General features: G+C 37.3%; 12 protein-coding genes across 16 annotated transcripts; 5 read left to right on the top strand and 7 right to left on the bottom strand.

Moving 5' to 3' along the window:
* The first annotated feature begins 49,531 nt into the window (after window positions 1-49,531).
* Window positions 49,532-53,978, top strand: LOC124640881. The gene is made up of 4 exons (XM_047178836.1): window positions 49,532-49,618; window positions 49,689-49,761; window positions 52,194-52,364; window positions 52,718-53,978. Exons 2-4 carry the CDS (start codon window positions 49,689-49,691, stop codon window positions 53,764-53,766), a joined length of 1,293 nt encoding a protein of 430 aa, XP_047034792.1. The 5' UTR covers window positions 49,532-49,618; the 3' UTR covers window positions 53,767-53,978.
* On the bottom strand, window positions 53,978-64,805 carry LOC124640880 (coiled-coil domain-containing protein 174). Its single transcript, XM_047178835.1, has 7 exons — window positions 64,603-64,805; window positions 64,263-64,477; window positions 56,507-56,686; window positions 55,699-55,843; window positions 55,468-55,615; window positions 54,944-55,165; window positions 53,978-54,764 (listed from the first exon to the last, which is right to left on the bottom strand). The coding sequence occupies exons 1-7, from the start codon at window positions 64,645-64,647 to the stop codon at window positions 54,010-54,012; spliced, it is 1,710 nt and encodes a 569-aa protein (XP_047034791.1). The 5' UTR covers window positions 64,648-64,805; the 3' UTR covers window positions 53,978-54,009.
* A 1,755-nt stretch (window positions 64,806-66,560) lies between these two features.
* Window positions 66,561-69,352, top strand: LOC124640675 (ubiquitin-conjugating enzyme E2-17 kDa). Its single transcript, XM_047178556.1, has 3 exons — window positions 66,561-66,821; window positions 67,532-67,817; window positions 68,147-69,352. The coding sequence occupies exons 1-3, from the start codon at window positions 66,778-66,780 to the stop codon at window positions 68,270-68,272; spliced, it is 456 nt and encodes a 151-aa protein (XP_047034512.1). The 5' UTR covers window positions 66,561-66,777; the 3' UTR covers window positions 68,273-69,352.
* Window positions 69,353-69,908: 556 nt separating this feature from the next.
* LOC124640674 (RNA exonuclease 1 homolog) lies at window positions 69,909-73,497 on the bottom strand. The gene has a single exon (XM_047178555.1). It carries the CDS (start codon window positions 73,399-73,401, stop codon window positions 70,189-70,191), a length of 3,213 nt encoding a protein of 1,070 aa, XP_047034511.1. The 5' UTR covers window positions 73,402-73,497; the 3' UTR covers window positions 69,909-70,188.
* Window positions 73,498-75,256: 1,759 nt separating this feature from the next.
* LOC124640846 (deoxyuridine 5'-triphosphate nucleotidohydrolase) lies at window positions 75,257-77,164 on the bottom strand. Its single transcript, XM_047178782.1, has 3 exons — window positions 76,892-77,164; window positions 76,678-76,814; window positions 75,257-75,791 (listed from the first exon to the last, which is right to left on the bottom strand). Exons 1-3 carry the CDS (start codon window positions 76,993-76,995, stop codon window positions 75,592-75,594), a joined length of 441 nt encoding a protein of 146 aa, XP_047034738.1. The 5' UTR covers window positions 76,996-77,164; the 3' UTR covers window positions 75,257-75,591.
* A 4,915-nt stretch (window positions 77,165-82,079) lies between these two features.
* On the top strand, window positions 82,080-103,818 carry LOC124641004 (histone-lysine N-methyltransferase trithorax). The gene is made up of 14 exons (XM_047179010.1): window positions 82,080-82,803; window positions 83,663-84,905; window positions 84,986-85,177; window positions 85,264-85,595; window positions 85,680-86,228; window positions 86,315-86,488; window positions 87,489-87,698; window positions 88,195-88,356; window positions 88,437-97,973; window positions 98,050-98,273; window positions 98,434-98,561; window positions 98,906-99,096; window positions 99,357-99,804; window positions 100,630-103,818. The coding sequence occupies exons 1-13, from the start codon at window positions 82,651-82,653 to the stop codon at window positions 99,528-99,530; spliced, it is 13,269 nt and encodes a 4,422-aa protein (XP_047034966.1). The 5' UTR covers window positions 82,080-82,650; the 3' UTR covers window positions 99,531-99,804; window positions 100,630-103,818.
* Window positions 103,819-104,601: 783 nt separating this feature from the next.
* On the bottom strand, window positions 104,602-118,091 carry LOC124640821 (dynein light chain Tctex-type 1-like). Its single transcript, XM_047178755.1, has 3 exons — window positions 117,809-118,091; window positions 105,427-105,595; window positions 104,602-105,072 (listed from the first exon to the last, which is right to left on the bottom strand). The coding sequence occupies exons 1-3, from the start codon at window positions 117,833-117,835 to the stop codon at window positions 104,918-104,920; spliced, it is 351 nt and encodes a 116-aa protein (XP_047034711.1). The 5' UTR covers window positions 117,836-118,091; the 3' UTR covers window positions 104,602-104,917.
* On the bottom strand, window positions 113,501-115,739 carry LOC124640820. Its single transcript, XM_047178753.1, has one exon. The coding sequence runs from the start codon at window positions 115,628-115,630 to the stop codon at window positions 114,803-114,805; it is 828 nt and encodes a 275-aa protein (XP_047034709.1). The 5' UTR covers window positions 115,631-115,739; the 3' UTR covers window positions 113,501-114,802.
* Window positions 118,092-118,887: 796 nt separating the features above from the next.
* LOC124640771 (ras association domain-containing protein 8) lies at window positions 118,888-126,221 on the top strand. 2 transcript variants are annotated; one of them, XM_047178695.1, is made up of 10 exons: window positions 118,888-119,172; window positions 119,297-119,407; window positions 119,681-119,799; window positions 119,920-120,114; window positions 120,938-121,172; window positions 121,645-121,761; window positions 122,111-122,313; window positions 123,497-123,611; window positions 124,103-124,229; window positions 124,832-126,221. In XM_047178695.1, the coding sequence occupies exons 1-10, from the start codon at window positions 119,101-119,103 to the stop codon at window positions 124,930-124,932; spliced, it is 1,395 nt and encodes a 464-aa protein (XP_047034651.1). In that variant the 5' UTR covers window positions 118,888-119,100; the 3' UTR covers window positions 124,933-126,221. The 2 variants fall into 2 exon arrangements, with proteins under 2 accessions (XP_047034651.1, XP_047034652.1); XM_047178696.1 differs by having other exon boundaries at window positions 124,103-124,233.
* A 337-nt stretch (window positions 126,222-126,558) lies between these two features.
* On the bottom strand, window positions 126,559-129,547 carry LOC124640772 (inhibitor of growth protein 2). Its single transcript, XM_047178697.1, has 5 exons — window positions 129,293-129,547; window positions 128,726-128,932; window positions 128,104-128,292; window positions 127,643-127,762; window positions 126,559-127,515 (listed from the first exon to the last, which is right to left on the bottom strand). The coding sequence occupies exons 1-5, from the start codon at window positions 129,426-129,428 to the stop codon at window positions 127,193-127,195; spliced, it is 975 nt and encodes a 324-aa protein (XP_047034653.1). The 5' UTR covers window positions 129,429-129,547; the 3' UTR covers window positions 126,559-127,192.
* A 2,198-nt stretch (window positions 129,548-131,745) lies between these two features.
* Window positions 131,746-253,575, top strand: LOC124640863 (microtubule-associated protein Jupiter). Of its 2 annotated transcripts, none has more exons than XM_047178801.1 (4): window positions 131,746-131,987; window positions 248,487-248,652; window positions 249,504-249,651; window positions 252,123-253,575. In XM_047178801.1, exons 1-4 carry the CDS (start codon window positions 131,929-131,931, stop codon window positions 252,257-252,259), a joined length of 510 nt encoding a protein of 169 aa, XP_047034757.1. In that variant the 5' UTR covers window positions 131,746-131,928; the 3' UTR covers window positions 252,260-253,575. The 2 variants fall into 2 exon arrangements, with proteins under 2 accessions (XP_047034757.1, XP_047034756.1); XM_047178800.1 differs by lacking the exon at window positions 131,746-131,987 and adding an exon at window positions 189,793-189,960.
* Window positions 253,576-253,778: 203 nt separating this feature from the next.
* Window positions 253,779-258,920, bottom strand: LOC124640862 (D-aminoacyl-tRNA deacylase). Of its 3 annotated transcripts, none has more exons than XM_047178797.1 (5): window positions 258,754-258,913; window positions 258,412-258,502; window positions 257,140-257,266; window positions 254,251-254,359; window positions 253,779-253,998 (listed from the first exon to the last, which is right to left on the bottom strand). In XM_047178797.1, the coding sequence occupies exons 1-5, from the start codon at window positions 258,794-258,796 to the stop codon at window positions 253,829-253,831; spliced, it is 540 nt and encodes a 179-aa protein (XP_047034753.1). In that variant the 5' UTR covers window positions 258,797-258,913; the 3' UTR covers window positions 253,779-253,828. The 3 variants fall into 3 exon arrangements, with proteins under 3 accessions (XP_047034753.1, XP_047034754.1, XP_047034755.1); XM_047178798.1 differs by having other exon boundaries at window positions 258,408-258,502; window positions 258,754-258,912; XM_047178799.1 differs by lacking the exons at window positions 253,779-253,998; window positions 254,251-254,359 and having other exon boundaries at window positions 257,136-257,266; window positions 258,408-258,502; window positions 258,754-258,920.
* Between the last annotated feature and the right edge of the window lie 26,728 nt (window positions 258,921-285,648).

The following is a 285,648-nucleotide window of genomic DNA, read 5'->3' as shown; positions in this document are numbered from 1 at the left end:
GGGAATTTAATAAATAGATGCGTGAACGAAACGTCATCTCGTTACATCCGTCAGCGGAGTGGAGACCGCGAGAGTGAGAACCCAGTATGGGCCGCGTTTCCATTGTGCCTCGATTCTAAAAGAAGTTAATTCTACTAGCTGTTCTTTGTGGTTTCACCCGTGTCTCGAGGAAACTTATTCCCGCACTGAAATAAAAGTAAAGCAGCATGGGCGTAGCCAGCTTTGGGCTCAGGGTGGGGCAGCAGTCAACCTATCCCCGGGGGAGGGCGGGAGCTCTCCGATTTTTTGTACCTTGAGCCGTTAATCTCTTAATTTGAGAAGTTTATATTTTCAAGTACATAAAATAAACAATCACATACAGGACAAAAGCCAAAAGTAAGGACATATAGTTTCTGAATACGCGAGCGAAGCGAGCGCGAAATTTTTATCGGACCTTAACCAAATATTACGTAAAATTTAGCCCAAACGTACTTACCTTTTTGTTTGTTGACAAATGCAAAAATAAGGGCAGATAGTTTCTTAATACGCGAGCGAAGCGTGCGTGAAATTTTTATCGGACTTGAACCAAATATTACATAAAATTTAACCCAAACGTACTTAACTTTTTATTTGTTGACAAATACAAAAACAATATAGTTTCTGAATACGCGAGCGAAGCGAGCGCGAAATTTTAATAATTTTTTAATTTCAAAACCAAAAACTACGTAAAATGTCGCCCAAATATAGGTACATTTTCATGAATGAGGGGACTAGGTACGACACACCCGATTTACGTCCATACGAAAACGTCGCTCGCATAGATAAGTCGATAAAAACAAAGTTAGATAACGTATAGCTTCGTCGCGCAGCTAAGCTTCGCGGACCACTTGAAATGGCTCCAGGGACCACCAGTGGTCCGGTTAAGAACCACTGTGCTAAACGATCGTTCTATTGTACAGGTCGTACATGGCTGGGCAAGCAAAATAGCGAGCGCGGTTGCATTTCCGAAATTTTGATCACATCTACCAGTTCTTCATAGCATTATTTTTTGGATTAGATGGACGGCTCGGCTCGCCACGCCACATAGTACCTATTCTTTTTAACCGAATTCCCAAAAAGGAGGAGGACCAGAGAAGTTCGAGGGAACTCGACAACTGAATGTGTAAACTACCTCGTGTTTGGGCTTATATTATTCGTATTGATGATAACCTTCCACTTATGCAGATAGTGACAACTATTATGCTTGTCACTGAAAAGGTTAAAATAAAAAACTTTTTACAAAAAAAATAAAACCGACTCCCAAAACCACTGAAAATTTTATTTTTATTTTTTTAGGGAATACGGCTCGCTTTCAAATGTCGCGCGCACCGCGCACGTTCGGGAACTTGAGCGTGCATTTTGTTTTGATCGCGCTCTTTTCAAAGTCGACAATTTTTTTGTGCAATAACTTACGGATAGTACATATGATTGTTGATGTTATTAGTTAGAGTTAGTAAAAAAAACATTGTTTAATCAAACATCTTATAGGTCAGAGCCAGGGCCCAGGGCGGGGCAAGTGCCCCAGCTTGCCCCAGTGTGGCTACGCCCATGTAAAGCAGTAAGTAGCCTTATATTTAATGTTTATGTATAAGCTTTGCTTGTTGCCGCCATGTTTAATCAAACGACATTATGTGGCTTTCACGTGAAAAAGTAAGAAACATCACACATCCTACTTTCAAGTTTATGCGATTTTTAAAAAATTAATGAGCATCAAACTATCCCGCAGACAAAAATGGGAACAGCTGGTACGACGATTGATTTTTCGCCGATGTACTTGAAAGTGCCATTGTTTATACGGTTTTTTCTCCCTCAAACTTTCAAATGGCACAATATTCGTGCAATGACACACCAATGACGTCACAACCCAGCAGAAACAGCTTACACGTGTCATGGAAACGCGCTCCAACTCCACATATAAATTAAATTCAAGCACTCGTGTCGTACACCCTGTGACTGACACACGGCTTCTGTATACACTCATGTCGACATTCACACATTAATACAAGGAATTTGTTAATACTATACTGTAATAAACAATGTTTTATCGGAAAACTATCATTTTCGTCAGGTTACAAAGGGACAATGGGCAACACGACTAATTGGTAAGTAGGTAACTATGTATCATAATTGCCACTACATGCTGTGTATTTGCATCCTCAGAAGAGTCTGAAATATTGTATGTTTCAATCTATCTCTTCATGAGGCCACAAAACGTGCAAACAACAAAATTCCCACCCAAAAACAACCTATTTAAACAAACCATTAATGCAAGGAAATAAATCCCCATTATAATTACACGGGCGGCAGTTTTCCCACTATAAAGCAAAAACATACAATGAAATTAACCAGCCCATCCACACAGTTAATAAATAATAAAGCCATCAATTATTCACAAGATGGATGTGTAAATAAATCGCGACGTTTTCCCTACTGCAGTTAATTATGTGTGCAACCAATATGGACTGTTTCGAAGCACTTTGGTAACATTTACTTTGTTTCCTATTTAAATGCTGATGGAAATGTAAACAGCTTGAATTTTTAATTAGCGTATTTTCAAGCTGCGAGCTACAGGTTTGAGCGTGTGATGTTTCAGTGGAACCGTTACAGAGAGTTTAGTAAGTAGCTAATTAATGGAACTTTATTGCATACTCTGGGTTCTTATCATTATGAATTGTGAGCAGGTAGGCGATAGCATATTAAATTTTCCTCATTGTAACTTACCCAGACTTCCATTACATTTCTAGTATATTTTAGATCCTTCGTTATCATTTCACCAGTAACCTGAAAATCAAAAGCACAACAATAATTTTCCAATTCTCACCACTTACTGAAATAAAATCTGTGCGTTTTTCCTGGGAACATTCCAAGATTTAATTTAATAAGTAGATATCCACTCTAAGGAATTCAACGAATTATTTCCGTAATTATAAAGCTAACGTAGCATTAATTAATAAATTAAGGCATTCTTCGCATTACTTTCGACATTTTGTTCGAGTAAATAAATATCTAAAGAGATTATAAAAATGGTTCTTATCCCGCGATACTTCGGTAAACTAACTTTTCTAATATTCTCACTAAATATAGAGCGATAGTTTTCCTGTCTATGCGTATGTATGTAATAATAAACTCAAACCGAATATGATACAGTAAGTACTTCAGACGTCTACTTCAATATACTGTCACGTGTGATCCTCATGACCTTTCCAAGTGGCCTTTCACTCGTAACTTTCGACATTAACATGCCAAATATTTCGGATTCTACTCGCAAAGTGATTGTCACTTCTCTCAGATATATTGTGAACATTTCGGAAGAGGTTATCCCTTTTTTGTGAGGGAGCTCCCTCGTCAGGCGTGACAGGGAGGGATTCGAAACAATTCGCTCATTACGATCGACAGTGATAACGTACTGTCCCGGTGTTCGATTTATTGTACTTTAAGAGATGAGCACGAACCTGGTATATGAAGTTATTGATATGTGGGACCTATCAAATTGGATCTATTACATCAATCCTTGTACTTTCATGTTCTTTACAAGTTTTTGGGTGCAATGAATTTGGCTCAGTGAGAATCGAAAAGTAAGTATGTCATTTAGGTCTTAGAAATGCTAAATTTATATGTTTATTATGTTACTTAATACCTAAATGGTTTTCAGTCTCATTTAAAAATCTACTTGTATTTTTTGTGACATATAATTATTTATGACTAACTCATTAATTCCCGAGTGTATGTAAAAGATACATGTAACGATGTTATATTTATCCAAACGACAGTACATAAACGGTCGGAATGTTGATAATACTCGTAAAAACATAATGTTGTTAATGTTGTGTAGACATTAATATTGTTATGCCTCTTAGCCGACTCGAGGCTTTCAAGAACATATTATTCTCTGGATATTTTTATAAATTAATGTTACGACATGTTTGTACTTAATTGACGAGTGCCTATTTTCGTAAAGGTCATGGTTTGAGTCACATTATATCGAAGGAACTGATGCAGAATGATAACGAAAACATGGTAAAATTTTCGTCAATTCAATATAGCTTGAGCCTCAAATTAGTAATTTCATTGGTTAACTTTTCATTGTAAAACGAATAATTTTAAAATGAAAACTAATAGTTTTCAAATGAAAAGTTGACCAATTGTAGTTAGTTACCTTATTTGTGTCTCGGCCATTCCTGCTATGTATCCCACATGGTGTTGAGGTCAGCTGTCTTGATTTTTCTTCTCCACTTTGCTCCATGTTCGACCAGAGCCACCTGAAATTAAAACAAATCCCATAACAGTTTAAATCCAAAAAGAATCTTTAGATGAAATTATACAAAACATTCCATTTAACATCTTCTTGAGCCCAAAGAAAAATACTGAGCGTCCAGGAAGTTATCACGGTACAAAGTTGCGCAAGTTAAATGAGGGATAAGAGTTTTCACGGCGCTTGTACCCGATGCGATAACAACTGTCAGCTGTCACTATGCGGGAACGACGACGTGCCTACTCTAAGGGTTTATGGGAACAAAAGTGTTTTTTTTTTGTTAAATAAAGTAAGCTTTAAAGGGTGATAATGTTTCTGTTTTCTTGATTGTAAGTACCTTTTTTTAAGCTGCTGATAATAAGCAGTCACTGACTTATTTAGAACTCAATTAAATATCGAATGTAACATTCAAGTATTAATTTTATTTCGATGTTTCTAGTTGTATTCTTATTTTATATAGCGAAAGGTACCTTATAAAATTTTTAGAAAATGGTGCTCTGCCATGCAAGAACAGATTTCAGTCAAAACCGATGTATCCTTTCTATTTCTGTCCAGCAAATTGTGACCGAGCGGGACTTAAAGTACACCGCAAAATATGTTTTACGAACAAATCTAAATATATAAAGTCCTAACAATTTATTCACCTAAACAATCATAAATGTAGGGACAGTCAGTACAACGGTTAACACGCCATAATATATGGAATATATTTGCAAAGCATTCACGGATAATAAACAAAGGCAGGAGATTCATTAATCCGGCGACGGCCACGCTGTAGTCTACTACATTATATTAATAGACCGTCTATTGTGCTATAATATTATTAAGGAAATTCCGTTTGAAGCCTTCGACTCACTTACACCATTACGCGCTACCTTTGAGTATAGTTATAGTTTGCAGATTCGCTAATACGTTTACTATGTACTTACCTACTTATATGGAATCTCGTTAATAATTAAACAACATCTTAAAGGCTCAGTTCAGTAAATGTGTTACTCTGTTTTAACTGTATGTCGACTAAATATAGCCTTTGTTTGTTTGAGTATGTTTCTGCTGTTGGCATTGAAGCTCTCAAAAGGATGTAGGTATGAAGTAACTACTAGCTTCGGCCCAAGGCGTTAAATGCACATAAAACAAGCCTTTAGTGGTCTAAGATAAAGAAACTAACATTATTAATCCACCATAATAAGTAGACTTTAATTAAAGTCCTAAACCATTGTTACATCTCATTCAAAACATTACCTTACTGAAAATCAAAGCACCAAGCTTTGATTTCACTCGCTTATTCGGAACTTTAAAAAAAGTGCTCTAAAATAGAAGGGGTAATTATAATTTCATTTTAGCCAACCACCCTTAATAGAAGATCAACGCCACAATTGTTCAGCACGTTAAAAAGTTAACCGCAGAAAAACATTTTAATATGCCACCGAACATCTAAGCAAAAAAATCTTTTAATATTTTTTGTTTCGCCGCCAAGGGCCGACAAACTTCCCGACATGACCCTCCGAATTTGAAGTCATCGCTATTCGGCACCAACGCAATTTGCTTCGAAAAATAATCATTTTAAAAACTTTCCTTTATTTAGATAACCTCGGTAATATTAACACAAAGTAGGCTTATGAAATTACTGAAAATTGTTTTGGCATCCTTTATTACGAAATTGTTTCGGCGTGAGAAATAATAACCCGGGAGGGTGGTATTGTTTCCTTGTCGTCTTGTCGTGCCTGTTCATTTTTGAAGAAACCGCCACAAATTAAAGCCAAATTCAATTTTAAAACGTTTCTAAAATTATTTTAATTATAGCTAAAAAGGTCTTGTTTGTGTCCAGAGACTGACGGTTAAACCGCTTAAACCGTTATTTAATTTTCACGTTAGCTTTACATAAGTTATGCTTGTTTGCACTATCTAAACATTTCAGACATGTGCCGGATTATCTTAGTTAGGGATTAAGTTCTGCAAAAACTACAATGAAATATCTGTGCATCGTTAAACGCTGAGGATAAAATGCTCTTATCTCTGAACTTTAAATAAAAATAGATAGCACTTTTAATCTGTTGTACAAAAGTGGGTCACAATCGTGTGATCGTGTAAACAAAGAGAGTTGTGTCATAACTGACCATCGCTACCATGGCTCGTATTGTGGACAAACAAGCAGTGTTGTGCGCCAGTAATCCACCGGCAGGCTGTTGATTGCCGAGTAAGTCATGCGCGCGGTGCGAGCGCACGATCGCAAACACAAAGCTGCTCTCGTTTATGTATTCCTGATAAAACTAGCTGCGTTGCACCGCCCGTCCACCTATATTTATTACACCCATATTCATTTATCAGCCGCCATTTTGTTCAGTTAGACTTTGTAAAACCTGTAACCAAAACCACACAATAAATCAACTCAGCATCATACATCAAACATCAGTATCAGTTCGCAAAAATCGAGGAGCAAATGAAACGAATGAGCACGTAGATTGTATCCGCATGAATATTAACTGCCTGGTCATACAATTTGTGTGCCGCATTCATTTCATTTAGAACGAACACTGTTTATACGTACTCACATAAATGTACACGAGCTGAATGAATACAATCTGTTTCTAGGAATTCATTAATATTAATCTTTTTTGATATTATTACTTGGACTTGTGAGAGTAGGAAAATATAAGGAGTATTCCGTGCGGAGTTATGGCGGAGCAATTCCGCAAAAAGCCCGACTGAATAAGTGAAGGCGGGAGTTGGGTGCAGTCGGTGGCTCGTGAAATATAGCTCTGCATTCTACGAGGTGGGCTGTGGGCTGCAGCCCAGGTGTCCCGCACAGATTAATCTGTCGACAAACAATAACCGCGGATAACGGTCACAACCTTCATCGCCGCAGCCGCAGCTATTCATTCGAAGATAATCGCATTTTCAATTGGAAATCTCTTTGAGGGATGTTACAGTTCATTTAAAGGATTTGTGGTTAGTGCACTAGAAGCTGATGGGAATTCGCTATTAGTTCGCCTCTCTACTTTTCGATTATTGGTGGGTATTTTGTTTCTATGTATGGTTATTTAAAATGTTCAAGTTAAGAAAAAACCTAATTCTTCAAGTCCGTGTCCTATATTTCAGTTAAATTGCACATTAATATTTCTATTTTACAAGGGAAAAAATACTTGTATGAATTTCAAAGATAGTTTCTCAGGTCTGTTAAAGTTCTTATTAAATACCTTGGAAGCCTTTGTGCATAGTTTATTAAGATGCAGCTGCTAATTGATGTAAAAGAGAAAGAATGGAAAACATTTTGACGTCACAAGACTACAGGAGTTCCTTTATATTTCCTTTTATATTAATAATCGCTGCGGTTCCGGCTTGCAGGTGAAGCTTTCAGAAAATGCACCTTGTAATTAAGGATCTCATCAAACATTTTGAATATACGAATTCTGGAACAAGATTTATCAGCGGTGCAGACCCGAGCTCATAACAAATAGTTTTAATTAAAGTGTTCACAAAAATATAAAGCTGCTTGGAACAATGGAGTGCACGTGTCTCCGGCCGCAACGAGCAGCTATATTGCTATTAGACATTAGCTGAAGATGTCGACGAGAATTATGGGTCAATTGGAGCAGCGCAGCGCTTGGCAGCTGTTTGCGGCACCGTGTCTCGCTCTTATTAAGTTTGACCCGTGTAATACATAAACCACAGCGACGAAGCCGCGCAAACACCCTTAATTTAAAGGCTCGAGCGCCGCCCGAGGTGCCACACTAATCCTGCATAACATAGTAGCTAAAACATTTGCCAGATTTATTAAGCAGCCTCTCATGTCGAGATAATGAATGAGTAGCCGCCCGCGAAACGGCTAAACACGACACGACGTGTGTTGTGTTGCGGTGCATTAGCGAGCTGCCTCGCCAGTACCGGCGTGCGCTGTCGCACTCCGCCAGGCTGCGGTTCCAATACGCCGGCACCGACTTGAATAATTTCGAATCTGATAAATGTTCAGAAATTCCGTTCGGATAGCAATCGATACGAGCGCATCGGAACGCGTGTGACGAGCGGAACACAGGCTCGTTTATTTATGCTTCTCTTCAGCTACATTTATTTTACTCGGTCTTCTCAATTTATTTTGTTGCCAAGAGACCTTTTTGAATAGGCAATGTGGCGTATAAATTTCTCTCGCCACTCGAGGATCGTAGGCTCCGGTGACTCTCCGTTAAAAGGTGCTACGAATTAATTTTACCTGACATCAAGGACGCGACGACGGAATACGTTAGCTCATAATGAGATAGCTCAGTAAACATGTTCTGCCCGGAACAAAGTAAGTGCCTGTTTAAATATGCATATTGTATGTTGTCTATCAGCATACGTATGGTACATAAAAAATCTTGGAGTCGCTGTGGAAAAAATCTACATTTTTCGAATATCCTTTTAGGGGATTGAATTAGCCTCGGGAAATGAGTTGAAATATTCTTTGGGAATGAGTACCCTTATGAGGGTTGGAGATGAAATAGCGTGAGGGTTATGATTTCTACAGCTTTATCTGTGAACTGCAAGAAGACACAGATACACACAAACACACCTGTGTGCCCACTTTATATAGGAAAAGCAAAAGCCGAGATCTTGTAATATGTAGATAGGGGATCGGGTAGTCTGAGCGCGTCTGTATCTGGCTTCGTTGAACCAACGTTCGGAAATAGCCGGCGCCAGTTCACCAGTTTCTTGCATACGTTTACACGCAACAAAACTAACTTTACTCATTAAAACTGATACATACAGTTGCATCAAAGCTTTGTAACTAAGAATAAACTGTGAAGGTTCAGTGCGGGTTTACTTGGATCTATAAGTTTATGCTTGAATTTGAAATGGAGTGGAAATGCAAGCGAAGCCAGTCCTCGTCGATTTCAGTCAATGTCCGGTTTCGAGGTTGTTGGAATAAAGTGATATTCCCGCTCTACCGAAGTAACTGAGCTAGTCGCCAGTTATTTGCGTAGATGTTGTAATGTCATCGTAAATGGTCGGCTTTAGTTAATTTATGGAATACAAACCTATTTTGGCTAAATGAGAGATTACAAATAACTTTAACACTATCCCTGATTTGGGTTAGTTAAATCTGGGTATAGGCTTCGTGACCTAAACACCCTTTACTTGATGTAAGAAATCAAGATTTTGCGGTTTAACAGACCTATGGAGATAAAACCATACTCTATAAAAGCTAATACAAAACATTTTCCTAATTTAAGTGACCTTCAGAAAAGTGAAGACTGACCTTCTGAATGTCAATTAAAGGTAAAAGTTGCCTTAAAAGCGACGCCATCTGGTTCTTAATAATTGATTTAATCTGAAACAATTTCACAATAAGAACTTTTTGCTAAACTTCTGTAATTGTATCATAATATAAAATCGTTTGTTAATGATCGACTTTATGAGACGTAATTTCTCAAAGTAATGTCTAGTGAGATGGAAACTCAAATTAAACTTAAAAGAGAAAAGTTTTATTTGGCTTTCAGAGGGATTGAATGTGACTAATAATCGATATTACTTTTCTAATAAGTTGAGAAATATGAGGCTAGTTCTAGACAAGAACTTTAGACAGCATAAAACCTAACTGAGAAGCACATTTGAATTCTGGTTTAAGATTATTAAGAGTATTACCATTGCTTCACCAAAAATAGGCCATAGTTTTTTTTCCTTAAAGCTATAATAAATTTTATTAAAAGGGTACCAAGGTTAAAATACTCATTAAAGAAACACTTACTTATCCTAAATTCATAAGAATTCTAAATCTAAATTGTAAGAAAGTTTCCTTAAATCTTTTCCTAAAGGCAGAGGGTAAGTGCTAATCTGTTCGATCACTAATTTACTGACTTCTAGTCTCTCGAGGTTCTAACGTCTTTGATTAATTGAATTAAATCACAGACAGCTTTTCTTTTACGGATTAAAACGTTAATTAGTGAAAAAAAGTCTTTCTATTTTCAAATGAAAGAAAGTAGGCTAATTGAAAGCTAAACTACATACAAAACTAGTTCACAGTGATGATCCGAACGTCTATTAAAATATAACACAACATTATTGGTCATCATTGGTAGCAACAATAGAGGTAAACAAAACACACATACATACTTATACATCGCTCGCACGAGTAGACAACGAACGGATACAAGTTATTAATTAACAAACTATAGCCTATTACTAACGACGCGTTATATTTTAATAGATGCGGCCTCCAGCCCTCTGGGCCGTAACCGCAATAAGTTGACGTAAGCACAGGCTGTATTTCAATCAAACTAGTCGAAACTTCCGTCTGCATTAGGTTCAAGTTTAAACTGTGTTATGAACCAATGTTCCGGAAAGGGTTCCTACGCCGCAGCCATGATATGGCACCTAATCAATTTATAAAGATTTTTTTAATCTAACGTGTTACGTTTAATTTTACCTACAGAGCCTAAAAGGCACCGCTTTCTGCCAGCGAATTTCCTGCTCGATTTATTTACGCACGACAAAAAATCTGTTGCAAACCGCACGTGTCATCGTTTGAACCGGCAGTTGTCAATTGTTTGTTGGATAGTTTTGTGTATATGCTCGGAAAACCGAGCGGCAAATCCGCTAGTGTGGCTGCGCTATAACAAGGTCGAAAAAAGTGTTTCGCCAATTTTTAGTGCATTTATTTATCTTACAACATATTTTTATATTTTTAAATATTAGATTATAAAAATAAAAAAACATTCGCCAATTTATTATTATTTCTGCTCCACGCCTATCTCTTGAATATTGATGACTATTTTAGGGCCTTAACAGTCGCAGTAATCAACACAAACAAATTATTACTTTAAATGTCATACATTATCAAAAACTTTTTCACAAACGAGCACTCGAAACTGCAAATGTAAAAAGTTTAATCAAACGCAAAATATTTCGCGAACATTTTTTTAATTTTTTAACGAACGCGAATGCTCCGCTTTTATTTTAAAAGTGATTTCGTTCAACATCGATTCTTGATTATAAAGACATGAGTTTTAAAATTTTATGCTTTTCATTGCGCATAATCATCACAGCTTTTTGTATGCCAACTTTTATTTTTTCAGGAAACAACATTCTTGCTCGTTATGAATACGAGTTTTAATGTTTTATTATGTTTCTGAACTACTAAGAATAGTAATAACAATTGCAAATTAAACATTCTTCTTATTTCCGTTATAGAAAAGCTCGCGCTACGTTATGAAAGATATTAATTCTAGGAGCTGTCATTTTAGATTTTTTTATCCTATTTTTATGAATTGTAGCAAGTACCTATAACACTGGTCAACAATTTTTTTTTTTTTTTTTGGTGCAAAGGTGAAATATACAATTTCTTGTAGAATATTTGATACGTAATCGAAGTCCAGAACATAAAATTGCACTAGCACATAGGGATTTAGAGATATACCCCTCCTAAAGTACCAAAAACGCGTTTTTTTATGAAATTTGATGTAATTTTTTGGGGACAGCAGAATTTTCTAGTAATTTCTAACTAAAGCATTATGTAGTACTACTTTCCCTGCATTAACCCTATTTTAATTTATATTTTTGCAAGTTTTCTTTCTCAATATATACCATTTTATATCTAAAGTGGAGTTTTTTCATACTAACAGGCCAAATAAAATATAGGGAAGATCGAACTATCGCAGCTGTATACATATTTCATGAAAATTTAAACTCTTAGCGTTCGAAACAAAAATGAATTTCAATCGGGAAGAGTAGTACTATATAATGCTATAGATAGAAACTAAAAAACAATTTTGCTGTCCTTCAAAAAAATCGTCAAATATCGTTAAAAAACGCGTTTTTGGTACTTTAGGATATATATCTCTAAATCCCTACGTGCTAGTGCAACTTTATGTTCTGGACTTCGATTACGTATCAAATAATCTATAAGAAATGATATATTTCACCCTTGCACCAAAAATGCTGTTGACTAGTGTAATGAGTCTCTCAATGAGGGTACATAATGATTAAAGTAAACAAATGACAAAACAGTTAAATTATGATCTCAATCAAAACTGGATCAAAAATATTAAAAAGATTGATGCCCACACTAATCAAGAGGCGTGGGTATACATACTCTCCTGAACTAAAACACAGTCTTGTTAACGAACTTTCAATAACAACAACCGCGATTAAAATATTCATACTACACCAAGCCACGTATAAACAAACAATGTAATTTACGAACAAGAAACTAATACCTAGACTTGCCACTTTGCTAGTGCATAACCTGGCACGGTAAAGCCATTCCCCTAAGTTGTAACAACTTCCCTGATTACTGTAGGTATGTAGAGGAAGCTTCATAAATATCTTAGCATTCATCATCCTCACTTTAACTCAGTTTAAACTTAGCGTAACAATTTTAAATTGCGCGCGAACCCACACCTACTACCCCTGAATAATTCAATGAGCGCTATCTGTAAACAAATCTAATCAGAACTCCTATCAAAATCACTTTATATGTATTCGCTGGCGATAAAGTTATTCACCAAGTTCCTGTTCACAACGTAACAATGTTTTCCCGCCGTATTAAGGTGGAGAACCGCCAATATACAAACGTTTAGTTGTGCAAATTGACTTGATGATGAAATTGGGAAATGAAGGGAAATTTATTATGCGGTAGGCTCTTGAATAGCAAGTCTATAACTTATTCTATAAGCCTTAAGCTCATCAATAATCTGGGAAAGTACATTAGTGTATAGAAAGAAGTGCATTTTATTATTAATATATTCTTTTGTGTCAATTATTTATTGCATAGTCATATAAAAGCTCGTTTATAATATAATTACCATTATCCTCGAATATTCAACAACACATCAGCTTTTAATCAGCTAAAATGACGAGCAAAGAGATAAAATTGAAAACACTCAAACGAGAAGTGTTCAAAATGGGAGTCATGTGTATCAAATTAATAAAACGCCCACTTTGAATAAGTGCTCGGATGCCTACCAACAATTTAGCAAAAATTCATTTAACTACGGAGTTTAATTCGAGTGAGAGTCGACTGGATCTCGAAACATAAGACGACTAAATATTTATAGCGTATATTTATAGCGTCGCATAGACATTGGATTATATCTGTACGTTTGAAGCCATGGTTTGGGGTGTTTCCCGGAACATATGTTATAGGAAAATTTATTAATTTCGTGTATTAAGTAAGGATATTTAAAAGAATTAATAAAATTAACTAAAGTAATTTGAAAAGAAATTGATTAATAGGTTACCTATTATCATCCGCCTTTTTTCTGTCTCACTGCAGGGCAATAGTCTGCTCATATAAAGAGAAGGAACATGTTTCGAGAATCAGCGATTTCTGGAGTTTTCATTTAAATAAGTAGGTAATCCACGAATAAAAAGTATCTCGTGTTACAAAACATTTTGTGTAAAAAAGTTATCTTTACTCTGGTTCGTCGTTTACATAAAGTTGTGTGACATTATCATGTTTTGAATGTAAGTTAATTTGAGCGGCGGCTGTATCTAGGGCAGATGAGCGGCACAGCCAGGCCAAGTAATCAGCGACATTGATTTGATGCGGCAGACCCGCCTGAGCCGAGAACCCGCTCCACTAATCCACTTAACTAGCTTTTACACTGTAAATATTATTATAAATACTACACTTTATTCACCAAGGGAATATTAAAATTTCCTTTCCATTCTGGATCGCTGGCTGAATTATTCTAACGTAAGTAATCCGATCGATGGGGTAAAGTGCACCCTTGCATGCCCTTGTTGAGGCGACCACCCTTAGAACAAGTCATTCTCAGTTTAAAGATAGAACTCCTACAGACTTGGTTACGTGATCCAGTAATTAAGAGATAATTTACCGAAGTTTATTTTTAGGATAACGAGACGGCGATATTATTAGATAAATCTGTAATCAAAGAGAGGAAAAGAATCGTTTTTATCTCACCTTTAGTCTTGAAGCTATTAATCTCTGCCTGTTTGAAGCAGCCCAAACTTATCGGGAGGGTTCGCCAACATTTATCAGCGGAGACACTTGATTACACTAAATTTTTAAGTGATCCCAACGGATTTAATTTTGCGTTTATATATTTTAAAAGCTTTTTGAAACTATGGCTCGGAAAATAAGTACTTTTAATATTACTTTTGTAAAACTTTTGGTGGTTACTATTTTATACACTGTAGGTTAGTAAAGGAAAAGTATTATTTTCCAAAGAGAATCTGAATTAGATAACTTATAAATAACTTGCCGAATGAGAAACCGAAGCCTTGATTAGACTTCAGACTGAAATATCATTACCGCGGTCCCAAATGATTACGGTCACGACGGCTATTTCTGTCTTTCTAGTTCCATTAGATGAGCTCCCGATAGGATGAAAATATTACACCTCGTACAACGTCTGCAGCCCTGGTAGCTGACGGATCATAATCCTTCTATTTAGACGCGTAAACTTAGTTTAAGTGCCCTTTGTTTTGGTGAAAACTTCCACTAACTGTTACATTGCAGCTTAGTTTTGGTGCCAACATAAACTTCGCTATAAACCAACGATTCAGTTACAACAAAGCCAAACCCTGCTTCCTGCAGCTATTAACTTGCTGGCTAAAATATTGGAATTTACCTACTTATGAAAATGAGAGTACTTCCTGCTCTCTCAAATATCAGTAGTACCTAAGTAGGATTAATGAGCATCTCATAATGCTCTCGTTAGGACGCTGTGAAAAGGACCTAAAAATAGTACGGAAATAGTTTCCACGACAAGCCTTTGTGAAAATATTTCCATTGGTACCTCTTCTATAGATAGATAAAATCTCCACCATCTTTAATATTTAATAATACGAATGAATTGGGAATATTGGTAGCTATTCGCGGACATAAAAGGCTGTTATGTCCACTCCTAACGTTAGTCCTTGAGTTTCCTACACAACAACACCTACACTTCCATGTTTTCGAACATAAGAGGTCCATTGAAGGAGTAATCCATCAAACGAGGTGAAGTTAATCCAACAGTGGCTGTTGTGTGCTCGCTTTAGTGATGCTCTAACAAAGGGGGCTACCCATGGATAACAAAATGACTAGAGGAGATGCCATTACGCAATCTCCTAAGAAAGTAGCCCGCTAAGATGCGGGTGTTCGGGGGAAGAGGAACGTTACTAAATCCGCCCTTATGCGCCTTCCTTGGAAGACGTCCATGGATATTTCATGGATATTTTTAAACACCAAATCACCAATCAATCACTACTTATCTTTGACAGATATCTCAATTAACCCGTACGCCTCGTTACTCGACCTACAAGAAGGCGTCTGAACGACTCTTATGGCTTCTCCAGTCATCTTTCTTTCATCCGTGGGGGTGCCTCTATATCACATTTGGTACATAACATCGCTGGACGGTACACGATATTCAGGTGGAACGCTCAGTCACGCTTGCTTGTCTTAGAGGAAATCTTGTACAAACAAAACCTTGTAGAGAACTCAATTGATGCTTTGGTATAAGTACTGCTGAAATTGGGTGGGTTTTTATGACAAGATCCGTGAAACCACCCTTGACTGATTATTCTAGTAAATAATTGATTATCTAATAAATAAATTAATTGGCTTGGGCTCCATAAAACTTAGATGTTTACATTGGACTTCACAACAAAAAATAGGTCGTAGTTTTTTGTAATATCTCACTAGATACTAGATAATATTTGTCTCCCACTAAGAAATACTGCTGTTAACATAATGAAGTGCGATTTTAGAATAACTTTATTCATGTTAAGCAAAATGAGTAAAGCCCCTACGGATTGCTCATTAGTAAGCATTAACCTACCTTTTTCTAGATACCGTTATCACTGATTAAAAACTCACCGAACGACTGGGTCCCAGTGGAAAATAAAGAGCTTAGCCAGCTAATCAGGTTACCTACACGGTATTTGTTTGTAAAAGAGTATTAAGATAAATCTTCTAACGATCTTTATGTATTGACAATCTTTAAATGCTGTGTGCATCATAAATAGCTTCGATTTCTGAAAGGTTCATTAAATATTTTTATTATGTACTGGTGTTAAATACCCAATGTCAATGTGCCCCAACAGGGTCCACAATTGTCGTTAGCTATAAGCCTACTGTAACACTTAGTCAAAAAACTTGTCGAACGCAAATAAGTGATATGAATAATATTATACCCTTAAATTGACTACATTTTCATGGCTATTCTATAGTAAAAAAAATATTATAAGGCTTATTACATTACATAAAAAAGATAGTGTCGATGTAGGTCATAATTTGATTTATTTCCAGCACTTTATATTTGCGTCAGTAGTTCCCGCGACGCGGCACAGATGTCGCTCTATCGCCGTTTCAGGCCATTGCACATTTTAGAATTTATTATGAGCGATTCTATTTCAGGCGAAGAAGAAAAATATCTAAGAATCGATGAGTGATATTCAGGTAAAGTTAGGTACGTAGTTATGACAGGTTGAGATTCTAAAAAAAAGATTTGTTTACCTACCATTATTACTATTAAAGGCAATAAGATTTCCATATTACCTACAGTTTTGGTCACTTAATAAACCGAAATAATAAAATAATAACCGAAATAAACAACGAATTCATAACCGAAATTATAACAAAATTTAAAAAAATTAATATAAAATAAGTAAACCGAAATAAAATTAATCCGAATTGTTTCTGCAATGATGGACATATGTTTCTCTTATTATTAAAATAAACCGGTCAAGTGCGAGTCGGACTCGCGCACCGAGGGTTCCGTACAAATTTTATAATATAACTAAAATAGTAGGCCAGTACCTTGTAAAAGTTATTTTATTGAAGTTATTTATATACAACATTTTATAGCCATCATTCAGAAATCTGATTGAAAATAACTAATTATGTTTTAAAGGTCATGGGGCATATCTGACCCGCTTTGTAAAAAGTGGCGGACATGAATCAAAGTAGTTTTAAATCGAGGAGAATGGTATGACGTTTCTTTGAATATAAATATTTTATTAAAATTCCATGGAGACGAATGTCCAGGATCGTTTGAAAAATATAAAAGACAAGCAGTTTCAGAGGATTGTACAGGTTGCAATGCTAGTTTTTATTGTTAAAGACATTTCATAAAGAAGGAAGGTGCCAATCCGGATGACCAGGATCTGATGAGGATCTGGAAACCCTGAGAAATCGAGGGCAACTCTTGAATATTGTAGGCACGCATCGAGTCATAACCAGACATGTGAGTGTATTTTTGAGGGTACTGGTAAACAGTGAAGGTTTGGAGCTGATTTGATTATGGAGACTACAGAGAGTCAAGGGAACTCCCGAACGGTATGTTGCAACTACCACGTGTTTGGGCTTATTTTATTCGTATTGGCGAAGACTTTCCACAAAGATAGGTTTGACTGCCATTGTGGGATCGACAGCTAAGATCAGATATAGTTATGGGAACTCATTTACAATTTATAACGTAACCTTGTGTTGGAGCTTATTTTATTTTAGGTGATGAGAATTCACTACTAACTTGGGTTAAAGCAGCCATTGCAGGAATGGGATCTTTTATTTTTGAGGGATTAATCACCTAAAGAGCCCCAGTTTCAGGTTTTTTTTCGAAACCGCCTGACGACTTGTAGCTGTCGAATTGTAACAACGACTTCTAGAGAGTAGGATTCGGGGCTGCTGGCTTTACGTTTCTAGAGCCTTGACAAAAGTGTAATTCTGTTCCTTTCTTTGTTTTATAAAGTCGGCATTATTTTATTTTGTAGCATTTTACAAACAAATCCAACTTCAAACATATAAAAAAGCAACAAGAAAACAAAAGCAAGAAAGAAATTAAAGAGATGTTAGGTGCATCGGTCTAGAAGTCGGTGTCTAGAGGATGCATCTATATTTATTTAACCACCGAGATCTAGACCGATGCATATAAACAGTTTTCTTGTTGTTTTAGAAGTTGTTTTTTTTTTTAAGTTTTTATTTTTAACTTTTGTGAAAAGTTCTCGTCAATACGAATAATATAAGCCCAAACACGACGCAACTGAATTATACCGAGTTCTCTCGACTTTCTCACGTCTCCATCATCAGATAAGCTCTAAACCTTCACTGTTTGATAGTATCACCAGACATACATCTGAGAATCAAGTTTTAATCCTATGCATGCCTACAATTTCTGATAGTTGCCCTCGATTTCTCAGGATTTCCATCATCAGATCCTGACCTGATGACAATGGAAATAAACGGCGAGTATACTCTTTCACTATAAAGAAATGATTTCTCAAATCCGTCAAACTTGGTCGTTTAAATTCCCCATTGAAATGAGGAAAATATTTGATGTTTACACCTGATTTTCTCTAGATTCCCATGGTTCACATTGATGCGACTAATGCCATAGTAAATCAGAGCCTTTATCATTATACTGTGCTATATTTCGTTCGTATCCGCCGTGGGTATGGTTTTCATACTAAGGTGCCCAATGACCTTTGAATGATTTAAAATTTTTCACAGTTTAGAGGCCATTATATTTAAGAAGTGTTTGATATGAATTTCACTTTTTATTCAAAACTTTAATATCTCTACGCGTTCATGTGAAAAAGGGTAGGTAGTAAGTTTATAATTATTAAAAAAATATTTTATGTCATGTAAGCAAAAATAATATTTTAATATTTTATGTAACTTCAAATTTATCATTTTCGCAATTTTTCCTTTATCTGTACTATATAACGTTGCTTCGTGCCGAATTTTAAGATTCTGAGTTCACGGGAAGTACCTTGTTGGTTTTGATTCCCTAGCGTGTGACGGAAATTCGTCTAAGGTGTCGGTAAAACTGCTGTATCTTTTGATCGCGTTAACTTAGAAGTTTGATTTTTTCATTGCTTAAAGGGACAATAGACTTAGGTATTTGGTATAAATTTCAATTTGGTACCTTTATTCGTTCGTGAGAAATAAGGTAGTAAGTTTTATTTTATTAAAATATTTTTATTATATTATATAACAAAAAAAATGAGATTTTCGCAATTTTTCCTATATTTGCATTATATAGCAATGCTTCATGCCAAATTTCAAGATTCTGAGTTTACGGGAAGTACCCTGTAGGTTTTGATTCTTTTGCGAGTTTCGAGAATTTGTTGAAAATATCGACATAATCGGTTGTATCTTTTGATTGGCTTGGCTTAGAAGCTTGATATTTTCACAGCCTAAAGGGACAATAGACCCGAGTATTTCATGTGAATTTCAGCTTGATACGTCCACGCGTTCTTAAGATAAAGGGTCTTGACAGACAGACAGACAGACGGACAACAAAGTGATCCTATAAGGGTTCCGTTTTTTCCTTTCGAGGTACGGAACCCTAAAAATGAAAATGAATTGTAGATTACCTGACAATTGGGTCACAGTAGAAATGAAGCAACCTTGCTTGCTTCTCAAGAATGATAAACAACACAATGGCCGTACGCCAAACGACATAAAACCTACAACAATCATCTCAAGGATTTATTTTTTTCTAATTCCAAATTTGAAATGTAAAAGCTGACCTCTATTGTTTGGTCGGGGCCTCGGCGTCAGGTTTCTTGGCTGGAAGCCAGCACCCGATCCGTAATGTTAACGACACCAAACTCCTACTAATTGCAGAGGTGCCGAGTGCCCCGCAATATGTTACGAGCCAATTCTTTCATATTAATTGTGCAAAATAATATTTTGTTTCAATTTTGTACCTACATTGTGGGTACAATGCACGTCCTAAGCTGCAAGATTGTTTAAAAAAATCACCGTGGCCGTGATTACATAGAGCGGAAAGGTAGATTTAAGTCACACTCTCTCCCACTGTACCCACAGCGGGAGGATCATTTGATGGTTTCTCACAAAAAAAGTGATACTATGATAAAATCAATTCAGACTAAAATAACAATCCGCCTTTAACCGCAGCTACAAATCAATGGATTGTGCAACCTCTGTTAGAAGAAATAGGTTCTCTTATACAAAGTTGTGCAATAGTTAAGTCAATAATCGACAATTAGTCAATAATCGAATAATTATTAGATTAGTTCTATCAATTATGTAAAAACATTGACAATAATATTCTGCCCCACTGCAAAATAATAAACCGAACGGTGTTACTAGAAAAAACTTCAAACTTATAACACGAGTTACACATAAATTCACATACATACTTTTCATTATACGTGTCAAACGTCTATTCAACTTTTTACAGAGGAAACATAAACCTCTATTCAGATTCTTAAAATCTATTTCTCCTAAGAAAACGTCGTCCTATATTTCGCGTTATACATGGGATCGCCAAGAAATATTGTAATGGTACCCGGAACTCGCAAACAGACAGACTCGCAGGTCAATGGGCGGACATCCTGGAGTGACGGCCGCAGATTGGATGCGGAAGAAAGCAGGCTCTCCAGCGAGATAATGTCTGCTACAGATGCTCATTGAAACTCTTATCTGCGCTAATGAAAGATGCTGTTATTGTTTGGTGTTGATTGGTTTTATTTAATTGTTATGATAGAATGGTATCGCATTTGGTTTTGATTACGGGTATATATAGGTACCTTAAATAAAGTTTGACATTACATGAACTTATTAGCTCTTAAGAACCAATCACACATCTCATAAGCATGATGTCAAGTTTACCATAGGGTAAGCTATTTTTTTAGTGCTTCTTTATTCTTTCCATTGATATTATATCTACGTTGTCCCATAAATTATACAGACTAAACTAAGTATTACCTAAAGTAAACAGGTATGCGTTAACAAAAACAGATCTAAAAACGTATTAGTTTTGCAGGATTGCATAACAAAACTTGGTCAGAAAGCAATCTAGAACAAAATAGATTTAGAACCTTATAGTTGGACGGAGCTAATTTAAGATTTACTCAAGTCTTTTATCTAGTTATACAGGTAACACGGCTTTGAAATTCGGTCTAGTTCTACTAGCATTTATATCCAAAATTCTGAGGTCATAGGTCTCATACATAAGTCTAGAGATAGATGCTACCGCAGAGGAGATTGACCTGTAATCCAATTTCAACATCACTGCATCCAAGTTATTTCGAACCTAAATTTTTCAGCTACTACAAAATTTTTGATAGATTGAAGACTTACTGTTTGGTCCGGACTTCTTTAGTGGAAAATGGAATTACTTATAAAAGAAGCTATAATATATATCTACATACAGACATATTGATATATCTTCACCAATAAGTATTATAAAGCAAAAGATTTTTTCTTGCTTAAATGCTGTGTTCTTAAGAATTTCGTAGTCGAACGATTGTAAGTGCTACGTAACAATCGTAGTTACAGTGGAAGAGCGTGCTACGCCGTAGTACATTATGCGTAGCGTAACGAAGCTCGTATTTCAGATAATTTAATAAATAATACAATTTTAATCATAATACCAGCGCATCCCCCAGGAAAACAGACAAGTAGGTACCTGAAGTAATAAACATGCAAAATACAATTACCAATGCATTTGGGATTAAAGCAATCAAGGTTGCCGTCGAATGCACACAAGCCAATTAATTATCTAGGTGGTGGCGTGACAACGGGATAACAAATGACTGTCGCTCATACACTTACTTATGTTTGTTGCTTAACTGCCTTTTCACACTGGAGGATTTGCCGCTCGGTTTTTCCTCGTATACGAACGACATTAAAATTGACAATTTATCATCTTAATCAGCCTTTTTTCTCGTCCCACTGCTGGGCAAAGGTCTCCTCTCACATAGAGAAGGATGGAACGTTAATACCACGCTTGATAAATGCGGGTTGGAGTTTTTAAACATTAGTCCAGGTCTTCTTTAACCTGTCCCTTTAATCCTTTAATCTGTCATGGGTATCTAATATATTATTAAAAAATACAACTACCTGAGGCACTAATTATACAATTGACGATTAAAAAATGCTTATCGCGTGTATAAGCTTCGTTTCGTCGCGCGACAAAAATTCGCTAGTGTGAAAGGCACTGTTATATCACTGGACAGTCTAGTGCACTATGACGTATGTTGGTGACGCATCATTGCTTACGTCATCCTTCATTTGTCACATTAGCTTTACTGACCCACTGAAAATTAAGGTCTGTTTGCGAAATAACAATGAGAGTTTCAGAGTTGTGTTTGAACAACTATTCTGAACAATGGACTATTTGCATATCTGCTCAAAGGACATAAAGATATAGAACTAACTTAGGTGCGAATATAAAAACAAAATATAGCATTTTAAGCAATACAGATTTGTTTATTTGAAGCCATCATCCACCATCTCAGCCATAGGACGTCCACTGCTGAACATAGGCCTCCCCCTTTGATCTCCACAGATACCTGTTGGAAGCGACCTGCATCCAGCGTCTTCCGGCGACCTTTATAAGGTCGTCTGTCCACCTCGTTGGTGGACGTCCTACGCTGCGCTTGCTAGTCCGTGGTCTCCACTCCAGCACTTTTCGGCCCCATCTGCCATCTGCTCTGCGAGCAATATGGCCTGCCCATTGCCACTTCAACTTGCTAATCCGGTGGGCTATATCGGTGACTTTGGTTCGTCTACGGATCTCCTCGTTTCGGATTCGATCACGTAGAGAAACTCCGAGCATAGCCCTCTCCATAGCTCGTTGAGCGACTTTGAGCTTTGAGATGAGGCCGATAGTGAGAGACCACGTTTCGGTGCCGTAAGTCATCACTGGTAACACACATTGGTTGAAGACTTTCGTCTTGAGGCACTGAGGTATGTCGGACGAAAAGACATTGCGTAGTTTCCCGAACGCTGCCCAGCCGAGTTGGATTCGGCGGTTGACCTCTTTCTCGAAGTTGGACCTACCTAGTTGGACTACTTGTCCTAGGTAGATATATGAGTCAACAACTTCGAGTACCGAGCTTCCAACAGAGACTGGGGTGGGCTGAACATGGACATTTGACATAATTTTCGTCTTGTCCATGTTCATTTTCAGGTTTATTTGAAGCATTGTTGTTAACTAACAAAGACTTTATAAATGTTACAACTACTAAACAACACTGCTTCAACAAACAACACTTTGAATATTTTATTTAAAAAGTGAAGCCAACGAGTGGAAAAATTGATCGTTCTAAATATTTCATATGCCGCATCAGAATATAGTACAAACTACAAAGTATCTGCATCTGCAAATCCTGAGTTCTAACTAAATAGGTTTTATTTCATATAACATTTTCGGTGACTATTGCATAATACTATTGAACAACGTATAAAGTAGTTAGTTTCTCTTAAATTACAAAGAAGCTTGCATAAGATTTTAGCAGTTAGGTATCTGTTTATTTGATAGTCGCTAAAGAACAATGTCAGGTTTCGGCCCACCCAATCAACTTTTAAAACTGAATTCTCACGGACACAAAGTTCTTTACTACAACAATTTACATATAAAATACTAACTTCTTATAAAATATTTATTGTTATCTAGAACTTTTCCAAAAAAAAATATCATGTTAATAAGTAATTATTTTGTTTATCGAGTTCAGGTTTTTCGTTTGAATAATTTGGAATAATTTGGTTTTGAGAAGTTCAATGCAAAAGTGGAAAACATAGAAAAGCTTCTGACATTAAACTACACAAAAAACTGTAAGAATTTTCACTGTACATGAAATATTTTTATTGAGCCTAAGTTACTATGGACGTCTGACATTGTTCTTTAGTTTGGGATACGGAAAGAGTTATGAATTTTCTGTACAAAAATCTTCTAAGTTTCCAAAATACGTACTTTGATTCAATTTATAAATGGACTGCCTTGAGGGATTACAAAAAGCTGAACATATGTATGTGGGTGTGCTTTATACAATATCCCTAAAAATGTTTGATTGACCCTGCCCCGAAACACATGTAATTTTGAAGAAATTCTATTATTAGACGATTTCATCAATAAGAGCAATAGTATAGCTAGTTACATAATACCAAATAATCAAATAAGATCTAAGTTGACCAACAACATAAACAACAGTTTTGTTTACTATGAATTTTCACATACAATTTTCAAACTAAGTATTTGTTTTAAGAAAACGGACGTTTATTTACAGGGAAAAATTACTTAATGATGTCCTGGAGGACCTACGATCTTAGGCTAATGTATGTGTCTACTGATAATACTTGTGTTATAATATGTATGTCCGTATGTCGATGCTTAACCGACGCGTCTTATATGCATAAACACATAACCAGGACTATCTGCAGAACCTATAAATATTTTGAGTAAAGCCCCGACAGACGCTCGCTCGGTTGCCGTGCCAACCATTGTTGTTGGAACATTCATTACAACCTCATTTGGCTCGATACATACTGTGCACATAGTACACATGTGTGTATTTGTGTGTGTATGGTTGTGCATGTGTGAGTGTCGTTCCTAATCTAAGCCATGTAGATATTGACATTCTGCTAATCTTGTGTGCTTTGTATTGTATTGTGGTAGTGTTACACTAATACACTATACTAATTTAATAAAGAGAAAATATGTTTATGTTTGTTTACCCTAAAGGCTTTGAAACTGCTAAACCGATTTAAATAATTCTTCACTGTTTTGGGAAGTTAGACTGTCTCCGAGTAACATAGGCTATATTTGGTCCGAGTAAGATCAAAATTACCGCGGACCGCGAGAAACAGTTAGTGTGTGACAATATGATTTCTGTTCTAGTAATCCTGCTTAGATGTTCTAATATGTAAGTAGTTCTAGGTACCAAAATAACCGACCTCCACGTACAACTGACAGTCATAAACATATTCCTACGATAAGGCCTTCGATACCCACTAGGGATGGAACTCTAATTTGTTAATTACTAATCTGAGTGTCGCACTGCCGTTACGCATCCCAAATTACAGAAATGCTTAGTCATCTCGTTAATTAATCAACATCTTCCAAGTTCAGATTCATGTCTTAATTAGTGCGAAGTGTTTGTAACTGTGTTCGCTAATTTATTTTGGATTTATTGTTAGACTTTCATGTCTGCTGTATTGTTTTGTTTTTATTCTATTTTATGGCTTAGAGATGACAGGACTATTAAGGAAGAATATTGAGGCTTGGAATGTCCCTATGTGAGTAGAAAAAAGTGTTTACTATTGGAAAGATATTTTACATTGTGTTAACACCGTAGAGCCACAACCTAATGATAGCTTGTGACTCTGAAATCTAGAACGTTGTATTAAAAACTAAAATAGCAAAAACAAAATATACGAACATGGTGTATTGACCCCCTTTTGGCAATAAAGTTACATGAGGCATACATCTGGACTTCAGAGTTTTGCCGCTACATATCTTTTGGAGGGAACAGATTAATGTCAAATTGCATAATATTACAATCCAACACGAACTTCAACTCCCGATACTGTTGCCGATGTTTATAGACATATCACACGTCAGATACACCACAGTAATGTTATGTATCTGTTAAACAAAGCTTTGCATTTGCCTATCGCCATCACCCACGTTACTAACCGATACAAAACGGTCCTATGTGTCCCCAATAGGTGGTACAATATCCCTGAAATAACTATTTCACAATGAAAACACCTATTGCATCATAGGCGTGCAATATTATAATATTAGATATACTTGACACAAATAAATAAATACATTAAAAAGTATCTGTTTTCCGTGGTTTCACCCGCGTCCCGGGGGAACCACTACAGAACCCATATAAAATATACTTAGCCTTTGTTACTCGGGGATAGTCTAGCTACCCAAAAGTAAAATAATGATGCAAATCAGTCCAGTAGTTTCAGAGCCTATAGGGTGCAAACAAACCAAAATAATATTTTCTCTTTATATTTGTATAGAAGAATAGATAGATTAGTTACTAACCTATTCACATTATTTATTTGCATTCCACAATATATAAAACAGGTGTTACTAAATGGCTTAGAGTTAAGTACATTTGGACCCTGTAAGGCACTAATAGTTGATATTAGAACTCAAGGGAGAATACAAAGGTTGTTTTGTGTCCGCTTCAAATAAATGGTCTCAGTATACAATAGCGTTTTGTTGGAATACGATTAATTGATTCTTTTCTATGAAGTTTATTGGAACACCTCATGACTTGATACGAAGATTAGTCAACAAGGTTATTGCCACGGTTACTTTCATGGGTAAATCTGAGTCATTCGTTGACAGATAGTACTTATTTCTAGTAAAAATCCATAATATTTTAGAATAAAAAAAAAATATTTTTTGCTATTTCTCAGATTTCTTTACGAAGCATAGATGGATAGATATACCTACGTGCTTTATTAGGTACACCAATTATTACAGTTTTGATCTCAAAAACCAATTAAAGTAGGTGACACAAAGGCTAGTCTTATCGCTAAGAGCGATCTCCTCCAGACAGCCTACAGTCTACAGTTGTCATCAAACATCATAAGACATCACATGTTTACCATAATTACATTATTTATAAGTGCACCATTTGGCTCTGGCTGCACTCAACCGGCCACAGCATCTTGTGCCAAAGGATTTGGGTTAGAATAATGTATAAGTCATAGATATTATCTTCACATTTCTCATCGGGAGTCTTTCTGCACAGCGAGATTGTGGCTCCAACGTTTATGTGCAATATTTTATATGCGTTTGGCACATATTACTGCAATGTCTTAACCTAAAAACCCAATAACTTCACGTTATTTGGTCGGGAGATACTCTCCGTATGTTTTATTGGATTCAGATATATTGAAAAATTAAAATTTTATCTGTATCATCTTTTTCATTTGAAATATAATACAATAGCGTATATATAGTACATATTTTTTTTAAATACGTTGTGACGTACTTGCTTCTAATCCTTAGGCCCCTAATAAACTAAACTGCTTAATAAAATTGGAGTACAGACTGAGGTAAGCTGATTTTCTTAAGACATAGCCGTAAATCAAGATTATAATTTACAAATCCTTACCTATCTAAATTCACTTCTAACAAGAAACACATATGTTCCATTAACAATATATTCCCTAACATTAAATGAATAGGCTCTTCAAACAGAGGAATGAGCTCAGCAAAACCAATTAGTTTCACAAAAGCTCGTGACATGGCCGTACAATTACACCTCATTTCAGCTCTCTATCAACACTGTAATTTGTTAGTTATGTTCTATGTAATTAACATATTCGCTAAATTACTACCGTAATTAACATTATGGTCGTTAAATGTGTAACGGTTCAAAGTAGTGTATAAAGTTCATTTTCAATTTGTATTTCTTCTTCCTGAACAGTATTCCTGAAAATGTGGAAACTAAATAATTACATACCTACCCTTATTAACACATGTACATTACTTAATCTTGCCTCGAAAAACTCCAGTAATTTAATTTAATTTACTTACTCGACCAAAGCATGTACCTAAGTACTTACATATGCTACAACGTTACTTATAAGTTAGACCACAATTTTAAAGACCTATTTATCAATGTTCAATAATTTAAAGGTCGGTTTCCAAACTAATCAGATTGAGCTGAATGTTAATATTTAAATACGACTCAAACCTGACCACTGTCTGACTGCCAAAACACGATTACTGTGAGGAATGCCAATATTGTAGGTCAGACTTGTCAGACTTCTCAACTATTAAACAACAGTGACTATCTAGGGAGAGCTTCTTGTGTCCAGATTTATTTCATTTGCTGAAGATCGATAAAGTAGCGAAGGGAAATGGAACTGAATCAAAAAATACTTTTTACACACCATACAAATGCAATATTTTTCATAAAAAGGAATGATCATTACAAACATAAATATGAAAAATCCTTACTTTATATTCACAAACAACAGACTACAGAGAGAGACATGTCGACGCAACTGAATCAAAAGCATTCCCATTTCATATTATCAGACAAATCAAAATAAAGTTGAATCCCAAGATAAATAAGTAGCGAGAGCGCCGAGTAACGAGCCGACAACAGGAGCGGAACGAGTTCACCCAACGAATGATAGCTCAAGTTTTAACTGAACTTCACCTCAGATTATACGGTTAATTTGATCGCACGTTTAACCCCCCTCGTAATAAGTTTAGATACCCTTCCGACGCAAGGAATAATTTTCATTTATAGGTTTAATTACCATACGGGTAAATTGTAACTTTATGCGGTCCGGTACTTCCGTATGGATGGAAGCTCCCGAGGGTATCATAATCTCTTATGATATTTGCTGACTAAGGGATAACGGGGGAAGGGCATCGCATCAATAATAACAGAATTAAATCATTCAGCTATTCTCTGTGTAAGAACTGAAAGGGGTCCTAATTTATTAGTAAAGAGATACTTTATGGATCGTTTTGAATACGGCAGCAGAATAAATTAGTAGAGACTAATACTTTGCGAGGAGGGCAGACCGGAGCCTGAAATTAGTAAGTATCTAATTGATGTAACTTTGGAGTACTTAAATGTGACTAAAGTTTGTTAGCAGTCTAGTCCATTGTTATAGCATCTCTTAGAATATAAACAGAGGAGTTGAAGACAAATTAAACAAGTTTCTGTTAACGGTGAATATGTGACGACGTGCTGTAGGATCTTTAGAGTTAATACGCGAAACGTGACGTACGTGGCGACGACGATACGCCACGAACATGTTACTGCGAATAAAACGCCGACGATACGCGATAGTAAAACCTATTTCCACACGTAAGTAATACAGTTTTCGTACTGTAAGTTAACGATGCACATATTGTATGGCGAATAAAACTGAATTTTAAGTACATCTGTCGAGACATTCATTGTGAATATTAAAATTATAGCTGATGAGACATTGTGTGGTGCTGTAGATGTTTGTAACGAACCAGCTGAACCGCAGGAAAACCACAGTTTTGCATGCGATTTTGTATGAACTACTTCGTGCACCCGAATAATGTAGGTATAGTTAATAAAATTACCAACAAATATCTTATGTAAAATTAAGTACTCAGTGTCTCCGAGAGAGTGTAATACCTAACAATAGGTAATTTCAGAAATCCGCACATAAATATAACCTACATACAGAATGAAAAGTGAACTTTTCATATTTGCAATGTCCGGGAACATATCAAAGCGGGTTCAGTTGGTTTAAAAATAAAATAAAGTGAGTACTCGAGCACAGAGTAAACACGAATACAGAATAAATATTTTTAAATGAGAACTGTCAAAGGACATGACGTTGACGTTTGATGTTTCCTTGATTCCCGCCAATTCATATTTCCACGTGTCATTTCCAAATCCTTGGATTTCAGAGTATATAGCTTGAAATAATCTATACGATATACGTAAAATTTAATAAAAATACATACATACACATTTAATAAATTCAGGTACCGGAGGTAATTCATATGGATAGCGTATAGGAAGGAGTACCTTCATAAAACAATGCAAATAGTAGAGTAGTAGGTATACGTAAGGGAGTATATGTAAACACGTGCAATAATATGTACTTGGCTAAAAATACCATATAAGTATATAGAGGTGGTATTGAAGGGAATACATAAGGAACTATGACAGGGAGTACTAAAGGAGAGTGGATAAGGAAAGTGCACATATCGGGTGTGTCGTTCACTATCACATTAAATGAAATGCGTTAATATACTAGTTAATATATCTCGATTAATACAAACAAAAAAGAAAAATACTTAAAAATTAATAAAAATGATTTTTTCAAACAAAGTAAATAGAATAAAAATGTGTGAAAATTAGAACACCATATTCAGTCATTACAAACAACTGAAATTCTCCCTTGAAAACTGACAGCTGTCAACTGGTCAAAACATTCGATACTCCTAACTTTATCTCTGCTTTTACACATGATGTTGTAAATTATAAAAACGAAAAATGACTCCTGTGGTTAAACCACTGAATGGATTAGGTTATTTTTTTTACAATTCGTCATAGAATATCATAAAGAATATGCGATAGGATTTAATGTAATTGTGAACGACACACCCGATATATCTATAGTTCAACACTAATATTCTTTGTTTGTACAATGAAAGTTCCGAAACTACTAACTATGATGGGCTATATTCAACCGACTTCAAAAAAGGAGGAGGTTCTCAATTCGGCTGTTTTTTTTTTATGTTTGTTACTCGATTTCTCAAAGACGCCTGGACTGATTTCAAAAATTCTTTTTTTATTTGAAAAGTATGCTTGTCATTTGGTCCCATCGTCATCAGATCAGGATCTGATGGTGGAAACCCTGAGAAATCAAGGGCATCTCTTGAAAATTGTAAGCGAGCATGTGGTAAAAACTTTATATTTATGTGTATATCTGATGAGACTACAATACTATGGAGGTTTAGGGCAGATCTGATGATGGAGACGACAGAGGATCGAAGGAACTCCTAAACGGCACATTTTAACTACCTCGTGTTTGGGCTTATATTCTTTGTATTGACGATGCCTTTGTAAAAGTGAAGGTTTGGAACTGACCTGATGATGGAGACCAGAGAAGGTCGAGGGAACTCGTCAACTAAATATGTAAACTATCTTGTGTTTGGACTTATATTATTCGTATTGATAAGAACTTTTCACTAATGCGGATAGTGACAACTATACTTGTCACTGAAAAGCCAAAAATAAAAAACTTTTTACAAAAAAATAAAACCGAATTCTAGGCCGATGCACCTAAGAATAGTTTTTTTTGCTTTTCAGTGTTTTTGGGAGTCGGTTTTATTTTTTTGTAAAAAGTTTTTTTTATTCAACTAAATAAGTATGTAAAAGTATTTAAATAAGTTAGTAAAATTTTCCAATAAAGGAAGTTTATCGCTCACTTAAGCTTACACAACTGCAAGCCACCTCAGAAATAACAAACAAAAATACCTATTTATGTACACATTCCTTAATATAATTTAAATTAAATGAGTAATCAGAACATTCCTTTACCTACGTACTTACCTACGAAAATATCAAATGGTGTCCGTTTATGCTAGGTAAATTGCAGTGGAGTCCTGTGGTTTAATTTCGTGCACGCCCGGGGCTATAGACGGCAGACAGATGCGCATATTTGTTCCCGATGCCGGAATTATAATAGAAATGTCGCACGTACCTACCTTAACTACTAGGTAACGTAGAATTTGCACACCGAAATATCATTTTGTGGTATAATAGCTTGTTTTAAAATGTTAGACATGTCTTTATAATGGCAACACAAGTTTTGTACGTAACGAGCTCATTTTGGCTGGATGTTTCATGTAGTTACATTATCTTTTTTCTTTTGTTTTTAAATTAACACACACAAAAAAAAACGAAAAAGAGTTTACATGTTTAAATGAGTATTGTGTACCAACACTGAATAGATAAGAGGAGATAATGTATACATATACATATGTATGGCCCGTAAACAAACGTTAGTACAACAAAGAACAAATATATTTCGTTTTCCTTGTTTTCCCAGGGGAATACTTTCACAATAGCCACCGTGACAGGTGTCAGTCGGAACGCAATGATCAGACATTGCGTTATCACGATTCATATTTTATTTACTAACACTTTTTTTGTTAGAAATATAATAAAGTATGAGAAATAAAGAGCATCAATTAGATTATAACACGTTATTTGTTTTGTGAATAGTTTTTGGTTGTTGTAGACTTTATGGCAGCTCCAGATAAAAAGGTGACCGGCTAGACGCTTATGATATTTCGAATATTGATCTCATGAAATGATATTTTTTGGGCTGATAATCATTATATAATCGTAATTAAAGCAGGGTTTGAATTGCGTAGTCGGATAAAAAAGAGGTGTTTCTCACACAGGCGCTTTGGGTATTTGGTATCGGCTCGGCCCTGACCACAGTTCAAACAAAATACCAATGTTTTATTCATAAAGCTTTTACCGAATACGTATTAATATTTTAATATTCAAAACTAAATGTTTGCACTTTATAAGATAAACTAGTTTGAAATTCATGACGACTGAAAGGTTACTAAATCGAAAAGGACGTTGCATTTTCCTTGGAACTGTTTGTGAAAGCATTCTCATTATTCATTTAGTTTCTGTTCCTTTTAAAATCATTGGAGCGTCGTCTTATTCTGACGTGAAAGAGAATAACATTTTTACATTTTAAATGTGTTTTTTAAATTGAAAATAATGCAGATTTAAAATATTTGGGCACGTTACTTTATTGACTTTGATTTTACAGATTGGTGACGGAAGACCATATTCTAGAAATAAGAAGCTTATTTCTTGTAAATTCTCTGCCCCTAAAAGGGACGTCAAAAGCATTTCAATCGCCTAAAAATATTATCTGTGATGAATATTTCGTTAATTATAGTGCCAAAGTGATATCGATAACGCCAAAAAGTCAATTAACTAAGCGTCTAAAATCAAAACCTTCCTCATTTTCGTTAAAGAAACAAATGGACAATATAATTAGGTATATTTGACTTAATTTGTTTTTGGTCCCACAGCATTTAATTTGTTTAATTTTAAATTACTTCTGACACTTATTTGGGCACGAGGGATTGATCTTTGGGCGGCTTTCCCGCGATAGATAGATAAGCGTTCAATGAGGTCGAGTATTAACAAACATTTACATACTGTAGGACGTCCTGTTGTACGATGAAGATACATTTGAAGAAGGTAGGAAGGTGGATGGATGCGGATTGCCTATGACCGGGATGGTTGACGGTTCTTGGGGGCTCTTGCCAACGTTCAGCAGTGAACGGCAATTGGTTGTGTGATGATGATGAACAACGCACTAACGTAGATTTGAGCAATTTAGCTGGCCAAAAGTCTTTTTTTTTTTAATAAAGGTTATCATCAAATTGTGGGTAAAATGGAAAGAGGAATACCCCAGCAATAAGAATTTACCACATCTACCTACCAAACATGCGATATGCGCTTGCACCAGGAGTTGGAACTTGACCTTAGTGCAAATTTTACGTTATACGTTTTTAGAGATCTCGGTAGACGGTATTAAAGAAAAATTATTTTTGTGCTATCTAATTGATATTAAGCAACTTTTATGATGGATTCGAGTTGTGTAGGTAACAGTTATTATATTTTAATATATTTTAAGTGTGATCACTTAATTTTTTATAGTATTATTTCAATTTTAAAAGAGGGTGTGTAAGCAAAATATTTTTTTAGTAATTTTCTTGTTTAAACACAATTTTGTTATATTATCGCGTTCGACCGCGTAACATTTTTTTTAGTTTTAGATATTTGACATATTAAACTAGCTTACGACATATTTTTTGGCTGCGGATAGCTGCGGATGTCCGACTTACAGGCTTTTTAAGATTTGAAGCTCATACAAAAATAAAATACTTTTTTCTTTAAAATGTCACAAAGTGCATTTTTTTTTGTTTTGAGTACCTCTGGCGTAAAAATAGTGACCCAACGTTATATTTACAATAAAATACAATAGCAAGATCTGACTAATTTGGAAGAAAAACTAAATTACCTAGGAAACTAACTTTTGACCTATTAAGGTGACACACCTGATAATATAAGCAGTTTTAAACAAAGATTTGCATATTTTAAAATAGCTACGAAAGTAAGAAACTGAAACTGTAAAAAAAATCCTTAAAACTAATGAGAATTGGTTAAGCAGAACATTTGAACGCCCGACAAGTGTTGGAAATCGACCGGGGCGGCCATCTAAATCACTTAAAGATTGTAGTGAGAGGACTAAACGAAGGAAAACTAAAGAAATACGAAACTGAAGAAATGTGACCAACAAAAAAAAAACATCAAAACAAGATTATTTTGCCCTGAAACAATAAAATATGCTACTACCAGCTGAATCAAACACAGAGTCTGATATATCAGAGGCAGAAAGTGAGGAATAAAAAAATATTATTTTTTTTTTTACTACATTACATATTATTTTGAAATAGATATAATAAAAAATATCATAACTACTTTTAAAATGAAAATATATATTACTCTACATTAAAAAAAAAAATATTTACGGTTTTTTTTCAATAAAACATGCTTATTATCAAAATACAATGCTTAAATAAAATAAATAATAAAATAATGATAAAATAAAGATAGAAAAAACGAAATACATTGTAAAATATTTTTGGCCGCCTAAATTGGTCAAATCTACGTATGTGCAACGACTACAAATATGGTTGATATCATTGGCTATAATGTACCTAATGTATGGTACGACAAAGACAAATTACACCAATATCGAAAACGTAATTATTTACCGAGTAAACAACATGTGGTATCAATTTCAACTCACAAGCGTGATAACCGTATTAACCGATACAATTTGTGTTTTGCTCTCAATTCAACACGGATTAAATTGATAATTACAAATCTCCAACGAAATTAAATACATTTGTTAATTTTTCCTCGTAAAATAATACTACGTGGGCCTATAATGGTATTCATAAATGAAGCAATTTATATCGGCCTTAATGATTTTGCGCTTCGATGCCCATTAAACTGATTGAAAATAAATACCCGCGATATGAGAGGGATACGGAAAATTTACAAATCCTCCCTACGTATGCGTAATGAATGTCGTATTGGGGATAAATACTATTTCACTCCGAACACACGAAATATGGCTCTAATGTGAGCAACGCTTGCTGACAATACTATAAAGTTTGTTATTACGCAAAGTTTTAATTAATTCTGACATTAGGGTCCCACTATACTTAGCATATGAACCTACGTATGTACCATGTACATGATAAGAACCAAACGCAGTGCATAAGGTCTTTAAGATTACTAAGGCTAACTTCACAATAGAAGAATAACCTTTTCTTTACCCGTGAAGCATTTTTGACGTCCTATATAATTTACGTAGCTAGATATTATATAAGATATTATAGATACGACTGGGTCTAATTAATTAAACACTCGTAAAATAAAATCAAATAGAAATAGGGCAGGAGGAAGAAGAAAATAAAATCAAATAGGTGGCGCAACACTCGTATAATTTGTAAACATCGAGTGAATGCGAATAGCTAAACCATATTTACTGACATACAAACAGACATACAGAGTATAATAGTTACAGTTTGACGTATGGGCTAGATATAGGTACGTACTACGTTATTGATATACGTAGGTACGTATAGAATACTGAAAACGGGGCCGTGACCAATATCGGCCAATTTATCCGCTCTTCCGTGAACAGAGTTTTTTACCGTTTTCTCTCGAACTATCGGGATCCTAGTTTTCAGTACATCTGTTATTCTAACTTGCCTGTATCTCTTTTCCCGTTTTTTGAAGTTGAGGTGTGAAAATACCACTGTAACTTTTTGGATACAACGGTTAAATTTTCGTAAACGCGAAAATGAATTCGTTTGTTTGTTGGGCTTTTACTGTAACCGATTTTTAGTTAGGAAGTTATATTTCTTTCAATTTCTGTTTGGATGTGTCAATTCTCTTAAAATAATTGTAAAAAGTTTTCCTTAAAATTAAAGTGATGAAAATAATTCAGTGTACATACAGCTAGTATCATAATTGTTTACTTGGGGATAATTACCTACATTAAATAGTTTGCGCTATCGTCGTTAGTTTCATATTACACTAGAACCTTTTTATTCACGAATTTTAGACTTTCTGATTACGGACACGAGCATATCACATAGTTATAATTTAGAAATATTATTAAATCCTCCAAAATATGCTTACATATTTCCAATTATTTCTAAGTTACTAAAATAATTAATTTAATTAACGTCAAAATTCCTTACCCAGCGAACAAAAATAACAATTATCAAGAAAATGTGAACGAATAAATTATAATTTAGCTAGAATGTTAAAATAATTAAGTAGTCAACACGCCACGCTTGCTAAATAGGTGTTACTAATTATAGCCTGAGGCCAGTTATCAAGCTACCTCTAAATTTTCTTCGAGGAAATAATATATTGGTCTCTATCTACAAGTATACAATATTTTCCAGCCCTGAGCTGTATGGGTCAAGGCAGCAAAAATATTTTTGTGTTTTTAACACTAGTTAACCTTAAAACTAACCTTACACTGCTTTCACAACAAGCTTTCAAAGTTAATTGTTCAGTACATTTAGACTAAACTTCTTGCAGACAAAGAAAATCTAAAAATACACCTTTTAGCACGCTAGATACCTTGACGACAAAGCTTGTCAATGTAAAACTTTGTCCTTAGGCTTTCATGGCTAAAATAGTGGACCTACACAGATATGTGACATACATAATTTAAATCCTGAAAAAATAGAAGAATAGTTGTGCAAACACTAAAGTAATCCACATCATCATCATCCTCCTGAGTCTCCTGACCCTATTCCTATAGATATTATTTGGGGTCGCTGCAGCACATTTTATCCTGCCATGCTCTTCCACATGCCGTCATCTTACAAGTAACATTCATTCTAATCATATCGACATTCACACAATCCATCCATCGTTTCTTTGAACGCTAATACAAGCCCTACCCATGGAGTTTCTTGTCGGTGCTTCTCCATGAGACCAACTCTTTGGAACCGTGCAACTGGTTTGACGTTTCGAAAGAGCTTTTACAGCCTATGTGAAATTAAAAAAAAAATTGACTGAGTATAAAATTCTTGTCTTCTTATATCTAAATTCTGAAGTCGGAATCTGTGTAAAATTAGTTAATCTTGCCTACAGTATGACTGCAAGCTTACCGCATGCATCCTCTGCACGCCGCAAGGTCGCCGGACGCCGCCGGCTGCCGGCTGCACGCGTCCTGCACTTACGGCTTCCGAGCCGGATGCGCTCCTTTGTCAGATCATGGACTGCACTTGTTTGTCGTCTGTGTGTAGTATACGGAACTGATTGTCTATATGTAGAATGGTGTTCGCGTGATGTTGATTGTAAATTATTATGACTATTGTGTGCCTTGTTGAAATGGGTGATTTCTTAAAAGAATCATGTTTATTCAATAGATGTTATTGTTTATGTTATGTTATTTATTGAAATAATTTACGTTATGTGGCGATGAGAATATACTCTAGTATTCGTAGATGTACCTATGTGGATTGGGATCCGAACAATTTTCCCTTGAAATTAAGGTCGATTTTCAGAAGCGGAGGCAGCTGAATATGGATATTTTACACGAAGCAACTGTCTATCTGACCTCCACTACCCGTAATAACGGTTTAACTCAATACCATTTTGGCGAAACTGGGTGTCAGATTTCCGACCTTTAACCACGGGACCCTTCATAAATAATACAACAATATAGGCAAAATATTACTACCAGCAAATCTCTGGCATTATACAAAGAACACATACCCACTTAATCTTTTAGAAATTGTTTTTTTTTTTCTTAGCCAACCTTCCCGTCGCAAATGCAAAATAAATATTTTGTTAAAACAAAGTAGGCACAGATTTCTATTCGATGATATAATGTTTTATTATTTCTCGTTTAAAAAGGAATGACTTTGGGTTGGGATAAATAAACTGGGAAAATCCACTCCCGAAGTTATATATTCTGTAATGTTTCAAGCGATTATTCATATAACCCACCATCAAGCCACATAATATGTTATAAGAGTTAGAAGCCGGGACTGACAGCTTAACATTCGTGATTTATTCGTCCATGGGAACTCGAAAAAAGTACCACAATACACAAATCAGTTGGACAGTCCAGTGGTGACCACGCAATGCGGTTGACACTGGGACGGATATGGGCCGTTTTTATCCGCAAAATATCCCTCTATGATTTGACATCGTAGACTACGTAGTTAGTATGGTTAGTTACAAATTAAAGGATAGTAGTCCGTACATTATTCACTGCTCTAGGCAGCACTCTCTAATTTTGTTTCCTTGGGCTTCAAATGGCTGTGGTGAATAATAAATGCAGAGTTCGCAAATAACACGAGTACTGTTCGGATATTAATAGTTCTTTTGGCTTTTAGCGAAACAACTACAGACTGCATAGTTTAGAGTACATATCGTCTGCAGTTTCGAACCACGTATACAAAAGTTGTGAAAGTGTGGAGATTCGCAAGTTGGGGTTAACTTTCGTTCGCCACAAAGGTGTCGTAAAACTTCCAAAAAAGGTGACAGAATAAATTGAATTTATGAAACTCCTAACTCTTTCAAGTCACCTGAAATATGGTTTTGCTTGAAAAGGTGGTTTCAAGGAGACGTTTTTGCTCTCTATCTATAGGTCCTTGCTTTTTAGGGTTTATGTACATACTTAGACAAGGGTCAGTACAAGTTTGGGCATAGATAACGTCCCTATAGTTATAAAAGATTTGCTTCGACCTGAAAGCAAAACGAATTCAACACAGATCTTACCGTCTAGCACAAAAACCTCCGAACCTTATAAAGATTGAAAAAAAAAAATCACAAATCAATAACCAGCCCTCCTACCCGAAGGTACAATTGGAGCGGAATGCATTACGGATGCATCCATGCAAACAGCAATTAGTTCTTGTTCATTTCATTTGAACTGCGTATTGCAGTGACATGAAAATAATATATTTTCGCATCTCACAAAGGAACGTGAATGCATGGATCTGGTTGTAGTGTTCGCCCTACCTGTGTCTCTGTAATTACCATCCGATAATTAGGATATCGGCTCGCTTGCCCACATAACGTCTTACTCCCGTGCCACACACTCTCCCGGTTTCCCGCCAACTGGCCATAGAGTATAGTGTGCACTCTCCGCGTCTATGCGACAACGAGACGACAGATATCGGTGATAATACAGTACACTACATCCCTTCCTTTGTTTAGTAAAAGCAAATTAAACTCCGTCACTTTGCCGACATCAATAACCAGTCTGGTGATCAGTCGATGGACACCGATATCCCGCCTGTTAGTCCATGTGGAATCAAACAGTCTCAAATATTGCTGCACGTTCAGCCAACGAGCACTCATCTTGCTTGGTCCGATTCAAACAGTTTATTATCGAAATCATCTACTTATATATCTAGGCAATGACATATTCAGGTAGGTATCTCATGCTCGAAACAATTACGAACACTTGAGATCCACTAGCGGCAAAATCAAAATGAATATAAAAATAGATAAAACCAAACTGTACCTGCCTATTAATGGAATATAATAAATCTTCATACTCCCAGTGGTTTCCTCACATTTTACTCTAGCTACCTACTCCTTTCCCTTTCCCTTCAAATGACCAAGTATTGCCTTTGTCCTTGTCGGGCTTTGACTGAATAATTTTACTTCACTTACTTGAAAAACAGTTTCAGAATGCATTGTCCCAATGTAAGAATTTTATTTCTAGCTTCAGAGTTGAAACAATAATGATGAAATGAAGTTTTTCCTGACGCTTCGTACTTGCGATTAAAGCCCCGTAATGACTTTTACGTGCATTTTACTAGCGTAGCGTACGTTTGCTAGTGTTTTATAAACAACCGGACAACTTTGAAATGTCACTACAGTCGAATCGTTTTACACTGACGATTTATGGAAATTATTACCTTTACCTTTTACTCACACATTACCTTACCATTACCACTTTCAATAACCTTACCAACAAGTTACCGCCGCGCCGTTTAAAGCAAACCTTTGAGTGTTACTCAAGGACTCCACGACAGTGGAACGTGACTTTCAAGTCCATGCCAGGCCCTGCCATTTTATACTTGCACACAACATATACGAATCCTCGCGAACCTTGCTGTTCGCACCTCGTAAAGCTGTACAAGACTTGCACACAACATATACGAATCCTCGCGAACCTTGCTGTTCACACCTCGTAAAGCTGTACAAGACTTGCACACAACATATACGAATCCTCGCGAACCTTGCAGGTCGCACCTCGTAAAGCTGTACAAGACTTGCACACAACATATACGAATCCTCGCGAACCTTGCAGGTCGCACCTCGTAAAGCTGTACAAGACTTGCACACAACATATACGAATCCTCGCGAACCTTGCAGGTCGCACCTCGTAAAGCTGTACAAGACTTGCACACAACATATACGAATCCTCGCGAACCTTGCAGGTCGCACCTCGTAAAGCTGTACAAGTTCTCGCCTCTCAGGCATATAGGTCTATAGGTACATATGATAGTTCTACTATCTAATACTTTCGCGCAACCTTACGATTTCTCACGGACCTTACTGTTAGCAACAGTGGAACGTGCCTCGCAAAGCTTTACGAATATAAATATAATAGTTCTACTATTTAATACTTTCGCGCAACTTTACGATTTCTCACGGACCTTACTGTTAGCAACAGTGGAACGTGCCTCGCAAAGCTTTACGAATATAAATATAATAGTTCTACTATTTAATACTTTCGCGCAACTTTACGATTTCTCACGGACCTTACTGTTAGCAACAGTGGAACGTGCCTCGCAAAGCTTTACGAATACAAATATAATAGTTCTACTATTTAGTACTGCCGTACGATCTCTAGTTTTTCAAACATGTAGGTACATAAATACATAGTAATTATGATCACACAAACGTACGTACCCGGTTGACTTCCGCAGTGGGCTCGTGAACTAGCAGATTTCTGCCAGTACTTACACATACATAATGACTAAAAGTAGAATTTAATTTAATATTTCAGAAGTTTTTTTTTTATTGATAACAACATAACACAATAATTTATACGGTTGTACCTAAGTGGTAAATTGTGTCTACAAATGAAATACCTTTGTATTTCCAATCTGCTTTTCAACGTGTCTAAGTGCCAGTATACCTATTATACAATGTTTAAAACTTAAACGGTCGAAACGCAGCTCTCCTGACGGAAAAGATATCTCGTTTACTCATGTTGTATCGTTAACTATTCTAAAAATTGTACTACTAGGGGAATTACATTTAATCTCGATGACAACAGAGCACTAACAGTTTAGTGCACTACTAATGTGTTAAGTAAAGGTAGGTATTCCTATTAGACTCGGAACCAACCTACCTAGCAATCATGTTTACATAGTTACAGATCGCTTGGACCAGCCACCGTTCACATTTAATTTGACACCCCATTGCAAAATTATTTAAATTATTACAAATGAAATTAATAGCAAATGCTTAAAGCATAATATGAATCAAACTCAACTAATTTTGGTAACAGTTTCCTTTTATTAATTGAGAGTGGAATATTTCAAAGCTTAATTCCTTATCTCAGCATTGCAACAAGTAATCCGGTTTTCAACCGTATGGATCAGCACTGGCACTTGCATGCTTCTGCAGATACACTCTCTAAAAGAATTCTGATATACCTAAGCTTCGAGCGTTCTACATCAATGAGTGTCCAGGGGCGCAATTCTACAAATTTAACTTTAGTGCTATGTGTACGTTACGATTACAACGTAGGCACCTATAAAGCCGTTGCTTTATAGTTACGTTTAACTTATCAGCTTTTTAGGATTTTAGTTAACAACTACGTCGTGCAACGAAACGCGCTTTGACAGATGTCATCAGCTTTGTAATCTGTAGCTGTGACATTCAGTGAAACTACAAAACACAAACAAACACCTTAACATAGAATAGAATCCATCAATAGAGACTCTCAACTACCGTTCCTCCTCCTTTCATCAAAGTGAACAGCAACTCACAAACAGCGCTCCCGTCGATGCACAATTCCCCCTGTAGAAACGATCGCCGACCCCTCTACAACGTCCGTCCACCTATAGATTGGCCGCAGGATTCCCAATTCATGCGCCCAGCAACGCCGAATAGAAACCTAGAACCTATGAAGTAGGTACCTACTTAGTGAACAACCAAGCGCCGCAGATAAAATGCAGGTGCCACAGGACCCAGGCAGCTCGGTGCCGCTGCTTTGAAAATTTCAAAAAACTGTTCGGTCAGCAGGCATCTCCAGGTTTCACAAGTGGGTGGCAAAGCAACAACAACAATCAGTATGCCAAGAACATTTGTATCCAACAACTGAGAAGGCTACACATTGTACCTACTTCAAAAGATAGATGTATTAATCTCAAATCAATAAATGGATTCTATTTCATGTCTTGGTTATGTTATTCTCCCAACAACTTTCTATGTAAGTTTATTTAGTTTACACTTATAATTCTTGTTGGGCACTGCAATACTGTAAAGTATAATTTACAAATAAATAGCAATATTACAATGAGGGCTACTCTGTTAAACTGCACCAATGTCAGTCAATTGTGATACCAATTAAAATCCACTCAAGCCTGAATCTTGAAGGTTATATTTTAGAAGCACAAGCAATCACCAAATTATGAAATCTAAATCATTAGACAGTACCCAGAGTAAGTATCTATATTGAAACTCCTTCCATGTTTCATTCTTTTAAGATTTTGTCACAGATGTGAAACCCCAGTTAGGTAAATAAAGCAGCATTGTCCCAACAAATCTTAATGGGAATTAATTAAAGTACAAAAATGCTCCATTGCTTAGTTCCTTAAACTTTTGGTCTAAGAGTTTCATATTCACCTAAAATACTCAAATTAGGATTATGAGTTAGGATGTTTACCAAAGATTCTATCTATTGAATACCAAAAGTTTTGATCCACATTTTCCATCTAATATTGCTGTTTGGTACTGTTTTCCTGTTCTGCATCTTCTGAGATATCTCTGTTGTAACATAACAACCTCTTTAATACTGCAAAACAAACTAAATTAAAAGGATTAGAATTATATTCAGGGTGACTGAGCAACCGTTATAATTAACATTAACTAGATAGGCAACCCACTGGAAGCGTTGACGGGTTGGAATGTTGTACATATGTGCATACATACCAGTATAGCTGGGTAAGTACTTCAACATACATAGTCCAACTTACAATGGTCCTTCAATGTGCTATTTGTTTAACTAAATACCTAGCACATGTTTGTCATTTATAGAACAGTTGACTAAAGGTACAAAACCACCAGTTTGTTCTTGTAATATCCACTATATTGTAAGCAAGTCTCTTGAAGTAAGTTGGTACCAGAACAATGTAGCAAGTAAGTAGTTAACTAGACTCTGGGAGGGAAGCTAGGTTTGGAAGCTTATATTATCCAAACCACCAGCACAGAAAATCTGAAATTAATCAAGATTTAAAGAAGGTACTCGTCCAGATTAACTTTCAAATACTTAAAATTACTCAATTCAAAACAGATTATTTAGTAGAAATAACTACTTAATTATTGTAGTAGGGAGTCGCTTACAAACTCAAGGTACTTATAATATTATGCACTCAGTTCACCAAATATTTCACTATATTACAAGTTACAAATTAATTTGAAACTTTCAGTCATAATTGCATTCCCAGTTATTATTTCTTTTGCTTTATATGACTTGGTTTGTTTAATTTATTAACTTCTTAAAATAGTTTGTGTAATAATTTTCTCTTATAACTTCCTAGTTCAACTTGCATTGTATAACTTTCTCAAAGTCAACCCAAAAAATATTGTAAACATTTCTTTTTCATGTTATTATCGTATGTATCAATACATACAAATTGTAACACCTATTATGTTTTTAAAAAGAGTAACCATGGAGTTTCTTGCCCGTTCTTCTCCATAGGAAGCTACTTTTGGAATGGGCAACTAGAAGCAAACTTATTTATAATTTTGACGTTCATAAGTGCTTGTAAAGGCCTACATGAAATAAATGATTTGATTTGATTTGATTACTTTTCACACTTTTATAGTCAATGGGAACCAAAGATTATTTACTTTATGATAGGAACTAGGAACACAATGTAATTTATCTTTCATAAAGGAAATTACTCCCACGACAGGTGTTTGGCTGTATGCTGTAATCATAGCCATCATGTAGCATCACAGCATTAAAACGATTTACTGATTCGCACCAATCTTAAAACAAATGAATGTTCTATGTTCAATTGGTGAAAAATGAATTTCATACGCAATGTGATATTATGATACAGGCTTTCTGGAAAACCCTTATGTGATGAATATACAGTACAATTACTAACGTACAACTTACTTATATGCTTCAAAGAACACACAATTAAACTTTCCAAGTAAAACCTAGACATGAGCACTGGTGTGAGATTCTTTAGTCTCATACAATAATTTATAGTCGAGTCGGTGACTGGATACCATACTAGCATCCTTACTAGAAACTTTAACTTGCACGTTCTTTGGACAGACGGCCAATTTGTTCAGATTTCGGCTGTTTAGGGGGACTTCTAATCCGCAAACTGAACTTACCATACCTGCCCCTTCCTTTCTTTTCAATTCAAAAGAAATAATGTTCGCTACTTACAGACACGCCGCCAATATCATATTTTCACTCGTCGCCAAATGTAGTGTTCGCCCTACCTGTGTCTCTGTAATTACCATCCGATAATTAGGATATCGGCTCGCTTGCCCACATAACGTCTTACTCCCGTGCCACACACTCTCCCGGTTTCCCGCCAACTGGCCATAGAGTATAGTGTGCACTCTCCGCGTCTATGCGACAACGAGACGACAGATATCGGTGATAATACAGTACACTACACTGGTAATGTGTGTTTTGTGCCAAAACCATAGCGTTTGTTGTAATTAATATGTTCGAGGTATGCAGGCCATATTGAGCACACTTTATGTAATTAACGAACAATTGATTGTTAATAGTATTTATTGAATATTGCGTTGTATATGTGTTACAGACTTACAGCTCTTAATATCTGAAGTGCGGTTACACCTAGTATTCTAAAACTAGTTTCAGCCGGCCGCATGCGGTTAGACTTAGATGTATCCTCTTATCTTAGACCTTTTTTAGCCTTCAAAATAGTGGCTGGAATTAGGTGCAGCCGCAGACCGGTAGAAAAACCAGGTGCATCCTATTTATCACCGGATAGAAATATGTTTCAGTTCAGTTAAGCATTTTCTTTTCTTTTTCGGTTATTTTCTTGCGTTTCCCAATTGTTTACATTAAATTAGAATACTTTCGAGTAGTAGGAGTAACCTAAGAAGGTAAGCATAAATCAATCCATCAAAGTGCTATAAAATATGATATCTAAAAATACCGGGCATCAAATTCAGTAGTTCTAAATATTACTCCCTTCCCTTCATACATAAAAACTAGATCCAGAGATATCCATAACGTCACAAACTTTACTTCTTTTATTTAGATAAATGGTCACATCCACAACACAACCTTGATCAATGAATCTATGCGACTGCTAAGTGCTAATCCTAATTATACTGTCACGTGAAAGAATGCACCTACGGGATAATAGTATTTTGACGATTCTATATTGCCCACGCAGACGAAGTTGCGGGCAACAGCTAGTCATACATAAAAATGTAACTATGTACACGTTTTTATTACGTCAAATAGTGTTTTCCCAAGACTAAACCGTTACTATTCTTGAAGTAGCGCCGAGTACGTTACCCTACTGCCATAAACAATACAGAGTTCCGACTATTCATTGTTAGAACAATTGAGCCTGTTGCCACACAAACACCGCTAAAGTGAAACATTTAAGATGTCGTAAATCTCTCTATAAAGTTGTTATTAAATTGAGTATATCCTTATTACCCGGCGAGGTGTCTGCCTGTCAACAGTGCCCACTACTTGTGAGAATTAACTTAGGTACACTTAATCCTGGGTTTACGCCTCGAATTATTTGCAAAGCCAAAAGGTACAAGTTATGGGACAAGAGGTCCTGTTTGAGGTGTCAGTATGTACGTCATTTGGACCCTTTTGATGTAATTCGTGTGTGTCTTCATTGTTTCGTGTTATAAGTGTATTGTTTTACATGAAATTGCTGACGTAATTTTGGTTAACGTTTGGATAGAAACATTTGTGATGTTTATTCATGTCAAGTATATATTATAAGTACCTACATCATTATATCCAGATATTTAATTTAATTAAAGAAGCAATAATTTTCCTAAATAATTTATCCTACTTCAAATATTTGGCTACACTATTTAGTCAGTTAAATATTTCAGCAGCAATTACATTAATCTATTCATCATAATTAATTACAACATCCATTTATAATTCCGTTATAGTTCCTTGTAGGCTAGTTCGTGACTTATACATAAGCCAAGATATTGTAACACGTAGGCCACTATATCACGCAGAATGTACACATTAGATAACGGAGGATCTGTTCTATCGCGCCATTGAATTGATTTAATATGCACCCTTTGAGTCCGAGGGTCGGCAACTTCCGAACAACACTACCACTAACGCGACATATATCACACAACAGATACGTGTACAATGAACACATATTTCAAAACGTGATGCAGTATATTTATCTCAAGATTTACTGACCCCAAATGCTATAAATTTAAACGATAAACCTTAAAGTAGTTCGCACAAAAAATAGACAGAACATATTAACATAGCCACCTCGGGTATGTAAATGGCGGCACAGCGAGCCAGACATTCGCATGCAATACACGATTTACATAGATAGGTACAATTATAAGGACGTCGCGAGGGTCACTTATATTTACATGAGCTTAACAGGGTCAGGAGGGGAGTAAGTGGGCCACTGCAGTTATGGGCCACGGCGACCGCCTGGAAGTTCACGGCCGGTATAATGTACTCCGTCTCGTGCACTCACGGATCGGAAATCTCGCTACACTTCGCTTGACACCCCACCGCTATAAAATTCACACCATTAACGATGAAAGGGGCGAACTAAGCCTCCCTAAAAGGTATCGAGAGTTAGCCTTCAAAATTTGATGAATGCTTTACTATATTCTGTTGAGCTGTACACAATTATGATTTCATGTTCGTTTAATAACATTATTGTGTTTCAAGAAGCCAACTATATTTCCTTCGATATCGTCCCCTAAAACAAATTCCAACAAGTTCGTCTGATTAGGTAATGCGGCAAATTGATCAGTCACAAAACTCGACAAACTGAAATGAAATTTGCAAGTTCACATACAAAAAATCTTCCGCGGAGTTAACTGGGTAAAGTTTTCAAGCTAAAATAACGTGTAACGTGAGGAATTTTACAAAGTTTTCTCGTGAATTTTTTCAGATGAAATCCGGCGAGTGAAACTTTTACAGAAAGATTTATTTCAAGGGTCGCCAAGTGGGCGTTCTATCTTCATTTGACGGCGACGACGCGTCACCGGTGCCTGGCGGGTTACGACGCGCGATAAATGACACTATTTGTACAGATTTGCGTCCAAGCTCACCACTGACAAAATGAGCGAGACCATTCGGCCATTGCAAAATAACATAAATCAGCCCGAACCTTAATTAAAAGTTTAAATTGAGGTACCTACACCTAATTTATATAGCCACTACAATGATTTAGTAACATCGTTATCCGTAGCCGCGTGACTACAATCTAAATAATTCGCGATGGAGAACAAACAGTACATAGAAACGTGTACAGAGGCGGAGCACATATTTTATTCAGCAATATTTAGAGAAGAGAATACCCGTCGCGATGACTCTTGAATGTCCCTTGGAGCGGACCGAACGTGTCGTGGGTGTAAAAAATTCAGGGGAATGTTCGTTATGATGAGCGTAGCCGGCGTCGCATTGCAGGCTGCACCGATGACCTACATCCGCACAAAGCCGACCGAACGCTCTTAAGATTAACTTACACAATACATGAATGTTTAACACCTCAGCCGCAGGTAATGCATCGCCGGCGCCACTTCCACCTACTTCGCATGTACATTTTATATGCGAAACCAGATATACATATAATTTATCTTTCACCTTCCTAAATAAATATACATATAACATCATAATGCGCCATTTAAAACTCAAAAACACAGCTAAAAGTCGTAAAAATCAAGCAATCTCAACTTGACATTTCGAGGGTCATTCACGAAAAACCGTTTTGCATTTTTCAGTAAAACGAAATGCAACAATGGTCTACGGTTTACACACTTTTAGTCTTTCAATGGATTCTGGAACTAGTGCTTTTATTTCTGTGTTCAGTGAAGCAAATTGAGAATCGCCTCTCTATAACTAGGGTCTGGCAAAGGGGTATTGAGAAACGACATCGGGATAGGCAGACATTTGGACAGATAGCGGTTGCACTGATAAGCCCACACTTTCCATATTCAAAAAAACCTTCAGATACGGTAGATGTATGAAAAAACTTCTCTCATACACGAAGTGTTGGTAAAAATCTATACGTAGATAGTATATTACTATCAAAAAGCGACTGAATAAAAGCAAGATAAGGCTGCAGCTTCCGAAGCACTCGCTCCCACCCTTCTTACCACAGATAATATTTTACAAGGGATATAAAGGAGCAAAGCCTATTCAGCTCTCGTTGAAATCTATAGAACTTGAAAAATGGCTTTTAATAACGTTAAAATTCGGATGCATTTTGAAATGATTAATTTTAGTAAGTGACCAATGAGTATACCAGTGTCGTTATACCACGAAAATAGGAAAACCTTGGACAGGTAAGGTAACCACATGAAATGTAAAAATAAGTAAAGAATATCAATGAAACATAATTTAGATTTTTTTATATATTTCAATTTATTTTTTTAAGATTTCAATATTTGGTAGATAAACGATAAGTTAACTATGCATAATGTTGTGTATTCGTGTAAAACTAACGTTATTGTAAAAACCACTCAACCGCTAGGTAAGTAATCTATTTTCCAAAGTGTTTATTCATGCCTCAATTTATTGTCCCCGCTCGATCGTATTTTCTAAAGAGCGACCTTATTTTCTAAGAAGCTACTTTATGTCGGGGAAAACAACCGAGAAAATGGCTATGTCTTACAATAATATACGGGCTTCGCACACTTCGATAAAATATAGGTTTTGTTGCTACAACGCCGGCCAATCATAATCGCTGAAATAGTGAAGTTTGTCCGACAAATAGTGCTAATGTCCGAAAGTTTCTAGACCAGAGCGGAACGGTTCCTCAATATTTTTGTGTTTCGAACAAGTTAGTAATACTGCTGAATCCCTCTTTATTGTACTAAGGGCTGATTTTTCAATCGCCAGATAGCTGTTATCTGAGGAATTTGTTTGACGTTTTGACAGCTTTTGTATGGAAAATATGTCAAACCGCCATATTTATTCCTCAGATAGAAGTTAACTGATGATTGAAAAATCAGCCATAAGTGTAGTTTAACATCAAACAAATTAAAATGTCTGCTGTTCAAATGAAATATTTTCGTTTCAGTACAAGCAGGTAGGGAAATAGATCGGTACCGAGCGTTGGACGGACTACTAGCACAGGTAACCTAATTATTTCATAAAAGCAATGTTATTTTATTTCCTTCCGTAGTAAAAGACACTTTGCACATACAATATTAATAGAAGATATTTAGATAACAGAAACGCAAATGAAATTAAGTTCAATAAAGTCCGTATTTAGGAGGAATAAAGTCCATAACAAAGCACGTATAACAGTTTAATTTAATAGACCACCGCATCAAAAGGACATTAAGCTTCACATAAACCGGACACGTCACGTAAACACAAAATATTATCATTTATATTGAATGGCGGTGCCATGTTTGATTGCCCTTATTACTTGTGACGTGTGAGCGGGCCCTTACGTAGCCGCGTAGGCCTACGAGCGGCGCGCTACGAAACTTTGAATAGTCGGCGCGTAGACGTTGCACTAACACACGACTTCACTCTTTCCGTGGCAGTGGCACTCATTTTAACACTCATTTGATACCAAGGTACATTTTATGTTCATTTAATAAATGTTACGAAAAGAAATGTAATAAAACAAAAGAGTTTTAAATTCAGATGGCGCCAACCGAAACAAAGTTGGTTCTCTCAAGGATTGTCGTGAGTGCGGCGGTTTTCTTCTCGCTATGTGGTGAGTACTCACAGAGATTATTTCGCCAACTTTCGCATTTCTAATAAAGTGAAAACTTTTGCAATAAATGTTGAGTGTTGTTGTTCTAGATCGAGCTATTTCGTTTGTATTTGTCGGTAACGTGATGTGCTTGTGTTGAGCGCTTTACTGGTATTTTTCGGTGAAAAAATTTACCGAACTTTTTGGGGCTGTAGCGTATTTTTCCGAGCTTTCATACCGATATTCGGATATTCTCCAAACCAGACATAACTTGAACATTTCAAAAATCTAAATTTCGCTTACATACATAACATTTTCATACAGTAGGCGACATATTTCTGCAAAACGAAGACCAAATATTGGAATAAAACTGACATTGGCAATAGCATGTTCTGAATAATAGAAGAGGGTGATTAAAACTTGTATCGCGCCATATTGACGTTGATCATAAGATATTCAGCGACCGCCGCGACCTTCCTCACATATGATGGTTCTCAAGCTCATTTACGTACTGACATGTATGTATTTAACGACAATGCAGTTTCTTATTAGGTATAAGTTGAATATTATGACAAACGTAGGATTGATATATTAATGATTGATATATTAATGATTGTATAATGTGATGGGAGGTAATGTGCTTACTAATATTATAATTGCGGAAGAAACTCAGTATGTCTGTCTGTCGCGCTTACACGACAAAACTTCTGAACTGATTTAAGTAAATGAAATTTGGTATACAGCTAGTCTTGCTTGAGAAATGACATACTTAGGCTACTTTTTATCCCGCTCGATGTAGTAATAATTTGAAAAATAGGTTGGTATGCTATGGTGTCATGCTAAAATGGATGTTTCAACGTGTTTTTCATTCTAAAATAAAATCAAAACCAGCGCATAGGTTCGACACATCTGCACCAGACATCATGTCTTAATTAATTTGTTTTTCAACTCGATAACTATCAATTTTTATGTCCCCTACAGTTCAATTTGTTGCCCTTCAATTCCTGTCTGTCAACTAAATTAAATTGTGTACAACATTCATCGCCCTAAAATACTTAGTTCACAAACATAGCTATATGTATGACATTTCCACATAGTAGATAGGTACTTACACGATTGCTCACATTTAAAAATAACGTTCACCAATATCAGAAATTAATGGAATATGGTGAATAACGTGACCTTATCAAATATACATATTTACACGGTAAGAAATTGAAAGTAAACACACATTATAAATAATTTATATGTACCTAAGAGTATTTTTATACTTCAAAAGGAAACTTTGCATACGGTGAGATTACGACGGCCGTCTATCAAATATTCTTTGAACAGGCATTGACGTTCATTGCAAACATTTTCTCACAGAATACAGACTCAATCCCAAAGTTAGCTGACCTACTTCGGTACATTTTTAGAGCTACAGTAACCGATTACAGTAGCATTGACAACTTTCTTTACAACCTTTACTACGGAAGTAAGTATATAAGTAAAGCCCTCTTTGCAACGCCTGAAAAACCTGTTTTATCTTAACGAGCAAATAAAGATTTTGAGTTTGAGTAGGTAAATAGCCATATTACCCACAATTCTGGTAGGTATGTGACTTATCTAACATTTGCTATCTCTTTCTATGCCCACAATAAAGATACTTTGACTATGACTTTGACTAACACCCCCCAATTCAACATCATTTATAGTCGTCACTGGCACACCAACAATACACATTCACGTTGGCACACGAAGAGTAATCAAACGCAGAAGCCAGCTGCATCGTGTGAATTAATGATTATGTGCTGTTCGGTCATTGCCGATAGAATTACTAACGATAGCAGAGGCCGAACCACGTGTACGGTGGACAGTATACACTGCGGTAACCTAATTTTCAAGTATTGATGTCCTAGTTCCATGTAACAGTCCCGTCAATCAATTTTACTCTGAGCTTTGTAATGAATAATTTGAGTAGTTGTAGTTTGGACGATTAGTTTCGTTGTAATAGTTACAAATTGTGGGCCATTTAAGGGTTACACAGAATTGGTAATCTTGTAGACAGTAATTACAAGTTTATTTTAAGGAGTTTTGAATTTAAGTTCTGCATGAGAAACAACAGCTGTATAATTAAACACCAAGTCCTTCAGAGAACCTTTATCTCATGCACTGTAGAAAAATATTGTAGAAATTCCCACAGGAAAATTGCTTCAACAGTTTTGTAATGAAAATGCAACATGCACATTTATCTACGTATAGATACCCAAACACGACTTACTTTTAGATTCACAATGGGGACTTACTATCATTTACCAACTGCAGATTTCAATAACCCATGGTTTTGCGATTAAAGATTGTTGACACAATTTATATGTGCGAATGTCAAAATTGAATCCCCTACTCCCAAGTCAGCGGACGTGTCGGTTATAGAAATTAACCGTAAAATATTCAAACTTGCTATCTTCTAGTGGAGCTACCATCAGTGAGGGCAGCGGAGGTCCGTCGCTGCTACTGGTGCGGGCCGCTAGCGGAGCAGGTGCACCGCAGCACGCGCGCGCTACCGTGTAGCGGGCCCCACACGCAGGTCACTGTGTGCGACCCTGGCTTCCCGTATTGTGCGGTTGTGGCTACGTCCCCGCGTAAGTATGGGTTCTGGCTTCTAAAAGAGTATTGGGTAGTGTCTACTTCTAATCTTAAAGATTTGTTAGGGAACTAATAAGATAGGTAGAAAAAACAGAATGGATGATGAGAAATAAATAATAACTGATTGATTGATTGCGTGTTCTAGATGAAATGACCGCCTTCTAATAAACCGGTATTATGGGGTATGTGTCGGTGTACCTATAGCAGACTAGGTCTCCTTAAATCATTTTTGATACAAGTACAACCACTTGGCTCTACTAAGTCTACCTATACAAACTTACCAACGAACAGGCTTATCAATCCTCAAACCTAATCATCTACTTAATGTGTTTTTTTTAATATTCCACAGCTTACATAGAATCGAGATACTGCGTAAAATTATACCAAGATGAATGTTATTCCCTGTACTGCAACTCGACTAGAACCTGGCGTATGACCTGCCCCTGCCGAGGAGACCTCTGCAATGGACCCAACACCGACCGCGAAGAAGATGCCTTTGCAGGACTCGCCAAGCTAGTCGCTAGGACTCATAACACAAGAGTCAGAAGGGCACTCATTACCACAGCTGGCTTCATCAACATGAACACTAAGACCAATCGAATAGACAACACTACTGTTGAAGATAATAAAATTATACCATCTAATACGTCAGACAATGTTGTTGATGCTGATTTAAACAATGAGAATCAAATTAATGAGACTAATACTGATGTAGAAGGTGGAAATAAAGAAGAAGAATCTCCCGCTGATGATACTGCTACTGTAGTGCCAGATGTCAAAAATGATGAAAATGAAATGCCGGAAACTGCAACCATTGCAACTGCTGAACTTAACAATGAAGCTCCCACAAGCAGTCCCAATAACAATGCAGATGAAGTAATAAAAACCACTGACCCTCAAATGAATGAAACCAGCATACAAATTGACATTCCAACAGTTGAAATTGAAAGCAGCGATCTTAAAACAGAAATCATACTAATGAGTAGTGAAACGACTAAAGTTGTAAAAGATATGGAACCAAGTGATGTTACAAATGCCAATGAAAATATTCCCGATATTCATACTGTTCCAGAATTTACTACCCAAGCGACTGTTGAGATGAAAGACACGGCTGGAATGACTACTCAAGCTACAATTACTTCTCCGACTGAAGAAAAAGTAACCATAAGTAAAGTCAAGCCGAGTGAACAGCTACCTACAGCCGAAGCTCTTCAACATAATGATACACCGTCAACAAAACCTACTGAACAAGTCACAATGAGTACAGCTACTACAAGTATGCAACCCATGCAAGTATTAACTACAGAAGCTACCAAACCAAGGAATAACACCGCTGTAAGAATGGAAACTCATATTCTCACACTAGCCGTCGGCGTCATCTTACATTTTAAAATCTAATTTAAATATTTAAGGCATTTCTTTTCGAATTTCACTGTCAAAAGTTGATCTCTGTAAGTGGAGCTTTAATTGTTATAGAAATTAAATGTAGATTATTTGTAGCGCTCATTCCATGTGATATTAGCATAGACAAATTGTAAATATTTTCAGCAATATTTTTAGACATTATGTAGATGTGATTGGCATTGGCACGAGAAATAAATATGCACAGTAACTTTGTATTGTTTTATTTACTGTCTCAAATTAATCAAAGGTAAAGTCGTAATGTTTTGGCAACTGTCTACCACTCGACTTGGTTTCCAAACTCTTTGCTCCTTGGCTGTATGCTTCCCTTATATCTGATTCAAAAGGTTTATCGAACTTCGTTTGCTTTATGGTTGGTCCATAATATTCAAATGTTGGAGGAGGCGGAACTTCTACACCAACGGAATCATGTTTCCTCTTTTCTGTACTAGTTTCTTCAGGAGCAGGATTTGCATCTTCTAATTCATCTATAATAGGCGTAGGTTCTTGGGCTCTGACAAAGTTCCTATATTTAACTGGTCTTTCCTCCTTATTGGAGGCAGATGAGAAATACAGCCCTTTTGTTATTTCACTTACGTCTCCAATTTCTGGCGGTGGTGGCGTCTTAACTCGAGGTCTAACATCTGCCCAAGTTTTTGTAGCAGGTGGGTCTTTATTACCAACCATATTTCCTTTGTCGTCAAATACAGCAATACCAGATGTGGAAGCTTGTGTTGGCGCAAATTCATTAATCCTCTTATCTCTTTGTTGTTCGACATACTCTTCTTGCGTCATCTCCCTGAATTTCTTAACCTTGCCATCAACACCATCTTTCCCTATATCCCATTCACGAACATACGCTTCTCGTAATTTCTGCCTCTCTTTTTCTTGTTCCATTTTCAGTTTATTCTCTTTTTCTTTCGCTTTAGCGTCTGCTTCGTTCTTCTGCTGTGTTAAGAACTCTAGTAAGCAGGTAGTGAAGTCTTTTTGATTATCTGAAATGGAAGAAATACTCATGAGATAATATATTAGTTTTACCTCGAAAAGAATATTCAGTATTAAGGCCAAGGTTATTTATGTCTTGCTGATCATATTTACATTATCTATTGGAACCCTTCTGACTAATCTCTGTCTTTTTTTCATCTATATTTTTGCTATTCTCTAAGGAACTTACCTTTAGGCTCCTCCGGTGGTAGTCCAGCCCTGGCCCTCTGCCGGGCCCTCGCAGCAGCTACCCTCGCAGCAATCAACTCGTCCCTCTTCTTGCGAACTTGTTCAGCCTCTTGTTGTGCCTTCAGGGTTTCCTCGCGACGCTTGATCAGCTCTTCCATCTGTTTCCGACGCTCAGTCTCATCGGTACTGAATGAATAGTATCCAACACCGTGGATACGCGCCTCTGTGAACATTTTTTGAAAATGAGTGAATTAATATACCAGGATAATGATAGAACATACCAGGATAGAATATAGCCTATGTTAATATATATTGTAATAATGTAGCTTCCCAATAGTAAAAGAATTTTTCAGATCAGTTCAGCAGTTAAACAAACAACAAATATTTCCTCTTTATTATTATCATAGATAGCATGAATGAATGTTAAAGTTATTGAATTAATGGATGATCAATTGAATAAGGTAATTAATGAATTAAAAATATAAATAGAATATTACAGGTATTTACAGTATTGTAGGTACAAACCATCAAACAACAAGTCTTGATAGTGAATATCCTTGTCTTTAGCCAGCAATTCCCTTTCTTTCTCCTCCCATTTCTCACGTAATGATTGCAAATACTCATTCGTAGTTTGAACCAACAATGGCTTTTCTTTCTCTGGTACACTCGGCTCCTATAAATTGTAATAAATAATTATGTACTCTAAATCTGCTACAAAAGGGTTTATTTTTTAATAGATTTTTTTCTCAAATTTACCTCTGGTTTGCTGACTTCCTCCTGACTAGATGTAGGTTTATCTTTGTTTATTGCTCTCATAAGTTCAGCGTCTCTCTTCAAAAACAAACTAATGTCAGATTTGTGACATTTTCGTGTTCGGCCAAGACAGTCTGTGAATTCAGTCCTGAAACATGCCATTGTTTTATGAGACAATTTGTACTATGTAATGGAGAACTATTGTAATAATATTATGTAATGAGGATGTATTGAAGCTCTACTTTTACTTTAAAAGCATTTCAGTATTAAAGGGATATTTATATAATACCAAAAGTCAAATATAATATAATAAGAAAAGATAATAAGAAAAGATATATATATAATAAGATATTATAAGAAAAGTCAAAAAAAGTAAAGGATATTTATATAATAAGAAAAGTCGTGGTGGCCTAGTGGGTAAAGAACCAACCTCTCGAGTATGAAGGCGTGGGTTCGATTCCAGGTCAGGCAAGTACCAATGCAACTTTTCTAAGTTTGTATGCACTTTCTAAGTATATCTTAGACACCAATGGCTGATATAAAGGTGAAGGAAAACATCTTGAGGAAACCTGGACTATAAAGTCTGTAATCACCAACCCGCATTGAGCAAGCGTGGTGATTAATGCTCAATCCTTCTCCGTGTGAGAGGAGGCCTGTGCCCAGCAGTGGGACGATAAAAAGGCTGTAACAGTTATATAATACCAGTGCAGTTGGGTTGTTAGAAACCTAGGCTATATTTGATTGCTAGGATGAATTTGATGAATAAGACATGTATAGGCAGAAAATACTATATGTATAGAAAATAAATTACCATTCATCATCATCATTAGCACTATTTTGAGTAGGTTGCTCAGGGGGAACTTCCACTGGCTTCTCAGGCTCCTGTTGTTTCTTAGTATTGAAGTCCACAAGAAACCGGCTGGCCAGCTGTGAGTTCCCAGCTCCATCGGACAAATGCTCGTACAACTCCGCTTTCTTCTCTAAAGCTAACCTGCAAAGTTAATAGCAATTACTGATATTAAGAAAATCATGAAACCTGGCAATATTTTCTTCTAAATGATAAATACATTACAATAATCAGCATTTAAAACGTGTTGTGGTACTCAAATTAGTTAATAGAAAACCCATTTATTGCCCATTTCCATTTTTTTTTAAGTTATGATCCTCCACTTCATATGTGCCATAGAAGGCATAACATGCAGCATGATCTTATTTAACTAATATTCTCAAGTGTATGACATATTGAAGACATGCCACTGCCAGCAGTTTCACCCGCATCCTGTGGGGACTACTGTTGAACCTAGATAAAAAGTAGCCTTTCTCAATGAATAATTGTTTTTTAATAAGTTCTAGTTGTTATATAATATAACATTCCTTCCTATGTGCTTATTTACCTTTTCTTCTCATATACCTACTTGTACTTTATTTTTACATTGTCAATATTGTTTCCTTCATTTCTCTTTCAATCTTTGAACTCTATTTCACTAACGATTTGTATAATGTGTTATTAATATCTAATGTACCTCATTTAGGTTACAACTATTTACTGTTCTCAAAGGATGTTATTAAGTAATTAGCCAATAGTGATTATTTAAGTTGTTATTTACTTTTCCATTCATTTCTTCATATAAATACGTGCCCTTAAGTTAAAGTAAGTTAGTTCTATTCCTACATTCTATTGTTAAACTTGTAATCAAATCTTAAATAAAATAATATTTTATTTTTAAAGTCGTTTTTGCCACTATCACATAACAAATTTGGCGCAGTCGGTAGGATCGCGTGTACATAAAGACGAAGTTAAACGTGTAGACTCCAAACGGTCAAAATCGCCTAGGGACGAAGCACGGTAGCAAGGCTTTTAAACAACTTCGCCGGACCTTCGAGTAATGAAGCTCAGCATCGCGACCAGTATTTCACTGTTATGGTAAGTGGCCTAAAACGCATATTGCTCTGCTACCTCTCTATTTCCCATTAATCATTCAAACCTAATTCCTTAAATCTTATATTTCCTCCCCGCCTAGAATAAAGATTGGGTGTTAGCGCCGAATGTTTTTGGAGTGGAGGAATTGTCGTCGCTGTCATCTTCGGAGATACATGACGTTGTGGTTTGGTTCAACGTGGTCATCGGGATGTTCTGAATGTGACGTGTTGATCGATGTCGTCGTGATGTTCTTCCGGAGCAGTTGTTGAAGATCTGGATGCAGTGGTTGTCATCGTTATTGCGATCAAAGTTATTTGCAACTCTTAGACATCTTCTGAATAATTTATACATCAAAAATGATAGCATGACGGTTCCTGTTGTGAAGTAGAACCAAGAAAATCTATTCTGGTGTCGTTGGATGAAGGGTTTCTGTTTTATCTGCTGGATTTCCTCGTTATGTTTATCTAGTTGATGTTTGAGGTTGTTGAGTGAGTCTAGTGGAGTTTCGTTGATTGAGATAGGTCGAAGCAATCTTCAGTTCTGATGTCGGGAACTATAATCGGGAATGTGATGTTGTCTTCCTTGCTTTGGTGTGCTGACAGCATACTGTATCCCGTGTGAAGTTTACAGTTTTTTTCAAGGGTCCGTAGATTTTGTGATGCGAGACTTGATTGTTGCATTGAAGGATGCACTGTGTTGCGTTACTGAGGATGTAGAGCCATCTGTTGTTTTCCAAGCGTTGGAATGTGTTGATTTGTGCAGCGAAGGTTGTAGTTGTACAGATGGTGGGGATGTCGTTCGAGACACTGAGTAGGATTTGTAGCTCACAAACAGGGCGTGTATCAGAGTTGTAGACGATGATATCTCGGCACACGCTTCTTCTTTCAGCGTATGTCTTGCAGTTGTCCAATGAGCTCGTGGATACGTAGTGTTCACCACTAGGGTTTGTGGCCAAATACTTATGCTCTGGTAGGATGGTGGTATAGAGAGAGGAATTGGGATGTTGGATAGGGATTGAATAGATATGGTAGAGTTTAAAAGATTCAGGTTTAATGAGTGGGAAATCTAATATATAAAGTAATCTATTTGAGTACACGTAAGCAGAGAGTTGAGTCGAATCTAGGATTTTATTGATATTGTCGATGGTAACAGGACTAACTAATTGTTTATTAGATCTAGCGTGGTTGGATAAGAGAAGATTTTTATATAGTTTATTAAGAGAAATGATTGAATGATGAATTATGTTTGATTTTGCAAATAAAATACTCGAGAGGCAATCGTCAATCTCGTTTTGGAGATTGGTGACCGATTCTAGTATTAAAATTGAGATTGATGAGATATCTTCCGTAATTTTTAAATCGAAAATAGTTTTAGAGGTGCTGTTAAGATATTGATTTAAACGATCAATGTTTTTATTTATGACCTGTTCATCATAAGAGATTTTAAATATCGTTTCGTTGAAATTCCTAATAGTACTAGAAGTTATTTGGATTTGTTTCTGCATTAAAGAGGTGCGAAGGCGGAAGCTAGACGTTTTAAGGATTCATGAGCAATAAATAGTGGTTTAAGATCACGGTAAACGATGAGTTTCCATGAGTCATCAGATATGGTGATAGAGCCTTCTTCTTTATAAAATAATCGCCGGATTATTTTATAAATCTTCCTGATCGGAATGAAATCTTTTAGGAACACCGTAATGTTGACAAAAATAAAGTAATTCTTTAGCCACAGTTACGGCTTCTTTATCGGGAATAGGATAGGCTTGTACGAATCGAGTTAGGTCATCTTGAAGAGTTAAAACATATTTATTATTGTTGTAGCTAATGTCTGAATAAGAGACAAGGTCCATAGATACTCGTTCGAATGGTTCAGTTGATTGTGATGTAATTATCATAGGAGCTTGAAAGTTTTTTCGTTGTACTTTATTACGCTGGCAAGTAACACATGAATCGATGTAAGTTTTGATATCGTTTGTCATGCCTTTCCAAAAGAAGTTGTCACGTATTTTTCTGTTAGTTTCTAAGATACCGCGATGTCCTGAGAGAGGTTCATCATGGTAGGTCTTCAGTATTTGAGGAATTTCCTCAGGTTTTGGATATTTTATATTGTTTTTACAGATTGTAATATCACAATTATATATTTCGGCTAAATATGATGTAATGCGTAATTGTTCGTTACCTTTCATTTTACAGGTGAGATCGTTTTGTAGATCAGGTACAAAAAGAGATTCTATTTTGTTCTGTTGTAGACATGGTAATAGTGATTTGAAATAACTTTCGGAATCCCAAGGATCAAAATGTGTAGGTCTTGTAGGACAGAAGTATAAGTTTTGATTTTTATCTGAAATAAGGAGATCGACATCGCATAGAGATTTAGGTTTTTCTAAATAAGGTTTTGTCTGAGAGCAAGATTCAATTGCTTCATTAAAATATTGTGTGTTATGTCCCAAATAAGCTACTTCTTTCCGCATAAATTCGCATTTATCAGGTTGGACTTTCAGACCGTTTTTCCTGAGTCGGTTGAAGACTTCAGTAAGCTTCTGTTCGTGTTCCTGGAGGCTGGATGCGAATATCACTATGTCATCTAGGTAGACAAAACAACGTTCACCTTATAAACCTTGGAGGACACTATCCATAGCACATTGAAATGGTAGCAGGGCATTTTTAAGACCGAATGGCATTCTAAGGAACTCGTAATGTCCATATGGTGTGTAAAAGGCTCTTTTCGGGATGTCTTTAGGGTCAAGTTCAATTTGGTGGAATCCCGAGGCAAGATCTAAGTTAGTGAAGTAAATTGAATGGCCCAGCTTGTCTAGAATGTCAGTTATGTTGGGCAAAGGATAACTGTCCCCTATATTGATATCGTTAAGTTTGCGATAGTCGATGACTATACGCCATTTCTAGTTTCTTGGGGACTACCCAGATTGGGCTACTCCAAGGAGATGAACTTGGTTGAATAATATTATGATCTAGCATCTTTTGGACTTGTGATTTTACTTCTTGTTGATGCACATACGGAAATCGATAAGTCTTTGTATTAATTGGCGTGTCTGATGTAGTGGGGATTGTGTGTTTGGTGTGGTTTGTGAATGTCAAAGGTTCGTTTTCTGTGATAAAGATGTCTGAAAAATCCATGACAATTTTATTTAGAGATTGATTTTCTTCTTCATTGGGGTGATCTCTGCGAATGAGTTTGTCTACTTTGTTTCGTTTGTCGTTAAACGTATGTGTATTCGTTGAATTTATTGGAATATTATTTGAAGATTCTATTGCGACTAGTTCTGATGCATGAACTCTAGGTATTAACACAAGTTTATCATTGTTACCGGAATTAGGAATTTGTTATCTTTTACTGTGACTAAGGCGTTAGGAATAGTGACATCGTCGCAAATGGTTTGTTTTTCGATTAAGGCTGGTCCGTTTTGAATATCATTAGTACAAAATGTGATAACAGTTTCAGATCGTCGGCCTATGAACTGTTTGTTATCTACGGGTTCGGTTGGTTTTTCTTCAATATGAAATAATTTGTAAGTACGATCTCGTATACGCATGGTTTTTGATTGTACGTAGATATTGGCATTGAACTTGCTCATGAAGTCATTGCCCAGGATACCATCTGCTTTAATGTTGAGGTTTGCTATGTGAAAATTGAATTTCGGGAAATGATCTAGGGAGATTTGAGCTTTACCGAAGCTTTGAATAGAAGATTGGTTACCAGATATACCTACAATCGATACGACGCACGGTTGGTCTAGAGGGGCACTACCAATATGTTCCTTATTAAGGACGGATATAGCGGCTCCTGTATCGATAAGTAATGTTACCGGTTTACCTTCAACGTGGAATTGGCAAATGTAGAAGATTTTCTGGAGGTACGTTTAGCGTAGAGATAGTAATGGGTTCAGTATACATAGCTTTAGAATCTGATTTTGACATAGAATTAGGATTTGAGTTTGGCATAGATTTAGATTTGGATTTAGACATAGAATTAGAATTTGAGTTTGAAATAGATTTGGGATGTAATTGTGTTTGAATCGATACATCTTTCGTGGTTGTAGTTTGAGTGCTAGCGTCACGAAATTGTCCCCGATGGACTGGATAAGAGGAAGTATGTTTTTCGGAGTTGGTAATTACTGAATTTGTAGTGTTTCGAGACTCGGTATTGTTGTCTGGACATTGTAAGAGTGGGCTGAAGCGGTTCCCGATGGCATGCCCAACACCTCGGCCGCTTCTGAGTTTAAATTATTAATTTTCGCGGATGGAACTGCTGCGCGTTGATTTTGTGGTATTTGATTTCTGATACTATTGTTGTATTCTCTTTTTCGGCATTCCGAAATCAGATGACCCATTTTTTTGCAATAATTACATTGCTTAGGTGGGTTTCTAAATTGTGGAATGGCTTTTGGTTGTACCGATTGGTTTTTAATCTGACTACTAGGGATATTATATAAAACTTGTCTGGCTTTGTTCATGTTTCTTATTTTTTCTTCTTGAGTTGCGAAATTTCCCGCATCCAATAGGCTTGCAAAAGAACGAACGCGAAGCATCATCCCTATGTCCGAACTTAGACCGTTTACGAATACATTGAGAGCCATCTCTTCGGTAGTAGCTTTGCGACCCTCTAACGCAGCGGTTCCCGAATTCTTTTGGCTTCGGAACCCTTTTCGTTTCACCATTTTTCGGCGGAACCCTATCTTAAGTAAGAAGTAAAGTAAAGACGTAAATACACTTAGGTACGGCACTTGGCGTGTGGTAGCGCACCAAATGGTTATATGGTTAGAGACATATTCATTATACTCCGGCGTAGCATGGCTATCTGTCACACGTGCCAGAAAACAATTTAGCCGCCCTTGACTTTGTGTATTATGTGAATAGTTTTCAATAGTTTTCAGTTTGAAGACTGACAAAGTAAACGCAAAAAGAAATAGATTGGGTTTGTACAGGTGCGAGGCGAGCGAGCGCGATTTTTTTTAACTAAAAGAAGAAGTTCCAAGCACCCGCTAGCATTGAAAGACATTCAGTGGCAGCCGGTATCGCGAGCGAAGCGAGCGCGAATTTTTTTTAGTTTAAGTACCTGCACAAAATAAACAAAACCACTGTAAATTAATAAGGTCCCAAAAAGTACAATATCCACACAAAAAGCAAATGCAAATGAATAAGCAGCTAGCGAAGAAAGCGCTATTGCTTTTTCTGAACTGTCAAATGTTTGAAAACGTATAATCCTGGCGATGAAATAAGCCCAAAAAATGCGGTGATTTTTGGCGGACTCGCTACCTACTTTTTCCGATTGCCGAAGACCTGGAGATATTAAGTTAATCTACAATTTGTAAAAAACGGAATAAAATTATCTGCTGCCGTGGCCTTCCCCCGCCACTTGTCGCGAAAGTACGAGACTTACACTCCCGAGTGGTACCCACCTACATGGTGCCTAAATGGAATTTTGGAATGCAATATTTAAAACCATTTTAATTGAAAATGAATAATAATTAAATTTTGTCAAAAGTGAAACGATTTACCATATTATGGAAATTTTGAATTTTCCACGGAACCCCTGAGGGCCTGTCACGGAACCTCATGGTTCCGCGGAACCCCATTTGGGAACCGCTGCTCTAACGTACAATCTGTGATTTCGGCCATTAGTTTTTCTATAATTTTGCTTCTACATAAATCAACACGAAGGAAGAATTCTGTGATGCTTTCTTGAGGCTTTTGGAAGTAGGATTGTAGTTCTAGATTTAAGTGAGCTAGCGTTTTTGTTTGGGAGAATATCTGGATAAGAAACTGTTTGAGGTCGCACCATTTAAAAAAATGTTTAGAATGGACGTCTGATGAACCTGGTCCAGTGAGCTTATTTAACGCGTACATTAAGAGAACTGTCTGTTGATGTACTGAAGCAAGCTTAAACGCGGAGTCACATATACTTGAGAATTTTGCGAGGTGTCTAAGTCAGGAATTAGTTTTAAGAGAGTCCCTAGGTCCATTCTGAGTTGGGGGAGACTTTAGTGTCTGGCATCGTGATATGAGGTTTTGAGTGTAAAATATAAGATTTAAGGAATTAGGATTGAATGATCAATGGGAAATGGAGAGGTAGCAGAGCAATATGCCACTTACCATAACAGTGAAATACTGGTCGCGATGCTGAGCTTCATTACTCGAAGGTCGGGCGAAGTTGTTTAAAAGCCTTCAGCTACCGTGCTTTGTCACTAGGCGATTTTTACCGTTTGGAGTCTACACGTTTAACTTCGTCTTTATGCACACGCGATCCTACCGACTGCGCCAAATTTGTTATGTGATAGTGGCAAAAACGACTTTAAAAATAAAATATTATTTTATTTAAGATTTGATTATAATATTAACAATAGAATGTAGGAATAGAACTAACTTACTTAACTTAAGGGCACGTATTTATATGAAGAAATGAATGGAAAAGTAAGTTAGTTCTATTGCTACATTCTATTGTTAAACTTGTAATCAAATCTTAAATAAAATAATATTTTTTTTTTAAAGTTGTTTTTGCCACTATCACATAACATAGTTTTCAATAAGTTGAGTGGTTCCTGAGATTATCATTCATCATCATCATCACAACAAACAAACTCTTCAGCTATATAATATTAGTAGGTAAGGGTTTGCCAAACACAACTCACTTTGCCTTCCGACAAGCTTCAAGTTCCTCAGTATCAACTGCTTGTAAACTATCTTTGAAAGTTTTCTTATATGCTGTTTTTGTATCTTTGTCCTGATCTTTCTCTTTCTCTCGAGCAGGCGGCGGTTTGAAGTTTTCTATCTTGTGCTGTGGCAGCCGCCTTTTCTCATTAACTTCCTCTTGCTTTCTCAGTAGCTCAGCTTTTAAACTAAACAGCTGGAAAAAACAATTTGTACATCAATATCTCATACATAATTCATGTTTTACCAACGATACTTGACGTAGCCTAGACTTTTAAGGCATTGCAGACTATTGCATAAGTTATAGAAATAATAACTTACTGTAGATTTGTTAAATAGAATCTTTTTGGAACTCCCATCATTCATTTTGCAATTGTGAAAAATATCTTGAGCAAATACAGGATATTAATTCGAAATGATGATTATATTCACATGTATAAACAGTTATGATCAATTCTGATTTTTAAATAATAAATTAAAATATTTATCACAGGAAAATAAACAAGGGCAAATATTTTATCAACGAAAACTAGAGATGGGTAACTCAGGAGTGATAGATAAAAAAGATATGTATCTTTCCGTTCTTATCACTCACTCTTTGTATCAGTTCAAGTCCGAATGTATCAGTGTATCTTTAACAACTCATTCAATCCGTCGTCCGTTTGTATCTGTGTTGCACTCGCACACACAGCGTTGAGCGGTTGGCGTCACGGTTTCTCATCGGAAAGTCCAGACATCTCTTTCGCACTTCCCTACTTAGAATGTTCTGTCTCACTTTCTCGATACCGAAAATAAGTGTTTGACCACTATTTTTATGTATTTATTCGATTTACACGGCTTTAACAGCCAATTACATAAATCGTAAACTTAAATTTGAAATGAAAAATAGAAACTTAAAAAAAAAAATAAGCCTAAAAATATTATAAACTGATATACGAATCTATCTATCATAAACGAATCTATCACTCTTAGTTCGTACTGATTTAGTGATACATTGGATTGAATTGAACGAAGCGAGTCACTCTGAGCAACAGTACAATGTCACTCACGGATTCGAAAGGATATAGAGATACAAAAGAGTGATACATATCCCAGTGATCAAAAGATACATATCAATCTTTTCTTTTCAATGATACGTTTTTCCCATGTCTAACGAAAACTGTCAATCAGGGGGAGGACACTCCGTACATTTTGACAGCTAAGTAAACGAAGAGTCGCCACCTTTTATTTGGCCCGGAAACTATTTACTATCTAAAAGATACCTTAAATTACCAACAGATGGCACTACACTATAATCGATTTTGTTTGTTAATATAAAATTATTTATGCAATATTAATTAGAGAAAAGTATGAGGAAAATATTAGACACTTTAAAAAAAGATATAATAGGCGAATAAATTAAATACGGTTTAAAAAAGCACAAATATCAAATTTCATCTAAAAAGACCTGGTGTCAGTATTCCAAGTAACTTAACAAAACCGATCATAATAATATCAATATGGCGGTTTTTTGCATTCCGCATACACGCGTAAATAAAAAGTAATATATAATAATTATTTGTTTTCCTTCGACCTTTTACTATATTAACGATGACATTTTCTATTAGGGTAAGTAGCACCATGTAACTATAACGATAACCAATATTATAGTTATATGGTGCTACTTACCCTAATAGAAAATGTTATGAATATGATGCATAATTATAATATTTTTATAGCTATAGCTATGTAGGTAGTTCGGGGCCAATTTAGAGAAAGATGGCGCATTGTCAAATTGGGTTGCAAGAATAACACGTGAGTGGGCTCTCTTTTCCCTATATATTACTTTACTCTTTGCTGTCAATGTAATCAAACGTCAAATGACGCTAGAGTTGCGACCAGCTTTTATTAAGAATAGGACAAATATTGAGTCTCACTAATCATTTCCGCCTATTAATAAGTCAGCACTATTGCGGCTGCGTTCGTTTGATTGAACTGGCTGTTGATATAAAAATATTTTATTTATTTATCACATCAGACTTTTTATTTATTTATTCACAGAGTTACTTTGCCCTTTCAAATAACTTAATCTAATTCGACTTAGATTAATATTGGAGATTGCGCAATGATTTTAAAACTAACAAATTAATTACACAATATTTTTACGGTAATACTGCATAGTTTTATTGAACGTCTACCAACCCCCTAATTTACTAGTATATCGAGAATATCAACCGGTGTGAAGTTATACACAATTCAGAAATAAATATTTGACATCTGTGTATTGACCACTTGCAGGGTTTCTAATTGCTATATTCATGGTCATCTGACAACCATCTCGCTGGCCGTGACGACAGAAATTTCTACACAACGACAAAAACGGAATCTTTTGTGTACAAGCGAAACCTACATAAATAGTTTACGAATTTTTGTCATATGAAAGTTTCATAAAAAAAAGACATCTGACTAAACCGGAACTTTAACAAATTAGTGGCTTAACTAGTGCTTGATACCAAAATGTCAACTCCAGCTAGAAGACGCCTGATGAGAGATTTCAAACGGTTGGTATCTGAGTATTTTCAGCGATTTCCATAGCATTTGTTATTAACAATTGATTTTATGTATCCTTGTTACTGTTTACAATAGAATTTTCTTTGTGCGAAAGTGTAGTGCTGATTCATCAAATTACATCATAGTCATTCTAATTGATTTCTATTCCGTTCTATATTTCGAATTCCATTGTAAACAGTAAAGCTGTAAAATGGTGGTGCTCTTTGTGTCGAATAACGAGAGTAGGATACGCTATAAGTAGACATAGCTACGTCACTCGATGTCTATACGTCGTTTGTGGGTATATAGTCATTATTTAGGTTATCCAAATATATTTGATTAGATCGCGAGAAAAAAATATCGTCTATATAAAACGCTTCGGTTGGCCTAGTATGATAGAACCTGTAAGGTTTTTACAAGAAACCCAATAAGTGATCTCATGACCTTGATTGTGTTGTAGAGTTTTCCATGAGAACAGAAGAGCTTTGTCTGTAATTTACAGTTAATAATATTTTTTATTCATTAGTCATCAGATAAATTAATGCTATTGTCCCTATTATCATTGTAAAAACAGACTTCTACATAAACATTGACATGAGTTATGTGCCTAAATAATGTTATACAAATTACAATAAATGCATTGTATGTAAATTTTTTACAGAAGACAATTATCCTCCCTTGTAAAAGATGAAGGAAATTATTTGAATGAATTTGTCCACAGCTTACAAGAGGACCCACCTACAGGGGTGTCAGGAGCTCCCACTGACAACAATATCATGATCTGGAATGCTGTGATATTCGGCCCCCATGACACTCCATTTGAAGATGGAACATTCAAGCTAACAATAGAGTTCACAGAAGAATACCCAAACAAACCTCCCACAGTTCGGTTTGTGTCTAAAATGTTTCACCCCAATGTATATGCAGATGGAGGAATATGCTTAGACATTCTGCAAAACAGATGGAGCCCAACATATGATGTATCAGCTATATTAACTTCTATACAGGTAAATATACTACTTATTGATACTGCATTATATCAAGAGATTCTTGATTACCTTGACCAGGAGGAAGAAAATCAACCTTAAGGAATGAGTTATTTCTCATTGTCAAAGATTATGGATATCAATTGATAATTGTGCTATATGTACTTTTCCAAACAAAAGACATTCCTTAAAGTTGTAATCTTGATTCTTATTAGAATCTACTAAGAGCTACCTTGATTGTTTTAAAAAGTAATCTGTAGAGAACTGTTTAAATATTCCAAGTTGATAAAACTTGTGTTATATCAAACAATGATGCAAACCTAATAAAAATGTTGTTTGTCATGTTTCAGTCATTACTAAGCGACCCTAACCCCAATTCACCTGCAAACTCCATGGCAGCACAGCTTTATAAGGAGAACCGGCGGGAATACGAAAAACGGGTGAAAGCATGTGTAGAACAATCATTTATTGACTAGCAGGGGTCAGCCAGGATCTCAGTTCCATGTGGTGTACTCAATACCTGCGCTGCCGTACACACCGGCCAATACCTCCTTATAAATTTCATTGGGACATCCATGTAAATTATAATTACATACATAAACCAAGTTATACTGCAAAGTATACCAGATAAATTATAAGTTGGGTTTTGGTAAACTAATTTTATTAATTCATAGGAAAACCAAAATTCGAGTCAACAGGTAATATAAATAAAAATAACTCATAAAATTCAACTATCACTGACAATATTAAAGCTTACTACCAATAACTTTAAGATTAGTGTCAGCATTAGTTTCAAATATATTATCATCTCATGTGTGAAATTCTTATTTTCATAGATAAACTTTAGAGCCCTTTTGTCTCACCATTTCATGACTTCCTATAAAGCCTTAAATGGAATGAGGTTGTTATATTGATAAATCAAGATGTTTCAATAGAACTTTTGAAACATTTAGTTCAAATGTATGAACTTCTATCAGGCATAATGCTTGCACACAATGAAAACTTACAAAAAGCTTTGCTTGTCTTTTCTAGACTCTGGTAGATTGAGAAGCAATTTCTTGAGAACTACTTAAACAATTTTGTAACTCTTAGCATACACAATAACTTTAACATTTTCTTTCTAATTTAGTGCTGCTTTGTCCTAGATTTCAGTTTTGGAATACTTGTATTTTATTATTGATGAACTATGTACCTATACATTAATGTAAAGTAGAAATTATAATTATTTGCTGATTATAATAATTGTTAATTAAACACCTTAGTGGTATTATCAAGTGTTTACCTAAAATAGTACAAGTTTATTATTAATTTTCAAAATTATTATCTATTGACTCCAGTGGTTTATATTATATTGACATAATTATATTTCTGCTGCACAAAATTAGGTCGAGTCTCATTTGTATTATCATAAGCGTCCCAATGGATATTTTTGAATTGTGTAGCAGTTTTCTTGTTTTCTAATAAAGCTGAATGTTTGAAATGTCTTGTGTTTAAAGGACATTTAAATATGTGTAATATTTCGTCTTCTAGTAAAATATTATTTTCGGTTTTACAAATCGTATTTTTTTTTTAAATAACGTTTCCCTTTATTTTAACGATTGACTAATATTATTGGCCCTACAGTTTGTAATTAATTACTGTAGATTCATTAAAAGAGGGTTCAAAATCATTATTTATACTAATTGAAAGATCCTGAACCGAATTGAATAATTGTTTCACTGTTAGGAAGCTACACTGCGGTAAACATGGGCTATGTAAGTTATGTTTTTCTGAGTTTCCCCGCGAAACCGCGTGAGACAGCTTGTGGACAACTGTGCAGACACTGTTGGACTCTCCCTACTCTCATAGAAAAGACGCAGATTAGGAAGTCCATCGTTTGGAGTACACCAGAGTCCAGTCTGCTGTGCTTTTCCAGAATTAAACCTGACACCCCATGCACCACAGTTGTGCTAGTCAGCACTGAACCAATGGGGTATTCTACAATTCATTGCATCTCCCGATAGTAGATGGATACGCCAACTTTTTTCTAGAAACTCAACTGCATAGTTGTCAGTATGCCAAGTCCCTTTCATGTACATGTATAAGTAGGCACTTTAAATAAAACTAATTAGCTAAGAAAAAATAGTTTATATGAAATGTGAATTCTTACAAAAGTATATCTTAATATACTATTACCGTTATTGCAATAACATCAAATTAATTCCAACAACCTTTTTTAATGATAGGTATGTTATATTTATAAATAACAGCAATAAACTACATTTACTGCAAGATTTCAACTGGGATTTTTTCCCATCATTTATAGAAAGCAGAACTGCTTTTAATTAAATTATTATTCAATATAAATAAATTTAATAATATAAGAACAAAGCTCTAGTTCACAAATTATTAATCATCTTGTTTTAAGGTCTTCTTTTAATTTATAATGTATTAACTCCATACAGACAGTGGCATCTTCAGCACTGTCATGTCCATCAACTGAATTTTGTATTATCTTTTTCAAATATTCAGATGACAAGTTTCGTAGAGCTCGCTTATATGGAGGCCCCATTTTATGTGGGTACAAAACACTGGTATCAATCACAGTATCGTGAATTAATTTAAGTACTTTAAAATCTGATTCTAAACTGTGACCTATCAATATGGTTTTACTATTGAACATTGTGAGTAGTGTGGCTTGGACGTCCAATAATGTAGTAGTGACTCCAACCATTTGGTCTTCAGTTATTCCAGAATACCTAGTGTTATAATCTATAATAGGATGTAATGGTCTAATAAGTGTCTCATAAATAACTTTACACTCAGAATTGATCACTGTAACTCTGGTCAAATCTAAACCATGGGTGGTATAACACATTTCACAATCTAAAGCATAAATACCATAATCATCCATGGCAGTTTCTGGAGGTAGGGTCTTGACAAAGCCTTTCAAATTCTCAAAATCAACATATTCATAAACATGACTGGGAGCTATGCAACATCCATCAGATGTACCATCTTGGCTGCAACATTGATATCTGGCTTCACCTCGAACCCTGTATTTATTATTAGGATGGTAAATACATTCCTCCTTAGATGCTGGGAAACCATGCTTATCCACCATATAATCTTTCTTACATCTACAACAAGTTCTAAAGAAGCCCTTTGGTGGTTTCTGTTTATTTTGGCCATAAATTATCGCCCTACCCTTTTGCCCACTCTCATGAGGCCTGGGAAAACCATTTTGTTTTAGTTGTTCTTCAGTCAAAACCCACTTTACTATATTATTATACAACTTTGCACCTATGAACTCCTTTGAAGTGTCTGCATTTTTTCTATTCTTGCTTTCTATGCTCCATGAGCCTGCTGGTTTACCAGGAGTAGATCCAGGCATTTTTTGTAATGTTAAGCAATCTGATGCAGATTTCTTTACACCTTTGCATTCTTGCAATTCTTTCCTTAAGCGACTAACTGCTAATACTGCAGAATTCTTATAGATTTGTACAGTTGAACATTTTTTACTAGTGGTTAGTTCCTCATGCTGAGCTCTAGCGTAAGCATCATGTGCTGAAAGATACAGTTTTAAACATTCATCTATCATCATGTTTAAATATGTGGATCTTATATTTGCAGCAATTTTAGATCCAAGAGGTTCTAAAACTCCCGGTCTGTCAATGAACTTTTCATTTGGTACATGAGCAACTCTTTGAACTCCTTTTTTAACAGTTTGAGTGATAGTACAACTAGTTGATGGCTCAGTTCTAGCCATTGGACTGGGTGGTATAACTTTCTTAGCATTTAATAAAGTGGAAGCATATGGCACATGAGCAATGCGGATTTTGGTGTTTCCAGTAGCTGGGGGTGTGTAATTGCTTTTAGTTTGTGAATTTTCACTATTTGAAGAGATACTTGAATTTTTTGCACTATGAAATTCTCGAACCTTAGCTAATCTCTGTGCCATGGCTTGAGCTGCGCTGACTTTAAAATCTGGTTTGACAGGTGGTTTGGGTGTCACTTTTATAGCTTTATCTGGTGCTCTAGATATTCTCTTCTTTCCTATGATAGTTTCTTCTTCATTTATGTCCTCTATCTTAGGTGTATCTTCTATAATTTTAGGCTTTTCTATGGGAACATATTCATCAAATATTTTTTTACATTCTAATGCTATGGCCTCTTCATCAGACTCCATATCAAACTCCTCATCAAGTAGTTCCTCCCCAGCATTGAAATCATCATTATCAGACATGTTATTACTGTCATTATGCTTGCTACTCTTGTGTTCACTCTTGGATTCTTTAGAGCTTCTGCTGGACTTATGGTCACTCTTATCTTTTGTTTTAGACTTATGTTTAGAATTAGAGCTATGTTTCTTGGTGTCATGCTTTTTAGAAGAACTATGTTTTGAACTACTACTATCTGAACTTTTAGAACTGGAATGGTGTTTTTTGTCTGATGAATGTTTATCTTTTCTCTCCTTTTCTTTATCTTTGCTTGAACTTTTATGTCTTGATTTGCGTTCAGAATCTTTTAGTTTGTCTTCTTTTTTACTTTTCTCTTCAGATTTTTGTTTATCTTTTTTATCGGAGGAGCTTTTGTGATGTGACTTACTACTATTATGATTTTTATCTGATTGGTTTTTCTCTGAACTTCTTTTTTCAACTGACTTTTTACTTTCTTGGTTATTATCAATATCATTCTTAACATTAGTCTTCTTTGTGTCACTACTCAAGCTATTTTTTCTTACTTTATCTTGGTCAGACTTTTCCTCATGTAATATTTGATCTAAGATATCAAATTCTGGCCCCAGATCATCTAATCCATTAAGGTCAGAAGACATTTTTATTTTTTTAGTGTCGGGTTCTTCCTCATCACTGGAAAAACAAGGTGCAAGTGACCTAGGTGTTGGTTGATAGGTAACTGTCGGAATTTCACTCTTAGTGCTTACTTTGGCTGGTTTATATTCTAGTATTTTCTTCTTACTCGTGTTTTTGTCAGAAGGAACATAATTACGCTTACTAGAGTTATTAGAGCCTTCATTAGGATTATATTCTTGTAATTCTGTCTCAGAACCTGGTAAATATTTTTCAGTGGATACAGTCGATCCTGTCGGCGTATATTTATCACACTGCACGTTCTCAGTGCTTCCTGGAGTATATTTCACTGGGGGAGGAATGTAAATAAAAGGTTTAGAGGAACCATTTGTTTCAATGGGTCTTTGTATAGGAAGGCCTGCAGGTTTCCTCGGTGTATATGGAACTGGTATGTGTCTTTTTCTTTGTTCAACAACATCTTCAGTAGTTTCTTCTATGTCAGGATTATTAATCTTATTTAACTCGGATATTGGCGTGGGGTTATATGTTGCTTTGGCTACACCTAGCACTGCACCAGCTGTACTACTCTCTGGCTGACTTGTGGTCGTTGTTGCCGAGGTCTCTTTCTGTTGAAGAACCTTTTGCACCGCTGCCGACACTAGCTTTTGTAATATCGCTCCACTTTCGATTCCATCACTTGAAGTACCCTGAGATTCTTTTTTAACATGCCGAAAATGGCAATAAGGTCTTTCACATAAACCATTATCATAAAAAGGACAGTTGTATCCCTTAAAATACCCTGTCGACGGAAGCATTCTGATAAATAATTTTTCAATCCACTGTTGAAGAACAGAACGAACCAAAACCAACCAAAATCACTCTACGTTATACAGATAAAAAAAGATTAACAGATTCATTCATAGTTTAGAACTTTTTATAGAGTTGTAAATAAAAGTAAAAAATCAAACAAAACTGGATATTGATCACATTAGTTTATTTATGAATGATGTTAATTATATAAAATAAATGATTATCGAATTCTTTATACATTTTTGTTAAAATGTTTAGAATGTGTTTTCTGTAGTTAGACTAAAGGTATGTCTGAAAAATGGAGACAATTCGTATTCCGCCTTTCGAATAGAGTTCTTAATTCATACTCGCGAAATTTTATCGAACATTTAAGTGAAAGGATTGGTCAGTCATAATTTTGAATTAAAGCGCTGATTTTATAAGCGTTGATTGCATTCCATAAAAATATGAATCATGCTACATGTAGGTGTGGGCCAACCATTATATCTCTAGCTTTTAAGGCTGATTTACATTGAGTCAGTAACTGACGTCAGTGTAGGCGCCGAAAACTGACGCGTGCTATTTACACGAAGTCAGTGTAGTGTCAGTGTTTCGTCAGTAGTACTGTACTGACTTCAAATCAATTTACACGATGGCAGTGCCGGGTCAGCACTGACTTGTCAGTGGACTGACGTCAGTTACTGACTCAATGTAAATCAGCCATTATACATAACTCGTTTTTGTATTTTTAAATTCACTTACTTAAAGTATTTTTACCTCTTAAAGTTCTAAATGCTAAATTTACAACAATTAAAACATTTTAAAGGTCAATATAATATTTTGAATTAATAATGAGACACTTTGGGAGGGATGGTACAACTTGAAATGATGTCAGGGTTGTTATTGCGAATACCAAGATGAGAGGTGGGAAATTCAAGGCAAAGTATTTACCTATTTCTCAATACGTCGCTATAATGTACATTTTACAGTGCTCCAAGAAACATATCAACTTTTCTGATACCTAAGTGCCAATAATATGGAGTTGTTTTTAAAAGTTTTACGTTGGTGTCCATCTTCTTTTCGAGGGTTATCTAAACTTGTGTCAGATTTCGTAGATAAGGTGGCAAGTGTCATCGAATATTTGTATCCAGATTTCGAAGGAAAAAGTTCTTCGGAGTAATAACAAAATGTTGGACGAGCTGGCAAAGGATTACTCTGCGTATTTAAAGTTGGATGTGTTAAATGGTTTTCAAACAGTGCAAGATGTTGTTGATAACATGTTGACAAGACTTGAGGAACTAACAAGTGTGCTTCAGATGGTTAAACTAAAGAACAGTGATTGTTGCTCAGCTGTTGCAGAGGATATCAGCAAATACCGCAGTGAAATTACAGCACTGTCTAAAAAAATTACTGTTTTAATCCAAGTTATCCACAAGCTTCAAAACAATGTTGATTTACTTGAAAAGCAAGTGGACAAGGCAGAAATGGATTTTGGTGTTAACAATGATAATAAAATTAAAAGTTTTTTAAAACCTTTCCTCAAGAGAAACAAAGAAATAGTAACACCAAGTAATGTGACTTTGTCCTATGAAAAAATGTTATTTGACAGTGTATTAGATAATTTTGAAGAACATAAGCCATAGGCTTTTTTGATGAGTAGTCGAGTATAGTAATATTCTGTATTTTTATACATATTTTGTGGGAATAAAGGGTTCACTTTGTAAATATAATCTCTTAATGTAAAATAACTATGCTCTTCATTTAACACACTAAATTACTTATAGGTAACTAAGACTATATGAGCCCAAAAATGTAGCTAATAACCAGAATTTGTTAAGTTCTAAAGGAATTTTTAATTGTTTCAAAATAAAATAATTAACATTTATGTTTAATATTACAAGAACTTTATTGGATGTTTACAAAATGATATGCTTAAATCTATTTCCCTGAAAAATTAAAACTGAAGTGCAAGATCATTTGTCTTATTCTATATTTCGAGCCACTTAACGTAACAGAAACTATGTAATAAGTGATTAGTATACTGGGGCATGTAAAACCAATAAGTCTTAAAATTCTTAAAGCAATAACTAGCTTAAAAGTACAAACTTAACTCTTAGGAACAGATAGTCTGTTAGTTGACATTCCTTATTTTATCACATTTTAATTCTATGTATAACTGTTATTAATAAACTTAATGTTTTCAAAAATGTAATGCATTATTTGCCTGTTGATCCAAAACCACCCTCTGCCCTTTTGGTTTCTGAGAGATTTGTAACCTCTTTGAGTACAGGGTAGTAGATTCTTTCACAGATCAATTGGGCAATCCTATCGCCTTTCTTGATTTCAAAGTCTGAATCAGAATGGTTGAAGATAACAACACCGACATTTCCTCTGTAATCTTCATCAATAACACCAGCTGAAAAAAAATGTTCAATTTGTAGGAAAATATGCATTATATGCATTATTGTAGTTTGACCTTGTATAGAAGGAAGAAGGTTATAAACAAACTCGTAGGAAATCTAGTAACTAATAGAAGTTCTATGGGTACAACTCACTCCGTCTTACCACAAAAACTTTTAAACGTCAGTTTAAGACGTGTCTAAAAAAATGTCAAATTATGACGTTGACATATGGTTCATTTTGCAGCCAAAATTTTTTTAGACAAGTGTAAAACAGGGGTTAAAGTTTTTGTAGTAAGGCCAACTAAGTCCAAGTCTAATAATCCCACTAAACAAGATTGTAGGCCTATTTTTAACCTGCAAACTGTTACCAACAACGTGACTGAAAGGCCTGCTGAGCAAAACCAAAGTAGATACAGATTTGCCTACAATCCGTTTGCCTATCTGATGGTCAGATATGCCTGTATGAATATGACTGGCTATGTAACAGATAGAGAAAATAGGTCTATTGGTAATGTAGTACTCCATGTATGTTAGTACTTTAAAACCAAAATCTAAACAAAGTCTTTTTGAAATTTGTTTGCCAAAATGAACAAGCAGTATGGAAAATACTTCAGTTACTCTACAACTTGTTATAGGTGTCAACCACAAAACATTTAATATTCATTATACCTAGCTGACTAGAGATGATAATCATCATATCCTGTTGTTAATGAATTATCGGTCAGTGGGTTGTCTTCCATTTGTTGAACTTCAACTACATAATGACAAAATGTATAATAATTTGCATTAACTGTGTTTATTTTGTTTGCCTAAATCCCTGTTAGAGTATGTAAAAGATACAAAGATCTATGTATACGCAAATTAAGCACATGGAAGGTACTAAATGGCAACCAGACATACCTCCAACGTCAATGAAGTTTTTAAGAGCCAGGCCTGATCGCGGAGCCACTCTGCCGTAGCAACCAGTCGGCAATTCAATCTGCAGATCTGTCTTCACGAGTTCCTTGCCGCGAGCTGGCACCACGTAGTCATATGCACTAGAAACAAAAGAGACGTTATTCATAAAGGAACCATAAAAATATCAATTTAAATACTCAGTTTTCATTATAGCTACCTTTTCAGATCGAATCCTGCGGCTTTTTCCGAACCTTTCATCGGCGGAAATGCGTTTTCACTGAGGCGTGTAAATTTCAATTCGGTTCCCACAGCAGACGACATTTTAGTTAAGGTTAATAGAATCCGTTGAATAAAACGTGAAATTTTGAGATTCGGAGATTTATCCTCCACTGCAAAGCAAAACTGCAAAATGTAAAGATTGATCACTGAATAAACGAAAACGACGTTGCCGACACAGACAGCGGGTGGCACAGGCGGGTGGGGTGGCAAGTATTCGCGCCAAAATTTGACATTGACGTCTAAATTGGCGCTCATTGTCAAATTGTCAAAACTTATCATCACTTATGCTCTGCACAAAAAAAAACACTTTTGAATACCCTGGCTTTTTAGTCCAATTTGTTTAAAAGACGATCAACTAAATATGGTATCAGATTTGTTTTAAAACATATTGGGCTGACTCTAAATAAATTTGGAACTGGGCATATAACTGTGTAAATGGGCTTTAAGCAATCCCTACCAATTCGTTTAGACGCGAGCCTGATTGTATATTAATGGATGTTAAAGGAGATGGCCAAAAAAACACCCAGAGTCGACAGGAACTTCATATGTATGATTGGATTCAGTATAATTTGTGGATTTTAAAAAGTATTTCAAATCATCTAAAAACCATGGGGTTCTCTTTTTATAACGTTTTTTCGATCAAGATTTTAGTTCACAAAAAAGTTTACTTTTACTGTTTGATGTTCGTTAGAAGTTGAATGCAGACTCGTGATTGGACCGTTTTACATTGCTAAGTCATTTGTTATATTTGACAATGTCACATGGCGCGATTTTCAAAGACAATTTCTCCAAAAACATTTCATAGGCAGTTGTGAAGGTTGCATGGAACTGCGAAACCTCTCCAAGTAGGTAAGGTCGGTGCTTAATCGTATCTGGAGTGGTTAAATACAAGACCTTTTAATCACCAGGCCAACTCTGAAACTATGGGGTTATTACTAGTGGCTTGTATAATGTTAGTTTACTTTGCTTTTTTATGTCCCTTGATGTTAATAATCTTTAAAATCAACATATATTCAACATAATCTATTTTTGCGATAATATGAAATAGCTCCTATACCCCATGGATTTCAGTCTGGATTTTTTGGCACCATCAAAGGTCTATCATAAAGAACCTATTGGTAACCATTTCATTGCTGTCGATTCTGGGTTTTTTTTCTATGAAAATTTGGCCATCTCCTTTAGAAAGTAGCATTGGGACAATATTAGGACAGGACACTTTCTTGAATTATTTTTATTATAATTATAAATGTAGGTTGTCTAAACTAAATTGACGCGCTCTACTACCGTTTTGATACTGCCCACTTAAAATGCGGTCGTGGAGCGCGTCATTTCAGCTGGACGAGCTACATATCATATCTTTATAACATCTTAGCCATGGACAACAATATGCTGTTGCTCATCACACAATGTTAGCCGAACTTACCTGCCAGGAATCGAAACCGGGACTAATTTAAGTCCAAGTAGTTTTTTTTTCCTGGATGTCCTCCTATTAATTTCACCCAGGGGAAATGTATAAAAAACGATAATATAAAGAATATTTGTATAAAATATCCTATTTACTATAGAAATCATCAATCTATAAACCTAACACATTAAATTAAACACCTAGCTCATGAAAGAAAACATCTACTTACTTGGAAAATTTCATCTCTATCGGTTCAGCCGTTTCAGCGTTTAGCGTACCTAAAACGAACTCACGTTCGCATTCTAAATGTCCATTAAAAAAGATTTTTAGACAAAGTTGAAGGTTCCATATAGGTAATTCCATACCTATGTACATATAACATCGCGTCAAAACTGATATAGGTAGGTACCTAAGGTTTTATCGATTCGGCATTGCATTTGCTAAAGACTTGTTGGAATTTTGTCTGGCGGGAATGAATTATTAATTGCAACACGTCAAGTATAAATGCACATGAGATACTTACCGAGGCCTGCCGCTGTGTATAAAACTTTTTGCCGGTATCATATCATTCATAATTGATGATTACCTACCTATTAAAGAAAAGCGTAGGACCTACATCATAGGAATCATCATTATTATTGTCATCAGGATTTTTTTTAACATTAAAAATCTACACCTAGGTAACTATCGTATGTATATGTATAGGATACCTAAGTATGTACTATACCTTATGCGTAAGTAAGCTAAGCTTCGAGTTTAAGGAATTTCATTATTTTAAGTGATAAGTACTTAATTAAGCTCAAATAGTTCAGTTGATTAGAGATCATCTGAAAAGGTATAACGTCCATAAGTTCACAACAATAAGAAGAAATTAATGAAGGTTCGTTAAACCTAACGTTTACGCATTCAATAAAACCTACCTATCAAATAACTTCAAACCAACTCATGAGTCATTTTTTACCTACTCTTAATTCCTTAGTATGCGACCCAAAGAATACAAAAAATTCTACCTGCTACAAAAGAGGTCTCAGATTTGGGCACAATACGGATAGCAGGCGGGTGATCTACAGCGATTATCTCCTTCCAAAGCTGGCCCTTTGAAAATGTCGAACAACGACGGCGGGAGTCGCGTCGATCAATATTTCGTTACAAGCTATACGGAAGTTTGCATTAGTATAATTCTATACCGCTCAAATTTGAATCACCTCAGGAGCATTTCCGCCTATAATCGCGATATACACGACCACAATGACGAAATACATGCATTGAAAAAAATGCCCGGAGTGCGTGTGAGATTAGTGATTTACTGTGATTCATTCGGTGAGCCCCCAAGAAGGGGAGTTTGTCCATTTTTATATTTACAGCGTGTCCCTCGCGACATGCGCGTCGTCTCTCCGCCAGTCTCGCTACTACAGTTTCACGCACGTACACCAGCGCAATGAAACTGATGTAAATATTACTCCTACCATAATATTTACACGCGGATTGTTATTTTCAAAACATCAACAAATTGTGAAAGTGTTGTTAATACGAATTCAAGTGAAAAATAGTGTGGTTTATGTGAAAATTACTGAGAATTGTGGCTGTGAATTGTTTCGCTTCGATCCAAGTCTGAGGAAATGCCGCCCGTACTCAATGTGCCTATTTCAGGAAGCATTTCAGCAAGGAACTTTTCGTTCTCATAACTTACGCTAGAGGTCAGTATAAAACTTAGCGCTTCAAGTAAAACTTTTCAGTTTTTTTTATTAAAAATCTATGCGATTATCTATAGCTATAAGTATCGAATTATATCTCGGGTTCAAACACCGACAAGCTTCCCTCTTTATCAGCCCTTCTCCGCCCTTTACGCATGATCGACCGGTAGTTTTGGGGTTCACGTTCGGTGTAGGGTAGGGTGCGGGTACTACAAATGCGTGTGTATATGTTATATAGCCACCAATAGCGTACTCTGTTGTAGTACGTTAACACCATGCGCTATTAAACTATTGAACAAATGTGAATGATGTCCTAACGTAGTTAGTTTGATGTTGGGGAATAATTATTCCAACATTAATACTAATAATTACTAATAAACAGTTTATTATATTTATAAATACTTATACAGACATCTAATTGATTAAATATTTAAATCAATTAGCCTTAGCTGGTTTATCGACTTACTCAACAGCATTTTTTTTACGCTGCATATCTCTACAATAGTTAACTCTACCATATTGTAGAAATTAAAAATCGTTTAAATTAAAAAAAAGAATACATTTAAGTTATACCTACCTAGTTTGTCACATAATAAATTATGCTGGTTCTTTTTATAGCGGAATATGTTAAGTAAGTACTTATTTTATCTCGCCCTACATTTTAACAAGGCTAAAGAAAATTTACTTTGTGACAATTAGCAAAAACCTGTTCAACATGAATAAATCCATTCACAAAAATGTCCGTAAACAAAGACTAGCTTCGGTTAGCACTCTGAAAAACCTTTCTATTCGATCAATGCGTAATCGGTTCACATCGTAATGTTTAAAACCTTTATGGTTATACTACCAAAATGGACAAAACATTTAAGTCATATCTAACTCTACCTTAATTTTCGAACATTAATAGCGTAATTATAGCGCTACTTCTACCACGCTCTACGCTCTACTTTGGTAACAAGCAAAAATAAATTTACTATCACCTTATAAAACAACATTCTTGATACTAGTAGTTAGCTTTAAAAACTAACTCAATTGAACAAATCAAACAAGTAGGTAAAGCTTGGTCGATATCGAGTCGTTCAAAGATGAGGCAATAAATTGAATGGTTGAACAAAAATGACGCAAAACAAAAAGTCCGTAAAGGCAGATGTTCCATGCGAGACAATAAAACAAACTTCGCTCCTAACGTTGGCTCAAGTAGCTACAAAAATGACCATAGGTATAAACATAATGGAACATTAATGCCGCAGCATCTTATGCTCCTGCTCCACCTGCGTTAGCGTTAACGTTAATGTCAATGGCCAACTACACGTTACTTATTGCATTAAAAATGCGTGTTGGCTACACTTAGGTACAATTCCGCAAAGAGTTAATCCCTCATGAAGTAACGCGTTAACACACATTAAAGAGGATAAACTCAGACACACAAAATAATTCTAAAAACTAAAGCTTTCTCATTTGACCATTCCATTATCGTGCTCGTAAAATGCAGTTACAGCTTAAACAAAGTATCTACACTCGTCCTTGCATGCGTGCAATGAGATGGCATTAATGTAGCCAACATCACTTAGCGCTCTAAGCTACGCACTAAAACCCTTTGATGCGTCCAAAAAACCGACACCCGAGTTATCGCTTAACGTTTAATGCTATTTATATTGCCATTAGTATAAATTGACATTAAAACGTTGGCCACATCTGCGTAATGCCAAAATTTAACGCGTTAAGACGCAGGTGGAGCAGTAGCATTATGGAATGTTAACAATTTTATAATCTCTAATCGTCGGGTTTAACAATACATTAAGTCTTAAATGTGGGCTAATACTAGAAGAGAGATAATACTGCTGTGTTGTTCTTCGACCTTTCGCGCAGTTTTTAATAGATCATAAGGCGTAACAAGCAGGACATATAACTTTTTTATTGACGAAAACTGAGTGAAACGCCTCTATGTATAGATAGAGTAGCGAGGTAACGAGTGTACTGTAGGGAGCGACATGTTTGTTTTCATACCGGTCCGAATTAACGTCGCGATTGGTTCAAAATCCATAACTGGCCTCCGAGAGCCAGGTGTCGTTCACACCGCGGCCTCGCGCCTCGTCTCGTTAATCACTCGTGTACGCTATTGTTAAAGCGCGGCGAACAGCCATCTTTGTCAAATTACGGCGATTCAATTTTAATAATTAAATTTGTTTAGTGATAAAATAAATAATCAAATGGAACAAAACGCAGTGATACTAACGCCTTGTGTTGTGGAATCGGGAGTATCGTTACATTCTCTTTTGTTTCACTAGTAGCTGACGCTTAGTTGAATGGAAGCGATACGACTACGGCGTTAACAACCAGTCGACCATTAAAAATGATGGATGATGTCGTCTTTTGCAAAAAACAGTGTTAAGTGATGGTTTTAGTGAATAATGTGAAGGGTGATGTTAGTGTTTATGTTTGAGTGTACATGCGATGAAAACTGCGTCGTAATTTGTTATACACATTGCATAAATGAGTGAAATGGCGTTGCGGAGCGCGCGGGCCCGAGCATGCGCGCCAGTTTCCTCGCAATCGCTGGGAACGCACTGAGTGTTCTTCGTTTACGTGCACATCAAAATGGGAAGGTCGAGATTCCCGGGGAAACCACTGAAATTCCAAAACAGAAAACGTATTAGTGTTCTATCGGGAGCTGTTTACCATGAGACTGCTCCAGAGAATCACCCGCCAGCGCGCGGCTCTACCACTAATGATTTTGCTGGGGACCAAGAGGTAAAGCTTGTTTGCTAAGATTTCTCCGTGTTTTATCGTATGTTTCATTAAAATATAAGTGTACACACGGATATGTTGTGTTTACGTAATAACTGGTAGCATTCGAGGCGATAATCGCATAGGTAGAGCGTCAACTATGTATCTACGTACTTTGACATTTGCGTGTTCCATTTCATGTCAACAAATGTAAATTCTACAGTTTAGATATTGTTTTGTCTTTTAGGCTGGATAACAATCGCGTAACTTACATTTCTAAAACGTATTCGATATTATTTACAAACAAAGTGTAAATATTAGATGCTCTACACATAACCTTCAACTGTTACTCTACTCTCCAACACAGCTTGTAACAATGATTAGTTGATTTCATGTTGTTTTTAATATTATGGGGTATAATTTCAGCTTAATTATGATAAATGTGATCAGTAAAGAGATATTAATAGAGTTGTGTACAAACAAACATGCATTTCACCTTTGTGTACCCGTGTATGTAATCAACAGTATGGTGTTGATTTACTTCTGAATTACTTGTATAAACACCAATAATAATGTGAAACAGGTTAATACTGTGTCTATGTTGCATATTGTGGACATTTTTGGGAATTAGTTATAAAAAAATATTAGAAAAACACACATTTGATTTTGTCAAGGTTACATGTCGGAGACTATACTTTTTGGCTTACTCTTAACGATAATGCAGCTTGTATAACATTATTTAGAGAACAAATTCAACCATATACTTACATTGATGTAAAAACAATACAAATACAAGGATTTTTTTGTGCAAATGACAAATTACAAAATGTAGAGTCGCTTGAAAAGCAAATAGATCATTTATTTCCATCTTTGCATGTTTCAGGAGGAAGAAAAGAAAGAAAACAATAATGAAAAGGAGACAGATAAAACTTGCCAAAATAAAGTGACTGATATAACAAAGAATAAACCTGAGATCCAGGACAAAAACAGCAGTGATTTATCAAAATCCCCAGTGAGGACCAGGTCACAGAACAAAATGGAGCCAGTTAAAGGAGAGAAACCTAAACCTGTGAAGAAAACAGTCACTTTTGGCACAGTTGAAAGTTGTGAAGATATATTTTTCCCATTGAAGAAGATCCCACTAAAACACCATGCTCCTCTTGTCCCCATCATAAAGAAGAAGTCTTCTCTGAAGCAAACTGAATACTCAACATTCAACAGTATTCTCAAACCAGCTAAATTAACTGATTTAAGCTCAAAATCAAATTCAGAACACCAAGAAGGTTATTTAAGGAAAAATTTGAACCCCTTGTCGAAGCCTATGAACAAATTTTCTCAATTCAGTGAGAGCCGGTGCATGTCTCCACCTCCCAGGAACGCTTCACCAGTTGAGAAAGAGAGTGGGAGCTCTGCTAAGTTTGTTTTGCCTGTCAGAAGTGCACATTCATCAAGAGTTATCAAGCCTAACAAGAAATTTATAGATGGTGAGGAGCAAACAACGGCTAGTAGCACAACATCATCAAGTAAAGTGCTCAAGAAACCTAAATTGAAGAGGTTAGTGTTCAACAACCTGCACAATGATGAAGACACGCCAGATGAAGAGGACACTGATAAAACAAACCAAAATGAAAAAGCTAAAGATACTCAATTGCAACCGTTGAAGTCATCAAATCTTTTCAAAGATAGAACAACAACAACAAATTCCTTTTCTAGCCTCAGTGTGGGCAATAGAAAGGTACATGATTTATTCTCATATGAGAAAGAACCCTCTCAAGATGAGAACTCCAATGTAGAGAGCATAGAGAAGCTCAAATCCCCTGAACCACCAAAGGAGGATAGAACAGGACATGCAATGAGGAAACTTATGGACATATCAGATGCAAGTAGTTCAAGTAGCACTAGCAGTGGTTCAGAGTCTGAAGATAGTTGGGACAGTGCCAGTCCCCCACCCAGTGGTGATGAAGAAGAAAAGCCTCCACCTGCAAGCCCAGAGAAAGACAAATCGTCAGCATCTCAGTTGCTTAGGGGAAAAATTATTCTTAGAGAGGCAAGATTGCAGCTGAATCCACCAACACAATCCACTTCAGCTTTGGATGGTCCATTTTCTACTGTAACATCTTCATCATGTAAGTTGGTTCATATTCATTTCATATTATTTTGTGAATGTTGGTGGAATATTTTTAGCAACTTATTTTCTGGTTTTCAGCTCCTGTACCACCAACAACCGTGACTTGTGGAGTTTGTGGGGCTGTAAGATTTTACAGATTTGTAAAACAAGCACGGAAATTCGGAATATATTCATGCGAGTCCTGTCGTAAATTCATATCCAAAATGTTGAAGAAAGAAAAGCTATCTCAAAAGACAGGACAAGTTGTCATGCAGTGTTTGAAAGGTGAAGGTCAGTATGCACAATGTATTTCAAATAGATCTTACTTTTGTGCTTGTAAATAATATAAACTGTCTAACAAAACTTTTATTTTATAGGTAATTGTCATGTACCACCAATAGTGCGATCACAACAGTGGAAGCTGCTGAGGTGTACTAACAAGGCGCGTTGTCCAGCATGCTGGCTCAAGATGTGCTTGAAGGCATTCCAAGTGCCTCCCAGCATCAGAGCTGGCTTAACAGCAATGTTGCCAGCTTTCATGAGGTCATCTGTTAAAACGTCTGGTGCTTTAACACAAGCAAACCCACTGAGGATAGCTAGCAATACAAGTCCACCTGTGTTTGCAATAACTAATACTGAAAACGAGAGTAATAAGATCTTCGGCACACTAAAGCCCAGTAAGAAGATTGAAGAAGTAGAGAAAGTAGAGGTATGTGATGATGATTTTCCTTAACAATATTCTATACAACTTATATCTGACCATTTTTCCTTTAACAATTCTTTTATATTTCAGGAAAAGGCCACAAAAGACCGGCCAGTTGCTACCGAAACAGTTGAAGAGATAAACGCGAGTAGAAAGCGGCAATTGACGAGGGTAAAAGTTAGGAAAAAAGATAAAACCGACGCCAAACAGACTGAGGATCCCAAAAGACAAAAGGTGGAACTCAAAGGGCCGAGAGTCAAACATGTTTGTAGAAGTGCATCTATTGTCTTGGGACAGCCTATTGCCACATTCCCCACTCAAGACGAGAAAGATAAGCAGGAGAAGAACCTCGTTATTGATGATGAAACTACTCTATGTATAATAGAGAAGGATGGTGAGACACCAGATCTGTCCAGCTGTGAATCTGAAGTAGATGCTGAGAACAAAGCTCCTCAGATTGTACCGGAACCAGTTACAAAAGATAGTGACGTTGAGGCACAGATTGAAAGTAAGAAGAGAAAGATTGAGCAACCACTGCCTACTAAGGCACAAAGCAAAGCAGAATCCAGTGAAGATGAAACTGTTATGGATCTTGTGCCTAAGAAGACGTTTATGAAGCCTCTTACTAATATTACCAATGTAAGTAACAATTCAATAAGTTTAAAAGTTGCCATTGAAAATGTGGTACAATAAATAGATTGTAATGTATTGTTTTGTCTTTCCAGGTGCGCAATCGTTCACAGAAATGTGGGCAGAACAGACCGGAGCTCATCTGTGTAGATTTCTGGGAGAGCTATGATCCTGATGAAGTCTGCAGCTCAGGCTTTGGTCTCATCGGCACCGGGTCTTTCACTGTCACTAGACTGTGCTTCCTTTGTGGCAGTGCTGGCAAGGAAAAGGTAAATATATCACTACATAGTATAAAAAAACCCTTTCTGTCCCTTTTTTACAAAACCTTTTTCTGTCCCTTTGTTTAAATCTTCAAAACTACGCAACCGATTTTCATGCGGTTTTTTTATCAGATAGAGTGTTTCAAGAGGAAGGTTTATGTACATAATACATACATATAACTCTGTTACCTTTGGTAAGCGAGGGTGGGCCACTTTACAATATAAAACAATTGAATTGGAATGTATGTTGTCCTTTTTGATTTTAATACGTTCCGCTCATGATGCATTGGTATGCGTTAATAATGTTATTATTTCAACATCATTGTAAAATAATACATCTAATAAGTAATTACAATTCAAGTCTAGAGTAATAATAATGGTGACGTGTCGTGAAGCTTAGAAATTGTTCCGGTGGAACTTCTTGTAGAGACTGTCATCTGGGGATAGTGTAGTATCCCAACCATAAAATAATTTTTCTAATGGGTTCAGCAGGGGAAGCAAAACCTTGGGTGAAATGATTTATGTAATTATATCTTATTATGTAACTAGCTTCTGCCAGCGGTTTCACTCGCATCCCGTGGGAACCTCTGCACGAACCTGGATAAGATAATAGCCTATAACCTTCCTCGATAAATGGGCTATCTAACACCGAAAGAATTGTTCAAATCGGACCAGTAGTTCCTGAGATTAGCGCGTTCAAACAAACAAACTCTTCAGTTTTATAATATTAGTATAGATAACCTACATTATATGTACATAAATAAATCTATTCTATACTACTATAGAAGTATAGATTGTAAGTTACTGTGTGACGTGCCATATTGAAAATCAATAAACAACCGTTTATTCAAACTTGGCTGCAAAACAGCACGTTTTGAACGTCAGGAATTTACAAAAGACAGCCCACAAAACGCCCACCCTTCACCATTTCCTATGTGTTTTTGCTGGGAAGAAGAAATGACACATCAAACTTCAGAGCAAATATTCAGTAACTTATCTCTGTGCACAGATGTTGGTGTGCGGGTCGTGCTGCGAGTGGTACCACAGCTGGTGCGCGGAGGAGGCGGCGGGCGGCGGCGGCTGGACGTGCGCGCGCTGCGTGTCGTGCGCCGCCTGCGCCCGCCCCGCCGCGCGGCTGCGCTGCCGCGCCTGCGCCAGGCATCACCACGCCGCCTGTCTGCCCGCGCCGCCGCCTGATCACCGCAGCGACTGGCCTCAGGTATGTACACTCAAACAAATATCGAAATCTCGACGATAACTAAAACATACAGGCAAGGCTGGTGAGCCATCCAAATGTGCCAAAAACGTGTCAGAAGAAAAGACATTTTATTTCTACCCTCTTAATTAGCTGAAATACATGTTAACCTATTAATTGTTGCTCATAGGTAATACTATACTATAGGACTGATTGCAGATATTAAAAAAAAAAGAAAAAATCTTGTAAAAGTAAACAAAATTTGTATTTTTTTTTGCCAAAATATCTGACCATAAAAAATGATGCCAAAACGGTGTACCTGGTTACTTAATTAACTGGATTATGATTGGCAGATAGGCAATTGCTTTATGTAAAACACTAGTTCACATATGTATCCAAGTAGACCGGCCCCTACATAGTTGATAAAAAGGCTGGGCAGATGAAAAAAATATACTTTTATTGTACAGTGTAATGTCTGCAGTAACAAGTAAGATGCAATATTCTGTTCATTTATTTGCAGATATGTAGTGCGTGCCTAAAATGCAAGAGTTGCGACAGCAGCCGCGTGAGCAAGTTCGTGGGAAGTCTACCGTTCTGCGGGCCTTGTTTCAAGCTGCGGCAGAAGGGTAACTACTGCCCGCTGTGCCAGGCTTGCTACAGGGATAACGATTTTGACAGCAAGGTAAACCCCACATTACTATGTACTTTTATCATTGACCAAGTTATTCTTCATGTATTTCAATATAAAATTTTACCTTACAGATGATGGAGTGCGGTTGGTGCGGTAGGTGGGTGCACGCTAGTTGCGAAGGCCTCACTGGCGAAGGATATCAACTGCTGTCCGCATTACCACCCTCAATCGAGTACATTTGCTGCAAATGCATGCCCAATGATCCACCATGGAGAAAAATGCTCACTGAACACCTTAAAGGACGTCTTCTTCATCTACTGAAGTTACTTGCCAAGAATAAGAAAGCTTGTGCGTTACTAAAACTGACTCCGCATAAGAATACGCCGGTTCCGAACAAACCGTACCGGCTCATGTCACCACAAGCTATTAGAAAACTACACTTCGACGTCGTCGATGTGTCTATGAAGACATCGGAGACTAAGGTCTACAGGAACACGGCAAGAGGGCGACGAAATAACAATTTCCCTCAGAACAAACTCGATGAGTCACAAAATCCACAAGTATGGCAGTGCTCATCTTTGCTACAAGACGTTGACATGGAGAAGGAAGAAATGCCACACACATCACATAAAGTGGTTAACCTACAAGAGCCATTAATGCAGAATAAAGAAATATGCTTCTCCACGGGCCTTTATGGCACCAAACCAGACTTTGAGGCCTCATGTGTTGAGGTGCACGAAAACTATACTCCACATGCGAAATCAGAGAAAGCAACGACAATGTTGCCGACGACTGTGCATGATGACAAGTATGAGGCGATATCCGACGATGACGAGCCCATGAAATGCTTCCCTCAGGCTCGGAGCGAACAGGACCTGAGCCCCGTCGTGATGCGACAGTCTGATATGAACAATCCCAGTGATGATGGTGATAGAATAATCTCACCGTCACTCCTAGACATCAAGAAAAGAGTCAACACTGATGGATATGTCTCACTAAAAGACTTCAATCATGATATGAAAGAGGTCATCCAAAGAACAACCAGTGATGATCTGACTTCAATATACAAGGACTTATTCTCAGAGACATTCCCGTGGTTTGATTGTGAAAACAATTGTCTCCAACCTAACTTGGAAGTAGAAGGAGAGCAGGAAGATACAGAGTCTATGAAAGACCTTGCTATAGCCGACAGCAAAATTAAAGCAGCAGTGCAATCTATCGAACGCCCAATGGACCAAATAGTACCTAAGTTGGAAGTTGATAGTGAGAAATTAGAAGAAGATTTATTAGAGTTCTATCCAGTTGTGGACTCAAGATTGTGTGTACTGTGTAAAGTTGTAGGGGATGGCTTACCATCTTTGGAAGGGCGCCTGCTCTATTGTGGACAGAATGATTGGATCCATTCAAACTGTGCACTATGGTCAGCTGAGGTGTTCGAAGAAATCGATGGGTCTCTACAAAATGTTCACTCTGCAATATCTAGAGGGAAGATGATCAAATGTGCCGCCTGCGAAGTTAAAGGCGCCAGCGTCGGCTGCTGCGCCAAAAACTGTAGCGAGACGTATCATTATACCTGCGCTAGAAAGGCAAGTTGTGCTTTCATGGACGATAAGAGAGTATTCTGTCCAACGCACGGCAAAGACGTACCCAAAAAGAGTTTACAAAAAGACGCCGACTTTGAACTAACAAGGCCAGTCTATGTCGAACTTGACAAGAAGAAGAAGAGATACAGTGAAATTACGAAAGTGCAGTTCATTCTAGGCTCACTTACTGTACATAGTCTTGGAAAAATTGTGCCCTCAGTTTCAGATTATGAAGAGTTTTTAATGCCAGTAGACTTTTCATGTACTAGGCTATTCTGGTCTTGCAAGAAACCTACCAAAATAGTTAGATATACCATCAAGACGAAACTAATACTTGCTGAACCACTACCAGGATTTGACTTTGGTGTGAATATAACAGTAGATCATACATTAGACGTACATGTTGTAGAGAGAGTTATGGCTGAGATTGGAGCCTGGCATGAAAGTATTGAGACAGGTACTGGCAAGTCCGTTTTAATGCTGAAGAATGACAAATCGCCCATTAAGTTTGGAAATACAGTGACACTAGAAGATTTGGCTGTGAAACAGGTGGTGGAGTATTTACTTGACAATGTTTGTAAACAAGAGCAGCAAGATGAGGAGGAACCACAGAACACAGCAGATCTATTACCACCTGAAGTGAAAGATGCTATATTTGAGGACTTGAATCATGATCTTCTAGATGGCATATCCATGCAAGACATATTCCAAGACCTAAAAAATGAGTTCTATTGCGCAATGGGTCAATCAGACGATAAAAGTAATGACAAGTCTGATTTCCGTTCTACAGACTTTATAGATGAACTCCTAAACTCGAGATTCGAGACAGGGAGTAAGGAACTAAAAAGGAGCAAGTCTGAAATGCTTCTACAGAGTCATAATCTTAAAACTCTGACAACTGGCCGTGGACAACAAAGATCTAGTAGTTGGAACAATAAGTTTGACACAAGTCTTCTTTCATCCACAATCAAAAGATGTAAGATGGGTAAGACATCGACAGTGACTGGTAAATTGAGTCCTGTTCAGAGGATACCACTGGCAGAGAGTCCGATGGATTCTATAAAGGAAACTGACAACAATACAGATAAGAAAGTTAAAGTGGAGACTTGTACAAGCGGTGCTATATGTGACGAGGCTGCTCACTCATCAGGCATCACTTACCGCACAGGCTCGCCTAAACAAAAAGACGATTCAAATAACACTAAAGCTGATAAAAACGAAGGATATTACACTGATGTGATAGACTTTTATACGAAAATCCAGTGCAGTCCTATTTCTCAGTTAGATGGGGCAGCTGACTGGTCTGGTTCTGAGAGCACGTGCAGCTCCCGACCTGGTAGTCCTCGAGATAACGACAATGATTTTACACCAATACAACAATTAGATGGTGCTGAAGACAACCACCATGGAAATGATAACATGCAGAGAGGACAAACTAACCAGTTCATGTACAGAGCAAGTGGAACTGAAAGCTATACTGTAACTTTTGCTGGAAACTCGCTAAGTGGCCAGCCAGAATTAGTGATGAGACCATTAGACGATGGCTCAGGCAATTCTAATCATATGGACCAACCTGTAAGATGTGATAGATGCCAATGCACATACAGAAATAAAGAGTCTTATGATAGGCATGTGCCGTCATGTGACATTATATCTACGAGTGAAAGTGAAAGTGAGAATCCTAAATCACCAGAGAATAGAACATTGACGACTCTACAAAATGCCTTCCAAGGTGCGTTTGCGCAGCCGATGATAATACACGCTGGAGTTGTTAGCGGCACTGAAAATACCGTGAAAGCAGAAGGCATAGCCGCTAGAAGAACTTCTATCAATACTAGACAAATCACAATAAATGGGACCATTGTTGAAACGCCATCGCCAGGGCCTTCAAATGAAATGACTATGACGATCACAGAGCAAATGAAATCAGGAACTGTGATTTTCGATCAAAGCAAAACTACGAATGTGCAAGTTTCAGCGAACCAACAGATGATGTCTTCACCACAAATAGTTGTGACGCCACAGATGCTACTACCTCCTAAGACTAGTTCCGCAGGTGGTCAGAAGATAATGACCCCTCAAATTATTACGCAACCCAACATCTTGCCTTACAATATTTGCGTAAAACCAGGAAATGGAAACACTAACATACAACAAATCCAGGGTAATGATATGACTCAATTACTATCGGGACCAGGAGGTATTCAAGTCATATCATCAAACTCTAACCAAGTCTTGACTATACCCCAGAATCAACAAGGCAATATGATCCAAGGCCAAATGATTCAAGGCAAGAACCACGTCACCAATTTCCCTAATATGGCGAGCGCATCTTCAATAGCATTGCCAGTGAATTCCATACAAGGAATGCCTAATACATCTATTATACAGAACATTCAACCAATGATTCGACCTCAGATTCAAGGAAACCCTACTATTGTTGTTCCCGCAATGACGGCACAGAGGCTATCGTCGCCAAATTCCCAAAACAAACAACAACTGATCTTACCGGGGAATACGCAAAAGTCTCCTAAGAAACAGCCTACACAGGTCCAACCTAAGCCAATATTCCAGGCTACGAACCGAGGAAGAGGACGCCCAATTCCTAAGCCTACTACCATCAAAAGACAAACCAAAATGGAGAAGACATATACAACTATCAACCAGTCACCAACTGTACTGCTGCAAACCAATAACCAAACTGGTCAACCATCTATCATAGTTCAGCCAGTTTCGAACCAAAACATAATGTCTGCTTACGTGGAGGCGTTATCGCAACAGCAGAATCAAAATATGCAGTATATCGCGACTATTGCACCTCAAGGTGACTTTAAGACCGGCCCTACTCAGTTTATCTCCCAGAGCGGTTTGGTGCCTCAAACATTCCAAATCCAACAGACAGAATCTGGAGGACTGGTTGCCGTACCAAGCGGCGGAATACCTGTACTGTTACCGCAAGGAAACATGGGAATATTACCACAAGCTCTTCAGCAAGGAGCTACCATCTTACCCCAGGGTGCAATCCAAACCCAAGGCATTATTTCCCAAGGTCCCAATGGTCCCACAATTCTACCGCAAGCAATACATACACAGAATGGTACTACGATAATACCACAAGGAACTATACAAGGATTGGCAAATGGAAATACGTTACAAACGGCAGGAGCGACCGTTGTACCTCAAAGTGGTATTGGTAACGGCCAAACCACTATAATACCGAATACACTGCAGACTCAAGGCAATACTCTCATCTCTTCAGGTCCTGGAGGCACCACCATTCTACCACAAGGGACTCTACTGCCACAATTCTGCAATGATCAAGTGTTACTGGGTTCAACACCTACATTAGAAATGGTGACAGATCCATCTGGCTGCATGTACTTAACGACAACTCAACCAGTTTATTATGGTTTGGAGACAATAGTGCAAAACACAGTGATGTCTTCACAACAGTTCGTCTCTACCGCTATGCAAGGAGTTCTCGCACAGAACAGTAGTTTCTCAGCTACGACCACCCAGGTGTTCCAAGCGAGCAAGATAGAGCCTATAGTAGAGGTGCCCACAGGATATGTTGTAGTAAATAATGTGGGTGATAGTGTCGCTGTGTCATCGACGCCTAATGTGGTCACTGCGCAAACCGTGCAGTCATCACCACAATCTATGAAGAACGTGAAGGCTACTGTTCCGAATCTAACATTGCAGCCGCTACCTGACAAGTCAAATAATAGCAACCGACAAACACCTAAAGTTATTCAGATGAGCCCATCTCCAATGACCGTTGGCTCACAATCGGGCGCCGGTACTATTATTACCGGCAGACAGAGCATTAATCCAATCACTTCTCAGATACATGGCATGACTATTTCTAGCTCTCCACAGAATATTCAAAGAGGAAATATGCCTAAACCCAGCATTGTGTCGATGTCTCCAAACGTGACACTTGTGTCATCAATTGGACAGCCGGTAATGGCAATCTCTCAATCTATACCGGCCACATCATTTCCCTTGCAGTCTATTCCACTAACGCAGCCGATAGTCTCGAGCTCCATTGCACCCCCAGCAAAGGGAAATTACAAGATCGAAAATTCCCATGTCATCGAAATAAGTGGGAACTTGCATGATAATTCAAACTCTGCAAATATGCCAACAATAAGTGTAACACAGAGCATAAAATCACCAACGCCTTGGAGGCAAATTAATCAAACCATAAACACCAGCATGGAAAACAAAATGGAACATCAAAACATGGCAGTGAAGCCAAGTACTGTAAACACGACTTCAATGAATATTCAGAGCAATGTCATGGCGGGAAGATCTCATCTGAACAACGACCATGATAAGGTGAACCAGAACTGTTTGATACAGATGCCTAACAACTCAATGTCCGGCATGAACATGCATTCTCATCAATTTGAACAAAGCCTAAACGTGAGCCACCATTCGACCTCACATACAACATCCAACAATGTTATTCAGATAACTGCTGGCAACATATACCCGCCATCGTCGGTCATGAACAGCAATTTTGATGCAGACACTTCTTTGAAGTTGAGCAAAATCAATGCTCTATCAAAAACTGAAGGCGGACATCTGAATTTTTCCCAAGAAATAATGGCTTCTCATTCGCAGCACGCTAACAGTGACAAGAGTTTCCAGAACATGGGGACAGACAACAAACATAATAGCAACGATAGTTTGTCCAGTCAAATGAACACTCATAAACTGAGCAATTGTCAGATGAGTGGAAATATGAGCAACTCGCCAGCGATCAGCATCATACCCCACAATGTGATGCGGCCACAGTTGCAGAACAACCAGAATACTATATCTGTGTCTAACAACCAAAATCAAATGTGCTCGATTCCTAGCAGCAATTCCCATGGACAGGTACAAATATTGAGTTCAGGGAATAACTCACTGCAGAACATGAATATGTCTTGTCAAGAAAGTACAAACAGCAGAATGAACATATCTGTTTCTAGTGATAATAGTTTGCAACAAAACCAGCAACATGACATGTCCACTACTATGAACTCGTCTAACATGTCTCACAACAATATACAGATGATGTCACATGATAACAATCAGATTCCTGCTCCTAACCAGATCCATATCATGAACGGACAAATTCAACATAATCGACAAGTTGAGAACAATCAGTTGCAACAATTGAATCAACAAACACCTAACAGGAATTTCCACGATAATCTGATGAGTGGACAACCAAATCATAATCAAACCAACATGCTTTCTAACCGCAGTACTCCTGACAATACCAATATTATGAATCAGTCCATGAATATGCATAATTTGGGAGGCAACAACCACAATATAAACAGGTCCGATTTGGGCGATCTTAATCATATGCACATGCAGCAACCAATGACAAACATGAACATGCAGAATAACAGGATGATGATTGACAACATGCAGCCTCACAGTATGGGCAACATGAGTCACACAATGCACTCGAATCGATCTATAGATAATATGCATAACACTCAAATGCATAACATGCAGCAGATGAATCATCACGCTAGCAATAACACTCGAGGGCAAATGGACAATAATATGCATGTAAACCAGCAAATGTCGATGCAACAGAACAGACAAATGGAGAACGTCGGCCTCCATCACCAACATCAAATGTCCAACGTTATGCAGATCCAAAATAATCGTACCCACGTCGACAACAATATAATGAATATGCACCAGCATGTACCAAATCAAATGCATAACAGACAGCAAATGGATAACAGCATACATATGCATCATATGTCGGGAAGTGCCCCCAATATTAATTTAGGCAACCAGATGGATAACTCTGGCTCTATGCCAAATATTCACGCGAATAGTTACGACGGCAACTCTATTACCCTACAAAATATCAACGCTATGAATCAAATACAGAACAACAGGAGCTCGATGGAACATTCTTCTATGATGCAGCATCAGATGAATGCCATGAATAATATGAACATGCACAGCAATCTGAACAGCACCATGCAGATCGTGAACACTAATCATCAGTCTATGAACAGCTCGATGATGCACATGCCAAACATCCCGGACATAAAGAACGACATTCAAAGTTCCTGCAGTGGTAGCTGTTCTAACAACAGCACACAGTTTACCAACAATCAGAACTCTATGGAGATATGCTCGAACATGAATATGAACACCAATCAAAATAACATGAATATGAGCACTAACAACATGCTGCATGGAATGAACGTAAATAACTCGAGTATGTCCAATAATATGATGATGAATAATGTAAACACTAGCAACATGTACGGACCTGGCTCTCAGAACAACATGACGGGACACGACATGTTGATGAGTTGCTCCAACTCTACCGACCATAATAACCTGATGTCGGGAACACCTAATCATATGATGTTGAATAATTCGCAGACACACGCTGCAAACAATCAAAACCAAATGATCAGCAGCCAGGTGTCCAACACCGCACAAATTAATATAAACAGCTGCAGCATGAGCAGCAACAATACATCACAAAGTCAGAGTATCACAAATATGGAAAATCAAATGAACCGGAATACTTTACCAGTGCCGGATCCGCCCAAGTTCTCTCAAGAGACTCTACGAGGTAAAAACCTTATGGGCCCGCCGCCTACCAACAACATACCTATGGCAAATAACAAGCAAGATTGTTCTAAAGTGAACATGGTTAGCAATGAAAAGCAAAACCACACAATATCAGTCAACAATCAAATTGGATATATGCAAATGAACTCCCAGAACAACAGAGTCATCAATTTACCTGAAAGGAGTCGTATGAATAATGCAAACCTAGAAAACAATATTAATCAGCATGTTCCTCAGCAACATAATATACGCGTGGTCACTAATAATAACAATAGCAACGTGCCTGGTATCACGACTGATCCCTTGGCTTTCCAACCCACGACCGACAACAGTGGTACTATGATCAACGTGCCATTCCAAGCTATACCAAACAGTGCTCCAATGAATATCAACGTGAACTCCAGCAATAATACCGTTAACATCACGGTACAGAATAATCTCGTGGACCCTAAGATCGCTTCTAAAACTGCTGCCGATATAAACTTCCCTCTACAAACGAACTCTAATTTACTTCAGAATCAGAACAATGCAAATAATCTGATGTGCATACCTGTGGCAAATAACACGATCAATTTACCAACGCAGAACAGTTCTAGCATATCATTGCCCAAAGCTCCACCCACTCAACAGTCGGGCATCCCAACAAACGTGGTCAATCCAATGTCAATGCGGCCTATGAACAGAGTACTGCCGCTACATAGAGACGGGCAAAGCAAGTCATCTACCAAGACCACCAAAACTGCGGCAGTGCCGAAACAGAGGCCTGTAAGCCACGATATGCCAGATTTAAATATCAAAGATGACACCATTGATAGTGATCTAGAAAAGGCGATAGAAGAGTCGAAGCGTATGATGGAACTTGAAAAGGCTAAAAAGGAGAAGGAAGAAAGGGAAGCTGCTCAAGCTATGCAGTTATCGGCCGAAATACATCAGGCTAACACGAGTACTGCACCGTCCAACATGGACACTAGCAGAATTATCGAACCTATTGAAAGTAATTCTAAGATGTCTCTACCAAGCTTGGATGCTGAGATGATTGAAGTAGAACCACCAAAAGTACTTATTGAAAAAGATACCAACAGAGCTCCAGTTGCAACGAAAATACCCAATGCTTCCACTAAAGTCATGAAGCGACCTTTGGGAGATAGGAAAACAGATGTAGAGCCAGTTGTAACAAAGAAGCAGAACAAAATATCTAAAGAGAATAAACCTACCGTTCCTAAGCCAGCTCCGGAGCCGGCCAAGGATGACGGACCTAAACTGATTTATGAAGTAACATCGGAAGACGGTTTCAACTACACGTCTTCGTCATTGACCGACCTGTGGGCGAAAGTTGTAGAGGCTGTGCAGAACGCTAGGAAGCAATCGGGACTACCACCGATCCAATACAATCTGCCGGCTAGTCTATCCGGAGCACATATTCTGGGACTGAACAACAACGCACTCAGATACCTGGTCGAACAACTACCCGGGGTAAGTGTACATTTTTTTTAAGAACGTTAGAATACTTTTCAATTTGGCTTGTATTAATAATGTTGTTGTCTTTTAGGCAAGCCGTTGCACCAAATACAAGACCCGCCAAGGCCGCCCGCTGAGCAGTTGGGATAACGACTTGGACCTTAGCGAGGGCTTCAAGGAGAGTCCTTGGGGCAGCGCGCGAACAGGGCCCGTGGCTCGGAAGCAAAACCATGATATGTTCAGCTGGATGGCCTCGCCTTTCAGAGAGGAGCCCCCGCCGTTTGGAGGACAGGAGGGAGAGAGCTCCATTTCTAGGTATATAATATTCTATCATCAGTACTTTAGTAATAAGCTGCACATAAATATATAATTGCGCTGCTAAGATGCCATGTAACATTAATTTCATGACATCGAAACAGCAATCTGGTCATCAAAATTATTATGCATCTTTCAAACATTTTGTTTTCGATTTCAGGCGCTTGGCAACGTTACCGCCGGCTATGAGATTCAGACAATTGAAAGAGACATCTAAAGCATCCGTTGGCGTATACAGATCACACATACATGGACGCGGATTATTCTGCAAACGAGATATTGAAGAAGGTATACATACTATTCATTTTTTATTATTCCAAACTGGTCTTTAAAACTGTGATGAATATTGATCGATCTTCTTTAATTAGAATGTTGAATACATTCTAATCACAGCGTGATGGGCCTGATTAAGAGCCGTTCGGGCACCCCTTCCTACTCGTAAAAAATCTGTAGAAAAAAACACATAATGTTAAACTAACAATAATGACTTATGTATAAATCTCATAGGTATTTATTTTTTTAATATTATGTGTTTTTTATAAGACCTTGAGCTCGGCCCCGACCTACATACCTACCCAATTTCTCTAGCTGTATGTGGTAAACAAATAATAATTGAACACTCCTTATTCCAGGTGACATGGTAATAGAATACGCGGGCGAGGTGATCCGCGCGGTTCTGGCGGACCAGCGAGAAAAGCGCTACGAAGCCATGAGCGGTCGGCGCGGCGTCGGCGGCTGTTACATGTTCCGTATCGACGACAATCTTGTGGTTGATGCGACGCTTAAGGGCAACGCCGCTAGGTTCATTAACCATTCCTGTGATGTGAGTTATGTTTTATAATAGCCCCTTTCTGTATGAGAAAAAAGTTAAATAGACATAATGTCTGAGATTTTTGCTGTGTATCTGTAGTTGAACAGTGTTAAAACTTTTTAAGGGGTAGTTGCTTTATTTCGGCGAGTTTCATGCCTGTATCCAGGCATGGCTTTAGAAAAGTGGTAGATTTTCTACTATTGAGATAAAAGTCTTGCCAAGCTATCTTCGGGATATGGAAACAAAATTTAACAATATTTCTTTTGTTTCAGCCTAACTGTTACTCGCGTGTTGTGGACATACACGGTCACAAACACATCCTCATCTTCGCCCTGCGACGTATTACCGTAGGCGAGGAGTTAACCTATGACTACAAGTTCCCATTCGAAGAGGTCAAGATTCCATGCACGTGCGGCGCCAAGAAGTGCCGCAAGTATCTTAACTAACTGTGAACAACTATAGAGTGAGTGATTTGATTGTGTCAATTATGCTTGTGTTGATCTATGATCAAAGAGGTTTAAAATGCTGTAAAACCGAACAAAAATACTGCAACAAAACATTTATAAACATTCTACGATAAGCCTTGTAGTATTTTTGATCTGTAAATTTTCCAGCCTCACAGGTTTTACTTAACGAATAGCATAATCTAGAAGTACATAACTGATTTAGACGTAAAGATATTAGTAATAACGTGAGTGACATTTAATTTGAACGGACAAAGGACAATGGGCACTTTGTATGGGATTTGGTACCCGCTCCAACAGTAACGTATGATATATCATTAGAAAGGTATTTACGTGAACAATAATAAAAACTATGGGGCTTGCCTCAATTAGCTGTCCGATCAGAGTAACGATAAAAATTAAATCGACATAGAAACAAGTATGTCATCCATATATGCAAATTCATTAAGAGGCATATGTCGTCAGTATAATAATTTTAAACTCAGTTAATAGACATCTTAAATTGTTTGAGATACACTCTATTATAATCTAAAGGTTGTAATAGTCTATGGAGTCATACTACGGAAACACAATCGTCATCTGATTTGACAAAAGTTCAAAACATTTCTGAAAACACAACTAATCATTTTAGTTACATACTATCTTTAAACATACTGGCTTCCATGTACCTACACATTATATGAAATAAAGAAAAAACCTGTTATTAAAATACGATAATCATTAAACATTAATTGATTGTAAATATTGAAAGACTTTCATCAAATACATAAGCTATATTCTGCGTGAACTGCAAAGGTTTGCGCACAGACTTTTTTTAAAGCAGTGGGCAGGCAAACATTCTAAGAAGGCCAAATTCTTGTTTTTTTGTTACTTTACCAGTTTTTATTCAATACAGTTGGATTTAAGAACTACATCTACGTTGATGATTTATGAACATTACACATTCTATTAGTCGATGTCACGCGAAATGGACAAGGAATTGGGACTAGTCGTCATAGTAAACATTTTTTGGCTTGCCAAGACCTACGCAATGGTACTAGAATCAACACTGTTGGACAGGGTACCAAAACGCCCATCGTCCTTTAGCGGTACGCCGCCGGATATAAATCGATGGATCTCGTGAGAGTTCTAAGTAAGCTTATTTAGAACGTAGCTTGCGGACATGAGTGCTTGATGATGAAATACTGGGTCGAGCACAATCTACTACGTGTACATATTTATGTATGTAAGACAATAAGTCAAATTCACATATCGCGTTACTCCCACCTCGTATCATTCTTGTCACTAAGACTTGCTGGAGCCTACCTAATCAGACACATGAAACAATTTACATGAATCTTAATATGATCTCTTTCTTGAATCTACCCAGTGTTAAGAGTTGTTGGATTTTGTAATAATTTTGAATTAGATTTATTTGAAAAATCGTATTTTGAGATAGGTTTATACATTTTGTAAATATATTTTAGTTATGTTGAGTTTTTTTAGGGTGGTTAGTTGACTCGCGAACGGCTTAAGTGTGTGCACTTAACTTTGATGTGATAATGTTTGGCCCCGGATCGCTCGGGTAAGAGATGGTTAGTGTGTAGCTAGTGTAGTGTATATTTGTTCCTCATTATGTCCTTATATTTTCTCTTCACTTGTGATCAGTTAAGTCTCGACTAACATAGCGCGTATGTGTACATATATCGAGGGATCTTTAGGCATAAAATAATAATAAAATTAGTACATTCGACAGGAGGGTAGCAAAGTTACAAGTACAATGTTACTTTTTAGTAATTTTATCGTGTATTGTATAGTAAAATTGTAAATAAGAGGAATTATCTGTCATAATAATGAGTTAAACGACAAATCGTTTTATTGTAGTCATAGTGGTAGGTTGTACTTTATAGAGTATATTTTACGGTGTATATAATAAGTTATTTAGTGAGCCTTGTGCGCGAGGCCGGCGGGACGGCGCCTCGAGGTGTACGCTGTCGAGTACGAGGCACGGTTTCATATAAAAATGCACATTTGTTAGCTTTAATATTACTTCAGCAAAGCTAATTGGTTTTAATTTAGATGATATATATTTTTAATGTTTAATTGATTGCCTGTGTGTTGTTTTAATTGGCAAATATAATTTTATAGCATTTTTTTCCTATAAGCATTTATAGACTGAATTTAATACATCACACAATAACAGTCATCACACGAATCAGTCAAATTGCTAATCAATCTGCTTCACAATTTTATTGTTTTAATTATAGAATTAGATGCAGAAACAAAGTGACAAATCAAGTTTTGGATACCATGCCATAGCATAACCGTTAAATATGTATTATTTGTTACTGCATCTAACAATAGCAGTATTAAAATAACTTGTATGTGTCCTCAAGTATTTCATAGATAAATCAATAGGACAGATTATCGTAGGCCCGAATTAAGAGGTAACTATTAGTACTTTTTGAAATTTATACGTTACAACAAGATGCACATAATAATGATAAATGTTCCGTATCTCTGATCATGGTCAGATATTTTCATTGTATAATTATCATGAACTAAATATACAATAGCTAAGGTAACATTTTGGTGTTAAAATAAGCTGTGCATACTGTATTTTAAATATATATGTGCTAATTTGTTATACAGGTGTCTTGTTTTAGCGAAAATGTAATGATATCTGCATGTATGTCAACTAGAGCCTTTGTTTTATTTTGTTATAGGCAGTTTGTCTACCTTGTAGAATATTATTTAAAATTGTTTTTGTCAACTGTGTTATTTATTAGATTATCATTAATTCACATCATATGTGATATTTTGTACAGCCGTCAAATGTAAGCTAGACAGCAGTCACAATTTCATTTAGTATGGATCGGATCTTAATACATTAGTGTTATTTAGTTGTTATTAGAAAAACTAATTCCAAAGCGGGATTTATCTTTTTTGATCGACATATCTAGTAGTTTCTATTGCATAATAGTATTGAGCCTCTTTAGTAGACAAACAGCCTGAAGTTCAGAGGCAATTTTAAAAAGAGATGATGATAACATTCTGTTGTATGTAAACTGTGTTGACTGTGTTCCCATCAATGTTTTAAATTGATACAGCCCGCTCACCCGGGCGTATCTGTAGACTAGTCCAATCGGTTTTAGAACTGAAATGATGCGAACGTAGCCATAACGGTTATAAGCCATTCTTTTTATAAAAAAGGTTGTTATATTTTGTTTACATTTGATACGAGAGTTAGTCGAAGTTATAGCCTACATCGAGTTATGATAATAAAAGTACAGGTAATTTTAATCACTTTCGATTATTAAGATTAACACAATATTTTTAAAGATTTAGTTTTTATTTTGAAATAAGATTAACACGCGTTTCCTTTCCTTTTCCCTCGAAGTTTCTTGTGTATAATATTTTACAGGCGTAATCGAATGGTTATGTCGATGATACAAATTGTGGACTATCAATTGTAAATGGTTTATAATGGAGTTGACTTGTTTGGTAGACTCAAGAATGCTTTAAAATTATGTACATGTGCATTTTGTTAGTTTTGTATAATGCGGTGGTGCGGCCCGTAGGTGGTGTAGACTGTAGAAACTGAAAGGTTTGAATACGGCTCATAATGAAATCAATGTAGGCCTGATGAATTGTAGAGGCCCAGAGACACAGTCTACAATATTTCCAAAGGCAATCGCACCTTCACTCATGTATAGTTATGTTACCGTTAACGTGCTATATTACCTAGACAAATTCATTACTTATTTAACGGGATCAATATGTTTTGATTATTTAGGAAAAAAATATTATCGACATTATTTAATGAGAGTCCATCGTCAATTTCCTTTGTAAACGGTGGCTTTTTGAAGCCTCTACTTTCTTAAATTGTCAAGAAAAAATATTTTCTTTAACTGGGACCATCAGGTAATTAGCTGTTCAAGCTTCAATCTGCAAAACTGAACAATGTCGGTAACATACATATACATAAAATGATTTAATTAGAAATCAAAAGACCAAATCACCAAGTGATGAATTTTGCGTTAATTATTAAGTGTATTGCATCTGCCCTTGATATTATTTGTGTTAAAAATAATGCTTTTATTTTTAAATGTACACAATGCCATTTTGCCTAATGTTATTATAAATTATAATGAAATTGCTTTAAAAGCACCAATTTTTACAATGCATAGTTCTATGACCTGTCTATACATTTTATTACTTTATTTATTTCTATCATTATTTTGTATTGTGGTAAATTTTACCAAAAATAAAAATACTAAAATGTGCTTTATATTTTGTTTTATTTAATATTCGCTTTGTGATGACACTATAACATACCAGGAAAAATATTTCAAAATAAAGTCCGTTAAAATAATGATCACACCAAGATCATAAAAAAAACTGATATTCGATAAAATGGTGACGGTAGCCATTTGGCCACATGCTCCAAAAAGTGTATCACAAGAAATGTTTTACAAGGGTTGTTTTTTTGCTACTTGAGCCCGGAAGCCAGAACACGCAAAAACACTTGAGTATCTAATACATGTGTTGGGATGAGCAAACAAAAGAGTAAGTGTTCCCAAAATAAGAACAAAAAGCTTATTCAGAAAGTAGACCACACACAGATCCAATACCTACTCAAAACTGCAAAGTGCAGTAGATGTAAAGTTACAATGAACCTTTTTATTAAGGCCCCAGTACACGTTGGCCTGTGTTGGGCCAAGCTGTGCAATGCACAAATGTAGGCCACGATCAAATGGTGTTTACACATTGGCGCATGGCTCATTCTTGCCTGGTAAACCACGTGCGATGGACGTCGAAGTAATTAAGGCTTCGGCTATTTATTTGTACACAACTATATATATTTATATTAAACTACACTACTATATATATTTATATTATACTACACTACTATATTTACTACTATATTTATTTTTACACGCAACACAAAAGTGTACTTTATCCTCAGCGGTCGGTGACGAACTAAACATTGGCCGAATGTGTAAACACCACACGCCAAGCTGGGCCAAGATTCCTTTGATGTGTGCCCAAAAAACCGACAACTCGCCGAATGCGCGCCAACCTTGACAAATGTCCGCCAACCTGCACCAATACCCCGTGTACACATTGGTGATGGCGTGTATTGGCCGCACTTGGGCCAACGTGTACTGGGGCCTTTAGCCATTCAGGCTTAACTACAGTAAGAGCACTTTCAGACTAACGTAATAGACGCGCGTGTTTGCTGGGCTTTATAAGCGCGTGTAAGATGATGCATATACATCATTGCTAACCTACATAAAACTTATGAAAATCCTCACCATTGCACAAACGACGGTCATCAATAGTAAATCGATTCGTCTAGCACTCATATAGCGTGAAAGTAATAATAATTATAGTTGTAAAGCAAGACCCCAAATATTGACTATACAATACATGTATTTGTTCTCCCAACGCACTGTGCAAGTACCGTCTGTTGCGGTGTCCCAGTAATAAGCAGCGGCTGTGTGCAGACCAGCTCCGTTCTTCTGCGTTATTGTAATCCTCACTGGAAACAACAAAGAACTAGTAATAAAAGCAGAGCATCAATATGGATGTCTTTACCACGCCACGACGGTTATCTATCAAGAGCTTTTACGCAGTCAATTTAAATGCTGCAGTTTCGTCTTTTAATCCACGATTACTGGTAGGTATATAATATGTCCTCCTCTTAAATTTGTCGACGTCGAAGCTGTTTTAAGGAGATCTATCCAGGATTTACTGGGAAGTATTTGAACATAACTGTTAGACGGTAAGTCCTAGGCCTACAAACATGATCAAACATCTAAGGAGACAGTTTATTAGTCATGTCAGAAATGTTAAAATTTATCTTTCTACATTCTTAGTTCATTTAGGTACTCACAAATATATTTGAAAGGCTTGTTAAGTTTGTTCAATCTTGCGAGGGTTTTGTCCGTAATAATGCTGATCCATTGCGGACATCGGGAGTGGCTGTACGTGTTTCCTCCTAGGCAGAGCTCTATATTGTCTCTTACGATTTTTTGTACGTCTTCAACGTTGAACGCAACATCCTGAAATACAAAATAATAAGTAGATGTTTTACCTTAGTAAGTAGGTAAATGGATCGCATCCTAGCAGCAAAGGTGGGATGCCTTTGTAGCAGCAATGCAGGTAAAGTTGATAAATAAAACAGCAATGATGGTGTAAAGTAGAAGAGTATAGTATATCGTATATTTTGTATTTTTTTTTTTTTTTTTTTTTTTTTTTTTGGTATGGCATCTCGCAGTTCAGCCTAGGAGGCCGTGTACTGCTTAACCGGACTTTTCCCTGTGGATGCCTAGAATTTAAGGCCTCCAGCCAGGGGCGTAAAACAACTTATAAACTAAGCGACTGCGCTAAGGGTACCCCCTGTGGGGTCGGACCTCGGCTTAGGGCGTCGCTGGGGAGGCAGCAAAGGGACAGGCTGGATCATATGATCATTATTATTAAATGGGGAATTTAAAGCTACTGGCTCAGCTCGCGGGCTGGCTCGATGAGCAAGGGTCGGGAGGACAGAGAACGGGACGTCGCGGCGGACCTCGGCGGCGAGGTTTGTACGAACGCGGTTTGTGTTTGTATAGGGTGCTAGTGAGTTTACTACTCTCTTGGAGGACAGTTATCTCATCGTCAGGTTCTAGAAGGGCATGCCTAGGGCGGCGAATCCTACTGATGCGGGAGGGAGTGTAATTACTGGCTGACACGATAAGTGAGTTATCGTGTTTCTCAGCGCGTTCGAAGTACCGTATGGCGGCACGCTTCATATACTGGCGGATGGTAGGGATTTTTAAGTCGACATGAAGAATCTCATTTCGAACATAATAGGGAGCTCCTGTGATTTTCCGTAAGGCACGGTTTTGAAGGGCTTGCATTCTGTGAAGGCGGCGATGGCTTGCCTGTGCGAACACAGGGCAAGCATACATCATGACGGGGCGTATGCACGATCCGTAGAGGCGTAACTTGGATTTAAGAGATAATTTGCTCTTTGAATTGAGCAAGATGTGCAATCTGCCGTACACAAAGGCTGCTCTAGAGCGCACCTTACGTATGTGCTCGGCGAATGAGAGGCGCTGGTCTAAGATTACACCTAGATATTTGGCATGCTCCTTCCAAGGAATCGGCCTACCAAACATGGTGACTGACGGGGGCGCGGGAGGAAGCCTACGGCGGGGGCTCGAAAAGAGTATGGCCTGGCTTTTGTCGGGGTGGAGTTCGATTCTCCATAGCCTAGTCCAGACACCTAGGGTGTTGCAATAGGCTTGGAGATGTCTCACTATGGCGGCTGGGCTGCGGCCTGAGCAGTAGATTGCCGTGTCGTCGGCGAATAAGGCTAATTGAACATGCTTGTTCTTAGGAATATCGCTAGTGTATAGCGTGAAGAGGATGGGGGAGAGTACCGAGCCTTGTGGGACGCCAGCTTTTATAGGGTGGGCCGAAGAAAGAGTGCCGTCTATGCGATAGCGAAAGGTGCGATTCGACAAAAAGTCTCGTAAGATGACGACGAGACGGTCTGGGACACCGAGTTGGTAAAGCTTGTAAATCAAGCCTTTGTGCCAGACTTTGTCGAATGCCTTTGCTATGTCGAAGAGAATCGTGCCGGTGAGTTGGCCACGTTGGAATCCGTGGCTCACACCTTCCACGATGCGGTGGACTTGTTGGACACAAGAGTGATGGGTTCGAAAACCAAACTGTTCTAATGGAATAAGACTCTTTGCTTCGACGTAATCTTTGAGACGCTTATAGATAAGTATCTCGTAGATCTTGCCGAACACATTGAGTAAACTGATAGGGCGATAGCTGGACGGGTCTGATTTTGGTTTACCGGGTTTGGGAATACCGATTACGGTTGCCTCTTTCCATGCCTGTGGGAACAGGTTATGGGTCATGGCGCAATTGAAGATCGCGGTCATGAGCATTACGAGGGAGGCGGGTAGGATTTTGAACACTTTATTGGTTATTCTATCTGGGCCCGGAGCTTTACGGGGTTTGAGACGTTTGATGATCTCTGCCACTTCGTCTGGAGTGACGGGTGGCAAGGGATCGTCGGGGTCTTCTTGCGGTGGTAGGGAGGATCTGCGCTCGACCTCGGCTTCGACCTTTAGTAGGTGAGCCGGGTCGACCGGTTGGGTACTAGGCGAGCATTGAGCCTCGAGGCTGTCGGCCAGACATTCCGCTTTTTCATCGTCCTCGAAGGCGATGGAATTGTCGGGGCGTTTGATCGGCGGGGTGGAAGCTACTTCATCGGATTTGAGTTTCCTTTGAAGCTGCCAGAAGGCTTGATGAGTCGGCTCGAGTTCACTCAGCGTCTTGTCCCAGCGCGTTTCACGCATCTCAGCAAGGCGTTCCTTTACAGCACGCTGTAAGTTACGCATGTGAGACTTGTTAGCGTCGCAGGGAAAAGTACTGTAGGCACGGACAGCCGCGTTCTTCTCGGTCACCAGAGCACGCACGTCATCCGGGAGCTTGAAGCGATGAAAGCTCGTCGCTTCAACTCTACGTGAACACTTGTCCACGGTGGATTGTACGTGTTCGGTGAACGAGCCGATCGCGCCCGTCATGTCAGCGACTGAGTTGATTTCATCGGGAATTGATTCTAACTGGGCGGAGGAGGATTTTAAGCTTTCGCTTAGCATTCTCCAGTCCGTGACAATCTGGGTGGGAGGAGGGCGATCCGGGTCGAGTGGGCCTGAGCGCGAGGCTAGTTCCACAAGAACCGGTCTGTGGTCGGAGGTGAGCTCGTGTAGTACCTCGATCGAATGTAAACGTAAGTTTACGTTCTTGAGGAGCGCTACATCGAGAACGTCGGGAAGGTGGTCGACTATATTAGGAAAGTGAGTGGGATGCATCGGAGCGATGACATCGAAGTTGAGGGATTCACACTGATTGAATAGCAACCTGCCTCTTGGAGAAGTAGTGTTGCTATTCCAGGCGGGATGTTTGGCGTTTAGATCGCCTGCTATTATTACAGAGTCGCTCAGGCCTAGTAAGGCTCTGAGATCGTTCGTGAAAAGGATCGGGTCGTAGGACTGAAAGGATGAGGACGTGGGAGGGCAGTAGGCCGATACGAGAGTGATCGACTGGTGATGGGACATGGCTAGTCGACAGATCGAGGCTTCAATGCAGCTTAAGTCGGGGGGAGTGATCTCTACACAATGTAGCGATCTTTTATAATAGATAAGCGTGCCGCCTTTGTGGCGTGTGATCCTGTCATTTCTAATTAACTTATAGTTAGCTATATTAGGGCCGCGTACACGCGGCTTTAGGAAGGTCTCTTGTACGAGAAGAATGTCTATCTTATGGGATTGTAGGAAGGCGGAAATCTCGTCGCGTTGGCCGAGAATACCGTTGGCATTATAATAGCCAAGCCTAAGGGAATGGGGTTTAATTTTGGATGTATTATCCATTTCTATTTCCTAAAGTGAGGCAGGTTTTGAACTGCCTGGGCGACGTCTGAATACTCCTGCATAACGGAGTAGAGTTTGATAAGGTCGCCATTGCTGGCGACTATCTCCCTCGAAAGTTGTTGAGCTCTGTCGCTCGTGAATACACTGAACGTGCTCAGTATAACGTTCATAGAACTGAGCGCTGATACTGGGCTAGAAGAGGGCGCGACGGATTTGGATGGCGCTTGCGCTTGCGCGAGCTTGGCGGCTATAGGAGCCGCGGAGGGCGCGGAGGGCGCGGAGGGAAGGACGGGAGGGACGCGAGGTAAGCTCGCGGGCGCCGCGGTGGAATTATTCACCGGGGCGGGAGTTGGCTGGGGCTGAGTTGGCCTCGGGGTTGGAAAGGCTCTCTGATGGTTGAGAGGGTTCCATGGGGAGGGCCGTTGTGGGCTGAGACGCTCGGGAAGTTGAGCGGTAGGTAGCCTCGCTGATGGGCTTTCCCTTAGCTGGCGGGCGTTTGCACGCTTGGCCAGCTTGGGAGACGTTTTTGGGGCCTTTGGGCAGCCGCGGTAGTTGGCGGGATGGCCTGAGGCGCCGCAGAGTACACAGCTCGGAGGCTCGGTGCACAGAGTGCGGTCCTTGGGTCGCGGGCAGTCGGAGGTGCCGTGTTGGCCTAGGCATTTCACGCACCTAGGCTGGGCGAAACAGTTGCGCTGTGAGTGACCCCACAGTTGGCAACGGTGGCATTGGGATACAATGCCAGATCTATTTGGCTTCTCGATTGAGATGCCGGTTAAATTACACACCGATTTGATGTTAAAAATCGGGTGGATTTTGGAAGGACACGGCTCGCATACTACGAGCACCATGTCGAAGGCGTGGCCGCTGCGGGCGCGGTGCATCCTATGGACTTGCGTCGCAGGGATGTTTTGTGACTTAAGGTCACTTAAAATGTCATCCGAAGGGATTTCCTTCGGAATACGGGTAATGACGACCCGGAGAGGTTTTTCCTCAGGGAGGGAGTACGTATGGAACGAAATGTTCCTCGCTCTTAGCGCTTTAGTTATTTCCCTATAGTCGTCTGACGTAGGGAGGACGATTTTGATACCGTTGCCGGTATTGGAGGCCGATCTGTAGTTGATCTTACGATCAACACACAGCTTGGACACTTCGGTCCATTTCGCCTTGTCCTGTAAGTATACAGGCGGCGGAGGTTTGCTTTTAGGTGCGCTTTTGGGCTTAGCGGCACCTTGGGAGGAAGCGACCTGCGAGGTCGAGGGTGACGGGGCGGGGGATGCTGTAGACACAGCGGGCGGGCTAGGGAGAGGAGATGCGGCAAGGGCGATGGTCTTGCGCGCCTTGTCGTTGTTTTTGTTCTTTTTCCTCTTACCTCCCAGTACGACGGTGAAGTCTTCATCGGAGGAAGAGGAGTCAGAGGGCTCGGAGGGTTGAGCATCCTCAGGGACGGGTGAGGCAGAGCGGGAGGACGAGGTGTCCATGCATTCGGCGTCGACGTTTGACGCAGGTGCACTCGCCTGAGTTATTTCCATTGTCTGTGAGACAATGGGATTAGAAACAATGGTCGAGTGCAGCTGGGCATCGACCATTGTATTGGGGATTACCGTTTCCGCTAATGCGGCGGTTTTCCCCGAAGAGACAATTATAGGCTCGACAATGGGGCGCGGCACAGCTGCGCCGGCCTCCTTTGTTGAGCCGTTATCTATAACACAATAGCGCGCTAGTCGCGGGTCCTTGATATCAAGGTTACTAATAATGTCGCCATATTTGGCGACGATGTCTTGGTCCTTGAGGAGGACCTCAAAGAAGAACTTAATTACTTCGGTAGTCATTTTCCCGTGAGGGAAGAGGGCTACCGAGCTAAAAGAGGTGGGGGCCTAATTATAAAAACCTAACAACCTATCTCCTATCTCCCCGGGTGGATGGGCCCGGGGATGTGTAACCCTCCCTGCCGGGTATAGGCAGGGAGGTGAGTACCTATTGGTGAGCCCTAAGCTTGTAAACCGTTCGCCAGTCTTATTGTGCGAACGGGCCCTAGCCAGTCTAGTGCGAAGGGTATAGAGATACCCAACCGACACCAGGTGTGTAGCTGTGAAAGCAAACCAGATGCAAGGCACGACTAGGAGATCCCCCAAGGCCGAAATCCGAGCTCCCGTCCAATTGACTGCCTTGCCCTGAAGGGGTTCGGCGGGTGTGATTGGGTCAACACCCTCTCGGCTTCGTTGGCACCGTATGGTTTCAACCGAGAACCACGAAACTGTGGCTTTTACCCAGAAGGGGTCAAGTGAATTTACTTGACACAAACGTTTTAGAAACAGGATAATCGTCCGCCGCTTTGAAAAAAGCAGCTTTAGATTGATATATTTGTAGTCGGCAGAGCGACTACGGTGAGCGTTACGTCGGGCGTAACAAAGACAAAAGTCGTAAACGGGCGAGCGCAGAGCGACACGTCCGTACACGACGAGAGTCAGAAGTGGAGTCTCGTATATTTTGTAAATACAGAACGAGCTTAAGTCTAAAATAACAGGGGCCGAAGTAGTGTTAACGCTCAAGCGAGAGCGTCGCGCGATTGTCCAATAAGAACGCTCTGACAAGACTCTGTGAGTACCTAAAAGAAACGAGACAGATGCGCGCGCGAGCGAGATAGCACGAACGTAAATATAACGCGTTCGGCGCGAGCGGTCTTCAATCCCATGTTGTGGGTGGTGTAGCGAAGCGTACCTCACAGTACCCCCCCCTTAGCGAAGCGTACGTTTGGCTTGCATACTCTGCCGGTCCTGGTGACGTAGGGTTGCTGTGAAGGTACAGGATCCACGATGCTCGGTGTACTCGTAGGACACGTAGTGTTTGGCGAATCAATTTCGTTGCAGATGTATGCCGGTTTCAGTCTATCCAGCGATACAACTGTCTCTCGATTCGGTAGCTGTATCTTGAAGAATTTTTCGTGTCTCTGTAGCACAGGATACGGTCCATCGTAGGGTGGTGTCAGCGGCGCTCGAACGGTATCGTTCCTCACAAAGACGTGTGTGCACGTACCGAGGTCCTTATGTATGAAGGGACTGGCTGATGTTCTCGCGGTAGTGCACGAAGGTGAGAGTGACGTCATCGTTTGTGTGAGGCAGCGTATGTAATCTTCGTCCGACATGTTAATTGTAGTAGTCGGCGCGAAGAAATCCGATGGCACACGTAGCGTAGAACCGTAGGTCATTAGCGCGGGACTTAGGTTGTTGTCTTCACGCAGCGCTGTTCGGAGGCCAAGTAGTACGGTGGGAAGTTCGTCACTCCAGTTGGTAGTTGCGCCTCTAGCCATTAACGCAGCTTTTAGCGTACGATGCCAGCGCTCTATTTGACCGTTTGACTGCGGATGGTATGCAGTTGTACGTATGCGTGTAATGCCGAGTTTCTTCATTAGCGCGCTGAACAACGACGATTCAAACTGCCTGCCTTGATCGGTTGATATACGTAGTGGGCAGCCGAATCTCGCAATCCAGTTTTCATAAAGCGCTTTTGCGACGATCTCAGCTGTTATTTCGCGCACTGGTACAGCTTCTGGCCACTTTGTAAATCTGTCCATGATCGTAACACAATATCGATAATCGTAAGATAGTCGAAGTGGGCCGACTATATCGATATGTATGTGTTCGAAGCGTTGAGATGGCGGGAAACTTCCTAGCGGCGTGACGACGTGACGATGTACTTTTGCTCGCTGACAGCCGACGCAGTTTCTTGTCCACGTTGTTACGTCTTTGTTCATGGATGACCAGAAGAACTTCGATGTCACTTGCTTCCTAGTCGCCTTGATACCAGAGTGGCAGAGATCATGTTGCGCTTTGAATGCAGCAAAACGATGTGCCGGTGGTAAGTATGGGCGAAGCGTGGACGTTGACATCTCGCACGTGATTGGTCGTTGCGTGCCAGGCAAAGTAACTGAGATGAATTTTAAATTCGGCTGCAGCTTCAATTGTTTCAGCTCATCGTCTTGATCTTGATCACGTGATAACTTGTCGTAGTCGATGTTTGACGGGCATTGTATTTCGTCAATACGAGATAAGGCGTCAGCGACTGAGTTTTCTTCTCCCTTTACGTACACGATGTTCTTGACGAATTGACTGATAAAGTGGAGTTGTCGCTCACGTCGCTGAGTGTCGCTGCTACTTTGCGGCCTTGAGAGCGCATAGGACAGCGGTTTGTGATCAGTGTAGACGGTGACGTCACAGCCTTCGATGAGTCTTCGAAAATGTTTCACAGCCGCGTAGATCGCTAGTAGTTCGCGATCATACGTGCTGTATCGTGATTGCGTAGCACTCAATGTTTTGGAAAAGAATGCTAGCGGTTTCCAGGCTGCGTTGTCACGTTGTTGTAGCACCGCTCCAATGCCGTGGTCAGAAGCGTCCGTCATGATGCAGAGTGGGGTGCCGGCGATAGGGTGCGATAGTGTTGCACATTCCAGTATGCTTTGGCGGCATTTTTGAAATGCTTGTTCGGCGGCCGGCGTCCACGTGATAGGCGTTTTGTCATTCTTTTTCCCATTGCGCAGATATTTGTTGAGTTCACTTTGCATGTCGGCTTGATTTGGTAAACAATCTCTGTAGAAGTTCAGCATGCCCAGGAAACGACGAAGCTCGATGATAGTTTTCGGTTGAGGATAACTGGATATGACTTTTATCCGTTCTTCGGTTGGTTTTATGCCGTCCGCTGTTACTTCATAGCCGAGAAAATTGATTTTCGCCTGTGCAAATTCACATTTGTTTACGTTGAGTGATACGCCGTATTTGTTCAAGCGGTCAAGAACTCGATGCAGTAATTCCTTGTGTTCTTGTTCGTTATCTGAGTACAACAAGATATCGTCGATGTATGAAAAACAGCCCTCGATGCCGCGCAGAACCTCGTGCATGAATCGTTGGAAAGTTTGACTAGCGTTACGTAGGCCAAACGGCATGCAGGTGAATTCAAACAACCCGAAGGGTGTGATGATTGCCGTTTTCTGAGCGTCTTCTTTGTTTATTGGTATTTTGTAGTAGGCCATTTTCATGTCGAGTTTTGAAAAGATCTTCTTATTGTGTAGTTGATAGGTGAAGTCTTGTATGCGCGGAATCGGGTATTTATCTGGTAGCGTGACTGAATTTAGACGTCTGTAGTCGCCGCACACTCGTAGACTGCCATCTTTCTTCTTTACCACATGGAGTGGGCTGGCCCACGGGCTCTTGGAAGGTTGACATATGCCCATTTCCATCATGCGTTCGAATTCGTCCTTAGCCGCTTTGTATTTGTCGGGCGGCAGGGGGCGAGCACGGGCGAAGACAGGTTGTCCCGTAGTCTCGATGTGATGCACGACGTTGTGTTTAGCGGGCGTTTTCAAGGACATAGGTCGCAGTAGATCTGGATATTGCTTGAGTATGTCTTGATATGTCTGCTTGTTGCTAAGTACGTAAACGGCTTGTTGCATCGACGAGATTTCTACGGCGTTTATCGATAGTTGTGTCACCTTGTCGATTAGCTTCTTTTGATGCAAGTCGACGAGGAGTTTGAAGTGGCGAAGGAAGTCAGCTCCGAGTATCGATGTTTTGACATCTGCGACTACAAATGACCAGCGAAATCGTCTTCTGAGGCCTAGGTCGATTTGTAGATCTTTCTCGCCGTAGGTATTGATTGGTGAACTGTTCGCGGCGTATAGTTTGTATGATGTTGGCGAACATTTCTTCTTATGTATTGGGGTGGCGGCTAGGACGGAGATATCCGCACCGGTGTCAACGAGGAAACGGTGATTCGTGTTGCGATCGAAGACACATAGGCGGTTACTTGTCGTAGTTACACCGACGTCCGCCACGGTCGGTGCCTCTTCTAGTTTTCCGACTTCTTTTGATTTCGCCTAGCGCACGGTGACACGCAGCGTCTTGCCTGATCTCCAAATCGGTAGTGGTAGTAACATACTCGATTGGGATCGTGTTGATGCCTTGCAGTGGACTTTGATCTTGAGCGGGAACGCTGATAACGGCGATGGTTTGGTCTTCCACGGCTACGAAGTTCGGAGATCTCGAGTGTCAGATTCTCGAGTTGTTTTGAGAGAACTTGTATCTGCGCGGACATGATTTGCTGGTTTACTGCCGCAGAATCTGGTTGAGATGAAGAGACAGCTGCGATATTTGCCGACTCGGAATATTCCATCATCTTGTCTGCCATTGCCGCGAGCATATCGAGTGATGAATCTGTGTTCACAGACAGCACAACTCGCATTTGCGGCGGAAGGTGGTTCATCCACTCAATCTTGATGCCATCTTCGGTGATCATGTTGCCGCCGAGTTCGCGCATACGTCGTAGCAACTGAGACGGTTTTTGGTTGCCAAGTTCCAATCCGCTGATGAGGTTCTTAAAGTTTTTCACCTCGGACTGCTCGTACACGGAGAGAAGGCGTTGTTTGATGGCCTCGTACTTCTTAGTTTCTGGCGGCTTGATCACGATGTCTGTGACATGTTGAAGGTCGGTCGGTTGTAGTTGGCCCAGGACGTAACGATATTTGTTTTCGTCACTGGTCTTCTGCGGCTCGACGACGGCTTCGAATTGAATGAACCACATGCGAGGATATTCACGCCAGAAGGGAAGGAGACGCGACTGCACGGAGACGACAGCGAGTTCTGTAGGCTCGCTAACTTCTTGCTTGTGTTCCATCATTTTTCTCTCGGGGTCACCAAAATGTAGCAGCAATGCAGGTAAAGTTGATAAATAAAACAGCAATGATGGTGTAAAGTAGAAGAGTATAGTATATCGTATATTTTGTATTTTTTTTTTTTTTTTTTTTTTTTTTTTGGTATGGCATCTCGCAGTTCAGCCTAGGAGGCCGTGTACTGCTTAACCGGACTTTTCCCTGTGGATGCCTAGATTTTAAGGCCTCCAGCCAGGGGCGTAAAACAACTTATAAACTAAGCGACTGCGCTAAGGGTACCCCCTGTGGGGTCGGACCTCGGCTTAGGGCGTCGCTGGGGAGGCAGCAAAGGGACAGGCTGGATCATATGATCATTATTATTAAATGGGGAATTTAAAGCTACTGGCTCAGCTCGCGGGCTGGCTCGATGAGCAAGGGTCGGGAGGACAGAGATCGGGACGTCGCGGCGGACCTCGGCGGCGAGGTTTGTACGAACGCGGTTTGTATTTGTGTAGGGTGCTAGTGAGTTTACTACTCTCTTGGAGGACAGTTATCTCATCGTCAGGTTCTAGAAGGGCATGCCTAGGGCGGCGAATCCTACTGATGCGGGAGGGAGTGTAATTACTGGCTGACACGATAAGTGAGTTATCGTGTTTCTCAGCGCGTTCGAAGTACCGTATGGCGGCACGCTTCATATACTGGCGGATGGTGGGGATTTTTAAGTCGAGATGAAGAATCTCATTTCGAACATAATAGGGAGCTCCTGTGATTTTCCGTAAAGCACGGTTTTGAAGGGCCTGCATTCTGTGAAGGCGGCGATGGCTTGCCTGTGCGAACACAGGGCAAGCATACGTCATGACGGGGCGTATGCACGATACGTAGAGGCGTAACTTGCATTTAAGAGATAATTTGCTCTTTGAATTGAGCAAGAAGTGCAATCTGCCGTACACAAAGGCTGCTCTAGAGCGCACCTTACGTATGTGCTCGGCGAATGAGAGGCGCTGGTCTAAGATTACACCTAGATATTTGGCATGCTCCTTCCAAGGAATCGGCCTACCAAACATGGTGACTGACGGGGGCGCGGGAGGAAGCCTACGGCGAGGGCTCGAAAAGAGTATGGCCTGGCTTTTGTCGGGGTGGAGTTCGATTCTCCATAGCCTAGTCCAGACACCTAGGGTGTTGCAATAGGCTTGGAGATGTCTCACTATGGCGGCTGGGCTGCGGCCTGAGCAGTAGATTGCCGTGTCGTCGGCGAATAGGGCTAATTGAACATGCTTGTTCTTAGGAATATCGCTAGTGTATAGCGTGAAGAGGATGGGGGAGAGTACCGAGCCTTGTGGGACGCCAGCTTTTATAGGGTGGGCCGAAGAAAGAGTGCCGTCAATGCGATAGCGAAAGGTGCGATTCGACAAAAAGTCTCGTAAGATGACGACGAGACGGTCTGGGACACCGAGTTGGTAAAGCTTGTAAATCAAGCCTTTGTGCCAGACTTTGTCGAATGCCTTTGCTATATCGAAGAGAATCGTACCGGTGAGTTGGCCACGTTGGAATCCGTGGCTCACACCTTCCACGATGCGGTGGACTTGTTGGACACAAGAGTGATGGGTTCGAAAACCAAACTGTTCTAATGGAATAAGACTCTTTGCTTCGACGTAATCTTTGAGACGCTTATAGATAAGTATCTCGTAGATCTTGCCGAACACATTGAGTAAACTGATAGGGCGATAGCTGGACGGGTCTGATTTTGGTTTACCCGGTTTGGGAATACCGATTACGGTTGCCTCTTTCCATGCCTGTGGGAACAGGTTATGGGTCATGGCGCAATTGAAGATCGCGGTCATGAGCATTACGAGGGAAGCGGGTAGGAGTATATTTTGTAAATACAGAACGAGTTTAAGTCTAAAATAACAGGGGCCGAAGTAGTGTTAACGCTCAAGCGAGAGCGTCGCGCGATTGTCCAATAAGAACGCTCTGACAAGACTCTGTGAGTACCTAAAAGAAACGAGACAGATGCGCGCGCGAGCGAGATAGCACGAACGTAAATATAACGCGTTCGGCGCGAGCGGTCTTCAATCCCATGTTGTGGGTGGTGTAGCGAAGCGTACCTCACACCTTAATATAGAGCAATTCATTCGTGCATTTTCCTGTAGGCAGGTAGTCGTAGGAACCATTTCTTAATTATCTAAATAAAGGATACAGGTACCTACCTCATCATCATCTTCTTGCGCAGCCATTAGATTTCGGTATTAAGGAAATGCAATTATGTAAAAACAATCAATATTTTTGTTCGTGTCGTGCAATATCAAGTTGCATGCAAACTATGCAGTCGATGATAATAAATAAATGTCAGCCTATGAAACTTGCCAGTACGATTACGAAAAGAATAATATTCTAAGTAGTTTGACTATAATGCCTCAAGAGCCTTCTTTCACTATGTAAGTGGCCTACTTGAAAAACATTTTTTTGCTAAGAAAATATACAAACTGAGAATTTTTACGGATGATTGCTGCAAGGGCAAAAGAAAGACCATTTTTTAAACTTGCCGCTCGTTTCAATACTGCTGCGTGAATGTAGGTAAACACTAGAATGAAAGTTGTACCTAATCTGTATTTAATGAAAACTACACCAACCAAGATGTGTTAAAAAGTTGCATATTTTATTGTCGTAGACTAGGACAATTTTATTTTCATTTGAACTTCCGAAGTGAGGAAGTAGAGTCATAACAACATCTCATGATGCTAATAGATAATTTTGGTCCATTGGCCACCACCAATGGACCAAAATTATCTTACTGAGCCATTTCTTTCGGAGAACTCCGGAATAGTCCGTACCTACTTAAAATAAGCATCATGAGATGCTATTATAACTCTACTTCCTTACTTCGGAAGTACCACGAACGACTTCCAGATGATGAATAGGATTGGACTCAGAATGTCAGAATAATCAAATGGATAGACTTTGCAAATGCAAGAGAAACGGCTGCGATGATACGGACGTGTAAAAAGGATACCACTCGAGTACCTACACTCAATCTCGATATAGCAGGGCAAAGGCGCAGAGGCAGGCCAAAACTGCGTATGAGTGTCGTAAAGAAAGACATGAAAATCTGCGAACTCGAAGAGGAAGATGTCCTGGATAGAGCTAAGTGGAAGAAGAAGATATGGCAAGCGGACCCTCGTTACAAGACGGGATAAACGCTAAGAAGAAGAATAGACTTTGGTCTCGGAAGAAACCATAAATAGCTTTAGAAGTCTATGGTGGAAAAAAAGCAATGAAATTACAAAGCTGTCATGCTTATGTCAGCGACGTGTTTCTAAACGAAAATTTCTCATAACCCACTTGGAGAGCTTTATTTTCTTTATTGTATTTTTGGTATGTTTGTGTTGCGTTTTGCCTTATATTGTGTGAGGAAAAAGTCTCGTGTAAGCTGAATAAGTATTAAAATGACATCTTGAGTGAATATGTGGTTTATAAGTGTGTTGTGAACAGTGTGAAATTAATGGAGCTGAAGGTCTGGGTCGAGGGAATACAAAGGATTGTTTGCGGGGTTACAGAGACCACAACCTGCCAGGTCAGTGCGCTAGAGTTTCTATTCCCATCATTATGCTACTGACACGATTTGAAAGATATGTGAAATCAATTTCACTTTTAGTAACTTTCGATGTTTGCTGATACCACAATATTTTTTTACGCAGGATGTAGTTTACGCGTTAGCCCATGCTACTGGGAAAGTGGGAAGATTTACACTGATAGAGAGATGGCGAAATAATGAGCGGCTGCTAGCTCCCCAAGAGTATCCACTGAAGGTATTCATTATTATCTATTAATAACACAATGATTTGCAAATTCTCAGGAGGCCTATTTTATATATTTTTGTTATTGCTTGTTGTGAATGAATGATGTTATTAGTAATAACAAAACAACAATGGTTATTGTCATCTATTACATACTTAAGATAATTACTCCAATAGAAACTAGCTACTGCTGGAGTTCTGTTGGAAAAAAAGGATATTTTTCATCTATTTTAAATCTAGCTCTTATTTTTATGTAAGTTTTTAATACTTTTAATGTATTTTTAGATTCTAATGAAATGGGGTGAATACTCAAATGATATACAGTTCATACTGAGACGGTCAGACTCTGGTAACAACCAAAAACCTCAGGCAACCAACAGTTCTAGATCACCTATAGGAAATGGGTGAGTTTTCATCATATTTTCTACATAATCTGACACTGGTATTAACCTATCATTATAAAAGTATAAAGTACTTCCATAATCATCCTCTACCAAAAAAAACTCTTTTAAATTTTCTTTCAGTGGCCATAACACATCAAATCCTAACATACTGGATTCCCAGAACTCTCCTAATAGAATGAACACAACTCCTACGTATAGCAATAACAATGTAAACAACACATCGCCTGGCAACCCCGTCGGAGTGGTCAAGGGTGTGCAGCAAGCCAAAACACCAGAGTCTGACAGTCCTGTGCTGAAAGATGTCCCACCTTATAGGTATGAACCTTCTTAGTTATTTGCATAACAAATATTTGACACTATTTTTTTCCATGGTTTTCCTGTGCCCCTGTGGAAGTATTGCTCCTATCTGGATATAGCCTATGTAACTCAGGGATAGTCTAGCTTCCCAACTATGAAAGTAATTTTCAAATCCTGTAGTTTCAGAGCCGCAGTGAAAAAAAAAAAATTCTCCCTTTATTGTGTTAGTCTAGGTTACAGTTGCTTCAATATGCATTAAATATCAGAATTTAATTTCAACATCTTACTTGTTCTGAGAAACATCTTCTTACTACATACAGTTAGTTAACAGTACTAATCTTACTTCTAAGAATTATGATACCAGTTATTTTGTGTAATGTATGACTCATAATATACTGACATTTAGTTGATCCTTGACCGAAATGTCCTATGATTCATAAAAAACTATCCAATAAGACTTAGAATATTTAGGTAGTTTAATAGCTAAATTACAGGGAAGGTCAAACAAGTTATTAATTTAGTTTTTAGTTTGCATATCATAAAATGTGTACTTCTAACACTAATTAATATGTCACAATTTTTAATTGCCTCTATGGCTTGTAAAAACATTTCATTATTTGGCTATCATATTACTGTAAATGAGTAATGAAATTATGTGGGCTGTTTATGATCTACATTGCGAGTTTTTTATTTAAATAGCGTTATTTACAACATATAACTGCAAAATCATTTATTGCAATAGTAGAACTTTAAGAACATCATTTGTTACTTAACAACTATCTTTATATATATCCTTAGAAGTTTACTTTACTATAATGTATTTTTTTCTATTATATCACAGAGAACCACCACCGCCATACCGTTCTCCGCCACCACCATCCCAAGCAGTGAGAAAGTCTCCAAACCGCATGCGTTCCAACCGGCCACAACACATGTCACCTGTCAACCTGCCGGAAGAGCCCCAAGACAACAGGAGCCCCGAGGCAGTCAGCTATAACAGCCAGTACAGAGAACTTGTGTCGCTGGTCAACTATCAGAGAGAGAAACTGTCCAGTCAGCAAGTTGATCTTATAAAGGTGAGACTGAAATTATGGTTATATTAGCTTTACATGTAACTATGTGTGTAAGAAAATCTTGGAATCTTAATGTGACCGACTGGACTTCGATTAGGATGAAATTTTGCACACGCTTTGACTTCTGATGACTATTACAAAATTATGAGAAATGGATAGCTAAGAAAAGTCATTCCAAATTCAATTGATCCAAAAATCTTTGTTGCGTGCTAAAGCGTGTTTTTTAAACTATCAATTTCTCATAATTTTGTGCTTGGGTTGTGCTACCAATACTTGTAATATGTAATTTAAGGATAATTATGATGTGTACGTAATTTCTTTTTAACAATATTACTTACAATTACTATAATGCTTGATTTATCCTTATCGAGAGCTATACTCTAAATGCAACAACATGCTCACTATAAAAGATAATTCATACATTCATCTCTGTATCATTCATGGATAATTCAACGAATTTCATAAACATTTACAGTATGATGCTGAAATCGGTTTCTGGGAAAACAAGGGTCGGGAGCAAGAACGTCAAGTGGAATTATTGCAGCAACAAATCAGTTCGGCCGACAATCAGCTGCGGATCGGTACTGAACAGGTAATTAGAAACATCTCACGCGATACGGTAATTATTTACCGTAAAACAATCGCATATCTGCTGCATTATTGTGCTCGAACAAAACCATTGTGTGATATATATATATCACGACTTGCAAGTCACACGGTTTCTTTATTTACTTTTATAGTAGATCAATGTGCGCACGTATTTTATTTCTAGTTTATTGATTTATTAGCTGTGTCAACGATGAATTATTACGTGAGTAAATCACTGAAAAAGTTTCATCAGAATCTATACTGTTGCTTTTTAGTAATATTATAAACTTTCAGATTTATAATATTTCTGATTTCTTGCTTCAATTGTAATATACTTTATTCTTTTTTTTCAGGTGCAAGCATTAAACTACGTGGAAGAGGAAAGTGAAATAGTAAAACAAAATGAGAAGACGATAAAGTCTGAAATTGTTCTGGTGCGCTCGAAGCTAGCTAATTGTGAAACGGAGTTGTTACAATGTAAGAACAAGATCAGAAAGCTCATGGAGGAGATACACAATGAGCAGAGACTTATTAATAGTCGCCAGCAGGAAAATAGGTGAGGTTTTATTGGATAATTATTGCAAATGAACAAAGTATTTTAATGTCAGTTTGCAAAAGAGTATTTAGTGATGATATAGCACTAGTTGAACACTGATAGATTTTTTTCCAATTTGTCCAGTAGTTTCTTAAATTAGCATGTATAAACAAACTAACACCACCTTATTATAAAACGTACCCGTAATTTAAAAAGTACCCGGTTTAGTACTAGGGTTAGTAAGAGCATCAATTTTGTTCAAAACGCTAATTTATAACTAGTTCTAAAGCGGGTACTTTTTCAGGACCATGTTATATAATATGGTGGTTCAGGTTGAATAAAATTATAGATTAAAACTTCAACTTTTTTCTACAATATATCAAGAAGTTATTTACGAATTAATAATACTTATGTATTGGCATTGTCAATTTGTCTAACAATACCGGTCACGAAAATTCAGTCTATTGATACAACCATACAAAAGTGTTACAGTATTGAGTCATCATCATAATTATGTCAATAGTTGCTTAACATTGCATCAAAATGTAATCTGCAATTAGTTTTCTCTTTTTCTAAAAGCATAGCATTAGATTAGCAATTATTTACGTTATAATTGCTTTGCATATTCATAATTTGTGCCACAATTTGTGTTTACTTGTAGATCAGATTCTGTGAACAGATTTTTTTATCTCTTACAAGATGTTTTGTTAGCATCTCAAATGTGTGTTATTACGGTAACAATTAAATGTACAATAATTTGTACCTTTGTGGGAATACAAATTAGATTGTTTTTTTTAATCAACATCGTAAGAATGGGATTCGCTTGACCTTCGTTTTCTTTGTGTACTTTTAAGTACTGTTTTTTTAAGTTCATGTGTTTTTGTGGCTTTAAATTTATAAGAGACTCGAACGATAGGTAGAGGTGTAGTGTCCCTATATAAAAAACTACGTCTGCCTACATATTGTATGTATTCATATCATATCGTTTATTATGTATGTATTCATTAATTTAATGTGTGTTACCAAAGTGACAGACATGATTAGGGTACAAATTCAGACTCAGTTTACTATTTAATATTTGGAAATATTTTTTGTCTGACCCGGGAATCGTAACCAATATAATACTTACTACTTGTGTGCATTAGACCAATGTGTAGTTTAAAAACATTTAATATGTGTGTAATATTTATTCTTTATCTAACAGGCAAGCGTTGGAACGATCAATGCTCGCTGAAATGGAGAGTTTGCAGAGCCAAATACAGCAAGCCAAGCACGCCACTGAAATTAACAATCTCACCGCCGAGAATCTCAAGAGAGAGGTATTTCGTATTTTATAGCTTCATGATTGATTTATAGACACCATTCGGGTCTCTAAGTGGATAAGTTTTTTCTAAAAATAATTTTAGAAGGTTTTCGACATATCTGTAATTGTGCCCTCAGCATACTGTCTATTTGTATAGAAAAAATCTAAATAGGTAGTTTCATACATAAAGATTTAGAAGTAGACAAACTGACAGAAGTTTTCTTGGTCCAGGCTGTGGTCTCTTCTGACATAGAGAAGGATTGAGCAATAGTCACCACTTTTTAAATACAGGTTTCCTTTTTAAAAGATGTTTACCTTCACCTCACACACACGTAACTTTTAAGAGGTACATATAACATAGAAAAGATACATTGGTACTTCCCTTACAATCAAATCCCCTCGTTCTCGTACATTAGAGGCAGATGCTTTAACCACTAGGCCTGTCTTATTTTCTTTAAACTAGCATGGACACTCAATATAGTGACCTTCAATCTACTCCCTCCTTAGGTTGGAGTCCTAGAAAGCGCCATAATGGAGAAGAAGCGTCAGGTGGAGCGGCTGGTGCAGGAGATGAAGGAAGCCAACCTGCAGAGCCTGACCGGCAGCGTCGACGAGCTGCGACATCCACTGGATGGTAAGTATGTTACTGTTTGATGTTAGATTTAGGTGGAGGGTATTTTAAGGCTTTGTAAGGCAAAGCAAGGTTAAGGACAGACAGCGGGGCCCAGCAGGGCCAAGGCCTGCCGGGGCTGCGGGTTGTTCGAAAGAGATACCGCGGCCCTGGTACATAAAAGGCCTATGACGGAACACGACGGTTTTTAGTCAGTAAGAGTCTGACACTCCCTCACCGCTGCTAACCCACAGCGGGAGCTGTCATTTGATGATTTTTGACGTCGTTAAAAAAAAAAAATGTTAAGGACAGAGTTCTTTATTAACATAAAGACTTAATCCACCTTAATATAAAAGGTAGTCTTAAAAATAGCTTAGTGCTTGGTGTAACTATCGTCTTGGGGTACCTACATCCTTACATAGTGTAATTAAATTATGTACTTTCCGCATGTTGGCGTGTAATTAAAAAATATATACTATTAAATTCAAGAGAAAGGTTTACATGTAGTAAGTTAAGTAAAGTACATTAACCCAGGGGCATTTGGTGAAGGTCGCTAGAATAAATATCTTTAAGTATATATATTTTTTAAATATGCTGTGATATTAAAAACTGTTTCTTATTTACAGGTTTATGCAAAGCGGGTAGCGCTCGCCGGATCATCGGGTCCCCGCGACAGCTGGAGAACGCCGCGCCCACCAACAAGAACCCACACGGCGTATGGGTTTAACGTACAAGCAAACATTCATACATGGCCATTACAAGTTCCCCCTATTTATACGCGACGGCCTAATTTAAGTAGCGAAGAAATTCTTTAGATCAAACTATATAGATGTAATTTTGGCTAGGTTTCTAGGTGTTTTATCTAAATAGTTTTTGGTCCAGCTAGTTTTCTTCACGCATTTATGATTTCCATGTATTTTAACTACTTAACATACTGTGGAATATTTCTTCAATTGCGTGGTTTACGCATATAGCTTTACATTTATCTCTTATCTATATTTCAAATGTTTGAGTTAGAAACCTAAGCCCCAGTGCTGCTATATAGTGCACGATATTACTTGTGGTACTTCTATATTACGGTAGCGGTTAATTTATTAGTATTTGTGTTCAAATTAGTGTCATATTTATAATTATTATTTGTCACAAATTGTTTTAAGTGTGTATTGGATTTTTTTGTGTACTTAAAAGTATCGGCTCGATATTTTTATCTTACACTGAAAGTATTATTTTGTCTTGCCGTATAGTTAACGTTTTTGCGATATTGATTGATATTGGAATTAGATGGAACAAGTGCATTCATATTGTAGATCTTATATTTGTGTGTTGTGTTTGTTTTTGTGTGAGTATTTTGAAACTAACAGCACAGTGGAATTTATTTGCATTCAGTTATCCATTTCAGTATCTAGTTTCTATATTTTATCCCATCTATTATTGTGTTCTGGTTGCTGAAGAGAAGTTTATTATATCTTTGAAATGTGAACAAGGAATGGATGTGCTGTATCGGGGTAATTTAGTAAATGTACGGAACGTATGTTCTTAAGTATTATAACTGCGCCATGAAGTGAACATGACGTTTTAATTTACCATTTGAAACTCTTTTAAACTATTTATTTATAAGTATGGTACTTCAATATATTAGAATCTCTGCGATCTATGATTACTGTTAAATATCCTGTTAAAAGTATTTACACTACGATTAGTTTGCAATATAGAGATACTTAATTATAATAATAAATCTAGTCGAAAGTTTAAGCCATTGCAATATTTTATAAACAAATATTAACCTTGATTTTAGAAGCATTTTAATTAAATATAATAATGGCATTTATGACAAATCAAATTATTAATATTATAGCGTAATAGATGTAGTATATACGGACTACATATTTAGAAGTTTATGAGACTTATTTCAAGAGTATAGTATGTTTTGTTTCCTGCATGGTAACTAATTATAATTAGATGATTTGTGTATAATTCATATTATTATAAGAAATAAAGGACATATTGTATACTGCATTATTGTGTATTATTCTCACTCATATGAAGTTATCGAAGGATAATATGATAATTCATTATGTAACATACTCTTAGTTGCAAATTGGTTTGAGTATCGCCAAATCTTTATCATTACCAGGCTAGGTGGGATATCTTATCGAAATTACGTGCACGTGCCCAATTCAATCTAAATGACCATGGGAATTTTCGGAGTTGTATTATCTTGCGATAATGTAATGTTTATTGAGTAAATATTATGATAAATATAACTAAGTATGTAATAAGATGGGTCATGTGTTCATGTGTCAAAGTCTGGGAAGGCGTTTAGGTAGCGAATAGATTTGGAATAAAACAAATGTTCATTATTTATTAATCCTTATATTCAATATAACTTAATTAATGTAAGAAATTAAATCTGTTCGCAACAACCTATTATAAAGAATGTTCTTCTCTATTGAATAGATGCCGTAATGCGTTACTACGTACTGTACTTAAAGTTCCGTGTTTGACCATAGCATAACTAATATATTTACAACATTTTGTCAAATCGCGGAGTCAATTTAACAACATAGATTCGATGACTTCTATCCTGTGCTGCTGTGGAGATTCAACTAATCATACTTTCAAACAATAATTTCGTAACTTTCTGTTACAACCACACGTCACAGTAGAAACAACTGAATATTCATAAAATTTAAATCACATTTCAATACTTGAAAGTGTTCAAGGCAAACAGTGTGCCTTTACATGGACTAGAAACGAGTGAATACCTTAGTTTCATTTTAAATCAGATTTGGGACTTGTTTTTGAGCCAGGACATAGTTAATTTCGATAGTTTTTCAGCATGAGCTGCTGTATTCTCAAGTATGGAAGGGCTCTAGTTACAATACCTTATCACAATTGATATCTACCACAAGCACCATCATATTATTGCGGTTGTATTCACTAATTTCAAATCCACATGAACCTTAAACCTACACTTCTATTAAAGACTATGCTTTCTCTTCTTTCTCCCTGTTATACCGTTCTAGTTCTTTTAAGAATTGTCCTTTAGGTTTCATGACGTTTGGTCGGTCACCGCGGCACTTGGGACAGAACCATTTGCCTTTAGGCTTGGTTGTGAGTGAGACGCAGGAGAAGTGGAACCACTCTATAGGACAGAGGTCATTGTCACAGAGGATCATTTCTCCGAATGATATCTGATCACATAGACAGTAGCGTGGCTCGTCGGGGTCAATAGCGTCTGTCTCTTCTGGCGGAGTTTCTGAGCGTTGTGCGGCCTGGCGTGCTTTGCGCTTTTTCTTTTTGCCTATACCTGTGCGGGAAAAGCTTATTAGTAACATTTTGATGAACATAGGAAAATGTATAGTAATGTTTAGTGGGTATACAAAAATATGTTTATCCATGTACTAATATGCAAAGTAAGTTTGCAATGCCTGTACCTTTCTTGTGGGTAGTATTGTGAGCGTGCCTCTCACTATCCCGTTCGCTGGAGTCTGCTCCATCAGTAGCAGCACCCGCCGTTGTTCGTGACCGGCGCGCGCGTTTCGACCATCTCTCACCTGTGGTACAAACATGAATTTTCTCAACAATTCTGGACTGACCAAAATAGGGTGAGTGAAATAATTTGGTGCATAAAAGCTAGTGTGTGAATGATGTGTAGTGTAAATAATTTAGTGGCAAGTATAAGAAGTTATTAATCACATGATGGAATGATAAAGTGGTTTACTACGGATTTCAATAACTAATCCCTCCTTCGTTTTCAATTTGAGACTGAGTTTTGACATTCGCTTCATATAAATTATGTCAAAGTTTAATCTCTACCTAAAAAACAATGGTTGAATCAGTTATCGTAATCTGAAGTTAGTAACTAATATACAAGTAGGTTGTATAGTTGACTTACCGCCAGACTTGTCTCTGTCCACTTTTTCTTTCTCTTTCTCAGTGGTGCGTTCAGGCGGTGGTGGTGGTGGCGCATGCTGAGGTGCCGGTGCAGGCGGTGGAACTTCCTTCTCTGTGTTCCGAAGAGTCTCCGGAACTGGAGCCGGCTCTTCCTTCACTGTACCATTGGTCTTCACCTCCAAGCAAGATACTGTAAAAGAGAATTGTGAGTAAACCGTTTATGTTGGACGGGTGACAAATAACTTTTGGCTTGAGGCCAAACTGATTAATAATTTACATAATTCTAGTTGTTGTAATTGTTGTAACAAACAAAACATTTATTTGTTGTGATAAATGGAAGTTTAAAACTTAGTTTTATTCTTATATGCCTTGTTATATTTGTTGTTGAAATATATTTTATTTGTATATATTTTATGATATTGCTGTTTTGGTTTTTTTAAACATTGTAATGGCTGACATTTCATAGCCATCTTTTCACCCATTAACAAAATAGAGTTTTGACAGATTTACTTGGGGAAAACTGGGAAGGCACACATATTTTGATCATTAAATTATTTATCAATTGAAATATAGCATTAACAAAAGTTTATAAGGTTATAAAAATGAGAAGACAAAATACTCACTTAATTTCTTGTGATCTGCATCCAGTGAGCGTTGCTTGTTGTCGATGAGGTCTTGCAGTATCTGAACAACCTGTAGTTTCTCATCACCAATCTCCTGGGCGGCCACCAGCACCGTCTGCAGCCGCTGAGCTGCCCTGCTGCGGCGACGCTCCTCTGTGTTCGCTCCTATGCATACTGCCAGATGCTTCTCAGCTTCACGAAGACATTCTATCAACAAAACATCCCAATTCAATTCACAGAAACAAATTATTAGCTAGGTTACCTTCATAAGTCAACTTTTTCTGCATTAAAACAAGATCCAAGCAACAACTCACGTGTACAGGAAACAAAATCTTATTGTAACCATCTTTAGAAGTAACAACAGGCTAGTGGTTTTGGTGTTATTTTGGTCCGCTTGTACTCACGACTCGTAATATATACATAAGTATGCATACGTAATGAGGTTGAAAGGCGAACGTCAACAATATAATTACAAGCTGTTGTATCAATTATTAATAACATATACTACTGTTAATACTTAGTAAGAGCAATTATAGCATAAAGGACATGCAGAAATTGGAAAATTACCTCTGTATGTTACGTCAAGCTCTCGCATACGCGATAAATGTCTTTGCAGGTCATTCGGAAGATTTTCGACACAATCTAAGTAATTTTCGACGTAAGTCGCTGAGAGCAATGCTTCAGTGGATGTTTGATTCAACATGGTTACAGAATTAACACAGTTTTCATAGTGATAAAACAAGAGAAATGAATAAATCACTTTGAAAGCGAATAACAAGTCCGCTGCATTCAACAGCCGTCCCGTCAAGCATCATTTTTCGTTCGGAAACCAAGCGACTCGCTCAACTCATGTTTTTGTTGTACCATTTTTTAGGTTGGCAAGTATTTTTGATATTAAAACGATTTTTTATTTTATTAAATTCAATACTTCGTGAAATGGTTTCCCTATTATAAAAATACAGCAAATTAAAAAATGATCTACGTTCTCTGAAACAATATAACACAAGACATTTTAAATACTCATTAAAATATGCTCAAAAATTCAATTTCTCAACTGTCTTAGGTGGCCCCTAGCTAAACCTTCAATAGCACTGTGCAATTTCACAAGAAAAATCATCGCACAATGTCCAATATTAACCCTAATCGTCGTTAAAGCACAACGTCGTACTCCTGAGCAATTTAATTGTTCTAATCCAATTGGAACTTCATTTAGAATTAAGCATTACTATATTATTTTGTATTAATTATCATACTTACCTGCTTACGCAGTATTATATTTTCCGATCAAAGGCGGCACCAATAGTTAGATTCTTTGAAAATAATTTTATTTTGCTTACCACTTACACCCTATCTTGTTATAAGTAATTTCGTTTGAAAGCAACAGATGGCGCTACGCTACACGTGCGCTATGCAAATGGCTACGGGGTATAATTGCCTAAACTAAGTTAAACTTTGTGGTTTGTATGTTAGGCATGAAAACTTATCATCATCAGCATCATGGCTAGTTCTAACCAATTATTAGGCCACCACGACTTGAAAAATAAACATTTAGGTAGTAGTGTTCTAGTGGTTTATACAGGGTGTGCAGTAAATAGCACGACACATTGCAGGGGGTGATAGCTAGGGTCACTACCTATCAATACAACACAATATATGTTCAGCAAAATCTTACGGATTTACAGTTTTACAAAATTTTCCGAAATACCGAAAAATCTCTACCTTGAAACAGATTTTTAAGCATCTCGTAATGAAAAAATCCTTTTCTAGTACTTTTTTTACATCAAATTATTCGTGAATGGTTACTTTACTCATTAATAAGTCTTGTATCTTTCCAAAATCACCATTAAACAAGCTATTTTTTAAGTTTGTTGTACAAAACTGCCCCATACATTTTTTTTCACCACTGTAGGTTAAACTTAAGTGATAAGAAAATAGTTCTGTGCAAATTTAAACAAAAAAATGTATTTCTTGAAAACATTCTTGTTTTTGATAGAAAAAAGACTTATTAATGAGTAAAGTAACTATTCACGAATAATTTGATGTAAAAAAAGTACTAGAAAAGGATTTTTTCATTACGAGATGCTTAAAAATCTGTTTCAAGGTAGAGATTTTTCGGTATTTCGGAAAATTTTGCATAACTGTAAATCCGTAAGATTTTGCTGAACATATATTGTGTTGTATTGATAGGTAGTGACCCTAGCTATCACCCCCTGCAGTAGGTATGTCGTGCTATTTACTGGACACCCTGTATAACTCAAAGAGGAAAAAGTGCGGGTTCGATTTTAGGTAAGGTCGATAATAATGTATAACTTTCAAGTTTATGTTGGGTAATCTATACCTACTTATATAATAAAGAGGAAACAATCTTTTGTTTGTTTGTAACCTAAAAGCTTCGAAACAGCTGGATCGATTTGAAAAATTCAACGGAAGCTTCACTGTGATCCCCCAGTCGCATACGCTATATTTTATCCGGGTAGTACTTTCCACGGTATGCGATTGAAATACCGGGATACAGCTTGTCGCTTACGTTATATAAAAGTATACCTATGTAGGAATTCTGGGCTTGAAAAGTTTGATCGCCCAACGAACTTACATTGGTAAGTAAATAACGCTCGTTTCTTCACAGTACGAGAGGCAGCCTGTGCTTTGCCGAGGGTCAATACAGGAAAAGGCAGACTATGATATTGTGACGTCAAAGGACTTTTCCGCTGAAAGATATTTTACGTTACGAGTCACGACAATATATCCTTTTCGTCGTAGTCATTTGATTGGCAATGCCAAAGTTATTATTAGGATATAAGGATACCTTGAAAGATGTCGTTAACAATTGGGCAGTTTTTGATATTAAGAAATGATAAATGTTAATCAAGTCCGTCCTGAGATCATTCGTCTAATAAAGAAGACTAGTTATTATAGTTGAATATCATGCAACAGTCGAGGTCGATTTCCACCTACAATCTTCTCCCACGTATACTTTGTCATAAAACCTAAATGCTAAACGACAGTCTGCCATACAAACTCGCTAGCACTGGCACGATATTCCATAAACTCATATTTATTTTAATATTAAATTTGACATACGTCACAAATTTGTTTAATTATGCTGTAGTGTTTTTTTGTATTTTTTGTAGTTATTAATTTTCTGTTTAGTTCCAACAAAATTTTAACGTAAACTAAATTTATTTGTTTTGTGTAGTGTCCCAATGTCCTCCACGTTGATTTTCGTTGGCCTGCCTGAAGATTCTAGAAGTTCTATCACGAAGTAAGTAAGTACATTTTTATTTCATCTCCTCTTGCTATTAAGGTCTGATCTACCCAAACACGGCAGATGAGTGATCTGCTGATGACACATCTGCTGATGAAGAACAGGGCTTTTACGAATTTCATCATAAAAAGGTATATGGTGAGGGGTCTTAAGATCTTAACACCCTCTAGTAAACAGGCAAAAAAAACGTCAGGACTGACTAGAATGGTGGTTATTGAAAGTCAAAAATGTGACAAAGGTAAGAAGAAAAAGTATCTCGTTTAATGGCGTTTGTCCAACATTATATGGTTCTGTTACTCTGTTCTAATTTGTAATCCAGAATATGTAGGTAAAAAGATGGCTTTATGCAGCTTTCCTTAAAGAAATATATGTAATATTAATCCTGGATCAAAGCAGCGTCTCTCTGGGCTATTGTACGCAAACTCCTGAACGTTATTATTATGTAATATCGCTTTTATGCGCTTTGTACGAGCTTCTCAGAGGCTCGTCATAAAATCCGTTTTAGAACCTTTTTAGTATTTCCCCGTACAATGCATCTGCTAGTTTAGGAGTACCTACATAAACTATGTTGTTGGTCTCGTTAGATGTTCCACGCCAGTTTCCATGAAAATTCTAGCCTTGTTTGTGATATAGAATTCTTTGTGGTAGGTCCTTTTTTCGTACAAAGGATTCTTGTTGACTAATATTGAAAATCAAGATCTGAATCAGAATAATCTAGACTCACACAAGCCATTTTCGATCTTGTAAAATAATTATTGCGGATTTCGAACGATCCGATTCGAATGATAAAAGAGTCACTGTTGTGCATAAACTTGCCTAAATTGGTAATAATAACGATACAAGCCAATTTGTGTCGTTACGGCAACACTTCTAAAAACTGAATGAACTAACAATGGGAATAGATGAACGACGGCCCTTCCTAGGACTCATTTAGTTAGGGATAACAACTCATACCAAACAATACACGCCTGTTAAAGATCCTACAAAACTAGTCGTCTTAAACTGACAAAACCTATAATAATTTTTATTTAAAATTACAATAATACATAATTTAAAATACCAATAATTACACAATTTAAAATAACAATAATTACAGAATTAAAAATAGCAATAATTAAATTATTTAAAATAGCAACAATTACACAATTAAAAATAGCAATAATTACATACCTATAATATTTAAGTAAGAGGGAAACCTATACAAGTACAGAGCCGCAATCTAATTGAAGGTGTAGGCAGTTACAGATATATTCTGTCTCGTGGGCGGCGAGCTTCGCCTTGAGACTTCCAATTAGGGTGAACGACTGGCTTGTTTATGTTTTAGTGGTTTATTTGTCTAAATTAGGCGTTATTGTGCAATATTATTGTTCACTTCAACCTAGAAACACGTTGTTTGGCTTTTCATGACCTTGTGATTTGTAGTTTGGTGTGAACTTAGTTGAGGAGTCTCCCGAGCTTTATTTTAGTGCATTGACTTAGTGCAAAACGTGTAAATAATGTTTAGGACTTTATCTTACTCTTGTTTTTTGGAGTATGCATAAGTCGCTGCTTAGGTATAAGCATTTTTTAGTCAGGTCCCTCAGGTGGCTTCGTGAAAACGTCGACAACCTTTAGGTACACAGTAGGAGGGCCCTCTTCATTAATAACCATGTATTGATGAAAAATAACTCTCTTTAAATTGAAATTGATTCATTCTTTAGTACTTGTATACTTATCACGTTCTTCAAAATGCTTTGAAATATGAAGTTCTCAAAGGGCTCTTAGACTAGTGATATTAATTTGTGCGCCATACCGAGTGCATTGTTCGCGGGATACCATATCAGGCACGAGCCAGGTGTCTCCAGTGTGTCATTAGAGTTGCCACATAACTGTGACAATTGTTCTGTTGTCTTTGACAATTCGCCTCGCCCATTCGCGATTGGTAGAAGGAACACCCTAACACAATAGAATTGTGTCCTTTCATTTTGGTACGGCGTTAATTTTTGAGGCCCTTTCTAATTCGCTGTGTTCAGGTCATGTTTCCTGTGTAATATCCTCTATTTGAGGTTCTATTGTTATTGTGAAGATTGCACCTATAAGTTTATGTAGTCAGCGGTTTCCCGTAAGACCATCCATACGTAGACCTTCGCATACAAATTTTCGCATTTCTAATATTCGTAGGATGTTATTTGATTAGTCCTAAAAGCGTTTAATACACAGCTTAAATAAACAAACCTCATATAAATGACGTATAAATCAACTTGGTATTCCGTCCGCTCCGTTGGCGTAAAGAGTCAATATTCCACGCTATTACCTCGATCAATTATAACAGGATTAGGTCCGGTGCGCCAGGACTGCGGTAACAGGATAGGGGCGAAGCCCTGCAGGCCCGGCCTACGCGCTGCAGTGAGCCGATGACGGCCCTATGTTATTACTGCATATTGTGTTTCAGCTAAATATGAGTCTGTTTACACCTGCTGTTTGTTATGGGTCTTCCAGTTGTCGGATTTAATTTATTCAATGGACTTATAATTGTTGGCTACTTTGGAGAATGAGCGAAGCTCGTCAGATACCAGTTTATCCTTAAAGAATGAGGCTACAGTAGTTACATCAAGATAATCTAAAACGTTTACAAATGCCGAGCGGGATACGCTCCCTTCTTAGTGACTAATAGGATTTCCTTACGTACAACTACATAATCTTTGCTCATGTCTCAAAAGTAGCTTCAATTTATTCCAGCCTTGCTACTTGGCCAGATAATCTTGACATTTCTAGTCCAACCAAAAATGGTTTCCCATTTGTTGGTTTGATTGCAAGGATTGGTGGAAGTGGTTTGCTAACAAACTGCATGATCGGAAGCTTCTGGTTTCTGGTGGCTGCGCGGGGGCAGGACAGTCACGCACGACTCGACTCGGAACAATGGCGGCACACCCTCGCGGAAGCCGCCGCCATTACATGCTCCGCTACTCGCGATGCCGTCTGCGCCTGCGGTCACCCGCAATCTTCTCATAGCAGACCATCGCATTCTTTTGAAAATTGATTCGTATTGTTTCTCTGCCAGGTGCAGATTACCTGTAGTTGGTTTGCAAGGTTTTTCTGTTCCCTCCATAATTGGAAATCTGCATTTCCAGGTTATTGCGCATTTCGTTAATGTGGGTGTATATCTGTATTATGCATTGTTCGTAATTATCGTGTTTACTGAAGTCCGATGCTATACATATGATACGTAGTCGTTTATGTGGGGGCATGAGTCACATTACAAGGATAAGGTTTATAGATTTAAATATAACCTTTAGTAAGTAGGAGTCAAAGCATTGCATCTATAGGACAACAGTGACTAATGAGCTTAAAGTCGGAGCCATGGATCCCTGCTGTGAGGCCACTAACCGATTACGATATATGAGCTGAAAGCTCGTGTTATTTTACAGTTCAAACTTTCATTCTTCTTCAGGACTTTTATGTCTTTCAAGATGATTTATTTCGTCATCTGAACGTCGTTCTACGAGTACTTGTTAGTCTAAAATGTAGCTTGAAACAGCACAGGGCAGTAAAATGTCTTGTTTTAATAAATAGGCCGCGACAATAACTAATAGAGAGTAATAGCCCATTAAACAAAATACTCCGGTAATAAACTGCTTCGCTCGGTGCGAGTCCGGTCTCAGCGATTTTGTCAGATAATGTCAGAGTGTCATAGTATATAAGGATGAGGGGATCGACCGCACTCACATAAATTAGAAAATAGTGTTTTAGTAACTGCCCAGGTGGTCGACTGACACTCTGACTAATATGGCGTCGGCCAGCACTGCGCCCGCGCAAACGTTTGACAGTTAGCGGTCAATACTTGAGTACAATTTCTGGGACATAGTAACATGTTTTCTTGCACCGATATTGACATGTTAGGCGATGAAACGCTCGTTGAAAGTGTTATAGTCTTGTATTATTTATGACGCGTAAGATTTATGAATTAAACACGCATATCTTTCATTGATACGTTTTTTCTTGAGCCTTTACGATATAATCCCCAGTACAGTAGCTGTTGTAGGTTGTAGATAAAGCTATTTTACCCTTTGGGAAAGTTATGATTTAGCTGTTCTTCTGTTTTAACTATTTGAAATGTCTAAGTAAGTGAAGTCTATCAAAATATCCTTTTAATTTTCTTCCCGAAAACACACATCAATAAACGTAAAAAAGCCGTTTCTTCCCGGGAATGTTCTTTTGATTGTTTGTTATTTGCGGCCCTAGCAGTATCTGTTAATTGAAGGGTTCGATACAATGGTTATAAAAACAGAGATAGTGTCAATTAGCGGGCGTCCTCGCCTTTTGTCTATTTCGGTCAACGACAAGAACAAATTGATGTGCAACCATCAAATTAAGGAACTTTATGGCTTACAAATTGTTTCTAAATTTGTTAAAGGTATGGACGGGGAATTATTGCTTTCCAGAAGAATGGACTTTTGAGCTTAGTGTATTTTATAAAGGGATCAAAACGGGACTGTTGGAATTTTTATATCGGATTTGAAATGGTGTTTAAAGACTTGTGTGGTGTGTTAAATTATTTTATGATTTGGAAACATTCTTCTTGGGATGTAAAGGCGTAATCCTTTGAATAAAATAAATTATAGTTAAGTACTAGGTACTTTTCCTTAAAGTTAGTTTATCATTCTGATGGCATAAACTAAAATGCAATCAGTGTGTATTACTTATAAGACTTTGTGGTCTAGAATTTTTAAGTGTCATTTGTCAACTTGGATCTCTGACGAATATCCGCGTACCTATCAAGAACTTTAATACTCTTGTTCGAAAACACTATCATAGTATGTACTTACTTATATATTTTAATGAATATGACTCTTATCTACAGGGCGTTAATTGGCCGATTGTGGATGTTTGCTATTGAACAAGGCTTGATTAGCAAGGCCTCCCTTTCGTTCGCCATTCATTATTACAAATCGAGATTACACAATTAGAAAGTTTGTTTAATTATAACTAAAGCTGCTACCTGTTTGTTTGCTACTTTGGCTTTAGAGAATTAATTTCGGTGAACTTTCTTATCATTGTCCTTTGCTATGATTTTAGAAAGTTTTGCTCTAATTAATGAATGATGTATTTTAATGGAAAGCAATTATATTAAATGTACCTAACCAGATAAAGTTGCAAGATATTTACCAATTTAAGAGTACCTAGTCTTATAACTGGCCGCAAATCCGCAAATGATAGGAATGTGCGAAACATGACCATAATAATCACTTATAGTTCGGCCATTCAGAGAATGCGTTCCTGACACGTCGCGATTGAACTGACGACGTAACTTTGCAATGGCGTTGCAGTTACGATAAAAATATTTTTGCTGGTTGTTTACCGTTTTAACAATTGAGGAGCATTAAAACAACATTATTATATCAATAATCAATGAATGTAGTTACGTCGTCAGTTCAATCGCGACGTGTCAGGAACGCATTCTCTGAATGGCCGAACTATAATGAAGAGTAATGGTCTAATGGCAACACCACGTTAACCACCACAATATTTTCCCCTGAAAGTAAAGTGACATTTTAACCATAAGTTTTCAAAGAAAACACGTATTCTTAGAAAACAATTCACGTTCCCCGCTTTCGATGTGTGGTCATTTAAAAATAGTGTGTAGTTTGGCCGGTGGTTATGCGAAATGGCTAAGTTTCCCCGGCTAATGAGCCATAATTCTGTTTAGTTCAGCGCTTTGCCACCGTCACGGGGCGGCGGCGCTCGGGGCGACTGGACCGACACATGACGACCGATTTCGTCGGACACCGATTTCAATATGATTGGCAGGTCTTCAAGCTAATACGAGTCGATTGCTGACTATTGTACGATCGGAATGCGTAGGAATATGTATACGGACCTAAGAGCGTTTGATTGAAAATTCCGTAGCCCTTTAGGCATCCATTACTCAAATGGATCTTTTCCGTTCATATGAGGTAGAGATATTGAAACAGGAAGGAAAAAGGCTATTGTTATATGTTAATAGACTTTGGTATCGAAGCTGTCTCAATGGTCAATATTGCATATGTTTGCAAAGATCAACATCATAGCGGTCTTTTGATGTATTTCCGTGGGAATTAGTACCTTGATTTTTGTAAGGTCTTGTTAGGTATTTACGGATAATACAAATAATCTTTACCTCTTCCTTTTCCTATACCTTCACTGCCCCATTTACCGTGGATTTCCTTACTAATTTATCCTGTACCTATTCCCCTTTCCCTAACCTTCCTCTAATTATAGGACCCTGTCAGTTTCCGGCTCCAGAAGTGTTGGTGATTTAAGTTTCCTGGATATCGACTCCATCGTGATTTCGAGCCTGGATTTTAGCGAGCGGAGGTAAGATTTCTAACATTTTTAGTGTAGGTACCAAATACCAACAGTTACAAAAGTCAAGTTTGAAAAACTTTAATTTGAAACACTTGTAATATAATAATTGCGATTTAAAGGCGGTGGTGACGTTTAAGTATTACGTTACAGTAGTACGTTATAGTGAAAACCTGGATTTTATTTTATACCTATAGCGTATGCAAATGCTATAGAAATACTCAACATTGAATGGCAACCACTTTAAAATTCTCACCAATTAAAAGCTCACGGAATAAACTGCTGGATAAAAATTCTTTACATTTTTCAACGTTAGAAAAACTTTTATAGAGTTTTCTTTTTATAGACTGCCGACCGGTTAAAATGCACACTGGTTTTACTTAACCATAGAATTATACAATTTATATTTTAAATTCTCATCTCAATTGTGCTTTTTCTAATGAGGCAAAAATTTAATTAAAAATAAAAGTATAAAATTCCGATGCATTTGCATAACAAGATAGAGACATTCTTTTCCGCCCATACACTTTGTATATAAACCAACTAACAACTAAACCGATTAACATAGGAATAGACGAAAAACGCACATAAAGTTCTCAATTATAACCGTAAGTAACGATTGTGAAATAGCAAACATTCGTGTATATTTTAGATTATTTTAGAACATTAGTAGCTACTCTGTTACGTTCCATTTCCTATATGGGATGCACTGTAAGTACCGACCCGAATTTTGCCGAAGTTTGCCGAAGCATGTTGTAAAGCCGGTAATTAGGAAATACGAGTACCTACGGGAGCTAAGTACCTAGTAGAAAAATACGAATGTGTTTTATTAAAGTGCATTGCGATTAAGTTATTCAGCAACATATCTTAGGTGTATCGTTGTAAGCCGGGTTATAAGTGGTTGACTTTATTTTTTTCTTTGGTGGACTTCACTTAACAAGGCCAAGTTTCAGACACTTGATTAAGTACCTACTCAAACCCAAGAGGTGCTTGATAAAGTGCGTTTAAGCCCTGACAACTTATCGTCAACGTACTTACGGACAAAAAATACTCGTCATTATTGGACCTAGATACCTATCCCCATTACCGCAGCAAAGACCAATCTTGCAAAAAAATGTCATTCGGTTTGATCCAACTTTGTGGTCTCTGTGGTTTAATAATCAGAATAACTATTGACAAGCCAGCTGCGCATGATCGTTTTAGTAACACATTTACTTACTGCGTTTCGCTTGCAAATAGGTCGAATATAATAAACTAGCTTCTGCCAGCGGTTTCACCCGCATCCCGTGGGAACTACTTAAACGTGGGATAAAAAGTAGCCTATAGCCTTCCTCGATAAATGGGCTACTTATCTAACACTGAAAGAAATTTTCAAATCGGACCAGTAGTTCCTGAGATTAGCGCGTTGAAACAAACAAACTCTTCAGCTTTATAATATTAGTATAGATTAGTTACTATTTGCTTGCTATGTACCTAATTGATATTTTAGGTAACAAGTTCTAGTATGACTGCGACACTGTTCGGAAGGAAATTGCCAGGGATTATTCTGTTTATTCTAACTATTGATTTCAAACTGCACTTTCATAAACCATAGAATTTAATTTTAATGAAATTGCCAAGTTTAACTCAGTTTATATAGATAAGTAATCGTTTATATAAATAATCGTAATAATATCAAATAAGTTTGTGTTTTAGTGTTCAATTCTCAATGTTATAAGACTAATAAAACCAAATAAGTACCAGAGACAGGTCAAATCGGATGCCACAAGCCTTACTGTATTTTTATTGTTTTAGTTGTAAAACGAAGAGCATTTAGGGTCCGTTCAGATAGACCGGGTCGGAGAGCAGAGCAAATTCTTAACACGTTGAAAATTGGGTACTTAATATTTGAAGTAAGGTTTATTTTTGCATGCGCACTGCTTTTGTCATTGAGAATGCTCGAATGCGCTCGGTGTGAAATAATAAGAGGAGCCGACCGGCTCCGATCGTGTATTTTTTCTTGAAATTTGGCTCCGTTTGCATGTTCTTGAGGCATCGTTCAGACCAAACGTATTGTCGGCCGCTGACTGTGAGCGCGCGTTACGCAGTTTATTGCTTTTCCATATATATTGAAATTGTCGTTCACACCGAACCGACTATACGCTATTATAGTTCGGCCATTCAGAGAATGCGTTCCTGACACGTCGCGATTGAACTGACGACGTAATAACATTCATTGATTATTGATATAATAATGTTGTTTTAATGCTCCTCAATTGTTAAAACGGTAAACAACCAGCAAAAATATTTTTATCGTAACTGCAACGCCATTGCAAAGTTACGTCGTCAGTTCAATCGCGACGTGTCAGGAACGCATTCTCTGAATGGCCGAACTATACGTCGTCTGTTGTCGCTGACTCTCAGTGGCCGATTATTTTACTACGCGACTATGCACGGCGGACGCGGATTGGCTACGCGGACGCAGTTGCCGAATAGCGCCGCTCCGCCGCGCCCGCACCGCCGCGCGCCTCGGCCGCAATACACTCGAGAAACAAACTTCAATGAGGACAGACGTGACACGTGACACCTCGCGACGTTCGACACCGAAAAGTTTATTGCAGAAGTACATTCTAGAGAATGTATTTGGAATGCGAATTCAGAAGAATTTAGTGATAGAAACTTACGAAGATGCGCTTGGGAAGACATAGCATCTGTTATGTATGAAGATTGGGGGGTTCAAATACTGAGCTCTTTTATGTGTAGAATAGTCAGCCGCTCAGCGTACGCATCTAGTGTGTACACGAGCCTATTCTTTTGTTCACACATGTAGCGCATCGTACGCTATAGCTTATTGTCGGCTTGGTGAGTACGGGTACTGCAGATTGAGTCGACGTTCACACTGGGGCAGACAGTGAGTATACTCACAGTCAGCGGCGGACAATACGTTTGGTGTGAACAATCCCTCAATGCTCGCGCAGCCGATCGGCTCCGGTCTTTGTGAAAAGAAAAATGCGCGCCGATGCTCTCCGACCCGGTCTATCTAAACGGACCCTTATGGATTTAGTTGTTCAGTGTGATGCAATTGTGAATTTAGGGTCGTCATAACAATATACAGTGTCAGATTCATTAGCATCTTTTATTGCAACTAGAGTATTTAAATAAATAAATAAATAATGTCGGGACACCTTTTCACACACGGTTGGTTAGCCCCATGGTAAGTTATTAATTAACTTGTGTTATGGGTGCTAACACAACTGATAAACTACATATAGCTACACATATACATATTTATAAATACATATTGTAACACCCAGACCACGGCCAACAAGCATGCTCATCACACAAATGTCGACCGAACCGGGAATCGAACCCGGGACCTCAGATTCGGCAGTCCGGCTTGGTGACCATTGCGCCATAGAGGTCGATTCTTCTTCATATAGGTATTTGGAAACATAAATATCTATATGAAGAAGAATCTTAGTTGTTGAGTCTTTCCTCAAGAGATCAGTCAATACCTACATAATCTTGCGTTATTATTTCAGATTAATAATCGGGCAGTTATTGCTTAGGTACTGCTAGAATTAGGCATCGTTTATTTAAAGTTTAGCTTTTCGAATTCAAACTGCCATTGATCTTAAGTAACTTTCAGATTCGCAATTTGACTACGATACATGGTGTTTGATTAAATTATCCCCTATTGAAGTTTGTAAGGCCTCTTAACGTGAACTTTTAGATTATCATCAGTTCTCTCCTATATAATAGGAGTTGTACATCCATATAACTCAATAAGGGTATCTTAGAGATAAACTTGTTGGGTGCATGCTAAGTAGGCTGTGAGAAAACAAAGTTCTCCCAATTTGGATGTTTGACTTATGCAGCGTCGTGATTGCAACATTGCAACTGAGTGCAGGCAGTTAGCGCGAAATTGTACCTATATTGTGATGAAGATGATGTAGTTAGGTAGGTATGTTCATTTATTATGTAGGCACGGCTGAGTGTCTACTATCTTGTCCCTTTGTGAAAATTCGCTGTATCTTTATAAATATTGACAGCAAAAATTACACACAACACTCAGTTTGTAATTTCGATTTGGTAGGTAATACGTTTAGTTCTGACGTTATGATTAGAAAAATGTCTCCAAAATATATCTTGGCACACTAATCTGTCGTGGGCATCTACCTTTAAGGCCTTAACGAATAAATAAAATAATAGTTTACCTTAGTTAACTTTACATTCTTCCAACTATAAAAAATCCAATAAGTACTATTGTCATCGCATGTGAGGCCATCTAAGTAAAATTGCCATAAACATTATGTATCCAGTTTATAAGGTTACAAGTTGCGTTTCATGTGACATTGTTCTCAACCGAATCCGGGATGACACGCAGTCCCGCCGGGGCCTGGCACGGACCAACTCGGCCGAACTCATCCGATCCGATCGATACAACAAATATTGTTCGCGTGATTGATCATCTTCGCCGAATTCTATTGTGTTGAAGGAAGAATGTGGAATAAAGGCCCTTTGGTTTAGAGCCCCAGTTTAAATTTGGGGCAGGTGTAATGAGAGTGACCTCGTTCTAGAGGTTTTTGCGTGAAGTAGGACGAGAGGACATGTTTAATGGATTTGTTTAGGCTTTTCTGTATTAACTAAGTGGGACACACATGGGCTTATCTTTTTTGAACAAGAATATTTTGGAGGCTCTACTCGTTGTTGAAGGAAACAGGATGGCACAAATGTAAGGTTTTGGAATTGCATTGGGAAAAAGAAACAATTGTACATTCAGGATTCGTCATCTAGCTAGCCTTTTGCCCAATTATCTTGGGGTCGGCTTTCGGTTTAACCGAATGCATTTCTCGACTATATACATTAAATTTATTTAGGTATACAGCTACGATATTACCAAAGTATATGTATAAATGTAAAACCAACAACGTAGGTATATGACTTGAGTAAATCAAAGCCTCTTAGATATTACATTAAACGGTTAGTTAGTACAACTGTTTTGATTTCTCTAACTAATTTCCATCTCTTAACATCGTCTAGGAGCACGATTTCACCGGCTTTTACGACTTGGGCGGGATAGTTACCTACATTTTATGTGTTTCAAATCTATAACACAGATTAAAGATGCACAGTTGTGAAGATACCGAATACCGTTCGTAAAATTTCATTAACTCACGCATGTGCATCGACGAGCTTTTGGCTGCCTGTCCACCGGAGCGGAGCTAGGCTGCGGAGTGGAGAAACTGAGAAATATTAACCAATAGGATTGCACAAAATCTCCGCTCCTCAATCCTATTGGTTAATATTTCTCAGTTTCTCCACTCCGCAGCCTAGCTTCGCTCCGGTGGACAGGCAGCCTTTACCGGCGCTACCGGTGCTGTCAGTACTGACGCGGTGTCCTGCGTGAGCGACGAACGCGACGCGACGCGACGCAACACGACGCGACGTAATGCGACGCGATGCTATACGCGACAGATGTCCTACGTGATTTTGGTCATTACTTCTCAAATCATGGAGAAGTTGTGTTACAATTTTGCTTGAAAGTTCATATTTAAAGTACAGACAGCAACAATCTTCCAACTTGTTTGTACTAATAAACGATTTCTTTAATATTTATGTTTTTTTTGTCCCACAACAATCAACGCTTCTGAATAGTTCGCGGTGTCGCGTCTGGTCGCCCTCAAAACAAGTACGCGTTACGTCGCGTCTCGCCGCAGACTGTCACATAGGCCGCATGTAGGGAATTCCTTTGAGTTGATCGCGTTCGTCGCGTTCGCAGCGTCGCGTCGCGTCGCGTTCGTCGCTCACGCAGGACACCGCGTTAGTGTCTGACACATGCGCGTGTGAGTGACATTGCTACGAATGTTAGTACATAGCTTCACAACTGTTTACAAGAAAATATATTAAAACTATGTCTATAATCTGATATCAACGTGGGTGATATTATTCCATATATAGGCATTTATGCGTTACATTTAGTTTAATTAGACTCTAATGCTATTAGCTGTGGCCGACAATTACCTACGGATGTAATAAAGGGTGATGTTAATAGCGCAAGATATGCTTTGACACGGTTTAAGACAAGAGATACAAAAAGTGTAACAGACAATGTGATATTTTAGTAAGCAATAAGTAACATGAGTCCTGTGAACCTGGATTTACTAAGTGCATACTGTACTAAATTGAGATCAGGCAAGTATGCAAATTTAAAATGGAGAACCTTCTTTTTGTTACCGTGGCGGTCTACCTAGCTTAATTTAAAGCCCTTTTGGTGTTTCAGCATTTTCTATTCTACTTTATTCATTATGAATTTTATTTGGAAATCGCCGTAATAGGCAAAATATGGATCTCACATTTTTGCACACGTCCAGATTATTTCCAAGTTCTTCGTCGATCTTCGCATAAAATTCATATTTTGAATTCTTATAGGAAAAGGTTTTTGTCGTTATTCAACAAATTGCCTTATTCCTCAACTTAATTCAGAAGTTCCAACATTGTAAAGGTATTATTACAATGTTGGAACTGACAGGGCGACTATCATAAGTGCTTCTTACACATAATTGAATGATTCCTCCATCCTGTTGCAATTAAAACGTCTCAGTTAATTGTGAGCAGAGTAAAAGTCAATTAAATATGACGTGATATTGATTATTCAGATGTTCCGATGTTCGTCATTTGAGGATGTTTGTCTCCGTAACGGATGTACGCTTGTAAGTTTTTATAGATCCGTGAAGAATGTTTGTTTGTTAATTAGATTCTTTCTCTTTGTAATCTGCTTTGTGAATGTAGTAGGTACCTATTTTTTATTTCAGTATTGTCGAATAAAAGTAAAATTCAGTGAGCAGAGATTTGAATGAGTTATAATCAGCAATTGTAGAACGGAAATTCAAGAATGTTGTAAATATCTCACTATTCATGACTTTTCGTCCGTTTATGGTAGGCAGAACAGCAACGTTTATGTACTTGAGTTATAACAGAGTCGTAGTGTAGAGTTGTAAATGACAAGAAGGCTTTACGAATCATATAATATGTAAAATAATCTTAACGTGCAAAAGGTCCCAGCTACCACTTCTCACATAAACATATTGACACGAGAAACCTTATAATATTAGATACGTATGTCTAATCCATAAAATATCCACCTCACGTTTCACGCTATCTTAATAGCTCAAAGTAATTTGTGTGGTAGCGAATATTTAGCGCTACCTGCGCCCGCGCCGGTCCACAGGTGGCGAGATTGCCACTGAGATATAGCCCCCAGTAAAACTTTTGTGGTGCACATTTATTCTTATTTTGGTCGGCGATCGTGACTATAGTGCTTGCACGTGCGATTCAAAACAAACCGTAGCCTCTAGTCTTAGAAAACGACCTTTGGAATTGATGGCTGTATCGCGTTACGGTTGATACATTACGCGCTGTGTGCCAACCTAAGGCTTCGTTCCTAGTGGTTGCGCGGTAATGTATTGTCACAATTACATATGAGTGATTCCCCAGTGTGTATTGCCTGCCTCGGAGGGATGATTTACAAACTGTTTAGTGTTGTCCAGCGCACTTGTTTCACGCTGTGAGCGTGACGTCACGATTGCTTCGAGACGAATACCTCATTCGGTTAAGGCACATGCCTTATAATGGGGCTTGCCTAAATACAGGATAATGTTGCCTAGTGTTGATTAGGCGAGAGATACGACTAATATTGCTGTGGTTTATTGCCGTTGACGTTTATGCAATCAGGCCTACTATTTTAGGTAGTTTGGAAGTTACATCAACTTAATAAGCAACTTTGGTCCGTCCAGTTCGGAACACTAATTACCTGCGAAGTTTTTCGAGACGCTTACAATTAAAATTATAAATAGTCATATAATCAGGGAGATAGCACAAGACAGACGGCTAATGAGGGACATCTTTATGTCGTTGGTGAGAATGCAATCTTAGCAACATCCCTATTTCAAGGGGGATCCACAGAGACGTGCAAAGTGCACCAACTGGTTCCCTTTGACATGCTATATCGCTGATGACATTGTAGCAACGGATTAAGAGTTTGTTCACACTTTCGACAATCGGTCAAGGCTTGGAGTTAAAGATAAAGAAGGAATATACGTCACAAGTCTGTTTATCTTTCTTCTGCTTCTCGCTTCCCTGTTCCCAATTTTATTTGGGGTAGGTGCAAGATGTCTTCCGCTTCCATTCCTCTCTGTTACTCCTCATATTGGCACTAACTCCCTTCATCCGTCCGTATCTATCCGTCTTTATTAGGTCTTCCTCTCCCTCTCCATTCATCTATCCGACCTGTCTATCCAACAGTTCTTTATTTAGTATTTAAATAACTACATATTTACTTTATATTTACTCACAATACTTCTACAAAAATGTGATCGATAAAGAATTAAATAACTAAGTTTGACCTCTCCTTAACTCATCCAGTTGTTCATAAGATTGACATTATTACCAATACATTTGTCATGACTAGGTGTCATGTTCGTCTATATTTTCATATTTCGATAGCCTAAGGCCAATTCAGCAATTCATAGGCAAATTATAGTGCTATTGCTGTAACTTGTTTACAATATAAACTCTGAAATATAATATCCGGGGACTTAGAAATGTCAGTGTCACCTAACTGACCTTCGCTAAAAGGAATCGTGTCACCTCGAATAGTCCCAATTTGTAACATAGACGCCTTCGTAGTTAGGTTTCCATCGTTTATAGTTGGCACATCACTAGATCATAGGTCTGCAATAAATGTTTTTTGGATATAAAATATGTGCCTAAGCATTCATGATGCTACTTGTAACCCTAATTAGATTCGCTTCTTTAAATATGTTTTATGTGTAATGGACACAAGTACAGTCAGCACCAAAAGTCGATGAACAGAATCAACATGACAAAACACCTGTTCACAATAAAATGCCATAAGTTATAGTCGCAACTAGGAAACAAAATAGACTGTACACCAGAAACTTACAAAAGTCGTTAAACACGAGTATTTCAAAAGTATCTGTGCACTAGTATTCCTAAAGTCGCTGTACACCATCAATCCAAATGTCGCTGAACATCATTGTATCAAAAGTCACTAAACAGCAGTAAATAAAAAATTAGGTTAACAAAGTATATTTTTAATGTTGCCGTGTGTTAATGTACTTTTGACGCTTATGTTGTTCAGCTACTTTTGGGACAGTATTTGCATGACCTTAATAATGTATGTTAACACGTTAGTATCTATTTCAATAATTTTAATAATTATTTTGGAAATACACTCTTTTGCAAAAAAAGCGGGCACCTAGTTGCGAAATCTTAGTTTTAAGGACTTTACGTGTATTTCAAAGGGTTTTAATGATTGTAGTATGTTTCTAGCATCAAAAGGGTTAGCCAATCATGCGTGAGAGTGTATTCTAAATTTGAATTTTGTACAATTGCTAAGAAATTGGTTAAACCTTGTTTTGGACTAATTGCTGGCAGAAAGTTCGTGAGTGTTTTGAAAAATTTTTGAAGTGATTTTCAGAAAATGATAATGCAGTCTTAATTAATGTACCTTTTTGTTAGATCAAAACATTTTTGAAAAACTATGCGTATTTGATAAAATTTTCACCTGCTCTAAATGGGCTATACTGATGATTGATGGCAATGTTAAGAGTTTCGGTATTTTAGTGCAAAGCGTTCTACTGTTTAAATATTGCACCCACGTGTTTTAAAATATCGCTTTTTCATAATTAAATACTATTTAGAGGAGTATCAGTACATTGGGCTGCGACAAAACCAATTTAAAGTAAGCAGTGCCGATCGCAACTCGTCTCCTTTCGGACTTTAACATTTTTAAAACGCATGATTGGCTAACCCTTTTGATGCTAGAAACATACTACAATCATTAAAACCCTTTGAAATACACGTAAAGTCCTTAAAACTAAGATTTCGCACAGGTGCCCGCTTTTTTTGCAAAAGAGTGTATTTCCAAAATAATTATTAAAATTATTGAAATAGATACTTACGTGTTAACATACATTATTAAGGTCATGCAAGTACTGTCCCAAAAGTAGCTGAACAACATAAGCGTCAAAAGTACATTAACACACGGCAACATTAAAAATATACTTTGTTAACCTAATTTTTTATTTACTGCTGTTTAGTGACTTTTGATACAATGATGTTCAGCGACATTTGGATTGATGGTGTACAGCGACTTTAGGAATACTAGTGCACAGATACTTTTGAAATACTCGTGTTTAACGACTTTTGTAAGTTTCTGGTGTACAGTCTATTTTGTTTCCTAGTTGCGACTATAACTTATGGCATTTTATTGTGAACAGGTGTTTTGTCATGTTGATTCTGTTCATCGACTTTTGGTGCTGACTGTACCTACCTACTTCTTATTTAAAGATTTTTAAAGATTAGAGAACCTGTCAACTCTTAGGTATTCAGCTTAGGAATACCTAAGTTGTGCAGTTTTGTAACTGAAGTTACTTACCTTAAAAATTTTAGTCGATTAAACGCAATAACGCAAGTGTACGCTGTTAGCAGTAGACGAGTGTAATTAAGACCAAACTAAGTAGTTGTGTACAAAGGACAGATATACAGCCGTTTCTAATTGCAAACCTTATTACTGCCGATGAGACTGTGAACAGGTACACAAGTTTGTAATCTGGTTATTTTCAGCTTCAATGGCTTTAAAGTAAAAAGTATGTATTATTGAATCATATTTTTTTAATTGGTTGGTAAATGTATACCTACTTACAATTTGTCATCCGATTTGTTCATAATTTTGAAAATTAAGAAATTCCATCAGGGAGGAAAACTAGAATGTAAGGAAATGATACATAAAACTAACGGAAATTAATAATGCAAAAAAAGATTTCCTATATTATTTGTATCATTGAAACAAAGGCATATTTTGAGTTTGAGTTCTCGTCATCTATGTATCTAGACTTTAGTAATCTATGTTACAGTCATAAAGGTAGACAAGCCCACATAAACATTGAAATAGCAACAATTACACAAATTAATCCGCATACTGAACTGACCATTCAGTAATAACTTGTAACGGTTATCGCAACCAAGGCCCATCCTCCCAACATATCTAATTACTTTCAAACTAAGTATAACTTAGTAAGAAACGAACAGTTAAACTGTCTAATGACATCGCCGTTACATGTAGATATCAATTCGTAATTTATTAGCTGCGCTTGCGCAGAATCGGCCGCTGCCGAGGATGCCTCGTAAGTTTATGATGAATGAAACTAATTGCACTTTAGATAATAAATTAGTTTCTAGGGTTAGACAAATTATTGTACACGTAAAGCTTTATGCGTGTCTTGAAACTAAGGAAAAATTATATCAATTTTATGAGGTTTGTTACTACTTAGCTCTGATTCTTATTGATGAGTTTTATCTTCATCGATTGGGCATTGTTGACCTTTGTTATTTGTTTGTCTACTACCAGTATTACTTAATTATATGAGCCGCTTTCTCTTGACTGCTACTATGATCAGGCTTAAAATTCCTTTTGAAGAAGATGTTAGTAAAACGTGGAAATCGAAATCGCTACGCGGGTAAGTACATAGTGAAGTTTTTATGTGCTCTTGATAAGACATTTAAATAAAACTACTTTTACGGATTTTATCGCGTTATATTAATATTATTTAATCCCGACGTTTCGGATCCTTTACAGCATCCATGGTCACGGGCAGACTAAGGTGTTGGTCGTCTTGATATATTAGTTACAAACAGCTACCCTACATTTTGTTGATTATTATTGACAGTCCGATTCACGCAAAACGAGCTCACTGTATCCTTAGGTCGAGCAGTTGTAGGCTTGGATTTTTATATAATAATATTAATATAACGCGATAAAATCCGTAAAAGTAGTTTTATTTAAATGTCTAATATTCGCGTAAGTGTCAGAAATCAATATGCTCTTGATAAGAGTTTTTTTTCAAAAGTCTGGTTATGAAGAATGTATTGTTATTGAAATTACTATCTATTTTTGAAGGATTCTCAATCGGTCAGCCCTGTCTACGCAGGAGCACTAAGTTATGAGGGGAGTGCATGACGCTGATGTATTTACGACGAGCGCGCGCTTTTCCCGTGAGATTACTTGATACAAGAGCACCCCCATCGATTTAGTTCCTAATTTTATTTATATCTTTAACTATAGGAGCTTTATTATTTTGTATTATGTCATAGAAATCATAACCCTACAGGTAGCAGTCAGGTAAAATACGCTGAAGTCCAAATTCCATTCTTGCTTGAACGGAAATTCCGTGCGAATAAGTATGTAGGCAACTGTTTTGGGCCTTTTATTACGCAATACTTTCTCTAATAGCGACACTATAAAGAGGTCAGTACCTAAACCTTCTTATGAAACTCGACCATAAACAATTCGACCTAATGGCCCACGATGAATGCCAATGCAAGACTCCATGGATTTAACGGTGATGTGCAGTTACTTACCGCGAATAGTATCGGGAACGACCAAATATAATAACCGAGGGCATACTAAGTAAGACGGTAAGGGAATTTATATATGTACTTAATTTTACATATCAATTCGCATGTCAAGTAATGGATTTCTAGTATTATATATTTGTATGCCGCGGGTTCGGACCACCCTGTAGCTTCTAGGATCTACGTTTTTGCTACTAAAGTGCCACTGTGTTTAAGAGATTTCGTTCCGAAAGCAGACAGCGTTTTTTTTTTAATGCAGGATTATATCTCCTGTTACGTCGTTCATTATTTTCGAAAACGTAATGGCCAATCATAAGACATGTCTAAATTAAACCATTCATGAGTTATGATCAGCAATTGGACAGACAATGGTCTCTTGACCCGTCTTGCGGTCAATTCAATTTGCGACAGTTGTATGTTGCCACTGGCAATCAACGGCAATGAATTACTTTCTTTGTTGTCTTATCTTAATCTTGATTCGTCATAATTTAATCATTCGTAACGCGCTCGAAAGTTCTTGCTGTTATAGTTCGGCCATTCAGAGAATGCGTTCCTGACACGTCGCGATTGAACTGACGACGTAACTACATTCATTGATTATTGATATAATAATGTTGTTTTAATGCTCCTCAATTGTTAAAACGGTAAACAACCAGCAAAAATATTTTTATCGTAACTGCAACGCCATTGCAAAGTTACGTCGTCAGTTCAATCGCGACGTGTCAGGAACGCATTCTCTGAATGGCCGAACTTATAGTTGGAGAGATGGGGAAAAATCTGATTTTAATTTCGTTTTGTTTTGTAGTGTGCTAGAAAATTGTTTTTAGGTCTACCGCTATGCATGATTGAATATTTTAATGATAAAGTTCTATAAGCACAAAAAAGGTTAGCTATAAATATCGTCGTCGTCGTGTCGTTAACGATTAGCGTTAAATACTAACAGTTGTTTATTATCTAACATCGTGTGTCATTAACTCCATAGTTTGTGATCCTATCTAGATACGTCCCCACTTGCTCGCAACAATTTCCTATTACAATTAAAAAACTCATAAACGATTCACAAGTGACAAACATAATAGTCACGGGCCATTCAATTATATACTAATTACAATCCCATTCAACTAAATAGGTGTAATACCTCTCGTGACACAAATTATAGTGGCCAGTATTCATGACATAGACAAAATCAAACAGGGCCCGTGGCCCTTTGGCGTGCTTCGCATAATGAACAGTTGTCATTCGATAATGACGCGTGTACAAATTGCAGGGCTAAAAGTAAAACAGGAAATGTTCAAATAAAAATGTATGCCGTGCGTGTGTAATTGGTCTATAAGTTACGAAATAGCGCTGGCATGCAGGTTACAACGGGCCTTTTGATTTTTGCCCGATTAACTTTGGGATTTTCTTGTTGGCGTATTGATGAAATATTGCTGTTTTCAAGGTATGTGTGTTAAGTTAATGGCCATAATACATGATGATGTCCTGCTAGCCGATTATCGGCTACGGCGGCTGTTCTCATGTAAGAAGATTAGCCTACTACGCAGGACATATCTTAGTGCACGAGCATTTACGCAGACACAGGTGCACTCACTATTCCTTAACTCTCATAGCCCGATGGGACGGTAATCCGACACCATGTATCAATCACCAGCTTCCAGGCTTCGGGCTGCTTTGTGAAAGTCTTCTAAAACCCACAAAGCGATTTCGGCCCGACTCGGGAATCGAACCCGAGACCTCGTGCTCAGCAGCTGCACTTGCGACAGCTAGACCAACGAGGCAGTTACCATAATACATACTCACGTGATGTTTGTGTATTTGATTGTTGTTAAGAATTTAGATATTGTGTTTCAGCTCTCATTTTATGTTTACGTTCCGCCAGTCAGTTGATGGTCCTAGAAAAACTTTTAAAACAATTTCTTACGGCTAACTTGAACTTAATTACATATTATTAAGCTGACATTTACTCCTATTTTCTGCCAAACCCCTGAGGGATGTTGTAATGAGCTTATTTGCTGTAGAATACCTATAGTTTCGTGGCATTTACTTACCGACTAGAGAAAACTTTCCTGAGTCCTTCGGAAATGTACTATTTCATAAATTATAATAACACTAGCTGTTGCCCGCGACTTCGTCTGCGTGGGCAATATAGAATTTCCAATTTTCCAATTTCGTTCATTGCTCATCCCCCGTAGCGTGATAATATATAGCCTATGTGTTGAACCGGCCCCCAGGTAATAGTCATGCAAAATTTGATTTAAATCCATGCTGTACTTTTTGAGTTTATCCGGGACAAACATACAGACAAACAGATAAACAGACATACAGACAAAAATTCTAAAAACTACATATTTGGGTTCAGAATCGATTATGGATCACCCCCCAAGTATTCTTTAAAAAAAATATTCAATGTACAGTTTTGACTTTCCTATCATTTTATTATATGTATAGATTTTACCTCACCTTCACTTCGCGACTACTTCTATATAAATGATTAACTGTAGGCTTGCATACTTAATGCCTAAACATTTCACGGATTTCAACTGAAACCATTTAATATACCAATAACACATTAAGCATACGTGAGGGTAGGTATATGGGGTAATAGTTTCCGTCCGCGGTTTTACTGACGTCTACTAGTAATAAACTATCGTATACTCTTGGCTCTAAGCTACCTCTTACTGCTTTTCAAACAAATTGGTTTCACCACTCTGGACCTTTAAGTACCTAGTATTACTAACAAAATAGGTATCTTCAGAAATTGTTTATTTACCTCCCATGTACTCTCGTACATTAACGGTTATTGTCCAAATTGGCCATCTATCCTTTTTACTACAAAACTAACAAGGCTTTTCAGCTTACAACGGTTTTCGCCCCTCTCTGATGTAGGTACACGGGATATTTCTACAAGGTAAACTGGCTAATAGGAGCCATTACATGGAGGTGAGGGCTTATAGTACATTTACATGCGGGGTATTAGGAGCGGTATCTTCCGTGTTGTAAGCTCAATGGACTACTTTGTGTTGGTAATAGCCGAATTAGTGGGCATAATAAGTGGATAGAAGTGAATAAGGATCGGTTTCATACATGAAAATACATTAGGAAAACACTTTACGATAAATTAAAACAAAATAGAAAGATTTGAGTGGCAATCTTTCTATCTTTTTTCCATTGGTAACTCATCCAATTCTAAATTGGTAAAATCTTATAGTATTTAGCACAGTGATTGTTAATTTATAAAAATATTGGCAAAACTCGTAGCCTTAATAATTGAAACAGTAAATTAAACGCTTATTTTCTTATGTAGGTACCTATAGACATAATGGTCTGGTAATTACGCTCTGTTAATGGTAACATACACGTGCGCTTCAGTGTGTTGCAGCGGGTGCAGTTGCGGAACAATATTATGCGCCCGCGCACCACGGTCAATGACCCCGACATCCCTGATTACCGCGGGATAGTTAGCAAATCCTAATTGATATTTGATAGGTATATATTATAACTGTAAGTATTATATGCTTAAATAACTTAATTCGTCTTGCAAGCTTTTAATTTTGGTTATGCTTTGGTTGTCTCCAAGTAGTTTTGGTAAGGGACAGATCGTTGTCGTAATTTAAAATGTTCCAACAACTTTTACAGACAGAATATGTATGCATCTTGCAATTTAGTTCTCCTTGTATTCATTACTCCGGAACACTGAACAGTAGCACAATAGAACATCATTGTCTATAAAACAAAACATACAAACCTAAGAAAGGGAAAACTTAAAGAGCATATCTAAATTAACGCGCGTTTCCTCAAAGAAACTTTTCAACGCTGTTTCTTGCCAATAAGCAGTTCTTTGATGGAAGGGAAAAGTTAAGCAGACGTTTAATACTTCATCTTGTGTGGTCGCGTTTAACTTAACTACTTAAAAGTACCTACGACTTCTTAGAGCTTTTGACTTTACTGGACACGCCATATCGTGCTTTTCTCCCTGCAAAAGGTATGACTGAGCGCTGTTCATATTTGCGCCTGTTTTTGATACTAGCCGTTTCCCGTGGTTTCTCTCTCTCAACTCAAGTCCTGGAGGAACTTCTGCTCGTACCCGGATAACATATAGATTATGTTATAAAAAAAAAAAGATTTCCCAAATCAGTAAAAATATTTTTACAAATTGGTTTGGTAGTTTCAGAGTCTTAGCATTAGCATAGCCTTTTCGCATAAAGATTTATGCTCATAACCTTTCCAGTTGTTTAAATGGTCTAAGTAAAACTCACAGTAATGCTTTAAAGATGCAATTCTGAGATAAAACATCTAATAGACTTTCGTGATGTTTTATGAGATTTAATTTCCTCCTAGCGGCACTGTAGGACCTGTAAATAGTTTTATATGCCTGTTCACTGTCAGTTTTTCATGCGGTAAGTGGTCAGATAATTTTGTGGGCGTGTATTTAAATTAATTTAAGTACTGTTCCTGGTTTAAGTAACAGTAAGATCAATTTGGTTTATGATTATTCTGAAGTTTAGATGATTCCCTTTTTATGTTTCCTTCCTGAAGATGTTTCTTCCTTTATTACAATCACTAGCTCTTTAGTAGGTTTATGGCGAGTTGCATCATTTAGCTATAACGATAATCGATCATCCAGTTGAAGTGGTCAAATCGCCTTTTTGAACAAAGGGCATCACGCATACGACTGGTTATACTTTGGTTATCGTTACAGTTAAATAATGCAACACACTCAAAGGTTCTTATTAATTACAAATGACGTCACAAAGCTTATGTTTCCAAACAAAAGCCACTTTCTATAAAAACAAAGACACATGTTGAACATATTACGGCATTTTATTGATTAAGCATCAATAAAATGCCGCAATAGCCAGTTCGCGTGTGTACTGGCGTTTAAGTTCTTTTAACTGTCAGGTAGCAGTTTGCTAATCAATCAGGGGTAGTGCAGACTCACGGAGGAATGTTGAGTCTGTCGAAATCGTGAGTTATCGCGTTATATCGTTGAAGAATAGGCTTTGATACGCTCCACTAAATACGGTTGATCAGTTGTAGTGCGTGTACAGGGTACACTTGATGGAGTTCTATTGGAAATTGCGGTTAGTAAGGAATTTCAGTGTTAGGCACCTAGATACCTAGCCCGGGACTGCGGGATTGTTCGAAAGCATAAAGTAAGATGTATTATATAAAGGGCTTCAAAAGGAACATGATTTTTTGTAGTCAGTAAGAGTCTGCCTCCCTCACGCTGCGCCCGGGAGGGATCATTTGATGATTTCCCATTAAAAAAAACACCTATATACTCATTTATTGGGGAAGGCTGTTTAGCAATTTTTTATAAGGGTGTACGGAGTAGTTCCCACAAGATTTTTCATGTTCCGAGGTATACCTGTATGTATGTAGACAACTTCTTGCTTCAGATACACGTAAATGCAATTGCATTTATAATTGATACACTTTCAATAATTTAGATTAAGATCAACGTTAAATTGATCCAGATTACTATTATCTTGGTAATTCTAGATTATAAATAGAGAAAATCACTTTCTAATTAATATAACTAATGTTTCCGCAACCATTATTCAAAAGCGGAAAATTAAATATTTTTATGACTCAATTCAACTGTAAAATTACTTTCGCTTTAGATAAACCTTGTGACTTGTACATGATATTTAGAGCAATTATTTTTTATTACGAATATTGTGATTATGATTCACATTAAGATTATTAATCTAAGTTAAGCGCAAAAATATTCTAGTTAGTTTTATTTAAATATGCGAGTTTCTATCGGAAGTACACAGCTTAGCAAGTAATAAATAGCGAATGCCTATGCGCTGGCGCAGGGCAGACTAAAAGCCATCCAATAACCATGAATAACGTCACAGATCATTAGGTTGGCGCCAAAACTTTAGTATTTAAATATGATTATTTATGAACGCGTTGTCCGATGCAACTGTATAAAATAGAAGATGGCCGGTAAGCGTATTAAATGCGAATGGCTACCGGTCACAAATCATAATAATCTATGTATCTTCAAGCCGCTCGGGGGGTAGCCACAAGCTAATGTCCTTGCGTAACGAACCCAATAGATTTATTACATCACCCTCCCTCTCACACCACCTGCGATAGACAGAGACGCAACGATTTATAAGATCATGTACCGCAAATCATATCGTGATTTAACTCATAGTATTCAGAATTATTTTCAAGCTGTAAATTATTGTATGGGTCTTATGAGAACGAATTGGGGTTTCGTTAAGCTGCTTCGGATAGCCTGGTGAAGTATTGAATCCGGGATTTGTTACTGATTGGTTAATATTTTATACTAGCTGTTCTCTTTGGGAGAAGGAGTCCAAGGGAACTATACTTCCCCCTTTCGGATAAAAGTGGCCCATGTCCTTTTCAGGTTCTAGACCAATTATATTAATTTTCCAATTACATTAGATTCTAGATCAAATAGTTCAGTAGTTTTGAAAGTAAACTGATGTTGTGGTATTTTTTACCCTCAATGAAAACTAGTAGGTCATGAATCATGACAATAGATAGCTGATAGGAACAGAGGTAAAATTGTATGTAGTACGATAACAAGTCAGTCAATCAGATGATCTGATCATATCGGAATCCCCACAGGATTGTTCATTGTAGATGCCAAGCCAACAATAGGTATTCATTGACTGTAATACGCGATATTTACTGCTTCTTGCGAGCGTTTCAGACATGACAACTTAAATTGTTGTAAAATACGAACCCTTATCTCACCAGGTCATCTTGTCTCTAAAGATATTCGGAGAAAATAATCTGGTAGCTTTATAAGACGAATGTTTTTTCTAGTAGTTTTTAGACGACATGAAAATGACGAATGTAAATGCGTTGCTATTTTTTCAGTGGAGTGTTGTTGTTGATGTTTATCTAATTGATTGGATCCTGAACAAACAAAATACCGAGTGTTGAACCATTTTGTGAGTCGCAATTTTTATTTCTGTTTGGACAGACGATCGACTATTTAATTAACATCGATTCGTTTAGCGATTTACACGCTCTATCTGCAATTTTCTCTCACCTCATGGAATATGCAAAACGCCGTATGAAATAAAAATAAATTTCATACATTTGCATAGATAGACCAATCGAATAAACTATTTCATGCAATATGCAAGAAGTATGGTCCAATTAGCAATGTAAATTTAACTTTTATGTTTTTATCGGAGTCGGATGAGATGAAACGATGCTGCATCTTGATTCAAATGATTTTCTTTTGAACGTTCATCTCGGTCAAGTGAGCGCGTATCTATGCGGTTTCACGGAGCGTTGATTAATAGCAATCGTATGCACGTATCGGAACAAATGTGCATTGAAATGTTGCGTGTACGCATGGTACGGTGACCACACTTTATTGGTTCGTTTGATACAGTTTTATGAGTCTGGTAGGCCGTGATTAGAGGTATCGGTCGTAAATTCGTCGAGTAATGCTAAATATGGGTGGTATATGTATGTACTATCTTACGCGGTACAGTCCAGTTAATTAAATTATTTTAAAGTTATAGACGGTGATATTATGTCAGTGTTCAGTACCGGGAACACATAAATACATTCAGACTGTAACGTCCCTTTTTACGACGTTTCGCTCGATTACATGAGTTCAAAGTTAAGACCATTAGTGGATTACACATTAACCCACAAAGCTAAGACGTAATGTGCATAACGTAAACGCAGTTTTGACTAATCGTTGGTTATTTATGTCTATTCCACATTTTGTGACTGGGCGTTTCCCGGATCGTCTCATTTTAAAACGGGATTAATGGTTACCCTACAGCTGCTTATAGGAATAAATCATCTTACATTTTTAAGAGAACGTTTTTAAACAAGCATCTACTTATTTATAGACAGACAACAGATGCGATATTGCAGTGTTGAGAAATAATTGAATAATTATGCCATTTCGATTGCGAAAGTGTATTTACGGTTATTGGACTAAATTAATTCATTAAAACAATCAAATATATGAGCTTTTAGCTTGAGTATAAAGATATGAATGATTTTGAAATATTCGTTTGATTTTTATTGCGGTGGTTTAAAGTTAATGGTAAATATAATTATATCAATCCAGTATAGATTTAAAGCCGACCAATCGCAGCTAACAAGATAGCGCTAAAAGGGTTGCATCATTTCGTGTCGCCATAGATGCGGGCGCGACGATCGCAAATCCATGCGTTTGACGTTTAATTTTAGGGCGTCTCGTTCCCGGAGCCACTAGGAAGTGCACGAGCCTATTTCAGTCCCGGCCCTTTGTGCTCCGTTTATTTCTGTTTACGTCGCGTTTCGTAACTTTACGAGCGACTCTCGGATGCGCCCGCGCACGCTCTGTTGCAACAGTTATTAACGGCTGCCCGGAGCGAACCCAATAAGAAATGCAATTCTGTATTGTAGCGATGTAATCGCTCTCTCGTCAACACATGTCTATCCGATGTTAAATCGATTCGATTTATCGCTTTATAACGATGTTTATAAATTAAGCATTGTGAATAATGTTATCGATTAATTGAAATTTATTGTCCCCACGTTAGCGACTTCATTTCTTTAGGCACGGTGCATTTGTCTTTATTATGGTTAGGGCTGCCAGATATTCTTAAGTAATTTTAATAGAACTGTCAAGATTTTAAACTTCCAAAATACCTCAAAAAATAGTATTTCGTTAAACCTTAGTTCTTGCATTCTTTTCTTCGGGAAGTTCCACATATTATGTAGATCTGAATCAGAATTTGTTATAATGTAACAATCTTCTGCGTCTATGTGTGCGAACATGACGAGATACACATCCATGAAAATCTTAGAAAGTTTTTGTACTATCGATACATAGTGTAAATCAACTTAAAATCGTGACATCCCTAGAGCTGCTAATGTGCGTACATCAATAAGGTAAAACATATTCGCTGTACGCGGGTGCGAATAATTGACCTCTAGCCCATTCCCACATTGACGCCGCGAGTACTGCCGAGGCGTTAGAAAGCGCTTATCGTCGGCTGCCTGCTCACCTCTAAATGAAGTGTCGTGATTTTTATCGATAAAGTCTACCGGTTGATTAATTGTTGCCTCGACTTGCCCCTGCGCAGCTGACAATACGGTACTGAGGTTTAGTAGGGAATAATTTGTTGTTTTATGTGAGCATCAGTATTTATGTGTTCAGTTTATTTTACCTTTGGATTCTTGTACCTTTGGGGACTTTAATGGGGTGGATCGAGGGTTTTAGATTTGAGTTTTTAAGAGTTCTTGTAACAAGTAAGAGTAGGTATACTATCTGTTACCCTGCGGTTTTAGTGTATCCGAGGAGATATCCTTAAGTTTTGACTACAGGTTGTATACAAGGCATAATTAGCGGGACTCAAGTATCGAAGCAATACCTACCACTTATAGGAAATAGAAAGTGTAATCATTCACCGTAATCTCAAGTAGTGAAACTTTATTGTTTTAATAAAGCTCTCAAAATCTCGTAATATCTCTCTCATTGTATCCGTCTAGGCATTTCCATGTAGCCGTCATTGTGGATTTGATTACCTTTCCATTATCATGCAATCGGTATGAAATGAAAGGCGAGGTATGCTGACCGCTTTGAAAGGCAATTCTCGGGTAATATGATGAGACTGGTGCCGATTGCCTTTAATCGCTCTAATTCAATGTAAAGTTCAATATCTACCTATGTAGAATGAATATTTGAAACAGTTTCATCTAAATATTTAAATAAACCGCAAAGTATTATATAGTCGAAATCCCATACCGATTACTTTCCGCAACTTCCAAATGAACACCTTATCCCGCGTTTATCCCTAAGCAAACAGAAAGTATTTTTTATCATTAAAACTGTTTTTGGGTCCACTAACTACTACTAAGTAACTTTAGCATACCTTATTATCTATCGCCACCTTTGACTCACAAACCATACCATAAGAAAACTTCTCGACACCACCAAAACAATATGACTAGGAAAGCTTATAGATATTATGTTCAGAGCTAACGGCTGGATCAGTTAGATCTACAGTTAGGCGCATATAGCAATCTTCGTCGGGAGAACAGAAATCCATTCTGTTTTAGTGCGCGGTCACTGTGTTGTGGCGAGCGGGGAATCATGTTGTAGAGGTATGCTTCTGTGTGACCTGTATTTGTTAATATTAATACATAGATCTTCATATTTCGCCGTTATATGATTTATATGCTGTTGGTTGCTAAACGCTACTGCAGTATGGGAGCTAGATTCTGCGTCCATATTATGTGGTGTGGTTTTTTATGGGATAAGTACTTGCATTTGTGTCAGAATTAAATATCTTGTGACTTACAAAATTTTCAATATATCGTGAGTGGAAAGTACAGGTATAAAGCAATGTGAGGTTGGGCACACATTTATATTTCTCAGGTAAATTCCTATTGCATTATAAGATTTTTGATAGAATAGTTGTGACATTGACAAAAGTGGGCTAATGGTTATTATTCCATGGTGTGTTAACAATTGGTAGTTGTATTATGACTTTATTGCCCAATTCAATATGTCGATAACTGTAACATATAAACCCTATAGGTACATAACTGTTGTAAACATTTGAAAGCAAAGCTTTTGGTGTTAATGTTGCAATTAGTTGCACTTTATTGCAAAAAGAACAATTTCCACCGTATTTACTCACTCTCACTTCAAAAGTTTCCCAAAAGTCAATAAATAAATACAGTGTGTTACCGCTTAAATTGATTAATAGCTACAGATGCAAACGAGGGCGATAGCTTAATAATCTAAGCATATCAAGGAAATATAATTTTACCTGAAAACGAATAATGAACGACTGTTTAAGAACTTTTATTTGAACGCAGCCCAATTGTTCTTTGCGCTCTCGCACCGCTGCCATGGGCATAGCCTTACGAGTAGCTGACTTCTTGCAGCTGAATGAGTGAAGCCTGATTGATGCGTTACAATTGCATTCCTATGACGTAAGCGTGACGATTGCTAGTGGCCCTCTTACGGCACCAAAACGTTTTCTGAAAATAAACCCTTGTTCTGTTGAAATAGGGCACAGTTTTATATAATTGTTTTGGGGTATTTAGTAGTATGTGGAAGATTTCTTTGAGTTCTTTTATGGACAAAAAATATGTAAGAATAGTGAGTGCCCTTTTACCAAGATGTAATGCCACAACTAAATATCTAATAATTTAACTGCAGGTCACGACTCTAAAGAAAACGACTTTAGACTAGGTTCGGATGAAATGCAATACAGAAAATGTCTAGTAAATTCACGGTGTAAGTCAAAGTAGTTTGTCTATGCCGACATCTCGTAAAAAGGTCTGACGATAAGGGTCCTCTTTACTTTGTTGTGAATAGTGTAACGCTATCTATTCGATTGTAATCTATAGATTTATGCAGAGATCGGATTCCGTTGAAATTATTGTCTAAACTGAGAAAACTGTTGTTTGGCTGTGTTTATGTAATTGTAAAAGTTTTGAAGGAGTGGTTGACTTAAGTGTAAAATTATCCATATATATATGCTGCTAGGTTTATAACTGATAGATACTTGAATAAGAGATGGTGACGTGGTCCAATAGCCATAGCCTTAATCTTGATATGTTAGGAAATAGATCGATTCACGGTGTGTGCGATTCAACCAAGCCGATATGTTGAAAGCACAGCTTTTACGCACTTCGTTACTAGTTCCTTCTCACTCAATCTGATGCGTTTTCCAAAGACTTTATTAACATCACGAGAGTAACGACCGAAATAAATTCTTTTCTCCCATTTGTACGATCTAGATAGGAAAAAACTTTACTATTCCAAATATAGCACCAACGCGGCAACGGAACCTTTTCTAAAAGAGCGATATAACTATTTTACTGTGGGACACGTTTTCGCGACTGAATCTGAGACCGAACAACTAAGTAAGTGGCCACAAAGAAGGATTTTTATGTGGACAAGTGACTGTAGTCGTGCTTCAGCTGCGTGATGGATGCTGATGGGGAGCCATTATCTAGTGATACCGAGACGTATGGTCACCTTCCAAAGATCTACGCTTCAGGAAGGGCCGGAGTTAATGGTTAGCTGTACTGTGACTGTTTTACGACGGCGATGGACCGATGGGAGCTCGGTTATCGGAGTGATTGCTTCGAACTATGATAGGCTGCGCGACTAATTGATTTAGGTTTATAGGGTTGAGTTTCAGTTATCGCTGGTAATCGGCCTCGAGCAGAGCTTTTAGTGCAGGAAGTACCGAGGGCTAGTTTTTTGTTTTTCTTTTATTTAGAAAGTGGGCTCCATTGTGTAAGCATGCAACTTTTTGATAACGTAAACTTATTCATGTAAACAGAGCCCGAAGCTGTTCGAACAATGTCCGTACACGCGTATTGTACGTAAATAAATTCTGAATAATTTTTCATCGATTGTTCAATCGTTTACAATCAATCGATGGTGGGCAATCGCATCTTATCGATGTTATCTAATCGCGTAAACATTTGGACGTCCCGCGTGTTGGTGCTCGGCGCTTGCTCACGAACTCCCATTGTGTCGCGTTTCACGCCTGCGCCCGCGCCGGTACATTCGAAAGTAGGGCCCTTGTCGAGAATGCGATTAAAAAAAGTATTTGGTACACTCATTGCGTTTAAGAAATATTTGTTCGATTACATCGCTTTCAATGAGATGAGAGGCAAAAAAACTGTATTTATTGTCTTCTAATATTTTGTAAGTTTCAATTCTGTCGGCTAATTTGTGTCGGTTAGTTGTTTTGGATCGAGAGATTAAATAAGCCAGTTTTGAACGCTTGAGGCGCAATACTAAATATCAGATTTATCGAATTTAAAAATTGGTCTTTTTCTTTGTTACGTTAAGGCTTTGCGCATTTAGCTGCAGTCACGAGTATAATGATTATAGGGGCATGACAGGGTCATAGTCGTTTATTTTGCTCAGCCATTATCGCTTTACTTTGTTACGTAGTAAATTTATTTTCTCTCTAGTGAATCTAATGGGCACTTAAAGTTTTCGACATTTACATTAATGAAACTTCTTGAGATTTTGCCGCACTCCCAGATTCCTCTAAATGATGTTGTGCACGTTAACACGAGTCCCGGTAGTATCTATAATTTTAACTTTCATCTTCCACCTTTCACCGGCTTGAGCAGTGTGTGCTCATGTTACCTCACGCGGCTTTGATTAATGTATCGGTGCACCGGCTGAGGTATTGACAGCCGTCGTACTGCATGCATTGTTAGCCTTTCTCACACGCTCCCAATATGAGGCCATGTGCGATTGAGAGCGGATAGCGAGAGCTTTAGCGGAGAAACGAAAATAGATGTTGGTTAAGTCCCAGACAATAAAGACACTTTTCGGCAATAGAACATGACAAGACACAAATATAATAAAAAAGATTTCACAAATTGCTTCAACCTGCATCTTAGAAAGTGCAACTTGATTGGCATTCGATTATGTATCAAAGATTAAAATTGTCCGGTGAGATATGAAGAAGCAGAAATCGTGAACGTAAAAAAGACCAAAGCAAGAACTCTTCAAATATAAGCGGAAATATTCTTATCAAAATCTATTGTTACGTAACTTAGGTATGAACATTAATGAGTAGGTAATAAGCGGTTGCCGTCCCCCGCTGTTCTCTAGCAGTCTAGACTAGACGGTCCGCGGGCCAATCTACAATGTTCACAGTCCGTAATCTGTCAATCGTGATGCCAGCAAATGATCTGCCACTAGTGAACTCATTTGCTTCTGCGCACATTTGTCATTCCCCTTATTACAGTTTCCTTACTATATGTTAGAAACTTCGAATTTTTAGCCATCAATTATAATAAGAAAGCCATGTCTTGTTTATCTTTATGGGGCATCTAGATTTTATTAACGACTCCTCTTCGTAAAAATGTTTGTAATAAGTAGTTCTGTTTCGGTACTCTGTGTATCGCCTATGGCGGTTGGTATTATAGTCGTTATGTGCAATATATAGTGTACTGTCTGAAAAAAGTATGAATTAATATTGGTGCAGCTTGATCTATGTAGTGATAGTTTTAGCACGGGGAGGTGTTAATGTTCCACTTTTAAAGCAATGATGATGGATGAATAATTTTGGTTTAGGCTATACTAGAGCTTATCGATGAAGATATTTTCTCCCGGAGCGACCGGGTGGTCTTAAGATTTTAATCTCTTTTAATGGAAAGCTACTCGTTTAATATTTCGGGCATAGGCCAGAATCGGACTGTTTATGCAATAGCTTGTTTGTTAAAGTTTTTAAGACAGTGGTTAAACTGATACGCATGGGAACTCATTGTAGTTCATACGCAGTTGTAACTTTAGTTTCACAATAAATCAACTCATTATAAACTAATAAGCAGATACTTAAGCATTAGTCACACCTGTCCAAATTGGAATTCTTCAGCATAATTTATGTTGTTCTTGTAATAATTACTATTCGAAACAAAGTACCACAAAATCCAATTTACCATAAAACTGAAGGCGGACTCAAAGGATATTGTGGTTACGGATCCGGTCGCATTTCATATTAATTATCTCGTTAATTACAGGAAGCTGGGAAATTGCTCTCAGACTCGTAATGTACATACATCTGAGCTTGAAGTTATACTTCTTATTTACTCACTTCCCTCTCGCATTACAAAGTATTAAAAAACCAATATCCGACTTTCCATGTCTAGGGGGTTATTATGAACTAACGCTTGGTAACGTCGCGTCGCGCATTTTAAATGAAAATCTAACATACCAAGGCTACAGTGCTGAATTTTGATAGGAGTAACATTATATTAGAGGATTAATTTTTGGAATCAGTTCAGTAACTTAATAGCATCAACATAAGTAATCCTAAACCTTATATGTACATAAAATATAACATAGATTTTCAACTAGCAGGTCTGGAAAATTCTGGCTAGGTGAGGCGGAAACGTCCCAGAAATAACTGTCTTCATTTTCACCATTCCTAATGAAATACATGACATACATAAATTCATATTATGAATGAATATATGGTTTAATTTATCGTCTAACATCCTACGTAGCAATACAAAGCCCTTACAAGCGGAGTTAGTTCGGAAACCAGAAACCAATGCTCCTCTTCCAAGTTGTGAAGTTGTAGCTTTGAATTGTTAACTCGTGAACAATGTGTGGTAGCTGTGTGCTACTGGTATTCAGCTCACTTACATCATTTATGTTATTAGCTTTAAACATTTGTAGAGAAACTGAACTGGTTGTTATATGTAAGTACATTAAATCGGGAAAAGATTGGTTGGCTCGTCTACGTCTACCATCCAGATCGGTGGGCTCAGTCGAAGGATTGGGAAGTGTGGAAGCAAGATTTGTCCAGCAATGGAATATGAATCTTACCTATCTATTATCTTTCTATGAAAATTATAAATCTTGTCAAAAAGCGAATTCAATGTTTCGGATAAAATTTCTTCTTTCCTTAAAACATTGGTTAAACTAGTAGGTTAATATAGGTTATCAGGCTTATACAATGATCAAAGCCTTAAAAGTGCGGTCCGTTTTTGGAAACACCAATCAATATTGATAGTGTCATTAGCTCTCCGGTTAATCTAGAATGTGTTTATTGTTTGTATACAACTTAGATCTGTTTCTACAATGAAACTGTAATCTCCTAGTGTATGGTTAGCTCGAAGCTTGTAGGTCTCGTTAGGCGCACTCTATGAATCTCGTGGGACGTTCAGTACGGTGCTTACATTGTTTCCTTATTAACTTGCAGCGAGATATTTACTGCCAGTATTGTTACAAGTTACTGATGTGCAGGCTGTGGCTGACTGATTGGATAAATGTTGTTTATCTGTGGTTTAATAGGTGTTATAAATGTGAGAAGTTTTAAGCTTCTGGCTTCTTTTAAGCTACTTTATGCTCACTGAAAATGGGTACATAAATGGCGTAGTTTACATGAGCTTTTTGAGTCTAATTTAATTGTGGGTAAATACTACGGATTTTTACTTCTTTTAGTGTAATTTTATATAGTCAGCATGAACATGAACGAAGTCTTATGAATAGTAACGAAATATGCTCGAAAGGTGAGGAAACAAATAAACGCTTGTAGTGGTGAAGCTTTTTTCCCAAAAAAGGTTAAAATACAGGTATCTAAGACGAGTATGTTATCGTCCCTTCTAGTCTTCAAAAGTGTTGGTCCTTCAAGGATGTCCCACTCTTCCGTCGCCTTCACCAACGCAAATCATTATTGTACAATGTACATATAATAATAAAATAATTTGACGTGGCTGCTATTGTGTTTATGACAATAGCGGGTATAATTGTAAGCACTATCATTCCTCGGAGTATGGCAAAGGCGCGGGTTATATTGTGCAAATTTACAAGGCTTGATAGGAACTTAGTTGCAGAGTCATCTAAGTGTTGGAAGAGTATTCTATTTGTATAATCGTGTATTCTAGAATGTGGAGGTTAGTATTTGATTGCTATGTCAAAGAAATATTGATGATTGCCAGCTTGTTTGTTTAGAAAATTCCGAGTTGAAAAGGAGATCCGTGTACAACGTATTGTATGTATCTTTTACTTTGAAAGTATTTGTATTAAGTGATACATGTCTGGGTAAAAATTAAAAATTAAAAATTACCTATATAGATCAATTAGTATTACCTGCGCATTGTGAGATCAAACCTTAGTTCCTATATACACCCAGCAGAGTTACGATTTGAATCTATAAAAAGATTTAAGTTTTCAATATTATTAAATATAGCTCACATTCAAGATAGCACTTGACACATGTTATACAACATCCCCCCACTACTAGGTTTAAATCTAATGGCACCACATAACTCCCACAGCCAGAGAACTAGTTCCTTCACCAAACCAACCAAAACAAAGGAAATAAACGATTATAACTAAATTAACACCAGCCTTCCCTAGACAACCTATCTTCGTAAAAAACTTAGAAAACCTTGTCGACTTGTATGTGTCATGTCTAAGATGGATGGCAAAAACACTCGACATTTTTTATCCCTCCTAGTACTTTCGAAGTAAAAGTCTTAACTTTCACTGTTTGACTGATAAAATATTCTAACTTGGTAAATATTTTGAAAGGCTGGGCAGGGAAAGATGCCTGTTTGCTGTGTGTTTAGTTTTTCGTTTGTTTAGTGTAAGTAGATGATTATGTTTTGTGTATCCTCATAATATAAGGTACACTATGTTGCATTTTGCGCTGGACATAAGGAAAGTAGTTGCATTGTTTTTTTATGGCTTTCCGTGTGTGCTAATGGTATTGTTTCACCATAAGGATAACACATTAATATTATTTAAAATATTTTTTAACATCATTAGATACCCATTACTTCTCATTAACTCGTAATCGTTGTTGTCAGTGAACCTTTTAAACTCTGGGGTACAATAGACATCACGGGAGAAAAAAAACGCCTTTCATCGTGAACATAATTCTTTAATGTTGTAATTGCTTAAATCAATAATGGAAGCAATCTCACCCTGCAGCAACTAAGTAAAAATCAAGAAGAATTATCGCAGATTTGAATCTGTAAATCTGTAATAATACAACTGAGCGTTCTCTTCCATGTCTTCACTCAATCCATTTAGATAAAAATCAATACAACAATCCACTTAATGGTTTTCGAAAACTCGATTAATAAGTCGGCAACAATTCGCGGGTTTAAGGGATTGTTCACACCAAACGTATTGTCCGCCGCTGACTGTGAGTATACTCACTGTCTGCCCCAGTGTGAACGTCGACTCAATCTGCAGTACCCGTACTCACCAAGCCGACAATAAGCTATAGCGTACGATGCGCTACATGTGTGAACAAAAGAATAGGCTCGTGTAGATTCACACTAGATGCGTACGCTGAGCGGCTGACTATTCTACACATAAAAGAGCTCAGTATTTGAACCCCCCAATCTTCATACATAACAGATGCTATGTCTTCCCAAGCGCATCTTCGTAAGTTTCTATCACTAAATTCTTCTGAATTCGCATTCCAAATACATTCTCTAGAATGTACTTCTGCAATAAACTTTTCGGTGTCGAACATCGCGAGGTGTCACGTGTCACGTCTGTCCTCATTAAAGTTTGTTTCTCGAGTGTATTGCGGCCGAGGCGCGCGGCGGTGCGGGCGCGGCGGAGCGGCGCTATTCGGCAACTGCGTCCGCGTAGCCAATCCGCGTCCGCCGTGCATAGTCGCGTAGTAAAATAATCGGCCACTGAGAGTCAGCGACAACTGACGACGTAATAGCGTATAGTCGGTTCGGTGTGAACGACAATTTCAATATATATGGAAAAGCAATAAACTGCGTAACGCGCGCTCACAGTCACGCGGTGTCCTGCGTGAGCGACGAACGCGACGCGACGCGACGCTGCGAACGCGACGAACGCGATCAACTCAACGGCATGCCATACATGCGGCCTATGTGACAGTCTGCGGCGAGTCGCGACGTAACGCGAACTTGTTTTAAGGGCGACCAGATGCGACACCATAAACTATTCAGAAGCGTTGATCGCTGCAGTGCGTGAATAAAGATTGTTGTGGGACAAAAAAATAAACATTATAGAAATCGTTTATTAGCACAAAGAACGTTGCTGTCTGTACTTTAAATATGAACTTTCAAGCAAAATTGTACTGTACTTCTCTATGATTTGAGAAGTAATTACCAAAATCACGTAGGACATTTGTCGCGTATGGCATCGCGTCGCATTACGTCGCGTCGTGTTGCGTCGCGTCGCGTCGCGTTCGTCGCTCACGCAGGACACCGCGTCAGCGGCCGACAATACGTTTGGTCTGAACGATGCCTAAGTAAGAATCGGTGTATCGGCCAGTTTATTAGGATTTTATTGTCGTTAATTAAACATTTTACCTTTGAATCGGTCACGCCTCGTTCTGATGCACATTCTAGTTCAGAGGTTTGTTATATCCGTGGTAATCTTTGTACAAATGTAAAAGCCTTGTCTACCGTAATAAGGCAGTTTGTTTTAAACATTAATGAGGAGGTCCGCCATTATGACTTATCAATGCTTGAGGTAATTAATTTTCCTATTTATTGAATCACTTCACGGTTTGTTTTAATTAAACTTTCTTTTGTATACGTAGTTTTTCGTGGAATAAAGACTTGTAGTTAATCCGTTCCATGTTGTATCGTAAAATTTTAGTTTTTGTATGAAAAATTAGCGTGGCGTCATATGATGCGGCCTAACCGATTTTGCCGATACATTCACCAGTATTTTTTTTAAGACAATCGACCTCTTTCGAAACATCTTGACCTGCATCAAATTCAAAGTTCGAACGATGTACCGAAAATTAAATTTGACGTTTTTCATTACGTCATAAATAACTTTTGAATTTAGAATAAAATGCGACGTAACAATGCCTCGTTAGCTAATGTAGGTTACATTATAAAGGGCAAAAGGGCCAGATGACAGCCGGCGGGATTTGATAAGGAATGAAAATTAAACTAATTTATCTAAAAGTACACATCAGAAAGTTGTCGAAAAGGTCACTTGGTTCGCGATACGCTGTTTACTTTATCTACTCTTAAGTAAGAAAGTGAAATAGGTTAGATAGCCATTTACAAAGTTATGCTATGTGAATTGAGTTGGGTAATTATTAAATCGTTTTAATTACGAATCTGTGGTCGAATCGCTCTAATTAGTTTTCCGTATTCCGGTGTTCGATGTAAATCTCGATTAGTGTTGCTCCGATTTCCTTGTTATCAACATTTCACGAAGTTTATAATTTCCTGGTTTCACAATCTTTTTTTTTGAGTTTTCTCTTTTAAGCGACTTATGTATTTTTTTTAAGATTATTGTCCAAGCGTCCTTAGACTATTTGACTGCTAATTTAATTCTTCTTTTCCACTAGACGGAACTGGTTCTACAATAATATTAATTATGAAAAATATAATGGGATGTAAATGTGTTAAATGATATACTGATTATTTATAGTACTTATATATAAAAGGAAATTGTAAAATTCTTCAAGCAAGAGCCACTCTCATCGATTAACAATGCATATACCTATAATAAAAGTAGCTTACATAATTAGCGATAGTATTCGCCCAATGGAGCGTGAGAGAAAATTCCCACAGAGCTCATAAACGTCTATTATTTATATTATAAATCAGATAATCTGTCGGATTGTTCGACATTTCGGAGTTCGCACGGACTGCGCGGGCGCAACCTCTATAATGGCTGACTTACGTAACTTCGGGCACTACGATTTTTTCCTACGTCAGAGATGGTAAAAAAAAGTAATGCATAGGCATTAGCTATGCTTCCATGTAGCCGTTCACTTTGAATGGTATCTTATTGCGGATCGAACGAATAGAAAATTATATAAATTGCTTCTCGTAGTACGCGGCTGCGCCCGTTATGGCCACTTCGTGAACAATTACTGGCGCTAACAACGAAATTTATTTGGTACATGCTTTTTGTTATGATTGATGCTTTACTTTTATGCATAGGTAATGCCGCACTTTTCAGTAGTCTACCAAAATATTGCACGATTACTTTTTATCAAAAAAAAAATATTCACGTGTTCTCCTGTGATTCGAGTTTCCCTTAAGAAGGTACTTAGGACTAGAAGACTCAAATAGATAGACATGGGCTTTGCAGTTCTCATCCACGTCCTCTACAGCTTACTTGAAACTTACAAAACTCATACTAAGTATTTAGCTACATACGACTTACCAACAATGTAAACTTATATCAGCCAAACTCTCAATCCCTGAAAGTGAAAACATGGCTACCACTACACACAAGAACCATCAATCATTTGTTTTTAATTCTCACTAATTAGCCAGTTAGCTCAGGTGCCGTGGCTATTTATATCCCGTACTATGACACAGCCTACTCAATAATAGATGAAATAACGTTATTAGCATCAAAAGCTTCCACGAATTGCGTGTTCGTGTTAAATTCTCATTAGAAACTACGTGATTGGAATATATCCATACATTTGTTGACTGGGTTAATGTTGCTGCGTCTTGGGCGTACATCGTGAGAGGATGGGTCCGTATCTTGGGGAATTCTATTATGCCTTTGTCATAGGTACTTAGGGATTTGAAAAGTTTTAGGGGATTAGAAGACATATGATACAACCTTCCCAGATGGTGTATCATCTAAGTATCTATTGGGAAAATTGTATTGTGGAGTTGTGGCAATCAAACCAAAAATATTTTGCAAAGTTCATATAACATCTTTGAATAAATATTTATCGAATGAAATATTTCTCAAGCATAAGATCCGGCACAGCTTTCAATACTTGTCCTTTCCCCAACCTAACATTATTGGATACAGCAACAGATGCGTAAAATTAAATGTTCCAACGCGTTTAAGAATAGGGGTACCGGCGAAGCACCGGCGCGCACGCACATTAATCAGCAGCTCAATGGGCATGTTACAGACAATTAATGTACGATAAGTCATCGCTGGCCCGTTGTAGGCCTACAATAATTTACCCCTTACTATTACTACTAGGCATTCGATTTCGCTGCGTTTTCACATGTGCTTAACCACTGGCTGTTCGAAAGCGTGATTTAATAAGGCCTATATAAACGGGAGCGCCGTTTTGTAAATGTCCGTAACGAGATCTACTTAGCTTAGCCCGTGTTTATGTAGGCAAGGGGTAATTTTATAAATGTCATGTGTTGACGGTGGAGTGAGCGTTTTGCTTGACTGTACTTGTCTTGAGTGTTGAAGCTAGAGAACTCTGTTATAATTTCAAAATAATTACCTTGTTTGTTCCACACATTCATTCTATCGGTTCTTTGATGTTAATTTTAGGCTGCATTCTTTGTGCTCTCTATAACATGACTTTGGTATTAGGATGTGCGCTTTACATTTGCTAAGCGCAAGCGCAAGTTTGTAAGCAAACAACAAAACACCATGTATCACATTATTCCCGCAATCGAATATTGCGAGCAAACGTACCAACGAATCGAAACCGATTATGAATCGAGATGAAATCGCATTAATTACATCGAGTGGAACGTCGATAGTTAATAAAGAGGGCCAGGATTATATTGCAAATAAACGAGTAGTACAAACACTTTGACAGTACAATCCGATTGAAGCGACAGGTGAAATGTATTGAATTAAACTCTCGCATTCATTCGAGTGTATTGAATTGAACGTGTTACTTACATGCTGTTTATTTTTATGATGAGGATATGTGTTAAATGGTTTTATTTTATTTTATTACCAACCAGTTTGACAGGCTTGATTTTCTTTAGAACCGAAACTCGTGGTGTTATTGTTACTACTTACATAATAGTGTGCTGTTAATGAATTTATCCTGTATCTCCTGTGGCTGTCAAATGTATTAGCAAAGGTAAATATGAATAACCTTTTTTACCGACCCGTTTTATTTTAAACAGTAGCACAATTGTTACTGATGTAATGATGAATCAATGTCAAAAATAAATGAGTATTATATTATCTATCATTATCGTGCTTACCTAATAAGTTTTTAAATCCATCCAACCGAGAGACAACACAATTGAAGTACACCCGAAAGTCAATAAACAAGATCAGCCTCAGTTCCGGCTTGTGACGTCACAAGTTTCCGATTCCATCGAGAAATAATCCGATTACGACGAGAAATATATACTTGTAATACTGTACATAAAGACTATTCAGCGGCTTTATTTAGATTCATTCAGTTTGATTAATGAAGAGTGCGGTGAAAGTTCTCTCGCTTCTCCTTTGTTTCATACCATGATTTGGGATTAGATTTATTTGCATTTCACCTCTTTGCTCGATAATGCTGGCTTGCGTAAGCGCTGTACTTGATTTTTTCTTTTTTTATCGATGTTATGAGATTGAATGGCTGACGAAATATAGCTGCAGCAAAGACGGTGTGATAATATAATTTAAATTTGGAATTAACTAAAATGTTTCGTTGACAGTTTATTAAAAAGTGATGTGTAATTTGATGCTTGCTAGCTTTAACAATGTCGTTCGTGTCCGACTCAAGTGGCGAAAATTACAGTCAATTTCTCATCAATCTGGCAACATGACTTGATAGATTTGAATGAGGTCGTCTAGCTAGACAAACTTTTTAAAACAGACAAAGGCGTTTGGTTCGGTCTAGAATTAGGATTAAAGGCTTTTTGTCGCGATGAAACAGATAGTAAAAAAATGTAATTTATACTTACATCGGAAAGTAGTAGCGATTTGCAGTTTTTGGGTCACTGTACCGCGCGTTACCGCCATTTGAAAAGTAGGCCCATATTAATTTATCACAAAAAATATGAGTGTGATTTCTATGACTGTAGCTGGTTCAGTATTAATAGATGGACCGTTTTAATCATGGCATATAATTGTTTTTATGTATTGTTTGTTGCAAAGGAAATTATGATGATGACAATGATGCAATCAATTTTATCCTGTCCATGTATCGGTAGGATAATATATTTCTATATACATATAGTTACCTAATCCATTGTCGACCTACTTATTTCAGGAGGATGAAAAATTACCTGCAATGAAAGTTATACAACTCAATGCCATAATTATATTATGTGGGAGTGCATAGTGGTAAAAACCTTAATGCCTGTAATAATTGGGTGTTCAAGATGTCTACTGTAACATACTGCAGTACCCTAAAACACCACAGTGCCTGTGATGCAGAACTATAGACAATCGACAATAAAGCACGTTCTCCGTGAGCAGTCATTAGTATCAGACGCGATGTCCAATGGCGCCCAATTTCATGATTACCCTTTCAATCCAGCCGTTATCATTAACTGCCATTTTGGGTCATTTCACGAACCGTTAGATTTTGTCGCTTCTGTAGTCTATGCGAATGAAATGGCTGCGACTATTGTTTGTTGACTGTCAAAAAAGTTAGATGACAGTTGTGTTTTTTCTTGACTATGACCCACTTTACAGTTTACTTTTGAGTATTGAAAGATTCTTAAAACGCTCATTAGCTATGTAGTATTTGCAATTCTTTAGATCAGAAAAAAATAAATAAAGGGATGCAGTTGGTTTGGTAAAGCGCGTTATAACCAGACGTCGTAAACGTCACTTTTCCCGCCAATTTTTCTGTCATTGTCAGGCTGTATAATAGCGGACGCTCGCCCTCAATGCGATATTTTTGATGAATCCGCGCAATTAGAGTAAAACGCTGCTAAACAGTAATTTGAACGAATTTCCCGTGTTTAACTCAGCATATAACTTTCTTTTTGTTGTGACGGTCAAGAGGTTAAATAGACTGTAAATGCTGGAGCCAATTTACTTTTTTTCAGAGACAATGGAAATTATTTTCGTATTTTTTATTTTTGTATTGGAATTGTGTAACAATAGGTTTTGTTTTGTTCGAGTATTTCAGGGTTTAGCTGTTACTGAATTAGCTGAATTGTTTTATTCTGAAACTTAATTTAGCTCATTATTAGCGTATTTTACTGGCATGCGGCATACAATAAACAGCTGATTTGTTGTATTAACAGTAGTATTTAACATACCGTTAAATGCAATTAGTTATTTTAAACTGCTATAAGGACATAATGTATGGCAACTGTGATGCTTTTGTTTGATTTATAACGTCATTTTCAGTAAATAGTTTGGGGAAAACCATTTATATTAAAAATAATTCTTAAAACCCTTTTCAGTGTTTTAGGTACTTATGTGTACATATTAATAAATTATAGGCAATCTACTTGACAGACATTACATTGAAATGTCATCGAGCGCGGCGTCTGAAACATTTCAACAAACGCTATCGTTCGAATTGAATGCATGAGTAAAGATTTTCGCGTCACTTTCCTAAACTAATAAGCAGAACTAAACGTCAAGTCATCATGCCATTACAACAGCTTGTTAAACTTACCCGCTAATTGACAAGCCATAATTGGCCGTATCACCTTTGCATCAAGGGCGATAACTGCTTGCCCGTGTTTGTTTTAATTAAACTAATTGTGTTGCCGTCCGTACGAGATAGCTTTGAAAGGCGACAGATATAATGCTAATACTATTATTGAAAGCGAATGAACACCTTGATTCGATGTTCTGATTGTGCTAAAAGATGACAATAATGACTTGCAATACTCCTTGTTCGATACCTATAATAAACCTTCCATGGATTCAAGGAAAATTCTGGGATAAATGTTCGAACTCGATCCTGAAAGTACCTAATAGTTTTCTTTCGGTCATGTCTTAACATAAAATTAACGCTAAATTCAATTAATCGTTTGATTAGATACTAAAATTAATTGCCTTTGACGCATTGAGAGTTTAATTTGACATTTTGATTGACACATTAAACATTTTAATTGATTGGAAATTATTTTAGTTGCGGCGTCTTGTGTGGCTTGCACGTCTTGGACACTAAAACTACAATTTAGTGATTAGAGATAAATTTAGTACTAAATTAAATTAAGAACACGCAATAATGAATTCGCCTCACATTTTTTTAAAACTTCTTTGAATCCAATTAAGTTCTAACATGTACTTCATCATCACAGCGGAAAAACGTGCACTGATAGACTGGCTGGGGGGATTTGTCCATACTCACCGTTCTGGTCAGCGTAATGTGTAATATTTTTAGTAGGTATAACTTTTAACATGAGAAGAGAGCAGAAAATTATATAATTAAGAGCTGAAAGTAATATTGAAATTTCATATTTCTTCAGATTTTATTTGTGACGAATTCATAATAAAAATGAATACCGCAACACTAACACCGCGTACAACCGCGCACACAAGCCTAACGGCTCGAATATGCTCGCATACATCTAGATATAACTCGCGTGTGCCCGGTCCATTCGTTGTGCCTGTATTCCCGACGCGCTATCTCCTCGGTCGCTGCACTGCGTACACTCGAGCACTTAACTGGTCAATCCGTAATACAGCTGATCATTCTGATCATTTTTTATTGATTTACTGACGCACTCGTTCAGAGAATCAGTGAAGATATCAATTTTTTTCTCGCTTGTTTTAATAACGGCAAAAGATTATTGCGAAATATGAATCATTTTCAATTGGCTTGGTATATCTTTGTTTTGTGTTTCTCGCACGTGGCTTCGAAAGTTGGCAATATTCACGTATTAAGAATCTGCTTATCTTGACAGGGAAGAGACGTGAGCGTGCAATGTGCTTGTTTATTCTTTGTTTCCTTATTATAAACACATCTTGTTAGTACGGAGAAAACATTTCGAAGAAGATTTAGGTTTTTGAATCATCTGTGTGACTTTTGAATGTAAAATATAGTGTGGGCTGATTTGGTTTGAACACATAATACTTATACGTGCATCTAATTTACTCCTTTAGAAGTTGCTATCACAGCTGCGCGCTTTCGTGAATATGTAGCGATTAATTAGGACAACTACATTACACATAGTTTCAATAATGTCACATAGGTTTTCTACTTTCTAATTCCTTTGTGTCCCTTAGCAATATTTAAGCGTAGAATATGTTCTTCTCCTGTGCATCCCTGCCTCACTAGTTGACGCCAGCTTTTAATGAACTCTTGAGCGCTTTGTGTTCGTATGTCCCTGGCGAACACTTTCCGCTGTTATTGCGGTCCCTTGTTGGCTCGATTATTGTTGTTAATTTGTATCGCCTCTGTTTATCACATTTCGTATTTAGGACGGCCGTTTCGCCCCACCTGACCGTGTCTCGTTCTTATAGATAACTTTCGACATGGATTTTCTATGTTGTAAGTTTCCTTGTAAACGTAATTGTTTTGTAGTTGTGTGGGTTCTGTTGATATTTCTATGGAGGAGTGGTGGTTGCAGATTTGCGTTTTGTTTTGTGGTTTAGAGAAATGTTTGAAAGCTTGTTATTTAGGCACTTATTAGCTTCGATATGTTCTCTAGGTATCAGAGACCTAAACCATTCAATTTGCGAGAATACACGTCAATACCAAGTGAGGGAAACAGAGCGGAGAATCCTTTGACATGCGAGTCGCCGTCCCGTGATTGCTAATTGGTCTGTTAGTTCCAACAATGTAACTACATATAGGAGCATCATTTGATGAGAAGAGACGTTACGTTTTGATTCAGTTGGCTACCATGGATTGGCCCTTAAAAATCTGTAAGTTACAGAATAGATATAGAACTCATGGAACCTTATTTTATTTGAGCTATGGTATGTATTTATTACATTGGTATGGTGTATCGTAAATAATGTTTGCAGTTGTATTGAGCAGTATATCTACTGAAATTACACTGTGAAATATGATTCGCTAAGCCATAGAGTACCAAGCAGCAGTAAGGAAAGGCGGGTCATTAAATTAATTACCAATATAGTTATATTTGGTGTACTGCCTACTTCGTGTTGCCGTCAATATTTTAAGATAACGCGAGAGTATAGATGTTTTACGCTCCATTAAAAAGCGGCTAATGGCCAAGAAAATAATAACAGCAATAAATTGTTGGGATGATAATTATCTACACAATTACAAGGGCGTATCGCTGAAACGGCGCGTGCGCACCTACTCTTCGGCTTTCTTCGGCGCTAGTCGGAGCCGAATTAGATTTATGGATCACTTTTTGTTATCCGCGGCTTTGCCTTCCAGCTATTTGTATTTTATGAGCGGTACATTTTTTATGGGTTTTGCAAAATATTAGCGATCTACAGATTAGCTTTTATCTGATCTCAATATTAAAGGGTCATGATGAATACATCTATAACGTTTTATTCCTTCAAGAAGATGATCTGATTAAATACCTCAATTGATACTTAGTCAACAACGAACTATAGAGGCGGCATTTAATTTTTGATCACAACATTACACTACATATAACAAGAAACAAGTAGGTAATAAACATACTAACGCAGATGGCATGCCTTTACGCAAGAAATGTGATAACACACGTAAGTACTTGGCATCATCATCATTATCCATCTCGTTACAAAACCTGATGCTAACACATGTTTATAGAATTAGATGGTATCGATTCAAATTGGTGGCATTATTGTGGTTCGAAGTGGCTTGGGTCATTATGTGAGAGAACAAGATCGTTCAGAACAGATGCATACCTGAAATTATGGATTGCAATGAGTACGTTAGCTTTTAAATAGTGGCAATGGCATGGTACAGGGCCTTGATGAGATTAAGGTTAATATTTTATGTGCAAATTTGACAAGACAGGCTCGTCTTTCTTCAATAAAGTACGTTTTTGTCTTTGCTTAAGTGGAAGACTTTAGTTCTTATATCTCCTCGACCTCGAATAGAAACCCTAAAATGCATACGTCACAATCAATCACCAAATTACCAATATTTCTTCTCAATAAAAGAAAGCGGGAATACAAAAGCCTAAAAAAAGGTTTTTTCAGTAATTTACTTCATAATTCATATATTACGTACAGTGCTAAGTAGTATATTGTGTACACCCAAATCGCGATTTCAAGATACCATCGGCAGATAATGCAACTTTCTGCAAGTCTGCACCTAGATAACTGTTCCTTGCAGCAACGCACGCATTATTCATAATTACAACTCGAACTACGTAATTATTATCTAAGCCGAGCTTTTGTTCAGTTAAAGCGCAACGTTTAAGCTTTGTAGGTATTATTATGTAATATTCATGGAGAACAAAATGACTAACGGAGATGTCGACTCGAAATCTCCTAAGTAGCGCGCCAGAATGCTGGTGTTCGAAAGACGAGGACCGCCACTAGTTCTGCCCTTGCCCGCCTTATTAAGAACCCGCCCATTATTTTCAAAATGAAGTCACAAATAAATTAAAGACCAATCTTTGACAGATTGGTTTTGATTTCACAAGAAATCCGAACGCCTCGTTATTTCTAGTAACTGATCACGTTTACCCTAAATTACATTGCCTACAAGAAGGCGCCTGACCTACCTTCCTCATGTCATCTCCGCTATCGTTCCTTCCTCCGTGGTAATATCTGTTAACGCACTGCCGTAAGTTTCAAAGATTAGTCGGCGTTCTATGCTAATTCCGCAGGTGTTGGCATTTACATTCATCGATTGTGTTCGGCAAAATGGTGCTTTCATTGTACAGTTCAATTATTTTGTATATTATGGTCGGCAAAGCTATAATCAACAATTGAGGAAGCTTGCTTTAATTGTCTTTACATAATATGACATAGTTCCATAGCACTTGGTTATCCGGTTTTGTGGCTTGATCATTGATAAAGTCATCTACTGGCATGTGGAATGGTAACTGTACATGGAGACTAGTTGATTGATATAATAATAACCTGACTTACACGTTGTTATAATATTTATGTGATGGATTAATTTGATTAGTCTTGTTGAACCAGCAGTGTCGAGACTTATGTCATTTGTACTATAAGTAATATTGTTGATTTGGTATGGAAGAATAAGAGCAGGAAAAATCCACCAGAAAAAAAAAATTAATTCGTAAACACAAGGAAAGCAATTGAAAAACATTGTCTAATTGCGTATAATAAATGAAACTGAATCCGCAATAAATTGCACCCAAAAAAAACCATCCGTTTCACTTGAAACTTTTTACAGGCTTTTTAAACATGACGATATTTACCGGAGGCAGCCACCGTGAGTGCTGCGGGTCGTTACCATCGGTTTTTTATTTATTTCTTCTACTTACCAATCGTTAGCGATTACGCGGTTACCGAGGAAAATACTTGCAAGGAAAGATGTGAATTTCACTAAGAGTAGAGGGGCAAATTGAATATGAACTTTCGTTGGCGAAATGTGCAGATAATACGGGGTTCTGATGGAAAGTTATTGTGAGATATAATATCAATGTTGATGAGATCTACGGTCAGTCTGATGGGGTTCGTACAACTGTATTTGATTGATGTTTCAATGGGATTATTGTGTTTTTGTTTAGTGTTGTTGGGGCATGATGTTGTGAAGTTTGACGGCTGCACTATTTAGTTAGTGAAAGATTTATGATAGGTCAGAATATACGGCATTATAGTTCGGCCATTCAGAGAATGCGTTCCTGACACGTCGCGATTGAACTGACGACGTAACTTTGCAATGGCGTTGCAGTTACGATAAAAATATTTTTGCTGGTTGTTTACCGTTTTAACAATTGAGGAGCATTAAAACAACATTATTATATCAATAATCAATGAATGTTATTACGTCGTCAGTTCAATCGCGACGTGTCAGGAACGCATTCTCTGAATGGCCGAACTATAGTAGATAGTTAGAAGTATACTCTTTCGGTTTATTTTCAGCGAAATTTTTTAAATGTTATATGGATTCTTAATGATCAAGTTATCAAAGAGCTTTCTGGTTTTATTCGTGTTGCATCCTCTTGATTTACATAGATTTTCATGTTGTCAGGGTTAAATTCTCAAGTATTTAGATACTTTCGTAGTTAGGAACAGTAGGATTATTTCAAATTAATGTATTTCCAGAATATACATATTATGGTGTATTTAACATGTTCACATGTTTCACTTTCTATATAATTGATGAGTGTCGTTTTGTATAGCTTTTTGTTATAATGCGGTATCGTTTACAATACGGATTCGTTATGATTCGTATGATAATGGCCCTTCATGGTATTGATTCCACTTAATTTCAACAATTTACTTGTTTTTTCTTTTGTTTTGTTACCGAATAAGTAGTTTGTTCCTGCTATTTAATTTCGATATGGTTATCTTTAGATGTTCTAAATATTTTGGAGTTAGAACGAAATATAAACTAACTATGTTATATTTTGGTGTCATGTCAGCTGTTCGACATAAATGAAAAATGGCTTATAAACGAAGCAGCAGATATAATAAAACTCAGCTTTCAGAGACTTCCGTGTCCCAAATACCATAGCTTTTCTATGACGATGTAAATTATAGTGTCACATTTCAGATTGCTCTCTTAAATGACTGTAAAAACCCTTTTACGAGCAAATCAATTAAACATTTATTGACCGTATAAATGCCACGTTAAAGTTTAATAGGTTAACCCTAGTGTCATGATGGTATCGACGTATAGTGTCATATACATTTATAGTTATCGGCACGGATATTGAGCTCTCGGCGGAAGAGTGGGGATCGCTTTGCGCACTGTAAACATCTATAGGTACTAATATTATAAAGCTGAAGAGTTTGTTTGTTTGTTTGTTTGAACGCGCTAATCTCAGGAACTACTGGTCCGATTTGAAAATTTCTTTCAGTGTTAGATAAGTAGCCCATTTATCGAGGAAGGCTATAGGTTACTTTTTATCCCGGTACGGGAAGTAGTTCCCACGGGATGCGGGTGAAACCGCTGGCAGAAGCTAGTAAGTCAATAAACCAATAAATCGCTACTGCGCAGGTGAAGGTTAGGGCTCAATATCCGTGACGATAACTATACCCATGTGTTATTATACCCGTTGCTTGACGTGCAGTGTTTTCCTTGTCTTCTTGCTGTTTCTCGCGGTTTCACCCTCGTCCTGGGGAACTTCTTCCGGTACCAGAGCAAATTTATGTCACTCGGGAGTAGGGTAGCTTCCCAAGTCATATTTTACAAATCGGATCAGTGGTTAAGGGACCTGTAGTGTACCAAACAAGCAAACAAAAAACAATTATGTAATTGATAAAGGCGTAATTCATAACCAAACAATTTGTAGATTACATAAAGAATGACCAGTCGTAATTTATTTATTAATAGGCTCACCAAATCAAAAATAACATCGCTACAATAAAATATTTGAATAAATTTTCACCTTTCACCCGGTCACAGTGGGAATCAATCCAATAGCTATTCGTAATGATTGTATTTTTGATTAGTCGCCACCAATGGATTGGTTTTGATTGAATTTCAATACTTCACTGTTAATAGAAATAAAATACTGAAGAAAGTGTGTCGGGTTATTTATTTTAGAAACAAATAGTTAATGCGCTTCGTTTGTAATAAAATTCGATTCGAATTCGTCTTCGTTTAAGACTACATTCGAGAATAGTTGTGACCATAGACTTGAATTTCACTGACAGAATAGAGTTTTAATTTGGGGTACATTGTTTATGGTTTTACATTGAACTTTGCGTGAAAGTAAGGTTCGTTGCTGGAAGTATAAAGGATAAAGAAATCCAAAGGATCTGAAAATCTAAAAACGCAAAGAAACTATAGCATGAGAACCTCCTTTACTTACCACTTGAACGAACTCTTTGTAAAGTCTTAACTTTGTTATAAGAAAGTCCGTTGTTATTGTAATAATCAAAGAATAGTCTATGCCTTGTTTGAACAGAAAGAGCGCCGTCAATGAGACGCAACTTGAATGGGGCTTCGTACTTTTTAATAGCTTGAACTATTAAACTGTCTTCGTCATCTACTGGAGACGACGACAGGTCTACTTAGGTTCTCACCTTCAAACTGCTACAGTGTTTTATGTAGGGAGACCATGTTATTTGGTGGGACAAGTCTTTTTTAATTGTGACTGTTAAGTACATTAGGGGTGATTCGTACCTTTTAATTATATCGATAACCAAACCATAACTAGCCTGAAATTGCCATTTTGCCCATTGGTCGAATCAGCGACTTCACAACTGAAAATTGTTCGGTTATAGGTATCGTTATTAAGTGTCATGCAATTAATTTAAAAATCATGGTAGGAATTGATTGATAAAGCCTGACAAACACACCAATGGAATCTTAATTTTATTATTTAAAAGGCGCTGACGGTAGTCTGACAGAGAGTATGGTCATCCTAGCCCGTTCAGTTTATTTTACAAAGAGGCGGCACTGTACCTATTGTTGATTGAATCAGAGTGAGAGTCCTATTCAAATATCGCCATTGTTTCTCTCGTGTTTAAAAATGGAACGTCCTTTCATCGTTGACTTGACGTTGTCATGGGAACGAAACGTCAGCTGTCAACCTGACAGCATAAATTTCGTCATAAAATAATAAAAAAAGTTACTTTCTCATGATATGGCTGTGTTAATGAAAATGTTTGTAGTATCTTCAATCAAAGGCAGTGGTAAAAGTATGAGCGGAGTCTTCCAAAAAAATGTGAACGTTTTGTTGTTGAAAACGCATTTGTCTCTGTGATGAATGTAATGAATTGTATTTGTCTCGAATGGCTAAACATTAACACAAATTAGGGTTAACGTTAATGAAGCAACATTTTTTTTCATTGTTTCTGTGTATATTGTTGGCCAAATAGTAATTTGTTTGTTAGCTAACGTTTTGAAAAGAGATAATTAATATACGTAGTTATTAGAACGTCTATATTTTTATTTTATTTAAGTTTCTTTGAACTTTGACATGGGCTAAATTACACCAGCCAAGCGAAGTAATGTGTGAGATTTATAATGATGATTTTGTATAAAAAATGAGTGCGAAAGTCTGGGCTGTTTCAATTGTGAAGTGGTATTTCTGAATATGATATTTAGGTAAAGGTATATGTCTTAACATGGAAGTCGTGTTCATATGAGAACATTTCTTAAATGGATTTTTTAAAAACGTCGTCATGGTTTTTTAGTAAGTTAACATTATATTGCGGATGCAAAAATCATCATTCCTAAACCACAATACTAAGTACATTAGCACCATAGCTTAAACATTGAGTCTTCGTTTGAATCACCCAGTTGGCATTTAGAAGAACGAGCACAAGTATATCATGCCGTCTTCTCTATTAACTTGCAATTTTCTACTTTATTAGTCCATATCCGCCCACAGAGTGTAATATACTTTTCATATTTGGAACACAGCTAGTCATAAACCACGGTGCGGACTTGACCGCGTGGTTTCCTTATAAGTTAGAGGTATGAATCTTCTGTAGTTAAGTGTAACTTAGATAGCTCTTAATTGCAATTTTATGATTTTGCTACTTTATCAAAGTTTCTATTGTCGATAAATTGAGAAGTCTTTATTAAGGAACTCGTTCTCAACAATACTTAAATCTTACCTAGAAGCAGAAGATTGGTTTAGGGATTGTTTCTGTATTGTTAAATATAAAAACTTATAAACTAGACTGCAACCACTTCCATTACAGATCTCCCCACTAACTGATTTATGCCCAACTTTCAAGAAACTTATTTGACCCTACCCTTATTAAATCCCAAGGTATATTAATTCAAAAGCCATTTAAATCCGAATGATATAGCAAATATCGGTATCTCCAGCTACACTCTAATGGACACCTGTCATCGGCAGTTTGTCGGCTCTCGTCGGCGGGTCGTGCGCACGCGTCGCCGATAAGAGCGCGCATGCGCGGCGCCCGGTGCGTGCCCGCGTGGGAAACGCATTATGCCTTCTAATGGCACTTTGTACGCGTTAAGATTGAATCATTTTGACCAACTTATTGGTGGGGAAAAGTGTTACGTTGCGTGCATTAGGGAAAATTATTTAGTTGCCAAAGAAGGCAGAGCTTTTGCCTTGGCCTAAGTTATAGCGAGGATACATTTAATGAAAAGCACTATACGTTTTTGGTTAACTGATTTACTATTCAGGAGATAAGACCCAATTTTCTTACTATTTCTGCCGCAGTCTTAAATGAGTAGCCGTAAACGAGCCACAGACATTACTAGGAAAAACAACAATCTAAAATAAAGCCGTAACCAACATGTTACGAACTCAAAATAAATCGAATGTAACGATTACCTTACTGGGAGCGGAACTTTATTTAACTTGCGCAGGCGCGTGCTACGGGCCTCACACCTCTGTTTACCGATGGCTAAAGGTTTTTTCCTAAATATAGACATGTTGGATGCTCCCAACATTCACATTATCTACACAAACCCAGGAAGTTTTGTGTAAACAGTAGGTTCTGTGAAAGCTGCGCGAGCGCACGATGAAAGGGTGTTTCTTGTGTTTGTAAACGATGCTGCAACTGAAGCGGTCGGTGGGAGACTTCCGAATTTTGAAACGAAACATTTTCTCTCTAATATGCTGTCTTTGAGGTTAGCCAGATGTTTGGGTAGTGTCCTGATTTTTTTCCGTGCTTTTTGAAGTGTTTCGTAATGCGTAGTAGTGGGAATGTATGCATGTAGGTATGGAAGGTAGCCAAGCTTATATACTTAACTTTGCCTTATGTAAAGTCAAGTTTTCACACAACGACTTATTTGTCTCCTCTCGAATAAATTCAGATTTTATCGATTGATGAGCTCAGAGACTTCGTAGATCGAATTTAAGACCTTTTTACAACAGTGGGTATTTCTTGGTTGTAATCGAAATTCAGTAACACGTTCCTATTAAATATCTTTCAAATTAAATCAAGACCGTCAGCAGAGTATATAGTACTGGAACGAAAACTTAGACCTATCTTGATATAGATATATTTTGATGTAGAGAATACTCGAAGGGGATCTGTTTGTCTACTGTCTCGCCCGATAGCAAGCAACGACGTAATCTAAGATACGGCACGCTTGGCTAGAACTTTTTTTAAGTACTTTTAAAGTTGACTCAATTTTTTTTTCCGAAATAGCCAAGACTTTTGGGCTTGTAATGATTACTTAGTTAGAGAATAATGCATGATGTATTTTCATAGTCTATTTGTTAGACTTTATTTTTGGAAGTTGATAGAATGTACCTACTATGTTAGGAGATAGTATTGACATCATCATCATCATCAGCCTATCGCAGTCTACTGCTGGACATAGGCCTCTCCAAGTGCACGCCACTGAGATCGATTTTCGGCTTCTCGCATCCAGCAAATTGACAAATTAATGCAATAAATCAAGATATTGTTCTGATGTATCGATTACACGCGAATTCGTACATTCATTGATTACATTTACTTAAAAGTTACTTTTTAACAAATAATTAATTACGTCAATTATAAGTAATCCATAAAGTAAATATGAAGTCAATGACGTCGATGATGAACCATGTACCTAGTAGAGACACTTTCATTTGTTTTCTCAATGGACATAGCGTTGTTTGTTGTGAATGGAGGCAGACGTCATGTGGCGCATGTAATGAAGGGTAAACCCGCAGTATAACACGTGTTTACGACACCGGAACAATATAATAATAAGCATTTAATAGAGTGTTATATAACTGTCCGGTACTGGGCAGCTTTAGTAAGAGCAACTGTAAGATTCCTGGAAAATTGTTCAACTAAACAAGGTGTATTCATAAAACCTTTTACCATTGTGGTACCATCGTGGTTCTATTACAAACTGTATTGGACATTCAGTCAGATTTACAAATTACAAAGAAACTGTACCTACTTAAAAACATACACAACCGAACGCAGTTGAATAAAAGTCAATCAAACATTTATACTGTGCATAATAACTACGTTTACGTATTTTACGATCAAAGTTTTGCCATACGATCAGTTGTTTGTAATTCTATGCACGCGTAGATATTAACTACGCCTTGTAGCGTAGCGCGTAGCAACTGACATTTAGCTGCTTAAAGTCCGTATTTCATAAATATAACACTGCTATTATAATTATTATTTGACTTAGTCACTAGACTTTCTCTTGTTTGTGTACTTAATAACGGTTTACAATGTCTCTGACTCATCATAGACTAGCTTTGATATCGAATCTAGGCAAGCAGGACTTAATGTTAAATCAAAATGCTTTGTGTTCGCAATAAATTTTATTTTTGATGTTTCACTTTATGTAAATTTATTGCCTTCAGAGATGGTCTTTGAGTAATAAATTAGTGTTTTAATCAGTATTTAAATACGTGTTCTAAAAGTTAATGGCTAATTTATGCACTTGAAGTGAAACATTGTAACTTAATTAAGAGGTCTTGATATTCTACTGAAGTGCGGCTGAAGGTTTCATGATACGAGGTTTGCATAGATTCTGCAGTTTTTGAAGGAGGCACATTTGTAAATTAATTTGCTAAAACCAAAAGATAAAAAGGACCATTACTTTTCATCACGCCATAAAATTGTAACTAAGGTTTTACAGAACTATTCGTTTTTTAGTCCAGATATGACGTCAACTGGTACTCTGTAATTGTAAACATCGCAAAGGTTACCGTTAAATTATGGCTAGATTTTTACGCCTAGATTTCTGAAAACTAAATGGGGTTGTTTGTGCGTAGGCGTAACTTATCTTGAGGATATATCGCCTTTCGTTTAACGTACCTACCTGACTGAATAACTGATTATTTTTGCAGAATAGGCTCGCAATATTAATACAGCACAATAAACTACGCTTACTAATTTCAATTTATTTGCATGTTTGTCGTGTTCCAAATCTCAGATTTCGCTATTGTAAGTAGATGTATTTTTTGTGAAGTTTCGTCCGCAATAATAGGCAGGCCCGCCGCTAGCTGTTTGTTCGCCCGCGTGCAAAACCGATTATGCCGCCCTACGACTACATATTATACTGGGTTTTGTCAAAAAATATATAAGGGGTGGGGTCCAGGGGGACCGGACCCCCCCGCCCATTCATATCCATTTTACACTTCCTTTTGGATACATAAATATTGCAATAGGTACATAACATATTACACATAACTTTTTATTTACTTGAAATGCTCTAAGTCTTAGAGTAACCTAAGAAGTCCTGGGTTAGCCCATAAGCAGACTAAGCAATTGCTTAGGGCATCAATACAGTGCAATCATTACCCAAGTGGCCCCTATGTATTGAAAGATTGTGATTAATGGGTAGGTACCAACATAATGTATATCAAAGTGCTTAGAACAGATTATGGGTAACTTAAACTAACGAAATTAAATATCTATAGCAATGTTTAATTTCAGTAAAATATGTTATTAATGGTTTTTGGTGGGTTTCCCGTTGAAAAAGTCGACGCATGAGACACATTTCATATGTAAGGAAGCGCGAGCGAAGCGAGCGCGAAATTTTTTTAGTCTAGGGACACAAAACAAATAAAAACCACTGTAAATTAACAAAGCAAAGTCAAAAAGTAAGATATGCACAGAAATGAAGTGCTAATGTACATGAAGCCGCGAGCGAAGCGAGCGCGATTTTTTTCTTAGAGTTTTCATGAAGTAAACATATCATAAAAAGCCAAAGTGAACAAAAAGCTATAACGGACGTGCGCGAAAAATGATTTTTCGGAATAGAATGCCTCAACAATTAAACAAAGATAAATTGCGATCAGTGCCGGTTTTAACTCTACCAGCGCCCTGGGCGAGATTTCTACGGCGCCCTTCAACTGCAATTCAAACCCATACGAAAAACAGAGGTGTGTGTAGTTACCGATTGCGCGAGCGAAGCGAGCGCGAATAAATTTTTTTTATAGTTAACAAGTCGAAGCAAAAATTACGTAAAATGTAGCCCCAATCGTACATAAGTTATTGCTGGTTGGTGAATGCAAAAACACCGGAACATGTCTTCTGATTGCGCGAGCGGAGCGAGCGCGAAAATTTTTGAGTTTTGGGACATAAAAGTAGTGTTTGTTCGAGAATTTCTCAAATTTAACGCGGAATTAAACACAAATTCGCTTCGGCGCCCCTGAGCCCGCGGCGCCCGGGTTATTCGCATACGCTGCACCATAAGTTAAGATGGCCCTGATGCTATCCATTCATTTGGATACAGTTCTTGTAAGTTGCAATCTTTGATGAAATTTAAAACAAAAATAGGAGTAACATTCTGATCAAGGATTGGTGGGGGCGCCTGCGGTGCCCCTTATATCCGGCGCCCTGGGCCGTCGCCCAACCGCGCCCTACCGCTACTAACTGCAATATCTGACATGGAGGCGCGAGCGCAGCGAGCGCGATTTTTTTTGGGGATGCAAAGGGTGAACCCGTCAAAATTGATAGGGGACGACCAAAGCGAGGGCGGCTATTGCTGTGTTCGGAAATATTGAAATCAAATAATTGGTAAAAAGATATTGTATTTTTTTAATATTACGTGATAAGTCACTCGATTTGCCGCCCCCTAGGACGTGCCGCCCGCGTGCGGTGCACGCCTTGCACGCCCGCTTACGGCGGGCCTGATAATAGGCCTTCAAGTCAGGTATCGGATTACTGTCCGTCATCATATCTCTTGTCAACAATGACACCGATGTCTTTTGCGCAACTTTCTAACTCGGAACTGTTTGGTATCTTTCATCGTGTACCTTTATCGCGGCACCGAACTTGTTCCCGGCATCTGTCGTCTGTTGTCACTGATCATCTGGTCGCGCGACCATATGTCAAAGGGAACTGAAAAAAAAAAACAAAAACAAGGTGCGGAAGTGGCGGGTCGCGCATGCGCGGTTGCGCGGTTCGTTTTCCCGGCGCGGGCGGAGGGTGGCAGCATCGACTTAAGCGAGGGTACCGGGCCGCGCGCGCCAGTCAGCTGACAAACCTCGTCGCGCACGCTCGTCTCACTCCCCGCTCGAACCGCGTCGGTTTCAGTGACCGCACTCTCGTGTGATAAAACCCTCTCGTGTTTTAAACAACAATGGCAACCTACGCTCAGTTCAAGCATGTCGAGCTCTACAAAATCGGGCACGGAAAGAACAGGTAAGAATTTTCTTTCAGTTATCGCAAGGATGCTGCAGCTGAATTTTCAGTTCCATCTTTGTTCTAAAAGGTCAAGGGTGGAAATTAAGGATTGCATTGTTTCAGTTAGTTCCTAATAATTTTATTTTTGTGTTACGATTAATATTAGTAGTGTCTGAAAGTCAGTAAATTGCTCTGCCAAATTTTTGTGACTTTTTTCCTTCCTTAACCATCCTATATATTTTTACATAATAAATTCACAACAGAATATTTAGTAGGAAACACTAGAAAAACAGGAGAAAATATTCAAAATGCCGTAATGAGTGCTTAACAAAAATTAACATCACAATCAACCCTCGCCCTGTGCTTATAGTTTATTAACATTTCGCTATCATTACCATGAACATTGACAAATGGATGTAACCACTATCCCCAACATTAATTAATTCAGTCGTTGCTTTAAAAAACTAAATTATAATAATCTTTGTCCGACATCGGAAAATGTGATTTTCACGCAGTGCGTTGAACCCAGCCCAGTGGTGTAATGCGGAGGTCGGAACTCCGATCACATGAAACTTTTCCATATTTCTTTTGAAAGTCGAGGCTTTTGATCCATATCTTACGAACTTTGTTCAGCGTTCAGTATATTTTTCAGCTTTACTTTGTGATAGAAAATACCGCTAGGCGTTTCTATGTCACGTTGTGAATGTCAGATGATTTGACGCTTTACGGATGAAGGCTCAAAGCTACATGAATATTCATATAGTCCACAAAACTCGATAACTATAATATTGATCGTGAGAATTTTGCATAATGAATAACTTATACCAAAGCCTGAAACTAGCGGATTTAGGATTTCTCACAGCTTCCAATTAAAAACAATGCTCTGAAAAGGAAAAAAAATATTTTAATAAAGTGAAATGAAAATAATCATAATACTTTTGTGTTATAAAAATCTCCATTGTATCTGACGCTCCCTGAACATAATGATGTTTTTACTTCAGCGACATTAGTTAAATATTACCTTTCGAAATGTCTTGAAAATTTCGTTTACCATTACAAAATTCTGACATTTGGCCAGTTTATGTCAGAATCATAACAGTTGCGGTGATATAAAACCGTGTAGATTAGATCATGCGAAGTGGCCATAGGTGGTGAAACACGCAACGTTTACAATGCGTGCCTAATCTTTTCACCTAGATTTTTTGTAATGGCACCCGACTGGTTAGCCAGAAATCTGTAGGTTGGGAAGGTCATGAGGGAATTTAATTTGCAAAGGGTTGGACTATGACGAATGTTTTTTTAATTGTATAAAAAAGCGTTTTATTTACCTAAATGTAGGGTTGAAGATAGGTTAAAATTGTCTTATCTCTTTAAACTTGAGATATGATGAAAACAAGGAAAATATGGGTGATTTTCATTAAGCGTGACTTTAACTGAAAGCAAAAAACTGAAATGAAAGTTGAAAAGTTTCATTCATAATATTTAATTAAAGTTTCTGTGAGAAAAAAAGAAATGAATATTATTTAAAGTGTAATAAACGCAAGCAAAAAGTAACACAGAAAAAATAAACCACTAAACAAGTGAAATTAAAAGTTTTTAAAAGTAGCCACGACTATATTCTCTCTTTTATTAGTTAAATGAATAATGACTGCATTTTGGTCATATTTTATTTTTGGCCGTTTTTCGTTTCAAGCCGCATAATCTTATAATTGATACAATTAAAAATAAAATACAGCAACTCGAAGAGGTTTAAAGAAAAATGCTTTCTAAAGAGGTGTTAATTAATTCATTTGCATGCATTTACAGTATTTATATGGCAGTTAATTGTTTTGCTAATTAATTTACGACTTGTAGCTTGTAAAGTCGTTCTTTATTTCAAAGTCGTTTTATTGCGACATTATTATGTTAGGCCTGAAAGCCTAGACCTATTCACAGTAATTTATGAGTTTGTACTTCAGTCAGCTTTACACAAGTTTAAATTAACCACAGTTCAAAAGAAACTATACAAATAATGTATTTTAGGGTGTAAAAAATCCTGAATCATTTAAACCATTCCGATGAATAAAAGTATGTGAAAAAACAGCTAGTGACTCAATCTCAAAAGTAAAATAAAATTTCTACTACACTATTAAATTGAGCCAGTATTCTATGCGAGCTACTCGCCCGAATGCAAACGCGGCTTAGAGAGCAGACCCTCATCTCTCGTTCAGCTGTTGCAGCAGTTATCAGCGAGCCCGTTAGTGCTTATTGATTATTTTATCGGCTCGTTCTTAATTTAAACGTGCCTCTCGTATTCTGGATCTCAGCCCTTGAACATGATTTATGAGAGAGATTTAATGGACAAGCATGAAAGTCGTACTTTCTTTGTTGTTTGGCACGCAATGTTTTAGCACAGGGAAGAACATTTTTAAGTAACTCGTAGTCAAAAAGTGTCCTAAAGATGGTGTAAAGTATGTTGTCGTTTAAATGAAAGATAAAAGGTCCGACTTAAACTCCCGTAATTGAGTTTTCTTATAAAGCTAACTTAAAGTGAACTTTGCAGAAAATGCCAAACTTTATTCTGCTTTTAAACTTCTACAAAGATTTCTCATGTCAATTTGTTCTTCCGTAATTTTTTAACGGCCGATTCCTTATCAGGTGAAAGTCTGCATCGATAAATTTCCATTACATAAAAGCCAGCTGTAACGCCAAAATTTAGCCTGACTGGCTTCCAAACGCCGTGTAATGTAGGCGAAGGCTACGGGGTGGCCGGCGCGTCGCGTGCCGGCGGTCACCATTAACATATCCATAGGAAGTGTGTGATTACTCGTGACGGACAGACAAACGCACAACACGACCGTAGAACTACGCAGAAGGTTTAGGGTTTTAATTCTGAGTTGATTAAGTTGAGGTGGAAATGAAAGATGATATGATGGAAGAAACTAAAGAAATGTAGATACTGTCACTAAATAGGTTGAATAGCAAACTGAATAAGGGAAATTATATACCTACAGCCTACATATTTCAGCAAACAGTAGTGCTGTCTTCTGGTTGTTGACTGTAAAAGATTTACGACTTAGCAGTACATTTACTGTCTGGTAATGCCTGATAATGCCAGAGGATATGACTAAAGTAAATATGTAATAATCCCGATTTACTGCTGTACGCTTCGAGACAAGCGTTTTCCGATGTTTTTATGGCTGTACTTACTTTTTCCGTTAGCGTCATATCGTGAGCGAATCATTTGACCTTCTGTGATTCATGAGGTTTCAGGCCATTTACCAGAATTTGCTATATATAAGTCCAAGGGCTGTTCCGACCTTGGTTTACCCTATATATATTATTATTAGGATTAAACTCATTTGAATTTACGGTTAATGACGGTGGAGTTATGGGCTGTTTTGCAAAGATTTTAATTGCGTGCGTTATTCTACTTTTTTAGGCTTGTCTATCTATTTACATTAATTAGGTATGCCTTTGAATGTTCTTTAGTCAAGAATAGTACTTAATCGACTACTCTTTTGAGTGCTTTTACACAATATTTTGACATAACTTAATTACGTTTTATAAAATCTATTTTTAGCCTAACATTCCCACTCTAAAAATATTTTTGTAACCACTAAATTCCCAGATTGATTGAACAGGGAAGGATAAAGTCACAAATTAATTGCTCGCATAGATATTTCACATAGCTCGGTATTAATATTTTGTCTATACTTATCCATTATCCTCCAAGAGTTGTTCGTAAAAACTGTCGTTGTACCAGGCGCTCATATATCGCAGGAGTGTTCATGGTGGCACAATGTCGGTGAACCGAGCTAATGGGGAGGCGACACTTATTTATTGAGCTGACTATCGCTCTGGTCGTTTATCAAACCGCTCAGCTATGCACATGTGTATATAGTTAACGTTTCTCTGTTTACAAATGAGCTATTTTAAGACTAGGGGTAAATGTAAGAAAGTATTACGGGAATTTTATTTATGTACGGAATAAATCAGTATTATTTTCTGCGGTTGCCGATAAACACCAGGGTGACTTCCAAGTGATTATGGCTGGATATCCCCGGGCTCGACCGTTGTAGGAGGAATACGGAGGCATTTGTTTATACTAGACATTTAAATCCATTTCATCCTCAAGTACTATAGCAGCGATGCACAACAATTACCAAGGTCTATTTATTATATTATGGCGTTCCAGTAATTACGGTGCATTTTCTAGCAAAACCGTATTTTAACTCCTACGTAGTCATTTAAACATTATCCTATAAACATAGATGCGTTTTGCCGATAACTGCGCTAGTTTTTTTTTTATATTGATCTCAAACGATGTGTACATTTAAACAGCGATATAATCACAGCAAAAACTCGATTGAGATGTGCGACCGCATTAAAACGATAATCGATGTATCGATAAAAAGTTGCAACATCGATTCTCCGAGTGTAGATGGAGAGCGGTCGACACATGTCACGTAGCCACGATCCGTGTTGGTAAACTAATGATATTTTAATAAGGGCATGTCTTACTTGCTTAGATGTTACAATGTTTGTAATTTGTATACGGGATTTGTAAACGGTTTCTTGTATGCGAAGGTTTTACTCATCACACTATTTAGTCCTCATAAAGGGAAGCTGGATATTTAACAGAGACTTAGTAAAAACTATCTTGTACCTCTTCTATATATTTCCTTATTCTAATAGTTACACAATTTCGGTAACCAGTGCGGTTGCGTGTATCAGTGAAATTATTCGATAGCTCGTGTACTCGCTCCGGAATCGTACAAAATCATGACACGATATTATATAATACGTTTTGCAGAATAATGAAAATGTCACAAATGATAGACGACCTTGCGAACAAATGGCGAACTTTGATAACGTCTCACAAATCAGAGGAAATAGAAAAGGCAGTTATTTGTAAAGTAGAGATTAACTTTGTAATATGCGATAGTCATTTGTTGTCAAGGTCCTTTTCTTCAGTTATTTTTATTTAAGTTCAATCATCTTCATATCGGCCAAAAATTTGCTACTACTTGGCAAGCAAGAAAAGGGCTTTACGACAGTTACTGTTCTTGTAACCTTTAAGCTTTTTCACACGCAATGCTAGTCGTTTAAGCTTTATAATCAACATTGAGAGATGTATTATGTATCATGAAGCTATCCTACTCAACAGAATGTCAGTTTTACTTTATGACATCTCCATCAACTCATAAAACTAAAAAACTAAATAGCCGACTTCTTAGAATTCAGTTCCTACACGTTTCCACATTTCACATTATACTTCTCTATGTTTCCTTGTAAAAGGTTCCCATTCCATTAAGTAGGATATATATTCTAAGTACTCGCTTTCTGAGCCTTTAAGACGGTATTATGTAAACACTACTTTTATTTTATTGCCCCGTTCTAGTTTGTACTACCTCTATTTTCTCTCGTGGCTTTAGGTAAAATGCGGTAGCACTTTGACATTTTAATCTTATTTAAGTATTTATTAATTTAAATTTACATTAAACAACAGATTTTATATCGAGGAAGTGTCGCGTAATTTCACATACGACATTGTAGTTTTACGATGTCAACAATTTGTTGTTCTTACGGTACATAATTTCGACACTTTAGGACCGTGTGACCAGGGAAAGGTCGTAAATGACATTAAACCGTTCACGGACGTTAGGAATAGAAACCTGTCATCAATCACGTGGCCACAAAGAGTTTTAACTTTTCTTCCTAAAGTACTTATAGGTAAACTTGCTTAAGTTCTTCTACCATTAAGTTTAAGGAAATTAGTTACGCCGTGTCCTAACATCGTTAGAGTATTCATATAGAGGCATTCTTGCAATCTAATATTGAAGCGAATACTTAATATAATGTGATTATTTACACAGGTAAATGTGTACTGTGTAAGTAAAAGTTATTTCATTGCCAATAAAATAATGCCTTTTATTGGATAAACAAGTATGTTTATTTACTTTAAGGTGCTAAAAGATTATAGTATTTTTTATATCTTTATTTTATTGACTTGTTGTAAAAGACACCCTCGGTACAAGTACATTTTATGCACACATGCGTAAATAAATATAAACTTTTTATTGCGTGTAAGCGAACTTTATATGTAATTAAAAATAAAAAAAAGTGTTCACTAGTGGATCCAGCTTTACTCAAAATAGTTCTAAACGTTTTTTTCTTGAAATGCAAGGAACGTTAGCTCTGCATTTGCATTAACTGTCGTTAACATAGCAGCTGAGCATTTGCGCGGGCCATTTGAAGCTACAATTGATATTAACGACTTTCATTACCAACTCGTAAAGCCTACATTTAGTAGCCATACTCTTAAAGCTCTTCCTCAATTTGTCTCTTTAATATGTTCTCAGTAAGGATCAGTACATAGATAAAATGTTCCAATAATTTTAACAGAGAGAATTCTTCTGCAACAGAGAGAGTTCTTCCAAACGCTCTCACAGTAGTTCGCTTATAAAGTAATTAGTTTTGATTTAAACGCTTTTAATTTATAGTAATTATTTTATATTTAATTAGTGTGTAATTACTTATTCATAATGTAATAAACTGCTGGTGACTAAAAATGAATGTGCATTAGAATTTTAAATGATGTGTCGGAGTTAGAGCGCGATAGTACGAGTGATTGATGAGCTTTCCACGTCGAACTTATAATTATAAGGACTGAAATCAGCTTTTAGAACTTAAAAAATAATCAAAACAATATTAATGTAATATTTTGAGTGTTGTTACTCAGTCATACCCGTTTGTACCAAAGTATTTAGTGTTAAAAAACCGCATCCATTTCATTTAATAATTTCTGCCTCCATTTAAAAAAATGTACAGCCGACTGCACAAAAACTCCTCATTTAGCACGTTCGTACCCAAAAAAATACGATGTTATAGTTTGATTACAAGTAATGACAAAATAAGAGATGGTGGGCGAGGTAGTACGCGGCGCGGGCGCAGCGATCGCGATGACGGGCCAAGCGCATCGCGCGATCCGTTATGCGCTCGCTTCGCTTTTTTTATCGCGTCGCGATTATCGCCGGCCCGTTAGACCGGCGCGCGCGCACAATTTGTGCATTCACTTGCTGGAAATCGCTGGAATCCATTCAAGATTAATTACCGCCTTCCATTGTGATTATGAACTTGTAATTACACGGCGACGCTATCTTTCCACACTGTGTTTACCGTGTAGCATGCAAATGTTATTAATTATTTAATGGCGGTTTTATTAATAGAATGCATTACGAGGGTTACGCTTTTTGTTTGAATTCTCAACTTTGATCGACGAAGTGTAATTTATTAGGTCACTAATTTTATTTTTTTACACTTCGGAAGAACATATGAGCATGACAGGGGGGGGGTCTCTAGCTGTATTTTTCAAATCTGGGTTTCATACGCCACTGTTTACTGCACCGCGATTACTGATTTTCCATCATTTCTAGGTATTCAAGTTTTCTTACCGTAAATTCAGTACACAGCCATAAGCTGTCGTTTAAGCTTACAATGCGCTCTCTCCAAAGTCTGTAATCCCCCAATAACTCTTCAGCTCTTCATAAGTACTTCATAGCAACCGGAATCTTTTTTTTCGCCAACAGCATTAAATCTTTAAGCACACAAGCTTAATTCGTCGTATCTTTGGCTTATCTGCAATTGTCTTGAAAATTACTAACGTATACTCGCGAAAATCGAACCGAAAGGTGCTTACATATCTTGTTTGTTATCTTAGTAGCAAGTGTGGTCCCCGGACAGACAACGGCGTCTTTGATAAGATTATGCGATTCAGACGGCGTACCTTCATGCATTTCAAATGGTTTCTATCTCGTTCCCACATTAAATAAATTGCAATTTAGTGAAATGCCTATGGATTTCTGCTTTCTAACAGCAAAAAGATGATCGCAGAACTGGTTAGGGCTTGCTGTAATGAGGAACTTTTGATTGATATTACGTGGAGTCGCGAACTGCTGGCTGTTTAGTGCTAGTTGCTGGTCATTAGGCACCTCTGCCAATGGATGGCCGTCATTTGTTTTTGTGTCGACGTTAAATCAATAACTTTGTTGCTAGGTGTAGTAAGGCCCTTAGGCGAAATGCAGATATCTTTTGCTATGGGGTTTTTAATCGTGTGCTGATATTTGTAGAGGATTTGCTTATTATGAAAAAATATTATTAACGATCTATTTTCAACCACAGATTTGATAGATAAAATGATTTGATACAAAAAGCGTGGAGCTTTCACGTTCCAACAAATACCGGTTTAAATTCCTTTCGTCTCTTTGTTCAAAACATTAGAACTATCTGCTTCAATATTAACGTCAATTAAGAACAGCTACAGATACAACAAAAGCAGATTCCATCGAGCGATAGTCTCACTCGGGGAGTCCAACATTCTTGAAAACTTCGGAACATTGAAAGGCCAGAGTAAATAAGGCGAAAGCCACGCAACCAGTTGGTGTTGAATGTAGCATTTTCAGTTTAATGAGCCATTGTGAGCTAAATGTTACAAATCGCTGGACACGAGGCAGAATGTCGATCTATCTCAGTTATTCCGCGAGATAGTGACACCCTATTACTTGCTATTGTCGTTTTATTTGCGCGGTTTAAGTTACTGGTATTCCGGCTGAGGGGTCGCAGGTTACATTCTCAATCGGCGCTGTTATTGGGTTTCTGTGTTCGAAAATTCTCGAGTTTATTTGTGAATGTTAAATAGCAATAAACAATCAATTGTATTCTCATTCAAGGGAGGCTTAGTGATCAAAAAGAGCTACTGACCAGGTCTAGGGATATATTTGGAGGTCAATTAAAGTGTACACTTTATAAAGAACAGATAGAATTAACGAGGGAAATTCAGAAGGACCCAAATTTTTGCTACTTAGGAACACCATTTCTGGAAAAGAGTAAACATGATATTAGATTGGATCTTAAGCTCATGTACCCATGTTCTATCACTCTTTACCTGTACTTCATCCTAGCCACAGTATAAATATATAATTTCCTCGCAAGTGTCGTCAAACAGCTAACTGTCAGTATCTACATCGCATCAGCAAGTCGGTAATTTGCAAACACGTCTTGAACTCATCTAGTTTATAAAGATGTGTTGCTACTTATATATTGTAAGCTGGTCCTGTAAGATTTGTATCACAGCCTTTGGCTTCAGATAATCTAAGAGCCGGATTATAATTATGTTAAGTTTATTGCTGAGAACCTAATCAGTCGCATAATAATGTTTTCGAAAGTAAGAAGCAAATTATTACTCTTTTATTTTTCTAACGTCTGGAGATTAGAAATGCACAACAATTACAAATAGTTAATGAATTCCGTTCTAACTATGTGACAATAGAAAAAAGTCTTTTATAATAACAGAGATGACAAAAGGTTAAAAACGCTAAACCCTATAAAAAGCAAAAAATAACTTTTAACACTACGTAAACTAAATTTTGTCGTGTCGGGGGACCGCTCTAATTCATTACTTTAGATACGTGTTTTTTTTTTTAAACGAATGTTGTAATTAGGTAGGTATCATTTGATTTATGTAAGTATTTATGAAGGTAAAAAGCGGTCCCCCGACACGTCAAAATTTAGTTTACGTAGTGTTAAAAGTTATTTTTTGCTTTTTATAGGGTTTAGCGTTTTTAACCTTTTGTCATAATTATTGCGTACTTTTTTTGGGTCGGGGGTTTTTTTAAATTTATAATTTAATTTTATTTCATGCTTTTTAAAGGAGCTCCTTAATTTTTCCTTTAATTTATTTTATCTTAAGATGGGGTCGCTATATGCGATCTCGGCCAAAGGAAGCTGTTTAACAATCCTCATGACAAACTGGCTCTGGGAGAATTGCACAGATTGAGAAACAATAAAGATTAACCTTTGGACATTCTAGATTTTCAGCAAAAATATAAATCGGTTTATCCGTTTCATTCCGGCATTTCAGGGTTTCATCCGCCACATCCCATTTCCAGCATCAGGTTCTCGTCAATCAGAAACATGAAGAGAACTCGTCAAGACAAATTCAACGAGCCCAAACTCGATGGGTTTACTAAAAGGCAGTTCAGGGTTACGTCTCCTACCTTCGTGCCCTAACAGCAGACCAGCTCAGTGGTTCCAAAAGACATTAGTTTCAAATTTCAGATCCCACATATACTTGCAAGTAAACTGAGCGTGTAACATTCCTATCACATCTAGCAAACGAGCTGATGACCTTGAAGACCTTTAACCGATTTCCACCAAACATAGCTAAGAACACTCCCGACTGACATACCTTTTAAACAAAAAAAACCGCATTACAATCGGATCATCCGTTTGGGAGCTACGATGCCACATACACACACACACACACACACACACTCACACACACACACACACAGACACGTCAAACTTATAACACCCCGTCGTTTTTGCGTCGGGGGTTAAAAATAGTCGTCCATTGCTGCCTACGAGTTGTAAAAGCGTGAAATTGTCGCCATTTTGCTGCACACAAAGCATTTCAATTTGTTACATATTTACTTTCAATTTATAATAGTTGCGCGCAATTATCTAGCGTGATTTAGATGTTATCTTACACTCATTGTTGTGACTTATTTTATTGTTGTAGACTTAATAGTCGATGTAAGTAGGTATTAGAAAAGTTCTCTTTACCTTCTTGCCAAGTAACAAGTTGCATAAAAATAATTTTGATTAAAGTTGTATGGTCAAAGTTTCCTTTTATTACACTGTTGAGATGAAATACGACGAGTTGATAATATTAATAATCTTCGTGATTAATGATGTTAAGAGTTGAAACAGTGATATCATTGGCTCATACAAATCAGATATCATACCTGTTAATTTATTGTCAATCTTCATTATCCGTAACGGGAGCAGATTAATCTTAATAACAGTAATATCTTTCATACTACTGTAATTACATAATTTATGTGTCTTATAAATAAAAATTACATAAATAGAAAGTGTTATGTTTACATTAATCATGAAATGTTTCACTACACAACTGGAATGGCAGCCAATACATTTTTATCGAGCGGCCAATCAGTGCAGCTCCGAGATTTATGTAGGACAATAAAGATGTAAAGATATAAAATATCAAAGGGCTCAGTTGTAACAGAGCAGTGGGCTGATGTCGATGATTTAATGCCGGCTATCGATATAAAGTACAATTCACACTGGGATTATCATAGCTCTATGGTTTACGGTGCGCGCAGCATCGGATCTCGTTTCACAGGCCATTGAGTTTGTAAGAATGTAAGATGACTAACGTCAGCGATGGGATGAATGCAGATGCCTGTGGAAATAATCTCGTGTAGTTAGAGAAGATTTGTAAGAATGTTGTGTTTATATTGAAGGTCTTTTGAGCAAGGAATGCGTGGTGGTAACTTTAGACTACAGTATAGTGCGCGATGAAGACTTGCTCTATTAGAATGGTGATGCTTTTGCGTTTAGTTATTTAACGTGTGTGGGGAATTTATTGAAAATTATTGGAATAGAATGTGGCACACCTAATTTCTCGATTTGGAAATCTTTGCTTTCTTAATACAAGCTAATTAGGTAAGCAATCTTCCAATAAATTGATATGAGCAAGAACACGTAATGCAAACAAAAATCATTAAAGGGAAAAGCAAATTATTGTTGGTATAATAAAGTCATCAAACAGTGGACAATTCCCTCACTATTGACTCGTGCACATAGATGAATTGTAAGGAAAACAAACATTCTAGCGGTTGAAGTCGTCGACAAACTTGCGCACGCGTTGAGCCGGTGCGAAAGTGTCAACATCAGCGTATTTGACATGTTAGAATATTTCCCAAAAATGCCGGAGGATAGGGAAAGTGGTGGTATGTGGATGGTACTTAACGGGACGCCTGTAGAGCGGTCGCGGCGTGAGAGAAGTGTGCGCCTGCGTCTAAATTTACAGGTGCGCGCGCACGATGATCTACATCCAGATAGGGTTTATTACCACCGAGAGTTATGTACGCATCTGTCACGTACATCAATAACAGTTACGGCAATGGTGCACTTGCTAAAAGTACTAAGCTCGGCCAAATGAGACGTTATTATTTTTTTATGCGAGCCGCGGTAATGCAGTGTGAAATGAAAGTTAGATAAACACCGGTTGACGTGAAACTTAGATCAACTAGATAGACCTGTGGGTTAGCTACCGACGCACGATGTCACAAATTGTTAAGATTTTAACGATGTCTTCCTCACGTCTTTAAACTAAGTTGGTCCAAAGTTTAGTGAAGTGTTCTTCGTTATGTATTTTGTTTTGTTAAAGTGTAAAAGTTCATTAATCAGTTTCGTTAATAGTTAGTTGTCCAAACCGTTTCACTGACACAGAAGTGTCCGTAAAAGCAATAATAAATCGTAAGCTTCAAACAAAACGTAGTTAAAAAATAAAGATAGTTAAAAGATAAATATTTAGAGCCAAAGCTCTTTTGTACGATGAAAAATGAGATCTAAACGATTTAGATCTAAGAGATGAAAGCACGGCCGGCTACCTACTTACTTTCAAAATATTTTGAAAGAACGAACACTTAGGCATCATTATCTTACTATTACAGTTAGAAACTGTGACACAGATTACTTTTTTTCTTACAAAACAAAGCCTTGATTTGAACTTAGTCATTGTCTTACTCACGGTTCTTCGTAAAGACAAACAATATCATGATTCCATAGAGGAAGTCTTGACAATTGTTAAATTGTAGACGATTAAACAATTTAGTTTTTGAACTCGTTGTTTTTGTACGAAAATTGTACGATGCCATTTTGATTGGTGTAATTATTTGATCGTTGTTATGAGTCAGTATTTATAGGATTATTTGACAATTATAGGACAGTTGGTGCTCCAGTGTTATAAATACTTCCTTGTTTTGATAATTTTTTTGTAGATCGGTCCGTTTATTGAATTGTCAATTAACGTTAATTGGTAGAACACAAGGTGGTGTTTTTTACATGGCTAATGGCTGTTAATCGTTTAAGGATAAGCTGTAATCTTCATATACTTGTCTAATTAAGTTATTCATTCTAATAATATGATCATGTTATACTGCTTTCTCTTCGTCTTGAGCTATTATTAGTAGCTCCTCAATTATAAGTCACGCTAATATTGAGCGATTATTCATTACAGAGATAACTTGTACGATAACGACACGAACAAACATGTTCTGAAACCTATACTTACATTTAAATTCAATAGAATCTTAGTCATGCTCCAGAGCTTCTGTAGCGGATATGACAATACGTGCCAATAAATTGAATTTATTCATGTCAATATCGTCTTTATTCCAATCAGAAATAGATACGAAAGTTGCTTGCGACTTTTTTGTATCAGAAAATAACTTGTGTGATTGGTTTATTGGGTCCATTCATTGATACATTGTCCCGACCTTCAATTGTTTTGGGTGTAGGTACTTATTTTTCAGGCATTGTTCGTGCAAATATCTCGGAAGCAATTTAAAAAGTTATCGTTGATATTACGGATCATTGGATAGTCAATGGCCGTAGGATACACAAAGGACTTGGTTGTTACTGAACATTTTTGATTGTGATTTACTGAATTTAAAACCATTTTAAAAACCATTTAAACCATTTATTTGCTACACATACACTTTACATTTATAGGACAACAAACAGAAGGAGAAAAAATGATATGTAGCAGGAGACTCAGCTCAGTATACGCTGTGCATGCAAGCACAGCACTGATTTTCAGCTGGCTCCTGACAGTTGAACAACATTTAATAATTTAAAGCGCACACGAAAGCGACAAAAAAGAGAATAAAAAACTAATGAAATTTTAAAAACATGGAAGACTAAAATTATTTATTTATTTACTCGTAATTATGTTTTGTTATAAAGTTAGTAAGTGCTCGACGTGCTCGTATTGTATTCACTGCATCAGTACTGAGTTAGAGATTCGTTGCACAGTTAATTGGTGTTATTAATCACTCTCTGTTATTATATCTCATAAAACTACGTCTACTAATAGATTAGTGCGCCGCATGCAACGTTTCCCCTTCCACATTAAATCCATAAAGTATTTCGTGTTTGTTTTTCAAGGGCTAAAAATATACCTTTCTTTATATTCTCTGTATGTTTTCAACGTTTACTTTTTGTCTATATTTAGCCTAAAATATCGTCGACGTTCACATAAATTATGAACGTATGACAATAGACCAAATGGGACCTAGTTTCCGCGGTTCGGTAAACTTAAAAATGTTTTATATAGAAAAAAAGCGGGCGTTTTGATGAAAAGTAACATAATAAATAAGTAATATTCTATACTTCTAAAATGTATTCCTTTTTTCGATTTTCCTTAAAGTTGTTAAAAGAAAGAATACTGTGAACGAAAATTGGCCCTAAAAAGTAAGTTTGGCGTTAATTTGTATAATTAGCTTATTGAACGGTACCGAACACTTACTGTAATAATGTGTGAAGTAATTTGTAGCTCACATCGCGTGATGCACTAAGTGGCGGACTCTTTAGTAAACTATTACTTATTGGTTCAGGAAACAGTGCAATTTTCTTTTAAAGTCATTACCGGTGGTTTGTGAATAGTACACTCGATGTCAATGTGAAGTTTACGGGTGTAAGTGTCGTTAGCTTTTTGTGTTATACAAGAATAATCTTTCGAATAAACAGTAAAGTTTAAAGGTTCTTTTCAGCCGTAATTAAATAGGTTGTAACTGGCTATTGAGTATGAGGTTATTTGATCAAGCTTATAACTTAGACAAATACTTAGAACTCTTGTCTTTATGTACAAATATTTTCTCCACTCGATATCCACGCTCGTAATATTTGCAGACAGATACCCACTCAAACAAACGTGCACATCATATAAAATACCAATAGGCTTCGAACAAACTCGTATATTGACATACTAAATATTATATTTATATGAGTACAAAAATCGCCATTTAAATATGACACGAATACCGTTAGAATGGGCTTATTCTGCGGTAAAACTACCGTTCAGGCCAAACAATAGAGTTTCGCTTTCATTGATACGCGATAGCCATCCCGCAATGTAATATGATATCACTTGATATGTAATTGAGACTCTTTGGCCGCGCTAATTTCTATAGACCAGTAGCTTCTTAGAGAGTTTAAACAACTGGATACGTTGCCGTGCCTTACTCTTTGCCAAGGAAATGAGACCGCTGATCATACTCGTATCTATGTAGGTGGTTTCTGCGTGTGTTTGTAAAATTTGACATATGCGTGTGTAACAATGTGATCGAAAATGAATGAGTGAGCTATCACTATTTGTTGCGTTGTCTCGTCCTCTAATCTAAATTGGCTATCATTTTCTCAAACAGATTTCGCACAGATTTTGCGGTTCCGGTTGGTTAAATGCTCTTAAAACTAGCTTTAAGTCTTGTAAGAGCTAATGATGAATGCTCGTTCATATTACACGGACACTCATTGATTGATCGTGTGCATAGATTAGTTTGTACATTAATTTAATTTGTAATGCGGTTTGTGCTGCTGATTTGTTTCGTGTCGAATGGAGTGAGATAATATTTGATGTATGAATGTTTTGACTGTCGATATATTTTAGATAGTATCATATAACACTCGAAATGTATGTCAAAGTAGAAGCGACTATGCAAAAATATTTGATTAACTTTAGCGACGTAATCAAGCACATTTTAACAATCTCCATAAACAAACAGTAACCGTACTCATAAACCGACAATCATTACCACCATGTGAATTTCTCTGTTAATAGCTTATCATTTTTTGCGCCTTGTGAGCCAAATTCCCAGCTCGTTGTGAACTCTCACGGTCATACATGCCCATACATGCCTGAGGTTAGCCATAACTGGATAATATCAGTCTAGATCACGGATTGAGGAAAGATGAGTGGAAATTCCGTAATGCAGTAGGTCAGGCGCCTTTTTCTACATCAAGTTCGTACTGTTGGCAGGACCAAAGCGATTAGTTACGAGTGTACCAACGAGTGTTCGGGCTCTTCGGGATTTCTGTAAACGATTTTTGTTATTAAAAAAAATAGTGCGGTCCAAAGGAGTATAAGGGCGAAAACAGTAACGTTTGGCGCGCTACCTTCTTAGGCGATTTTCCACTATGGCACCTCCGCTAGTAATTTAGTTCTCCGTGGTTTAGATATAAAATTATGTGCGCATTCGATGTGGGACTTTCTTGACGCTCTATTTACTCTGCCGATATGCGAACGATTTAGGTACATCACTAGTTTCTACTGCACGTCTCGATTTCCATTGCATGTCCATAGTGTTGGAATCTATGAAAATATCGCTATGGAACCGGAACGGTACTTGCTTGAACACATTTAAATATGCGCGGTTGTACTCATTAAACGCTTGTGTTTTAAGGTTAATATATTCGTGATGTTACTGAGAAGGTTGTACTTAGATTTTAATGGGATTTGAGTTTATTATTTTGATAGAAATGTGGTAGCAGAGAAGTTAATATCAATCGGAGAAAATTATTCATTACTTGTAACGTTTTTAAAGATTGTGTGGTCTGAGTAGGCCTGTTGATTAATGTTGAAATATAAATAGAATTTTCTAGAATGCAGTATTAACGCACACACTTCCAACATAGATAATAGTATGATGGATAGCTATGTGATTTTAAACACCTTGTTAAATAAGGCTATTAATAGCGAGGAGGTCCACAATAACATATGCTACGTCACGGTACAAAGATATATAAACTTTCACTAGAAATTGAAGTGTTTGGACGCAGTTATTACATGTATTCAGTATTGTACCAGCAAGCAATATTATAAATAGCCAATCGTATGTATTTGCCTTGTCATCTTACATAGACTGTTGCGTATTTCTCATTACCCTTATTACTTATTTACTAACAGCCAGTTTCTTCATCAAAAGTAAAAGCCAAAGTAAAAGTCAAAGTAATGTCTAAAGTAAAAGTAACGGTCAAATTCGTTTTTTCTATTAGTTTTGCTGTCACTTTAGCCTTGAAAAAACGAATTTGACCGTTACTTTTACTTTAGACATTACTTTGACTTTTACTTTTGATGAAGAAACTGGCCGTAAGTATTATAGATGCGAAAGTAGCTGCGTCTGGCTACTTATGTCGCTTACAGCCAAAATTACTGAACCGATTTAAATGTGATTTTGGTACACAGATAGTTTAGGGTCTGAGTAAGGACTTGGATTTTTTTTATTTGGATGCGGGAAGTGGTTTCGTAAAGAAGCAGGTAGAATGGTAGGAAGCTAGTTTTCATATAAAAATCATGCTCTAATTCTATGGTAAATTGCCAATATATAACTAATGACCATTACTTTGATGTTGCTTTTAGGAGCAGATTAATGCGCATGTATTCCTCGGCAATGCGTCTAATCTCACAAACAATGCGTGAACGAGATATTTGATGGGTTCCGCACATTTGTGGCTTTGTCCTGTTGGAACTTCGCCAAAGCACTATCCTACGAGGGCAATAGCCACAATTTTAATATACTTACTTATAGGTATGACGGTTTAATTGAGAAGTATTACACAGCAAAAATAGAAGGATATGAATAATGAAGTGTAGGTATGTTACGTATCTACATCATTGTGACAGCGGATAGTAAAAATTAAATCTAGGTGTAAACAAATAAGGCTGCTAGCCCAAGTCCGACAAGGGGTGACCGATTTTTTGTAGGAGAAAAATAGAATACTACTACTAGTCAGTTGGAAAATCCTATTCAGAACGTCCTACAAAAAATCTACCCGATTGTTTGTCCTACTAAGTCTGAAGTGGGCGGGTACCCTATAACATATTAACAGCTTTTTAAACAGAAAGTGGATCAATTTTTATTTACTCGATTATTTAATCAAACTATAATTAAAGTCGATGCGATTGCTTGCATTTAATATGAAAAACAAATAGCTTTTGCAGTTTGTCCATAATCAAAACAAATAAACAAAGTTTTGATAGATTTTAATTGTGGATTGACTATCTACAATTTGTTTTTCAAATTGCTTTCTTTATTACTATCCAACATTTTATTTTGTCGATAATAATCTCTATCGCACGAAAGTCAACTTTCTTTGACAAACAATTAATATACCGGATTTCATTATTTAATATCTTCAGTATAAAATTAAAGACTACAATTGCATGAAACACTGTTAAAAATATTACACATTGTATCCTCAAACTAGACTTAGTATTCCTTTGTATTGGGTAATGAATAAGAGAACAAAAATGTGCTTTGTTAGGTAAACTTTATCGACAGGGAACCGACTGAAGTAGGCTATTTAATTGTCTATACAGTCATGCAATTTCAAAACTTCAATAATAGGCATTTATTGCTATTTTCAATACCAACTAAGCGCTTGCGAGTAATCAATTTGCATATTTTTTAAAGTACCAACCTAAATAAAGTTTTAATGTTGAAATAGATTTATGAAATCAATTAAAAATCTAAAACGAATTGAATATTTCTCTCGAATAATCGACTATTAGACATTAAAGTCGACGGAGCATAGCGGCGCATCACTCATACGATATAATAGGTAGGTATCGAGTAAGAATGCAAGATAACTTATAAATAGTCGACTAAACGAACCGTGTCCGTATGAGCGGTTATAATTGGAGGGTATCTCACGTGCATCGATACTCGGGTAAACTCGACTAAAACTTTGTAAGACTATCAACGTTTATCGTAGATAATTTGTAATTGTAATTCGATTAACACCTACGTATTTCAATCGTTATGAAATCGACACATCGAGACGAATCTATTTTGTGTACTTCAAATTAGAAGTTTGAGATCTTCATTACTAAATAATCGACTAAAATCTATTAATTGCAGTAAAATTTTAAGTTGCATCCTACTTTTCCAAAAGCGCATTTCCTAATGTCAGTCATAAAATATAATGTTTTAATGGCAGTCATAGAAACGGAACTAGGCAGCTTCTCTAAGAAAACTCATTCAACATTTTCGTCGTAAATCTGAATTGCCAATCCTCAATACCATGGAAAAGCGTAATAATTCCATTTATTTTCCCATAAAATATTTGTGAGATTACCTTAGAACCGTTTATAGTTTACAATTTCCTTTATATCATAAATTTACAGCTAAGTGATCACGTCGTAATGGCTTCGAGCTTTGATGACACTTCCACTTGATGACACTAAATTATTGCTGTAAAATATTTACTCGTATAACGTGAATTATAGTTCATTCGTCAAACCTATGATTATTTTTTACTAGACACCGTTATAGTGTTTTTGTTGTTGCATGCTTAGTTCTTATGACGAAGAAACATAGCGTAGGTTAACTTTGACTAAACTTTGTGAATTGAAAACTGTTTCTCACTGACTTCTGGAATAATAAATAAAAATAAATCTTTCGCCAGTCGTTGTCCTTAAATATCTTTATTCGCAGTTCTTAAATCAAATCCATATACAGGATGAAGACTCAAGCGTGCACTGAACACATAAAACCAGCCGGTAATTGTGATAATTTCGATACGCCGACGTTCAGCCGGGAGAATGCGCCACAGATGTGGGCAGCACCGGGTTAAATCGAAGACAGCTCGCGTTTATTGGACGTAATTCCGCGGACTTGCGGTCCAACTGTCATTGTAGTATCGCTTTTATTGAAGGCAATAGATTCAAAAGGAATTGTACGCCGACTTTGCTCGGAGAGCTGACAATGTGTGTGGGAGAAATGATGCATTAAATAAAACATATACTCCATTTTTGTCACCTAAAAAATCCCACGGAATACGTGACACAAATCCACGCATAATAGTTCATTTCTCATCAGCACTTTGATGTCGGAAACAACAGAACAAGCATATGTAGACAGGAGACGCGACGTCAACACGTTCCCTTTACACGCAACGCCGCTGTTCTGAATACGCATGCAACAATGCCTGGTGTGCCAGCCCTGCAATTTGCGTTTATGGCCCTATTCAGACCCGGCCATGAATGGCGACGCCCACCCCGCTGCGACTCCCCGGGCCGCACCACTGCACACTCGCCCTAACACACAATAGGGTTGAACGATGAATTTAATATAATTTTCCGCCCACCATGCAATTTTCTCATGCAGTAATGGCCCAGTGCGTCTTAATGTGCAAAACGGCAATGAAAACGATTACCTTCATAGAAACTTAATTCAATATTATTACTGAGATGTACGGGATGCCCATTTGTTGGTTAAGTTAGGTTTTATTTATTAGTATGGAAATTGTACTGTTTGCATTCAATGGAGTGTATGAATAAACATCGCGCACTATTATGGTGCGTGCGAGCACTGGTAAGTAAGATACCGTTGAGGAAAGCCTTTCTTTGGTTGAAGGATACCTATTACATATTTTTTTGCAAAGTCACGATACTTTAGTTTAAGAAGAAAAAGGCAATAAATGCAGACCATAATTAAAATTCACACAAAAGAATTCTTTGATAAATAAATGACGGAACAACAGTATTCATCGATCGATACAGTTGCCTCCATAACTTTTATCAGAAAACTTCGAAAAGTGATGGATGATCATTTACAGCTACTCGGCTAAATGGCTCGACGAATCGTGCATTATATTATTACATTTAAGTTGTTCGATGATCGAGTATCATAAAACAGTACCGTTCCAAATGTGCTGACATCAATGTGGTCATCATCATTATCACTGGTATTCGCCTCATCTTGTCAATTTACACTCAGCAACACAGATCTTGGGTCAACCACGAGAATATTTTAACGCTGAGAACTATAAGATATACAAAACAATACAAAAAATCGAAATGGATCAAAAGTTTCCAAATTATATCTTTTCGCATTTCACCAATATTACACCATCTTACATGCAAGATAAATCATTGTTCAAATGGAAAGCGTCAAATCCAAGATAATCAATTCCATTACTATTTCTGATTCGGATCAAAGATCCATCATTTCCTGCGTTTCAACACAATATCTTTCCTTTTCGTAATAACCAATTTTGTGTTTACAAGCCGTTGTATGCCCAAAACACACGGTCCGTTGCGTCCATAGGCGTGAAAGACTCAAATTATCAACTATCATACCTTTGTTGAGCAAATGTCCATCAAACGATATCAGATATCCATCAGCGGATGTTGCTCATTATCCCTTTGTTTTTCGCGTTTTTTAAGACTCTTCTTTGAAACGCTTGTCAAAAATTTCTGTGATAAACGCAGGAAGTTAGGAATTGCTTTAATTATTTTTCTTTGTCGACTGACCAGTCATAAAAGTCGTAATTAACATGAATCGCGTTATGATTTTCTTTAAAACCAATATGCTTATTTTTTCTTTGTTATATTTTTTATGTATCTCTTGTAAAAATTGACTATCCTGCAGGTATCCCTTCGTGAGAAAGGCTAACCAAAGCTTAGCATAATCAACATTATTTTAAATCAATGGGTTGTAGATACAAAGATACAGTGTAGCTGGACCATGCAGCCAGTAGCAAATATCTTTAAATCAAATTCAGATGTTACATGATCAGCGGCCGTATGGCCTTCCGTTCATTGTTCGGGGTTATTGCGACTGCCATTGTTTGACTTTGAATATCGCTGAAATCGATTTGATATGCATAAGTGGGTCTGGTGAAAATCCCTCGTTATGTAATATTGTAGCTTATCTTTTTTTTCTGGTTGGTTGGTTTTTATTTGTGTTAAGTTTTTTTCGTCAAGTTTTTTAATTTCATTATTAATTTTCTAGTTTAGATTCTTGAGTGCATAAAGTTTATTTCCGTCATGGTTCTTAACTTCTTTTTTATATTCTTTATTAGCTGTTAGTATATGCTCGTTAAAAATAAAATTATTTGCTATAACAACTATATTATTTGCTGAAGTGAAATTATCCAGTGTTTAAGTTGTTTAGCTACTTTTCCTATAATACCTCTTTAGCACCTATCGGCATAATGAACATTATTTATTACCGACATCTATTGCCTAGTTAATATTCAATGGTGTTTCAAAGTACACCTGTTACAACTTACCCATAGTCAAATAAATATGTATAGATGTGTAAATACATGTTTTCGTAATATTGTTTTCTCTCTTTGCAGGTAAGTTAACTGAGCTGTGTCTACGTGTGTCTGCGATGTATCGTAAGAGAAAATAAATCCATTGAGTATTCAATATGTAGCCGACTATTGTAGCGACAGATTCAATATTGTACGTGTTCTGTTCAAATTGTATTTGTGCTTAGAAACGGAGCTTGTTTCATGACTTATATTGGGGTTAGTGACATTTTTGACTTGAATACCTGTTTCATAGGTGTTTTATTGTCTAACTTTTGAATTGTCTGGCTGATAAAAGCTTGATTGTTTTTCTTGTTCTTCATTACAAAATTCGAGAGTACAATACATTTCTATGACCGTTTTTAAGTCGCAAAAAAGCAATGTTTTCAGCAAATTACATAGGCTAAGCTACAGCAAAATAATCAATGGCTCATTAACTGTATTCTAATTCTTTAGTAAATTAGCTCCTATTATGTTAGAACCATACATGAGTCGCAAACAATAACAGATGTGCTTCGATTGTTGATCACAGATCATTAGGGCATCGATCAATCGTCGCTCGGACTCTATTGAAACAACAGCTGTTTAATTCATTAGACATTTATTTACTTTGTCCTTTGAATATCGAAGGAGAAGAGAGCGGTCAACACATGTAGGCGCATCACTATCATTTTATCGATATGCTTTCACTGCGTTTGCGTGGGTGCCAGCTAATCTACACTTTATAGGCATTAACTTAACATATTCTGCATATAGAAAACAAAATCAATTCTAGAATAGCAATAACTATTAGTTTCTCAGTAAACCGTTATGATATAATTCTATGAATGGAACTGTGTTCGCTTCTTAGTGCGGACGTTCATTGGTTAGTTTATCGATACTATTTCTAATTATGACATTAATGGAGCAACTAGTGTTGGAACGTAACTCGTATAGCTCAGTATTGATGCGAACACATTCTTTAGTTATATTAATGGCAGTACTTGTGGGATTTGCGCTCCAACATTACAAGTTTAGATTAAACATTGAATGTAATTTGATATCTTGCTATTGGCGACGTAGTTTATTATTGATTTCCGAAAGCAATCGTTTGCAAAGCAACGTCTAGAATCAGGCTTTCTTTATGTAACTCATAATTTACTTAGCATGCTCGAATATAACTAAGTATGTATGTACAGTGAAAAGCATGAATGGAAAGAGAAATGTCACGCCCGTTTTCGAGTTGTTACGGATATCGATCAAACATCGAGATATCGAGAGCTCGTATCGAAATAATATGCATAAATAATGTGTAATACCAAGTCGCTGGTAATCCTCTCGATTGACGCTCGATCAGATATGCTGCGTACGTGATATATCGATTTACTGATTTACTATACCGTATTATGGTGTTATGTATGTCTGTTTGTTACGGGCTCCGGTTCAACTGCAGTCTGATGGGGTCTGAGACTGGCCGTTGAGACTGCAAATTGATCTTTATTGCCATATTTTACAGGTCATTTTGGCTCGTGCCGTAATCAACGAAAGAATAACTGTCTTTTGTTTATAATAAGTATTGTTTTCTTATGTTCTTTGCATTCGATTGTGGATAGCATTGCACTCAAGCACGTCACTCGAGATGACACTTCAACCAACCCGGCTAATTTTATTTATTCTAATATTTAATATTTAATATCGAGGCATTTTACTTTAAACTTTCATAATATTTATTCCTCTTCAATTGAGTGTTTTCTTATTTTTACGACAGTATTTACTGACTAATAAATATCTGACACTTCATAGGCGTTAATGTAAACTGAGTATTTGCATCTTGACGACTTGTAAAGGGGACGGGTATTGAAATAAATCGTAGGTGTCGCCGCGGGCAGACCCAGTAGATATATAAATAGTAGTAGATATATAGATTTATATAAATATGCATGCACATTAGGAGCATCCTGTCGATGCTGTACGTAATTACTCGATATATTATATCGACGTTTTCAACTCGATTATTTGTTTCTAGTCGATTTTCAGTGGTAGTTTATGGATTGATCATTTTACTGTGTTACTTAGACATAACATTTTCGAATACAGAAAGGATGGTGCATGAAGCTTAATATTTGTTGCATCATGGCTGAACAAATTAAATCATTCATTCTTTCATGGTCTATGCATGTTGCGATAACGTTGCTTCAAACAAAAACTTATCCTATGAGAACTAACATATAAATTTTCTCATCTTCCACGGTCCAGTTTGAAATAACCTACATATCTATGGTGTAGCTACCTATGACAAAAACACCATAATTATTGCTGCGTTTACGCAGACCAACATTATTGCTTAAGTTACTGTTTAAGAGAAATGCTGTCATTTTCTAGAAAGCTTCAGTTTTCAAATTAAAGGCTTCAAATAAATATTAATTATATAGTGTTTAAATTATTGTGTTCCTGTTTATGTCGCACTATCCGTGGTTTTACCTGATTCCCTTGAAAACTTCTTCCCGTGCCCGCACGGATATAGTGTAAGGTAAACGCGGGTGAAGTCGTCATGCCCCAATAGTCGTCAATTAATCTAAAAACATTTATTATTTTTTTCTACTGAACTTAAAATGGGCCGGTTTATATGTAAACATATTGTTGATATTATATTGCACAATTGAAATAACAATACGGGGTTTTAACAGTCACGGCTTCTAAGATATGTTATTTTAAACGTGTGTGCCCTAACAAAATCGTTTTTTCGTGAAGTTCAGCTGTCAAAAGTGATACTCAGCACGTGATTTTGTGTTTTGATTTACATAACTCCAGTGGGGTCTGTGGTATGTTTCTTTGTTTAATTAGATAGTTAAGTTTATTTGCTAACGATGTAATATGCAATTTTGAATACTTTTAACATAGAAGATATATTTTTTTAATGTGACATCTATTGGTACTTTAAAACTCCGATTTGACCCAAAACCCGTCAATTTTACAATTATTATGACGACTACTGGGACATGCTCAAAAGTTGCACCTAAACTCGTCATAATGAGGATATTTTGTGTTTTACAGTACAAAATGCAAATAAACAGCGAATATCGGGACTTTTACAAAATTGTTAACTGTCTAGAACAAACATATTTAAGATTTAGACTTTTGTTCATAAAACTGAGTTTCTTTTAAGCTTTTTCTTAGGGGTAAATTTTACTCTGCTGGTTCTAGATACACGTACACAGTCATGTTATTCGATTCAATTCATTATACAATTAATGGTTTAAATGGTTAAATCCCCTGTTTTCTATAAGTATGCACTTTCTACGAATGTTTTTTTTAGGTATATATTGGCCGCTGTAGGCCTCCGCCATTCGATTAAGATCTAATGCTTTGGGTACAAGTAACTCTAGCACTAGCCTTTGTTTCTACTACGCTTGGATTACAATTTGTGGCAAGCAAAAATTGACTGTTCTTATAGTTATCGGCACGAATCTTGAGCTCTGACCTTCGCCTGTGAAGAAGTAATTTATTGGGTCCCTTTTGTGGTATGAAGTGAGGCGCGGGGGCGGGTTAAAGCGGTGATTGGCCCGCAGTGCATCGTGTCATAGTCATAGCCGTCACTCGGGATTGGTTCTTTGCTAATAAATCACTTCTGCGCAGATGTAGGTCAGAGCTCAAGATTCGTGCCGATAACTATACACTATGCTTTTTGTTCGAAATAACTGCACGTCGTCACGCGTATTGTACCGCGTCTCCCTAACGTCCCTAACTAGTTTTGACGCAAAAAATATTAAAATCAGTTTTAAAACTAAGATGACATAGCTTCCATCGCTGTCACTTCTTTGCTTGTCGTATTCGATATTGATGGGTAAAGAGTAATCTTAAGTAAGATTTTTTTATTTAAAATTGTATGTATTTAGTGATTGCATGATCGTAATTTTAATAGCAGATCATGACTGAAAGAAACTACAAGCAAGAGGGCCTTTGAAAATTCATAAAAGCTGTAAATCAAGGGGCCACACACAACATCAGATGCAGCAAGAAAATTTAAAACGCCCTTTTGAGACAACTTTAATGAAAAGGTGACACAAAACCGACGATTATCCCTGTATAAAATATACTATAGAAATGAACCCAAGGGCAATCCCCGGTTCTGCGCTAAACTATTTAATTGCTAGGTAACTGTGGAGAAAAACTACTTGGGCTATTGCGTTTTGATGTTAGCGGATTAGGATATAGGAAACTATAGGAACTATGGCACCTGGAAAAATATTCGTGGTGGCCTGGTGGGCAAAGAATCAACCTCTCAAGTATGAGGGCGCGGGTTCGATTCCAGGTCAGGCAAGTACCAATGCAACTTTTCTAAGTTTGTATGTACCTATGACACCAATGACTGTGTTTCGGATGGCACGTTAAACTGTAGTTCCCGGCTGTCATTGAACATCCTTGGCAGTCGTTACGGGTAGTCAGAAGCCAGTAAGTCTGACACCAGTCTAACCATGGGGTATCGGGTTGCCCGGGTAACTGGGTTGAGGAGGTCAGATAGGCAGTCGCTTCTTGTAAGGCACTGGTACTCAGCTGAATTCGGTTAGACTGGAAGCCGACCCCAACATAGTTGGGAAAAAAGGCTCGGAGGATGATGGTAATGAGGAACTTTTGCACCTGCCGGTGACAATGTATGAAATACATGTTAAAATGGCAGGTGGGCCACGCCAGCTCAATTACTGGGCCCCCGGGAATCAGTCACTGAATAGCAACCTGAGGGCAATAGGGACATGGGCGGCTGAAGGGTGAGGATACCTCGGCGGACTTTAAACTCAGAGCACGCGCTCCCTGTGGGTCCAGCATCACCGGCCTACTCGCCACTTACCACGAGGCACCTACTCTCCGAGCAGGGCTGCTCCTACCACCTTGCTCTAGCGACTCCACTCTGGTCGGCCAATGAAGGCAAGCCAAGAGGCGGGAGACCTATCCCTCGTCATGCTTCACTCCGGCAGGCCGGAGATGGGGGACAGTGTACTCTCCCTGGAGCACTCGGTATATATAGCCTCGCGGGGTCGCTACTCCCCGTTATCCGCCTCAGATGCCCTGCGGGGCTTATTAGATATTATTATTATTGGGTTTGATCGCTTAGTTGTACCTAATCATATATTTTTTTTGATTGATACCTTTAAGACAGTTTGAACTATCTATAGAGATTTTTGCAAATCGTACTTAGCATGCGTTAAGCAGTTCAGAAGTTTTGATGAATGACAACCTTACCTACATATTTATGAATGTTAGTAATTATTTCGCGGAAAGCTATATAAATGAATGTGGCTTTTATTTTTTGTGAAAACTAATTATTTTATTTTACAATTTAAATATTTTAATAGTAATTATTTTACTCGTGCTACATATGCACATGACTGCATGGTTATTATGATTAAGTAATACAACATATATTTTATAGACTGATTTTGTGATTCCAAGCGTTTGATGGATAGGAATATAAATTAAACTGCAACTATGTATCTGTTTTATTGAATACCTGCTCTTCTAACAGATTATGACCTGCTATTCTAAATAGGGATTTGGTCTTTTATCTATCTACTAACTAATGTTTCAAAGGCACAAGTATGCTTAACAAATTCAAGCACAAAAAAATGTACCTACCTACTTAACTTGAACTTTATGTTCATGAGCAGAGAGTTCACATTAGCATTAAAAGTTGACGAGTACTGGGAATATTTGACGAGTATCCGTACAAATCAGACGACTATTGGTACAAATCGCCCTTTTTTTACTTTTGCCTTAATAAATATATAAACCCATCAAAATTATGAAAAAAACATTAGTTACTTAGAATAACGAATAAATACTCTATCACGTCATGCAAAAATTTTCATTTTCTATTGAATATTTAACACACAGTAGCGCTTCAAAGTCAGTGATTTCCGAAATCCGACGAGTATTGGTACGTTTACCTTAATTTCCAAATAGTATAAGAATTTTTCAAATCGATTTAGTAGATCCGAAGCCTTTGGGGTATATAAAACAAACAAAGAAAATATATTTCCTCTCTACAAAATTAGAGTAGTATAAATAAAGTGAGTTCAAAGAATTCTGAAAAAATGAATAGGAAAAGGCTAGGTAGATAATGAAAGCACTCTGAGAGACATATTGGAAATATTCAATGCCTCACCAGAGTGATGCACTTTATGGAATAGAGATGAGATGCTTAAAACGCTTGATGTGTCTAATCCAAATGGCTTAAAACTAAAGGTTCTCAAGTATGTATAAGTAATCCAGATTACGCTCGTCCTAAACCTTCTTTATGCATCACAGACCCTAACTTTCAAAGCATTGCGAAACATTTGCATCGGCACTAAACGATTGCACTTTCGAACGGTTAAATAACCTGCCTATAGGGAATTACAAATCAGTGCATACAATAGACCGCTGTTTCCGATATGAATAGTTAAAACGAACATAAACATTTCTGTCACGAATACACTGCATCCTTTACATTAACTAACGGGACGTTTTATAGGTTATTTTATTAGTGTCCGCCTTTGATGAGATATTTTGGTCACCCTCGTGTTTGCAGGTCATGTTTATTAGACCAGTGGGTCTCGTTTTTTGTTTCGGTATGGTCACCCTTTCACTTATTGTTTTGATTCTTGTTATCGATTATACTGGATTAGTCATCTGTGTTAATTAAGGTCGTTCAAAAACATATGTACCGTAAAAGAATAATACCTATCTCAAATTAACATTATGAATGCGGGAGTCATACTGTGTTTGTTCGCTTTCAAGCTAGCCGGGTGGTTGAGATAATTTGTAAACATTATTAAATTTCTCTACATAGATCATTCATTAAGTGAATTTAGCCTTCTCAATTAAAATAACCAAGCCCTTCAACCCTATAAATAGAACGTACCATGAAACAGTTTTAAACCAGGATACAGAATAAAACATTACCATTACAGAACAAACCAGTACTTCTCTTAGTGCATCATAAAAAGTGAATCCAGATTATCCGACCAACTATAAATAGAGGTGTTAAACAAGCTTGTAATAGTATTTAATGCTATGCATTTCCGTTAGCCGTGTAATGTGTCTGGTAGACTCTTGACTAGATTGAACCCGTTGGTTTGCTCGTTTCTATAAATATGGCATGTGTTAAGGAAAACTGATAGTTTTATTTATTTAAACATTTATTTCGAGCAACAGGACTCATAGTGTTAGTAACAATTATACTTATTAACTATGTTAGTACTACACAAATACACAATATTTATATAGAGGTATATGGACAAACAAAACGAAACGTACAGTAGTGGGTGATTGCATTTTGTTTTGTTTGAGTTGGTTGAAATATTGTAAAATGAAATGGGTTAGAGGAGTTTTGTTGATAAAGACACATAGAAAGGAACGAAGTCTATATTTCAATGGCTAGAATTCTATAGTAGTGTGGGATTTTTGAGAAGGACTCCCTACAAATGGGAAGTAGGTAATCGTAGGTTGAAGGATTAGGAAGAGACAACATGGGATGCTGTCGATTCTTTAATGTAATTTTGTTGAGTTGGTTTTTTCTATACCTTTATTTTTATATGCCTTTTTTGTTTTATATATCCTCGCCTAGAAAGAGTAATTAATAGAATTCCTTTTGCCTAAAATGTCCTCTAAACAAAGGCAACTAAAACTCATATATTAGGCACACATTGACGTTGACACTAAATTAAAGCCTGATGAGTGAGTTACGAGCGACAATGCATTTTGTAATAGTTCATTCACCCGATTGTTTGTTTGTTTGTCATCAATGTTCGGCTTTTGTTCGCGACCCTTCGTCGTTTTAGTTCATTGAATTATCGAAATTTCGAAATACGACATACCTACCTACTGGTGAAAAGCTTGTGACAGCCGTGCTATTGACTTTGGCTTCTTTGTTTGGTTTACAATTAAATAAACTAAACTTTTTAGTACAAACTCGTTTAGGTTCATGCTGTGTGATTCAATATTGAAAATCCAATATTTTTTTTGTATTTTCAAGATCATTCTCAGTATAGGCATAAAATCAAAGGCAATTTGAACCACAGTGCCTTTAAAAAAATGATCAGGGTGTGAATTAAACTCTTGAATATTTTGTCTTTTTGTTCCATGCCCCTATAATAGCATTTTTATCGGCAGTTACACCCATTTCGTATTCAGACCGTATGTTCAGCAAACCATTATTTTCAGATACAGCCACAAATGTTTCAGTATAGAAATGTATATTTTACGTTGCATAAGTATGTAAAATATGTTGTTGACGTCGGCAATTCGCTGTAATCGGCCATTCTCTGGCATTGAGGATTTATTTTCCGTTTGTGGGAAAACCACAGGGTTCATGTTTAATTATATGCCTATAGTAAATCTCTCTGTTGTTACCTTGTAATTGTTTTTTGCCTGTAGATAATTCTGTTGTTAATTTTACCTTATCTATTATTGCAGCATTGTACTTAGTCACAATTATTTATTTTTAGATTTACTTACCTACATTTATGATTTGCAGACGCATGAAAGGGAAAATAATAATCAATTTATAATGAAGGTTATTCGCATGATTACAACAAATTATCGACCGTTTCCTTAATACCTGAATCTCGCTATCATTAGCAGTCAATATCCCAGCAAATTATCGTCCAATTAAAACCGTCGAGATAATATCGAGCCATCAGAGTCCGCTTCGTGTAATGCTGTCAATTTCCTTCCATACTGTCTCCCTAATACAAGGTTCCTTAGATTGTGTACGCGCTAGGTAACGTGTAATTTTAACATTATCGCGTAAACGGATAATGTGCATTCTGTATTCAAGCCGGGCAGAGCGCGGACTGGCCGCCCGGCGCCGCCTGACATCGATACATAAATTGAATCTCACGATTCGATTCGATCACTGTAATTACACCGCAAGATCGTCGTGTACTTAATTCATCGACTTCCGACGATTACCCATACACCGCCGCTTGTTATTATGGGAATTGATTTTATTGAGACATAGTACGCAATCGGGGAGGCAGTTTTCTAATAACCCACCGCACAATTACACTATCAATCGAAAGCCTGCTATAAAAGTCAGTCATTATGACAGTTGATGTCTACTCTTTATTTAAATGATGCTCGGTTTTTTTTTATGTGCGTCTTAAGTATAATCGGTTGCTATAAAGTAATACGATAAGATTTTAGTACAACTTAATTGTATAATCTAAATGCTGAATTACATAAAGAGAAAACATAAAAAGTGGATAAATCTAGCAATATGCATATAGAAGTATGTAAAACTGGTATACCTAACAATGAATTTTCATGCATCATGTAATCAAAGAGATGTTTATGTTTTGCTACGATCGGTTTCAAACAGATGTTCGTGTGTCCCAAAACAGTTCTCAAAATAAACCGTAAGACGTAAGGCGGCGACGGGGTAATCGCATATGTCAATCGCAGCACCCCGACAGCCAATTAGGTCGGCACAAGACGCGCCACAGACGCGCAATCACACGCAGCCGTCTGGCAGCGCCACTCCAAGGCTCATCCCATTACTCTTGCCGTCCGCGATTGCACGCCGCACCACCGCGATAAATAAAGCACGAGTCATCATGAGCTCGTCCTTAACGCGCCGCTATCCTCTGACAAGGAACGTGACGCTCCCCGACAGATAGAGCAATGAAAGCAGCCCGCTGCGACTCCAGCTATCGTGATCAGCCGACGGACCGTTACGCTTATTGGCAATCACGCTCCGCCATTAGTCGAGCCTTTAATAAAGATATAAATTACGAAAAGTTAATTAAAACGCTTATCACCGTCCCGGTGGCAATGCGACCGCCATCTACGCGCCCGGTCGCTGAGAAAATTGAACGATTTATAGGAGAAACGGCAAGCAAACATCTGTTAGTGGCCGATTGATTTACTGCCTCTGACAATCTGTACAAATATTTTGGTAGTTTGTTACTTTCACGTCAATGTCGTGATACAAATTGAAACTATATCAGCGTTCTGAGTGGTTCTGCATAATGCCAAGTCAGCGATTGTAGCAAGTTTCTCAGAAACATAAATTACACCACACAAATCTCTGATATCGTCTATAGATTTTGTTAGAGTGGTTGCGATAAAGACAATCTGCCTTAACGGTGAACATTCCCTGATATCAAAACGGATAACAGAATAGACAGCAATCAGAGGCGGAATCGAAAAGTAGCTGCTTTCCAATTCAATTCTACCTTTTCCCAATATGATTACCATTGCGAGAGACACGGAAATGCATTAGCACAATAACTGTCAGTTCGTCCGTTAGCCCACACAATATGACGTGGACACGGTCGGCGGGCGTGATGCGCGCGCGCCGCAAATGGGTGCGATTCTCACGGGGACCGCCACCGCGGCCGCAGGGGAAGCAAGGCCGTGCGAAAAATATTCCTACGTAATGCAGAATTGGTGAATAGAATTATAAGCGACTTACGATATGGTAAACAGAGTTAATGTTGAGTGGAAAATTTGTAATACCGCTCATACTAATATATGACTGACGACAATGAAGAAATTATAATTTAGATCGAACTTTATGGAATTGAAAAACATCACAAGAGGTCTTTTAATCAAAATAATGTAATTCCACAATGAACATGGCCTCGTTTTGATTATTCCATTACCGGACCAAAAGAGTCAATTTCAATTCATCATTAAATTGAATTAATAAATAATATCTATTCAGAACGAATCCAATCCATATAAGGTGGCACATATAGCCATAACTAATTGCAGAATTAAATTGATTTTCAACTGCTACCGTCTCCATAGAAAGCTGAGTTATTGTCAAAGTAACAAATTGCATCGTGCTGCACTCTTGCGCAGCTTGAACGAGTGTCCATTAATTGTCATGGAGGCATCATGCATCACTGATTCGCGCATGCGCTGATGCAACCGACGTGAAAGGACCAGGTCCTTGCGCAACGGGGAATTAATGACATTAATGGCCACCTAATTATGTTTCGCAGGTCTTATTGTCTGGGGTTTCGAAATGGATACCATTGTTTAGGGAAATTGTGTTCGGCGATGCAAATAAGTGGTGGTTTTTTAATTCACAGACGGTTTTGAAAATGTTTTCCAGAATCTCATCTGTTAAAAATATCACAGTTGACATACGAAAAGAGCTAAAAGAGAACTAGAAGACGTGCCCTTAACAAGCTGTTGACATTTTTGACGTCTGTGTAAGTAAATCTGTCCACGGATGCATATCAGGCTCGCCACTTAACGCGGAGACACTCTTGTACGCTTTATGGTTTATGCTAGCATGGCTATTTTTTATCTGTGCTTAAGAAAAAGTTAGCGTTGAGATGTTCTTTACGTTTATTTCTCTCAATTCTTTGCTGTTTGAAATTATGGATAGCTACGTTTTGATATAATAGCAATTTATTTGAAGTTATAGGATGCTTCCTTATTAACAACATTTATCAGTAATTTAAATTATACAGTTGCTTGGTCCCGTAGTTGCAACAATGTTGAACTTAGTTGGTTGCGGTATAAAGATGGTTCTGTTAAAAAGCTGAAGGTTTTTGCAGCGACAATTTGTAGCGTATCGCGTATCTTCGAGTGCCACTTTAACCCCTTTCCTTGGTTGTGTTTACGACATGCCGATGATAAAGCGATGTATACAATGTTTTGTTTCATTTGTACTGTTCAAGTGTGATTGCGAAAAAGCCAAGAGGTTTTTTTTTTCAGTTAGGTGGTGGTATAAATCTATCTATTGATAACGATGGATCATTGAAGATCACTTCTAAGTGGATTTTTGATTCATTGGTTACTATGGTAACACAGTTATTAAGCTAGTCTAAACTGAAAGCTATTGCAACAATAAAAATGTTTATTTTCTTCGTAAATGTGATTTGTCTTGCGAAAGATCTCGGCTTCCTTTATCCACGTCTTAAAGAAAGAAATATGAGTCGGACATGAACTTTCACTGTTTATGTTAAAATATAAAATATCACGATTTGCGCATTTGTGTTCTGGTGCACAATGATCGTGTCTAGAAAGTCGTTAATGCAATCAAAGTCACGAGAAAAAACTAGTACAATACTGTAATGTACAATTAATTTCAAGAAAAAAAAAAACATCTCTAATTGCCTTCTTCAAATTTTAAAAACTTTCACATGTTTTTGTCTTGGTTGAAAAATTTCGTTTTTAATTTAAACGTATGTTGTGAAGATGCGTTCCTCTATTATGTTTGAGACGTGACGCTGTGATGGGATGACGGAATGATTTGCGATGAGTTGCATAAAACAAAAATGATTGAGACGTGAATCCGCTTTAATGGCATCGAATTAATATTCATACAGCCTTTTGCATTAGTCGCAGGAAATTCGTACCAATAAGGTATTATTCTGTGGCTATTGTAAGTTATAGAGATGTGAAAGTTTAGCAGGGGTCGACCCGGGTTAGCTGTCAGATGTTTTTGGGTTTTTTGTTGTTGTTATAAACTCATGGTTCTTGTCAGTTTGATGTATCGACAGCTTTTTAGGAATTTGTGTTAAACACCGTTATTCTTTTTTTTTGAAGATATGTTGTAACCTCATAATGTCCATTAGAATAGCAGGTGTAAGTACATTATTGATACTTGCGTAAAAGATTTCTAAGTTTTGGTCGTTTATTATCATCGATATATAATTGTTGCATTTTCCGTCTTAACTATAAATACTTATTATAGTATCAAAATGGATTAGCAGTCTGTTTATTCATATGGTGCTCCCACATTGCCGTTGTGCCAAATGTTTACAAACATTTTATAACACCAAAACATTTACTAACAAATGTTAACAATTGTTGCACTTTGTTAGAAACTGTTACATGTTATAAGTGCTCCTACATTGATGGAAAATGTTTAAACATTTTATAACATCTAGTATTGGCTCGCAGTTTGGTTTCGCCTTCTGAGGGCCGAGGACGTCTACACGAAAATGGAAGATGATTTGCTCATTGGAATAGCTTTTATTTTTTGTTTAAAAAAGAAGAAAAAGTTTTGTTATAAAATGTTTACTAACATTACTAAACATTTTCTAACATGAAAATTTATTTGTGATTAAATGTTTGCTAACAAATGTTTACTAACGTTATTAAACATTTTCTAACGGCAATGTGGGAGCACCATTAAGCTGTATACTGACTTCAATGGGATCCCTTCATAATTGTGAATTTGACACCTCGCATTACTCCGTAAATGGTGATGGTGTTAGCGGAAAAGCGAATGTCCATATGTGCGCGAGCGCAGGGGTCGTCAACACGATCAGAAATAGACGGAGAACTAGACGCAGTGATGGTAGCCACTAATTATAGTGCCGACATAGAGAAGCACATAGAGGGGATGTTACCGTCACTCCGACATTTATAACACGGATAAAACAAATATTATTCCAACTTTTAATCACTTCACGCTTAAGCTGCACTCTTCGTTTTATAGGTTTATCCTTCATAAACAGTGTTTGATGTGCTTGTTCAGTATTGATCGGTTTAACAGCGCAGTAAAAGTGCTTTTATATCTTAATTAGAGTCGTGACCTGTGACTGGCCAGGCCAGAGTAATGAACGGTTTCTAATATTTACGCGGACACTTTTTATCGTGGGTTAGAAGTTACGTCTCTATTCGTGACTAGTGACGCTATAAAAACTGTCTAAACCTATGTTATATGAAATTGAAATAACATACGTGAAATAAAAGTGAAATTGCTTTTTATTTCGGGATTAGATTCTATCAAAATATAAGTATGTTCCGTGCAATGCAATTTCCTTACATATTACATGTTACGTACCTTGCATTTGAGGTTAATCTCGTACATATTATTATGCATTTTTATGAAATGTAATGCAATGAAACCTTTGTGAGCTCGGGAAGGCTGTGCCATTTGCATGATTATAATTTATGTTGGTTCGGTAGCTAAGCCAGTTTGCCTACTTTATTTTAATGATATTGTACGAGCATTAGTTTCGACTATTTTATTTCAATGATATTTATACCAGCATTATTTAACAACCCTGTAAGCTATAAGCGAATTAATGTGGTCTTTTTGATACTTATTTCCCTATCTTGGTCCTTTTCCGCAATTAGTTTTTGTTCTAGAAATATTATTTAGTGCATACAAACTCTAGATCAATCCACGAATCTTGCATGTATTGAAGTAATAAAGATTTATATTTAAGTAGTTATTGCAAACGGGTGACGATCATAAAATGTGTCTCAAAATTGTCAGCTTGAACTAATAGTAATATACCTACGTAGTCACAGTTTTATTTAGATTAGCCCCTGTCGGTACTTCTACGAACATATGTTTACCAGATGTAGCACAAAGGCCAGTTTGCTCAACTTTGCTTGTTAAGGACAGTCAATATTATACTAGAACCTCGTTAATTAAAATAAACCAACCTTATAACGAAGTATCGTATAAAATTTACGATGAGAACGAAAGTAAAGATGACTAGATTGAAATTTTAATTCTCTTTGGCATCGTCACAGTTATGAGTAAAGCAGGCAGACTATCCAGATATTTTTTAATTAGCCACTCTCGCTTTGTAACGAGTCTTAATTTTCACACGGACAGTAATAGTATCTTTGTATGTAGAATTTGATGGAATAAATACTTTTTACGCTGCTTTCTGATCTTTCTATCTGACATTGACAGCTGTCAATCGCTCAATTTCAATATCGTACGATGTTCTTACGAAACTATTTTCTTCAATAAACGAGCGGAATAGTTTATTTTCCTATTTGTTATTCACGAAGAGGTTTTTTTCAGAATCGCAACCGATGCTCGACAATAATGAATTTCGTGATCAAGTTAAGTAGGTAGACGTTGTCTGTCGTGACATAACCGCTGTTTTCGTCTTATTACTTTATGCTCGAATCATTGGACATTGTGCTTTCTAACACAAACAATAATAACGGCTTGCATAACGTGCAAAAACTTCAAAATGGCCTTTTATCTATTGGAAAAGCGAGAGTGGTTGCAAGGAAAAGTATTTACTACTTGTCTCTAGCTTGTTTATGGCCCGAAGTGACGAGTAGAGTTTCGCATAATCTGTGGTTTGCGAATGACTGCTGTTTGGTTTGAGGATTTTGATTTAATCGAAGAATGTACACTTAACTTGTTATTAGATTCATACGTATCACCTTAGCAAGCTGACTAAATAGGAAACATTCAATAGAATTGCAAAAAGTCTAAATATGCAATTAATTCTTGCGTGAATTTGGAGCACGCAATGTTTTTTATGCTAACTTAGGTATTCTTTTTTTAAAAGACAAAGCTAAAACTGAAACGCATTACTGGCACGAAAACACAAAGAATGAATTAATTAAATAAAGAATTAAAAGCAATTTGATTCTTTTTTTTTCGTTCCACATTTAAATTGACAATTTAGACTAGGTATACCTACTAGTGAAGCCCATTAAAACTATCGAGTGAGAAGAAGCAGAGTCGATATGTTCTGACATTTCGAATGCGTTGTTGCATGAAAAGTGTACTACATCGTCCTTATCGACAAAACGCGTGTCTCCAAGCCACCGTGCCTGGCCCGCCGATCACGGCCTGAGAATTGTAAAAAAATCACGAAACCCTTTGCATGACAATTTGGTCACGAGATCACTGAAATGTCTTCTATAACTGAATTTATTTGGTGAACTTAGTGGCACGTCACAACCTTGGCTTTTTAAAGGCCTAGGTTTTATCGTCAGATAAGATCGTTTCACGTAATCGAGTAAGCAACAGAACTTTTTAAATAGAAATGGTTCAATGTCTGCATCTGCATTTAAAACGCAAAACTCAAAAGAACATAAAATATGTAATCAAAACAAATGAATCGATTAATTCAAATGACATGTTTATTTAATCAAACAACATAAAAGTGAATTAAATTGTTTATTCGTTCTATTCGGAATTAATTTTGCAGTGGCATAACATGCTTCTGCAAAAACAATGTTTTTTTGGCTACTGCAAGTTATATCAAAACAATTTAGTTATGTTCCGGTGAATTTGAGGCAATTATACCAAGGTGAAGATTTACAGAAACCCAACAACTGTTTAAACGCAGCTTTAGTTGAAAATATTCGTCGCACAGTTTAGCGATGAATCGATTGACACTTTACGATTGCGATTATGTCTCGTGTTGAATGTTAGGTACTACTTATATATGTCACTGGCCGGATAATCTGTGGTTTATTTTAGCCCATTTCACGAAATCTTGTTAATCTGCTTTTGTACTTTTTACGTTGTTGTTATTGACATAAATTAGTAATCACATGCTTCATAAATGTCGAAATAATTGTTATTGACACTAACAATTTAACGTTTTCGATTAGTAAATCGATAAAAATAATCGAAACAGTTCCATCCCTAACTACAGACAGCTGCACTCGTATATCTCTACATTACAAATATATACTCGTAAATACATATGTATATTTGCCTCGTAAATAATAATTTTGTATTGAAAGTAGGCGATGCGTGTATTTTGCTTGACACACACACACTGCTGCGTGCTTATACTTATTATAAGGTAATTATATTATGATTCGAAGTCGCTATTATACCATATGTTCCCACGTCATGTTTGTTTGTACAATTTGACGGATATATTCGTAGCTCTCTACTTATTTCATTTGATTGATGTAGGTTTGCTTATGGATCTATGAAATTGAAAATTATTTTCTAATCTTACTAAGAATAAGAGGAAGATCTTATAAGAGGAAGTTATGGGTTGCATACGTTACTGAGTAAATTTTCATTAGCATGCAATTTATATGTATTCTTGTGGTAAATTATTGTCACATCATGTATTTCTTCAGCCACTTCAAACAGGCACACATTGAGGTCTCGATGTGTGCAAAACACCATCGACAACGACATGTGGTCTTAAATATGGCCTTAGTTTATATTCGAGTGGCTGCCAAGAGATCCGTCACGTTGGCCTCACCAGTAAATACTCGAGTTTAGCGAACGGTGCCGCGGCACAGACATAATGCAGATTGTCGCCCTTGCAAATAGACGTCACACACGAGCCCGTTACGTTCGTCCAGCGAGAGATTAACCAGACGTAAAACCTATCTAAAAACTGGGACACTCGGGGATTACACGCCGCGTTACTAAAAGGATTTCTTTTTGCCCTCTCGCTATCTCACTGCACCGTACATTCGCAATAAAATGAAATGTAAATTGAGTTTCGAAACAGCGCATTTCATACTGCATTAATGGACAGGATGTCAGCTAAAACGATGGCCGACCGTCTTTCCGCGCGGCGATTACATTGTTACTACGAACGGACAAGCACAAGTATAACACGGCCGGGATCATCCTGGGTGGAATAAGGGCGTAATTGGACACATCCGAGCACGCGCGACCGCGCGACACATTTATGCGAAGACGCGACACGGAACCCTTTGGAGTTGCCGCAAGTGCGCGGCGCTATGTCGCGTGGCGCGAATGCTTAGCTGCATTATATTTTTTCCTTTCTCTAACACTGCAGCTGCGTCATTAATGATTTCATTTCAATAAGAACGATGCGAAATGTAAATAAAAAAATATAATTTTTCACAATTGATTTTCTTGCAATTTCATACTTTCCTCTGACGCTAACTACTGGTAAGTGGAGCCGTGTTCAATCTACAGCCGTGCTAAATGAACGAGTCGGTCACGCTCATCGGCCTCACTAATTATTTCTCACTTTCCCGTTAAAAATAAGAGCGTCATAATCGGCGAGTTGTCTCGAAGGCTTCCGTTTCGACCGATCTGCTGCATTCGTTCTTTAGTTGTTCGCCAGTCGGATGCACTCGATTCGCTTTTTGCCGATTCTGAAATGCAAAGCGATTGAATACGGCATCTCGTTTCCAAACAATGGGGCTTTGTATCGCACTCGAAGATTTCGTTTGTATTTTACAATACACGATAGAGAGATCTGTGATTTTCTTATCGAAGTCAGATCTGGACTGCATAAGTGCGGATCAAAAACAACGTTCTATACAATAAGGGCCGAACAATTGTGCAGTTTCCGCATTGTTTGTTTGCTAATTTTATTTCGACAATGTTTGCATTTTTGTAACACTGTCCACTATACCCTGTATACAGACAGAATGACTTGCATAACATAGTAACTGTATATTTTCGTGCGAATGTTTATGTTCCGAATACAGTCTTGTCCTAATTTCCCATCTGATCAAACAAGTGCATTTCGTCACTCCATATTTTCATAACACAGCGTGAAAGCAATCTTTCTTGTCAACCAACGATACTAGTGATCCAATTTTGTCGAATCTCTTTGTTTATTCCTATACAAATGTTATTAAGACAACGGTCATCGGCTTAGTGCGTTTTTTCCGTTGGATGACAATCAGAGCGCGAACTGGTACCGTATCGTTTCTTGTGTTCAGTGGCTACTCGCCGATTAGTCGCCTCCGACCGGCTGGAACGAACGCCTAATGAGTTTATTGTAATTACCCAGCCGCGAATACTTGCGATCCTACGATGAATATCGCGGGATAAATGAACCGGCCGATATGAGGGCTGTATCGCTCATTTGAATATGTTGTATGCTTCAGCTATGCAAATAGGAGAAAGTTGCTTTGTTTCCAGCGAAATATTTATTTAAATGTTTCTAGCATTTTTTATGTACTGATTAAAACTGTTTACAATGTATTCTTTTCTAATGCACGCTAATATACAGTGTTATAGCTGTTTAATTATTCGATCATATAAGTCTAGTCTTGATTTGATCTGAAAGACAATAAATTTTGTCCGATACTCATTTAGAAATTGCTCAAGCGTTTTTTGGTACTTAATAGTCGTTTTCACATTCGATACACGCAAATGTCATAATATACCTACACCGTAAATAGTCTCAGGATTTTGACATTTTAACAAACCAAATATTTTTAATAAGTTAATTTAGATATTTAACCATGTTTTCTTGTTCTGTTTCAGGTACGTTCATCTTATCTACAGGTTCAGTTTAGAGGCAAATCAATTCGGTATGTAGAAAGCGACACATCTAGAGTGGTATCATTATATCAACCCTCGACTTGCCGTGGGAGTGGACATGTGTATCCTACAGCCGTTCACGGGAGCCCGCGGCGATTACTCTGTCGTAAATTAGTTTCTGGCGTTCAATTTGCGATAACACAGTAGTAGGTCCGCCGTAGGTCGTAAATACCGGCGGGTCTAAGGTCCCACTCATCCAGTCACGAACGGGTTAACTTATTGGTCGTCGAAGCAATAAATTATGATCATTAATCAATTGATGTGACTAATTGGCGTTTAACGCTTTCGTGTTTAAGTTGTGTTTTTTATTTGTAAGGTAATTGATGTGGTTGGTAGAAGTCGATGTTAGTCGGATAATACATGCATTTTAAGTGGATGTATTAATTTTGACTATTTTACGTTTAATCAGTGTCCCGTCCCGACACACGTTTGACTGCAGTTTTGTATATGCATAGATTATGTTGGAGAGATAAATTGGATTCTATTTTCATTTGAAAAGCAATATTTATTAAAACAAAACACTGTCGGTATATTATTGATACTGATTTATCAAACCGAATATTATGTACCTACATAAATAACATTCGGAACACACAATAACTGTTTAACTAAGTATCTACAACCAACTTTACCAAGAACTTTCTATAAAAAATACCCTTTTAATTACTACTTTTATCCACATTTAAAATCACGAACTAAGTACACAAAACCACCGGGATCCCTACAAGGCACGTCACGTCATTTCGCTGGCACTCGTAAAACCGACAATCATGGCATTTTGTCTATGAATGATGGCAGTGTGTCATGCCAGTGGGACATGCGAATCCATGTGCTATGCGATATTTCGCGTGTTTATTGTATTTTTATCACATGATCGTGCGAAATTAGGTTCGGAATAAAGCGTTTTTAGTTTGGTTTGTCTATTTATAGCGGTTAAAAGCGCAATGTCACACATCAGTTGACAGTAGGAAATAGAATATTATAAAGTTTGCAGGTACATGAGGTCAATTTGCAATAGTTTCTTTAAAGTGATAGGCTCCTTCAAAACATTAGCTTGTATTTTGGTGATGGCTTTTTGATAGGAAAGGAAAGGCCATCACAAAACTTAGAAAATGGATTCCTTCTTTCAATGAAGCAGGGTATGATGTTATTTTCTTATCGAGTGAGCTGTAAGTTCAGTCTCTAAGAAACCTTAGTGTCAGAGTGTTCTCATACCCGCGAGGGAATGATGTTGATTGAAATACAACTCAGAACAGCAATTGCACTCCACGTAATAATCATCAACATGATTCCTATAATCCGTAGCAATATTTCGCAACATTTTATAAGCACGTTACAAGCTTTCTACTGCGTGTCGGTCATCCAGTCATAGGTCAGGCCGTTGCGCGGGCGCATACGTTTTCATTGCGAACGTCCACGGTTAGCGTACAATTTGCAAGTAATCCTGCGCCGGAGTTCCCACGTCGAGCCACCTGCTCCTATAAGATTGCGGTTACAATGTTGTGAGTGCAATTCTCTGTAGTTGGCTATTGGGAAATATTGTATGATGTACCTGTTAAAGAGACCTACCTGTTTTAGAGATTGGTCGTATGAGATAATTGAAGCAAGATACGAAGCTGATGTAAAGTCGGTTTGTTTTCCTACTGTGTTATTCAGATCGCCATTGATGCAATGTAATATTTTGGAAAAACCTGAAAATAGCTCTATAGCATCTTTGATAGAAGACAGAACAAAGACTTTTCTACTCCTTATTTTCAAAAGCAACCAAACTGTGAAAAACTGAATCTCCCCAGTACATTTTCCATTTTAGACCACATACTCCAGAATATTCCACAAAATACCTATCTACCAACGTTATAGGAACACATAGAAACATTCCCTCAAGCCACAGTCTAACAATTTGCAAGCTACAACGTCGTTAGTACAATTATTACGAGTATTTCGTAGGCATAAAGTTTCATACGGTAATTTGGCTGCGTCCGATACAGCCAACAAGTTAATCACGAGGCTAAAGGTGCCTGACAGACGTGCCGACTGGCCAACAACACTCCTTGGGTGTAGCGTTATTTATTACTCTGTGGTTTTTGCTTAGGTTAGGTTGTCTATGGTTTAGGATTTGTAGTTTTCGTATTATGATGATAAAAAGGGGATACTTTGTGAAAATGAACTTGATTTTTTTCTGTAATTAAGAAAGTCTGAGTTAACGTTAAAAAAACCAAACATATGAATTGAGAACCTCCTCGTTTTTAAAAATGGGTTAAAAATTTGCAGATGATGCCAGTGACTGTCCTATTTGCCAAAATTATATACGAATGTTTCATTTTAAGATATAGATCTTTGCAAAATGCCACCGTTTTTGCTTATCTCGTACAACAAAAGTTATCATCTTTAAGATAAGTAAAGGATTTACAAAATTTTCCAACGAACAGAATGCATTAACTCTCTCCACGTACAAAGTTCATCTCGTTTTGATAACTTACGGTAACATCCGACGACCCAGTTTCGTATACAATTTATTTAAATAAAATTCAGTATGACGGAAATTCGTTTTGCTATAGATCGCTGATTATTTTAAATGATTTATTTTCTGATGTTGTTGTTTTATTTGCTTGGATTGGTCACATTTTTTTGTTGATATATGCTGATGATGAATAACGGAATCATGTATGTTAAAATGTATTGAGAGTTTCAGCAAGACATGTTACTTTATTACATTTTACAGTAGTATTTTCACAGAGGAGTTAATAGGGTTAAGGTAGATCAAATATGGCTGAACTAACATTAAGTTACTTTTAACTTCAATATCTGTAGTCTGAAATTACCAGAAAGAGAAACCGGCTGTTTTACAATAATAAAAAATACAAATATATTTGACAAATATGTAACAGTAATTAAAATGAAAGGCGAATCCGTTTCCTGTTTGTTTTGTCGCAATATTAATGTAAGCTTTATTAATTAGCTTAATCGAAATGAGATCACTTTACGACATTCTTTCATTAGACAAAAACATGTATAGTTAGTTACGTGATGGTAATTTTTAATTTATGAATTCCTAACCGACTAATATAAAGTCATAATTTTTACTCTGTGATACAAATAATTGTCATTATGGTCCTCGACATAAGATAACATCTGGCTATTAACTTCTCGATTTAATTTAAATCGAGTTATAAAGACATCGCTCACTTAAAATCGAATATTTATTTTCAGTCATTCGAGTTTTAATTACTTCCGAAAGTTTTGTTTCACGCTGTATCATTTATTTTTACTGTCGACAGTTATTGATAATGATATTTTACACTTCAACATTTTACCATAACCGTTAAACTAATATTTGGCGAAATAATATTGCATTTCCGCCTGTTTATGATTCACGCGTGATTATCCAATTTTAACGGACATGCCATATTACTAAAAGTTGTATTTTATGAACGATTATAATATCGATGGTCCGATCAAGTGATGATATGCTTTCACATTCCTTAAACCGATTGCGAAACGTGATCGGTCACGGTACAGTATATACCTTAGCATATTCGGGTTAATTAGCAAAGTTAATAAAGCCGTTCAATCATTGTTCAGTACTTTCGAACAAGTCAAAGTAGGAACGCAGCCGATCTCCACATCATAAATCTCGACCTATCTCGATCGGTATATTTCTCTAGCACCTAGAAACTAGTCGCGGATTGTCAGCGGAAGCGGTTTGATAAAATATCGCCTAATTAAACAAGACATGTTCGAACAACGCAGCCTTTCTATTAAAATATCGACTTTGACACCACGCCATCTCTTGTCAGTTTTTACGATCATCGGATGTCCGACCACGAGAGACCACTTTGAATTAATTAAGCCCGTTTAATGAAACAACAATATCAATTAGTGTCACAATCGAGTGCGGAATCGATATAAATCGATTGACCGATGGGCGGGCGTCGTGATTATTCGTCGGCCCACGCGATCATTAAATTCGATTCGTAAGACAATAAATGTAATTGTATATTTTACATTGGGCTTCTGAGTCTCATCTAGGGCAGTTTACATTGTTGCTGGCGGTTCAATTGAGTCATCTTGCCTTTTGGGGGCATTCTGTGCGATTGGCCGTCCTCCAGCGCCCGCGCATGCTATACGGAGCGGCAACAAGACAGATAGACTGAATTAATGAGCGCTTTTCATGTAATCGACTGTTTATCTTTGTGGGCTGAAGCTTTTAAATGTATGTCTTATTCTATTAGTACTAGATGCCAGTGTCGGTGCTAATGTTTCGGGTATTTGATAACTGGAGATTTTTATCAAATAATGTAGGTCATAAATTAAGGAGAACCTTATAGACTTATCCTTGAGGGCCTATATATCTACCTAAGTATAGCTACAGATTAAAGTAATTAACACGGACGAAACTACTCTCTCACACAACCCTATAATATTTAGGTACTTTAGCTAGGTATATTGTGAAGGCTACATGTACCAAAAGCCTAGAACCCCGTCCAAAGAGCAAGTTACCCTGTTCAAGAGTTGATAACGTTGGCTCACAGCCAATGTGGCTTCAGTGCGGAATATTGATTGATGCTTGCCTGACAGCGCACGGAACCACTGTCATCTGTTCACTGAACCATAACTTTCATTGTGACTACGTAGTCTGTGTGTGGGTGCAACCTTCTTTGATAAGGTACCCTAATTTAGAGTAGTGTGTGTGTTACGTTTGTTTTACAGAGCTTTGCATTAATTTAATTTAGATGTATATTAGTAGCCTTGGAATGTGGATTAAATTTTGAATGGGTTTAATTAATTGATAAAATAATAAAATTATTAATAAAATGGGTTCATAAATATTAAGTTAATGGAAAATTATATAATACGTACTTAAGATTACCCATTAGTGTTTAAATAAAATCGGTATTATAAATCATTTTTTAATAGACTGTGAGTAATGTGACCCGGCAAAAAATAAAATTATTTAAACCTAAAAAAATCGGGCGATTTGAGAACTTGCTCCTTTTTTGGAAGTTGGTTATATACTTATATAATGCAATGAGAAAGTTCTACGAAACTTTCCTTTCGAAATTCAAAATTAGCTTTGACATAAAAATGTTTTATCAAACTACAGATAATAAAGTCACGTTGCAGCAGTAAAAAATAAAAAGTTATCAAAACTCTTTTTATTGTATTCGTAAAATTATTTCATTTCACTTTGGACTCCGAGTGAGTTGTGGGTGTCTCAATTATGAATATTATGATTTAGCTATTAAAGTTTTATGTGTAGGTTTGTGTCCAGGGAAATATGGTTGCGTTCTATGTTTTTTTTAATTCATTTTTATTTGAAAATAAATAATTATAATATTTTTTTGATACAAAGTAAATTCATCTGCAAGTTAAGCTCCTTAGAAGATATCAGTTGTGAAATTATATAGGGTCATGAATGCCACAAAATAATTATTTAGGTACTTAATAAAATTAAAGTATCTTATTGAAACCTATCTCTGATTAATATCAGTGTTGAACTAATGAATATCGCCGACTGATGGGGTCCGCCATTAACCTTAGGTTACAGCCGTGGTGAACTTATTCTATTGAACGTTAAGTGCATCGGTTAAACTTGACTACTTTCTCAATTAATTACGTGTAAGGTTTAGTTAGTGTTGATAGAATAAATGTATGTAAGATGAATGTAAAAGGATCAAAGGGTCTCGGAATGAATTCAGGAATAGAGCAGTTTTTTCAAAATTAGCATCTGCTAGCGGCTTCACTCTCCCGCAAACTACAGCGCATCCTAATAAAATGTAGTCTATAGCTTTCATCGATAAAAATGGTATATCTGTCATTAACATTATTTTTGGTCCAGTAGTTCCTGAGGTTAGCGAGTTCAAGTAAACAAATAATATTCACCTTTATAATATCAATATAGATTCGGGACAGTATAAACACCTAGAGGAGGCTCACTACAGCTTCAGAGACCGTTATTTTCGCTTTTGAGATTAACAAAGCAACACCTCCAGTAGCCATTATAACGAATAACAGCAGATTTACAACAGAATAGCAATCATAAATAAGAACCTCCATTTGTAGAGTAACTACCATAGAGAACGGATGACAACGCAATTGTCTGAAGGAAGTTTAATCTCTGAAAGGATATTGGTAGCTTTTTGTGTTATCGCGATTTTGCTGAGATTGCCTCCATGAAGCTCATTAAAATATTATTACCTATATCGGTGTACTTAAGGAAGGCCTGAATATTTTTTGCGTTAGTATTCGATCATTACCTACTAGCTCTTATCGAAGATGGACTTAACAAACGTCGCTTAGCATAAATTAGACATTCCACATCACTATCAAGATCTCTTTGTTTCTATTCAAAGTTCTATTCTCAATGAAGACAGAAATCTGATGAGTAATTTTTTCCTAAAATAAAACGGTAGCGGTTTTACCCTTCTGCCAAAAACGTATTAATTAGATCAGTGGTTCTTAACCGGTGGTCCGCGGACCACTGGTGGTCCCTGAAGGCATTCCAAGTGGTCCGCGAAGCTTAGCTTCGCGACGTTGCTATACGTTATCTAACTTACAGTTCTCTTCAAAAAGTCTATTAGTTGACATTTGGTCAGAAGAATCAAATTCAGTATTCTGAAATTTTGCTGTCTGTTTATGGTAGATATTCATATGTGACAGAAACCTCAGCCCAGTTGATAGACCTTATTGAATTAAGCGCATTTAGAGTTAAGCTTCATTCTGTCTCTATCCAAGCACATATGATTGATGACTCAATTCATCACTTTTCAAGTTTTTAGTAGGTTGTTATACATTTTTTTGTTGCTACAAAAACTTGGATTACATCGTTTGTTTGATTGACAGAACTATGACGTATTGAGGCACTTTACCAGTTTTAACTGTATTCTGACTAACGGAGCCACTTGCGAATCAATGGCGATTGCTATTTCTATAACAGATTAACTCCAATCATAGGAAAAAAACGTGTAAGTTCCAATACAATGGATCGACCTTTTTCTTATTGAGACGGAGATTGATTTGCTTTTCGATACTAGTGAAGTATTTAATGCGGGTTGAAGATTAAGAGGTAGGTATATTGACTTTTGGGAAAAGGATGACCGAGTTTTTGAGATGATTACTTGATTAAGTTTGTAGGTAGGTACGTGACGTTTTACTGTGACGAATTAATTAATTATACATGGAGTTTCAAACTATGTAGGTTTTTTTCTTTTTAATTAATTGTTTCCGGGTTCTTACTGATAAATTGTTGACCATTTCAGAGAAAATGCCATCAATATATACAATCTCTTTTACGGACGCAATACCCAATTAATTTATATTAAAATATGTGACATAATTGTCAGTATCGAGACCCGAGGCAATAAAAATTAAAAAGAGAAATTACAATGTTCGAATTAACTGGCATTTGTATTCAAAGATATTAATTAGCCCATATTTATAATGGCCACGAGTGATTATAACGCCACTCTTAATGTACTGAGATGTTATCGTACGAATCGCGCCGATAAATTATTGAACATAGTGCACAGCAAACATTCAATGTTACCCATTAACACCGCCCACGGCTGCCCGGCACATAACACAATACATTGCATACTCGTACATACATTACCGCGTTTCTTACAAGCCTACGCTGCTCACCCATACTGAAGCGTTAATGGTTACAATACATTGCGTAGCTGTCAAATATTGTATGTTTTAAAGTAAAGGTGGGGTTGTAGACGCCCGGCAGACGGCGGTGTTCGGTTCAATGACCCGTTTTCGTGCCTGAACTATATCTAGATCTAGATGTTTCGATTGAACTTAACTTAGAGCTGACAAGAGGATCGTGGAGCTACAAAAGACTCTAATACAAATCGTGATGTTTTGGTAGCTATAATTCTATTTAATTAAACCCGACCCAGATTAAGTTTGGTTAGGGGAATAAAAGTCGGCAATTTAGTCGATTATTTTTGATTCGATTAATCGAATACCTTTTTTAGACGATGCATGTGATATGCCTCTGGCGTGGCTGAAAGCTTTCCAACGGTCTTTACTGTTATATCAATTTTATTACCCAATTTTAAAGCAACACATTTTATATTAAACCGCATTTTTGTAATTATCTTTTAAATTGTGGCATTAATCAATTAAAAAGTATTTAAAGTGATGAGTATCGAAATGAATACGATTTTTAAATGATCGATTTGATCGAACTATTTCTGGTGTGGTTACCGTTGTGTGATAAATTGTTTTTTCAACATAAATTATTTAGTAGGTTAACCAAAGTGCTAGGAACAGAAATAAATTGTAATGACCTCTGTATATTGTCGTTAGAGCGATTATAATAAGATCTTACGCCTACAGGGGTGGGAATTAGTTAAGGGTGGTTGAACTCTCAAACTAAGCAAGTAAATATAAGCGTGTATATCGACGTAATGAGTGTTTGACCTTACTTCAAAATGTAGTTCGGAAGCCTTGAAAAATGTCACGACATTTTATACTGAGTCGCGACACGTATTGTTTCTTTATGAACTTTATACAGATTAGACATGGGGTTTTCTTTATTTGAAGACTTAAGTTAAGGTAAGAGTAAGTTTCTTAAATTAGAAATATTGAGAGTAAGCTTCGTGTTCTTTGTATAGTCGATAGGTACACTGCAAATGGTATCTTTACGCCATGTGGAGCTTGCATGTCTCCAAGAAGTTTTTAACAAAAATGCTTCATGACAAAATATCACGTCACCAAAACATTTCCACTATAAAGATGTGACATGAAAACAAAATTCCGCGCACACAGCACTCGGCTACGAAACTGAGTGGTCTTATTAGCAAAGAGTTTCTCAAAAGCTCGGGATTTTTCCTTCAAAAATGAAGCGCATTTCCTCTCGGATCTCTTTTACTTCTTATTTCTCGAGTGTCTGGCTTGAAAATAAGACGAAGCTAGTATAGGTTGCTATATCGGAATGGTATGATATTTCCGATCCTTCGTATTTACAAGTATTGCTGTTATTTGTCGCTCTTGGAAAGCTAGGAAGTCGGTGAATTTTTTCGTCGGTTCATCTTCCGGATGGTTAGTATAAATACCCTGTTTCGTGAAGGTTTTAAATTCAGTATTGTTTTAAGAATTTGAAAATAAACCTACCATTGTTTGCCCTAAACTAAAGTAAGCATAGAAGTTCAATGGCATTTCCTAATGGTTATTTATAGATAAGACAATTTATTTTGTCAATATACATGGGTGGTGGATATGTGGTATAGATAATAGTAGGTACTTATAATAGAATTTAAGCAACCAAAAACTCTTACCTAGACGTAGCTAGACTGTCATTTCATCCTAGCTCTTCAGTCAACGTTCTTTTAATATGGTAAATAGAGCGAAATGTCCTGCAAATCGTAATTGACAGTTCTGTTAGAGCCCTTATCTGACAATCGCGTTGAAACCACTTGAGATGCCCAGCATCCTCTGAATGCATCAATGGCGGAACATCTCGGGCTTAATCTAATCTCCTGGTATCTTCTAATTGCATCCTGCTGCAGATATCCTCGTTATTTGTTTAACCCGTTAACCTAGTTGCATTGTTAAACAGTTTATTGTGTTTTTAATATTTCCTGTAGGCGTTTATTTGTGGCTTTTTAGGCGGGTTCGTGATTGGTAGCTCTGTTATCTTGATTAAGGCTTACGACCTCTGACGGAAAGTTTTTAATAGAAAGGCACAATGAGTTATTTGCTTAGAAAAAAGCACATTTGTGGTTAACGTACCTCTCTATTTATGGGTGCATGTAGGCAGTATAGATCCCCTAAAGCAGTGACTACATACTTCCAGCCTGGTTCCAAAGGCCCACACACAATGTAATATTCACAGAATACCAACAAACAGTTTTATAACAAGATGAATATCTCCCCGGGAAGTCGCGGGCGTTCGCTTGTAAATACATTAAGGTATTTACACTTTATCTAACTAAATTATCAATATCATACATCTTGTATTCTAATTTCTATTATATGTAAATCACGACATTCTAATCGGCTCCATAACATCTGTGTTGATTTTTCTTTGGTATTTTATTATGATCCCTTGTACACAGGTTTTAATTAACAAATGTATTATAGCCGAAACAATAGCGTGGAACGGAAAGAATGTGAACTTACGTGTAACGAAACAACTTTAGTTCAGGAGCTTGTGATGAAACATTCTTTGAAATTTCAACTGTATTCCTTCGACTTTAAGAGTGGTTTTTGCTTATGTGGTGGTAAATGTAGTTTTGTAAAAGTACGGCAGGTGCAAAATAGGAAAAATGTGCAGGAGTATGCGGGAACAATGAGGCGGGCTTCGGGCGTGGTTAGCACCTATTTAACTGCATCAGAGCTCTCTGACTACGTGTGGTAAACAAATTAGCGTGGCCTTCCTTTGTTTTATTGACCTTGGGTACTACTGTTTTGAGGAAAAGGAACACTTTTGTCGTTTTTAACTGCATCGTTGCAAACAACGAAATAAATCCTGACTGTGGTACCCAGACTTGGTAAACAGTACCTAACATTTACTTATTAGATTTTATCTTCAAGTAGCTTTTGCCCGCGGCTTCGCTCCCGTCAACTGACTTCTCTACTTTACCCTATTTTTTTTTCATAAGAACCTTCTCCTGACAATAACAAACACAACAAAAAAAGAATTAGCCAAATTGGTCCAGGCGTTGTTGAGTTATGCGCTTACCAACACATTTTGCGATTCATTTTTATATTATAGATTATATAATGAAAATGATATTATTCGCATGTGTTGTCCATCCAGTAGAAAGTTTTTAGTTACCTAATTACTTAAGGAAAACCAGATGATGTACACAATTCCAAGAAAAAAGCCTCATAACCCAAAATTATAACCGTCCGAGATATATTACTGTCACGGAACTACTATTTAATGACCCGAGATTACAAACTTATGAATGCAGTCCGAAAAACGAACTCGACATCTAAAATCAAAGTGAAGAAGGCCGTTCCAGCTGTAAAGTTAAATTTGTAATCTACAATAGACATGTGAAATGAAATCGGAAGGTGAAAGATGATAGTAAGTAGGAGTAATTTGAACCTCGCCTCTAAGAATGCAGTAATTTCATCCAATTTAGTCTTTTTTTTTATTAATTCCAGAGAGCGAGGCGTTAAGTACTCTGAGTACAATCGAAAGGTGAGACAGAAACCTGTTGGAATTATAAAATGACCACAGTTTTCTACGTTTCTGCGAATGAATTTCTTGATCTAAGTAAATGTTGAGGAAAGCGGTAGTAGACTCGGTCTGACGGTTGTTGGTTTTGTTCTTCAATACAATATCAAGTTTTGATAAGTTCTCTAGGAATTAATTCAGCAACTGAAATTGAAACTGCAAAACTGACATTTCATAGAACATTGAACAAACAAAATTTTTTAATTGGTTTATAACTAGCTTTCCGCCCGCGGTTTCATCGGCGTCCCGAGATAAATGCTTTCTTTAGCCGGATGATGACAATATCCTATGTCCTTCTCCCGGGTCTAAGCTATCTCCCCTCCAATTTTCAGCTTAAATGGTTCAGCCATTCTTGAGTTATAAAATGTGTAACTAACACGACTTTCTGTTATATGAATATATAGATTTCATGTCGATATCAATTTCAAAAATGAAAAAATTATGACATAATTAAACCAGTCATAAAATCAGTCCTCATTTTCTCATAGAAATCATTCCTAAAATTAAGCAGTAAGGAAGCGAGATCCGTAATTTAATACCGAGAATTGATAAATGTTTATGAATGTTGTTCAATATAAGCTGCTACGAAGAACCTGTAAAATTTTCATCGTAAACTTAAACACCGTTTAGAAACCAACCCGGACATTTCTGGACATTTAATAGACACGAGTTATTATAAATAAACCTTACCTATGTTTACTTTTCAATATTGATGACAAACTATCATTTGATTTCTGATATTTTATTACCACATTAATTTACTATAACAAATGCCTTAGTTAGGTAGGTACACGATGCCATCAAATATTGTATGCGGATTTCAATAACTTATCCAGGTTTGTTGGTTTGCGATTAGAGATTGGACGTAATTTATACGAAGCTAACGTCAACTTTCAATTACCAAATACCTTTACCTTTCAAAAACCAATCGCAAAACATAGGATAGGTTAATTATTGAAATCCGCAATGGCAGCACAAATGCTTTCAAGTACCACACACGTAAAGAAAGTTATAAGCTGATTCTGAAACTGCTGCAACTAATTAAAAGAAAAAGGGAATGCACGATGTGCAACAGTAACTGCATCGAATGAAACGCGCGTGAAGAGATTAAAGTACAAATACGATTGAAGTGAGCACGACGCACGAGTAGGTACGTCTGACACTTTCCAGAATAGGGGTAAATACACTTTACTCGGAACTTTGTTATTAAAAGCTTTAGATAATTAGCTTAAAAGGAAAGTTGTTCCAAGGGTTGCGTCGTGGAGGTCGCGACGTAGCGTGACAATCTTGATTCGTTTGAAGGACGAAATGGCTGGAATTAGGATGAATTCGAGATAAGAATGGTTTGTGAGAGGTACTTTCACAGCCCCAGCTCCAGGTCAGTAGACATTAAGCTGTTTTGGTGCTGGTTTCTGTAAAGAAGGATCATGAAATAAATATGTAGAAAGCACACTCTTTCTTAATTATGGAAATGGACAAGAACATTGTAACATAAAGACTGTGTAAGTAAATGTTGAGTACCTAATTTAATGTTCAAATCTTTTGAGTACGGATACAGATCGTTATCGTGGGCGAGATGATATGATAGCTCGAGTTTAAGTACTTAGCCTTGGTAATAGCAATATAATGTGAAATCCCCCACACTGACAGACGTGGGAGGTACAATCTAGCCAGCATTGTCAGTACCTACTACTTATGTCTCGATTATCCTTTATTAAGAGTTCGATATCGATTTATATTTCTCGATAAAAGTAATTGGATGATTACATTAACGATGCAAAAAGTTCTCAACTGTATTTTAACTGCTATTTTCCTGACCTTGATATGGAAAAGCAAAATAATTACCTAATGACATGTAGTGCAGTTACATGTCTTTGTATTCTACATATGAGACCACAAAATACGTCCAATGACATTCAATCATAACACAACACTGGACATTAAATAGAAATCATACTTACGTACTTAAAATCATGTTTGACAACTCGAACTGCAATTAATACAGTTTGACGTAGCATACATCAGCGGACAAGAAACTCGTAGTCGCAGTGACTGGGAACAAGACACGTGCCTCCAAGTATCTCAGGTTTGAGACCCGCACGTGTTACTTGCGAACCTACATGTTCAACAGCAGGGAACTGATAAAGAGTAGCCGTAAATCCCGGTTAGCACTTGATACATACACTGCTCCTATCTACCGTTGTCACAAGCCAACATTCCCGTGAAACATGTTCCTACACAGAAAATCAATATGAGCCAGCCTAGACTGGACGGACGTTTATCTGACCGCGTTTCGTAACACAAATCACATATGCAAATGGATTAATTTTTTATTCAGCAGCTGTCCGTTATCGGCTTTAAAACTGCCTGTGGCGAACACAATTGATTTTCTTTCAAAATTAAAACTGTAAATGCATCTACCGGACAGATGTTATGCCGATTTTTATTGCCAATGATTTTTATGACCATATGGCTCGGCTTTGTTTATTGCAAATGAGTATATTGCTAAAACAGTTTGTCATTGATGCCTATTAAATTTAAATTGTCGAGAAAGTGCACAATCGTCGGTCGTTGCTACAACGTTATGTATTGCCTTTCATTTGAAAACGAAGAGCGGTTTCTCCTGTCGTTCCGCGTATGATAAAGTTACGCGGTCTCTCATTACCGCAGATATCATTAACTTGGTCTCATTACTCGTGGCGTTTGCAGCAAACCACGGGACGCAGAGGCGTAAACCCATTAAACGGCCAACTACTTGTGATATCGTACACCCAGCTTCACCGCGCAGTGGGCTGCACAACGCTCCGTTTAACTAGCCGCGTTATCACGCCATCTCACATCCATGTCAGTTATTACACGCAGCACAGTAATAATTGCCAATATTCTATACGCGCACTCGATATTACACGATCTTATTATGTTAGAATGTGCGCCGTGTTCCACGCGCCTTAGCACGTTGGCCGATGTTATCCAAGATAAACTCACTGTAACGCACTTACGCTTGCTCAAAGAAAACGCCACCAGCCATTAACTTGGACAAAGCTGGCCTTCATTGTCATAATATTTCCTTTTGGTTTATGGGATTTATTATTATCTTCCGGTGACTGTTTTCACCACCGGGTCTCCCTGTAAAAGCTGTTTATTTTAGTAACAGTACCCTGTCAAGCGCCATGTTTCTTTTCGTTGCGTGTGGCGCAAGCGCACCGGTGCCCCGCCATGTATATCACAATTAAACAATTTACTCTCACGCACTTTCTTCCCGCGGTTAATTATAGACGTGCCGAGATGCTAGGTTTGTTTTAAATATTTATAATTATTAACATGTGTTTATTTCGTTTTACGTTGGCTGTTGTTTACGGTGATGTGTAGTTCGTGCGCATACCTCGGGTTATGTAGATTGTATTCAATAATAATCTGTTATCAATTGCATGCAGGGGCGTGCAATAGATCGCTCAGGTAGTGATGACGAGTAATCTACGCAATTTACCTGACGCCTGGGGGTCGCACGCGCTGCGCATACGTCGAGCCCGCGGCCAAACGCAGCCCTAATACACAAGATAACATAAAGGTGTTGCTACATAAAGATCCAATCGCAGTCGCGGCGCATATTTTATGCATTTTGTAGTAATACTAAGACTCAATACGACCGTGGGCGTTGGCAGATGAAAGAGACTCGCGTGGCCTACGAACAATAGCGCTGAGATATGTCTTCCTTCACTCGCTCGTTTATAATAAGGGAGAGGTCATAATAATATTAATAGAAATACCGCTTCGAAATTCAACGCATTGAATTTTCTCTATTGTGTGTCCATGCATGTCTTGGCTACGCCTACACTTGTCACTGTGGACGCATTGATTACCTACATTGTGACGAAATTTTCTCAATAATTGCATCCCCATTTTACCTCTATGACCGACTAAGCGTATGGTCATTATACCACTACCTAATGTCTCATCGACTTGCTCTATAGTTATAATAATGGGAAAGCTATGTAGGGCGTGACTGTACTCTTGTTCTTTAACACTGGTACAGATAAAGAAAGCAGTGTTTGGTTTAAGAGCATTGCCGTGACTACCATTACAATAAGTAACGCCCAGTTTAATGCGTTGTTGACAAGGTTCGTGTTTGTTAGCTAAATGGTGACATTTTCTTTTAAAAGTTATTGCTTGATGTGAAATAGTTTGGCCAACAAAGCAACGCTGTTTTCGTAAAAACTTCCCATATTACATAAGTTTTCTTTTCAAGATTTTGTCAAAGTTTGACGACATGTGTACCTACAAGTATTTTTTTTGTGTTTAGATATCAGGTTTTCGATTTCGTTACGATGCCTTATTACATTAGATTGTTATATGGACTGTTAACCTGCTCATAGTCTATTTTTTATATAGGTACACCCTTTGGGTATAATATATACGCGAGAGAACACCCTTTATTGAAATAAAATCATTTCATGGTCATTCCTAACAGTAAAGCGTCGACACTACCTACCGGACTTCTAGCGCTACCTGGGTAGCTAGCCGGGTAGCACAATATCTACCTACTTACAAAGTGTACCTACTGTGCGGGTAGTCTCGTCATTGTTAGCGAGAGGAAGTGTGGCCGGACACGAAGCTGGCGCGATATCGATCCATTTATCCGATCAGATCGCGCCATTTGTTCTCTGTCCATGTTCGTAGTGCTAGGAGAGAAACCTGATGATTAGGGGGGAATTATCTGCAACTAGTGGATTATTAAAAAACCTAGCGATGTTAATGATCGGATCTCGATATTCTGTACAAAAGCATGATAGTAAAAGGGAAAGATTTAAATAATGTAGATATTAAAATGATGTAGGTGCCTAATGGACGATCTTATATCTAAGAGCAGTATCTTCCATAACTTTATAACTGCAATAATACTTTCTTTAATCAACAAACCTACTCATACATTCTTCTATGTTAGTAGACAGTTGAATCGTCTTAGGTGGCTTGTATCCGATGATCCCGCGATCGCTAGCCCCGATAGCATCTGACTCATAAACGGGAGTATTTGCTCCAACAGGCCGGCGTTATCTAACCATCTCGTTGCATTAACTACGCCGATTTGCCATCCAAGTTAAACTGTTATGACAGACCTGGCCCAGGTTTACGCGGATGCCGTGTAATTGAATATTTTCTAGACGTTTTTGCCGACTGTAATATTATAGCCCCGGTGCACTTTAATAAGGAGTCTTGAAGACCGACGCTGTTTATCAATTTACTTTATGGAGGATTGTTGAGCATCTTTGTTGAACGTTAGATACGCTTTCTTTGACCTCTATTCGAATGTGAATAAGTGGGGTGTAACTTCTTGAATAGCTGGTGCAGTTCTGACGAATGAAACCAGCTGCACAGTTATATGAAACCCAATAAAAATATGCGTTTAATATTTCAGTGAAAAGAAAGTAAAAGTGAAAAGAAGGTTGTATTACATTACACGCGGGGTTCGTAACGTTGGATTAAGTTAATAAAATACTTTTCTTTTCGTTACCAAGTTTTATAGGCCAACTTTGATTTGTGGGGTCACTTGTTCCTGTTTTTGACGTAATTTATCTTTCTCGGTCCAGTTAGTACTTACGCTTTTATTATTTTAGATAGCCTAAAAAATAAGGTTTTTTTTTAAACCCAAGCCTGTTTCTATGTTTCGCTCTAGAAACTTTACAAACATAAGAATGAATAGACAAACCTAAATCTAATCTATACTTTAGTGGCTCAATATCACACGGATATCCATAACTGAATCTAAACAAACCCGTTAAAATAATCACTTGTAATTTAACTCTTACGCTCTGTCAATACTTTGACCATTAAATATTGACGTAGTTTTTTCTTTCGACATGTCTTAACATAATATTTATCGAGTGCGACAACCCCGTCAGGTAGGGTTACGATTTGATCAGGAAATGAAAGTGTTCCCCTACGGAAGCCGTCTCCCTCCGGCCATTGGTCAGGTAGGGATGACCAGTTGCATGTCATTACGGGTATTAAATGTTAATGCGTTCGTGTATCGAATTTCGATTACCTACGTTAGGGATTGCCCCTGAAAGCTGCGGTTTGGAGGGCGAAGTTTGGGGTTGGAATAGAAATGTGTGTCTGTTTAGCGGTTTCCTTTTTGGGTGTTTTGATTTCATTTTAATGTACTTTCCCTTTACTGTGATTTGGGTTTTTTAAGGTTTTCATTTTGTGTTGAGGTTATTGACAATATTTTCAATTTTGTGTAAATCAGGTAATATTAGGTATCCTCGGAACATACATAATTTACCTCTAGATGTGTCGCTTACTCAACACCTACTTCGTCAAATCAACAAATCACCTAACTATCAAACTCATAATGAAGCAGGTAGACCCACCAAATCGCTTTAGCACATAATTAACCAATGTTTCTATCGCGTGCAGGGTGCCGAACGCGCCCAAGAGCTGCATTGCAGAGATCTTCAACGGAGACCAGACTGATGGTAGTCCGGTGAAGAATGGTGCGGCTCGACCCCGCGTGGTTCGCGACACCCCGACCCGCCCCCGGGATACGCACTCCCGGCTCTTCGGTCAGGTGCGTCAATCAAATGTACGCATTCACAACCAGGTTTACCTTTATATTATTTTTGTAGATTTAGTTAAAGAGCCCTTAGAGGTTCGTTCTTTTCAGGATTTTAACAGATCTGCGTGATCAAGATCAAAGTACATTGTCTGTGGTTTCTTACCAGTTTTTATGCACCGCATAAACCATCTTATACCATATAGCACCTTTTTCTTGATAATATGCTGCTATAACATTTGACTTTGAATGAGTCTGTGTCATACTTCAAAAAATCGTCTCTGAATGTGCTAATGAAAATCTTTTGCTTTATTGATCCACCATACAAAAAGTAAGTGACCAATAGCTTCCTCAAAGTTCCTAGTCGTGTGATATACCAACACGATAGGATAAACTACAAGCATGTCGTGTCTACCAACACAGAAGCTTGTTAATTAAAACATGATTACTTGTAACAGGTGGATGGGACTGGCCCATTAGACTGTAGCTTCAGACACCCACGGCGTATGACGGGGTGGTCTAATCACTACGCAATTACTGCAAACGGTACTTGCAAATCGATTCCAGTGGTGTCATACTCGATTTACATCGTGTGACAGCAATCCTGGACTCCGATAGCAATCTTGATCACGACTTTTATAATGTTTTTAACCAACGGGATTTGAGAAAAGTCTAATTAGAAACAAGCTTCTGTTTGCTGGTCGTAATTTATTTATCCGGTCAAATCCTAATAGCCAGTTTCACTACCGCCGGAAAGTAGCGTAAAACTTAAATACCAGATTTCACACAAAGTTTTACGTCCTTTAGACTTTATAATACTTTGTTGTGTTAGATTTTTTATTAATTGTGATTTAATGACATGTTTACATAAAATGTTTCAGGCTGTAAACCACCCAGTATCTCCGATGGTGACTGACACGATCCGCAGTCACATTCAGTTCGGCGACTCCGAGATGAACGGTTCGAGCCCAACGCACTCGCCGTCCAAGTCCGCCGGCAACGGCACCGCCACATCCACGCCCAGCCGAGGTGAGACGGACCTCGCTGGACACTGTGAGTCGATCCCGATGTAGGCACGAACCGAGCACGGCTATGTAACGCTCACGGAATCGACACGGCGACACACAACCGTGGAATGCAATGGAAATTCTTAACTATGGGGCAATTTAAGAAGAATTAATCACGTTCTTCAAATAAATTTTCTCTGTAATTTCACGGTCGTTAATTGATGATGTTTGTCTAACAGTCTATGCAGTATTAAAAGATAATTGCATAGCAATAAGATTGAATCGGACCGTAAACTTGTATGTATCGTGTATATTTTGTAATGTAAAACCGTAATTGGTGGGTATAACTATTGCATTCCACGTTCCGAATGTGTGAGATCGTTCACAGAATTCGCAATGATGCTCTTATTGGTTTTTATGAGCATTTTGCGAAGCTGCGTGCGTCTCGGGAACCGTGCTCAATTCCAAACATTTGGCACTCGTGCACGCTAGGAAGGAAACGCTTCTTACTATACATAATTAATACTATACCGATGCGCTCTGACTTTCTTCCTTCACATATCTAATCTCGAATAATGTATACTGAAGTTTTAAGTAATATATCTACTCATTGTAACAAAATCATATCGAAAATAACAAACCTAATAAATGAGCCGTGCTTGCTTAGAATGAAGCATGATTACACAATAATATTAAACTAAAATATGAACTTACTAAAGAATTAAACAAAGATATTATAATTTCACATGCATAACAGTTATCATAGCAGTAACAATTGACGATAATGTCTGTGAGTGCACGCGAAACAACAATATCTTTATTGAGTTTAAGCGTTATAACAAAAGGGATACAGTGTCTAGGTATTGGTTTAATTATACCTCTAATATGACTAGAAAATATGACCAAAGTTAGGTCGTAGTGTGGTAGATCGAATGAAAACCAATTGTTCTGTGAATGGTAGCATTGTACGCTCCACCGAAGAGGAATCCCGTGACAGGCGATGGAGTGTCGGTGCCGCCGCAGCGCCGCCGCCATCCCGCCGCCAGCCTGCGAGGTGCCACCCCCAGCCCCGACCTCACGCCCCTCCTACATCCACAACCCACACACAGATACTACACCCAAGTCTGGCCTCCCAAACCAGCTAACTACTACGTAGAGTCCACCATCAAACCCAGTCTCACTACAAGAATAACCCCTTACACTCTCCTCGGCTTGGAAACCGATGACCCAGATGTCACTCACCCAGTTATAGATCCCGATTCGTTGTCCCCCCAACTTGTTCTCAACCGGCATTGGCCTCCGTTCCCAGCTCAGCACTATTTAGAACCTAAGGAACATAAGATTCCGTATCATCCTCTACCTCCTTATGCATTTGTAGGCATGCATTCGGCTCTGGGTGAGAGACCCACTCCTGATTATAAGTATGATCCAATCCCAGCATTGGGAGGTCCAATCGATCCATTTTTGATAGCTCATGCAAACCCTCCGCCCACACTCTTTAAATATGAACGCGACGGGCCTATACCCGACGTGGCTCCTCTAGAGACTCCTCTAATTCCTGGTCCGCACACCCTCACCGGCTTCCCGCCAATATTCCACAAACACGTCCCCGGATACCTTTTTGATCGCAATCGGCATGCAGAGGACTTCCGACCTAAGACGTACTTTGTAGACTATGTCCGCCGAAGAGAAATGGGTGGGTGCTCAGTTTACACTGGAGGAATGTTGTTGTTTTCGCACCAATTACTCTGATGAAAATTTTCAACCACACAAGATCGTTTGGTCGGTGAGAGCTTGTCACTTATCATTTGCTGTACATACATATTCGAGGGACCGGAGAGCGATACCTTCGTGTTTTTAAATTGAGCACCCATTGCCGTTTTATAATTTGCTCATATTAGGGTTTAGTTTGACCGTTTCTTCTTAGTGAAGCAGTGTAGGCTTGTATGATGTCGGATAGCGCTTATTACCGTGTCCTGCTTGTAATGTTGTCGCGTATTCGTTGTTGTATTGTCTGTACATATGTGTCAAACTATAACTCTCTTCTCTTGCGCACGAAACTTTTCTTCTTTCTACTTATTTGTAGGTTTAGTTGTAATCATTAGGTACTCTGAGTACTGCTTTATTTTATATAATTATAATGTAGGCAGAGTTGTAGGTTGAATTTTTGTATTATCTATTCTTATAGCTTTTGTCTATTGTAATACAGCTGTATAAATTAAGTATGTAAGATGAACAAATACTTATAATGAATTTATTGTTTGTAGGTCTTTACCGTAACTAGCTATAGGGTATTTCACTCACGTATTTTTGCATGTTAAAAATTACATTTCCATCAAATAGTTTTTAACAAGACTGATTTTAAAGATTTCCATTTAATTACTTAGAAAAACTTTCATTACATTAAAATTTGACTAAAGTAACTTCGTTGCTTTAGGTGTGTTTCCTTCTTATCCGACGTTGTTAGTAATGTGACCAATATAATGTTTTCAGAAGGTAACCCGATCACCGGTGATGGCTACAAGTCGATGAACGGCCAGATCAACACGGTGACGTCAATAAACGGCAACAGCCACATGATCAACTCCAGCCGCGTGCCGCCCGGCGGCTTCTCCTCCGGCCTCTGGTAGACCACACTCTACTGACCACCCACCTACACAACCACTCCACGGTGACCGACCAGCCACAATAGCCGCCTAGCTATCGGCATGCGCAAACCGACTTACTCTAAAGCCGATGCTTCATTCGAAAACAATTCGAAACTTAAACCAAGCCACCATAACATAAGTTTGAGCCTATATTTATTGTTAGCCTCAAGTCGAGGCAGATATGTCAACCAGTCTGCCTCGATTTGAGCAAACGCCTCGAATCAAGCAACGGCTCTAAAGTACATTTAACGGTACATAATGAAAAAATGCATTTAGTTCACTTCCTTATTATTTGTTTAATCAACTAAATTCGAGTAGTAGGTATTGGCAAAACTAGTAACGCCATTAAATTATTGCACTCGTAAATTGCAACGTCCACTAAGATTTGGAAGGGTATATGTTGTTAATTACATCCTTAGCCTATCCCAGTAACAGTTTCATCATTTGGATCTAATTTAGAATAGATTATAGATATTTTTGTAATAGTAATATTCGATAGTTATTGTAAAGTTAATAGATCGCGATGTGGAACTCGGCAATCATAATGAGCAAACTGCAGTATCGCGCGATCATCAATCTCTCAGACAGTTTCCTTTATGATTACAAAGTTGCACATTACATTATCTTAAGAACTTGAAATTGTACTCTTTCACACTTGTACGAATATGTTAACCCATTGATATTGTGAATTTAGGAGTGAGGAAACGTATCAGCAATATACCAAAACGAATAGTGCCTTGATCGAAGATGAGAAAAATTCTGAAAGAATTGATGTACATTTGTGTAGGCGTAAAGTACTAAGCATGAAGATTTAATGATTATATATCTATATTTCGCGGTATAGAAATAGTAATCATGCGGCACTCCAGCTAATTGATACAAATTAATTAACCTTAACTTTAATATTCGACACTGCATAAGGGTCTGTAATCTCATTTGTTGAATTTCATTATCTTAATATTTAAATAGAGGGATTTATAAAATGCATTTATTTAAACTTTTTATACGAGTTTATTTTATTTTTTAGTTTATTTTCTACTCGTTTAGAAATTAATGTAATGATGGATTTGAATTCTTGGTAGATTATCTGTTAACATAATAGATGATCATGTGTGTATGGATATGAAGTGATGTCTCTATGCGTAGCGGCAACAATCCGGTAGACTTAGCGTAGGCATATCATCTTTGTAAAAACTTTTTAATATTATCTAACATGAAATCGCATAATCACTGGCCTAATTGTAACAAATGTTAATAGATAATAACCATTATTTCAAAATAAAGTTTTTTATTAATTATTCTGGTTTTTATTTCTATTCTTAAATAGTTCCCTCAACATCTGTGCTGCAGGAAATTGTCTTGAAAGAGAATACAGAACAAAAATAATCTGCATGCAAAACCAAAGGACTGTCTACTTTGTGTTGAGGAATCTTGGACTATCTTGGTAGCAACAATCAATGTAGCACATTCAGCTTCAGGCTCAACAATAGAAAGCCATAGACATTTTCAAATAATTTAACTTTATTTACTTACTGGCTATAGATTGAAATACTATAAAGTCTCAACACTATTTTCAACTTGATTACTATTCTCTTTCTCTTGTTTAGTTCCATTGTTAGATCTTCTCTCTTTGCTTGGTAGATTGGCAGGGGACTCTATTTCAAAGGTGACTGGTCCATCGTTCTGTATGCTCACTTGCATGTAGGCTGCAAACTTGCCATCTACAATAGAATAAATACTCATGAAAAGTTTTAATTCATGACATGAAAGAAAAAAAAACAGTCTAGATTACATAGTTTTAAATAAGAGAGGACCTAAACTTGAAACTTGAGGCATTCCAGAAGACCCATAACTCTTGATGATAATTATCTGGGTCATACTGGTGACATTATGGTACAAACCAATAAATTTTGCCAAGAACTGTAAATTATAATTAATTATAATGTACAGCAATAATCAAAAAAGAATCATACCTTTAACTTTTTCTGGTTTATAAGCATCCTTCAACATTTGTAGGAAGTTCTCATAAAACTCCTTAGATTTGTCTCCTGGCATTGCATGGTGAAAGTCTGGTTTGTTTCCCTGAAACAAAGCAAGGTAATACTTCTTAGTACTAAAAATATTACTGACCAAGGAAATTCACCCAGCCAAGGTGAAATAAAGCTTTCCCATGGAAACCAAGAGTCAGTCATAACTCAGTCATACACTGTAGAAGTACAAATTTTGCCTTTGAATTGTACAGTCATGGACACATAATTAAAGACACCCCCCGACTCGAAGTGAAATAAATAGTTATGGTACTGACATGAGCTTAAGCACGGTATAAACTGTAATGTAATCATTATTAAATGAACTGAACACTAATTTTTGTAGCGGATACTTGGCTGGTCAGCTAATTAAAGACAGTAAATGCCTAGTTAAGAAAAAAAAGCGAAAAATAGAAATAGTCGCCATACTTTTTTTTTAAGTGAGTAAAATATTTATGAGAACTCAAATTAGGTAATAATTTAGGTTCCCTTAAAAGAAGATTAAAAGAGAAAAAGATTGTTTATTTGTTCAAAACATGAGTATGCAGTACAAACAGGTTTGCAAAGCAGGGTGTTACATAAAAAAATCAAAGTTCAAATGTTTTGCCCACAAGGGCGTACAAAAGTTAAATAAAAGATAATGAAATAATTTTAAAAATATGAAAAGTAAATTAAACTAAGATATAAACTAGATTGGTATTACTTATTTAAAAATTCGTTAACATTATAAAAACAGTTTTCTATTAAATATTTTTTTAAATGAAATTTAAATTTTGAAAGCGGTAGCTGTTTAATAGACTTAGGTATTTTGTTGAATATCATGGGTGCCAGACAGAAAATACTTTTGTGCATGAGCGCAGTATTTGATCTTACTACGCACAGCCTATCATTGTCTCTCCGACCGATTACGGACAACTACGTCTGAAAGGCGGCTGAATAAGTGCGAGTTAATTTTAACAAAAACGGCTACTTCATATATAAATAGGGAAGGCAATGACAAAATTTTATATTTTATAAAATAAGGTTTACAACTATCAGTGGTTTTAAGTCTAAACATAGCTCTAATACATTTTTTTTGTGCTTTGAAAATAACTTCTTCTAACTTCTTCCCTTCATTAACATTTTTCATTTTAGTCCAATCAATACGACTAAAACAAAAATTCTGGTAAGTAAAATGTTTTAGGCTTTTTTAAATAAAGTTTTGTCATGGGGATTCATTCATACCACTTGAACTGTAATAAGGACATGGTAATAAAATTATTATTAAAGATGCCCTGTTAATGGCACTAAAAAGTCAAGGTTTGAGAACAACTGAAAACCGACGCCAAGGAAAACTTGTCCGCAAACAGACTTCACAGTGGTGTTATAACGAAAATAGAGAACCATTAATATTATTCGGTACTGTTTTTTCGAAGTCATTAGATGCTAGAAGGACGAAAATTGTGTCTGCAGAACTTTAAGATAACAGCCGGGTCGGGAAAAACTGTAGAGCATGTGTATCGGAAGATGTTACTTTTGGAAAAGCACCGCGTGGTGTCCATACTGTAGTTGGCGTTTTCTAGCAAAGGGGAAAGTTGCTCTGAACAAGCATTGAAAATGATTTTTATCTGATAAAACACAGAAATTTGAAGAATTCGAAAAAAAAAATGATTTTAGTCACTTCCAAAATATGTGATGGAACCAAAGTACAGCAAGAAAGTTCTCAAACGTAGGAGGCGAAAATGTTATAGTGTGGGGCTGGTCGCCACTGTTTAGTGTTAGACCCTTCAGAAAGGTATTATTAAAAATAGGCGAATTCAAGTACTATAATTATTCATAAACAAGCATATCGTTATAAACTAAGCATAATTTACCGGTCATTAGGACTTTCCAAATTATAAAAGTTCTGAGGGACACTGCAAGAGTAGTGAAAATGACTCATTGAACGGGCAACTTATGGCGGTATTGGTTTGGCCTATTGCAAATCCAATGAAACAAAAACTGGTAATAGGCGAAAAATACCATGGCAATAAGTCGCACATGGAACATCGATCAATTTTACACAGATTTTAATTAAGCATTGAAGAAAATTCCCTCAGCGATTCTACAAAACGGACCGCTTGCTCGTTCAGGGATGTCGTACTGTTATTGAGGTAAAATGAAATAAACCAAATATTAATACTTATTGAAATGTTTAATTATAGTGTAGGGAATGTTGTTGTAGAAAGGTAACTCCTATTTCTCCTACTCCTAACTATTTCTTCCCCTGAGCAAATGGAGTGTCTTTAATTAGATGACCAGGCTTCGTTATGGATCATACCGCCCGGGATTCGGATAAACCGAAAAAAAACTAGGTGCGGGGGATTATTAAATATAGTCATTAGTTTTAACATTTCCCAATACCCTCTTAAATATTTTAAAATAGAAAAGAAAGTTCCCATGGCAATCTGAAAAAAGAAATACAGATGAAATGCCCCAGTAAGTTAAGATTCCAACAGTGTCTTTAATTATGTGTCCATGACTGTATATGTAAGATTTTGGAAACATATCTGATGATGCAACATAGGTAATCCATTCTTCTTGAGACCTGTGCCCAGGGACAACAGACCCGTGTTGGCGGTGCGCGTTTGTTCTGCGGGATTGTTCGAAACAGCTATCATAGCCCAGGTACATAAAAGACTTACGAAGCAACACAATGGATTTTTAGTCAGTAAAAGTCTGACACTCCCTCACTGCTGCTAAACCACAGCAGGTGGGGTCATTTGATGATTTTTGTCATTGCTAAAAAAAATACATATGTGAGTGGGGCGATAAAAAGGTTGAAGACAGTGATAATTACAAAATAACATTACTTACTTTCCATGTGTTGTAAAGTGTGAACTGGCTCACACATAATATTTCTAAGTCCCTGTCAGACACACTTTTCTTCCATTTCTTTTCAGATTCATCATCAAATAACTTTATGCTTAATATTTTGCGAACACTGAAATAATAGAAATTATTTTTTGAATTTTCCATTAAAAATGGTTAGTTTAAATCCTTATAGAATGCTCTTAGTTATTTATTTATGGTGAGTTGCACCATTTGACTATAGCGATAATTGTACCATTTTCAGTTGTCAAATTGCATTCAACCAAAAAGCTGGCTTATTTCACAGCTGGCTGTGAGCTTTCAAAGGACAAAAAAAATGTATTCGGGCATTGTGTGGAGCTCACTTCTTGGATAGCTGTAAACCTCTGTACCAAAAACTTAAAATACTGTCTTTACCATGTCTTTATATGTATATTTGAAACATGCATGTTTGTTAAAAACAATTATGATCTATTTGAAAAAAAAAAACACTACAAAACAAATAGTAGAGTATGACACAAAGACAAATTGAAATTACCCCAAATAAAATTAATATTATATAAAAGAAATATTTACTGCATGGCAATAACTATATATAACCACTTGCCAAATAATATCCAAGATTTACCATCGTTATTATTTAAAAGAGTACCATTTAGACTGTTATTAGAAAAAAATTACTACAGTATCAAAGAATACTTAGAGGATCAATCGCTAGTGACATCCTACTAATATTATAAACGCGAAAGTTTGTATGTATGGATGTATGGATGTTTGTTACTCTTTCACGCAAAAACTACTGAATGGATTTTAATGAAACTTTACAATAATATAGCTTATACATCAGAATAACACATAGGCTACAATTTGTAAACATATTGTTCGAAATACTAAACCTGCGCAGATGAAGTCGCGGGCACCAGCTAGTAATAAATAAATATATTTGACTATACATACTATATAATATACAAAAATGACATAATTACAATAATAATATAATGTAATTTTATTATAAATATTTTGTACGCCATAGTGTGGCAGGATATGTTGGAACCAGAAATTTGTACCATCTATTGTACCATATTCTGATAAATAAATATTTTTGATTTGATTTGATTTGATATGGCAAGGTTAGCATTGTAGTTGAATGGTGCAATACACCTTTATACATTGGTGAAATAGGTAGTGTTTGTCAAACCAGAGGCAATAATAATAGATTTATTATAATTTAAACACCCCGTCCCTAAGATGACCCACTGTTCCACTTTACTTACTCACATGTATTCCATATCCTTCTTACTATCATTATTCGATATGCCAATAAATACACAGATGCCTTGACCAATACTGCTAATTACTTCATCATTTACTGAAACAAAAATATAACATTTTATAACCGTCTGGCTACAGTACCTAACAATATCTAGTAAATAGGCCTGTATTTCTATAAAGTCCGGAGATTAAATAAAACAAATAAAGCTTCTCAAGTTAGTAAAGAAGATTAATCCAATATAGTGCCAAAGAAAGTCTATTCTTATTGATAATGTTGTAAGTATAGCAGTCTACAAAGTTAACCTAAAAATATTGTAATATGTAATATTAGGTACTATGTAGACCCACCGGTAACTTTGGCGTTCATAACGCGTTGTATGAGGGCTTTCATTTTTGTATTCCTATTTAACTTTTAACGTAAGTTTAGAGGATTTCAAAACAATATTTTTACTGATTTTGACAGAATAATAACAAAATCTCGGTGTCAAATGTCACTCTGTCATTCAATAAGAATTTCAGAACGATAAAATTTTCATCTTATTCAACAATATACAAACGGAATCCTTGGAAATCTTATAAATCCATCAAGTATTGAAAAGTTACATGTTATACAGGAATAAAAAATCCAGATTTTTACTACAAAATCCCATGCAATAACAGTCGACTCTTATTATAGTTTCCTACTATAAGCTTTCTTTCTGCTATTCGATACAAGATGGCGCTCATGTCGTTCGTATAAGTATATTCTACAAGATGTCGCTAGCCTTACAATTTGCTAAAATAATGTAAAGTTCATTGTACCCGAGTGCATAAAAAATATCTTTTGGTTTTGTAAAATTATTTTATTTATCGCATATTTATCTGTAATAATAACACATTGCCTTCTCGACAAATGTTATGGGCCTAATGACCGAGTTGCTTCAGGACTTCAGGATCCCAGTTGTTGTGGATTAGGTACCTATTTGGAATTGTCCCAGAATTCGGATAGCGAGTATATGGGTGAATGGTACCTATTTATTAATTGGGATTAAAGTAAGTACTTATTTGCCTCTTGATTGATTAGAGCATAATTTTCAATTCTTCTCCAGTTACAGTGAACTTTGCATTATTATGCATAAAGAGCTGCACTAGATAAATTAAATGTCTTTACCCGTAAAAGCAAATAAACCCGATAAGATTTGGAGAAAAATTAGGTGCTTCCCCTAATAACTTATTGCTAGTGCCTGCACCCATTCCAATTAATGAAAGCAAGTGCATCAATTAATTACCTGCTCAGTTTATTGTCCTTTTAATCTATTCTCAGCACCTACCTATTACGTACTATATTTATGAAACCGCTATCAAACAAGCTACTGTTTGCAGACACAATAGGTACGAATGCACGGCATATTTTATTATGTTTAAACAATAACAACTGAATACTGAAGGGCACCAGACACCTACAAGTTACAAGTGTTGCGCGTGCGTCAACAAGGTTATATGCCAGGGCGGTGCGCTTGCACAGATAAATGGGTGCAGAAGGTTCATAAAAAAGTTTATTTGGTGACTTATCCATATTGATATGAAACAAAAAAAATATATACCTACCTGCAATCTACGCAGCCGAATTGAGAATTTCTTATTTTTGGGAAATCAGTTAAAAACCAGGTGATCTATGATAAGACATCTATATAAAGTAGGTACGTGCCACTTTCCGCTAGCAGCGGTTTCACCCGAGTCCCGTGGGAACTCTTCACGTCTTTAATATATAGGCTTCGTAACAAATCTACAAATCAGCCTAGTAGTTTCGTGTTTAAACGAACAGTACCTAGATAATATTGTCAGTCACTCCCAAGACACAGCCTTTTCCTATCATTTAGTACATAATTAACAGTAACTTAAACACCAAACAAGTCTTAATCACAAGCCTTCTGTGTCCCCTATCCAGTGTTTCAGGTCAAGTGCGTGTGCGCAACTCACGTGCTGTCGCCACGTGCGCCTAAACGAAATACCGGCGCGTGGGCAGGATCGCTCATGGAAACAATTTAGTTATATCCTGCTTTACTTTAGGATTTTAGGATGTTGGTTGTTTGAGGTTTAGTGGTTAAGCCAGTTCCATGTGGATTTTGTGAAGGATCTGATATGCTGAATTACATGGCACTATTGCACGACAGTCGACAGGCAATAAAATCTGAATTTAAGCTTTCTTTCTATACTCCTACTTCAGCTTTTCAGAATTGCTAATATATTAGTTGCATTAATGTCTCGGCCATGTCCCAACCTTCAGAGTTTTTCGGACCTTGGCGAAATTCTTGTGGATATGAGGATACAGGAATTGAGCGACCATATTACTTACCTATTTACCTACAGGCTTCCCCCACATGCCACACAAATAACATGGCTTTTTATCGGTGAAATAGCTTTTTTTTATCGAATCACTAGATCCTGAAATGACGCCCTACAAGTATAATAGACGAAGCATCCTCGTGCCTTATTCTAGCGAATTATTTAATTTCGCCAATAAAACTCAAGTCAGAGAATGAAGATTTGGCTCCGTCATGATATTTCTCTCACACCTGCGAATCCATTATGCTTATGTGGCTCACGTTGACAGTTAATTATAAACAAAATCACAAGTTTAATTCAATATTTACATACTTAGTAATTAATTAAACCTATGTTCTTACAATATTTCCTGCAATATGATAGCGTAATCGTAAATAACTCAAAATTGACAAAATACACTGAAAACTACGTTTTATAATCCATAATAAGCTAAGTATCAAGTTTAAGTGGATGATTTTGAGACAATATCATTCAGATTTTACTTCCTACAAAGTTATTTATAGTGTAGGACATTAAAATTCAAGGATAACAAAAATAACCCACCCAAGTAAATGCAACTATTTAACTTTTGGAAATATCTCATCTACCCAAGTTCAAATGTAGGTCTATAACGATGAGATAGTTGTCAATACCCAGTCAACAATTTTCTTCTACATTTCCAAATAACAAATTGCAATACTACAAAATCACATTTCCACTACAAACACAGCCCTCACGTTTGCAGCCGTTTGCGTTTTCTAAAACTCTGCAAAACTTTTAAACTAGTTAAAACATGAAACAATTAGCAAACTAACAAGTAACAAAGCTGAAGTTACAAGTAAGTTCGTAACAATACAATATAATGGCACATGGCCAGCAATGCATGGTTTTCGTAACAGTTGCGTAGTAAAATGGACGGTCCAGTTCGTCACTTTTGGGTTTCAAATTGCGTCATTATTGTTAACTATTTGGTTTAAGGAGTTTGGGTTTTGTTTTGTTGTTAGGAAGTTATTTTTACGTATTTTTAGAAGAATTTCTTGTAGTTGCAAAGTTCTAGTTAATCATAAAAAACACATTAGTACCTATGTACCTATGTTAAGATTTATATAAAAGATAAACTCCGCAAATATCTATTTCATTTGTGACAAAATTCCAAATGAAACTAAAATGGTTACTGACATTGATCAGTTGGTAATAATGATTAAGAATGACTGTGTTTCGGATGGCACGTTAAACTGTAGGTCCCGGCTGTCATTGAACATCCTTGACAGTCGTTACAGGTAGTCAGCCAGTAAGTCTGACACCAGTCTAACCAAGGGGTATCGAGTTGCCCGGGTAACTGGGTTGAGGAGGTCAGATAGGCAGTCGCTCCTTGTAAAGCACTGGTATTCAGCTGAATCCGGTTAACTGGAAGCCGACCCTAACATAGTTGGGAAAAGATGGATTTCGAATTTAGTCACATAAGATGAATCCTTTTTCTGCAATTAGTTAGAACTACAAAAAATAATAATTGATCTATACTATACCCATTGTAAAACATCATTATCTATGATTCCTAAATAAGTAAAAAGCTAAAGATAAAAAAGAACGAAATTAATTTATCCGAGAATTTGGGCTGGTCATCGCGGCATGTGCGCATGGGCACGTGTTTGGGCAAACCTAGTTGTAACAACGTTATCAACACATCGACAACGTGATGATCATATTAACGACTAATTGACTAATTTATTAGTACCTACAACGTTTTGGGATGATGGGAACACGTTTAATTTTTGGTAAATAAGTTGTCTGATGTTTGTTGCTAAGTTTAATAGTCTTATGTGTCTCTATACATAGTTATTCATTTATTTATTTCTTTTGTAAGGTCTTCAGATTTCTGACTAGATCCTAAGTACCTACATGGGAGATATGCCTTCAGTCTAACTGGGTTCAGAGCTTTTGTATGTTGGACAGCTTTTAGTTGAAAAGAACTTTTGTATCTAGGCTCAGTACCTGTACAAATTGTGCTGAAAATAATAGTATTTTGATTATGACCATTGCACATACTGAAATTCATTTTAAATAGACTAATAGATTATTTATAAATTTTAGGAAGGTTATCTGGAAGAGTTCTCTTTGCGATAAGATCGCCTATCAATTATGTCGTTCTAACATCAAAAAAATAAAAAAATGGTAGGTATAGTTACCTAACAAAGTATCAATTAATCTTTCTTAGTACTCCCCTACAAATCACCTTTAACGTTCTCATCACTCATCAGATTCACGTGTAACGGAACGTATGGAAGTTCTCGAGTGCAGCACTGACCTCCGAACAAGGCCTTTCCGTGCGTTCGTCATTTACAGCGGCTGTGTGTGTTTTCATACTTCATAGATAATACTGGAGGAAATAGCATTGTTACGTGGAAAGCGTGGAAATTGTGTACAATGACGGTTATAGAATTCAGGTTGTGATATGCTATCTTAAGTAGGTATTTTAATAAATTGCCTCTCTTTTAAACGACTTAAAAATTTAGGTTTTGAGTTTGCAGTTTGACCTGAATACCATTTTAATAAAAGATTTTTTTAAAAGCAGGTGAGAAAACGCTTTTTTGTAATTGCCAGTTTCGAAAGAAGAATTTATTGTTCTTAGCAATTAAATTAAATAACTTACATAACACATTACCCTCATGTTATTATTTAGCTATTGTTTTACTCATAAACAACCAAAAGTTTCCTGCTATTGTTAACTCAAATTAATTATATTGAAACCTAATTTGCCCGTAATATTAGCTTTTGGAGAAACCCAATTAATTATGCCAAAAAAATATTTTGATACGATCTAGGCCCCAGGTATAAGCTATTAAGTTTAAGTTAAATTAAACAAAATGGAAATTCAAAAAAATACTTATGTAATAAAAAAAAATAAGGCGTAGGCACCTAATTGTTCTGAAAATATCCATAAAAAGGAATTAGCGTCAGTATCTCACGCAATACTTCAGGTTGGTAATTAATTGTAATCATTTCTTCCCCTATTTTCACTCATGAAACCCATTGTACCTACCCTACAAAAATTTAAACTTATAATAGTGCCACAAACTACGACATGCTCTAGCATGCCATCGACATGCTATGCTGTTCAGTGTCTAAAATTACGTTACAAAAGGGATTAAAATTGGGTCAAGTAAGTCCCATCACTATTCCATAAATACACTTAATTAGTAAGAGTACCTATACACTTAGTCAGACAAGTAATAGTCGCGTCAAAAAAATAATAAATAAACATATCTTTTGAAATTAAAACGTCTAGGCGTACAGCCTAACCGTTGACTTTTCTAATTGTTTACTTAATTAAATTATTTGCCACTTCGAAGAACCTTTTCCTTAATCATGTTAATTTCAGTTGTCAAACGTTAATAATTGCGAAGCCTAAATAAATCATGACACATAAAATATTCCAAATTAATAAGTTCAATTAATCAGAGGGTACATAAATGGCAAAAATTGGCGACTGAAATTATCAGTCACGTGGACTTATTATGAATATTACATACGGATTCAGACATTTGATATGGGTGTATTATTAATTTTTGAATGAGTGCTTTTAAATACTTTTAATTAATTAGCTGCGTTGCCGCTTTGATATTTTTTAGTTTACTTGAAAGATCTTCACAGATAACTGAATATGCGGTGTATGTAGATACAAGTAGGTACATAGAAATAGCTTGCTATTGTATTTTTCTTTATAGAACCTTTTGAAATGCTCCAATTTCAGAAAAAAATCCAATCCATTAACTTCAGAGAAAAATCCAATTTCAGAGAAAGTTTCAGCAGCCAAGTTTCGTAAACATTGAAAATCAATTTTCACTATGATAGCTTCTGAAAAGCCATTCTCACGCGACAAGAGACACCCTAAGTCAATTATTTTGTTTTAATGTACCTAACTGACTACTAGTGCGTTTAATTACTTTTCAGCGCATTTTGAGACCGTCTCGTTTGGAGACCGCGGTTATTGTTATTGCACGATTAAATTCAACATAAATTATCCAATCGCCGTTGCATCGTAGAATATTGTCAAAGTCTTATCCTAATATTAAACTTCACATTATTCTTATCGAAGTGTTTATCAGTGTGCGTAATGTAGTCATTGAGTATAAATAGTAATGTTGATAGATATACCTACATATGTTATGTACACATAATATTGTTTGCATACTGTGTATTATCACTTGCACAAATATTTGTTTTTATTTTGATATCGTCGCTTTTAATATCTAAGGGAATTTACACTTAATATTATTATTATAAAGCCCTAGACTTTGTTTGTTTGTGTGAACGCATTTACTTATCTCTTAGTTCTATTAGAAACATATTTGAGTCTTAGATAGTCCATTTACCGAGGAAGGCTATAGGCCTTATAATCAGGTTTTGAGATGTAGTTGTCACGGGAAGCGAGTAAAAAGACTTTATATAATCTTCAATTATTTTTGCGTAATGTTAATCATTGGACAAATAGTAAGTAACCTCTTTCTCACTTGCTTCTTTCCTCCTTTTCCATAAATACAAAGGCTCTACATTAATTATCATATTCTATTATTTAGCTAATTGAAAAATAGACTAGACTACCTATCACGTGCCTACAAGACGAAGTGCCAGCTCACACAATACATATTATAATGCAAACGTTACTCGGCCACGTGTGTGCGATGGCCGAGACATGGCCACACGTGGCCGACAATGGCCGACAACAAACCGATGTGTTATTTTTTTATTCAAATAACTCTTTAAAGCTGACTTGTCTATAGTCTGTTTTTTAATCTCGTAGACTAAATTGACACTTGCAAAATGTCAAACTTTCTAATAATTTTGCTAGCTCTGTGGTGCAGTGTTGTACTTACGATACCGGTTCGTTGAATCGTAACTTTTTATCTATAATAGACGAATTTAATATTCATTCAAAGTTTTATATTTAAAATTCACGTACGTACACATGGCTGTACGACGTGCTACAAACTGCCAGGGATATCTGACCACGCAAAGCCATGCGTAATCATCAAGGATGAGCCCATTATTTCAGGATGACTTATTGTAAAAAGTTACGATTCAACGAACCGGTATCGTAAGTACAACACTGCACCACAGAGCTAGCAAAATTATTAGAAAGTTTGACATTTTGCAAGTGTCAATTTAGTCTACGAGATTAAAAAACAGACTATAACAGTATACTGCGCAGGATTACGGTTATCATGACGAGACGGATGAGAATTCTTTAGGTACTTCATATATATAAATGCCAAAGACACCGTCTGTCTATCTATTGCGCTTTCAGGTCTAAATTACTGAACCGATTTAACTGAAAAGTTCACAGATAGTCTGAGAAAGGACGGGCTATTTTTTTATTTGGGTGCAGGATAGTGTTCTCACGAGATGTCGGTGGAGCCACGGTGGTAGAATAGCCTGTACCTATAAGTAGTTGCTTAAATGATCAGCTATCAGCATTGTGAACCGAGGTGCCCTTACTTTAATTGCCACTAGTCATGATCCGACTAGAAATATCATGTTTTTTATTACTCTAAATTATATTGCTAACATTGCAATACCCAGAAAGTACCTACTTCGAAAAAACAAACGCGAAATAGGTAATAGACGCAAAAACACGAAAAGCTTAACGTAGATAAATAAATTCCGTCAACAATTTGCTAAAATACATATTATCTGTGACATAAACCGCTAAAGCTTAATATAACGTGGCACGAGATAATTTTCACAGCAATAAAACAATATGGGTCAAACAAATAAACTTTATTTTCGCCCCCACTAACTTGACATGAGCACTATCAAACGTAACAGGACTACATCTAATTTTGTTATCAATATTATATGTCCAATTTTCATGAAAAGAACATCACAAGGTCCGTGGATTTGTGCATGTGCATCGGCAGTCAGAAGCTAGAAAGTTTGACAACCAATCTTACCGGTAACATGATACTTCTAACAATTTTTAGACTATTTATTACTAACTCAACAAAATTCCTATCTAAAAACGCAGCTTACGAGTGAAAAAAAAAGCTATCTTTCGATCTATACAACAGTTAGCTCTGTACCGAACGATCCTTGCATAGCGACAGTTCCCACGAATGTGCAATGTTAAGACAACGTGATCGAGACAGCCCTACCCGAACGCAAACGCCTGCGCACGTGATGTTTTGTAACCCAGTTCTTGTTGCACACATACAAAATACACTGCTATCACATTAACCTCTGCATTTAATGGGTTTATAATTTATTTTGCGACCATTAGTGTGTAACTAGGCATATTATTACTATTTTTTATTTAATTAATGCTATTGTTTAAATGTTTGCAGTGGATGTTTAGCGTTAATTTTGAAATGTCGTTAGGCTTTGCTGTGACAATTAATTGATAGCTTATGGAAAGTAGCAATTAATTTACTTTAACATTAATCAAACTGTCGGTTTCATCCAAAACATCACGTCATCCATTATAATATGTACGATAAAAATTATAATGTTAACTAAATGACGTAGATTCGTTTATTTTTAAAACATGCTGATGTTGTCTTGCAACGTGACTAACTGGCAGCCCTGTCGATTGTACAGAGGCGCGTGCGCACGTGAGCGAGTAACGTAACCCAATTCTCTCGCATGCGTGTGAAGATAATATGCCAGTATTAGCCCGCACGCTGATAAAAATGTGGGTTCAACTTTCAAATTGAAACTGTTAGATTAATTGATTTAAATTAAAAGATTAATAATTTTCTGGTGACAAATATATTCATTTATATTCTAGATGGAGCTCAGTAACAGCTAGTGAGCTGCTGTATGATTTTCAAGTAGATCGGAGGTGTTAGGCTTGACTGGCTGTTCCTTGAAGATATATCGCAATGTTTCAAATTAATTACCTTATCCACGTGACCACGTCCAAAGAAAACTACTTTAAGCATCTAGATAAAAAAAAAATTGCGAAAAAAATTATTCACTTGCGATATCCTGACATAAAAAGCGAAAGAAGGATAGTTATATCAACATAACTATGACATAACCCCCTATAACATCACATACCGTCAAACTGCATTCTATGCGAACGGGCAGACAGCCCTACACTTACGCATTAGACGCGCGTGCACGTGACTGCGAGGTCGACGCTTCCTACCGGCGATAGTGTAAACAATGAGGCCGACCAACTCACTGGCTGCAGTGCATTATATACTGGCTGGATTACTGTGCACTTAATTGATGAAAATTGTAGGACTTCAGTTGGCTTTTGCCTACTTGTGAAAGAGAAAAATGTGGTAATCTATGCAACTATCGGTGAAGGACTTGGACACTATTTCTAATTGTAAAGAGAAATGAGTGGAAACTATGTAGCTATCTGTGAAGGAGAGGTCTTTGGTCTTTGAAAAATATGGTCTATTGATGGCATGGGTGGGTGGCAGACTTTAAAAAATAAATCTATAGGTTTATATTTTTACGAATACCAAAACAATACATCACCTATTTGTTTCTGTTACTAGCGGTTTTCCGCGGTCGTGTACAGAGATAAAATATAGCTTATGTCAGCGGTTCCCGAATTCTTTTGGCTTCGGAACCCTTTTCGTTTCACCATTTTTCAGCGGAACCTTAGCTTAAGTAAGAAGTAAACTAAAGACGTAAATACACTTAGGTACGGCTCGTAGCGTGAGAGACATTATACGCAGGCGTAGCATGGCTATCTGCCACACGGACTAGAAACCAATTTAGCCACCCTTGACTTTGTGTATTATGTGAATAGTTTTCAGATTGAAGGCTGACAAAGTAAACGCAAAAACAAATAGATTGGGTTTGTACAGGTGCGAGGCGAACGAGCGCGATTTTTTTAACTAAAAGAAGAAGTTCCAAGCACCCGCTAGCATTGAAAGCCATTTAGTGGTAGCCGGTATCGCGAGCGAAGCGAGCGCGAATTTTTTTAGTTTAAGTATGTACCTACACAAAATAAACAAAACCACTGTAAATCAATAAATAAGTACAATATCCACACAAAAAAGCAAATGCAAATGAATAAGCAGCTAGCGAAGACAGCGATTTTGCTTTTTCTGAACCAGAGGAATAAAAAATAAACATCAAAGAAAACCTCGACGGAAGAGCGCGAAATTTTTTCGGTGTTGGATACTTGAGCAATTAAACGAACACAAAAGTATCACACGTAACAAGGAGTCGCGAGCGAAGCGAGCGCGAAATTTTCAGATTCCAGGAGGTGCAAAAATTGGAAATAATGTCACACTTTGATTCATGGTAAAAATAGCCACTGGAAATACGTGTCATTTCACGTCCTGTCAAATGTATGAAAACGATCCTGGCGATGAAATAAGCCCAAAAAATGCGGTGATTTTTGGCCGACTCGCTACCTACTTTTGCCGATTGCCGAAGACCTGGAGGTATTAAGTTAATCTACAATTTGTAAAAAACGGAATTAAATTATCTGCTGCCGTGGCCTTCCCGCCACTTGTCGCGAAAGTACGAGACTTACACTACCGAGTGGTACCCACCTACATGGTGCCTAAATGGAATTTTAGAATGCAATCATCATCATTAATTTAAGAGCCTAGCTCTTGTCGGTGCAGCTCCTTCCATTTACACCTATCTAGCGCCAACTCCTGAACTTCCTTATACGTCACAACCTTCACCTTTTCTTTAATTTGCTTGATGTAGCTTAGAATGCAATATTTAAAACAATTTAATTGAAAATGAATAATAATTTAATATTGTCAAAAGTGAAACGATTTACCATATGGAAATATTGAATTTACCACGGAACCCCTGAGGGCCTGTCACGGAACCTCAGGGTTCCGCGGAACCCCATTTGGGAACCGCTGGCTTATGTAACCCAGGGATCGTGTAGCTTAACAGTTTAAGGATTCTTGAAATCGAATCAACAGTTTTAGAGTCTTTTAGTTAAAAAGCAGCAATAAAAAAGTATTATTCTTTACGACAGTAGCATAACTACATATAGAAAACTTGTGCAATTTAAAGCCAATTAGATATGAACAATTTACTGCTACAATAATTAGCATTTTCATAACATAAATCTGGGAGATAAACATGAGTTACTCTTAGCTATTCAAATGACTTTTTATCATAGAGAACAAATCCCTAGAGGATGTGCCATGACGGAAAAAAACCCTAAGAAAGCTAGCTCCAAAATGCGGGTGTGCGGGAGACGAGGAACATTACTGTTTTCACCCTTATACGCCTTCTTTGGATCCAGCCATTTTTTGTAATACCAAAAATCGTTGACAGATGTTTCAAAGAGCCCGAATGCCTCGTTATTTCCCTCGTAATTGATCGATTTGGTCATGCTCACCTTACGCATTTGATCTAGAAGAAGGTGCCTGACCTATCTACATTAGGGTGAGTATAGGCTACAACATTTTCTCGAGCATTTCCATGTAATGTAACGTCCGTGCGAATGCTCGGCGTTATGTTACTGCTCACAGTCTATGCGTCTTTCGTCCCTCTCCTTCCGCGTCACCCCGCAATCGCGCATCGCCCGCACTTGGCTCGACGAAATGTTACACCAATACGTTCGACGAAATGTTATACCAATAAGCTCGTTAGTTTGTAACAAACAGGCGAGCGTGCTTGATGTTTTGTTCGTAAAAGGATAATACACTAGAACATCTCATAGAGCGGCTCGTTGTTCTGTTACAAGTAAATGTTGTAGTCTACGGCATCTCCACTCATCTTTCCTTATTCCGTAGTGTTTATTCAGTAAGGAGGTCAAGCGTTCGCCGATCAAATATTCATAGTAACATTCACGTGATAGAGGATCGATCTTTGAATAAATAAGGTTATTTTATTGACTTTGTGATGGTCAAATGTATGAGAACTTTGATTATTGGACTAGGGTCAAGGTTGGGTTTTCTATTTTCGTCGATATAAGTATGGTTCCTTTTGCTATAACTGTAGGGCCTAAAGATTAGAATGAGCTTTTATGGCTATGGCTTTCTATTGAGCTGTGAAATAAAATACCGGGGGAAAATGAGTATTGTGTACAGTCGTTTATCCTTGCTCAAAATCTATAAATAATTAAATAAAAGGTTCAATCACTAGAGAGAGAGACCCCCGGGTCGATTGTTATCTTGGATTATATTCATATTTGAATTTTAAAGGTCATCCTTATTTCCTACGTTGCAAGGCTGCAACAACTATTTTTTGAAAAAATTCTGCACTATACCGAGTACTTGAAAATATATCATTCAACCACCGAAACCAACACAATATCTTCAAACGAAACCAATATATGTATGTATTAATATTCTATCGATAAAAGAGTACAGACTTTCATAAAAGCACCAAGCAACATCCAAAATTCCAAATAAAATTCTCAATACCCAAACATCATTAATAATGTAGACACGATTGAAAACAAATGCGGCCCAACGTGAGGTGTCACCGAATCCGTGCTGATGGTAACATTGTTATCATAAAGTTGAGCCAAACATGTGACCTGCGCCTGCGCCGCGCACGTGGCCAACTGTCTGACATAATAAACTCATTGACACTAGAGCTGTGACGTCATCGCTGGTGAAGCGTTCATTAGATAGGTATGTTAATTTGAGGAATTTTGTGCACGTTTAGTGGTGAAAAAGATGGTTGTGTAGAGTTCAATGGAATAAAATGCATCTTCAAAATATATGGTATCCGCTATCCATTTATTGGTAGTGTAGGCGCTCGCTAATCCAATTATAAGTATTCTATGTCTAAACAATAGGGTCCCGTTTTACCCTTTGGGTACGGAACCCAAAAAAATATATATAAGAAAAACTAGGAAAACTGTGCTTCAATTAAATCAACACAAATTTTGCCACAAACAAGTCATAATTTTGTACATTACATGGCCATTTAATAATAGAAATAAAAACCTCAGAAAATTCTACAATGCTACATCACATACATATTTAAGTACAATAGCATACCATGCATAGATACCTTAATATATAAAACAGACTTCCTCTAAAATATTGCAAGCGGAAATATCAGTATTGACTAGACAATTAGTCTGCATGCGTCATACATTCTTCAGATACCGGTCAGTTCTTGAAACGAGTATGTGTTTCACATACCGAGTGTTTCGAGGAAAACTTATCAATTTCCAACAAAGGAAAACTGTTTGTTTTGTTCGACGGCTTGACTCTCATGCTGTTTGGTTCAAAAAGCAGAATAATTCATAGGGTATATTAAAGATTAATTATAAATTAGCTTATCCGTCCGCAGTTTTATCCCCTTCTGGGGTCTTTTCTCCGCACCCAGGTGGGGACAAATATGACATTATTCATCAGTTTGAACTACAATAAAGCCACGTTTCGGCAATAATCTTTAGCCGTTATAGCGTGATTGAAGAATAAATCTAAACCCCCAAACTTTCACTTTTTTAATGATAATATATTTGTGAACCAAAAAAATGGCCTTTGTAAGTAGGATGAATTGTGTCCAAAGTCGCCTTTTAAATAAATGCAATGCACGCCATGATTTTGAGCTAATAAGTCCACAAATTAATGTGCTATATAGATTAGCGCAAACATTGACGTAGATGCTGAAATGTTGACTGAAATGTTTTGTGACATATATACGCACAATTGGTGTCGGTCATTGACTTTGATACGCAGACTTGATCATCTTAATTTGTCATGATGTGTACATGAATCCAAGGGTATTTGTTATCAACACTATTTTTCACGGCATCAATCTTTCAGTACCTAAAAATAATACATATTCCAGCATTTGAATCAAGCTGAAAATAGATCTCAGTGGCGTGCACTTGGAGAGGCCTATGTCCAGCAGTGGACTGCGATAGGCTGATGATGATGATGATGATGATGAAGCATTTGAATCCAACGTCAGTGTAAACAAACACCACGTTTACAACCAAACGTTTAAAACCATGTTTACAAAGTCATTGGGTTATCCCCTTTTGTATAATTTTATTTCGTGAATCTGAAGTACGAATCAGTACCTAAGTATGCGTCACGTGAAAAAAAGTCAAACATACATAAATCGACCTTCCAAAAAGGTAGTAGGTATCTTAAAAACATGAGCTGGCTGCCGTATAAAATTAAAAATTCAACGTGACTTTTTTGAATCGAAATTAATTTCAGTCGTATGAATCATTTATAAAACAAAATCACAGCCTAAATATGAATGTACAAAACTGCATATTTAAATAATATTATTAAAATTATAGAAAGAAAGATTAGAAAACAATACCCGGTATTGTGTTTTTTTTTCTATTCTGGTATTTTTTTCATACGGCTAATATTCACATCATCACAAGAATTGATATTATCGAAGCTAAATTCATACACTGTTTCGCTATACTAAAATATATTATTTTGTTTTGATTGCTGCCAATGAACTCACCAAGCACGTTGCTGTAATGATAACGAATATCATAATAATATTATTTGTAAGTAGTGAATATTTGTGAAAATTACTCGCATTATTAATCGTTACTTTAACTTAGCTTTCCCGTATAACTTGAGAGAAAATAGCTCGTACCGCCTGAAGTTTCGTGTGTCGTTTCATGGTGTGTTGACCCTATTATCATGTATATGTCGGAGGCATCATCAGGATGGCACTATCGTCCGACATCAGTTAGGGTATTCGTACAAAGAGATAATTCAAACAAACTCAAAATTCAAACGAACTCAAAACTCAAACGTTTATTCAAATTAGTCAGAACAAAAGACAGCCCCCAAAACGCCCGCCCTTCGCCACTTCCTATGTGTTTTGGCTGGGGAGAAGAAGTGGCGGAACAAACTCCCCAGCAACACATGTCTCTCTGTTAGGTTAAAAGAACCATTACAATACAAAAATCACAAGACTACAATAAGTTTAGGTACTACAACGCTAAGCAATAACACTGGGTACACTACACGTAACGAAAGGCAGTAACGCGACGACTCGACGAAGCCTCGACCAAGACTCGATCAAGACTGAGCTCCGCGGACGCCACACCGACCACCACGAATCTGCCAAGCGCGCCAAAATGTTGTTTCACCGGAAACGCCACCAGAGGGCGCGCTTGCGTGACGTTTAGTGTCCGTACTAATGACAGTCTCCGACACGGCCATCTTGACAACTCACACGTCCTCGTGTGAGGTAGGTATCTGGAACAAGAATTCACGGAAAGTAAGACGTCCTTTGTTCGGCCTTCCTGACCAAACGTTCGTAAAATGAAAACAACAAAATTTATTCTCATTCACATTTACATTGTCATAACACAAGAATCTCAGCATTTAAATTACAAAATCAACATTCGAACCAACTTAAAAATCGTTTGATCAAATTTAGTATGCAGTACTCTGTTCGTAACTCCACCTCGTCTAACAACTCATTGCCTCAATCCGGCAAAACCAGCGGGACCTCCATCCGGTAACCGAATTCAACACACACAACATATCATATTGCCTCTGTCCGGCAAGTATGGGACCTGCTCAATAATTCAAAGTTCGAATTAAAACAATTTTTACTTAGTTATCGTCAGGTTTATCTGATCAATCTAAACATTTTCAATGCAATAGAACGCTTTCACCTTGTGCGATGAGACGCGATGTCCTGGCCTGCCGCAACTCACACGGCCTCCACGACGAATCTGGGGGAGGATGACGCTCCAAACAGCAACTGCAGCGCACCTCGCCCGCCGCTTGACTAGTAGACCTCGTCCTGTTCTCCAGGCTCGGTTCACCTTAGATGTTATCTGTTAACTCAGAAATGGAAAGTGCTTAGGCAACCGATCAGATATTGACAACATATGGGTCAGCAACAGACTACCACGATGGTAAGACCCAAACACATGTTATGGGTTTTAAGAATAGCAATCACCATTTAAATGAAGAAACTAGTTACATTAAATGCTAAGCACGAAATCAAAGAAAGATCGAATTGCTAGTCAGACTCAACTCGTAAATTACTAAATCATTACAGCTACGGTTGTCATTCACATCAACGCCTTCTACTCGATAGGCTTCACATAACCGTCTGTCCCTTAGCAGAGCTCTCAGCCAATCCTGGCCTTCTAGGGACCACAACCACAACCACAGTGACATGACACCAACTGTACCACAGATGTATACGGGTCTCTTCCTGGTCACCCCGATGCCGTCACACAGGCCAACGAGTCTCTTCCAGGTCACCCCGATACCCATCATAGGTACAGCTTAACACAATGAAATTACTGAGAAGGTGAATGTAACACCTTACCAAAAATCTCTAGTCTGATGCACAATTCAATCAAATGACGCAAAACTGAAATATTCTAATTCGAGGTTTTAATTGATAAACAGAAACCAGGTAATCCCTGTGACCAAACATAAGATACACACTTCAGCCATCCCTGTGACAAGTGCTCAACGGCAGTCATCTCTGTGACTTCCAACTTAACAGTCAATCAACCCTGTGATTGAAGCGCAACACACAAGCATACACACATTTACGTGCTCTCCGATGCACGAGTGAATCAATCACCAATATCCAGACTAAGGGCTGCTTTGTGAAAGTTTCTAAAACTCAAAGCGATTTCGTCCCGACCTGGGAATCGAACCCAAGACCTCGTGTATAGCAGTCACGCTTGCGACCACTAGGCCAACGAGTCAGTCAAACAGTACAATGTACAATGACAAGCCACAATAAAATTGGATTGATCTCACCAGGTTTATCATTCAGGCGTCGTAACATCTCTGTGCATAGCGTCTCGTGTATGTTCATGCTGAAATCCGGCGCGCAGTAGAATCTAGGCGTCGCGCTCGCGGACGCCACAGCGATGAACTAGCAGACTAGACTCCTTTCACTCGAAGCAGGAGAGGCTCACGGGATTATCACATGCAAAAGAAATCGGAAATCGATTAATTTTATCACAACATTTTCATAACAACGATGACAATATTGCTGTCATGGCATAAATCTAATTTCACTGATTGACGATTTTCCCAACAATGCAATCATGAAGGGCACGTGAACAGTATGTCAGAACATTATCACATTCGGATTAAAACAAACCTAACAGCAGCTTTATAACGAAGCTTGTGGCAATGAATGCTCCCTGAACCCAGGCGGTTCATAACCAACAATAATCAGCGAAACAGACTGCCTCTCAAGTTTAAAAATGTCGTAAAACAAATAACGTCAACATAAAGCAAAAATGGATTGGTCTCACCGGATTTCCACTCAACGCGCATGACGATCGCACATCGCTATCGCACACATCGCAGTGCAGCAAGGCTTTCGCGGACGTGAAGCCACGGAGATGCACGAGCACCAACATTCTGAACTCACGATAACACGACAGGCTCCTGGCAGCTGGGATGCTCCGCAGTAATTTTGTCGCCATATTGCACAATAACCACCGTCATTGTTGAAACATGAAAAAAAGACAAATTCGGTTAATTTTCTAGCATACCCTCAATAACTAGCTTGACATGTTACAATGGAAAACGATACCATTACCATAACCGTGGTTACCATACTTCTACCTTCGCTGAAATTCTTAATAAATCTTCTACTACAACCTCCATTTGAAATTATCAACGTTCCATTTTTTTTTTAACCAAATGATTCAAATTCCACTTACATCGTTAAATACACACTAGCAAAATTCACATAGCAATTCAACAATTTCCGTCAAGACAACCTTTCTCCGGCGTCTGATAGCGATGACTCAAGACATCCTCTATCCGGAGTGTGATAGTCACCATTTCAAGACAACCTTTATCCGGCGTCTGACATCTACGACTCAAGACATCCTCTACCCGGAGTCTGATAGTCGACTTGCCCTTCAAGACAACCTCTATCCGGCGTCTGACAGGCACACCCAAATAACCATTCCACCGAATAACCACCTAGGATTCTTCCTAGTGCTTACCTAGATCGATTCAATGTGATAGCAGTATCGTATCAGGCGTTACAATTTTCACCACTACAATTTTTACACGTTCACATTTTGAACACGTGACCCTGTGGGCATTCGGATTACATCCCACTTCTGATGTCGGAGGCATCATCAGGATGGCACTATCGTCCGACATCAGTTAGGGTATTCGTACAAAGAGATAATTCAAACAAACTCAAAATTCAAACGAACTCAAAACTCAAACGTTTATTCAAATTAGTCAGAACAAAAGACAGCCCCCAAAACGCCCGCCCTTCGCCACTTCCTATGTGTTTTGGCTGGGGAGAAGAAGTGGCGGAACAAACTCCCCAGCAACACATGTCTCTCTGTTAGGTTAAAAGAACCATTACAATACAAAAATCACAAGACTACAATAAGTTTAGGTACTACAACGCTAAGCAATAACACTGGGTACACTACACGTAACGAAAGGCAGTAACGCGACGACTCGACGAAGCCTCGACCAAGACTCGATCAAGACTGAGCTCCGCGGACGCCACACCGACCACCACGAATCTGCCAAGCGCGCCAAAATGTTGTTTCACCGGAAACGCCACCAGAGGGCGCGCTTGCGTGACGTTTAGTGTCCGTACTAATGACAGTCTCCGACACGGCCATCTTGACAACTCACACGTCCTCGTGTGAGGTAGGTATCTGGAACAAGAATTCACGGAAAGTAAGACGTCCTTTGTTCGGCCTTCCTGACCAAACGTTCGTAAAATGAAAACAACAAAATTTATTCTCATTCACATTTACATTGTCATAACACAAGAATCTCAGCATTTAAATTACAAAATCAACATTCGAACCAACTTAAAAATCGTTTGATCAAATTTAGTATGCAGTACTCTGTTCGTAACTCCACCTCGTCTAACAACTCATTGCCTCAATCCGGCAAAACCAGCGGGACCTCCATCCGGTAACCGAATTCAACACACACAACATATCATATTGCCTCTGTCCGGCAAGTATGGGACCTGCTCAATAATTCAAAGTTCGAATTAAAACAATTTTTACTTAGTTATCGTCAGGTTTATCTGATCAATCTAAACATTTTCAATGCAATAGAACGCTTTCACCTTGTGCGATGAGACGCGATGTCCTGGCCTGCCGCAACTCACACGGCCTCCACGACGAATCTGGGGGAGGATGACGCTCCAAACAGCAACTGCAGCGCACCTCGCCCGCCGCTTGACTAGTAGACCTCGTCCTGTTCTCCAGGCTCGGTTCACCTTAGATGTTATCTGTTAACTCAGAAATGGAAAGTGCTTAGGCAACCGATCAGATATTGACAACATATGGGTCAGCAACAGACTACCACGATGGTAAGACCCAAACACATGTTATGGGTTTTAAGAATAGCAATCACCATTTAAATGAAGAAACTAGTTACATTAAATGCTAAGCACGAAATCAAAGAAAGATCGAATTGCTAGTCAGACTCAACTCGTAAATTACTAAATCATTACAGCTACGGTTGTCATTCACATCAACGCCTTCTACTCGATAGGCTTCACATAACCGTCTGTCCCTTAGCAGAGCTCTCAGCCAATCCTGGCCTTCTAGGGACCACAACCACAACCACAGTGACATGACACCAACTGTACCACAGATGTATACGGGTCTCTTCCTGGTCACCCCGATGCCGTCACACAGGCCAACGAGTCTCTTCCAGGTCACCCCGATACCCATCATAGGTACAGCTTAACACAATGAAATTACTGAGAAGGTGAATGTAACACCTTACCAAAAATCTCTAGTCTGATGCACAATTCAATCAAATGACGCAAAACTGAAATATTCTAATTCGAGGTTTTAATTGATAAACAGAAACCAGGTAATCCCTGTGACCAAACATAAGATACACACTTCAGCCATCCCTGTGACAAGTGCTCAACGGCAGTCATCTCTGTGACTTCCAACTTAACAGTCAATCAACCCTGTGATTGAAGCGCAACACACAAGCATACACACATTTACGTGCTCTCCGATGCACGAGTGAATCAATCACCAATATCCAGACTAAGGGCTGCTTTGTGAAAGTTTCTAAAACTCAAAGCGATTTCGTCCCGACCTGGGAATCGAACCCAAGACCTCGTGTATAGCAGTCACGCTTGCGACCACTAGGCCAACGAGTCAGTCAAACAGTACAATGTACAATGAGAAGCCACAATAAAATTGTATTGATCTCACCAGGTTTATCATTCAGGCGTCGTAACATCTCTATGCATAGCGTCTCGTGTATGTTCATGCTGAAATCCGGCGCGCAGTAGAATCTAGGCGTCGCGCTCGCGGACGCCACAGCGATGAACTAGCAGACTAGACTCCTTTCACTCGAAGCAGGAGAGGCTCGCGGGATTATCACATGCAAAAGAAATCGGAAATCGATTAATTTTATCACAACATTTTCATAACAACGATGACAATATTGCTGTCATGGCATAAATCTAATTTCACTGATTGACGATTTTCCCAACAATGCAATCATGAAGGGCACGTGAACAGTATGTCAGAACATTATCACATTCGGATTAAAACAAACCTAACAGCAGCTTTATAACGAAGCTTGTGGCAATGAATGCTCCCTGAACCCAGGCGGTTCATAACCAACAATAATCAGCGAAACAGACTGCCTCTCAAGTTTAAAAATGTCGTAAAACAAATAACGTCAACATAAAGCAAAAATGGATTGGTCTCACCGGATTTCCACTCAACGCGCATGACGATCGCACATCGCTATCGCACACATCGCAGTGCAGCAAGGCTTTCGCGGACGTGAAGCCACGGAGATGCACGAGCACCAACATTCTGAACTCACGATAACACGACAGGCTCCTGGCAGCTGGGATGCTCCGCAGTAATTTTGTCGCCATATTGCACAATAACCACCGTCATTGTTGAAACATGAAAAAAAGACAAATTCGGTTAATTTTCTAGCATACCCTCAATAACTAGCTTGACATGTTACAATGGAAAACGATACCATTACCATAACCGTGGTTACCATACTTCTACCTTCGCTGAAATTCTTAATAAATCTTCTACTACAACCTCCATTTGAAATTATCAACGTTCCATTTTTTTTTTAACCAAATGATTCAAATTCCACTTACATCGTTAAATACACACTAGCAAAATTCACATAGCAATTCAACAATTTCCGTCAAGACAACCTTTCTCCGGCGTCTGATAGCGATGACTCAAGACATCCTCTATCCGGAGTGTGATAGTCACCATTTCAAGACAACCTTTATCCGGCGTCTGACATCTACGACTCAAGACATCCTCTACCCGGAGTCTGATAGTCGACTTGCCCTTCAAGACAACCTCTATCCGGCGTCTGACAGGCACACCCAAATAACCATTCCACCGAATAACCACCTAGGATTCTTCCTAGTGCTTACCTAGATCGATTCAATGTGATAGCAGTATCGTATCAGGCGTTACAATTTTCACCACTACAATTTTTACACGTTCACATTTTGAACACGTGACCCTGTGGGCATTCGGATTACATCCCACTTCTGATGTCGGAGGCATCATCAGGATGGCACTATCGTCCGACATCAGTTAGGGTATTCGTACAAAGAGATAATTCAAACAAACTCAAAATTCAAACGAACTCAAAACTCAAACGTTTATTCAAATTAGTCAGAACAAAAGACAGCCCCCAAAACGCCCGCCCTTCGCCACTTCCTATGTGTTTTGGCTGGGGAGAAGAAGTGGCGGAACAAACTCCCCAGCAACACATGTCTCTCTGTTAGGTTAAAAGAACCATTACAATACAAAAATCACAAGACTACAATAAGTTTAGGTACTACAACGCTAAGCAATAACACTGGGTACACTACACGTAACGAAAGGCAGTAACGCGACGACTCGACGAAGCCTCGACCAAGACTCGATCAAGACTGAGCTCCGCGGACGCCACACCGACCACCACGAATCTGCCAAGCGCGCCAAAATGTTGTTTCACCGGAAACGCCACCAGAGGGCGCGCTTGCGTGACGTTTAGTGTCCGTACTAATGACAGTCTCCGACATATAAAAATAGTCAAAGGGTTTATGTCACACGGAAAAAGAATAAACATTAATTTTAGCGCTTGCTCATTGATAAATACTTTTAAGATCAAGTTTCTTTTCTTTTCTTTTATCTCTTGTCAATAGGACTGACCACTAGATATGCTTAAATTCTTTGGTTGGCTAGGGCCTGCATACGAACCTATCATTTTCCTTGATATAAAACCGCATATAAAAAACCGGCCAAGTGCGAGTCGGACTCGTGCACGAAGGGTTCCGTAAATTACAGTTAAATCAACCTATCTCAAAAACTATAAGAGATACTTTGATCAAACCAAAAATCGTTGAAAGAGTTAATTAGCATGCATCACCTCTATTTTTTTTAGAATTTTATACCCCGTAGTTATAAAAATAGAGGGGGGGGGACATACTTTTTACGACTTTGAGAGCTGATATCTCAAAAACCGTTCACTTTAAGAAAAATGTTTTTAGAAAACTTTATATCATTTTAAAAGACCTTTCCATTGATACCCCACACGGGTATGTACATCGAAAAAAAAAATTTCATCCCTCAGTTACATGTATGGGGGGCCCCACCCCCAATTCTTTTTTTTACTATTTAGTGTCATATTTTTGTAGCGGTTCATACAACACATATTCCCATCAAATTTCATCACTGTAGTACTTATAGTTTCCGAGTAAATCGGCTGTGACAGACGGACAGACGGACAGACGGACAGACGGACAGACGGACATGACGAAACTATAAGGGTTCCGTTTTTGCCATTTTGGCTACGGAACCCTAAAAAGAAACCAACACTTTAACAATAAAAATAAGATATTCCGACAATGCACGCGTGACGTATTAGCGAAGACAATAAGTTAGTAGCTATGCGGTGCGCGCGCGCGCACGTGATGCCTCACGTGGTCATTGTTTCTAGCCAGTGTTTAACTTTCACTTCACTGTTATACTTGGCTTTTTGTCATTGTCTATAACTGTACTTGTGATTGTTATAGTCTATGATATATGAGATATGAGTAATAGTATTATGGTAAGTACATAGCTATCCATATATCCATTGCCCATAGATATCATCATCATCATATTGAATAGATAATCATATTGAATTTCCCGTATTACATTTTCATATTGCATTAACACTGCTACGACCACGAAAGCTCTAACCATCGGAACGCACTTATCTTTCCTAATTTCCTGTTAGATTTTCTTCCAATCTGTAAATAAGAAAAAATCGTTTAGTATAAACACAGTATGTACCTGAAAGAAAATCTGCTAGGACTCGAGAATACGACGGCATGACAAAACTTTAGTGAAAAATTACAAAAATAAGTTATAGATAGGTAGATACATAACTTAAGTTTCATTACTTACCGTCGTTTAAATACTGAAAATAAGTTGCTCAGTTGATATTCAATCTATTAAATCTCAAGAGAATTAACACGTGATTGTTACCTAGCCTGCTACCTAACATTAGCATTCACGTGCTTTTATTCATATAATTACTGTATTGTTGCTAGGAGATCAAGGACTTGCTGGTTGAAGAGTTCTTCCTCAATTGTTTCACAGTAAAAAAAATAAATAAAAGATGGCTGACTGCTGACCAGGTCTCCAGTTACCTGTCCTGTGCCAATAAGGTCTCAATTAATAAGATGCTTATACCATTAGTGTAATATTTCTTGATTAATTAAAACCAGCCAATTAATTTCTTGACTAAATAACAAGAGGATTAAAGAACCTATATTCAACGTGTCCCCTATAATTTTTCCATAACGATTTATACCGACTTTTATAGTTTCTTACGTAATGTCATCACGTTTCTTCACCTTCAGTAAGATATGTTGAAGATGAACGTAAATATTGTAAAAATCTTTCATAACTAGCGTGTTTACATTCCACTTGCATACTTTTGCAATATTCAACTATTCAACGCATTCCTTTCCACATCGGGTTGATGAGATGTTATGAAAATATCTCTTATATCGGGCTCATAAATCAGTATGGAGATGAACGATAGTACACTTTACAACGATTAGGTATTCGGTCTGTATCATACCGACTATAAGTTTGATTGAATTCACGATTACCTCCAAACTACTGGTATACTGTCAGCTATACAGGGGGTCAACTATACAGGGGTCAGTTATACAGGGGTCAACTATTTGCCAAAGAGTTAGTCTTAAAATAACAGTTTCCTGCATTTAAGCAATCAATGGTGTATAGAACCTTTTTCGCGCCAAGTACATATCTTGCTATTATTCAATATCAGCATCACCCGTGTCTTCGAACGTGACTTGCGAATAGTTATGATATTTGGCGTGAAAAGGCTTGCTCATACACTACGTAAGGTACATGCAAATAAAGTCGAGTATTTCTTAAATTTAGATAATGTGTTATCAGTATGAAAGTAAAAGTACTTAATCTTATATTTGGAGATAACATAATGTTAGCAAACCGGTTAGTCTAATGGTTTTTTCAAAATGATGCGAGTGCCGTTGAGTGCCAACTTACTAAACAGTGATGTTAGGTTTCTTGAGATCGACAGAAAGAGCTATAGCGGCCCTGATACTCAAAGGGCTTGCTTGAAAGCTCAAAGATGACTTTTAGTCAGTAATCTCCGCTGCCCCCACAGCGAGAGTGGTTGTGGTATCTGACAATGACCACGTGAAAAAGGCTTCTTAAAAGAATAAATCATGAAATAATAGATAAATAGGTACTATTTGGCAAAACAATTAAAATAATCATCAAGATTTAGTAAAAATAACTTAACTAGTATTTTTAAAGGAATCACGTTTATTTTTAAAACGAAAACATCATTGTTTGTGATAAGATAACGCTTGGTGAGAAACATTTGTTATTTATTTGCGTTTGTTTCAAAGTTGGCTTAGTTCAGCAAATAAGGAAAATATGACACTGAAGAATGCACTGTTTGTGGTTTTAAGTACATCTTTGTATAAAATTAGTTCGAGACTTAATAATGTGATAAGAAATAATTAATTTACGAGATAGACAGCAATCATTCACAGTGGTCATTTCCGTTACATTAAAAATCATTAATTTATCAGCCTATTGCCGTTTGTCGCAGGACATGGGACTCCATCAATCACGGTCTAATAAATTCTATAGGCCTTCTTCAGCTTTTTGAGACCTCCAATGCAAGCTCAGGGTCCGTAGCAAGAATAGGCAGTTTCGTAGGGTTTCTCAAGGTCTGGCAGATCCTCGTAGGACCGAGTAGATATTGCTACATTCGGTAAGTATGTTGTTTATAGTTACTGACTTTTAAGAAGCCGAGCTCTTTTAATTACTTTCTATGCATGTACCAGAGGTTAGAAACTTTTGATCAATAGCCCACACTGTAGCTCCGTAGTGTACACGAACCCTTACTACAAAATAACAAAATAATAGCGAGCCAGCACGCGCCCGCGCACACATCATATTCGCCCACGTGCGATACTCGCAGCTATTGTACGCAATGTGACTCGACCGTCGCAAGCGCAGCCAGTTTGAATACAGTAGACACGTGGTTTCGTATTGATATTAACTTCTTTTATATTCAGCACAATGTGCAGTTAAAGGTTTGACCTTTGAAGGACTTTTTATTTAATTTGCTTGCCTAGCCTAGAAGGTTGGGTATATCGTGAAACTACATATACTGTGCGTAGGTTTGTAACAGATGATACCTTGGCACAGAAGTTCTTACAGGAATATGACTGAATATATATTCTCTTCTGAAATATACCTACTTTGTATAGTAGGTATATTTCAGTCATATTCCTGTCCTGTCTGTATCAACTGTCCACATCCTGAAAACTCATATTTCACTTTACGAGCTTTCGTAGATATTGTATACCTACATGAAATTCATATTCACCAGTTTCATATACAACATAGTAAAAACAAAAGTTCAAGTATGTAGTAGTAGTAAGTAAAAAAATAATGTTCAATTTTTAAATCAGTGTCAGTTCAATTGTTGCACGGTTATGTAAAAACTGCTCTACATCAGATTAAAAACTGCTCTACATCAGATTAAAAACTGCTCTACATCAGATTAAAAACTGCTCTACATCAGATTAAAAACTGCTCTACATCAGATTAAAAACTGCTCTACATCAGATTAAAAACTGCTCTACATCAGATTAATATTTTCCTTAAATTATGCATCATGCGTCTACGGCTGCAATTAATTGAAATCGATCCATTTTAATAATTACAGAGATTTTCCAAGTCACTAGTAATCATAATCAAAACAGGGAAAACTCAAATCTTGCTAAAGCGATTTGAAAAATTCTTTCAGTGTTAGATAGCCCATAATAGTCGTAGTTCGTAGTTCCTAGCTATATACAGGTATAAAGTCTGTTCATTATCTTTTCTACCAGAAAGTAGAGTGTATCATTAAGTAGATTGAACTATGTAGGTAGTTTAAAAAATATAGTGTGGGTCATTTCAGCTGTAACCCACGGATTTACCGAAATCCCGAGGAAGCTTCTTTCAGAACCTGAATAAAAAGTAGCTTTTATCTAAAAATCTAACTTTGCTACTTTCTTTTTGTTTCCGCAAATTGGTAAGGGTGCAAGTATTTTTTTTTTAACAGAAAGAAAATATCTCTCAAAGTACATAATAAAATACAGTAAAACCCCACGTGGTTCAGCTCACGTGTCTGCGTGTCTCGTGAGGAGCCCTGACACAGTTCGCGATCAATGATACTTTGATGCAAACATCACTTGGCTTGGAAACCTAATGACGTCTCCTTGCGCTATGATTGTTTTTGCGAATTTGTATACATGGAGATCTTATATATTTTGTAATTCGAAGCGGAATGACGAAATTGCTGATCTTTTGAATTTTGATTTCGAGGACGATCACGCATTTTTGAAGCAGTCGTAATCAGGCTACTTTTTATTAAAGTAAAAGAAGTCAGAAATGTACTGCATTCCCTTCGAGGCCTGTATTTGATCCGTCGTACAGGTTAATTAAATTATTCGTCA

The sequence above is a fragment of the Helicoverpa zea genome, chromosome 21 (genome assembly GCF_022581195.2).
Source record: "Helicoverpa zea isolate HzStark_Cry1AcR chromosome 21, ilHelZeax1.1, whole genome shotgun sequence".
NCBI classification, from domain to species: Eukaryota; Metazoa; Arthropoda; class Insecta; order Lepidoptera; family Noctuidae; genus Helicoverpa; species Helicoverpa zea.
This window is presented reverse-complemented; position numbering and strand designations above follow the sequence as displayed.

Coding starts and splice junctions, on each gene's coding strand:
- LOC124640820 (XM_047178753.1), bottom strand. CDS start 115,630: ATGATGGAACACAAGCAAGAAGTTAGCGAGCCTACAGAACTCGCTGTC.
- LOC124640771 (XM_047178695.1), top strand. CDS start 119,101: ATGGAGCTGAAGGTCTGGGTCGAGGGAATACAAAGGATTGTTTGCGGG. Junction 119,408..119,680: donor CCCAAGAGTATCCACTGAAG/GTATTCATTATT, acceptor ATGTATTTTTAG/ATTCTAATGAAATGGGGTGA. Junction 123,612..124,102: donor CCGAGAATCTCAAGAGAGAG/GTATTTCGTATT, acceptor CTCCCTCCTTAG/GTTGGAGTCCTAGAAAGCGC.
- LOC124640881 (XM_047178836.1), top strand. CDS start 49,689: ATGGCGCCAACCGAAACAAAGTTGGTTCTCTCAAGGATTGTCGTGAGT. Junction 49,762..52,193: donor GGTTTTCTTCTCGCTATGTG/GTGAGTACTCAC, acceptor GCTATCTTCTAG/TGGAGCTACCATCAGTGAGG. Junction 52,365..52,717: donor GGTTGTGGCTACGTCCCCGC/GTAAGTATGGGT, acceptor AATATTCCACAG/CTTACATAGAATCGAGATAC.
- LOC124640880 (XM_047178835.1), bottom strand. CDS start 64,647: ATGAATGATGGGAGTTCCAAAAAGATTCTATTTAACAAATCTACA. Junction 55,844..56,506: donor GCTAATGATGATGATGAATG/GTAATTTATTTT, acceptor GGCATGTTTCAG/GACTGAATTCACAGACTGTC. Junction 55,616..55,698: donor AGGAAGTCAGCAAACCAGAG/GTAAATTTGAGA, acceptor TACAATTTATAG/GAGCCGAGTGTACCAGAGAA.
- LOC124640846 (XM_047178782.1), bottom strand. CDS start 76,995: ATGTCGTCTGCTGTGGGAACCGAATTGAAATTTACACGCCTCAGTGAA. Junction 76,815..76,891: donor GCAGGATTCGATCTGAAAAG/GTAGCTATAATG, acceptor TTTTGTTTCTAG/TGCATATGACTACGTGGTGC. Junction 75,792..76,677: donor AAACTTCATTGACGTTGGAG/GTATGTCTGGTT, acceptor ATTTTTTTTCAG/CTGGTGTTATTGATGAAGAT.
- LOC124640863 (XM_047178800.1), top strand. CDS start 189,899: ATGGCAACCTACGCTCAGTTCAAGCATGTCGAGCTCTACAAAATCGGG. Junction 189,961..248,486: donor ATCGGGCACGGAAAGAACAG/GTAAGAATTTTC, acceptor TATCGCGTGCAG/GGTGCCGAACGCGCCCAAGA. Junction 248,653..249,503: donor GTCAGGTGCGTCAATCAAAT/GTACGCATTCAC, acceptor AAAATGTTTCAG/GCTGTAAACCACCCAGTATC.
- LOC124640675 (XM_047178556.1), top strand. CDS start 66,778: ATGTCAACTCCAGCTAGAAGACGCCTGATGAGAGATTTCAAACG. Junction 66,822..67,531: donor CTGATGAGAGATTTCAAACG/GTTGGTATCTGA, acceptor ATTTGTCCACAG/CTTACAAGAGGACCCACCTA. Junction 67,818..68,146: donor CTATATTAACTTCTATACAG/GTAAATATACTA, acceptor GTCATGTTTCAG/TCATTACTAAGCGACCCTAA.
- LOC124640674 (XM_047178555.1), bottom strand. CDS start 73,401: ATGCTTCCGTCGACAGGGTATTTTAAGGGATACAACTGTCCTTTTTAT.
- LOC124641004 (XM_047179010.1), top strand. CDS start 82,651: ATGGGAAGGTCGAGATTCCCGGGGAAACCACTGAAATTCCAAAACAGA. Junction 84,906..84,985: donor TACTGTAACATCTTCATCAT/GTAAGTTGGTTC, acceptor TCTGGTTTTCAG/CTCCTGTACCACCAACAACC. Junction 87,699..88,194: donor ACCGCAGCGACTGGCCTCAG/GTATGTACACTC, acceptor ATTTATTTGCAG/ATATGTAGTGCGTGCCTAAA.
- LOC124640772 (XM_047178697.1), bottom strand. CDS start 129,428: ATGTTGAATCAAACATCCACTGAAGCATTGCTCTCAGCGACTTACGTC. Junction 128,933..129,292: donor GCTTGACGTAACATACAGAG/GTAATTTTCCAA, acceptor TTTTGTTGATAG/AATGTCTTCGTGAAGCTGAG. Junction 128,293..128,725: donor TGCAGATCACAAGAAATTAA/GTGAGTATTTTG, acceptor TCTCTTTTACAG/TATCTTGCTTGGAGGTGAAG.
- LOC124640821 (XM_047178755.1), bottom strand. CDS start 117,835: ATGGCTGCGCAAGAAGATGATGATGAG. Junction 105,596..117,808: donor CGCAAGAAGATGATGATGAG/GTAGGTACCTGT, acceptor TTTGTATTTCAG/GATGTTGCGTTCAACGTTGA. Junction 105,073..105,426: donor CAAGCCTTTCAAATATATTT/GTGAGTACCTAA, acceptor TGTTGTTTCCAG/TGAGGATTACAATAACGCAG.
- LOC124640862 (XM_047178797.1), bottom strand. CDS start 258,796: ATGAAAGCCCTCATACAACGCGTTATGAACGCCAAAGTTACCG. Junction 257,267..258,411: donor AAGAAGGATATGGAATACAT/GTGAGTAAGTAA, acceptor CTATTATTTCAG/TGTTCGCAAAATATTAAGCA. Junction 253,999..254,250: donor TAAACCAGAAAAAGTTAAAG/GTATGATTCTTT, acceptor ATTCTATTGTAG/ATGGCAAGTTTGCAGCCTAC.